This window comes from Symphodus melops (assembly GCF_947650265.1).
Source record: "Symphodus melops genome assembly, chromosome: 3".
Taxonomy (NCBI): Eukaryota; Metazoa; Chordata; class Actinopteri; order Labriformes; family Labridae; genus Symphodus; species Symphodus melops.
This window is the reverse complement of record NC_136693.1, coordinates 2548644-2788643: the sequence shown is the minus strand read 5'-3', so window position 1 is coordinate 2788643 and position 240000 is coordinate 2548644. Positions and strand designations below refer to the sequence as shown.

Here is a 240000-nt window from a genome sequence, read left to right as displayed (position 1 = left end):
TCAATAAATCCTTCAAACGGGAGCTTCTTGGCGTTTGATGTTCTTTACCTATCCGTCGTTTTTCTCAATCCAGCTCCAGTCGTTGTGGATTTTTCCATCGAGAATGAAAATGATACAAAAAAATTTTTGGTGAAAAAATCGGTGCGATCTGCGTGTTGCACGTCACGTAATCTTGCAATGTTGCATTTTTCAGAATCAAGAAATAAGTTGAAAGACGACAGCTGCACTTCAGTCGTGAGTGCATGGTGTTAGGATGTTTTTTTTTTTTTTTTTTTAAGTGTAAAAAACAACAACAACAACAACAACATGCATCACACAAATTCAGCCTGCTCGTACTTAGTGCAGCCGAACAGCAACAAACTTTATTGGCGCTTTGCAGAGCAACAGTTGTGCAGAGCAGAGTCAGAAAGCTGGGAATCTTTTTGCACTTTTATAAAGACATACTTTGAAAAAGAGAAATAGATATAAGTGCGTCAACTTTCACACAAAAAAGAGCAACTGTGCACTAAAACAGCTCGATCCAAACTGACCTACTGAGGAAACCGGTTTGTTCACAACAACACAGGGACAGACGGATCTGCTCCACTGACAACAAATAGCAGCCGACAGGCAGCACTCAGGTGCTCCTCTTCCGTGACCTCAGGTTATCTTTTCACACACAAACACACTCAGGGACTCGATCACGCCGTTCACATACACACGCGACCAATAATCACTCGCAAACCTTTCAGGAAGCTGCAAAAAACTGCAGCGACAGGGGAGAGGACACAAAGCATGCAAACACTCAGCTGTCTGTCCACAGTTCAAACACACACACACACACACACACACACACAGCGCTGTGATGCATGCGTGTGTGTGTGTGTGTGTGTGTGTGTGGAGGGCTGACGGGTCACAGCGCTCTGACCCACTAATGAGAGGCAGAGAGTAACCACATCAGACAAGAGCAACGCTGAGAAACCGGTCTGATAAATAAATGAAGAGAGCCTTCGACTGCGGACACAAAGTGGCACGAATGATAACGGCTGCAGCGTGAAGCGACACACACGTCAGAAAGAAGAAAAAAAAAAACTCCTGAGTCAGAGAAGCTCAAACGTGCGTGAAACACGGCGAGCGTCAACGTCTTCTGCATGTGTAACATTTCATCCTCCACTTACACAAAATGACTTTTAGACTCCTTTACATGTTGCAGAGGAAGTTGCTTTTTTGCCTTTTTTTTGGTGATATATCTGCAGTTGCTCAAATGTTTGTCCTTACAGGCCACCGTACTCTCTCTGAGCTTCAGCCAATTAAATCAAAGAATAGACACAGGCTCTGTATCAAACAAGCTCCTGATTGGCTTCCTAGAACAACTCAAACTTTCCACATTCCTGCTTTTTTGGTTTGTTTTTGTTTTGAATTACTGGAATAAAAATCTAATTGTTCTTATTTTTTATTTCCCTAAAATGTGTTTAAACTAAAGTCTGCGCACCAGAACATGGAATTTATGTCTAAATCAAAGTAGAAACAGCAGGAAGAAGAGTATTTTTGAACGCCACTTTGACCTGATCCTGAATCCGAATGTCTTTGAGTCGTAGTTTGCTGCTCTATCTGTCGGTGCGTCAGTGAGTTTGGTACTTACATGTGGACGTGTGGAGGTTGGAAGCGGCTCTGGTTGATGTTGTAGTGTGTGAAGGCCTGTGTGGGGTTGGAGCTGTACTCGTCCACCGTGATGGTCGCTTTGCCATGAGCCATCCTTCCGCCGTTTGGACATGAGACGCCGTTCGTTCACCGGGATTCAGCAGCGAGCCGTGCAGCGGTCATCCTTCAGAGCCGCTTTAAGAAGCCCAGGAAGTCTCCCAGCAGCAGCAGCGTCGGGAGCAGGAGGAGCAGCGACCCAGCCGACCGACTCGACCCTGACACACTGCAGTCTGCAGCGACAGGAGCAAAAGAGAGAGACACATCAGCTGCTTCACGCCTGAGCACAAGACACGCACCAGCAGCTTCTCTTTTTCACGTGCAAGAAATAAAAACGCACAGCCAGGTAGCTGCAAGAGCTCAAACGTGTCTGGATTAAAGGTAGAAAAGCATGTAATAGGTAATCAGATCCACATATTCATCCCCACTCAATCCTGCAATTTATCATATTCTTTGGTTTCTCACAACACGAAGAGAAACAGCTTTTATTTTTGCAGAAATAAATTCTGTAAGCAGCTCATAAAAACACTTCTTAAAATGCCTAAATAGAAAAACGTCGCAAGATAACGAGCAAAATAACTCAACTTTTTCAAACAGTGCGTCACTCCGTGAAAATTATTTTCAATAAAACTACAACTACAGTTTACAATCTGGAAGGCTCATGTTTAATTTCTGCTCAGCTGCTCCTCCTAACCAAGCTGGCGTTAATGCAAACTAATATATTCAGATGTAAAAAGTGCTGCAGGCAAAGCCTCACAGCTATTAGCCTGTTGGAATTAAACTAAGCAGTGAGAATTAAAAAGCTGCAGGTGGAAACTCAGCCGAGGAAATTGCTGCAATAAAACAAGAAATTCCTGGTGAAGCATGCACAGAAGAACAGATCAAGTCCCCGCTGACACACACACACACACACACACACACAAAACAAGTCAAAAATCCGCTTTTGTAATTTGCTTGTCTGCTGCTCTAATTCTGAAATGAACCAGCAACAATTAATCTTTGCATAACCGGATAAATCTGTAAAACGCTCCTCACATTCTGCAGCACAGAGAAAAGCAAACAAGTTTCTGCATCTCCAGAGTCACTCACCAGGCTCCTCGATCCAGTGTGTGTGTGTGTGTGTGTGTGTGTGTGTGCTCCCGTCCTGTCTGACCTCCCCTGGCTGATAGTAAAGTGGCCACTGTGGAGCACTGACAGGCTTTTTATACCAGACTTCCTGATGAAGCACCAGAAGCAGAAAAAAAAAAAAAAAAAAAAAAAAAGAGTAGAAAAAAATGCCCTCAATCTTTACGAGTCTGTCATCTTTTTTTTTTTTTTTTTTTTTTTTTTTTTTAATGTAGGGTAATCATCAGCAGCTCCAGAGTTCACTTGATGGTTAAATCCTTTCATACAGCAGCAGGGAGAAGTTGCTTTGATTTTTTTTTTTTTTTAAGAATCTGTCCTATTTAGTACCAAAACATTGATTTGTGTTTTCTGGGTCAGCCTCGTGTGATGTATGCACAAGTCAAGCTTAACACCACAAGACGTTAAAAAAAAAAAAAAGTGGGCAAATTGAATTCCTGCAAATTAAATGTGATAATATTTTTTTACGAGTACAGCATAAAACTCAAAATATTGAGTTCAAATTCAATAAATCTTTGCTGCTGCTGGCTGCACAACTTCGCTGTTATTCCAGGGCCTTAACAAATACAAATATAATTTCCCTTTCATGAAAAGCTTCCACACTTCACCCCTGCTAATATCTCTCCCGAGGGCAAACAACCAAAACCTGAAGTGCAACTTCTCCTGCAGCTTCCCTGCACATTTCTGCAAATACAGGCCGAAAAACTACAGACTTCTGTGCAGCATGCTTCACGGTCTCCTCTCCGTGTGCAGTCGGTGTGTGAGTGAGTGAGTGTGTGTGTGTGTGTGTGTGTGCTGTCTGTCTCTATCTTGTGGCTACAGTAGCAGCAACTAGCTCTGTAGCATAGCCTGCTAAACCTGCCCTGGCAGTGGATTTTTTTTTAAATTATTATTATGCAGTCTGCAGCTTCGTACTGAGCTGTTCCTCTACACACACACACACACACACACGCATTTTGTCAGCTCTGTAGTGTAGTAGCCCGGATGCACACCGCACAGCTAACTTCACGAGGAGAAATCACTCCGGTAAGCAAAAGGGGGGCGAATAAATTGACCCTTTCTGATACCATGCATGGATACGATGTGTGCTGCGTAAACGCTGCCGCTTGCAGGATTGCAAACACAAAAAGAAAGAAAGAAAAGGTCCGTGCGATCATGAACTCTGCTCCTGGAATAATTATATACAAAAAAATATATAAAAACACCCAAAAGGTGGTGAGTGTCAGCACCGCCGCGCTAACCTCTTGCTCGTCCCCGTAAATGACAAGCCACCTTTTCACCGTCGGCTTTGTGTCAGGAATTTCTCTCTTTTTTTCCTCCCCTCTCTCTCCCCTCCCTCTCTCTCCAGTTCTCAAAGCAAAGCAGGAAAGGTTGCTCTACCTTCGTCGTGTGGGGCTTTTTTTTTTTGGTGCGTTTTTTTTTTATATCTTGGCCGGGAGGAAGAAGAGTGTCAGGTCGGGGTCGCCCTCTCTACGCGGCGGCGGTGGCAGAAGAAGCGGCGGCAGCGGTAGCAGCAGCGGCGGCGAAGAGACGCGGGTCCATGCGGCAGCAACAGGGGAACAGGCGGGCAGGTTCGAACGCGGCAGTCCGGGGGTTGCGGTAGTCTGGGCGGATAGGGCAGAACCTTCGACCCGGCGGGACCTCGGCTGGCTCCTGTGGAAAGAAACCAGACAAGAGAGCGAGGGAGAGAGAGAGAGAGCCGGAGAGGAGGGCGAGAGACACTGACAGAAAAGAGGCAGAGAGAGAAAGAGAGAGAGAGAGCAGCCTCGGTGTGACGGAGGGGGGAGCCGGAGTGCAGTGAGTCGGAGCTGCCACTGGGGTCAGAGAGCAGAGAGAGAGCAGGAGCGAGCACAACCCCCCGCCACCTCCAGTGCGCGCGCCCCCCTTACCGGCGGGCACACGCACGGTTGAGAAAAAGGGGGGTGGAGAGATAGGCGCTCGCGCAGTCCCGCGCCACCTCCGTGCTGCGTTCAGTTGCTGTCGGAAATAATCAGCTTCTTTTATGATGTAATTTTAACACGAGGGGAAATAAAGAAACTAGAAGGTGATTGTTGCTTTGAAAGAAGTTGGTATACTCTTAATGCCCCTTACTCTTTATTTATTCATGTGGCCTGTCCAGCAGAAGATAAATAACCACTGCTATGAACAATTACATGTAAGACTAGTCTTGCATATTTCATTAGTGCATACTAAGCAATTAGAGACAGCGTGGGGTGGGTTATCCCTTTACACAAGTGCCAAGAAACAGAGATATAGTCAACTGAGTATACTCCATATCTGCATATTATACCACTGACATTAAACTACTAAAAAAAACAACAAAAAACAAAGTTTTGTTAGTCATGAAATAAAAGCACAATTTTCCGAGTATACACTTAAACAATAACCAATAGTACTGCTTTAATTAAACTTCATAAAGGCTGATTAATATTTGTTTTGTGTTGACCTCTAGTTTTAGCAAATCAATAAATTACCATTATATGTTTGAGCTATAACATATTTTAATTGGCAACAAGTATATGGCTAACTTGTCAAACCAGTAATTTAGCTCTTGTGACATTTATTATACACAAAAGATGGAAATAATAATAAACGGTTTGATATGTGCTTACCTGACATTTATACCAAGAGTTAACAACTTCTATGAATTTGTTTTAATGGACAAAAGATACTATTTGCTGTTGTTCGTCATGTTCTTCAATGTTTTTTAAGGCGGCACCTTGAAATCTGCATACACCGCCTCATTTGCAAACCAACAGGCAATCTGAACCTGATCAATAATCTGGTGAGGATTGACACTAACAGGGAAACACTAACTCAATAGATGCATTTTTAAATAATATGGGCGACGGGATGTGAACAGCTCTTTTTTTGAGCAGTAACAGTTCCCGTAGTGAAACACTGTATTTCTGCAAACGCTAACCTGAAATATTCTTTGATCAGATCACAGATGTGTGTGAAGACGATTCCAGACTCTAGGAGGTGTTGTAAAAAACCCATGATTAGAAGACAACATGGCCCCTTTGGGTGCACACGTAAACAATACTAATGAGTACCTGTGGGAGTCCTTCACACAACCTGAAATGGGGCTGCAGTTTCCAAACTGAGAACACCCGGCAACTTGGAGCAGTCGGGAAAACAAACAGCTTCTTCATCATCAGGTTTATCTCTTTTATTATCAAGTCACCAGATTATTATGTGAAGTCTGGGAGACATCAGTCTTCATCTTTGGTGCTGAAATGCCTTAAATTAAAAAACTTTCTCAAACTGATTGTATATAATTTGAGTCTTTTTTTAAAATGCTTTTCTATGCAGTGTGCATAAATATTATTAATCTTCTTCTTTACGAGGTCATTTTCCATATACAGTTTCAGCGTGCAGCATAACTTGTCCCATTTAAAACACTGCACCTTAATAACTTCAAATAACCACCGTTTCACTTTGTGAAGATATATTTTAACTTTAAACCTTTTAAAGGACAAAGTTTTGTTCCTGTAGCAGCCTCATCGTCATCAAGTTGCATTAGGCCTCAAGTACTCCTGTTACCATCTCCGTATGTATATCATTGTGAAACACTCAGCCCAATCCTGCCACAGTGCCCAACACATTGAAGAGGTATAACCGTAAAGTAAGAGTGAAATGATTTTAAAGTTGGTGGTCATGGTATGGCTGTTTTTGTTTGTTGTTTTTGCACAGTTTAAAAAAATAAATGAATAAATCCTCAAATAAAAAAATGGACGATATTCAGTGCAGGAAGAAGCAGAAAACACTTAAGAGCTGTTTTAAAGCCGCCAACAAAACAAATGTAAAACATAACTCCAAAAAAATCGATCAATGCAAGAAATAAGCTGCACATGAATTTGTTGAAACAAAAAAGGAATATGCAGTCGCAGTGAGAAGTTAAAAGCACCACACTTGAATATGTGTGAGTGAATGTGATTTTGTTTTTTAACACCAGTTCTGATACCAGTGCAAAAATACTGCTAATAAAAAAAACGTACAAGTGATTCAGATGACGCCCACCACCATCATCCTCATTCATGCACGGCGTGCTCCGACCTCCACCTCAGCGGTAAGGAAGTGTGGACAAGAGGAAATCCTTCCTGCAGATTTTTCCATATGCTCTTTTGTGTAAGCGTCTGGAGATAATACTTGTTATGAATGACAATGATTGATAAACAATGGAAGTGAGTGAGCAGTTCAACAACTGCAGTTAAAAGTTTTTTTCAGGTTATGATTCGAAAGATTTTACTGAGAAGCTGCTTTTGACAGATGGGAATATATGTGTGTGTGGGTGTGTATATGTATCTATGTATATACACACATACATAGATATACTTTTTTCTGCCTCTAAACCGTACTGAAAATTGATTCCAGCAAGTAAGAATGGATCTGGGAATTAAGAATAAAGTAAATCTTGGAGTGCTCAGTGATATTCCTCCTTACTGGATGTCTAATAAAAAAAAACATATTATTTGAAAAATGTGTTTCCAATTTGCCATCGAAACCGAAGATACAATTTGCTCAGGGTTATTGCTTCTTCATGAGACGGGAGCTGAGATTACAAAGAGCATGTTGCTCTTTGGCCTCACGCTGCGTCATGCTTCTTTAAGGTCGGTGCAGTTTCTCTGTCATATGTTTAGAAACAAACCAAACGCCTCCTCCTTTAAGGGGTTAATGAATGATGCCATTGTCCAGCTCTGCAAGATGAAATCCAACTCAATAATCTCATTTTAGTTCATGATTCATCATCTGAGTACATTTTAACTGTGCGCCACATGTGCGCCACACATGCAGAGTTAAACCAAAGCAGCTCTGAACTGAAGTACGCACACACGCCGTACATGATGACAGAGGTAACATTAGCTTTCTCAGAAGGTAATTTGGATGCTTCATGGTTCCTACAAGCTATTAGACATGATGATGTCCATGCTTTCAAGTACAGGATGAGCTTTATTCACGTTTCTTTTTTTAATATATATATATATTTGAAACTAATAAGCCTTTTTTTCATTGTACTGCAAGAGGAGAACAGAGATATAACTTTGACTAGCTCTATGAAGGAAGAGACCATAAGAAAGAAAATGTACTTCATTAATCCTGTGAGGGGGAAAAGTCAGTTGAACATGTGACACACATAAAGGCCGGATATGGACATGCACTAATGGAGAGATGTCAGTGATTACCCTATAATTATTGGAACCATTACATTAATCCAAATATGCGTGACCTTTGCTGATAACACAGAGAAACAATAAAATACAGTTCTCCGTCAAACCTTTATAACCTGAATCACAGCAAATTATGAACCATATCCGAGCAGCATTTAAAGTCAAGGTTGATCCACTTTTTCAAGATTTTTGGTTCAAGTTGTCTTTAGGTCCTGACAGAAATTAATAACTCAGGTGCTCTGAAAAAGGAACAAAGAAAATCCGTCACCTGTAGCAGTTTGTTAGCCTGAAAAAAGTTCGAACTACGAATCTGATGAACCAATCACACGCCTCCCTGTCTCCCCGCTCGTTCTCTACCTCGTGCGTGCTCTAGCTCAAACTCAAAGCTCGTCACCGATGACGGAGTTTATACCAAGAGTGCTGAATGAGACGTGAGACGACGAAGTTTCTACACGATAAAAGAGATGAGCTGAGGCGCTCGTGAGTGTATGTGAGGGGCGTGGCTTTAGAGGGCGCACAGAGGAGAGGCGGTGGGTGTAGATAGACCAAACCCTTCCTTTAATATAGAAGCTATATGAGGAGTGGTGAGAAGTCTGTCAGTGTAGAAAAGAGGCGTAAATCTTCACATTTAAAACAAACCATCACGCGGCCTCTGATAGCACAGAGGATAATGTTATTCACGTCGATCACCAGGAGTGAGATATAACTGGTAACATGTCGTATATGGACATTATTTTTCTCCATTAATGGTTTGAAAAACACAATTGCATTACAAAAAAATAATTTCCATTTTCCTGTTTGATATTTGTCTGTGGAGAAAAGATGAATGATAGTGTTGAATTGCTGTCCATCACTGAGTTCGGCGTTGATTCAAATCAGCCAAAAGAAAGGATTAATTTGTCAGTGCCAAGGCTATACCTTTTAATACACTGATGGGATTTTTGATGAGAAAAGGCTGCGTGGGACGGTCCATAATGGACTCATCCGAGAGGCTCTGCCACATTTACATGTCTGCCAGTTCAGGCAGAGCCGGCGTTTTCTAATTTTACTGACATGCTTCAATTTCCTGGACCCATCAGCCCCCGCTCCCCGCCGCCACAACATTCTTACGAGTCATTTCCATTTGACTTTTCTCTTATCTGCGCGGAAAAAAGCATTTCCATCTACTAGCCAGCGGGTGTTAATGTGAAAGCAGGGGTTTGAATTTTATGTGGAGAGGCCACATTTAAACATTTGACCGGCGTTTGTTCTCCGGCTGCATATAGAAAACTGATGATAGATAGGAGACCAAATGTCACAGAAGAAAATGGCTTTTGCCATGAATGTTTTATTCAGCCGCGTGTCGTCGCGATCACATTTATACAATAGAAAATGTAAATGTTATGCAGAGTGTTAAAAAACACTATATATTTTATGACCTTCTATAAAAGAGGGTAAAATTACTTTCCATCCAAATAAGGCAGAAATGAAACACACATTTAATGGGAGTGGGAAATAGGACTTTCAGGAAGCAGAGGGTGATATTCACTTAACCTGCCGGCCGAGGCGGTTCATCTGCTCTAACCTGCTCAGATTTATGCCTGTCTGCAGCCCTGCCTGTCTCTCCTGGATAAATAAAATTGAGGCCTGTCTGTCTGAGAGGCCCATCCACACACATAATGCAGTTTTTTCTTTTCTTAAATGTTAATGTCATTCAGATTTATGGAAGGCAGATACATGGTTGCTGAGGGTATGGTGTGCTAGATACAGTTTTCTTTTTTTCTTTTTTTTGTCATTGAAATGCACGCAGACTAAAATGTTTGCCCCTGAGCCTCTGCAGCACTGTAAAGATGGAGCTGCTGCAGGAATCTTTAAGATTTTTCCACTACTTTTGCTCAATCTGGTTGTTATCGGCTAGAAAGAAAGAAAGAAAAAAAAGCAATATAACAGTTAATTTTATTAGCACACAGAGTGCTTTTGTCCAGCAGAGCTTGAAGTGAAAGAGGGAGCAGGAGTGCAGGAGAGAAGAAAGGCGAGAAGGGAGAGAGAGAGAGAGAGCACAGTGGCATGAAAGCCAAGTGTATTAATTCTCCTCCCATTCTCCTGCTGTGTTGTGATAGACTGAGTAATATGCAGGCTCACTTTCTATGCCAAAGGCTAGACGGAGGCTCAGAGGAGAGGACGCTCTGAGTCAGTCTCTTTCTGCCTCGCTTACTCTCCGTCTCTTTCTTTCCAGCTCTTTAAACTTTAGCAATGTAAAAACTGAGAAAAAAAAAACACACACACACACACACAATCACTTAATTTTCCCCTGAGATGCAGATTTACCCGCAAACATTCAACACAATCCGCCTCCCTCCTGTCCTCCCTCTCTCTCTCCCGCTCAGCCTCTCTGCATGTGTGTGAATCGGTCGATACAGTATAATTAGGACACTGAGCCACGCCGGCCACCATGTGGAGTGACTGTGTATTAAATCACGTTAATTGATTTGCTGGAGTTCGAAAGAGGACAACATCAGATTGCACTCGGCCCTCGGCTGCTCGGTTGAAGTGGCTCCTGCTCATTCAGGTGAGGACCTCGACACCTACACTTGCAATTAATCCACTGTTGACTTTTAATGTTCATGGTTGCTTTGTCCGTCCTCTCATTTCCTACAGGGAAGAAAAAACCTCCCTTGAAGCTCAAAGGTTGATATACTACATCCTAAATCTACACAACAGCAAACTGCTTACAAGAGTTTCAGTATTCAGACGGCATCTGTTTGTTTTTTAGGGGGCATTAAGGGAATATAGTGTCCAAATATGCAATGCAAAAGAGTACTTGGACTCACAGAGTCTCAAACTGTAGTCCAACTGCACAAGTCCTGTCTGTACATGTAGTCTTGGTGTAAAGTCCTCACTAAGCCCTTTGATGAAACGACTGTAAATAGTAAGGGATGAAGGCGAGGGTAAAGGGATGAAGGCGAGGGTAAAGGGATGAAGGGATACGTTTTTGGTTTTCTAGGCCAAAAGCGACCGTCACTATTTGGGAGGGCGGCGGCACTGGAGAGTAGCTAAGGGTTGGCGAATACAAAGTTATCAAAGCTAAAGAGTCAACACTCGGGGATAATTCTTTAGGTATGACGTGGTCGGATGAAGTGATGAAGGTATGAGGGAAGGCTACGTGGGGAAGAATGGATGAGGGTAAGGAGGTAAAGATTGAGAGCTGAGGGTAAGGATGGAGGAATAAAGGTGTCAGGGAAGGACGTAGGGATGAATGTAGGTGAGTGTGGAGGACTAAAGGAAAGGGTCAAGGAGTGAATGGATGAGGGTAAGGGTGGAGAATGAATGGATGAATGGAAGGATCAATAGGGTGAATGGATAGCAAACATCACTGGATGATGTTGCACAAAGAGTGAAGTGTTGGCCTGCTGTGTTTGATCCTCAGGTTAGTGCAACACAAACAAACATAAAGAGTCATATATTCAATGTTTGGACTCCTGTTTTTCTAATATTGAATCTCCGACTGGACATCCAAGAAAGGTTTCCAGGTGTTTGTGTGTGTGTGTGCTTGGTTCATCATCACACTCGTCTCTGAGAGTCAGACGGGGGAGCGAGGAAGAGGAAGAGGAGAGAGAATAACGAGGGGATAAAAGCGTGTCAGCAGGTCAGCTGGTCAAGCAGCGGAGGATCAACTTCCAAACACCGAGACTCGCAGAGAAAACAGAGCGACAGAAAGAGGGCAGACACATCGGATAAAACCCGACGGATGAACCAAACACGACAGACGGACGAGATTAAATGGAAACGTCACCACCAAACTGTGTTAAATCTGACGGCGTGCACTTTGTTTGGTGTATCTTTGGACACACTTTCAACATAAGATCTGTTTCTCTCGTGTTGTCCTTCCGTAGATTTTGGGTTTCTTTAACATGCCGCTTTTCTCGGACGGTTTCCTCTAATGCTGCTTTGATTTCACAAAAAAAAAAAAAGTCATATTTGGAGCCTTTTAATGAGACTCAAGCTGTGTCTAAAACTATTCCCATGGTTACACAGCTGTGCGTACAAAACATCCAACAGTGCGATCTATAATGAGTAATAAAAACGATATTTCAGACACTTATTAACAGATGTGGCTTCAAGTGCGTCGAACAAAAGATGAAGTTTTGAGCTAAAATTCATGTTTGTTTGTTTGGGTTTTTTTTAAGGTTGCATTTGGTGCATTATTGGCAGACAAAGAGGTGACAGTCAAATAAATTGCAGAATAATAAATTAAGTGCTCCAGATGGAAAATAAAGTCGTGAAAAGTTGTTTAATTGTCTGATTCAATGAGCTTGAGAACTAATGGAAGGAAGTCAGGGGGAGTTTTTGTGCGAACGCAGGAGGTAATATTAACGAACATTTACAGCGATCTATGTATATAAATACAGCTCGTTCGTTGCCGTTTATATCCACCAACAAATGAGCAACCGTGTCCTCTTTGTTTGACAAAGTTGTTTGAGTTTTCAAAAGGAAAACTCTGCATGGACACAGATAAAACATTTATTCATTTCTGGCTTCTCAGAGACGCCACAAAGAAATCCATGCAAGCAGAGCGGCTCATATAGTCGAAGATGATGAGCGGCTTCTTCTGAGAGTGGAAACAAAGCAGTGAACTGAACAGCACAAGAGAGAAGCATGTTTGGGGCTTCTGTATTTCACAGCGCATTAAAGCAAAGTGTAGCTGCTATCAGAGACGATCTGAATGAGTTTTACCCGAGGGAGACATTTTTTGCTCTCCTTGTTTGAGATCTTACAAAACGAGAGTGCTTTAGCCGCCCGCAGCATGAAACATCCCTGTGTGGCGTGCGTGAATGTGGCCACCATGATGGATTCTGATAACCTACTATCTCTCTGAGAAAATGTATCCGCAGTATGTGTGTGTTCCAGGTAGATACACCATCCTGGGATGTGTTTCATTGCACTGATCCCTGCTGTGAAAGTTGATGGGGTTTCCCACAGAGGACGTGCGAAATGATCCTGGCAAGTGATTTGAGCGTGTATGCGTGTGTGTGTGTGTGTGTGTGTGTGTGAGAGTGTGTTACAATTATGCTTGAACAGGTGAGATAGGAAGCCAGTCTGATTGAAAAACCTGGGCGCTGTGATCTCACGCTGTGGCTCTCATTCCCTCACAACTGCTTCAAAAACCCATTTGATTGTTGCTGTGACTTATTTCAATGTCTGCCAATCTTCTGAACTCTTCTTCTTCTTCTTCTTCTTCTTTTTCAACGTGCCTCGTCTCTCCGTCTGAAGGTGGCTCGGGCCGCTCAGCGCGACGCAGCGGAAGATCTAATAATGATAGGTCCTGTGAATGATTAGACAGATGAATGTGTGTTGAGGTAATGATTGTGATGTTGTCTGCGGGCTGGTCTGACTGCAGGGCAGAGGGACACTCAGGTCGGGGGTCTTTTCCCTCTCATGCATTATTCTGCTCGAGCTTTGGCATCCTGTACAGCTCTTCTTCTTTTAATGTTTGACAGCAAGCTGAGGCTCATCACTTCTACATTTATTACGTTCTCTTGTGTTTTAATGAAACCTATTAGCTTGTAGATACTCCATAGTCAGTTAGCATGATATGAATGAATGAACCTTTATTGCCCCGAGGGTCATTTGTCTTGGACCGAGAGCATGAAACAATACACAAACAGACAAGATGTTTGTTTGTAGGACATGTTAGAAATTCTCCAATAAAATCATCATTACAAATGCAAAATCAATCTTAATTAGATCCACAAAAGCTACAGCAGAATGTATAGTAATGCTTCGCTGAACTCTGTTCTCTGTTTGATTATTCCTCTTTTGCTCCTTTGCAGGTTTTACACTTTTTCCTGTTTCCTCACATGTTGCTTAGTCAGGATGCACATATGAGGAATGGTTGGGTAAACCGGAGATATTGACAGATGGACGGGCAACTGCAAAAAAAAAAAAAAAAAAAAAAAGATCTCACACAGAAGTGTGGCTGTTTTCACGATTCAGTGTTACGTTTACCTGGAAGTCCTTCCGTATCTTGCCACGCTTTGCTGGCAGGGGAAATCGTCGGGAAATGTTTTTGTTTAGCCTGGCTGCGCCTCCTTTTCATAACTTGGGACAGCAAACGCCACAGAGTCCGCTTATTGGAGGGTTTGAATGTAATCAAAAGGAACAATCCAAACCCTTGAAGGTATGTTTTTCTCTTACTACAACAAACAAGTTGAGCCGCGCTGCACTCACACTGCTCGAGCACGGTTAGCTCTTGCAGATTGGCTTTACGTAATGATGAAGAGTGCTTCGTTTACAAGAGAGGCGGACTCACAACAAATGAGCATCTGCAAACAACACAGAGAACATGACAGCGACTTTACTGACTTTGAGTTAACTTTGAGTCCTTTCACTCAGATAAAGAAGAAACACTCCGGCACTGCCCACGCCGTGCACGAAGTGTATCGTGCCAAGGTACGCCTCTTCCAAGCATGCCAGGACCAAGGAAGTGGTCGGATCACAGATCAGACACACAGACAACAGCCCCCCACCCCCCATACAGACCCGACCCCCCCTATACAGTCTAGACCAATCCTTTCTGGGGTCTGGGATTTAATTCAAATGGTTACTTTTCTTCCAGTTCATGCCTGTAGACCTGCATCCTTTCCTCCACACTGCTCTGTTTCCAGGAGTCTGTCTGAGGTGATGAAGGTGTGAATGAAGCTGTCTCCTCTCCGTGGAGCGTCTGCTGTTTCCTGGAGGAGGTGTGCAGAGAGTCCTCCTGCCGCTGCATGTTTTATCTTCTGTCACAGAGCTTTCAGCGCCACGCTCCGCCTCTCAATGATTTACTGCCTCACAGCGGCCTCGTCACCGCACCGGGGAGGTGTGTGAATCTGTGCGTGTCACCGCAGCGATATAAACTGACGGTGTGAGAGAAAATATGATGTGAGGAATATCTGTTAAGAGGTAAATAATGTCTCAAAAAGTTAATTAAATTGACATCTTTACAATATTTACTATCAAGACTTGGAAAGTGTTATTCTGCCAAGTGAAGGCAAATCCAGCTCGGCACGCGGTCCAACAGTTTGAATTGATTTTTTCAGGCAAAATCCACTTTTAGAAAATTGTTTTAATCGCACTCCTGCAACAAAGTGCATCTCAGTTGTTGTGTGATCAATGAATTAGGCTGTATTTCATTAAACTGAAGGACAGAGAGATAAACAGTGATGTCATCCAGAGACAAAAAAAAAAAAAAAGAAATCCTGCAGCTCGCCTGTGTCCGGTGAATAATGGAACAACTGCAAGGACACAGTGACAGCAGCCATAGTGGTTTTACTGGAATGAGCTCTCCGTTCAAATAAAACTCACTTGGATGGAATAATGGGAAGAAGGCTGGCGTTAAATCGGGAGCATCAGGAAGTAACACAGGATTTATTTCGAGCGATAAAGTTCAGTATGAAAAAAGTGACAATCTGTATGTGTTATTTAAAAAAACCTCAAAGGAATCTGTGTTCAGTCCTGCAGCAGGAAAAGGCTTTGTTTGCGTTCGGGTTTTTTTTTAACGTTGTTATCTTGGGATCACAAGTTAATTATTTCGTTATCTCCAGAAAACAAGAAAAAAAAAAAGTTGTCTCCTCTTGTTGTATGTTTATCAGAGATCAGGAAGGCGATTCGAGCATGCATAGATAGCGTCCTGCAAATGATAAAGATGAAGATCTCACATCAAGGTGTACTCGTCATTTGTTCACACATCAAACTTGTTTCTATGACCAGAGAAGCTGCACAGTGAATCCAACAGTGTGCAACATTTTAAACAACTTATTCTTTCGAGTACCGAATAAAAACAAATGTGATAAAAACGGTGAAATAAAGTGTGACGGTCGACCTCCAGGGTGCCGTTTGCTTCACGTGTTGTTGATAGAGTCCGTCGTCTCTCAACTGGAAGGTCGGTGTTTGATCATCAACTCCTGCAGCCGCATGCCCGATGTGTCCTCAGCAAGACTTTACTGACGGCCACTTTACCCAGCAGCCTCTGCCATCAGTGTGTGAACACGTAGGTGTGACCTGCGGTGTCAAAGTGCTTCAGAACTGTACAAGCTTCAGTCCATTTATCTTCCCAATGACAGCTGTGATAAACCTCATGGTTTACAAAATGCTTCAAAAACAAGACGAGCATCGAAACATTCATCCTCATTTCCACCCGATACAATGCATCAAAGGCAAATCCGTCTCTGTTTTCTACGGAAGCCCTGAGAGGACATGCATCATGCATTTTATTTTACTCGTCTTTTCCCCGTGATAGCGAGTTGATTTGAGTCCTTTTGTTGACATTGTGAGAAAATAACTTTCTGTCACGGGAAACCAAGTATTGTCTTCCTGAGATGAGGAGATAAATAAATAAATAATCAATCTTGAGAAAATTTACTTGTTATGATGGTTAAAATAAACGTGTAGAAGTATGTTAGCTTAAAATGTGTGTTTAGAGCTGCAGGAATGGTGTGTGTGTTTTCTCACACATGTTGCATGTAAAGCATGTTGCATGTGATACCATAACTAACTGCGTTCAGGTCTCTGTTTCCACGCAACATGCGTGTCAGCCCAGCACACACACACACACACACACACACACACACACACACACACTGACACACATAGACTCCCACACTCACACAGAGTCAACACTAACTCCTCCACCCTTGCTTCCCAGTGAGTACATCAGATATGCTGCCCAGCCCCCATGAAGGAGATTACACAAATTTATGCAAAGCCTGTAAATGATTTATACTGCAGAGCACAACAAAGGGCTTTTTTTTTACAACTCCACGGACAAGACAGGGAGAGAGAGAGAGAGAGAGGGCGAGAGACACTGACACCTGCAGTAATCCCCCAACACAACATTTTACCGCGCTGTGCCGATGATACATGCTGGAATGTGTGCGTTTATATTTTTGATAAAACTCGGCAAACGCACGAGGCACATTCAGCCGTTACTGTTATTTGAAAGGAGAAGCAAACAAAGTGCATCCAGCCCTTTTTTCTTCCTGCACACAGAAGCAGCTTTTGTGGCTGATGCTGCTGCCGAACGGGTGATGGTGGAGCTCCATTCAGGACCGCAGCACTCACTGTTGGCCTTGGGTCTATGTTTAGACAGAGCTTTTAAGCACTCTGATGTCTTGCAGGGAAAATAATCAAACCGCGTATGAGTGCATGTGTGTGTTTGTCGTGTGTGTTTGTATAAGTGGAAAGTGGAAGTTCTTTATCAGGGAGGATAAAAGGCAGAAATATGTTTGAGCTCTTCCCTCTTCCCATGGCAGTGTCACCACCACTCCCCCCCCCCCCCCCCCCCCCCCCCCCACCTCCCCTCCGCCTCCGACTCCCTCCCCCAAGGATCCAACGCGTGGCCGGGTTTATACACTATTCATAAAGACCTCTGTGTGGGAGAAAAATGGGCCCATTATTTGAAAGCAGTAATAGGATATATTTGTTTTGCGGCCCTGAGTGTAGTGGTGAGTCGGGGAGCTTGTATGTTTGCATGCATGCATGCGTGTGTGTGTGTGTGTGTGTCGAATACTCGACATGTTTCCATGTTTGGCTCTTTGTTGTGTGTCAACTGGAGGCCATGTGCAGTGCATGTTTGAACTGCTCATATAAGCTTGATTGTGCAGTTGGAAGTTTCTGAATGGAGAGAGAGAAACATGTACATGAGAGTGCTGCATGTGCGAAGCCCTGATGGAAACAAAGAGCTTTGATTTTAAGGGCCGATTCAGACTCTGTTGCATACATGACGTTTAAAAAGAAATCGATAGTTTCTTTATTATCGAATAAGACAAATATAACAATGTGAAAGCTTTAAGGAGACCGTCGTAAGATAAAGTTCAGTCTTTCGCTGCTCTGCCCTCTCCCTACTTTTTTTTAACCCATGCATCCAGGTTTTTCATTATTACATTTCTAAAAAAAAATCTGATGTCAGTCAACACGTCCATAAATGTCCTACGAGATAAAAACACAAAATTTACCAAAAAAAAGTCCCAGTATGATGAGGTTTGTGCACCAACCCTTCGTTAGAGGAACAACATGGTGGTCGCACCAACTATTAAGAAATCAACTTTTTTTGAATCAGCCAAACGTACAAAAACCTCCATTCAAACCTTCATCTTCAGCTGTTTATGGATGAGCGGTCAGATGCTGACAACGTTCATGGAAAATCCCTTTTTTTTTTTTCCCCTCTATCTTCCTGCTTATTTGTGAATCCTAATTCGCAAACAGAAGGGGTCACAACCGGCTGTTCTTAATGTGTGTGTCTTCCTATTTTCCCTCCTACCTTCTGTGGGTTTGACTAACTACGCCTTCTCATGGCCCCCTGCTGGATCCCAGACCACAGCTTGGGAACGCCTGCCTCAGGTCAGCGGTCCTGCTCTACACCAGTGCTTCATGTTCCCTCTACCCGCCTAAACACTGCCACTGCTGACCAATGGACTGTGACACCCCCCCCCCCCCCCCCCACCCTCCCCAACACACACACACTTCCAGCTCCTATCCATACACTGTTACCAGGTGCTGAGCCCCCCCACTGTCCCCTCTTCCCCTCTTTGCTCCCCCCCTCGGCCCCTTTAACCCTGTCCTTCAGACAGCATTGTCTGCTCGAACAATGGACTCTTTGTTACCTCAAGGTGGCGTATTGTGAGGGGTGTTCACAAGGGGCTGCAGAGGTGACCCTGACAGTGTAACTCAGCACCCATCTCACCTCCCCTAACACACACACACACACACATACACGGTATAGTTCCCATTTGGGCTGCTTTATTGTGGCTTCAGGTCACAGAGGAGATCCAAGGTGGGGAGAAAAGAGCCATTCCTACAGAACAGTGGGTTGATTCTCTTCACAGCCACAATGAAACTTCAGAGCAGCTCGAGCGGTTTGGGACGAGGGGAAAAGAATCTCAGCAGAAAGCATTTTTAACATTTTGTGAGGCAACATCTTATCGACACAGAGACGTTTGGATGTGTCATTGTCTGTCTGTTATTTTTAAAAACATTTCTCTCTTACTGTCCCCTCATGTCGTCCCATTTCCTCAACACATCCAGCTAAAGAAGATTGGCTTTTCACCAAGTCTGGTCAAGCCTGGTTATACTCGAAGGTTTCTGCCTCATGCAAAGTTTTGGTGTCTGCATCATGAAACTGAGAAAAAAATTTTAAGGCTATGTTTACATGACAATGATTTCAGCTAAGAAACGAAATCCTCGTATAGAGAATAATTGATGTTGTGGAAGAGAGACATCCCCACGTGCTCACGGATGCTAATACTAGAGGCGTAACGATGGAGTGATGTCACAAAAGTACAAAACAAGGAGAGCCGAAAGGAAGGGCGGATGTGTGCTGAAGGGACAGCTTTGTTTTTATGTGACAGACTTGTTCTAACGTTGAGTGGACATCTACTCTGAAAGTTGTTTTTTATAACTTCTAATTAAATAAGGACTGTCAAGATCGATATAAGATGATTGATTTGTAATTCAAAGGTAGTGCAAGTTTCATTTAAATCACTTCATCCGTCTTCTTTAGGTGGATATAACTTCCCTCTGTACTTCACCTCCCTGTCTTTTTCCCACTGAATCCATCTAATCCAACGTTTCCTCTCTGTTGTTATCTCTGTCTGTAATGTCAGGGCGTGGATGGATGACCCATCGGTCCAACTCCTCTCTCTCTCTCTCTCTCTCTCTCCGAATACCAGACTATCATTTTACATACACACAGCATACTGTCAGTCTGTCAGTATCCGCTCGGCTGGAGTCGAGGGTGAAACAGACTCACCTTTGTCAAGTAATACCTCTGACCTGGAAGGAGGAAGTCTTAAAGCGTACCTCGTGTGCTCAGACCCTGAAACACAAGAGTTCAACGCTCAGTTCATGAGACAACAACGACTCGTCGGCAGCAGCCGCCATGCTGGACATCCTTAGCCTGACTTTCCTAACAACAGAATGAGAGCCGGAGCAAAGGCAGGTTTTAAAACTCTTGACAAACTGTTACATTGTGTAACAGAGTTTTTATTGTTATTCCACTTGCTTATATGATTGTTTATTTTTTGTTATCATTGGCTCAATAGCGCCCTCTCTCAGGTGCAGTATAAATGCACAGTGGTAACCGTAGCGGGTACCATTTTGGAGAGACGTGCCATGGTAAGTGGCTGTGTGCAGCACAATGTAAACATATTTTGTATTAAGGTCGTTAGTAGCACTTGTGGTTTCATAAAATTGTAATAAGATGTGTATGTATATATTTTTTGATTAGATTATTGTTTGTTAGAGGTATTTTCTTTGAGATATCGAGTTACCATGACAACGAGCTAGCTAACTCGCCTCGTGTTGATTTTGTTTTATAGTGTGCTGCCCGTGTGCGAGCCAAACAAATGAATGACCAGCATTTATTCTGTTCCCGTTCAGACGGACTTGCCCCGATAATAAATTGCACGTGAAAAGACCAGCAAGCCTCCCGCTCCTCACTCTTTACACAACGCAGAGTCGAGGGGTTTATTGAACCAGTCAGATGACAATTGCGGCCACCTTTCAATCATGTCAGCAACGTGCCTGACCATGGATAACATGCATCATTGTCAAAATCAAAACAGAGCTGTTTTAAAAAAAACAAAAAAAAACTAATCAGACAAATTTCGTTTTTAAAACCAGGCTGTAAATTTCTTGCCAGTCATGCGAAAGTAACTTCCTGTGTTCCTCGAACCAGCCTCAAGTGGACACTCATCAAACTGAAGGATTTTGCACTTCCTCATTTGTCTTCATTTTTCAAGAGCGGAGGTTGGAACGCTTCGATTGTTTGCTGCAACAAAGATCTACAACACTCTCACACTCTCCGACACAGAGGAAAGCCAAAGATTCACCAGATTGACAGAGCACTCACTTGCACAGGAATACAGACAACCACCACAAAATACAAAATGAAAGAACAATACAGGAAGTGCCAAGTCAGGGTTGTTTTTACTAATGGAACGAGATTTAATCTTACTTGTTTGTGCAACCATAGGTGTCTGGAAAGAAGAAAAAATGAAATGCAGCTTTATGGGACTTTTGCATTGGCTTTATGTTTCTTCTTTCATAAGGTCAATGATTCTGATGGGGCAAAACATGCAAGACTTAAGGAATCAAACAAATGACTTTCACTCACACACTCATTTTATGGACATGTTTAAATAGTGAGACAGAAGAGTGATGATTGGTGATGTCAACAGGCATGTGACCTCACTGTCGAGGTCAGCAGGGTCACACTGGGTGTAAAGGGTGACGTGGGAGGAGATGAGGTCAATAGCTAATTAGAGCTTTAAAACAGTGGGCAGGTCAGAAGGTCACATGACATCACCAGAAAGCTTCAATGAGTTGTAGAGAGACGACAATCGAAGCAGGCCTTTGAACAAAAAACAACAACGACAACAAAAAAACCCTCTGACCTCACCCAAGATGGAAGGCAGGCAGGGCAGGTCGGAGGACAGTTATCAATGCAGAGAGGATCTTCGTCTTCATAAATTGATTGATTTTATGACAAAACAAAACAAATTGTCTTTAAAAATATGCATCAAAACATTTAGGGAAGAAAATGCGTAGTAGGTCCGTTGTCACTGCAAGCTAAGCTTCATGACCAACCTCTCCCACCGTCAGAGAGCGGGGAGGGAGGATGCAAGTGGTCGCGGCGTAGTATATTTGTATACATTCTCCTGTGTCACTATTGCAACACAGTTAGTAATGCAGACATGATCGAGGGAAATTGTAATTGTTTGAATTTTTAAAAAAAACAACATTTGTATGTGTACACAGACATTTTTTTTGCGCGACCTCTTCTGACGCCGCATCAAGCCTTATGTTTTATGTAATTTATCTGAGGTAGCATAGCATTAGCATGTAGCATAGCATTAGCAACAAATATTCTTTTTTATATATTTGCAGTACGTCAGCATTCATCATTTAGCTAAAAATGTGTATCTCTTTATATAAACATTTGGTGTGACCGTGATCTGTGTATTTTCTTTTGTATTGTAGTTTTCAATATATTTCAATATATTTCAGTGTTTTTCAAAATGAAATGTAAAAAAATAAAATAAGATGTCAATAAGATCTGCAGTCTAATTTGTAGTTTGAAAATCCGATGCATGTTGATGAAGCAGGTCGTTGATGTGTAGCAGATGTCCTCCATATTGTGTGTCCTGATGTGTTGCACTGCGTGATGCAAATGGTGGACACAACACAAAGTGAAATTTTGTTTTTTTAAAAACCTTTTTGAATGACTCGTCCACACTGGATTCTCTATTTGAGTCTCCAGCTGTCTCTGCCTTTACTCTTTCCTTTCCTGCACCACGCCTGTCGGCAAGCGATCTCGACAGCTGCACCGTAACTGGCCAACATAACTACCATTAAAGATGATTTGTGGCGTAGTGGCAGCTCGGGTTGAAGTTGGGTTAGTTGAAATCAATAACTTGACTTTAAAATGACTCAGCCCCGGGAGTGTTAGCCAGCTCGTTGGAATTGGCGTGCAATGAATTTAGGGATATATCGGGTCAAGAATGATGCACTGAACGGATAATTTGTTGGCCCGGGGAATGGAGATTTGTGGGTCGCATTTGAAGACGCCTTCGAAATGAAACTGGCTTCAATACGCAGCTCTAACGTTATTGGACTTCAAATGCGGCCTTCGAAGGATGCAGCCTCCTAAGTGGTACGTATCCAATGTCAGGTTTTTCCAATCTCAATGTGGTCCTGCCAGGTTCTTTCCACTCTCCCCTCCCTGCTCTTCTCTGCCTCTTTCTGATGACCTCATGGCTGTCGGAGTCACCCTATTAAACAGCCTCTCACCTCTTTTACAAGACCAGTCAGCTCTCGGCGGGTTCATATGTTCCCTATCGGACTAAAAATAGATTTACACTCTCCACACCCCCTTTAACCCCGCTCTCCTGCTCCTGACAGGTCTCACTTTCCTCTGTCTGTACGAGAAGACAGGAAGATGTGTTCATTAACGTAAGACGCAGCAGCTGGACGTTTAGCAGAGGTATCTGAATAAACTGGACAAACACGAGGAATTACAGCAACACTGCGTCGTTCAACTTCTACTGTATTTACAATTTATAGCAAAACATCATATTCAAAGCATAAAATATGACCTCTAGGGGGCAGAATATGTGCATCATAAGAAGAAGTTTAAGACAGATTTTCAGGGGATAAGAAGAATAAAATTTGACATTTGGGCCTCTGTAATTTTCACCAGAAAGATTTTTGTAAAATTACTACATAGCAGAGAAAGTTTCTTTTTAAAAGGATCCCTTCACCGACCTCAACCACGTAGGGTAGAGGTAGATATTTTTGAGATGTTCACAAGTCCTCTAAAAGCTTCTTAACTGATAGGAAAGTTATTTTCAACCCCCCCCCCCAAAAAAAGTGCAAAGTGGCACCATGCATACAAACCGGCCTGCATCCTGCGTCTGCACAGTCTCATCTTTTACCCGTGAGACAGAAGGGTTTTCAGTGCGGTTGCCGGCTTCTCTGTGCTGGTGAAGGGAAAATGTCAGCCGGCTGTCACACTATCAAAGGAAATAAAAGGTCCACTGTAATCCTAGTTGCAGTGATAAAATGTCAATGTACTGCAGAGCACTGAGCTCCTGACAGCTCCGTCAGCAGAGGTGCAGATCGGACCGACCGTCCAGCAGCAGCACAGGAAGCCGAAAACAGCAGATTTTCATCATTTCCACTTGAGAGGTAATTCCTCAAACCTTTTGAGGCACATGAAGACGGTTAGCACCTCCTTAGACCTTTTTACAATATATTTAAATTCATCATAGCAGACAAATAACTGGTTTTATTTATAAAACTGATGATGACGCCACATTAGGGGGAAAGTGAGCCAACAGTCTTACAGTAGACTGTTTATAGATGTTATGCATGGAACAATTATTGAAATCAGTAAACTGTAATAGTTTATAATGATTTATTTAAGAGTTTAGGAAAAGAAAAATCTGTCATGATGACTTCAAGCTCTCAGAGGGGTAGTGAGGCCGGACAGCAGGACAGGATACTAAACCCTGTCTAAACCCTGGTGGTGGGTTTCTGTGGCTGCTTCTGAACTCTGATGAGCTGGAGAGAAGTTGACCAGGGCGGGGGGGCGACCTCACTGAAACGACGAAGAGACTGTGGAAGAGTGAAAACAGATTTCAAAATGTGGAATTGATTTGTAACGTACTTTACATTTTTGTGAAAAAATAAATAAAAAATCTCAAAGAGCCACAGAGTTAAAAATAAAAACAATTACATAAATTAGAAAAAAACAACATGAGAATAAAAAACAGGAAACTAAAATCACTCACAAAAGGCTCTGTTGCATGTTGCAGAGTTTTCTAAATGTCCCTCTAAACAAGTGGAAAAAAACAGGAAGATCCACACAGGGATCGAGGGTTCAAACGTTTTACTAAGTGAAGCAACCTTTGGTGAAAGAGAGACTTACTGCAAACCTCAACAAGAAGACATCCTGAGGTGATTGTCTGTAATCATGGCAGACCACATGAAACTACAGGACATCTCTGTCAGCAGCAGGTTTCACCTCATCTTTCTCATCACACATGCAATAACACACACACACACACACACACACACACACACACACACAGATGTCCAACAAAGCGTGCCGCAGTGATTGGTATTTCAGTAAACGCTGTTTGAGCAGAGGGGTTGTTTGACATCGCCGTCATGTGTAGGCTTCTGGCCCTTTGTACAATAGCTCGCCCCCCTGGGGAATCTGGATCCCATCTTTAGTTTGAGGCTCATTAAGCCGATTATTCTCATAATCTCTCTGATGGCGAGCAGAATAAAGAAACACACACTAATAATTGCCCGCTTACAATTTGGTGTGTTTGGCCCTGTTGACTGCTGAAAGAGAGGCTGAAACTTACACATTGTTTTCTGCTGCGATATATGTGTGTGTGTGTGTGTGTGGGTGAATCTTTTGTATCTTTACCTTCAGTAGAAAAATGTTACATGAATGAGTTGATTCAGACAAAAAAAACCCGAATTAATAAGACATCAAAAGAGAGGCATGTGTGCTCGTGTGTTTTTTAAAAATTCCAAAAGGCTGTAAAATTTAAAATTAAATAATGAAAATCACTTTATTGCTTCATTTTATTGGAGATTAAACAAAAAAAAATCAATGTCTTTGTAACCCGTCCCTTCACTCACTCTCTCACACACATGCTAACTGACACACACACACACACACACACAGCTTTGTCTGTCTCCTGTCAGAAGGTTCGGGACATGACTGACAGCTCTGACACCACCAATCAGCTGCAGCTCAGCAAGGTCACCACCGATGCTCCGCTCTGATTGGCTGCTGTGCCTCTACCTGTCGTCCCTGTCTGCTTTGATCACCATGTGTTCGGTTGGCATCTGTGTGTGTGTGTGTGTGTGTGTGTGTGTGTGTGTGTGTATCTACGTTATATTGTTCCTATATATTCCTATCTCTTCCTCTGAAATGTTCCCAGAGATTTGTGCACACTGTGTGTGTGTGTGTGTGTGTGTTTAGTGCTACCTAATGGTGTTCAGATAGTATAGGAAGGTGGGTGCTGTAAATTCCTTTTGACTGAAGGTAATAAAATCAAGGCAAAGTCAATTAAAAGTGTGTGTGTGTGTGTGTGTGTCTGTGTGTGTGTGTGTGTGTGTCTGTGTGTGTGTGTGTGTGTGAAAGCAGTGTATCATTGAGAGTCATGTTTATCCTTCCACCGTTTTTGATGCCTACAAATGAAAATGTCAATTTACATTCTGCAAATGTAGAAGCAACGTTGCCCTGTATCTTCTTCATGAGGACATAAAGCAACACATCGTCTTTCCTTCTACCCTCACTGTGCAATAACACATGGACACTTTCACTTGTATGTGCAATAATCTCAACCAAGTGCAATAATCATCATTGAATATAGCTTTTTTTGTATATTTTTTTCTGCTTCTTCCGTGCATATTTTTTGTATATTTTCTCCAACGGAATTATTCATTCGATCTTATTCTTTATACTTTACTTTTTTTTGTTACCTGCTACATTTTATTTTATTGTATCTGCTGCTGGAACCTAAATTTCCTTGAGGGAGTCATCCCAAAAGGATCAATAAAGTTCAGTCTGAGTCTAAGTCTTATTTTGGTGAGTGGATTTCATAACTTTCAACATGGAGAACGGGCGTCTCTCCCACGTCCACATTGAGGCCTGATCGCCTGTTTACTGCGGTTTGTAACAATGGCAGCGAGGGCAAAGGTAATCTCATAAGAAGTGCGTATGGATTTATGGCACAAGCCTTCAGTTATTAAAAGACGGCAGCCAGCCCGTATCTGCACTGTGACGGACGAAGAGACTGCAGATATTATTAATGACGTAACGTTAAGGCTGTACTGTTATGCGTTATCTGTGTCATCGTTGTCTCATGTTTATCCGATATGAGCCCAAGTTATGTCTCAGGTAAGCATGCAAATAAAAAAAATCCATCTTAAAGCAAAAACTTGTCTCTTTCATTGTCGATCTTTGAGGTAAAGGAACCTCGATGAGCATGTCATAAATTAGCCATGAAGCCAAAGTGCATCGACATCATGATTACACTGGAATACACATCCACATACTCTTCATGCAAACAGTCTGCAGTCAACAGGTTGAAGACGTTAGCAGAGTAAGATTTCCTTGTGACCACTTTTGTAACTTTAAACACCATTTATCAGATTTCACTAAATGTCCTTCAAAGTACAGTGTGTATTATCTGTGTTTCAGCACAAGGCCTTGAACAGCGTGCAACAAACTCTTTAACTTTAAACACGATAGCTCGTTTGTGTGCGATAGAAATATAATAGATTTAATCTGTGAATGTGTCGGACGGTTCATTTTATGTACTTTCAATTCCGACATTTTCCTCACATGCGCTCCGATGATTGATCTGTACCCAGAGAAGATAAAAAAAAAGACGTCTTTCCTTCCATAGTAATTCTCCTCGCCCATCAAAGTTTCATTTCCTCATCAGATACACCCTCCACCTGCCTCGAATTACCCATCAGGCCTTGCAGTGCCGGCTGCACTCGGTGATCAAATCCCTCATGGCCGACACTAATCACGTCTGGTTAGCGAGCAGCAGATCTGCAGGCAGAAACCTCTCTCTGCTTCCCGAGTCCTGACCTTTGTGACCCTGCGGGCTGACCTTTGATCCCTCGCCACATGATAAGTGCCTGTGACCTTTGACCTGTTTGGATAATTAAAGAGGCGGGACCACGGAGAGATTCCATCGTTAATCTGTCGATGAAGATTAGTGACTCAGTATGAGGTAAGAGGGCAACGATGACGGCATCAACTATGCTTAAGTGTGTGCGTGTGTTGATCTCTTGGATTTAACTGGCGAAACATTTTAGGTCTAAGTTCAGATAAAATCCTCCTTTTGTGATCCCCGCTGAGGAAGTTCAAGAAATTAATTGTTGACCAATGACACACCTTTAGTGTTAAAGACAGTTTGAACTCACAGGGTGACTTATAACTGGTTGATATTACTCAACATAGTAAGTTAGAATAGATCGTTCTTATGTTAAAAATGCTGCTATCGTGATGCTAAAAGGAGCAGATGTTCTGTTAAAAGCCCCAAAGGTGCAGGATTAGTATAACCCAGGGACCTCTGGGAATTTGGGAATTACCACCCAACATCAGTGGATAATCAAAGCCTGTAATGTACTCTTATTTACAGATCACATTTGGGATTGAAATCGTTGATCGGTGTTGCATGATAACCATCTTGTCATCTGGTACGCTTACACTACAAACAACCGAGTAACAAGCACCAACGACAAGCAGAAGGAACATTATTCACTCTTCTGATGGATTTTAGTTTGCTCCTCTTCATACAGTGAAGCGAGATGAGTCAGCTGAATTTGCCCCTACAATGCTTTCTTATTTACACAGTCCAGCACGACCTCCATTATTCTCCAGTGGAACAAAAATGGGAAAGAAAGCCCCCCCAAAAATACCACCTAAACCTCGTGAGATGCTAATTAGATCATGATTTCTATTATCAGATGATGTTTGGGCTAAAACATGAAAGTTTGCTGCCCTGGAACTTTTCCCTTATCTAATTACAGACATGGCCGAGTCGTACCGGATTAAAAACTCATCTTTCACAATTTTTACAAATTCCCAGAGGTCTCCAGGTAATACTAGTCCTACTCCAGTGCAGATGGGAATAATTGCAATAATAATAATCCCATAATTGCAGATATAATTCATGGGTTCAAGCATCGATCGATACAACTTAATGGTCATCTTCTAGAAATGATTATCCCATTCAGAGAGAAATGGGTGATAAAGCGAGTTATGCTGCAGCTGTATGCGATGCAAGGCTACTGAAGTGGATTTTCAATATCAGAAAAAAAACATTACATAAATGTTGCATAAACAAACATTGTAGACTCATCCACACTCATAGCTTGTTTTATTTATTACATATTGAAAAAGATGTGAATACGGCATATTTGAGAGGTCTGAAGCTGCTCTTGTTTTGCAAGGTGCTCTGATGAGTCGTCGTATGTTGGATAAGTAACTTTGCATCTGATCATTTGCTGAATGTTTAAGTTCACATGCAGATGTTGTTTTGGTTATGTTTACTCTGAATGTTTTTTTTTTATTCTGGACTTTAAAACGTCTCTTCTTAATGTGGTTGTAGGAGACGGAGACGAGCAGCGATGTGCTCGTGGACGGGATCAAATTGGACGACGGTGACCGCGTGTCAGCAGGTTCGCCTCAGCGGGCTGTAATTCACCTGACATTTTCACATGCACTTAATTGCCATTCATTCTATAATAGAGCCCATTGTGCTCATAATGGCAGGAAATGTCAAGTCAGCTTTTAAAGGGGAGGATCTCTGCAAATTGCTTTCCTTTTAGATGAAAATATACACCTCGGTCCAGCAGCGAGGCACTGTTGACATGTGTGATTTTCTCCCTGATTCATCATAGCAGAGGTTGTGTTACTGTTGCTTTATTCATGGCATTTAACGTGAACCCCCGTCAACTCAAAACACATAATTTAGCACACGTTCTTATTGAAAGGTGAGGGCTGCTGACACGGCGAGTTAGATCAACTCAGCGTGATGATTTTTTTTTTTCATGATGGATTTTCACGTTATTTTGAGTTTTCGTGCTCCCACGGAGCTCTCAGTCACCTTTTTAAAGTATTTCACAAACTTTCTGACACTTTGATTAACGTGAGCGATGATGCTGAAGACGGAAAAGGACAAAGAAATTACGATAATAAACACTTACGACTGAGGACTTTGTTGTGCAAGGTGTAATTAAAGACCGTCCCCGTTGTGTCTTAAGTTACTCATGTCACTGATAAAAGTTCAAGTTGCTTTTGTGTGTGTCTCTATTCTTTGTAGAGAATAACTTTCATTTACCACATCAATAAGGCTGAGTGCAAATGCTTCTCTTCGATCTCCAGATTTGTTAGCCAGTGACTTATTCCTCCTCCCTTTCATCCATCTTCATGAGGATGAAGAATAACAATATGCTAGTGTAGTGAGTAAAAAGACAATTTTCAGCAGTGGATGCAATCTTTACTTTAATCACAACGCCTCTAAAATGGTGCCGAAGTCATTTTAAGATAACCTTGACCGCTGAGGAGCTTCAGAAAGTACGAAACACAAAAGGCATTAGGAGGGAGGTGAGCGGAGAGAAAGGGGGAGAAAAAAGTGAAGAAAGAACAGAGAGAGTAAGATGGTGAAGAAAGAGGTGGAAGTGGAGGAGGGAGGAGAATAAATGACATTCGGCTCCGAGGCCCACCTTGGCCACCTGATTGCTCCAAAATGAGAGCAATGCCCGGCGAAAGAACGAGAAGAAAGAAAGAGGGAAAAATCAATACAGCGCAATTAAACACAAAGCATGGCTCTGTGGAGCTGAGGGGAATTTGTTATTTATTAAATTCACTCCTCCACCTTCTCCCCCCCCCCCCTCAAACCCCATAACTCGCCTCGGTCTTTAATGCATGAGCTGCCTCTCTCTCTGCCGTCCTCTCCTCAGGTAATCTGACCTTTGTGGTCTGGACAGGACTGAAACGATTGCCAGAGAAGACCGGGGAAGTCAGGAGTGCTCCCGCTTATTGATCCGAGCCCCGTCAGCTCTGCAGCAGAAGACAACATGCTTTGGTTTTGGAGAGGAAGCGAGTAGGTCTGAAAGATTTTTACACCTCGGTGGTCCCTCTGAAGAGCTTTACAACGAAGCAAAAAAAATAAAAAATACCTGAAGGAAGAGTCTTTACCATTTCAAACCCAGCTCTGTCAACGAAATGGGGCAAGCACAGCCTGCACATTCCTTTGCAAATATTATTGAGCATCACGCTGGGTGTTGGCTGAATGAGGAGAGCCCTCGTGTGGAAGGACTGGAACCACGGTACGGCCAGGTGTGCGTTTTTCAAAACTTTTCAGGCACCTGAAACACTGCTAGCTGCACGCTGGTACAAAGGTGAGCAATGTTTCCCCACTGTGAGGAGGTCCTTGTTCCAAATCCTCGTCGAGCAGGAGCCTCTCCCCGTGCATGTGTCGATTCTTCCCACAGTCCTCAGACAACTTGTTAGATTAACCAGTGACTCTAAAATTGCTCTCAGGTGTGACTGATTGTCTGTCTCTGTGTGTCAGCCCTGTGATTGACTGGTGAACAGTCCAGGGTGTAACCCCGCCTCTCGCCCAATGACAGCTGGGATCGGCCAGCCCCCCCCCCTGCCACCCCGAATGGGAAAAAGGGGGCATGTAAACAAACAACGGAAATGCAACCAAAGTTTTCAGCTGAAGTCGTCGCCATGTGAACAGGGCCTTGGTTACGACACGGTGAGGGCAGGATCGCTGGTGATGAAAAAACAGAGCGCCCTCTGCAGACCTGACCGACTCACTTCAGCGGTCTACACAAACTACGGAGGCTCGGTCCTTCAGAGGACCCCCCAAGACCCTTCCCCACGTGAGGCTTTCCCATGTTTTAAAGCTAAAACGTACCTGATTTGAACTGAAATGATGGATTATTGCTGTCTTGCAGGTTGTCTGACATCCTCCCCTTACCGACGTAGGAAGGTTTCAGCTCGTTGAAGGTGGGCCTGACGTTAACAGCAGGTTAATCTGACTGAATGAACTGCTGATGTTCTGCTTGCTGTGCCCGTGACCCCCTCAGTCAGAGATAATCGATTCTTAGTGATCAGCTTTTCCAGGAGTATCAAACTGTCACTCTGGTTCAGTGAGGCTGGCTGCCGTGCTGATGGAGAGTTTCGGTTATTTAAAACCTGACGGAGACGGTGAAGAGGACTTTTCTTCTAAATAAATAGGAAGTGAAAAAGAAACAGAGACAAAAAAAAATCAACAGCTATTTCTGTTTGTGTCTCTTATTATTTATCACAAAAAGAGGCTCGCCTGGAACTTTTCCAAGGTTTGAAATACTTTCATAAAAGAAGGCCTTCTAACCTTCTTACATTTAATCAAATCAAAAAGAAAGAAAGAAAAAAAAAAGGAATTGCCTCGGAAACTGAAGCACAAGGACAAAAACACTCTGGAGTGTTTTTCTTGTGAGCGACTGTGCGCCTTTTTTATTTTCTCTCTTATCGCTTTTTTTTTTTAACGCCGATATTTGTGTGTGATTGACACACCTTGTGGGAGCATCTCTATACATTCACACAAATGTACACCTGACCTCCACAAGCTCCATCTCCAGAGCCGTGCTTCCTCCTCCTCCTCCTCCACCTCCTCCTCCTAAAGCCCAGAGGAAATTAGAGGCCTTGTGTCGTTGTTTTCTATGGACCTTGTTTCTTTTCTTCTTCCCTCCCTCTCTTTCTGCTTTTCTCTCCCTCCGTCGTCCGCCTCTGTTGGTGAATTTGATCCAGGTCCGGGATGGCGAAGCAGGGTGAGTAAATGAAATATTGATCCGCTGCTCCGTGGCCTTGCCTTCACCTTGTCCTGCGCGCTGAGTTACCGACTCTTCCGTTCTGCTTGTAATAGGAATTATTACAGGAGGCCGGGGCGAGTAATTACTTGGCATGGCGGAGAGGGTGCAGAGGAGGGGCCGCTGTATATTTCCTCTAAAGAAGTTATTTACCGCACTTGCTACCTTGCCCCCTCCCTCCCCTCTGACCGCCCCTCCATGTCTTTCTTAACCTTAATTCAATTCTGTTAACCGTCATTAATCATACAAGGCGTCAAGGGAAGTTTAACAAACGCCTGCCAAACCGAGAGGCAAACTGAGGGGAGCACGAGGACTGTGTTTGCAAAAAATGTCAGCATACAGTGTGTGTGTGTCTTTATTTCTTTAATAGTACCTGCTTGTCATTAGCCTGCCGCACATTGTGACCATGCTTTGGAGTGTTTCGTAAATGCATACTCAGAAAAATGACTAAATGAAGCACTCTTAAAAATGCCAGCGTTGCAGGCGCTCTCTTCTCTGCATTGTTGAGCGCGGTGTTGATGGACTCTTTGGTTGTAAGAGGGTACTTTCAGAAAAATGAGGTAACAAAAAAAAATGTGCATGATGGTTTGTGGGCTCATATATTAAAAAAAAAACATCATTGTAGACCTTTTTCTTTTTTAGCTTGTTTTTTCTTATTTTGCTCAAAGTTTTAAAAGTAAGCATTGCACAACTCGGATTATAAAACCTGCATTTTCACTTTTGCTAATGAAACAGTAAAGCTGGCTCATATATATATCTCTCGAGCTGCACAGAAACCAACTTCAGATTAAATCTACAGAACAAACAACAAAAGATTCAAGTGTTTTAAAATCAAACATAAAAGCATACAACACCTGATGACGTAAACACTTTTAATTATTCTCCATAAACATGAGGACAAAAACCATCCTGCCACTGAGTTTACCTCTGAGGAGCCTTTGGTTAATGACAGTCTAGCGCCCCCTGTGGACAAAGCAGTTCCTCTTATATCTGCTGATTTTGTCCTGTCAGTATTTTCTCTTTTAAAACAAACAAAGAGGATTCCATACGTCAGGTAAACCTGTGAGACACAAAGACAGCGTCTAATTCACGAAGCACATGCAAAGGGTTAAATGCATCTCATCGTGCGCTGCAAAATAAACAGCGTCTGCTGCTGTCGGGCATATTTAGCTGTGTCATTATTCAGTCGTTTCATGTGGAGCGAGTGTAACTGCACCACGGTGTTCACAAAGGATTTCACCCACAGTGATTCCAGGTCAGTATGACCTCGTAAAAAGGGCTGCAAATAAAGTCTTAAATATTCAATTGACATGACTTCTTGTAGGACTTGAAGCGCGGGTCGTTACAGATAATGATGAGCGTTGATTTCATCCGCTGCTCACGCTGGCTCGCTCCTGGGAGGAAGCTTTGTTATCACGGATCTAACCTGCTTCACTTCTGTTGAATCTAGACGCTGGGAAATGTTTGTGGACAAAATGTAGTTCTGCTCTGCAAAGACTGGAGGTTAAAGCTTGTCTTCACTAGAGAAGACAAGCTTCAAGAGATTACTGCATGGGACAGCTCTGCTGCTGTATGTCGTTAGTGCAGTTTTGAATTGGACCTCAAGACGGAGATAACTCGGGCTACTGAAGCGTCATTAGAGGTTGTAATCCCTCTTAACCAGTTCTCACCCCGCAGTTGTTTGTGCATCCTTCAGCTTGTGGCAAAATCAAGAACTTCTGCATGTTTAGTTGTTTTAGAAAGTTCAGCAAGTTTGGTCTTGAATTTTAAGATTTGAGATGAAGGTCAAGACTTTTTTTTCCTTCTCCTCATCATGCTGTGAGGACACATCCTCATCTCATACACCGTAGCATGACATTTGCAAAACTTGCACAAGTGGTTTGTGCAGGCCTTTCTTCCTGTGCACAAACGGAGTCAGTGTGTAGAACACCTGCAGCCATGACCTGCTGTTGTGTTGGAGTTTGATGTATTTCTGCGTCGCTCCTCCACGAAGCGGCCGTTTGTTTGGGTGATAGATCCTCCGCGGAGGCGTCCTTGCCTCAGCGTTGGCCCGTCTGGTGCTGCCAGGCTGGGTGATGTCCCACTGCATCAGAGTCCCGCTGAAGGTCACCGCTGATGGGACGGAGGAACCAGCAGCGATCCATCCTCAGACGGGACACGAGCTTAACAAGGCTACAAGGCTGCGGAGGAGGAAGAAGTAACAAAAAGCTTTCTTTTATATGAGCCAAACGCCCGTCTGCTGGCCTCTTCCTCTTCTGACCACATCGGTTAAATCAACAGCCTCGAGAACCTTTAGTGAACATTTTCAAAAACAATTTCTTTTGATGACACGTCTGGTTATTTGCTTTGTGCTGTGACCTTTTTTTTTATTATTGAGTTCCTTTTGATGGATTTCTGTTTGTTACAGTTAACTTTCATTTGGCGCAGGAATGAACTTTGAGAAAATAAAAAAAAACCTCCACACGAGCATTTATGAAACAACTTAGTTTTCTACTGAAGGAGCATTGTCATTTATATTAACATTTTTTATTTGCATTATTATAAAGTGGACTCCCCAAGTGCTTGCCATGGTTGCCTCTTCTTCTTTCTGCTTTTTGATGGATTTGCAAACCAATTATGTGCATACTGCCACCTGCTGTTTGGGATGCAACGTACGGAACGATGTTCGTGAACTCTGACCAGCGAGGGAGGGGAGAGGAATCGAGCTTGTGAACACAGTTTGTAGTGAATCACAATTACAGGGGAGTAATGGACATGTGTGCAGATAATTTGAATTTAAACTCATTCTGGAAATACTGCACACCACAGAAATAATCTCACTCCTGAAGACACCAAAAGCAATATTCCCAGGCAGCGAGAGGTCTGCTGCTGTTTCCTGCCAACGTTTCTCATATTTATATCTGCTGTGACTGGAAGAGGAAGACGCATCAAACAGGCACGCTTCTGTAATGATGCCGTCAGTATAGTCTGCCGGTTTGCACAGACGCAATCAGGAATAACAGGCATCGAGTCGGAGAAACGCTCGTGGCACGTGCAGTTGGCCAGAAGTTCATCGGACTGTTTTGGAAGCAGCTGATCGAGGTGTGATCAGCAATCGTCCCTCCTTCTGTAGGCTGCATAGCAAAAGAGAATCCGCCCAACTTTGACATCAGTCGTGTCGCTCATAAATCGGGTCGAACCAGCCTTGGAAGCATTAAGGTAACGTCTCCAAACTCTTCACACAAAACCATCAGATGAGTACCCTCCAAACCAAATCTCCTTTCTATAACACACCTGTGATAATCGACAAAGTTGAAAAGCAAAAAAAAGGATTTGATCCTGCTCGGAAAGCCGATCTCTTCATCAGCTTGAACGTGTTTTCTACCTGGAGAAAAGCCCTGTATCGGGGCGTCAGATGACCTGGCAGCTGCGTTGAACTTTGTCCAGCCCAGACAACAAAACGCTTGTTTAAATACTCTAATTTAAAATGACGTGTGTGTAATTAAAGGACACTTTGAAGAACTGAAGATGTTCCTCCTTGGCGTTAAAAAGTTTCACCTAAAGATGCTGATGCCTCAGGATCCCGCTGGAGCCTCTCCAAGACGTCTCTCTCTAACAAGATCAGACCCAGCCCTCATAGATTCTATTAGCCAACCACTCTATTACATTACATCTCCATTTACCAACCTTAAGCAGCTCTGAGCACGGCTGGGGCGCCGACCTTGTCAAAGAGGAGAAACTCTGACCAGATCAAGTAAGAGAGGGAAGGAGGGAGGATAGAAAAAGAAAACCCTCAGAGAGTCAGCCTGACCTGCAGGAAGTGTGTGTGAGAAGAGTGAGGGAGCTGGAGGACAGCGAGGGGGGAGAAGGGGGAAAATAGAAAATCGATAAGCTGGGGGAGCAGGAGGATGAAGATTGAAGGGTGATGTGGATGGGATTTGGGGGGCGGTGGGGGGGCGGGTGGCGTTTGGGAGATTGTGGAGTAGCTTAGGGCTCTGAAGGTGATGGCCGCTGAAAACGCATCGACGGCGGCAATGTGAGACGTTCAGACGGGACAGCACCTCGTCTCCTGGGACATTTGAGGGTCAAGACTTTCCCGACTTTACCTGGTCGTCTTCAGTTATTGAGACCCGTCCAATACCTGCCTCCCTCCGATCAGAAAACGTGTCCCAAAGTCGAGAAGTTGTGACACTCCGTCCGCCTCGTTGTGCACGCGAAACAGGAGGACAATCACTTCGTCGATGATTTATATTTTCAAGGTGACGGTCTGCTACAAAGGAAAACAAACTGATCCGTCAGTCGTCACTCACAGTCGAGTGTCCTTGGCTATTGTGTTGAAGTCACTTCTTCAACAGACCAGACAAAAAGCCATTTGTTCAAAAAGCATCATTGATTTTCTTATTTACCTGTTTGATCCCATTGGCGAGATCCCATCATGCAACGAGGCGTCGTGGAAGGGAAATCAATCTTTGTTTCATTCGGGACAAAAAATGCAAACACTTATCAGTACAGTTGGATTTTTTTTTTTTACTGAGGTTCCACTTGAACCGTGTAAAGCAGCAAAGTTTTCCTCTCTTTGTCTAACATTTCTAATTTATATAAGAAAGAATGAATTCATTGTGCGAGATTTTCAATTTGCAGTCGAAGTCAACGCTGCAGTCGCGGCTCAGGAGAAGCCGTGACATCAAGTCCATTCGTAAAGGACGTTTCATACAAGCGTCAAATCAAGGCGCCATAAAAAAAAGACCCACTATTGATCAGCCTCAAGTGTTTATTATCATGTGCACAGTACAACGTACATGTACAATGACACGTTTACTTCACCGTCCACAATCAACGCCGACGATAAAAACAGTCAAAATCAAAAGTAGCAAAATGAAAATATAAACAAAAATACCAAAATCTAGCGATGTGAAGGCAGGAGGCGAAAGAGGAAACTTACTTTCAACAGAGTCGACGTTTTATCCAAAGCCAACTGGACTTGGCTGAAGTTCTTGAAGAGGTTTCTTCAGTTCAGTAAAAACACGAGATAATCCGTGTTTAGAATAAGCTAAGCTTCCTCTCCGTCATTATTTCTGTCGGGAGTGAATGATCGGTCGCTGGTCATACTGTAACCTTAATCAAACTCGTAGTTATGTGGCGACGGAGAAGCACACTTCAACATGGTAGACTAATAAAAGTCCTCTCTTGTGTTTCATATTTATATCTTTCAATTACACACTGGGGTCACAATCCACCATCACTTCAACAAGACTTCAGCAGTCCAAGGTAAGAATATTAAATCCCCTCTCGACTCTGGAACAACCTCCCTGAGTAGATTACGATGTCTTCCTCCATTTCTTCATTTCAGTCTCTTCTGAAAAATCACTTTTCTCGTCCAACCTGCCGGTGATCCTCGACTTCATCCTCCCACTCCGTCTGTGTTAATTATCTTTTATTCCTGTGTTTTTTTTTTTTAAATTCCATGTAATTGGGGTGGACTGGTCTTTTTGTCCTTCTTCTTTTATGATGAACACATTTCATGATTATGTTTGTTTTCTCCTCTAAAGCACTTTGTACAGCTTGTTTTGGAAAGGTGATAATCATTATCGGGAATGTCTTTTATCACGTTTAAACACCAGGAGTAGAACTGGGAAAAAAACATGTTTGTAACCCTGACTCACAAAGACACCATCTAATCGTCTCCAGTGAGTTTTTTTTTGTGTCAAATAATTGATTTCTCCTTCTTCCACCGTGGGGCAAAAATAATCCACACGGCCTCCTTCGGATAAAGACCAGTGTGTGACATATGAATTACCGGTATTCTCTATTTGTCAGAGTGAGCGATGTTGAATCGGAGCAGTTCCCCTCTCCTGCTCCACAACGTGATTATAACTCTCATTTGGTCTCATATTACACCGTTGGAGAGCTTAGAGAATGTATTACTTACAAACTAATGTACCGACTCGGCCCAGATACAGCATCAGCAGACCTGCTGCTCTGTCATACGTCCACTGTTTGCTCTCTCTCATCATGTTTGGTAACTGAAGAATATGGAGGCAAATAAACAGAAACTCTGAATCCTCTCCTCCTTCCCGTCTCCCAGTCGACGGCGTCTCTCCCCGTGTCCCTCTCAGGCGCTCTATTTCCGAAGAAGACCTAATGAATATTTCCCTTTGAGTGGGAGAGTGTAACACAAACACGAATCCTGCTGGATCTCCGTTCCCTTTTTTTTCTGTAGTTCCCTCGGAGGGGGAAACTGTGCGACGCGTGAAAAGGCTGTGAGACACAAGATCACATGCAGTATTTTGGCATTAGCTCTGCATCCTCTCCTCTCACCAAATCCTCTCCAGCAACATGCACACACTGATGGCAAAGAGAGAGAGAGAGAGAGAGCGAGCGAGCCACTCAAACTGAGTCTGCAAAACACTTGGTCACAGAATACGAATGAGAAGGAGAAAAAGCTAAAACCGGCAGCTACTGTATTTGATGATAAAACATTTTTTTAAAAAGTGCAGTGAACAGAAAGGTGTTCACATTGCTTGAAGGAGACATTCACCTTCAGCAAACCTCAACATTTGGAGGCCAAACACAAGCTCAAGCTTTGAGTCGTAGCTCGATTGTTTTATTTGAACATCTCTCTCGTCGCAGTTCCTAAAAACTGGCGGCAAACTTTCTTCTTGTGCAAGTTTGAGCATTTTATAAACAACGAGATCACGTGTGACGACCGATAACAACACTTTGAGATATTTCAAGTTTTTAATAAATGGTGATGTTAGCTACCTTTTTTTTAATTCTTTTTATCCCCATGGGTTGATTAGCACACCATGCGGTCGACCGTATACCCTCTGATTGCTAAAGGACACATCAGAAATGTTGCTTTGGGAGCTGGGGATCGAACGATTTGAGAGACGATGACTCTACCCACTGAGCCACAGCCGGCCCAATTGTCTTCGCTTAGACATTTTGCTGCCTCCATTGGCAAAACTGTGAAATGTTACGTGCAACAATACAAACTCTACAGCTTAAATAAAACCACTTTGCGTCTTTGTCAAGTCTTCATGACATCACAAAGACACATGAGAACATGAGCTTGCAGGTTTCGTTTTGGTTCCCAGACTGATTTAATCTATTAAAAACAAATGTATGTTGGTCGATCTACGTACATAGATTTGCACCCCTTCCACATTTTCATCCTGATTTTGGATCACGCCAGACACGAACACTTTACTCAACATGGTGAGGGTTTAATTCCCATCTGGAATATTTTTTATGAAGACAAAAAAAAAAGTAGGCTTCCAGGACCAGAAACGTGGTAAAACAAGGATCAATACTGGGGATGATTTGGGAAAATGAAGAGAGGTTAGAACACGGAAACGTTTACAGAGCGATGCAGAGCTGGCTAAACACTGAAGCTACAGAGTTGGCAGTACCAGTTTTAAATGCTACACGTCAGGTTATTGCTCCTTTAAGCATGCTTTGAAGCGTGACAGTAGAAAAAGCTGATAAATCTAACTGCTACAAACGATCGTTGTTTCAGGTGACAAAATCTCTGCCATTGTTTTTAAATGAGAAACATGCTTCTGTGCTTTAATCTCAAACATGTATAAAGTAGCTGTTAGAGTTATGAAGTATATGTGGCACACTGATAGTTGTCATTATCTCCTTACATGCTCATACACTCATTTATTTAAATATAATTATTTTACATTTATACTCGCTCATGTTTTTATTTCTGACTGAAGCGTGTGCTATTAAAATGTTGTGTTTTTTATTTTTTTGCTTTCTCTTATTGTTGTTCTAGCTCTAACTAGATCACGGTCCTTTTTTAAGCCCTATATTTTTTTTAACCTCTCCCACACTTACTATTCTTGTTGAATGTTTTCTTTTTTTGGTGCAAATAAACAAATAAATAAATTTGTGCCCTCAGTTTTAGCACAGTGCAGGAAAAGGAAGCTTGACAGACGCAGTAACCCAAAAAAAAACAAGAGCAAATGGTCAATTACACAACAATCTTCTGCGGTGTTGTAATTTAGAGAAGTAATTTCTCTTCTCATATCCTCCTAACTGTGAGCCTTGTAGCAACAAAACGGTGTCAGAAAACTCATAAAAAAGGCAGGAGATGTTTGTTGGCTGGAAGGTTAAAAGATAAACCCTCCGCTCGTGATTGATTGTTCTCAAGTGAGAGTAAACACGTTAGACAGACTGCAGGGGAGGTGAAGACACTTTGAGATTTTTTCATTATTGATATAAGGCTGTAGTTGTGATTTTAATGGTTACATTCTCTTTGTGTTTTTCTGTTTTCATACAGGCATTTTACAGGGTTTTTTTACCCCCCACACACTGATGTGCTTTTATATTGGTTTGTGTATTTTCAGTGGAATAAGTAGGCAGAAACTACACTTAACAGTAATGAGGAGACATTAAAAGACAAGGTTTTCCTGCAGGGAGTTAATAGTACGTGACGCACTCTAAATGTGCAGTTTGACATAGTGAAATATGGTCAATAGTGTTTACATGATAATGAGGTAAATAGTTCAGTGTGGTCTTGAGTCGGCTACCTCAAACCGGTTTTCAGGGTGGCTGCTCGGTGCAGCAGGACTCCCCGTGGCCATGCTGGGTGCACCGGCTCCGATCAAAGGGGCTCCGGCGAGAAGATTACACACACAGAGAGAGAGAGAGAGAGAGAGAGAGAGAGAGAGAGAGCGCGCTCCTGCCTGGGTTTCCGGCGGGCACAGATGGCACTCAACGAGACTGCAGGCCCGGGGCCGGAGCTGCTGAAGGAAAATCAGAGAGAAGCGGGCACCATGCTAGGGCCGTCTGGGGAGAAGAGCCCCCTGGCCACTGACAGTCAATCCAAATGGAGGCAATCTTACTCTCCCTCAAGGGAACGGCTTGCAAATGTACCCATTCGATGCATCCTACGAGAGGGGGGGCCTCCATCTATTCCATCTGATGTATGAATGAAGCTGAGCCGGAGAGTGAGGCTGAAAAGGGGGGAGGAGGAGAAAGGTTGATGTGGTGGAGGACAGGCAGGCAGGCAATCTTTGTGTGTCCTTTGAAGCTTGTCTTATGGCTTTTCTCTGTCAGGTCTCTCTCCAGGGACACTCGGGGGGAATCTGGCTCTGGAAGGCATCTCCACTCCTCAAAATCCGAGGCTGAGTTCAAGCATCCAGCCTGGAAAGTGTCTGCATGCAGAGAAGCGCTCACAGTATAACCTGTGACATTCAGACCTGCACTACTACAGAGACAGTGACATGTGGGTAAGGGCCGGAAACATGCAGGGCTGCATTTGGCTCAAGTATATAATGCATGTTTTCATGGCAAGAGTGAAGAGAGTGTTCACCTTTCACCCCAGCTGAGCCTTTTTCAACTACGTTTCTAGAAGGTGTCAGGACAGCCGGCCCCCTGACATTTACTTTTCCTCGTGGCCCCCACAGTGGGAGATTCTCCGTGTGTTTCCAAGCTGACGGATAAAGCACCAAAGTGCAACACAAAAACATGATTTCAAATCAATGCTGCAATGAATCCAAAGTATAAACCAGTGAGGTAACAGAAACATGCAGACGAGCAGAATCAGCTTCATTATGTGCACGACAATGCCAGCGGTCGCTCACTGGTTTCCTGCTTCACCCTGACTTCTTGTGGAGATTGGACAAGGTGGCTGGCAGAACAATAATTGTGGTTGTTTGTATCCACGCATGCAGCTCGTCCTGTAAATGTTGAGAAACAGCGGGAGAGTTTCCTTGTTAGAGGGAGATATCAGACGACACTGCAGAAGTCTGCTGTGTTTACAACATTTGCAAGATGGCGGTTTAGGTAACACAGTCCAACACTATGATAGTTTAGCCTTTGTATCAGTGCTTCTTGGTCATAGGACAAACCCACAGTAGCAGCAGGAAGTTGCATCATCATGTGCATGATCATTTCAGCGGACGCCCGCTGGTTGCAATATGTAAGCAACATCACATCACCTTTCACTTCCGCGTTACCTGCTTCACACATCAGCCTCACTTCATTTACAACACGCTTGCAGGAGAAAATCTAGATATAACAGTCATTTCCACGCATGCAGCTCATCCTTAAAGTTTGGGGGATTTTTGTGCATGTGTGAAAATGCTACTGATTAAAGTTTAAGAAAAACACACAACAGGCAGGGAAGACAAAAACCTCTCTGTTTGCATCGACTTATGTTTATTTTGAAATGCTTTAAATGATATATTCTGAACATAGAAACACGAGTGATACGTGTATTTAAATGTATGTACAGCATTACACTTTCAATCTGACTTTTCAGCTTCACTGACTTAATTGAACAAGTCGTTTAAATTTTAATTCTAAAATAGAGTTTTTTGCTTCTTTCTGCAGCAACACAAATGAGTTTCTTCAATCTGGCATCCCTTTCTGAAAACTCGTTTGTCATAAGTCACAAGTCACTTTGCAAACGTAAAAATTTGTGATGAATTTGTCAGATTTGAGATTTTAAAAAAAGAACAGCAAATAATAAAATCAGAATGAGAAATGCTTCGTTAATCCCCGGGGAGGATTTTGGAAAGATCAGAGAACAAATAGATGAGGAATAAAGATGACAGACAAATGTTAGTTAAACTTCCACTGTGTCTAAATGTTTGTGTTTGAGTCGTACTAATATTTGTTCTCTCCCATGAAGTAATAATGGAGAAATATAAAGATTAAAAACTTTATGAAAATTAAAGCTGGAGTTTTTCCTCTGGCCCATCCTGTGTGTGTCTGTGCCTCAGTGTTTTCTGCAGAGCTCTCCAGTCAAAAGCCTATCTTTAGCCTGCTGCGTGATGGTGGCAGAGCTCTGTAGGCCTCGTTTAGTCCCCCAGTGCAGAACTAATGTGCTTCAGATCAATAGTAGCTCAGAGGCAGGGCTGAGATAAAGTCTGCACAACAGCCATAGAAACGCAGCCACAGCGCTCTCACACCATGCCATCCTCTCTCTCTCTCTCTCTCTCTCTCTCTGTCTCTGCCTCACCGACACACAAACGCAGCTTCGCTTTACACTTCCCCAGTTTACTGCAAGTTTTAAGATAAAAGTTGCTGCAGAAAATAATAACTTAAAGAGAATAGGTGGTTTTTTATTTGTTGTGTTGGTTTTTCAGGGCGGCGTGTTTTCCCCTCCGACGTCCACATTGATTGTCTTCGTTTTCAATTTCTGCGAGGCGATTCACGTATGGCCTTCTTCTGGCACGGCCAGGACTAAATAGCCTTATCTGGAGCCGCCTCGTGCTTTGTGTACGGCGTTGTCAAAGACGATTGTTTTCAGAGGACATCACAGGCAGATAGACAGATACTGCCGCGTGCCGACTCCTTGTCAATTCGGCGAGCGGCGGGGGTGTGCGCTCTGCTTTATCAGGCGGGAGATTGATTTCTGTGTCCATCTTGTTTGCCCTTCCCTTTGTGTTTCAAAGCTCAATTTAGAGAGGCCTATGATGTATTGACGCGTGCGCCGTGAATTACCCTGCTAAAAGATGCAAGCGCACAAAGCGTCTCGCACAAAACGGATAGCTTCTGTCCCTCCGTTTGTGACGGCGGGGTTGTTGCCGTTCAGGGCACGTCCTCATTGTGAGGCGGCGTGTGATGTGTCGCACAGATGAGGCTAATGTTTGGCAGGCGCACGTCTGACTGCTGCAGCTCTAACTAGATCAAGCCGCTCTAAAATAGGATGTCAATGATGACTAATATGAAGAAACTATTTGCCTTGTGGCAACGCTTTTTTTTTTTACCCCCACCGTCTCTATTCGCCTTGCAAACGCATTCATCACGGGGAAACACAATAAGCGCACAAACACCATCACTCTTTTTGCAGCAGAACCCCGCCAGCTCCCTGCGCACACTTTCTCTCTCTTTATCCGCTCTCCCTCCATAAACCTGGCCCTTTACTTCATTACCTCGACAGGCCTTGAATGCAGCACATCTAATTAAGAAACTTGCTTAATTAAAAAAAGAGGCATTAAGCCTTTAATGGAGACCAAAAATAATGACTGTGTCAGAGAGGGGCCCAATAACAACCAAATGAAATACTTCCTGTGAGCGTACGCTTACATACAGTACGCTGGACTTTACATCTACCATGATCTGTTAAAAAAACTCATCCAGCCGCCATTGCTGTTTGCTTGGGAGGACAAATGAGATAGTTAGAGGCTTTAATTGATGTGGCTGTAAAAGCTCGCAGAATATCAGCCGCGAAAGGCCTTAAGGAGAGGAGGGATGTCTGCAGCATACAGAGCAGCAAACAGCTAAATGCCAGCGGGCAACACTCATTCATCTCCCCATAATGTTTCATGGCTATTATCATGCTCCTTTGTTCTCCGAGCAGAGATTAGAGTTCAGCCGCGTCAGATGGCTGTAATATTGTTAAGTGTTGGGTTTTTGAGGCTAATGGTCGCACAGTTAACCCTGTTCCTCCAAAAGGACAGGAAACAAGCTGGAAGAGGTTTCAAATCTAGTGGAAAGAGTCCCGAGTTTGAGATCCAGTTGTAGTCATTAAACTCTCCTATCTTTAGTGTTTAACAGTCTGGAACATCCAGAAATTAAACAGATGACTTATAGGCTGTACAATCTGTCAAAGCAGATTTGCTTAAATTAGGGAGACCTCAGAAACTTGGAGGGAAATGGAGCCACAATAAAAATGATGTAATGATATTATTCATGGGCTGTACAGTGGTGCAGATGCTCGCGCTGTTGCCTCACAGCAAGGAGGTTCCTGGATCGAATCCCTGTCAGGCAGGAGCCTCTCTGAGTGGGGTTTGCAGGTTCCTTCTTCCTACAGTCCTAATTGGTGATTCTAAAATGGTCCTAGGTGTGAATGTGAGTTTGTCTCTGTATGCTGTGAATGTCTGACGACCAGTCCAGAGTGTAGCCCGCCTCTCACCCAATGACACCTGGGATTGTCTCCAGCCCATCCTCGCCCCGGAAATGGAAAAAGCATTCGACGGTAATAATTGTGACCAAGAAAAATATGAATGCATTTCTCTGTTGATCTTATTTAGAAGAAGCGGTATATACAGTCGATCGTACTCCTATACAAGCTCACTGCTCTGATTCAGGTCCGGCCTGTGGATCCTTTCCTGCACGTTCTATCCTAATCAAACAAACGCAAAAAGCACAAACGAATCTCAAGGCAACGTTTGATTTAAGTGAACAAAAGTGCAAATATGGAGTAAAGATTTTAAATCCATCTGTTGCCTCTCGCTTCTGTTATAATAAACGCAGCTGGACCTACAAATATAGACCCAAGCAGTCTTTGGCTATGGTTTACAAAAGCTGTTTGCTGTTTGTTGGATGCAGGCAGGAGGTCGGAGGTATGAGAGCAGGTTAGTGATGTTCTGCGAGTGATATATCCAGAGGTCGAGGCGTAGAGATGTGGACACCAGAAAAGGACAAAAGCGTCTCTTTGGTTCAGGAAACATGATTAACTAGCCTGACTGCCGTGCGCCACGGCTGGTCAACGGATGATCTGGTGTCAAACGGAAGAATGAGCCGGCTTTTATACTGTGGAGTGTGTGTGTGTGTGTGTGTGTGTGTGTGTGTGTGTGTGTGTGATTGCAGATGAGAAGCAGCTTTGCAGTCTTCATTGCTGTGAAGGTGTGTGTGGATCCAAACCCAGCTCTCGGTAAACACAAGGACAAACACACAGAAAATAGACGAGGATCCTCACAGCTTCTTCGAGCCAGGGTAGACGACTTTAAAGGAACCAGTTGGAGTAATGAAAACTTTGAAATGGTGGAGTTGTAAAAATGTCAAAGCAAATCCACCAGCTGTCTTTATCTGCTTGTGCATGCACAGATATGCACAGGTAGAATGTGTTTGGTCTGGTTTGTGTGGATTTATTACATAACTGAAAGAAAAACAGATTTTTACCTCTGAGGTTTCAAAATGAAGGTGATGCAGAAGATCATGCTGTATGTTGAGTATCTGCTTGATGTTGGCTGTCCCACACATAACACAGATAATGTATTGTACACAGGTAATTTAAGAACCAAACTTCAACATTTCCAACATGGCACCTATGGGACTCTGCAGTTACACGTGTGTGACATCATCCAGGCTTCGTTCATTTAGATTAACAGTTTTTCTTTTCTTTTTTTTTCCAGAGCATTTGGTGTATTTTTTTTGCTTTTGAGATTAAAAGAGATTTCAGGCAATAACCTTAAAAAAAATGCTTGTTAATACAAGAACTCGATTGTTAGCTTGCTAACATGTTGATTTGCTGTTTAACGTGTTCAAACTGTTCAAACACAGAAAAGAGAAGCTTCATAAACAAAATCCCCCAAAACTTCTTCTGACTTGCTACTTATTTTCGGACTCCATTTTTTTTTTGGGTTGAATTGTCCCTTTAAGAGGAGCCATGAGAACTTGGGAGAACGCCATAACTTTTGCCGTGTGCGACGTCTGATATAAATACCATCAGCAGGGTGGCTGGTGAATGCATGTAAATACCTTCATGAATGCTAATGGCACATTTACAATACAAAGCAGCGTCTTCCAGAAGGTGAAGGAGCCTGAACATCATGTCTTTGCTACATAACAGATGGTTACATCAGGGCTGTAAATTTCCTCACACAAGGCCAGCGACTCCGCCGTGATGTGACCCGGCCGATAAGGAGGAAAGAAAGAGAGCGAGAGAGAGAGAGAGAGAGAGAGAGCGCGGATGAAGGAGGACCAAATCACGTGGGCTCAGCAGCTTTTGTTTGCGGCTGCAGTGAAGCGATCATCAATGCCCGTCTATCAGCACGAGGGAGGATTTCTGATTGCTGTTGTCCTGTGGGAAGGAGAAAGTGTTGGAAAGAGCAGCCGTTGTCGGGGACAACGATCAAGCAGCTAAGGTCAGGAGCTTTTGTGCATCAGAAACACGCCACCTTTAACCTGGACCTTGAAGCTTGTACTGATTTGAAGAAGAAGAAAAAAAAGGAAAATGATTCATTTTGTTATTCTGCGTGAAACTAATACATTTTTTAAATCACACAACGCGCAGTTTCTTATTTCATCTGAAGGCCGCCTCTGCAGCACAGCCCTCCTTATTGTGTTTCACCGTTTCCGAGTTGATTCGATGAACTAAAATGAGATGAGACGCTCTCAGTCCCAGGACTGGAAGGAAGGGACAGAAGCTCTCCTGAGGGGAATCACTGGTCGGGGACGCGAGCAGAAAACGCATCAAGGTTGTTTTTTTCCCTGCTCATATTAAAAGGCTTCTTATTCATCAAATAAACGTGGTTGTGTTTCCATCTGGGGATCCAGCCTCAGATTTAATACAAAGTACAGTTTTGCGTCATTCAAAAAACAGAACTGGTTGATTTTCTCTCATGTTTGAACGAAGCTAATGATAATCATCATTACACATTCAAGAATTCATTCTCCTCATTCACATGACACGAGCAGGATTTGAATCTATCCGTTTTGACCCGTTCCCTCCGTGATATACACGACGTCCAGAAACCTTCTGGCTGCATCCAGCACCATTTTTGTCCACAGCGTAAATAAGTATCACGGCAATAAAATGAAAAAAGTTTTCTACCCATGTAAATGTTACTGATGTCTTTCTGCAGGCTCCGCCCACCTCCTCAAGCTCCCTCAGCTCACCTGTGCATGCAGCTGTTTGATGGATCTTTCCAGTAGTATCGCCTCTCCCTTAAAGGTTTCACTGTGGAGTTCTGGAAGAGAAACGTGGAAGTCGGAGAAATTTACAGATTCACAACTCAGATACACAAACGATCCGTCAGAGGAAAATTCTGTCCTTGGAAAACAAGAAGTTCTGGTTCTGGATCATCGTAACCATGACACTGTAACGCTCTCCTGGTAGCTTTTTTTTTTATCTCCCACAGTGTCCAGGGATGCCTTTCTTCACTTTGGATAAAGTTTGTTTATTTCGTCCACAAAATATGGCAAAGATTGTTTTTTTTTTATCTCCAACTTTCAAATTTCACGACCAAATCTCAACTCCTTCCAAAACGTTGTTTTGTGTTCTGAAATAATGACATATGGGGCAGCAGTAGCTCAGTCTGTAGGGACTTGGGTTGGGAACCGGAGGGTCGCCAGCTCAAGTCCCGGCACGGACCAAGTCCGGAAACTGGTCTGGTAGCTGGAGAGGTGCCAGTCCTTTTCCTGAGCACTGCCGAGGTGCCCCTGAGCAAGGCACCGAACCCCAAAAACTGCTCTGGAGCGCTCGCTGTGGGCAGCCCCCTCACTCTGAGACCTCTCCATTAATGCAGAGTGAAAAAAACGAATTTCTCCTCGTGGGATTAATAAAGTATATAAAAAAATAAAAAAAATAAAAAAAATAACGGCGTGTCGAGCTTTAACTGAAGAGTAGTCCACTGGTTTTGGAGCACAGAGTAAAAAGAGCGCTAAACGTAACAACACCTTGATGTCTCAATTAGCCGAGATGGAAAAAGAAGCAGACACCCGTTGTCTATCAGAAAGCCAATAATGTATTTAATGCTTTGGTTTTGTTCACTGCTCATTTCTATTCCACGCCACGGCGAGTCGCGGGCCGCCTCTCACGGTCAGACGGCGCTGCCTTCCTTCATGATGAATAGACTTTTTTCACACGCTGCTCTCGGTGTTTGAGCGTCTGATGAGCGCACGGACAATGTAGCGTTAATGGGTTTGTGAGTGCTGTTTTAATTTCCCATGTGGAGGCCGCGGGAGCCCGTCCTCCTGACCCTGGCGTGTGTCGGAGAGCCCTTCCAGAACTCAGCGGAGAAAAACGGCCTTATTAGCCCAGTTCATTAAAATCATTAATAGTCATGAAATGAGAGGCACCAGAGTCCAAAAGGCTTAATGCTCCATCCATATTAATTAGACACCCACAAATCTGAAGTGAGGGAAAACTGGGGCTGCAGCAGCTCCCGCTACACACACACACACACATACACACATCTAAGTAACCTGCCTACTGTGGCGTAACCTCCTCACACCCCTCGCTGCCCCCCCTCCCCCCGTCTGTCACCCTCCTGTTACTACCGCGATTAAATTCCATTTTAATTAAAACTGATCACATTAAGAAACTGATGTGGTTAATTAACTGGACTTGGGTGGAAGCGGCTTCCTCTACATCTGACGGCCGCATTGTACAACACTTCCTGTCGAGGGGAGGGGAAACCACCACCAGCAGCACCACCAGCAGCATCCGCTTTCTTTCATCCCAGCTTCTCTCCCCCCTTTTTTCACACAAACCTCATTTTTAAATCCTCTGCAACACTTGCAACACGTCACCGAGACTCGTGATCAGGTTTCAAGACTCCTGATGAAAGAGAGAAATCTCCAAACTCACTCTGCAGCGTTGAATGAATGAATACCGATGCCTCCACATTATCAGTGAGTCAATAATGTTGAAAGAAAACAGGAGGAGAAAACCAGGTCAAGATCAGCTTTTAAGATGCACACAGCTTTTGACCACAGGGTGGCGCCAAAATCAGCAACAACCCAAAGTTCCTGACAGGAGCTTTAAAATCTAAATCAACTGTTCTCCCCTTTGTGCGTCATTGTTGATGTGGTGGTTGATTCTTGGGGAATGTTAAACAAGTCTCAAACATGTGGTGGGTAGTTTGAGATCATGGCTGCCAGAAAGGCGCCAAAGCCTGCTGGTGGTTTACAGGATCTTGAAGGACGGTTGGGTAAATGTTCGGCTTTCTAAAGAAGTGCACAATTAACATGTCCTGAAATGTGCATAAAAGGATCTTCTTCTCAACCTTCCTCCTCTTTGTTTCCGTCTCTCTCCTCGTCTTTCTCGCCCGCCTCCTCCGACCACACGGCGCTGCTGCTGCTGCTGCTACAAGTTATGGTTTGTGGCTGGTGAGCTGACAGCGCTACAGCAGAGGGCGAGATAAGGCTGTGACCTCTCTGGCCGCAGAGGATGAGATGAATACATTTACTACCCGAGTGATGGGAGGCTTAGGAGGAGGAGGGGGGGGGGGGCGTCCCTGGGTGCCGAGCCCCCCAACTAAATCTGCTGGCTCTGTAACAAGGGCTACAGACAGCAGGGATGGAGAGGGGGAGGGCGGGAAGCTGAGGATGGAGGAGGGGTCGGTTGTGTGTTTATATATTTATATCTATGAGTGAGTATCGTCTCTTCTTTTTCCCCCAAGGCCTGATATTGGATGATGTCCCGAAATCAAGGCCTCTCGCCACACGGCCGTGATTCATCACCCTGCAAAGATGTATCTGTGCGAGTGCATGCGTGTGCGTGTGTGCGTGCATGTGTGCGCGTGGCCGAGAGGGAGAAAGAGTGAGTGAGAATCTCAATGGTTCAGTTTCAGTTCACATCATCGTACTGTACACATGGCGGTGACTTGTGGAACAAGACGATTTGTTCCCGGGTTGATGACGTTGTTTCTCGGCGTACAGGCGAGTGGATAAAGTCAGAAATCAGGGAGCGAGAGAGTGGAGAATGACATCCATGACCTCCACAGTCTGGAGGACTCAATTTGAATTTGAAAAACTTTATTAACCCCCGAGGGGGGAAATTTGGTTTTTACACTCAGATATTTTAGAGACATGCTTCTCACACATGCACAAACATGACCTGTGGACATGCATCAAGTGGAGAGATGTCAGAGTGGGGCTGCTTTGCCATGCAGAGAGCGCACCAGAGAAGTGTCGGGATTCGGTGCCTTGGCTCGAGGGCACTTCGGCAGTGCTCGAGACGTGTCCTTGCACCTCTCTCCTGCTCCCAAAACAACTTCTGTATTTTGGTCCGCTCTGGGAGTTGAACCGGCGACCGTCTGGTTTCCAACCCACGTCCGTATACGGCCTGAGCTGCTGCCGCCCCGAGCCTCGCCACACAGGTGCGCTAACGGCTAAGCTGCCAGCGACTGTCACGATGTTTTGTTATTTTCTAGCTACGTAGTGGGACTGAGTCTTTCAGTCAGTGACACAAACAAAGATTGAGTTTGATTTTCCTCTTTTTTCAGAAATAATATATATTTGATCTGCTGTATTAAAGGGAAAAAAACACCTTTTTAAATGACCTAAAATCAATGACAATTAAAAGTGACGTTGATTCGATGTGACTGACTCTAACCCAGAGGTTTTACATGTTTTACTGAGTGTGTGCGTGTCTCTTTTAAATGTGAGTGTATGTCCACCAAGGGCATCATTTATCCAGCAGCCCAGAGGCAAAAACAACCTGCTGCCAGTATTGATGGTTCGTCCTGCAGCACCTGTGTGGATTGGGTTCAAAGATCACCAGTCACAGGCAATCAGGAGTAAATGGAGCCTGTGTAACACCAGACAAACGGCTAAGAGCTTCAGAACAAAGCCAAGGCCAAGTCCAGTGTGTGTGTGTGTGTGTTTGTGTGTATGCGTGTGTGTGCGTGCGTGTACAGCTATACCCCCTTATTTCACTCAACCTCAGCCACTGTAACTGGATTAATTCTTGTTCATTTCGTAGCCTCTGTCCTTGCTGATGATCTCTTTATCCTTGCTTCCCCTCATGACGGCAAAACCTCACCGAGGAGAAAAAAAAAGTCGCATCTCTTTTATTTTTTAACGAAATAAAATGACTGCCGGGTGAGGCACTCAACAGCCTAAACACATTTCCAATCCTTTTATCCCCGCGGTAAAGGTTTAACACTCTCAGCTCCTGCAGTCAGCACCGACCCCGGCTCATCCGCAGACTAATCCAAACACTGTGTTATTGTCTTATTGACTCTCTGAGGCTGAATGGGAAGAATCATAACTGGTTGTGGGAGGCGTCGAGGAGGCAAGCTGGCAAAAAAAAAAAAAAAGGAGAAGAAGAATTCGGCATCTCTTAGCGGGGACGAGTCGGGGAGGAGGATGAGGTATATCAAAGAGGTATTAAACGCACTGATCCATCGTGCCTTAACTCACTCTTACATCATCATAAAACATCATCCAATTTAGCAGCACTGTCAGAGAGAGGAACCATAACACATTTGCATAATGCAGCGTCTTCACTATGTTAATTCTCCCTTCAAGCCAGCCGTATACAAGGACTCTCTTTTGGACTTGTTCTGTCTCTGCATTGTGTGTGTTTGAGTGCATTACACCCTGCTCGCATGTCGACGACCGAGGAAGATTATGGAGGTAAATGAGGCTCTCCAAAGCCCTCAGAGCTCTCCATACAGCCGAGCACAGACACTGCAGGGCATCGCAGGAGGAGCAATAGAAACACATTACTGCTGAAATCACATTGAGAGGTGTAAGTTACCCAGGAAATGGATGGAGCACACGGGGGGGGGGGAAGGTGGATGGGGGGGTGAGGTTCAGTCTCTCGACGATTTGGGTTAAACACTCTCAAACGGCGAAAGCATCCTAAAATCCTGTCAGCGTGGTTTACTGCTTTTTTTCCCCACGTCTATCTGGGACTTCCAACAAATCTTCAAGATTTTAATTTGACTTTTTTTTTTTATTAAAGGGACCCATGTACAATATTAAACATAAATGATGTGATTTGAGCTAGTTTACATCTGCAGCCACATTTAATAACCAGTTCGCAAGAATACAGTTAATGCTAATTTTAGCCGTAATTTTAGCTGTTTTCACACAGTAGCATTAAGATGATAAAAACTGATGCGTGCAAAGAAGTGCAAAACAACTTAAAACGCTGTAGTAGGCATGCCGAGCCAAATAGTAGGCGGCGTGAATAGAAACAGAAGTCGTACTCTTCCTTTTACAGAACAGTGAGGTATAAACATGAGAAGGCGAATCGCCTTTTAGGAGCCCTTCACAGGTGCATCGTTTTTTTTAATTAATATTTATTTTCCTGTTAAAGGACCACTCCTCCAAATATGACGAGTGCAAACTGACAACTCTGCTTCTGAGAACTCTCTCAGATCGCAGTTTCCTCCACATGTCTTACACACACACACACACACACACACACACACACATCAGCACCAACACAAGCTACTAGCAAGCTAAATATCATTATTACTAAAACATTCCCTGGCAGCTGGAGGTCTCCAGCTATTTCCTGCCAGCAATCCTCTTATTGATATCTTTCATTATAGGAGGGGACGTATCAAACAGGCATGCCTTGAGCTGTCGGACGATGTTTGCCAGTTTGCGCAGGTGCAATCAGGAAAAATATGAAGTTGGTGAATCGGCTGGTGTCTCTGGTGTCACTGTGCAAGAGTATTCAGTCGGACCAAAATATCAAACATGCCAGAAATTCATCCGGTCTCTTGGGAGCAGCAGATCAGGCCGTAATCTGCATGAGTTTTCCACCGACTCAAGACGTGATTGGCACCAAAGCTGTGCCCAAATTGGACTCCTCTTCCAAGTGCATCTTTATTTACACACTCACACATTTACACAGCCTGAGTGTCAGCTTAAGCCCTGCATACGCCGCCGTACCATGTCAGGTCGAGTAGGAGCTGATTTTTGAGATGCATTACGGATTTTGTAGTCAGGACGGATTTTAGCCCAGTAATCACAAAATGTCACACAGGTGGGATCTCTCAAGTGCACGAAGAGGAACTTCAGAAGAGGGGTGGGGTGTGTGTGTAAGGGGGGGCGTCATTGATAAACAGGAAATGATCAGTCAACACTAAAATCGATGGATGAAAAAAAAGAACTTTTGAGCTGAACAGTGTGCAGACCTTTATCTTTGTTTCTTGCTATTTGTATATTTGAATTGGGGTTGCGTGGTCACAACACGAGCAAATACTGACCCCTGGTGGCAAAACAAGGCAATGTAAAAAGGAGCAGAAGTGCCTGCACATACACAGCAGAAAAGACAAAAAAAAAAAAAAAAAAAAAAAAGTTTCACAGAAAGGACGCTGCCTTCATCGACATGCGTTCAACCTTTAAACTCATGTGGTCATGGCTGTCATTAGAAAACCTGAGTCAATACAATGATTTATAATCAGCAGGGCCATTAATAATGACACCTGGATGCAATCTGCAAAAACAATTTATTGCACTGAAAAAGCTCTCATCTCATACATCCAGTATTTTATACAGTATGGTTATTTTAATTGCAGCATAATGACAAATACAGAACTTTACAGAACTGTAGTTAGCAATGCATCGTGGGATGCTTACCTTGAAGCAAAGTGACAAAAGGTCATAAACAGTATCATGAGGTTTTAAATTACAGGACACTACAGTATTTTTTTAAAAGTGGGTGTGGCCTGGAGAACGTGGAGCGCGGTCACTAGTGTGGTATGTTAGGCTGTTTGTCCTTTATTTATAAAAATATGCTACTGCTTATTTTTCTCAATTAGTTTTTTTTATTTATAAAACACCTAAAGCCATCAACTCCTGAATGAAGAATCATTGGAGGATCATTTGAATAGAAAAGGAAACACAATATGGAGGACATCAACGAGACCTCCACGCTTCATCAATATGCATCAGATTTTGAAACTTTCCTATTTAGATATCGATTTTAACAAGTAATTTATGAGCGAGGCTTTGATTTAAATAGTGTAAAAATATTACTTTTTTTGTATTTAGGTTAATATAAATACAGCCAAATGGTCAGAGGAGGAAGATCATTAACCCGGTACTTTATCACAAAGAGGTCGAGGCAGAGGGAGGAAACGACCCAGCGTTGTATAATTTCACAACAACCACATTTTTAAATTTTAATAATCCCCTTTTTATGTATTGTCCCCAAAACATCAAGAGGCAGGGGTAAGCGTAAACAGGCTTTATTTTGTGTGTTATTTACAACACGTATGTGAAGGCAAATTATAGAACACAGGTGAGTATTCTGCAAAACACAATGTGTTCAGATATGTCTTTTAATCATTATATTGCAGTGTAACGACGAATAACAGCACTTCTAAGATATACAGGTTCTTCTTATTGACGGTAATAATGATGAGCTAAAATATGGATTGGCTCTTTAAAAGTCTCTGACATGAGGGCAGCTTTTACTTTACTTTATTCTCTTTATTTTTCCCCCCTTAAAGCAAACATAATGAGAAGTTTGTCTACTTTATCTTGGCTCTTCTGAAGTGAGACAGTCATCATAAGGACTGTAGTGCCACCTTTAGGAAAACCAGGCTCATTACAGAAGTATAGGATGATGCTGAATGTTGTACGTCATATTAGATAAATAACTAACAGCTGTGTTTGTAGCTTGTGTGGCGTCTCCGGTGTTATTTTCTGCACAGAATATAATTATTGGATGGGGACGCGGGCAGCCCGGGTTCGACCCTGGCCTGTGGCCTCTTTCCCGCATGTCACTCCCCTCTCTCTCCTGATTTCTGACTCTGTCCCCTGTCTATCTCTAATAAAGGCATAAAAGGCAAAAAACAAAACAAAAAAAAACACAGCAATCACAATAAATCAAGATCCTAATTTCAAACGGAGTGAAATTTTCTTTTTGGTCTCTGCATAAAGTTGGTTTGAAAGGAATTAGAGACGCGTCTCGTATGGACGTCTGTCTCCAAAAAAAAAGGCAGTGTCATTTCATCGACTGAAGAGTTACGTCCCCTCTGAAAACTGAATCTGAATGATGGGTGTCACAAGTCGGGGAACTAACAAAACACTTGTTACGAAAGGGACCAAATAAGTGGGTTGAACGTAGCCAACCAGAACCTCCCAGTGATTCTACCTAAAGCCCCGTTTCCACCACGTGGTTCAGTTCGGTTCGTCTCGGTACGGCACACATTATGCAGAGTTTCCAGAGACCAGGGGTGTCCAAAGTGGAGCCCGGGGACCGTTTGCAGCTCGACAGAGACATGCGAGTGCCACTGAGGATCTGTTTGTATCAAACATCCTCTGCAATAAGAATGAGATACTAAAACATAAAATAAGATTTCAGTGAGACCTACAGGCTACCATTTAATTTGTAGTTTCAAAATCTGATGCACTTTGATGATGAGCAGAGAAGCAGCGTAGACTTAGAAACAATAGACTAACAGCCTAATGTACCACACTTCTGCTCCAAGGTCTGCAGGCAACATCCACTTTTTCAAAAATACTGTAGTGTCCTATCATTTAAAACATCATTAAAATTGTTAAGGGCCTTTGTCCTGCTTCAAGTTAAGCATCCCACAATGCATTGCTGACTACAATTCTTAAAATATTTTAGATTAAAACCGTATTTTAGTGTTGGAAATTTGGCCCTCCAGTAAATGAACAGCCATTGTTTACAGTGTAGGCTAATAAAGCCCTCACATCCTCCCCTGTACACTTGTGTAAAGATGGTTTCCCCTTTAAATAATTTGAGAAAACGAGGATGCTGCTGTTCAGAGCAGTGAGGAGGGAGGGGAGGTTAGAGGGGAGGATGAGGAGGTGAGATGACTGTCAGCATGACACACATTCACAGACAGGAGGAAGCGCGCAGAGGACACGCGTGTTTCCATCATGTAGAAACAGACAGACTCGGCTTCACCCTCAAACTTTAAACCAACATGTTTCCTTCCTGCTGCCCGCTGCGTTGACTGCGAACACTGACTGACGCATCCGGATCTCTGCTGCGTAATCAAAATAAAAACAGGTGAGCCTTGCATGATGTATCCATGAGGTGAACTCATCACACAGTTTGAGGCTTTTAAAAAAAAGGTGATGGATCGGATTTCTCTTCCGCATTAATGATTCATGTGCGACCCCGCGCCTGGCTGTCTTTGCAGGGATGAACTTTGATCATGCAGGGTTAGATTTCACTGACAGCAACGATGTTATTTTTACATTGTGGATATTATTGTGGGTTCCCACCGTGCAGCTGAGCAGTGCGCTGTAAACAAACAGCAGACATGCGGCTGCAGTCAGCTGCAGGGACAAGATGCTCCTCAGGCTGCTGCGTAGTTTCAAAAACAGAAGCTTCTGGACAGTAACACATCCTTACTCAGAGTAGTTTACTCTTAAAGCTGGACTCATTTATGTCTTCAGCTGCATTGCATCCACGAAAGCTTTCAGAGCGTCACTGAGCCAGTGTTGTGGGTGAGCTGTTGAGCTTGTTTGTGCACCACTTGTTTTGTTTTGTCTGCTTCCTCAGACACTGTCCTGTCTCTGCTGCCTGTCAGAGAACATTAAACCACAAGACAAAACGTCATTTCAGCACAGAGCAGAATGACTAAGCATCAAATCAATGGATTGATAGAAATTGCTGGAAAATAAAGCAAAGATAAACTATCCTTTTACATTTTTTGCTTTCTCTGAATTTGAGTCGAGATTTTAGTAGACTACGTAGGCTGTACATATATATTCATTCAAAACAGGTTTAATTTGTGTTTACAAACTTCATCTAGTCCCAGATCAGTTTAAAGATCATCTTGAATTTCCCTCGGGATCAATAAAGTATCTATCTATCTATCTATCTATCTATCTATCTATCTATCTATCTATCTATCTATCTATCTATATATCTATGAATCTATCTATCTATCTATCTATCTATCTATCTATCTATCTATCTATCTATCTATCTATCTATCTATCTATCTATCTATCTATCTAAAGATCCCAAGGGAAATGTGATTTATTTCAATTGTTCTGCTTCTTTCTGGTAAGTAGAAACATATAGAGACAATCTGGAACAAACAAGTACAAAATAATGATAATTTTAAATGACACTGCAATAAATAATCATTTGCAGGAAAATACTAAATATTGATATATGCCATGACAGACTTGTTGTGAAGTCTATGAAACCAAAGCTACATGTCTTAAACTGTAAAAAAAAAAAAAAAAAAAATGATGTTAATGCAAAAAAGTCTTCACACTGAAAAATAACTTGAGTCTGTTTAAAGGCTAATTTAAATGGATGAACACGAGCTGCAGCAATTAGTCAACTAATCATTATTCAACATGTTCAGTTTCTTCAACAGCATCTTTGGATTTTCACTGACATGACTGAAACATTTAAGACATTGCTTTGGAGTTTGAGAAACTGGGTCAGACATTTTTCAATATTTTACCAAATGACCAAATGATTGATTTATAAATGTTAACAAATCAAAGAAAAACATGACTAGCAGCACCTGTGTAAATACTCAAATTCAAACGCGGGAAAAGTTTCCATTATTTGCACACCCAATATAAGGCTGAATTTGAATCACCTATCTTTTATTTAACCCGTGCTGTGTTTTACTTTTTATGCTGCTGTTTGTAAAGCACAGCTGCTTGGCATGAAATGTTGAATCCACTGACTGATGGATGGACTGTAACACTCTTTTACAGTAGCAGAAAATGGCGACTGCAGACATCGTCTTCTTCTCTTTGGTGATTGTCACGGTCTTCACCGCTGGACTTGGATGCCCCGAGCTCTGTAGCTGCACATATAAATTCAGCCGCTACGTCGGTGATTGTTCCTACAGAGACTTAACTGAAGTCCCCGATGGTTTTCCTCCTAAAGTAACAACTGTGAGTCTGTCTGCCAACAAGATCAGTTTGATACCATCAGGGAGCTTCGACAATGTCACCCTTGTGACATCGCTGTGGATGGCCCGCAATGAGATCGTCACCATCGAACAAGGAACCCTCACTCCTCTGGTTCATCTTCGAAACTTGGACATCAGCCACAACAAAATTGTAGACTTTCCGTGGGAGGATCTGCAGAACCTCACCAGCCTGGATCTGCTAAAGATGAACAACAACGAGATGTTCCACCTGCCAAGGGAGGCTTTCTCCAACCTCAAAGACCTGAGATCCCTCCGACTCAACGATAACAGATTCACAACTATAGCTGAAGGGACGTTTGATGGTTTGATGTATTTGTCCCATTTGCAAATTCATAAAAATCCTTTTTCATGCACCTGCTCCCTCGACTGGCTCAGAGACTGGATTGCAACCACCATCATCTCAGTACCGGAGCAGGATTTAATCATTTGTGCATCTCCAGAGAAACTGAAAGGGGTACTAATTGCAAACTGGCCAGAGTCAAAGTGCACCAGCCCACAAGTCGCGATACGATTTCAGCCTAAAAGACACGGCACCACTTTCTACGAGGGCAGTTCATTGTTCATGACTTGTGAATTCACTGGAAACCCAAAGCCGCTGGTCATGTGGAGCATTCGCAGCCAACGTCAGAAGCAGCAGGTGGCTTTGTCGTTCGCTGAGGATGACTTGGCAGGAACAAGCAATGACTCCTTACTGTCCAATAATCCAGTCAAAGTCTTCAACAACGGGACTCTAATCATTTCACGCCTGAGGAGGAAAGACAGCGGCAACTACAGCTGCTCTGCCACGAATGAATTTGGAAGAGCTGAAGATTCAGTGTCGTTGGAGATGGTGGCTTTACCGGAACCAACTTCAACGAAACAAACGACCACAACAATGGCGTACACAGAAGCACCACCGTTTTTACACAAGACAACAGACAGAAGATCTGTTTCTGAGTCTGACCATCTGCCGGATTTAAACAGTCACGACTTCATAAACATTGCACCTACTGTGGCGCCAACGGAAGAGTTAAAATCTTCTGAAGAGGCGACCGGACATCCATCGCACACTAGCAAATGCGGCTTGACGGCTAACACGAGATACATTTCCAACCATGTTCTTAATGGCAGCCTTGAAGAAGTCAAGCAGTACACATTCGACTTTGGTGTGATTGCATTAGGGGTGTCAGAGACAGAAGCGACAGTGCAGCTAAATCCTCTGCTCATACCAAGAGATAGAAGCGCCAATAAGGAAGTCTGGGACGCCTCAGCGGAGAGCTATGACGATGGCAGTGAAGAGCAACGAGGTCTTTTGGACTTTTCAGAAAATGTCCCATCGAATGGCTTGTATCTGTGCGTTACTGCCGACCGCAAACACTCAGCCGTGCAGTGGTCAAGGATCCAAGAGGGCGTCAACACGTATGTCTTCAGTGATTTGCGACCTGGCACAAACTACTCCCTGTGTTTGACCTACCGAGGCGAGGACTGCGAGGTCCAGGTTCTCTTCTCCACCAGGAGGAGGGTACCCAACCTGCTCATCATCATCTCGGTCAGCATCTGCCTCCTCACCGTGTCCACGGTGCCTCTCCTCGGCGCAACCTGCTTCCACCTGGTGTACAAATACCGCAGCAAGACGTACAAGCTGATCCTGAAGGCCAAAGACCAGTACCACATGGAGAGGAACCTCACCGTCAACTTCAACACCCACGCGCCTCACAACGACTACAAGAGGAAGATCACCGGCAGCCACCTGGACGAGGAGGAGGGGGAGACCGAGACGGAGAGCGGTGACGGAGAGAGAGAGGCTGACACAGAAGAAAGTATCATGACGGAGTCTTTTACTTTGTCCCAGGGCCGAGGGAATCTCGACAGCTGTGAGGTAGGATCAGAGTATAGCGATAGGTTGCCGTTGGGAGCAGAAGCCGTGAATATTACAAGCAACTAGAAATATCCAGATTGTTTCTTTGGCGATGTTTTGCATGCATTTAGAGGGTAACACGAGGTCATTTCATACAATTTGTGCCAATTATTTAAGCTCCCTTGAGCTAGCAAAGGCAGCCAAAAAGAATACCATGTTGTTCCCTTTGCCACCTTACAAAACTCATAGCTTTAAACTAAAACTACAAAACCCAAAGTGCAACACTCAGTCACTAGAAAGCTGCTTGCCGTTCTTAACTCTCTTGTCGATTTTTTTTCCCCGACAAACGTGAACTAAAGCTGAATTCAGTTAAACTTTTTTTGTAGCTGGTAATTTGAAGGTTCTCCTCTCGCCAAACGAGGTAGTTTTCTATCATTACATGTAAACGTTTGAGAGGAAAAGCCAGAAGTGATCCAAGAAATAAACTCGTCCAAATGTAAAAAAATTACATCTTTTTATCTTGTCTTTTCAGTCAGCCCATAAGCTTAGTTAAAGGGACACTTCACCCATTTGCATGAAGCTGTGTATCATTAGAAACATGGTAGTAGTGTTGAATGGTCGTGAATCCAGCCCTCATTTTGCCCTGAGACGAGAAAAATATGTTTTTCTTTGCCTGGAAGTTTTCTTCATGTGATGCAATATGACGCTTTTTGCATCACATGAAGAAAACTTTCAAGCAAAGAAAAACACATTTTTCTCGTCTCAGGGCAAAATGAGGGCTGGATTCACGACCATTCAACACTACTACCATGTTTCTAATGATACAAAGCTTCATGTAAATGGGTAAAGTATCCCTTTAAAAAAAATTAGCACGCAAGCTAAGATAAATTAAGATTTCCTGCAGGTTAACTGGTTAAAGAAACGATAAACATGGCAACATTTTTATTAAATTATTATTTGCCCCTCGTTCTTTTTTATCAAACTAGTGTCAGGATGGGGAGAGTGGTTAACTTGAGAATACAAAAAAAAAAAAAAAGTGTGTTAATTCAAATTTAGCAAAGCTTGTGTCCCGTGTTATGTGCGATGATTAGGAAGATGTGTGCAGCTGTAGACGTCGGCAATCGTGAATAGTGGGTTAAGTGTAACTTCAATAAACCAGTGTTCAGCTTTAAGCTACTAACAGAGAATCTGTGCTGTCGCTTCAGCAGTATCATAGCTTTACGAATAAAGAAACTAAACCTTTACCTTACAGGAGTTTAAACTGAGTGTGTTGTTATGAAGAGAAACTGTTGTGCTCTAGTGCTACACGCTCTTTGTCCTGTTATACTGTGAACACTCAAAACAGTTGGATGTCTTCAATAAGCTGTCGAGCACACTGGTTCAGTATTAACCAGCAGGTGCAACACTGTGTGTGTGTGTGTGTGTGTGTGTGTGTGAGCTCTGTTGTATCTGGGTCATGTGTCCATCTTGTTGTATTTCCCAGAGTGCTGCATTTAAGGACCTGCATGCTGCCCTGTTGTAGAGAAGCAGTATGTTTAAAAGACAAACGTTAGGTCAGTGTTGTCTCTGTTTTATACCCCTCAAGTGTTCCTCACTAACTCTCCCTGTACTCTGCTCCTCAATAAAGTTTTACTAAAGGAATACTGAACGAGTGCTCGTCTGTGTGTCTTTACTTTTCTCTCAACAATGTTCCCGTTAAGAGTGAAAATATTTAGTTGAGCTCACTGCAGAATCAGAATCAAAAATAATGTTATAACCCCCAGGTGTAAATGTGGTCACTACAGTTGCTCTTACACAAAATATATCAGTAGAAATATAGTGATATTCATCGAAATCTAAAGTAATCAACATACAAGAAAAAGATTTGAAGAAATACAGCTTTGAACCAAACGCTGCGATTTTTTTGATCCAGTCGATGTTGCCCTTTAGCACCGGTACTTTGCCCCTCTTCTGAAGCTCAAAACATGGAAGTTTTCTTCATGTGATGCAAAAAGCTTCATATTGCATCACATGAAGAAAACTTCCAGGCAAAGAAAAACATATTTTTCTCGTCTCAGGGCAAAATGAGGGCTGGATTCACGACCATTCAACACTACTACCATGTTTCTAATGATACACAGCTTCATGTAAATGGGTGAAGTATCCCTTTAAGAGAAAGCGTGCAGCGGACGAAAAAATGTCCTGTGCTTGAGCTGCAATCACCCGTGTCCTGCATCGTGCTAGCATCGCAGGCTAATGTTAGCACGCTTTGGTTAACTCGTAGCCCAAAATGGAAACCTTTCAAAACGTTATAATTTGTTCATGCATTTTAATTTAATTTAAATATTAGATATATTAGTTAAATTCAAAGACAAACGCACTTTCAGCTCACTTGTCAAAAGTTGGGAATATACAGGGACATTTCTTTTTATAGCCATTCAAATAGCTTGTAGGAAAAATACAGTGAAAAAATATGCAACATGATTAACACCAATAACTGATCCTATGATTCATCCAAGTACAACAACAAAGCTGAAATCTACACAAACCTCTATGTAACAGTGTGAGTAGTACAATATGACACAAAGCTTATAATGAATAAGCAAACAGGTGATCTCATGTCAAATTCTAATGACTCAGGTTTGGAGCGCTTTCCTGTTTTTTTTTTACTTTAAATAAAAAATGGTTAAGTTGACGATATGTGAGGGTTAAGACGTTTACGTGACACGTTCTGTTACTAAACCCAGATTTCTGAAGACTGGGGAAAGACCTGGTCCTGGTGTCTGTGCTCAGAATAATCTGTTGAAATGCACAAAAGAAACAGAACCAGATGACCAGAGCAACCGGGTCAGCTGGCATCCATGGAAGTATCAGCCTACGATAAAATCATGTTACTGCTGGCCTCTGATCCTAACCTGAACACAGAACATGAACTATTACCATCAAACCGGAGATACAGAGTCCCACGTTTTAATAAGGTCAGACCGAATCACTCTGTTGTTCACCATGCAGTTAATCCTAAAAATGAATCCCAGATCAAATATTAAAAAAACATCTATGTTAGATGTACAGAAACTGTCACAACACTGCATATTGCCAACTCTCTCAGTCAGTTTTCTCCTGGTTCGTTGGGGTCTCAGCCGGCTGCTCGGGCTCTGCAGCTGGCGTGTCGGCCTCCCTCTTGCTGCTCGTCTTGGCGCTGTGGTTGGGCGTGCCGTTCAGGATGCTCTCTGCTGTCTGAGATGTCTGGAAGTGCTTCCTGAAGCCCAACAGGGACGGGTTGTGGACCAGCGTGTACATCAGCTGCCAACGAGAGCGAATCCGGCGAGTGTGGGTCGCCTTGCTCGGCCCGTTCTCCTGAATCCCTGAAAACGTGGAGGAGCAGACCGTCAGGGCAAAGTGAGGGTAGGATCACGACTGAATGTTTGCAGACATCAGGGATATTTATCGTACATCAAACACTTTAATGAATTGTTTAAAAAAAAAAAAATGAATATTTTTATCAAGTTTCTTCTTCAAAATGTTAATTTTATTTATAATTTGCCTAGAAAATCAGATTTAGGATGTTTTTTTATTGACTTGTTTCAGCCTAAGGACCTGTGGATTTGAAACCTTAAAATAACATCAAAGAATTAAGAGCAAAATAAGGATTTGTTGTCACACATACCCTGATAATCCTCTCAATGCATATTAAAGTTTCTCTCTCTCTTTTTTTTTCTTCTTGTAATCTTTAAATCCCAGGCTGGTTACATTTGAATGTGTTTGTCTCTACCTTCCTCTGCATCTTTTGTTTTTTGTCCCACTCGGCCGCCCTCCACCATCACGTCCAGCAGCAGCCCACAGAAAGCCTTCATCACCGGATGCGACTGGCTGATCTCCACCCTCAGGGCGTTGGTGTAGTAGCTGTAGGCTGGAAGGAAAAGGAGTCAAGTCAACGTTACATCTTTGAGTTCCTGCTGACAGCTTTCCTTTGGCAATGCAACTTTTAGATTTTTATTAATTAAAGTTTGTGTTGTTAATATGTCTGACAAGAATCCTCTGTATATAAAGTTTATCGTAACTTTATCGGGAATGAAATATTCTCCACAAAATGGAAAAAAATAAAACTGATGCCACGTTTTAACAAAAACAAATCTACTGAAAACCGACTTTGTTGTTTATGTTTTTCAAAATGTTCCACAATCAAACAACAACAACAAACCCATGCTTGATGAAACAACATGTGCCTGTGCACAGACTCTTCCTTCTGCAGGGCGATGACGTGTAAACAGAAGATCGATTCAGACTGCTGTTTCAAGCATGAGGGGGATGAAGGGATCCCGCCTCGGTACCGACTTTGGAGTTAGTACCAAAAGGCGTTACAGGCCGAGACGGTTTCAGAGAACGCACTTTTTCAATCAATATCATGCATCGAATGTAAAGAAAATGTGAACTAAGACTCATGCCAGTTGGCATTCCCATTAGCAGGACTTGGGAGTCTGGCATTGTTGTTGTTGTTGTTGTTGTTGTTGTTGTTGTTGTTGTCCACCGCCTTGCATACGCCAATCGACAGGAATCAGAATGTACATGTGCAAAGCTGCCAGTTTACACACTGACCGAGACGTTCCCATTATCAGAAGTTTCCAGGCACCCAAAGGGGCTGCAACTCAAGGTTGCTGTTAGTGGAAATTGTTAAAAATGAGTACCTGGGTCGTAGGCCTCTGAGGTGCGGTGCAGCAGACTGAGGTCAACACGTCCCAGATGAATGATGTTGTACAAAGAAGTGATCACCACTCTCCATATTGCGACGATCAGACCCATCACCACGTTGATCAGGAAGAGCAGGTACGTCAGGAGGAACAGACTCTCCCTGGACGAAATGACATGAAACATTCCCGTCACATTCAGAGTCCTCAGCAGGTCTTCAGTGAAAGAGGAGCCCAGTATTTACACGAGTAGATATGTTACCTGGAACGTCATCGACCTGAGATAAATGTTGTGCTTAGACCAAACAAACCCACCGCTGCTGCCGAGTCGCTGACTAGAAACTAGATTTAAGAGGAGACTCGAGAAACAGCAGAGACACAAAGGCCATCAGAGTCGTAGAACCAATAAAACAAAACTACTCGCACACATAGGCCTGAAATACACACATTCACAAACGTGCATCTTTGTGCACAGCTACAGGAACTGGAACACCTCCACAAACCAGGACCAATTTACTTTGGTCCATACTGGGACTTAAACTGGCCACACTCTGGTTCTGGCTCCTAACTGGACTCCCTCCAGACGACCCTTTGGCTGAATAAGCTTCACGTACCTGTTGTTTAAGTCTCTGGTTCCGGCTTCTCTTTTGATGAACGCAAACTTAGCGGTCACATGTTGAAGAGTGGAGACGAGCAGCAGAGTGACCCAGGCCGGCCTGAGACGTCACACAGACGGTGAAATTAAAATCACCAGCAGTCGGCGAGTAAACATGAATATGAAGAGACACGTTGCCCAACTCACCATGCTCTTCCCAGGATGTCAAAAACAAACAGATTTCGACCGTAGAAAACAGGAATGATGATCAAGAAGACCAGGAACAAGAAGCAGATGAAGAACACAACTGTCTGGATTGCCATTCCTGCAAACAACATTAAAGAACCAATTAAATAATGAACTGATATATTATCCTTTAGTGTTGATATTCCTTACAAACTCACAAACAAGGTTTGTTGTTTTTTTGTTTTAATTATCTTACCCACACAGATGATGGCAGTCTGGTATCCTGTCAAACCCATCCAGCAGACAATACCCGGTCTGGATGGACGGATGGTCTTCTTACTGTTATAAATGCTGTAAATCTCTCCCTTATACAGTCCTCTTAGGTTTGTCCTGGAACAAACAAACAGAGGTAAGAAATCCTGGGAATCTGATATCAAGCCAAACTGTTTGCTAACATGTTCCCCATTGTAAATTTCTCCGCTCGAGGATGAATAAAGGATTATCTTATCTTATCTTATCTTAGCTTTATTTAGCTGACTTGGCTGTTTTTTTTTTTTTTTTTTAATTGAATTGAACTGACCTGTGCATTATCATGGACTTCATGAGCATGACGAGACTGACCAGGAGAGACAGGCTCACAGCACACAGGTAGCACACTGACAAACAGGGGAGCTTAACCCGATTAGAGATCAATCATGATTGTACAGCGCCACATTTAAAACCAAAAAAAAAAGCTGCTCGTCATACCTTCCAGCAGCCAAGTATAAAAGGTCACAATTTTGACCACCTCCATCCTGTCGTCTGAAAGGATGATCCCGAACCCGAGCAGAAGGAAGGCGATGTTTTCATCGATACCTGCGCGCACTATGTGGAGAACAGGGACCACCAGGACCACCAACAGTAACGCCACCTGAAAGAGAAGCGCCATGTGTTGTTTTTTTTATGCTCCACAAATACAAACAGAGCGAACGACATGTGGTCGGATTTTAAAGGTTAACGGTCACGATGATGGTCCAGTTGAAGACTTACGTGATAAATTGCCACGAAGGAAACGAACGCTGACACAGCCAGCTTCAGTGGAAAACGAAACACTGAAAGACAAAATAATAATGAAGTCAGTGGACCTGATTTTGTTGCAGCCATTCAAGAATCAACTTTACTTTATCAACTTTATCCACTAAGACTTTTCTGTAAAAACTTCAATGATGTGCAGAAGCAGAACTAGACTTTTAAGACCAGGCACTGACGTGTGCAGTGGTCGCCTGTGCACACAAACACAAATAAATCACACTTGTCTACCCTTTCTGTCTTCATTAATCCTCTTATACAAAGGAAATGTGCCACATTGAAACGCTATCGGCAGCCTGTTGCAACCATAGGCTGTAAATAAATAAAGGACAAAGTCTAATTGTTCATCCAGGCAAAGAGCTCGAGCTGAGACCTTCCTGACAAACTGCTTCAACATGGCAGCTCGTGTGCCATTAGAGAAACAAACCAATAAGACTAAATGTCTAAATCCTTTTTTGTACACGTCAACTTCTGCTTTCATAATAGACATAAAACATAATTTAATATTGGCTGTGTATGGGGCTTGAAAACAACTGCAACTGTCTGCACGTCCACATTGGCTTCAGAGGAGGACACTTGGTTGCAGAACAGCCCAACACACAAGTTCTGCCTCCTTAGCCAATCACAGTTTAGTATCCGCCCCCAAACGGCATGGACATGAAGTCAAATGCTAAACGTGCTTATTATAAAAAATAAACAACACATCTCACCGACTTTGAGGACACAAACCTTTTTCTGGTACATAAATATAACTCTTGGGCACCTCCAGTATTCTCTGAAACAGTGTCTTCTTGTCCGTAGCAGAAGAGCTATAAAATATAAATAAACAGAGAAGGTGTCAATGACAGCACAGGTAGACACTGTGGTTTGAAATGTACTAATACAGTTTACATTTTACATCCAACATAGTTTACTCCACATTTCCCTCGATGTACTGAAGCATAGATTACATTTAAGGTGTTGATATCTAGCGGTCTGTGTCTTGCAGCTTTGCAAATTGACTAAAATAAAAACTGGTCGTCCTTCCCGCTCACCTGACACTTGAGGGCTTTTTCTTCAGAGTTAATTTCACATATGCAGTGTAATAGCTGCTGTCAAGATCCTGTGAGGGGGAGAGAAAAAACAGACGTATCACGAGTGCATCTTTTTGAAGACTTGGCAGTCGAAGGCAGAGAAGATGTGACACGTTTTTAATGGGCGCAAGCCACATACTCAGGTCTGCTGCTTCTGCCATAAATGGATGTTTCTTACAAATGTGGCACCATTTAAAAGGTAAATAAATGATATTATTTTATTGATGTTTTTTTTATTATTATTATTATTTGGATTTTATTGTTGGTGTGTTTTGTTGGTCTATCCATATTTGGGTGGGGGTGGGAAAAAATGCCTAAAAGAAAACTGTAACTGTAAAATCGAGGACCAGTACCCCGGTATGTTATCTTGAGTGATTTTTCTTTTGAGAAATAAAAAAAAAAAAGGTAAATAAATAGGCTTTCCAACAGTATAAGATTTAGTGCCAAGACATTGTTACAACAAGGAAACAAATGTCCTTTACTTTCTGTGTCATGTTTATCAGAAAGACACTTAAGGAAAAAGTTACTGAATGATTTATCTTTTCTTTCAGGTTTTTTCTTCTTTTAACCGTGATGTTAAAACAAACACTCTGTTGTATGAATGTTGGAAAAAAAGCAATATCTCCTCAATCGTCATAATCTGCTCAACGCCGCTGAGGTAAACCCACTTTATTCTGCACAAGCTGCTTACTGTAATCTCGGTTAAGTTTCACATTTTTGAAATTCACGTTTTTCCACCCTGAGATCTTTGACGTGTTTGTATTTACACGTATTCTTCGTTTAGTCTGAATGTTTTTTTTTTGTTTTTTTTTCTCACCTCGTCAGTTTTCGGTCCTTTGACAAACAGAATCACAAACTGGACACAGAGATATAAGAGGCAACCCATCTGAGGTAGACTGGCCAGCAGAGCGTAGAACTTGTAGATCTGTGAGAAGAGACAGGAACACCTTTAATGACTCAAACAGACATGGTGCACTAAGATGACCATCAGTTTTGAGCGTAGACTGTAAATGTCTCTGAAGGTTCATCTTATGTTTGGTTTTTTTTTCCAGGTTGTAAACATGTTTATTTATGCTGTAAAAACGGCTTTTTTGCCATGTCATGTTTATGTGACTTCTGGTGTTCTCGGAGCCAGCATAAAGCGGACACTCGACGAATTTCAGGATTTTGCATTTCAGAATTCGCTTAATTTTTTTAACCCTGAAGGTTGCTGCTTTCATTTGAGGCTTGATGTTGTTGTTTTTTTTTTCTCACTCAAACTCAAACATCTGTATTTCTTTAAAATATTTACTGCAGCAGAAGAACATAGTCTGTTTTCTTTTATATACAGAAGCCTGAGGAGTGATGGGATCTTAAATCTTAAAACCCCCAGAAAAGTCTGCTGTCGCTGTAAGAGACTCTTTTCTCTTCAGACACTCCTGAACCTGAATCTCATCAGGTAGGTTTCCTGCAAGTCAGACAGTTTTTCTTCGCAAAGTAATCTCAAGCCTTAAGTGTGAAAGTGGGACTAAAGCTTCGGGTCCAGAGAACAAGCTGCTGTAATACCAGTTTGAAGTGAGAACTTGTCGGCTATCGTTAACCTTTTTTTTTTTCCTAACCTCAGGAGTCTTGGGACAGTCGAACTTCTGCCAGACCAGGACCCCGAAGTGACTGAAGGAGAGCAGGGCCCCGAGCACGTAGCCCACTTTGTGCTGCAGAGTCCCACAGACCAGCAGAGGATAATACAGGAGAGGGTAATAGAAGATGGCCATTATTTTCATGTACTCTGAAAGAAAGAAAGAAAAAGAAGAAGAAGAGAGGGAAATTAAGCATTTTATAATAGCTGAGCTCCCGTTGGACAGTCGGGATTGACCTGGTTATTCAAAGGGAGCGGACGTCCTGAGCAGTTTGAAAGCTTGTTTCTCCTTTACTGCATTCATTAAATCAAATTCTTATTTACAGTAAATGATGGAAATATCCACCTTTACTGTCTGCCGCAGTGTCTTTGGAGAAAGGCAGAGGGTCCGGGGCGATGACCAGCATCGACAGCTTACTGAACACGAGTCCAAACACAGCCATGGCCACGCCTTTCTGCTGAGTCTGGTCCAGGAAGTTGGCTGGACTGTGAGAAACAGGAACGTGTTTAAAAAAAAAGGAAAGACACATAAAACCTGTGATCTGAAGTCTGGCTTATTGCTGGACGTGTTAAATTCACCTGAAGATGCTGGAGGATCCTCTGGTGAATCCTTGACAGAATTTGTTTTTCCTGGCGAGCACGGCCAGGATCAACATGACCACCAGCTTCAGGGAGAGACGAGAGACACAAGGACATTTATAAATGAATTCACTTACACACACTGTGTAGAGTCTGCTGGAGCTCCAGGCCAAAATCAATTAACGTTCCCTACAATCATCATGTGTACCAGTGTCCTTCCTCTTTTTTCCTGTTTCTTTTTACTCTCTTATTGAAGGATACTTCCTTCATTTCTCTCTTTCAAAATTTATTTACAATGTTTGGTTTTCACAGCGTTAATCTGCGTGTGCAGGAGTGAGTGCTGTCAGATTACAGCTTAGGTTTTCCCCACTGGTCTGTTAACAAGCAGCGCCTCTGCATACTGTTGTCTCCTTTACCTAGGTATACAAAAATCTTCACTTTTTTCTGTCTTTACAAGTTGTCCTATCTATAAACAAAGGCATAAAAGCCTTATTATATACCTTTAAAAAAAGGACATCTTTCAGATCTAACTGAAGTTACCAAAAATGCAAAAAGGCAGAGGAATAAAGGCAGCACAGTAGAGCGAGGACAGTCCTGTTAGAGGACTTGTTTGTAACAAGAGAGCAGCTGAAAGTCAGAAAACGTCTCTGAGTCACGTCGGCTTCAGAGAATTCACTTCATTTTCCAATAAACCTTCCCAAGACGGAGACGTCTTGTTATTCCTGATCAGCTGCAGAGCCTGCAGTGACCCAGTTGTCGTAGTCGATTATGCATTATGAAGAAGTATTTACCATCATTACGCTGGAAGTCTCCCTGAAGCGGACAGTTGATCTATATTTGTGAACTACTTTTAAGAAGTATTCAAAGAGCTTCTTCCTGTCCGCCCTCCTCCCTCCAACAAAATCTCCTCTTTACTTCCCATTCTTTGAAGTTTAAATTAATAAGAGGGACTTCAGACTCCTGCAAATCTGTAACACCACATAGATAGATGATAGATAGATAGATACTTTATTGATCCCGAGGGAAATTCAAGACTCAACACTCAACATGGTTTATCTTTCACTGTTAAGCTGCACAGGTCCTTTTTTTTTTTTTTTTAGGACTTTTTCGCACTTGCACAAAAATCCTAAGACTTCCTGGGATAGCTGCATGTGTGAACACAAACAGCTGAATCTTTCAGTCAGACTTTCCCCGGAGCCAGCATCCTGGGATTTTTTTCTGTAGGAAGTTGAGTGAGCTAAAGCGAGCGCACAGCAGAATATTTAAGGAATATTTTATTTCCTGCGATCGGTGCATGACTTTTTTTTTTTTTTTTTACCTTCTTTGCTCTTTTGTTGATTTAATGATTCTGTCAAACTACAATGCATTAAGGTTCAGGCATATATTCTCTTTACAGCGTAGTTCTTTCCTGTCTTGCTTAAGGAGACCCCACCCCTGTTTCATGTGTGAACAACCAGATCAGCAGGAAATCAGAGGCGGTCTTTTCTGAAATTATCGTCACAGTTTTTAGGAGAGCTAAAACGGCTTCAAGCTTACTTACAGATATCGACAGCATGCATATGTTGAAGAGTTTGTCATCCACGGTGGGGTCACATGGTAAGATGACTCTGTGGTGAAGAAGAAACAACAATGACATTTAATAAAGGTGGATTCTTTGCACAGTTCATTAAACAACAATTAACAACATGTACGTTATACGTCCAGTATCCACAAACAGCAAACATAAACATTTAACCACATGTACATTATGTAAGGATAATTCCTATTTAAGGATCGACGTTTCTCAGGAAAATTCAGGAAGTGGGAACTGCTTGTTAAAACTGATGATCATCATCCAACTTTGTCAATCTTGGAATTGCACGATGAAAGCAGACACTTTGAGTCCGAATGAGAATATGTCCAACAAATGGGACAATATATGTTAAAGATGACAAAACTTAAACGTTTTAGTCCTCTGTTTGGTCGAAGATGATATATAGCCTTGTGTCATCAGCATATCTGCGGATTTGTGTCATTTCACCAATTACATGAAAAAAACAGAGGACCGAGACAGCATCCCTGTGCAACACCAGAAGGAAAGTACAATCAGCAAATGCACCTGTCGCCATTGTATCTGATCAATATCTAACCCGACTGGCGCAGTGAGCACCAACCACAACTTCAACATATATCAGGTGGAGAAAAAAATGGTGAAACTAGCCAAATATATGAGACGAAGTGTTGAAGAGTGACTCATTTCTTTTCAGGCGTTTGTCTGCACACAGAAAATGAGTCATTTTATAATTACAAATTCAACTGAATCATTTTCCATGCAAAGACATGAATCAATGTTTTCATAAAGTTAGTGAGAACAACTTTCAAGGTTGAACAAGGTTAGAACATCTTTTCATGCTGGGTCAATGTAGTTTTTCTTAAACGTCTTTCCGACAGACAAATGCAAACATGAAATTATATTAAAAAAAAAAGAATTCTCATCAGTGCTGACTGTTGAATTTTCAGTAATCCTTGAAGGGCTTTTGTACTCACTCTTTAGGCGGTTTGGTTGGTTCTGCATTGTTGGAGTAAAAGTCTGAATAGTCGTAGTAGGAATATTCAAAAGGTTGAAATTCCACTTTGCTGTTATTCGTCATAGCTGTCCCGTCGAGTCAGACGGGTGAGGCAGAAAAAATTAAAGATCCACAAGAGTCCCGGTTGTCCTGCCGTCGGGTGACTTCGTTTGGTCGTCTGCTGGTTTTGCTGTAAAGTGTTGTGAAAGTTTGGCCCAAACACTCGCGCACATTCCTGTCAAACTAAGAGCTCAAGATTAACAAGTTCACACACACACACACACACACACACACACAGACACACACACACACACACACACACACACACAGAGGGGGTTAGAAGAGAGAGAGGGTCAGGCATACAGTCAGTAAGAGAGGCAAATGAGGAAGAACCTCTTGTGCTCCTCGATGGTATAACGTTGTTCCTTCATTCATTATTTTATCTTTTAAACCAAAGTTGTTCAGATACCAGTACAAGATAAATGCATCCACATACCTGTACCTACAGTGCAGCATTTAAAGGGGCTAAAAAACCAGCCAAAACAAAAATTAAATACGCTTCATGTTGAGTCTGATGTTTCCTCCAACTGAGAGAAATGAGACAAAAATCCTCATTTCAATGAACAAAAACACACAAACACTTTAATGAGCTCCTGATTTTGCAACCGAGCCAAAATCAACACTTCAGTCCCTTCTTCACATCTTCTTCATTATTAATATTATTCTTGTGCTTTCTACACATACCTGGTGAACTGAGTTTTTCATGTGACCTGTTTTCTTGCATCTTGTTTTCTTTATGTATCTCTGTTTTTTAAGCTTGGCTGATTTGAGGAGAGCGGCATTTTGCTCTTATTCATGCTGACTGTATATTGTGGAAGTAACAACAATCTTGAATCTTGAGAGGAGTCTCTGTGTGCTGTGTGCTGTTTGCCCATATTTAAATGAGCCTTTATGTGTTCATGCGCTGAGAGTAGATGTAAATGCACCACAACATTTATGAAAGGATGTCTCTCCAGGGATCAGGACAACAACTCTGCATCTGAATCTCTGCAGATGAATGCTATAAATATTATCTTGACATTACGACCTTTATTAGGCTCAGGGGTTAAATCAATCCAGGCTACAAGAGGCTCGACCCGCCACATACTCAGATACGACAGTATGAGTATACAGCTGAGCATGGAGAGGTAAGGACGAGTTAAAGAGAACTCTTCAACACGGTGCAAAACAAGAACATACAGCAGGAAGTGAGAAGTGTATTTGCATGTTTGCTCCTAAAGATTGAACAGAACCTGCAGACGGTGCAGCTCCTGGGTGTAGTTTACGGTACTGTTAGCAACAGCAAGCCATTCTTAGTGAATCCCCTCGCCCCCCACTCCATTGCTTATGAAGCTTTTGGGGAATTTGAACGATAATGTGCAATACTTTTAACCGTCTCTGGTTTGGTGTTTTCCTGTTAAAATAAAAGCTCTCTGTGCGTGAGATTAAGTAACATCAGTTATTCTCCACAATGTGCCGTTAACCGGCCTCCTTCCCTCTGCCCGTTACTCAACAGACTAATCTCATAATAAGATGAAAACCTCTGATTCTTACAGGGGAAACCTTTGTGTGTGAAAAGATTGTGAAAGGCCAAAGTGAGAATGTTGATCTTTGGACACGTGAGGTGCAGCTTTAGTTCAGAATCGCTCTCAACGTGTGTTTTTATTTCAGGATGTGAGAGGAGGCGTGTTCCTCGCTGCAGCAGAAAAAAACACAGATCATTGAGAGACGTGATGTTGAGCATAAAGATGGACTCTAAAACCATCAACTTCCTGTTTTGTGCATCATAAAGAATATTTAAAGGCGCTGTTTATTTCCCCCCCCCCCCCCCCCCCCCCCCCCCCCCCCCCCATGGGACTCACTTTCTCTGCAGCACACTTTGCCGTGAGAGTTCAGACTTTCTTAATCTGGATGTGTGAGCTCACTCATATGACAGAGGCCACAGAGGACCAGCTGATCTGATCCCTGGATTTTCTGACGTTCAAGGACCCATAACTGCAGCTATTTCAGCGTGCGGTGAAGGCTATTCTTACCTCATGATGAAACAACAGAACGAACCCTCAGTAATAAACACCGGCACTAAAAGCAGAGCAGTGGATCTTCTGCTCAGTGTTTGATGTGTGTGTTTCTCCTCCTGTTTGAAGGTGAAGTAATACTGAGTGACCTTTCTTATCAAGCTGACATTTGGTTGGGTTTAAACACATCACGCTTATACTGCAACCGTCTCGTCGCACATCCCATTTCTGAGAGGAGATCGCTTTCCTTGGGTGATTGTGAAATGATGATTTAGATTTAGCATGACTCAGCAGTTTTTTTGAGTTTGTCTCCATAGAGTTTAGGAAACATCTGCCTGCTTAAGGTGGCATTTGTTAAGTCTGTCAATGGTTTCCTCAATTAAAATGATCATAATGCTAATTTTGTTAGCCAGTTAACAGCATCTGTAAGCAAACTAACAAACTAAGAATCACATCCTGGTCTATCTGTGAGTAATTGTCTCCGCCCTTATTCTATTATCAGAAAAAGTGAAACCGTGACTCTGGGGAGTGAGCGGAGCTGAGAAACGTGATTCATTTGATCATCGAGAAAAAAAACATCGAGACCCTGTTTGGAATGAAAAAAAATTGGCTCTCCTGTCAGATTGAAGAACAAAAACATCAGCACTGTTTCTTATGTAGATTTATATCTTTCATTACGTCACTCGGACGTAAGAAGACGGAAGAAGACGACCGAGCCGGTTTATTACTCGACGTCTCCTGTCTCTCCTAACAGACCCTTAACTCTGTGTTTTTCCATCATTGGAATAAACAAAGCTGCTCTCTCTGAACTTCAAACTCAGATGAAGGCACTGCACTTTCTTCTTCAATATTTATTATTATAGGAGTGGGTTTGTCTGACAGTGTGTGTGTGTGTGTGTGTGTGTGTGTGTGTGTGTGCAATTCAACGTTTGTTATTTTACCAGACAGCAGAGGGCACTGTTTCATTGATTCTCTGGGCTAAAGAGGTTTCAAGATCCAATTGCTGCTCTACCTGCTGCTGCTGTTTGTTTGTTTTGGTTGTTTTGTTGTTTCTTTTTTTTTCCACATCTTTTCACTTTGCAGGAAAAATTCCCTCAGGCGGTAGTCTTTGTTGAGAAATGACATAAATCTGTTTTTAGCCTTTTTTTTTTTTCTGCTCCTGTGATGAACCCCTCCCTCTCTACTCGCCTGCATGTTTGGCCTGCTGCAACTTCAGCATTTTTCTTTGCTGCACTTCCAAGCGGCAATTAAATTTGCCCAATTAACCCAATGCGGAGGTTCAAAATCCTGCAGTTCGTCGAGTGTCCACTGGAGGCTGGCTCCAGGAACCCTGAAAGTCACATTCACCTGAGTGGCAAAAAAGCTGTTTTTACAGAATAAATAAAGATGTTGACAGCCTGCTACAAAAAACTAAACAGGTCTGATTAGTTATTTTCATCACTGGCACAGAAACAGTGTTCATTACTCTTACATAATCTTCAGTCCATGATGATGATGTGTGTGTGTGTGTGTGTGTGTGTGTGTGTGTGTGTGTGTGTGTGTCCAAGTGTGACATTCTCAGAAGAAACTTCATCAACAACGTTATTTCAGCATGTTTTACTGTATCAGGGCTCGACAACAGAAGTAACAGTGTCAATAATAAAAGCAGATATTTACAGATCACCTGTCACTAAACAACGACTGCATTCATTCTGACAAAAAAAATAAAATACACACACACACACACACACACACACACACAAGAGGATGAAGTGCTGCCTGTCCTGTCCACTCAGGACACTCTTAGAAAAACAGATTTTTAATCTCAACAGGTTTTTTTTCCTGGTTAAAAAAAAAAAAATACTCGAGGTTGAAATGTGTCTGTGACTCTCTTCAGACACAAATCAGTGTCCCATCAGTGTCTACGTACAGTATGTACAAATAAACGTGCGATCATGATGACCAAGACCGCATTTTAAAAACAAACATTAAAGTGACCTTTCAAGAAATAACAGCACGCAGAATCTCTGATATGTAAACAGATTAAAGAAGCGGACATCCTCCCTGGAAACCCGATGACTGTATGGGATTTTTTTTTTTTCAGTTCTTGAACATGTCACACAGCAGCTTCTCCATGGGCGTGTTTCCGATGGTCCTGTGGAAGAACAGCAGCTCTATCCGCTCCGAATTCACAAAACGCAGAGAGGGAAGAAGAAGAAGCAGCTTTCCAAACCTGTCGGTAAAAACAAGAAACCAAAGATGAAGCTAAATCATGTATGCGACAGGAAAGCTGACTTTGTGATGCTTCAATGTGGTGCAATAAACACCTTCACACAACAGGTTGAAGACATATGTGAAACAAATAAAATAATCCTATAAAGTGGGAAATATGCATCTTTAATTGATGCTTTTATGATGCACCTTTGTAAGAAACTGCATCTTGAGATTTCACATTAATCAACTGTTAACCCTCGTGCAAAAACTATGACATTTTAAAGTGACTTTGAAACCAATATTTTGTTTTTTTTCCTGAGAAATGTTCATGTCTGAGATCAATGGACACTAAATTTACATTGTCATCCAGACAGTACAACAACTGCAACGCTTGCAATTTAAGTGTGTGTAACATTTTAAATAAGTCACCTTTAAATAAGTTATGTAGCTCGTTGATGTAACTTTAATATACCCTGATATTGAGTTTAACAACCACAGGAAGCTGCTCTGATTTCTAGAAGCAGAGTTGAGTTTTCAAGAGAAGAGCTGCCTCAAACCATTTTCAGTCAAACTGAACTTCTGTTAAGTTTTTATTCGACATTAAACAGAAATAATTCAAACCCAAAGAATAAATGAAGGATACTATCACATGAGCTGATCTAAAGAGCGTACTGAGGAGGAGGAGGAGGAGGAGGAGGAGGAGGAGGAGGGGATGTTACCTGGCTGGTTGACTCTGGTAGTGTGAGCGGATGTGTTGTCCCAGCATCACCTGAGACTGATCCTGCAGGTTCTCCACCTGTTCTGGGTCCTTTAGACCTCGAGTCTCTGTGGACCAATACAAACAAAATGTGAGTCTTGGTTGAATACAAACGCTCAAAGGGTTAATTAAAAAAACTGAATAAGCTAAGATGACACCTAGCATAAAACGAGCAGCAGCTGCATTTGTCTTGAAGCCATCACAACGTTAATTATGCATAACTGACAGACTTGATTCATAAAAACATTTTAGTTATATTTAAATAAACCCCCTGCAAAGTTATCAAATGAGCGAAACTGTTGTATGTTTCAGACTGTAAACATGTTTGATTGTGTTTTAAAATCTTATTTTGTGGGTCCTCATAACTCCCTAACTTCCTATTGGGGCCGCCCCCATGTGGCCATTTGAAGAACTGCATTTTTTTGGCACTTCTAATAATAATAATGATACATTTTATTTGAATCGCACTTTACATTCTTAAATAATAAATTAACAGAAAGCCTTTTTAAAAAGATGTCTTTAGGCTTATGCATATGAAAGCAGTCGTTTAGGCTCTTGTAAAAAGAGAGAGGGTCTCACCTGGCTTGAAGAGCACGATGGCCTTGAGGCAGGCGAACTCTGTGGGGTCGACGGCGAGGGCCTTGAAGCGGCTGAAGACCTCCTGCAAGAGGCGCAGGTCCAGGCTGGTGTAGCTGGTTTTGCCCTGCATGCCGGGGCAGAGGTCGGGCAGAGAGAGGAGGGGGCAGCTGTCCAGAGGAAGAGACCACTGAACGGCACAGAGCAGGAAGAGCTCGCTCCACGCCTCCTCCAGCAGGATCACCTGATCAACAACAAAAGACAAGTGAGATTAAATGTAGATTTGTGTTTAGCTTCAGTGTTTGGTGAATCACTGACAAATGACAAAACAATTCAAAAGTAAATGATAAAACCTGCATGTTGAGATTTTAAATATATTTACAGTGTCACAGTCGAGTCTCACCTGATCTCTGAACGGCAGGTTGGAGAACACGGGCAGGTTCTTCGCCCACTTCACCGACATGAAGAGCAGCCTGGCCGAGGTCTCGTACACGTTTTCGGAGCTGGACGGGAACAGAGCCATGTGGTACTCTGAGGACGCCCGCTCCGGCTCGTTGCTCGTCACGTCAATGTTCTCGTCAACTGAAACAGAAAAAGCCACGTAAGGACTGAGGGTCCAGGGTGAGAGGGCCACGTTCAGAATATTTCTCAAACTCTTCACTTTGTCATGTGAAAGATTTCCGTTCAAATTCGAAACGCTCCTCACCGTCTTCAGGCTCCAGCTTGGCGCAGGTCTCGGCCGTCATGAGGCTGGCCATGAATCGGTGGTTATTCTGGGGGCTGACGCAGCGCTGCGGGGCCACAGAGGAGGTGATGGACATGGAGGAGCTAATGTGGGGCCACGTGATGACGGAGCTGCTGGAGGAAGAAGAAGAGGACGAGGTGGAGGAGGAAGAAGAGGAGCAGGTGGGCTCCCGCGTGGTGGCCAGGTGCTCCTTCTCAGGGTCCATGTCGATGGAGTCCAGACGGACCTGAGCTGTGCTGCGGGGCTGACGCTCGTTCTGCACGGCTGCAGAGATGAAGAGGAAGAAGAAACAGGGTCAGACGACAGGAAGCGATCATCCTGAGACCTTTCACAGTTTCAAATATAAATCTCAGACAGTCACAAGGAATGATCATCAAATTACTTTGATTGTTTTTTTATTTTATTCTACAGACTGCATTATTGGAGCTGCTGGATGTTTTGTGCCTTGCTCAAGGGCACCTCAGGGCAGTACTTGGGAAGTGGCAATGCACACCTTACAGATTGAGCTGCTGCCTCCCCCTTTGCGTGTTCAATGTTTCCACGACTCCTGATGCTGTTTATTGTTAATGAACGTGTTAAAGTGTTGTGTTTTTTTAGACAGCTATCGTACCATATAACTCTCAGACGTTTGCCACCCTCACTTCCAGTCTCTTACCGTCTTTGTTCATGCCGGCCTGCAGACACTTCTTCAGCCGACACGCCTGGCACTGGTTACGGTGAGCTTTGTCCACTGGACACATTCCTGTACCTGCCTGACACCTGTTCACACACACACAAACAGGACGTTAAAGGGACAGTCCTCACAAAACTAAGGCAACAATTATACTGAGTAATAATCACAAAATACAGACAATTTGACTGGAATGAACCTGAATTTCTTTGTAACACCCAAAAAAAAAAAATCCTTCCAGTGTTAAAGAAAAATAAAACGAAGAATGTCAAATAAAAGTTTGGAGAGTGAACTAAATCTTCAGTGACCTTTATCTGTATTTGAAGGACGGTTTCTTTCTTTTGAATTTCATGGTTTTGAGATTGTTTTGGATATTAAAAAAAAAAAAAAGCTGAAAAAATAGACGTAATTGTTCCACTTTCCCACAATGCACCTCATCTACTGCCTGCCTTTGATGGGATGGGATAACTGGTGTTATTCATGGACACAGGTGCTTCTCGTTGCCTCTCACCTGTAGATGAGCCTCCTCCTCACGCTGCGTTTGAAGAAGCCGCTGCAGCCGTTGCACGCGTAGATGCCGTAGTGTTTCCCGCTGCTGGTGTCTCCGCACACTTTGCACACCAACGCCGGGCTCAGAGCTTTCCCCGGGGCCGGACTTTTGGCTGTGAGTCAAAACACGGTGACACAAGGCAGGTCGGTAAAAGAGGCCATTCATGTTGGTCATTATTGTTTCATACATGACGTGCCTGCCATCTGCAGCGTCAGCTCGGCAGTCTGACACAACACGCCAAGATGTGAAACTACAGACATTTAAAAAGCCAATTAAGAGATTGTAAAATATAACAAAAAAACGTGTATCCAAATCATGTACATGTGTATCTAAATAATTTGTCCTGTATAGATGTTAGTGTGTAGTGTAATCTAAAGGCCTACTGGGTATACCCATGCACTGAGAGTCGCACCATGAAAAATAAATCACACTGAAAATAACTTTTCTGTGTTTTATTGTGAACAAATACAGTAAAGTTATTTTCAGTGTACAATGCAGTTTTTATACATGGTGTGAAGCTTATTTAATACTTGCTCTTATTGAATACCTCTCTTTGTTTTTATTTTATTTCTATATTTTAATTCTATTTGTGCTCATGTGCACACTCTTCTTCTTGTCTTTCACTGCTGCATCACTTGAGTTTCTCCACTGAGGATCAATAGAGGATTATCTTATCTTAAAGTTTTTCCCCCTTATCTATGTCTTGTCTTTTCTGCTTTAATGAAGTTTCATTTCAAACTTGTGTTCGGATTATTCTGTTTTTTTTTTTTTTTTGTCTTGACTTGCACATGACTGCATGTGTGAGATTGTAGCTGAAAACTGTATTTTAATATTTGAATCATAATAGATTTATGTTTCCTTCAGAATGAGAGTCAACAGCAAAAGTTAGCCATGCATCTCCTAAACAGAATATAACATTTAACCCATGTTGGCAAGCCGCACCAACATGTAAATAAATCATAATAAATAAAAAAAACGAATGGGAAAAAAAACTTTAACAAATATTTATATTAAGATAAAAGTCCTAAAATTTAGATTTAGTAAAACACATAAAAAGAAGTAAAAAATAAAAATAGTTTTTCGCTTCATGTCTCTTTGATAATAAAGAAACTTTTGTGAAGTTACAATAATTTCTGAATCAAGTTGAAACTAATAATTCTCGAATCTGAGAATGAAAAATTTGAATTTCAGATAATTCAATTCATGCAGTCTGATTTTTCTTGATATTTCTGAGTCTGAATGTGCGTCACATCTCTCCGGCTCCAGGACCACCTGTCGCTCCTGTGTGTAAAAACTCTTACCTCCTCTGCTGTCGTCTGTGTTTCCGCTCATCGTGGACTCAGCGGGGGACTGAGACGACATCATGGGGATCTTGGACAGGTGATCCTCCATCATTTTTCAAATTGTTGTGTAAAAAAAAAAAAAAAAAAGTCTTTTAAGTGGATGACGAGGCGATGTCACGACTTTAATTCCTCTACTCCGGAGTTTTTAAGGATTGAATACCGTGGAATAAACAGAAAAAAAGTTCCTCCTTTGGGAGAGAAGTGTGTCGCCGTGAGGCCTCCGTTGGGCAGATGGCGGGTCGGGTTTGGTCACCCTGCAGAGCCTCTTACTGCGTGGAGCTGCAGATCGGTCGGGGGTCCTGCCACCAAGTCGAGCTCACACTTGTTTTCTCGTCAACAGGTTGTGCGTCCTTCCTCTCTCTGGGGTCCGTCAGTGTCTGTGGGTGCTCGTCCTCGGTGGCAGCTCCTCAAAAGGCAACCCGGGGGTGGGGGGGGTAAAAAGGGGGGGCGAGGGATTAGCCCCACGCGCTGTGTAAGCAGCATGCTTATTTGTCATCCTCTTAATCTTTACTGTTCATCTACTGGATCAATCAGTCACATTGCTGGAACATAGGTGCTCAGTCTCAGATCTTCATCGTGTCTAACAAACAAACAAACAAACAAAAAACAAACAAACACAAACGTGACGACGACTCCTGAAACTCCTGCTCGGCCTGTAACTCTAGAGCAGCCTTCTCCTCCAGCTCCTCTCCTCCTGTCTCCTCTGTCATCCATCACTCAGCGCTCCTCTTCTGTATCTGCATACAACGACCTGCACATTATTATGTTTACCAGCCTCTTCAATTTGTATTTCCCCTCTAAATTCCAGCTCCATTGCCCCCCCCCCGCCCCGTCGCTGTATATTTGATCTGTGTGATTGCCTCCCGTTCATAAAGACCCCCAGTGTTTGCAGAGGAGCTGCACATTAACTCCCATTTAGCTCCTTTTTTTTCAGGGGGACAAACTGGAGATCATTGGCTTCCCTCTGGCTGCAGGAACAAAAAGGTCACAGAGGGAATAATAGAGTTTTGAATGGATGGTGTTTTAGTCGGCTATAATTTAGCTCTCCCATTTATAATTCAGGAGCTTAAAATCCTCCTACATTTGGCATTAACATATGGAGGAGGTTTGTCGACTTCAGGACTGGCACCAGAGGAAGAAACTTAGGGAGAAAATAAAGAACCAGCAGCTCTGTCGTCATATTTAAATGAATAATGTTAAAGCAGGTGTTAATCCAACGGGTTGATTTTTCTCATCATGAGCTGAACATTCATCCAACTTTCTGTGTTTTTCCAACGTTTGTTTCTTGACACAGTCGAGCGGTCTGAGTGAATGGATGTTCAATATGAAAAGGACGCGGGCTGTCCCGTTTGTGACATCTGTGAGCTCCCATCCATCGACTCTTTGTTGTTTGTTTTTTTCATAATGCCTGTTAATTGCTGCACTCGGGCGGCTGGGGCTCATTTGATAGATCTCTGAGCCACAGTTATTTTTTCAACTGGAAGGTTGCTAGCTAGCTAGCTCCCGTAGCCACATGTCTGATGTTTTTGTTTGGTCTCACATTGTGTGTTTGCTTATCTTAAAAAGAGGAGAAGGAAACATAAAGGAGCACAGGAAAAATGCTCTCATGAAGGCGTGCACGACCACCCCAAAAAAATTGGCGGTAAACTGAGACAGAAAGAGCGAGCTATGCTGTGTCACTGAATCAGAGAAACAGAGCAGTCTAGCATGAGTCAGCAGTTTTTCAAAGTTTATCTCCAGAGAATTTGGGAAACATAAACCTGTAAGTACGAGTCCTCATGGTGTTTTTAATAAAACATTTAAAATGATCTCAAAGGCTATTTTGTGTTAGCATCGAGCTAACCAATTACGATAAACATCCTGGTCCATCTGTAAGAAAATTAGCCTGACCTGGAGGACAACGCACCAGCTGCTGGTTTTACACTAAAATTAGTTTATCGTAGGTCGTATAATAAAAACAGAAATGTAAACATTAAGACGCTCATGTATGTGTTTTTTACTTTTAGGGAAAAAATGTGCGACTTTTTAAACCAGTAGATGTCACCCTTTAGCACCAACCCTGAAACCAAAACAAACTTCTGTTTGGCCCCGCCTCTGCTCTCGCTTTCGCTCAAACGAGTTAAGAATTCGAACGCAGCGTAATTAAACACCGATAAGAGAAAGAGGTGGACAAAATCGCGTTTGATCGAGCTGCTGCCTGGCGTCTGCGTTGTTGTGTCAGTCCATCCCGTCCATGTTAACATGATGTAAACACGTGATGTAAACACGTGATGTAAACACATGATGTAAACACGTGATGTAAACACAGCTACGACAACAGTACAGCTGGCAGGTCTCGAACTTCTCACTCGTCGTCGACAGTCATGACTCAGAGAGATATACTTGATATAAGTTGTACTTATGTGTAAAATGTCGCACTTTCTGCCTTTAAAAGTATTAATTAAAAAAAAGTAAATGTATACTTTATAAGATTCTTTGAGATTTTAAGATGTTTTTATTGATCTCTCAGAGTTGGGGGCGGACTCGCAGATGGGAACTGCAACTCATGACCTCAGTTTTTCTTAAATCCAGACTAAATCCTGACTATGAGCAACATGTTGACTTAACATCTGTTCAATAATCTGTACATCATAGTGAGAAAACAAAAACACCTAAACAACCTTAAAAGCACTGTACACGTGTTGAACCCTTTCATAGCTGCTGAACTCTTTAAGTCGACTTTCTGCGATGGGAGCAAATTTAATGTTGATGTCAGCGGCTCCACGAAAACAAGGCCCCCTCTGTGATTGAAAACAAAGTGGAGAGCAGATAAGTAGATTAGAGTTCGACCACATTTTGTCTGCCTGGGCACCCGAAGACGAGGGTGGTGGTGGTGGGGGGAGACACACAATTAGCTCAAAAGATTAAAAGAGCAGAGAAGACACACTCCTTGTGGGCATCTTTAGCCATATGGTGGCTGCTGTCTTCATCCCTACACAAACTGTTGACCTTTCAAAGATTTAACTGGTAATTAGGTCTCTGAGATCAGTGCCCTGTAGGATTTCTGTGGCTTTCCACCCAATTAAACTCTAAAGACTGATGTGGATATGAAGTCGCTGAATGTTCCCGTGCTGAGTCAGGTGACTGTACATCTCCCTCATGCAATGATGCCGCTCCGTCTTCTTCTGCACGAGATTGTTTAATGTGCAAAAAGACAAAACGGGCGTACGACTAGGACATCAGCAAACCTCCCTGTGCAGCACATCAGCGTCATGCTCTGTTTTCAACTTGTGTTAAAACTGAATTGTCACATTTAAGGAATTAAATACATTGAATTCAAGTTCAACACAGACGACAACCTTCCAAAGGACAGAGATTAGAAATCGTCAGTACACCACATGATGATGCCTCTCGTGGTTAAAGGCAGTATTTAACACAACGCTACTGGCAGCCATTTATTTTGGATGGATGTTCTGATTGAGTTGTAGCAGATGGCTTGTATTGGAAATATATCAGTTAAAATGAGTCTGATCTTATCGACCACAGTGATGAAGTATTTCGTTGTTTTTTTAATCCCTCCAGCTTCCTGTGAAAACAATATTACATTTTGCATCCAGTTCAGTTCATTTCTTTGGATTTCACTTCTGGTGAAAACAAAACAAGGAGCCTTTTTATTCCAGTCCACGATGAACCATCAGCTCACAGACTCATCTCTTCTTCATGCATTATGCAGCTTTAATTTACTTCTAATGTGCCGCGGCTGCTTTTTAATATGTAATAACTTAAATGACGTCCTGAGTGAACGCATTATTGCTTTATCATTTATTGAAACTGCACGTGTAATACATCGAGTGAAATGAAAGTAAATATGCAAAAAAAAAAAAAAGAGGGGGGTCGAGGTTCTAACTCTGTATTTGTGATGAAAAAAAATATGATCGTTATAATTGAGGTGTGTGTGTGTGTGGGGAAGGGGGGGGGGCTGTTTTGTGCACCTGCTGCAGGAGTGTGACCGCCTTGATCTGCTCTCTATGTTTAGACGATGATCAGATGTTCACAGGAGCGGCTGCAGCTTTATCGGCGTTTACATAACGATGATAAGCTGATGTGACACCATCAAGTTTTAGGAGGAGTCTTGCTGACACGAGCAGTTCATAGATTATGCTCAGACTAATAGATTAGCGCGGGAGCAGCCTTATATTAGGATTCAAAGGATGATTAGAGGAGCTGCTGTGTAGTGTTATGTAATGAGGTGAGGACCCCGGGGGGACTTACAGGTATCCCAGAAGGATAACCACAAAAGTCGCGAGCGATAGATTGGACAGGGGAAAAATTAAAAGAGTGAAAACAAGCTTCCTAAACTTCGGCCTAGTTCACATGTAGGCAGGTATTTTGAATTTTTTATTTCTGGCTTTTTTAGGTTTTAGGTTACTGAAAAAGCATCTTTTGAAAAACTCCCTCTAGAGTGAAGATTTTCAGCAACTCTGTTTAAGATGTGTAGACAAGGTTTAGCCTCCGTTTTCATTATACGATGAGTGCGATCCAGACGTAACCAAACTACGTTGACTCTTAAAATAAAATAATAATATTACTTTAAGCTACTCCAAGAATTACTCTTATCAAGCCTCGAACTCCATTTAGTCCTCTTGTTCTGAAATCAGGAGAGAGAGGGGAAAGTTTTAATTTAATTGGCACATCATCAGTTCATGTCGTTGGTTTGAATCAGACACAAAGATTAATTGATTAATACGGGTAAGAGACACTTTTCTACCACAACTCAAACACCTCGATTGTGTCGACGACTCTTGTTCACGCTTAACTGTCCACAAGCCTTACACTCAGTAACCTCCCCGACTTCATGTGCACACACACACATATGGATGAGGATGAAATAACACACACACACACACACACACTCATGCGGGGGCGGAGGGGAGTGTTACCATGGATCATGAAGGAAACTCAAGGAGGAGGGTTGAGACGGGGGAGGGGAGTAAATCTGATCTGTCCAGTGCTGACGATGGCAGCGTGGCAGCATCCTCACATCCGACTGTGGCTGCTGAGCCTCTTACCTGTGTGTCAGGTGAGTCAGGTGGAAGGTGTGGATGTGAACACTGTCAACACAGTTACAGTTTAACACAACTGATTTGAGGCAGTCTGTATCTGTGGGACAGATTCCCACTTAATATCACCCGGTGACCCTCTGACCTTTCCTCTTGCACAACCAAAAGTTTTACGTATCTTTTTAAACAAGAGATGTTTCATTAAATCTGTAGTTTCAAGTATTTGAATTTTGCATCTGAACATGCTGGGCAGGGGCCTAATCCAGCTGTTATTCAGGGGCCCTTACAGATGTACTTCAGGCCATGCAGTGTGTGTGTGTGTGCGCGTGTGTGTGTCCAGCTCTCTTTGTCCTGACCTAGATCTCTGACAGTAAACAGCTGCTTCCTAAAGCGACGTCGTGCTGCCATCAGCAGAATGGCCCCGAGAGATAAATGTCAGATTGGAGCTCTGCTGAGCCTCTTGATGCAGCTCAGGGCCCCGTCGCTTGTTAAGGAGCACCTCACACACATAAAGCAGCCAACTGCTGCTACTGCTGCCTTTGCTTTGTGTTGGTTTAATAAACACTGTTTGCATTCAAGGCAAAAAACCAACAACCTGCCTGGACGCAGGACTGGTGTCCAATTCAGGTGGCCAGTGGTCATCCATATCTGTGTGTCATGTTGGATACTAAATCTTAATGGATGCAACAACACAATGAGTGAGGATTTTTTTAGGCTTTTGAGACAAAGCTTTGAAACTGAAATTTCAAAATTTTTCAGGACATAAGGAGACCTCAGGTGACTTAAAAGGCACCATCACACAATAAATTGTATTATTATTATTTTTACCAATATCTAAACTAGCCAATTCTTCTTTTGAAAGGTTGTAGATGTTTCGAGTAAAGGTTTTCTTCACCTGCGAGTCACCGGTCAGTGGTCAACTTCCCCCCCCCCTGGTGTCTCCACCCACAGACTCCACCTCCAGCCGAGAGCCAAACTTTCGAGCACGTCCACCATCTTTATTCTCGCGACAAAGAAGCAGCTGCATGTCGTTCTCCTCCCGTCGTTTCCTGTCTCTCTCTTAAAAAAAAAAGTTCCTGAGGGACAGCACTTTTTTTTTTCTTCTTTTTTTAATTCACATTCACATTCTTCCTCCACAATATTTCACAGATTTTTCTGCTTTTAAAAGTGCAACTGACCCTCGCAAATAAAAGATTCACTGGCTCAGTAATGAATCAGTGGGGCTCCCTGCAGCTCTCTAACTCGCCCTTCAACACGGATGTAAACAGTTTTCATATTTTCTCATCTAAAAGTTGAACATGAAGCGTCGCATAAGACCTAATGGTCACGTCTTTGATAACCTGGGAATTATCTACCTGCTCGACAGTTAAACATTGACTCATCCTGAGTGGATTTGATTAATCCGTTTGAATGTCAACTATCGTCTAAAGAGTAGGATTTAATATTCCAGGTATCCTGTTAGCGACGGCTAGCATTGCAGGTAGGTAATTCAGCAGAGTTAGATATCTTTAAACCCATGAAGGGGGAAACAGTTCATATATAAATAAATACATAGAGAGAGAACTCAGTGTCGTTACTTTTATTTACCCGCCACTGGAGTGTGTTGTGCAAATTCAGCCGTCACTGCAGAAAAGAAAACCACCCATGCTAAGTACTTAAAACCTCCACTATGATGACTCATTGCATGTTTTGATTTTTTAGCGCGTTCAGATATCCATGATTTGTGTCTGAATAACACCGTGGTTAAATCTCGCCGCTAACGTGCACGTCTCAGCTGTCTCCGTTCCTTTCTGGAATTAGTCGAGTAAAACAAACTACTTAGACAAACGTCTGTCAGATGAATATCAATCTGAGCGCCGCGACCACTTCTGCTGCTGCTGCCTGGGATTAGCTGAGATGACTTCAGATGAGATTAAGGCCTCTTTGGAAACACAGAGGAAGCAAGAAGATTATAGAGAATGAGCTAACTGAAATGGCTAATGTTGCATTTCTAGGAGCCAGTTTATAGATTCGCTGATTTGTTCTTACAGAGAGAGGGATGGACTTCTGAAACTTTGTCTTTTGATAACTGAAAAAACTTCCAAGAACTTCATGAACAGTTTTGGGACAATTATAAAACGTTGATTTCTGCAGTCTTTTGTTGGAGTCAAACGACCTCATATTGTGTCACTGCAACAATTTGATTTGGGAAATCTAAAGTTTGTTTCTCGATTTTTTTTTTAGTTTCCTTTATATCAATTAAAAAGTGACTTTTTCAGCTTTAATTGTTCATGTCATTCTGAGCGTTTTATGGCACGTGTCACCATCTCAATCATATTTTAGATTCAGAATAAGTCAGCTGATTTGAAAAGATAAAAATTCTCGTGTTGACAAAGACGTCTTTGTTCACCTTTGTGAATATTTCTTCAGTTTTAATTCTAAAAAGAAGAACATCCTGTTGATATAAAGCCCTGAGGGTTGGACACTTTGTCAATCATTCAGTCAATCATGTAATTCTTTTATAAACATTCATGTGGTTGTTCTTTTGCAGAACAAAATGTCTTTATTTACAGCTAAACAAAACAGCAGGACTGTAAAATCACTTTCTTCAGAGTTTTGTTTCTGTCAAAAATGACTTTAAAATTTAAAAAAAAAATCCTAATTGTTTCTATACAAACCTGCAGCAACAGGTGCAACAGTGTTTACAATACAACCTTCTGCTAACAAGCCCACTTAACAGGGCTGTAATACCCTCACTGCCCCCCCACCATGCCCCCCCCCCCCCCCCCCCCCCCCCCCCCCCCCACCATGCACCCCGCCCCCCGCCCCCCATCCTCACCCTCTGGCTCATCTTCTGACCGCTGACGCAGCCATTACTCACCGTGTAAAGCAGCTCTTTGGCCGTGCGGCTCAGCGGGTTCGTTAAGATTTCGGGGGGAAGGGGGTGTCGGGTAGTTGGTTCGGGAGGAGGCGGGTGGAGTGCAAGGGTTCAAGCCAATGGGCAGCTGGGATTACGACCGCCCCCCCCCCCCCCCCCCCCCGCCATCTGCCATCCAAATAATAATCAGAGAGGGGAAATCAATTGGCTGAGTACATATCAGGTATGTGAGCTCATTTAACACGGAGAATTAAACTTCACTGTTTCAGTGTTTTCATGACAAAGAAAAGCCCCAAAATAAATCTTTAAAAAAAAAGCAAACAATCAGACGGTTGTCCAGAGGTTTTGGTCTCAGCACTTTACTGCAGGTCATCCACCAGGTTTTCCAACTCCATCCACGTTCCTGTCTTCAATAAAAATCAAATCATTTGTTTTATAAAACGCTGCCAAAAGGCCTCATCTGAAATCTATAATCAGTCCTGCCTCTGATTGTGATGTTTGCTGCTTTTTCATCACTACTCAGGTTGTTTGTTTCATAACCAGTAAATCTTTTTTTTAACACAATTCATCTTCTTTAAAGAACGTCTTGATTGCATTTCTTCACTTCAACTTATTTCTAAGAAATCCTTCCAAGTTAAAGTGCTTCCCGATAAATTAAAACTTTTAGGTTTTTAAATGTTCAGTTTCGATCTAAATTGGCTTCGTGACATATTTGAACATCTCTTCTCTTTGCTCTAATTTCAGCTCTATATCTTCTTCGTTTTTATTTTCATATTCTAATTAAATCGTTCTCTTTTTGGTATAATTCACTTACTTTTAAATATTAATATTGTCGTAAAAGTACTTATATTTTCATTTCAAGTTTGTATTGTAAAAGACTCTCCAGACAACTTGCTTCCTGCATGGTCGCCCTCTAAGCTGACCAAAATGGCCGATAATGGTCCGATTTGTCTGTGAAGGACACAGATGCTGCTCCATATGAGTCATGCAAATAACACGCCGAGCTTATTCAGACAGATGCCTCGCCTGGCACACGTTTCCCCGCCTTTTACTAAAGCAAATTGTTATCTTATCGGCTCAGCCAAATTAATATGATATCCACATCCTGTCAGTTTTATCTTCAAACATTCAAATCTCCAACTGTGTAATCCTGAAGAAAACCATCATTATGCATGGAGCAGCAGGTATTTAACAAAGAGACCCCCCCTTCATGCCCTGATACGCTAAGATAATCAGCTAACAAACAGCTTTATTAACCTGCATTGAAAACCAATATGCTCCGCCACAGAAGCAAAAAAAGGGAGATTCTGTTTGTGGCAGCGAGCACCAGTTGCCCTCTGAGGTCAGCGCAGTGGTCATTTATTGTTCCCTTGTGGAGTGTGAAGCCGCGGAGACGCGTCAGTGGAGGATTAGCGAGCGGCGGCACATGTCAGGGAGTGAGAGTGTGGACCGGAGCGTGCCGGGCAGACAGAGCGTCATGGGGCTCAGAGCGGCCGGCACACGACCGTGCACGCTTCATTCATCAGCACACACACAGAGGTGAGGGAGGCTTTAAATGATGTCACCCTGAGCAAAGCCTCAAGTCTTTCCACAGGTGTTGTCACCTGCACGTAAAGTGTCGGCCTGCATTTTGGATCAATGACGAGGGACAGATTTTGTCTGTTCAGTTCGTCCACAGCTCAAAACATTCCTCCCGTTTTCTATGGACTGCACAAACTTGACATTCCTTGAAAAACTGTATTTCACTGTAACACACATATATATATTATAACACTTGTACGCTGTCGTAGCATTTGGAACAATGTGAGTGTAGGAATGGAAAATCTGTTCCTGCCTGGTTTCGCAGCAAACGGTCTTACAAGTTGTCAAATAGGGACACCGCGAGCGAGGGACCAAACCGAAAGGCCGCTGCCTGCCGTGTAATCAGGACGGGAACTCGAGCTTTCCCTCATCAGGTCGCTGTGGCCCCACTCATTATCTTATCTCCCATTGTGACCCGCTGTAATTCACCCTCTCATGATTGATGATGTCGCTGTCTGATTACACCAAGACAAAACCCCCCGAAGATCACCTTTCCTTCCTGTGGCCAGCTCCACGAGGTCGGCCCGCCGGAGGGGCTGATAGGGGGGCATGTGGAGCTGCTGTCAGGTACACATCGGTGTGCATTGTTACTCAGCAGGAATCGGCACAATGTAAGAAACCTGGAAGGAAGTTGTGATGTCACAAGCTTGAGAGAGCCTATTGGTTTGTCGACTCTCTGTTTGAAGCCTCGGTTTGGTTCGTCTAAAGGCCTTCACACGCCTCGGAGATCGTCGATCGTAGCTGCACACATCAGGGTTTTTTTTTTTTTCGGTTGGTGAGGGATCACTCTGATTGGCTCTTCTGAGGTTTTTGTTTATCTCCAGCTCTCGACACAGGTTCGGCGATCTTTCATGACAGAGTCGGTGGTTGGTCCTGAGGCGAGAAAACTTGAGAATAGTTGATTTAGAAGACTAATAAAGCTTGTACGACAATCAGTCAAACTTTTCACTGTGAATTTCTCCTGCCAGCCGAGTGAGCTGAAGTGAGAACGACCTCGAGCCAAAGGGAGGGGCTGTGGATATGTCATGTGACTGCTGCACGGCGCATATAGTGTATGCAAGAGGCCGCTACACTCTCTGTGCACACAGTTCAACGGATGCATTAAGTTTTTACTGTTCGCCCGTAAGTTGTTCTACGCTACTTTGATTCCATCAAATTACTCGTAGCATCGATATGAATTATCATCATAGCATCGTATAGCGGATCATTTTGCTTCTTCCACGTTGTTTGTTTTTCCCGGAGAATCTCCCGGCGCAGTCCTCCTGAAATGATGGAGATATTTTCAGTTGTACATATTTGAAAACGGCTTTAGATACAAAACTTTCGGCTCACTTGAGGAACTGAAGTTTTGATAATGAATAATTGTATAAACATTAGAATATATTCTTTCTTGGGTCAGAGATGTTACGTTTTCCGGGTACTGACAGATGAAGGTTATTTTCAAGCCTCTGGAGCAGCGTGTTTGTAACGCTGAGCTTTGTGTGCTGCGGCTCATCAACACACGAGAGAGCAGTGGTATAAAACATTCAGGCCGAGGACTCCTCTGCTTCAGATCATGTCCCTGGCCTGCCTCGGACAAATCAGATAGGTAACCTGTGCTCTTTTTAAGTGAGACAGTGAGCCTCATCTCTCCATGCGGCAGGTGGAGACAGATGCCTCATTATCCATGCCACAAGGGACAAAACAAGCCCCCGGACCCGATCGCCCCCCCACGCTGGCGTTTGGTTTCCAATGCACCTACACAGGGCCAACCTTGGAACGCCGCCGAAACGCGCTCATCTCTGACCTCAGTGAGCGCAGGTCGCATGCAGAGTCACATTAAACTTTTAGAGAACCCAAAGGTCCACCGTCAGGAGTGTTAACAGCAGCATTGTCCCGGCTCCCCCCTGACTCAAAGGGCCAAGTGTAACAAGGCACCCGGTGCAGTGGTCGAGGTCGCCCCCCCCCCCCCCCCCCCCCCCCCTCCCGGGTCCACAGATACAGTGACAGACTTCAAATCCATCTACAGCTCCTTTTGAGTGTCTGCAAGTCTGACAGCGAGACGGAGATAGAAGATTCAAAAGCGATCGGCTTGTTTGCAGCCAACGGCTCAACGCCAAGAGTTAAAGTAGAAACGTGTCTATTTTTAGTCGTCTTGATTCAAATAATGACTCTTTAACTTTGATTAAATGGGACAATTGTTGCCGTCTAAGTCTCTATTATCTAATGCCATTCGTTGCTCCAAGTATGTCAGTCTTGCTGCCTCTCTGCCAGTCGCAGCTGTACGTCTGGTTCTGCTCAAGTTTTCTGCCTCTCGATTGCCAAGTTCTCATTGGTGGATCGATTTGGAGTCTCTGTTAATCATTTTAGTTTCAACCTGCTCTTGAGCTCTGTTGATGGAGCAGGCGAGGAGAGAGGAGGCCGCTTCATGAACGTCCACCCGACTCTCTCCTCCACTTTTTATCCCTCCTCTGCTGTCGTGACAATAAGGACATAAAAAACAGGGGGAAAAAACATCTCCAGAAAAGTATAAAATGGCTGTATAAAAAAAAGGTATGATTTAGTTGTTGAGTGTTTTTAGGTCAGACTCAAACGGTGTTTCTGAGCGCGTTTGTCGGCTCAGGATACGGCGAGGAATGATGGCGTGTCGGCGTGGGATCAGACTCAGATGATGGGATTGTAACTGAGACAGCTGATCACATTAAAGGTGCAGTCAAACTAAACAAGCTGTGACACCCTGCCAGCTAAGAGTTACTAAATATAACCGCACAATGTGCTGGATTTGACTTTTTGTAATTGAATCAAACACAATGTGCCGTTTATCACGATGAAACATTTTTATACAAAGTAACTTTACCTCCAAATGTCTCCTGAAAATCAAGAAGAAAACTCTCTCATCTTATTGTTAAAAAAAATAAATCAATATTGTGTATTCAAGTATGAAACAAGTGGACACAGCTATGTCAAGCAGAGGTCTTGAGTTTCATCGTAGATGGAAACTTTTGCTTCAGTCGCTCAAGAAATGGAGGTCGGTGCTTTAACTCGTTAGTTCGTCCTCTGACTCGTGTGCTCCACTGTTTGGATCCTGCCTGAGAGAAGGAGTCCACTTAAGAATAGATTTCAACTCCTCAAGTTTTATATTTGGGCTGCCACTAATTTTTGTTTTGTAATTTTCTTTTTAACAGGAAGTTACCATATTTGGGCAAGAGGGTGGAGTCAGGAGGAGAGGAGAGGTGTGGGCGGAGTTACACGGTTACTAAATCCATAGTCAGTTTATCAATCCTGGCTGTTTAGTTAATTGACTTATTTAGCCGAGTTTGCTAACTGTGCAAGCGATGCACTTCCCTCAACGTCAGAATTACTCATAGCTCTACTTTGCTTTAGATAGATAGATACTTTATTGATCCTGAAGGAAATTCAAGGTTAAAGGTTTACGTTCCCCTCGAGAGGATTATCATCAGCTAGCTGAAGTGAACAGAACAGCTGTGATTTTGCTTTCTGCTGGTTTCTTTGGCCTTTTTCACTCGGGGGCTCTACGAGGACTGGCACACTTATAAAGCCAGCCTCAAGTGGCCATTTGAGGAACTGCAGTCTTTTTTTTTTTTTTTTTAACTCAAACATTTGCTACGTTGTTGAGCCTTGGAGGTTGCAGCATGGATTTAATCTGCGTGTGTGGATCTCCTCTGTTTGAGTGGCTCATTTATTTTGATCAACAAGACATCTGTTCAAGCTGCAGCTTCAAAGGTCCGTAATGACTGTGGAACAACACGGACCCCCTACTGTTAAAATAAGATCATCCTCATCCGGGGATTGCTGGACGTTACATTTTTAAAGCACAGAGAAAAAATACAATGGAAACACCTGCTGCAGATTTCATCAGCTCAACATGCTGCAGTTTGGCAGCAGAGGAAGAAGATAGCTGTAAATAAATAAAACTGGAGGATTCACACCGAACACTGCACATCGTTTGCTCCTCTCAACTTGTCAGTTCGGATCTTTTGGGGATGTAGATGTCGGCTGTGGACGGGTCATATAAAAAACTCAAAGAAAGAATGTGTGACTTTTTGACTTCCTCAAATTTCTCTGTTTTTATTTTCCATCTTGTGAAGCACTTTTTAACCCGATAAAGTGATAGGTATTCAAAGTGCGTTATTATTATAAATCGTGAGGTCTGTTTTACACTGAGATGCTCTTTGCTTTACAATAACTCATATTCAAAAGTACATCATTAAAAGGTTTAATGCAGACGATGCAAAAATACAAAAAATAAACTTTGATTACAATTAAAAAATCTCTGATATATATCTATGAGATAACAGGTGATACAGAGGCACTGATTGGTCCACTTTTTGATTTTTCTTTCATTTAATCGCAGCATCACTTTGGAAGTGAAACTCCTGAGAGAGAGATAATCGCCTGAAAATAAAACTGAGGTCTCAACTGAAGGATTTGCTGCCATCTAGTGGACCGGTCCTGCACCAGCACAGACTGAACAATGGTAAAAAAAAATTTTAAAAAAGAGTGAAATGACTCCACCTTTTTTTTTTTTTTTTTAAATGACTGAGACAGAAAACTTTAAATATAAACATCTGTAGATATAATTGTTCCTAAATTCAAACCCTGATGAGAGGAGCTCTTAATCCCGATGCTGTGTTGTCCCGAGGTGACGCTGAAGCATGAACACGAACACAACTATGTTCACTAAAAACTGAATTAAGCCTATTGATGAAATGCCGTAGTTCACATACAGGAAGCCGCCGACCGTCGGTCCAACTGTGCGGAGCAGAGACTGGACGGACGCACACAGACCCATCATGGTGCCTGTGTACAAAAACAAAGAGGGATTCTTTACGTATGAAATCTTTTTCACAGCGTTTTGTTTTATTTTCTGAATCTCGACTCGAGTTCTTCAGATGTCGTGTAATTTCACCTGTGTCAGAGGACGGCACGCTCTTTGTGAGGATGCTGTCTGTGATGACGTTAAACACGCTGAGAGAAAACATCATGGGGAAGACGATGATACAGAACTGGAACACGTTCTGCATGTAGGCCTGCAGAGAGAGAAGAATCATCTCGTGAGCCCAGCAGGAGTTTCAAATTGTGACTTTGCAGGCCTCTGTATTAACATTTTCCATCCCTCAGGCTTCCTCGACTGGCTCTTAAACATACACATATTTTCAGTATCCTGTCTGTATTGTTTAACCGAGCCTTCCTCCACATTTTCAGAGTTAAGTTGACTTTTCTTCCTTGAACTTGTAGGAACACGTAACTCTACCTGCCTGCGTCCTCATATCACAAATAAACCCCTGAACCTGTCTGACTGCATCTCATCATTCCCTGTAAAGTGATCTCTCAAAATGAGAGCAGACTGTCAGTGACAAGTGTCTGAAGCTTTCTGCTTTGCATTCATTTGGGATCCCAGAAGTGTTTTTTTTGTTTCGATACAGAAAGCAAAAGACGCAGATCGAATCACTCGTAATGCAATCCTGGTTCAACTTAGTCATCATCAAACTAGTACACACACGTGGAAGGCTCCATCTTTGGATCAAAATGTTGTTAGAAAAATACTGATGGATAAAAAACCTGCAAAGGAGGCAGATAGAAGTGAGAGAGGAGGAGAGATGGACACACGTAAAAAGTTTCTGTGCAGATTTTTAAAGTTGTTTCTTCGAGCTGTGACGGAAGCTGTTCTTCAGAGATCATGAAAAGTGATAGAGTGTGTGTGTGTGTGTGTGTGTGTGTGTGTGTGTGTGTGTGTGTGTATTAGTACCTGAGCCAGTCCGACCATCGAAGCCACTCCGATGGACAGAAGCAGCAGCGAGTTATCAGAGAACCTGGCTGTGAGCCGGCCGATCACCGCTCCCTGGATGACCTGAACGAGAATCCAAATATTGATGAAACATGAAACGACAGTCTGCTCTATCATCTCGTCGGCTCAAACCAGTCCATCTTCAGGCACTTACCATTTGGACTATGCCAAAATAAGCCATCAGATAACCATTCTGCTGAGGCTCCAGCTTAAAGAACTCCAGAGCGATGATTGAGAACATCACCTGGAAAATACCTGAAGAAAGAGTTTAGAGATGAAGAGAGTTTACAGTGAACAGCGTGGCTTATTGTTATACTTCTATACAGTCTCCTCATCTACACAGAAGGACTTTAAAGGCATCTTCATGCAGTAAAAACGTTCATTGTAATAATGAGGAATGGATCAGGGATGGAGACTCGCCGTGCTCACCTGACGGCAGGCCTACGATTATCTTCACCAGGAATGTGGGCGTCACACGAGGGAACTTCATCAGTCGGGTGATCTCGCCCACGCTGAACACCGACTTGTTTTTATTCTGACCTGCAGCAGACAAATCAAAGATCTCAGAGGCACTTTGTGTTTGACGAACCACGAGAAGTGAAGAGAGAGAAGACGAGACGTGAGCTGAGAAGAATTCAGCAGGAGAAATTTGTGGATAAATTTAGCTCAGTAAAATCCGTGCTTATCGAGAACAGGCTCATGGTGGCAGAAGGCTTTACATGTGATGTATACTGGTCGTCCCTCCTGTGAGCCGTCTCCACTGGAGTCTCCTCCAAAGTTAGACGACGTGTTTGCAAAACCTCCGGATGTCCGAGCTCGTCACCCTGTCTCTCAGCCGGCCTCTCGTTTGTATCCGTGATCTGAATCATTCAGTCAGCGCCTGAAGCTCATGAATACAGGTGATGCTTTGTCCCGTCGGATGAAGGTCAAGGTCAGCGTCACTTTATCCAGAGAGCTGCTTTAAAATGTCATTTTAAAAAGTGAACTGTAATATGAATATGTTCGCTTGCACTCTTCTCAGTCTGAAATGTGAACGGTAAGGATGAAAGTCATTTTTTGGAGCATCCAGTGTAAGACGACATGTCACAGGTTTGTAAGAGATCATTTTAATGTAATTAGTCTTTTTTTAAATCTCAATAATCCCCATGTAAGGAGGCTGTAGTGGAGCTCTCTCTCTCTGTCCTGTTTCTTAAAGAATAAAAAGCCCCCAAAAAAACCTTCAAATTAAAAAAAACTGTTTCTACTTTGGCTCCACCAAACGAGCACCATTTCAACATTTTGAGATGTGGCCTGATTATAAGAAGCCTAACCTGAAGCGCCCACTCGAGGTGAGCTTCAATGAACACAGTTTCTCAACTTTGTTGAAGTTTTATTTATTTGTTTTTTGCAGCTGGGCTCACACAGAGAGCGCTCTGCGGCTGGATGATGATGGATATCGGCGTGGGTTGAGACCGGCTCGATATCACTCCAGGCGACGGCTTTTCTGCTTTTTTGTTCCTCTTTGCCGCTTTCGCCTGCAGCTTCTCTTTCCGGAGCTGCTGTGTGACCTCTTCTGACTCCATCTTCTGCCTTTCCACCTCACTACAGTACATGTTTCTCTCCGCTGTGAGGGCCATGAGCTTTCTGCTCTGCTCTCTGAGCTGAGCCTTGCACTGCTGCAGCTGCACCGACACGTGCGTCAGACTCTGCTTCATGTCGTGACCGCGCTGCTGCGTCTCCCTCAGCTCCTCGGTGGTGGAGAGAAGCTCCTTGTTCGTCCTGCACAGCTCTTTCTTTAAGGACTCGTTGTCCTGCACAGTCACAGGTTTGCTGCGTCTTTTGGGGAGTAACACGTGAGATTTCCCTTTGACTATAACAATCTTTTTTGGGATCCTCTTCTGTATTTGGAGCGCCTCCTCACACCACCGCAGCTCCTGCCTCTTGTACTCAGCCTCCGATTTGTTGATGTCCCTCTCCTTCTTCAGCTTCTCGTTCTCCAACTTCAGGAGATGGATTTGCTTCATCTGCTCCTGACACTGACTTTCTTTACTCTTCAGGGCTGATTGCTGGTTGGTCAATTTGTCCCGCAGCTCAGAGCTTTCACCTTTGCACTCCAGTAACTTGAGCTGCAGGCCATCTCTCTCTTTGACCACCTTGCCCAGCTGGTCCTTCAGAGAATGCTGCTGGGTCCTGTGCTCGCCCGCAGCCTGTCTCATCAACTGCAGCTCCTTCTTGACGCTCTCGAGCTCTTGCTCCAGGGCCTCTTTCTGCTTTCGCCCCCACCTCAGGTCTAATTCTTGGATTCTGGATTTCTTGTTCAACACAGACAATTCCTGTTTGAGGTGAACTATTTCCTTTCTGTCCTGATCTTTGCTCTTGGTGCCATCGTGTATTATCGCGTCGACTTTCTTCTTGACTTGGATCTCCTCCGCAGTCGCCTCATTTTTACACAGCGTGGAGAAACACTCCCACTGAGCGTCAGAAAGATTTGAAAACCAGTCATCCCCGTCACCCGATGACGAGGGGCGCGCCGGGAGCTGCTGGGTTAAATCGAAGTCAACCGTCTTTCTCTGAAAGCTTTCCATGTTTCCTCTTCAGGAATCAAACCCGGTGTGAGCCGGAGACTGTCCGTTTAGTCCTCTCGTGCACGCTGCTGTGACGTCGTCTCATTCCGGAGCGTGATGCACAAAACATTCTGCACCTGAGCATTCTCTTCTCTAGTGCACAACAGGAAGCATGTTGTCAATGGCAACCGATTAACTCATCAGACAAATGAATGGAAGCTGACAATCCGCCGTCACTGCCTGACGTTGCCGTGGCTCAAACGTGCCATAAAAATCCTCTGATGGGTCGAGATCAGCAGATGGGCTCGAGATGGATGCTGTGTTGATGCCACTACTGTAAAATGCATGCAGAGGCGCTTCAACAGGCAAGGCAGGCAACTGCTTGGGGGCCCCAGGCCGATAGGCCCCCAACACTTTAAACCACAGCATTGCCTCAAAATGTGCACATAGAAAACGTCCCTGCTAAGTGTCGCATGCATTACCGCGGTGAAAATAATCATGGACGCTGGTTTGAGGGGCCACCAATGAATGTTTGCCCAACAGTCATGACGGACTCTAACCTGTCTTTGAACACATCTTGTATCCAGGTATCAGGTGTAGCAGAGAGGTGTCTTACTGTCTGTGTTGGGTCCCGCAGCTTGAACTTTGGTCGATTTTGGGATGAACTTTAGAACCAGCAGTAAACTGAAGGCGCTCCCTGCAGCTCCAAAACATGCAGTAAACGTCTCCCTGAGGATCAGGAGGGAGAGCAGAGTTAGAGGTTCAGGTTCAGGTTTTTCCTCCACTTTCATATTCACTAGTAGTACGTCATTTCTTTCGCTTGCAGATTCTCTTGTTTTTCGATTCATTGTTGTGAATGAAACTCACCCGTAGCGCGTGTTAAGCTGGCCACCCAACGTGGAGCCCGCTATCATACCGATCCCAAAACACAGTCCCATTTTGGATAGAGCACCGGCTCGTTGGTCGGGTTCTGAAAGATCAGCGACAACCATCTGAGAAGCTGCAGACAGGAGAGGGATTACAAATACAGCACATAAAGAGAGACACTGCAAACATTTTAAGAAGACGACACAACTGGATCAAAAGGTTTTGAGGTGAGTGTTACGTTAAAGGTCACATGATGCTTCACCATGTTTCTCTAACATGTCTCTAGTTCGACTACAAACCCCCCCAATGATGAGAAAAGTCCATCCTCTCCGTCTTCTGCCTGCTCCACTTTTCAGAAAACATGTGCTCAAACAGGCCGTTTGGAGATTTCCCCTTCATGACATCACAAAGGGCAGTAGCCCCTCCCCCAGGTGGGTGACACTCCCACAGCTAGGTGTTTGTTCTGCCCTCTGAGTCTGCCTTCTCACCGTAAACAATAGGACATGGAGCCAGAAAGCAGCGAGTACACCCGAGCCCTTCCAGAGAGGGGGCGTGGTCAGACACGGCTCATTTACATATTTAAAGCTACAGACACAGAAACAGCCTGTTCTGAGCAGGGCTGAAATAGAGGGGTTTATAGACATGATCAAACACAGGATCAGAGTGGATTTACAACAACACACTTCACACACATGTTGAAGAGGAACTCTGAGGCTTATTTACACTGGTTAAAAAAAGGAGAAGAGTATTTGTGGTGCTTACAAGGTAGGACGTGCATGAAGACTGTGGGGATTTTGTGGATGAACAGCATGGCCGGGTGGTTTGCTATGGCCAGCAACAGAAAGAAAACAACTGATGAAGAACACGCCAGAGACAGGGCGACTCGTGCTCCGAACAGATCTGCAAACCTGTCCCAAAAGAAGATTAAAAAAAAAAAAAAAAAAAGTTTTCTTCCAGACGACGTGCAGGTCGGATTTGATTCAACAAGTTCTTCATTATGTTGCAAGCAGTTTCATGGACTCACCTTCCAAACATGGGACCCCCGAACAGCTGAATTAAACCGACCGTGGTTTGTAAATAACCAAACCACAAGGTGTCGAAGCCGAGTTTCTTTGCCAGATACTGAAGAGAAACATCATGAAAACACATTGTTAAAAATGACTCCAGATACAGTTTAGGTGATGTTTGTCCTGGTGAAGGCATTTCAGGGCAGAAACACATTTTACCGTGCACTGCAACGTTTCCCTTCAGACTTTTACATCAACTTCAGGTTAAAGGTCACAGAAGCTGTGTTTACATTATAGATGTTTCATAAGTACATTTCTGCTGCAGACCCAGCAGCTTCTGGTCCAAAGGTGATGACACAAGTCACACAAGTTTCAGCTCATATGACTTGTTGTTAATATCCCCAGTAATCAGCACTTCTTTTACAACATAAAAAAACTCTGTACATTCGTACAGGAACTCTGAAATCACGTTACCATCACCTTATTTAGAGCAGCGGCTCAGGGGAAAGCTCTGATAACTTTCAGGAGAATGAATCAGTGTCGCTCACCTGAATGTTACACTTAAATTCAACTGTGGACATTATTTTCCCGACATATAATCGGTGTACTTTCTTGTTGTTTTCCAGCTCCTCTAAATACACTTAATATTAAATTAATTCTGGGTTTTCAACAGAGAAACGCATCTTTTTACAAATTCAATATATGTTTAACATTTTTGAGGTTTGGACTGTTGTCTAGACTAAACAAACATCGTGAAGGGGTCATTGTGGGTAATCACTATCATCATTTTAAATAACAGCTTAGACTCTAACTCCACTTTGAATCCTGCAATGTTGAACTCAACTACATCTATATAACATCATATCTTTAAATCAAATATTTGAAGGGTTTTTGATACTTTACAAACATTTTTCTCTGCATAGTTATACACTCGTACAGAAAATGAAAGTGTAAGTGAAAGTGTTTTAAGTAGGCTACTTTAACTAATAAACCCAGTTAAGTACTTTGTTTTACTCCATCAATGAACATGTTACATAACCATGACATGAGCCAATGTAACAGTAGTGTATCTATGTACAGTTTACACATTGATAAAGGACATTTATTCGCATTACTCTGATATATCGACTGTACTTTCATCCTTTTAGGTTTTTAAATCAGGTGTTAGGTATTGATATATAATATAATATAATAATATATGTATATAATACAGATGTGACTAAGGCTGTTGTTTTGAGATGTTATCGCAGTTATGAAAGTTCAAAAAGATTGTCATAAAATAAAACTAATGATCACCCTGAGGCTCATGATGAATGCACAATAAACACAATATGTCATCAATGCAACATGTATACTATAATGAAGCGATTATAAAGGTTTGTTGATTTTATTTAATGTTTCAAGGCGCGTTCATGACAGGCACGGAAATCTCAGCATCGTGCTCTGACATAACAAGAAAAATACTCACAGGGGTTACTGAAAACTGCAAAAACATCCATGTGACATCCAGAGCAGCGATGATGTAAACAACGTTGATAATTCTCTTCCTCTGTCGTTGGTCTAAGACGTTAACGGGGGTCGAAAGTGGAGATTTGGAGGTTTCCTCGGTGGTTTCTCCGCTTGGACTCATTTTGCTTCCTTTAAAAAAAAAAATCACACCTCACAGTCTGTAGCGGTGAATGTTGTTGTGTCGACGAGCTCTCCAGCGGTAGCAGTCCAGGAATGAATCAAGGTGTGTGGGGTCATTCACAGCCGGATAATAACCTGACGATCCCGCTGTTGAACTTTGACACTGAAGAGGCGTTACCATGGTGAGCTCACGCGACTGCTGCTTACAGTCTGCTAGCTAGCTTTAGCAGCAAACAATAAAAAACATTAAGAGCTTAGTTAGGGCATTGTTAACGGAACATTATTGACGTGTCTTTAGTTTCATTAAAAAATAGTCCTTTCAGGTGAATAAGGTCCAAAAACACGAGCCATTGTTGGGAGCAGGGAGTGTATGTTTGTGATGCGTTCAAAGACCCCTGGTTTCTTTCAGAACTTTCCTGGGGTTAATGAGTAATCGCTGTTTTTAATTCGTTTGGGTGATTTTTTTTTCTTCTTAAATTTCTGTATAAAAACACATACTAACCAGTCGATGAAAGAGCATATATCAAATTATTAAATTGGTGAAGGGTTAGGGTTAGAGGGTTAGGGTTTGGGTTAGAGGGTTAGCGTTAGGGTTAGGGTTAGGGTTAGAGGGTTAGGGTTAGCGTTAGGGTTAGGTTTAGGGTTAGGGTTTGCCTAACCCTAACCCATTACCTATTCAAATTAATGAATTACCTATTCAATAATTTGATATATGCTCTTTCATCGACTGGTTAGCCTAACCCTAACCCTAACCCTTACCCTAACCCCTAACCCTAACCCTCTAACCCTAACCCCTAACCCTTACCCTAACCCTCTAACCCTAACCCTAACCCTAACCCTCTAACGCTAACCCTAACCCTCTAACCCTAACCCTAACCCTCTAACCCTAACCCTAACCCTCATTTTGCCTAACCCTAACCCTACCCCTCATTTTGCCTAACCCTAACCCTACCCTAACCCTAACCCTAATTTTGCCTAACCCTAATCCTACCCTAACCCTAACCTTAACCCTAACCCTTTCAGTAAAAAATACCGCAGGCTGTGGATTATTAATTGACCATAATTGTGTTATTATTAGCTGTATGACAATTATACACGCAACAATAAGTACTCATTAGTTATTAGAAGAAAAGCAAAGTTTGTTCTTCGTTAAGTGTCCTTGAGTAAGATCAATGTAGGCTATCATTATTATTATTATAAAGAAAACTATTGTAGGTATACCATCATTTCTATCAGTTTTTAACATAAGAGTTTATTTTTGTCGTTTTTTATGGCTTTATTTAATCACAGGACATTGGATAGAGTCAGATATCAGAGAGAGAGAGAGTGGGAAATTATACGAGGAGCCACAACTTAATTCACTTGTCCAATTTTCTAATTTCACAACCAAATCTCCACAATGCACCTTAAATAATAAAAAAAGTAAGTATTTTAACATTTCTTAATTTTCTACTTTGACTCTTAATAAAATATAAACATGTTCCTGGTTATACTGAAATAATTTGACTCCACTTTGGCAGTGTATTGGCATTCTCTTGCATCCTTTTAAGAGTTTGTTTTGTCATTTTGTGTATGTTGAAATTTTCAATAAAGTTGGAAAAAAAAAATTGGCGTTCTCTTGTAACCGAGTGTTTTTTTACACGGCAGTCTGAGTCTGCGCGGCTCCTCCCCCCGGAAGTCAGCTGCATGATGTGCTCCTGCTCCACTGTTGTGTTGTGTTGGGGGTTGACAGAGCAGAGAGAGAGTCAAATGATGATTCCTTCTCGTCATTCTCTCTAGATTGTTCTTTTATCTTTCTGGCTTTAGGACATGATAAAAGACAGCCAGGGGACGATGCGGAGCCTCACCCCTCACGTGTTCTGGGCTCAGCGGCACGGAGAGCTCCTTCTCCGGGTGGAGCTGAGCGACGCGACGGTAGGACCGTCCGCAGCATCCATCCATCCCACACACACACACACACACACACACACACACTGCTCGTTTAATGACACATGAAGCCTTTATAAAGATGATATCCTCACTGTACTAAGTGTTTTATCAGCAGATTAGTTCATATTTGCCCTCTTGGTATCGATTAATCGAAGTGTTAGGAGTTAAATCGATGTAAATCGGTTAATTGTGCATTTATAATAACACAATTTATAAAATCTGATGTTTTAAGTCAACCGTCCCGCATCGCAAAGTGTTTTAAATATTTCGTAAATTTATTTATTTTGACTTCCAAAGCAGCAACAATATCTATATACAGTACCTGTTTGGACACCATGCCAAAAAACTCTGTATTTCTAACTTTAATTAATATTTTCAATTATATTACTTTTTATTCCTGATTATCTCCTCATTTTTATTTATTTTGTTTACATTGTTTTTGCTTTGGCTGTCTCTACATTTAAATCCATGTTCATATTTCAAACACGTTTTGTCCTTATTGTCTGCTTGTTCTTGTTTTAAATAGATGTACAACTATTTGAATTGCTCAGGATTTGTAAGGAAGGCGCGACATAAATAAATCTTGATGGATTGACTGAGCTTCAACAAAACAAATATAAGTCCTTGTCATCCAATGTTGGGAAATGTATTCTTTCTAATCACCAGGAAAGGCACATCAACTCCTGCTCACTCTCGAGATTGCACAAATAAGTTGTCATGTTTGTGTAATTTCTGCACATCTGTCTTGATTAGAAACATGACTTTGGATCTAGAGTTTCTTTTAAAGCTTAAATAATGGAGGTTGTATTGCTCATGGTTTTAACAAGACCACAAATATTGACAACCGTACCTGAAGGTCAAGCCATCAAAAAGCAAAAGAGTTTCATGATGAATGATTCAAGTTGAACTGGAGCTGAATGAAGCTGAAGTGTAACGATCACAGAATCATTTCAGGGATTAGACGAATAAGAAAATAAAACTCCTCGTTGTTGTTTTAATTAACCCCGTGTGGTCCGAGCCGTCTGATGGCTTCTCACTAAGTGCACAGTAACAGCTGATGATGACAGCAGCACTGTTTTCACATCAGTTCGACAACCTCCAAGTACTTAGATGTTTCCTGCTGATGAGAGCAGCTTAGTTTGCATCAGCAGATTCATCCACTACCATGTTGATTATTAATATCAGGAAAAACACAACCTGCATTAAGAAGGATTTGAGTCTCTTTGACTGTCTTGCGTTCATCCTTCTTCTTCTTGCTGGCTGCTTGTTTGCATTCATAAGCAACATGAAATACCGGTTCTCCTCCTCCTGGAGCTTTTTCAGTTTAAGCCCATCCTCACGCTGCGCCTGTTAGACGAAGGCCTCATCAAAGATGCATGACTTCTTTAAATGGTGGCCCTGGATCTTGTTTGGCCTGGTAGGAGGACGGTCTCATGATTACTGAACAGAAGAACACCTGTCATGTTGTGAGGCCCGTTAACTAACGAGGAGAGTGCAGTGCAGATGAAGCCGTCAGCGTCACAGGATGTGTGTTAGCCTTCGATGCACACATTCATGGTGCAGTTCTCAAACACGCGTGGAAAAGATGTTTAACACAGACGAGATGGTCACTCAAAGCATCGAGCGTCACAGACACTCTGAAAAGTGCTTTTTGTAATCCGTACAGCGCCCTCTGCTGGTGACGGAGAACTGCTCGTGTAACAGTGAAGCTCAGATGAAAGCTGAGCCAGTACCATAGTCACTAGATAAACTAATATAATCTATAACATGGGGCTCTAACATCGACTATCATCTGACCTGTTATTTAGGTGTGTCAATGTCGGCTTGAGTTTTCCTTTTTGTCTTTTCAGGATCTGGACATCAGCCTGCAGGACAACACTCTTCAGTTCAGAGGTCGGTTTGTACAGAGCTGATAAATGTTGTCATGATCCGTCGCATTTCTGTATTCTTTCTACACCGTCTCAAATGTTTGATCCACTTTCACTTTAAAGCTCTGTTATCATGTGACCACTGTTTTTTTTTTCTATCGTGGATGAATCTGTGCGTTATTGTTTCACAGAGTCCCGTGAACTCAAAATGTAAAGTCAAGAAAAACATCATCTCATCACATTCATGTTCAAGCTGTGACCGGGAAACGTTTTAATTTATCTTTATAATAGTCGGTTATTAACGTCCTCTCCATCCTCTTTTGTTTTTGTCCCACAGCTCAGGGTCACGGAGCTAAAGGAGACAATGAGTACGAGTTCAGTCTGGAGTTCCTTCATCCCGTTCAACCCGAGGTACTTTATCTATCTATATCTATCTATATCTGTATTTAAACCAGTTATAATATTCTTTCAACAGTTAGAGATATTAGTCTCCGTACAGTCTGACCTGTTTGTCACTCTTTCTTTAAGCCCTGTTTTTGTTTTTATTTGACGTATTTCACACACACACACACACACACACACACACACACACACACACACACACACACACACACACACACACACACACACACACACCTGACCTGTGGACATGCGTTAGTGTTGAGAAGTCAGAGTGGGGCGCCTTGCTTAAGGGCACCTCGTCAGGGACCGAGCACCTCTCCAGCTACCTGACTAATTTCCATATTTTGGTCCATTCCGGGATTGAACCGACAACCCTCCAGTTCCCAGCCTAAGCAGATGGAGCTGCTGCCCCTCTGGTTGTGTGACGGTGACATACTGTCACTGGAGATTAAGATAAATATTTATATCCATTTTAAAAATCACATCAATACTTCCAGCTTCTATGTTGAGTTTTTAACGTCCTCCTCTTAAACAATGAAGCTTTTGCTCAGAGGAAAGTTTCAGACATCACAAATCCTCAGTGTGACAGTGAATGTGTCACTTCAGTGAGTGTAAATCTAATTAAAGCAGGCGCTGATTGAAAACGTCTTCCTGCTGAAGTCTTAATTATGTCGTAGAGCGTGACCCTTTACATGTAGTCACTTTATTATCAGACCTCATATTATTAACACCTGAAGTACGACGCATGACGAGGCAGTTTCAACTTTAAAGGAGTTTTTAAAGTGTGACTCAGCTTTTTTCTGCAGCACCCCTCATGCAAAAAAAACTGTTTTAAAACGGAGGAACACATAAAAAAAAACGACAAAAAAACCCCATAAAATACAAAAGATCAGGCAGAAAAAAAAACAAATCTTGTGGTGTCCTTCAAGCGGACGGTCCAGGGTTCAAACCGACCTGTCGCTCATTTCTAACGCGTCACTCCCCACTCTCTCTCTTTCTCCCAGATTTCTGACTGCAAAGAGAAATAATGAATTATTCACATGACTCAGCAAAGTGTCCTTTAACCATCCATGGTCGTGAAGCGGTGGATAAAAGGACGAGTCACTTTCTCTTTCTTGGATGAAAGATACAGAAGAATAAACTCTGCTCTCTGTGTGTGTGTGTCTGTAAAGATCAGCCATAAGTCCACGCAGCGTCTGGTGGACGTAAAGATCAGGAAGCAGGAGGAGCGCTGGTGGGACCGGCTCACGCTGCAGGAGAAGAAGCCTCTGTTCCTGGCTCCAGACTTCGACCGCTGGCTGGACGAGTCTGACGCAGAGATGGAGCTTCAGGCGAAGGTAGGAAGAGGAGCAAAAACAAACTGTGCTGAAGAGCCAGTTCAGGCTTTTTATATAAAGGAAGTATAAATAGAGTGTTTTAAGTGCAGACAGGTTTCATGCAAAGAGGAAGCTGCGGTGAAGCCATTTTTAACAACAGGCTTTCATCACGCTTCACAGCCAGCCCTCAAAACTTTGCATCTGTCGTTGTGGTCAGGCAGAGCTGATGGGACAGGTTTCTATTCTGCACTGAGAGTCGAATCTCTCCCACACATGACACAACAAAGTCCCCTCGGACTCGGAGAATGTCACGTCAGAAGCCGGGGAATCCTGAGTCGGAGGTGAGAGGAGAAACTTCTTTTATGAGGTCCAGATCCACTCGCTCGTGTTTCTGAGCGGGTCTGCGTGGAGCTCGCTCGGTCTCAGGACTTAAAGATGCATTTAAGAGGACAGAGTTTGAATCCTGACGAGGTTTAGATCCAGTTTCAATCAAATCAGAAACGGAGGAGAAAAAGGAGGTTGAACTGAGCGTGGATCTCTTTGTTGACGTGGTTCAAACAGGTGAACGTACAGCTGCAGGTATGACGTGATGCTGAGTGTTGTGTTCTCTTTCAGGAGGAGGAGAAGATCAACAGGATCAGTGTGGAGTCCAGAGTCCGTGAAGACCGTGAGTCACACTCAGCTGCAAACATCCACATGTGTCATTTCATGGACGTCAGCTCACCTGAGTGATTCTGTCTCCTCAGCGTACCTCGGCTTGAAGAGAGGATACCTGTTCATGTATAACCTGGTGCAGTTCTTGGGATTCTCCTGGATCTTCGTCAACATGACGGTTCGACTTTTCATCCTCGGCCAAGGTTTGTGGAAGGAAGAGCACGACGCGGTCGGCTTCCTGTGGCGAGTCAGCGTCGTTCACAGAGGGAAGGAGAGTAAAACCACGACGTGCCGTAGAAGATTGATGCAAACTTGATAACCAATATTTCCTGAAAAGGGAGAAAAAAAGCTGAAGAGCTCATTTCAGTTCATTGTAGAATCACCGGCTGAGTTCTGAGATGGCAGCAGATAATTCTCAGGAGAAATGAACAAACACAGTTCAGGTAGAACAGACGATTATTAAAGCTCAACCTTTTTTTTTTTTTTTTAAGGTGATTTCAGAGCGTCTAAAAATGGACTCACAGAGACACTAAAGCAGCTTTGAGGAGAAATCATTACAGCTCATTTTGTACACAGTAAAATAGTTGCTTTTTTTTTCCTCTTTTTTTTTAAACATCACACGACTGTTTTGAAAAAGTGCAAACAAAAAAAAAAAGCCGAATTGGCACGCAGCAAAAGAGAACCGAACTAAACCATTTGTTCCCCTCGTAATAGCTTTTGAATTTTATGGACTCAATAATGAGTTAGTGCTTGATTATGAACACAAAAACAGACGGGAGACAAACACAATTAGTGGCACCGTGCGGTATGAAAAAACAAACAGGAGGTGAGAGAGGTCTGTGTTTTCAGCGACGAGCTCATTTGAATAGAAACGGGAACACGAGGACACGGCGGGGATTTGTTTTGCATATTATTGAGGATTATGAGATGGTGGCTCATGTAGCGTGCCGTTTAATGAGGTGGCTTTGTCTCTGTCCACAGACTCCTTCTATGACACCTTCCACACCACGGCTGACATGATGTATTTCTGTCAGATGATGGCCGTGCTCGAGGTCATCAACCCGTTACTGGGGCTGGTCAAGACTGGATTTTTCCCCGCTATGATTCAGGTGACACGACGCAGCAGCCAGTTTGTCCTCCTTCTAACTTTAGATTCTGCTCCTGAAGGCTCTGGATTTGATTGGACCAGAGGAGGTAGGCGGGGCTTTGACGGCCGTTTTGGACGCCCCCCTGGGTTTGCCAGATATGAGAGCAGTTATCAGGTCAAAGCAACAGGAAGCGGGCAGTGGAACAGCTTCAGATAGAAGCCACATTTTCTCCTTTTTATCGTTAAGAGAGATTTATTAACGAGGGGAGGCTGTGGCCTAGTGGTTGATTTGCATGCTCTGAGAACATCTTACCAAACAAAAACATTTCTTCTGGTTTTTTCTTTGATTATTTTAGCAATCTTTAAGTCAAATTGATGTTATTTGAGTTCCTGTAGGTGGGAAGTCTGAGTCTCCTTGGACGCGTGTTGTTCCAGTGTTTTCTTTCTCCCTGGTAACCAGCTCTGCCCGAGGCATAAAATGCACTTATGATAAGATGATCGCACCGGCGGTCTGTCTCTGATGACCTGCAGAGCACGGCTCAGATGCAACACAGAAAACCACGTCCCCACACCAGGCTGAACTCGTGTTTTCTGTTCCTGCAGGTGGCGGGAAGGAACGTCATCCTGTTCGTGATCTTCGGCAGTCTGGAGGACATGCAGAACAAACCCGTCGTCTTCTTCGTCTTCTACCTGTGGAGCACCATCGAGATCTTCAGGTCAGCCCTCTTCCCCCTCGCTCTCTCTGGTGAACACACACTGCGTCCTGGTCGACTGTAACCTCGCCTCTCTCTCTCTGTACGCCAGATACCCGTTCTACATGCTGGCCTGCATGGGCACGGACTGGAAGCTGCTGACGTGGCTCAGGTACAGCCTGTGGATCCCGCTGTACCCGCTCGGGGTTTTGGCTGAAGGTCAGTGAGGAGGAAAGGTTGGGAGGAAGTGACGTTTATGAAGGTTGTTGCTCACGATGTGTGACGCTGTTGTTTCCAGCCGTGGCTGTGATCCAGTCTCTGCCGATCTTCGATGAGACTCGTCTGTTCAGCATCCCTCTCCCCGCCGTGCTGGGTCACTCCTTCAGCTTCTCGTACACGCTGCAGCTCTACCTGGTCCTCATGTTCCTGGGTGAGACACTCGACATGTGCAAACAGGTGTAGAGGGTTTGGGATGAACTGAACGGGACATGGGGAATCCTTTTGTTTATGCAGATAGGACAGAGTAGAGTGAAGGTGGGGAGAGAGAGGGGGGGGGGGGGGGGGGGGGGGATGACAAGCTGCTTTAAAGATCTCTCTGAGGCTGACGTGACACGACAACGATCTGAACACAAACTGCAAAAGTGACGTTACGTTCCCACTTTTTTATTCCGCGTTTAGACGGGCGTCTCCAGGTGACTCGGTGGTCCAGTGAGCGACTGTAAAACTCCTGGAGAGATATCAGAGCAGCTCGGACAACTTGAATGTCCGACTGATGGAAATAATCCCACATGTTTGTTGTTGATTGCCTGTGGATGTGACATCAACGCACACTTTTGATTTTTCAACCCTTTCAGACGGGTGGAGCGTTTTTAAGATTTCCTCTCTGGAGGATTGGTTAATTTTTTTTTGCGTTTTTTTTTTTTTTTTTAGCCCTGAAAACGTCTTAACAAAAAGCACATCTGATCCAATGATTTGTTGGTTTCACGTGGGAGCGTTGTCGTGTAAAGCCAGCCTCACACACTCGTGCAAACGTGTCTCTGACGAGGAACATCAATATGTCTGAACTGTCGGTCACACGGCTCCCTGTTAGACTTTGCCTGTTTAATGACACTGACTGAGACTCCCTCTGCTCTGCAGGACTCTTCATCAACTTCCGACACCTGTACAAGCAGCGCAGGAGACGATTCCGCTCGAGGAAAAGGAAAGTCCAATAACTCCCCTCCTCCTTCTTTTTCTGTTTCACTGAACTGACGTCCACGAGCAGATCAAAATGGGAGCTTCGTTTTCCTCTTATTGCCTTTTCTCATCTTCACACACACACACACACACACACACACACACACACACACACAGTGTCGACTTTCTGAGCGATGAGGGAGCAGTAAGTGTCAGAGTTGGAAAAAGAAAATGTCCATGCACAAACTCAACGCAGCAGATCTGTAACTGTCTTTTATTTATTCACCCTGCTTTGAAAAATGAAGGTTCTTATTGGTTTCAATCGATTGATCAATACTTTAAAACAGCTTGATGAGCATTTCTCTTAAAGCTGTTTTTTTGTTTTTCTACCCATTTATTTAAAAATCACAGATGGACTCAGTATTTATTGATATTTCTCTGAGTTGATGTTGAACTTTTGGATCCCCTGAAAACAGTAACTGGGTGGAGGAAGTTTTTAGTAAACTTTGTTTTTCACCCCTGATATCCTTTGGCTAAGCTAAGCTAAGCTAGGCTAGGCTAAGCAGATATCATTAGAAGTGGAGGGGAAAAAATCCATTTCTGTACAAATGAAGATTGTTGTCCTCTGAGATTTGAAAGAGATTCAGAACTTCTTTTTTTTTCCTTGTGTACCCGAAATGGAGCAGCGAGAAATTCATCCAGTCTGACACGTGACTGGAGTAGATCCGACTCGATTGAGGGCGGCTGTGGATCAGTGGGAGGAGTCATTGTCTCTCAATCAGAAGGTTGAGGGTTTGATCCCCAGCTCCTCCGGTGTGTCCCCAATCAACCAGCTCAGGAGCGCCTCCCGGTGGCTGCTCACTCACTCAGACTGTAAACACCTGATTGTCCCTTCAGGGATCAATACACTAAATCTTTCTTCTTTTTTTTTTTTAAAAGTCATTCAAAATAGAACTTGAATTACGAATCCAGATTTTTTTCCGAATCAAAAATCGGTTCTTTATTGAATTGAGGGATTAGAATCTGAATCCCGTATCGCCGTCTACACGAGGCCACGTCCTGATCTAATAAAACACATGAATGCATCCTCGATTATTATCAATAATGAAGAATTGATCAGCGGTGAGCCAATGTGCAGAATGAGAAACGTTCCCTCTGGATATTATAATCTGTTTTAGAGTTTTTAAAAAGTAGATGCATGACTTATATCTGAAGTGTTTAACTCTGCGGTGTTACCTTTACTGAAGGATCGCAGAAGTCCCTCAATTATAAACTTTTCATTTCTTTTTAAATTTAGAGAATGTGGTTCTACTTATTAAGAGTTTGCCTGTGATAGAATTTGATGTTTTATTTGCTTCCTCTCATCTGTTGCTGTTTAAACAATCAGGCTGCAGCTCGACGTGTTTCTCAGCAGATGTGACAGATGTTTTTATCCTCCTGATACAACAACGACAACGATGATGTTTGAAACTCTCCGTCCACACTGTTCACCTTTCAGCCTCTTGTTTTTCATTTTTATTTATTACTGCGGACTCATCCGATGTGAACTTTAAAGCTTGTTTAGACGATTTGTTGCATTTTAAAGTCTTTTGTCAAATGTTTGAATTTCTGTTCAAAATCAACATTAAAGTTTTTAATCTAAAAGTCTGAAGTTTTCTCCTTTACTGAAGTTTACATCAGACACTTTTATAAAGAACTTATATGTTCAAATGTTGTCTGTTATACATTTAAAGATTATCGTTCACATCAAGGAAGTCGACATGAAGACATCAGTCTGGTGTCACTTTTCAAATCTGTCCTCAGAGTTCATAAAAGTAAGAAATGCAGAAATATTCATTCTTTTTTTCTGAATCAGTTTCCTGAACTCCATCTTCATTTTAATTAAAATCCTTCTACATTTATTATTATTATTATTATTATTGTAATGTCATCATGATCTGACTGTGGAGCATCCTGACCGGCCTCAGACTGTGAGCTGTATGTCTGATATAACTTAATTAAAGCTTAGGGAATCCTTCATGGACTATTCTTTATCATCTACTTGAAGTGATTTTGTAAATTCCTGGAAAACGATCTACATTTATCCATCATTAGTCTTTTTCTTCTTGAAACAGACAGTTTTGACACTCACGGGACTTTAGTAGCTCACGTGGAAACACGCACGTGCGTTTTGGACACATCCATATTTCCCTTTAAGTGTTTTATTACGATTTATTCCAGTTCTCGCTCATCTTTATATATATGTTCTGTTCTTCACACTCCTAAAATCCTAAAATCACTCTAAATGCGACCACACCCAAAATCAGGATCAAACTGCTCCTGTCCTCCACTGAACATGTAATTATTCTGCATCCGTCAGGCACCGCGCGCAGATGTCTCACCTCAAACACGCAGCTGCGACACGCTCACACACACCTGTTTGAATGTTGGTGAATGAATACAGCAGCGATATGTGTGAAAGGGAAGGTGAGAGGTGTTCGGCTCCTAATCGTCTTAGCAGCATTATGCTGAGCTGCGTTCAAGCCCTGACATGCGCTGCGCCCTTGTAGCTCCCCAAAACCCGGAGTCAGCATCTCTGCGTCCGTTACGCACAGCTGGAGGGACGCACGGCGGCGGCGAGGAGGCGAGCAGCCGGCGGTACAGGTAAGAGCCCACAACGTGCCACTGTGTTCAGGGTGTTTTATTGATTGTATTGTCTTTATGTTCATCATTTACAAAATGGAAGAAGTGCTTCTAACTCTCCACATCGTCGTTAGTTAAAGAGGCACCTGAACGCGTCTTTTTGTGTTGTTTTAAGAAACATGGGAATGTTAGTGCACGGTGAGTTGTGTTTACCAATCTTCCTTTTATAGTCGATTGATACACGCGCGAGTTTTAACACCTCGCGTGCGTGTGTGCGCGTGCACGCTGCAGTACATGTAGATTTGCCTCATTTTTGGAAGTGAGTTCTGAATCCTTTCTGATCATGTTGAACGTGATTTGTGTGGACTCCTGGTTTGTGAGAAGCCAGAGTGATTATGTAGCCATAGTAACAGGTGGCTGTCTGCATCCTCACCACACACACACTCACTCACACACACACACACACACACACACACACACACACTCACGCACACACTCACAGTAGATCTGCCTCTGCAACTATGCGAGCTAAGAGGACATTAAAAACATCTTCCTGGTGTGTTTTCTGTTTGTAGTCTTTCCACTGGTTGACGCCGTCCTCCGTAGAAGATGAAACACACTGTGTGTGTGTGTGTGTGTCTCCTCCTCGTCAGCGGCGTCTCGTCGCCACTCATCTCTGCTGAAACCGTCAATGAATAGCGATGCATCTGCCATAACTTCCTGTTGGCTGTGGAGACCGCAAGGACCATGAACGTGCACTCGCCTCCGAGGAGGAGATTCAGGCGCGGTCGCCTCCTCTTCTTCGTCTCAGGTGTGCTTCTCTGTCTCGTCTACACTCTGACTCTGAAGGCCGGGCTGCAGGAGCCGCGCGCCTCCGCCCAGACGGGCGATGGTGACGTGGTGGAGGTGAACATCCGTGAGGTGAGGGCGTCCAATGAGACAGCGGAGGAGGAGGAGGCGGCGCTGTCACCTGACAGCTCCAAACCTCCCCTGGTGTTCGTCGTCAACCGGACGGATATTGAACAATGTATCTACGTAGATCCTCAGCCCCCCAAACCTCCACCACCTCCGGCCACAGCTCCCCCTCCTCCCCCGCTGCAGCCCCCCCACAGGAAGGGAGACTTTCCAGAGGACCTGTTCTCGCTGGAGCAGCGACAGCGAGGCTGGGTGGTGCTCCACGTCGTGGGCATGATCTACATGTTTGCAGCTCTCGCCATCGTCTGCGACGAGTTCTTCGTCCCCGCCCTGGAGGTCATCACCAGCACGTTGGATATTTCTGACGATGTAGCCGGGGCGACCTTCATGGCGGCTGGAGGCTCTGCTCCCGAGCTCTTCACCTCGCTGATCGGAGTCTTCATCTCCCGCAGCAACGTGGGCATCGGGACCATCGTGGGCTCGGCCGTCTTCAACATCCTGTTCGTGATCGGGATGTGCGCCATCTTCTCGAGGGAGATGCTGCACCTGACGTGGTGGCCGCTCTTCCGAGACGTCACCTTCTACATCCTGGACCTGATCATGCTCATCGTCTTCTTCCTGGACAACAGGATCCTGTGGTGGGAGAGCGTCCTGCTGGTGCTCGGCTACGTCAGCTACGTCAGCTTCATGAAGTTCAACGGTCAGATCGAGAGGGCGGTGAAGACGCAGATCAACAAACACGTGAGCATCGTCAAAGTGTGGAGCGCCGACGAGCCCGAGAAGGTGAGACACAAGGTCGGACACAAAAATGATCCACAGGAAAACATGCAACACCAATCATGTCAGGATTTAGAAAACAGTTTCCGTCAGTCTGTCGATTCGTTCGTCAACAACAGATCCAAACTTTGGTCTCAGCTCCTTCGCCGATCTCAAATCGATCGCTAAAATGTCTTCAGTTTGAGTTTCCTGAAACAGTTACGCAGCTGTTGTGAGAAAAGAATCAACAACAATTAAACGTGAAAGCACAATAATAACAATGCATTCAACAGACGGAAATCATTTCTTATCGTCTGAATCCTTCGATTAGCTTAAAAAACAAACGTGGAACTTTATCGTATAAAAGTCGGGTTTGCTCTTTAGCTTCCAACATTTACAGACAATTATTGATCAGACATTGACAGAAATACTCCACACATTAAGTAAGGATGAATATTAAGTCACCTCACACGGCTCATCCTTAAATATTTCATAGCAACAGATGGATGGTTTGGTTGTCATGGCAGAGTCTCGAGGGGATCAGCAGCTTCTTGTGCAAAATCACAAAATCTGTTAACATGAACTTGTTTCTGTTGTTCAGGATATTAAAGTTTAAACATTTGGTATAAAATGATGCTTCAGACATCGAAATGAAATCAGCAATGATGATGTCATCACTAGATGAAAACATGGGATCAGATGCATGCTTTGTATTCCTCTCGTTCACACTAACTTGCCGCTGAGGTCGAGGTCAGAGCACGCCGTGCAGGAAGTCGCGTCACCTCGCTGTCGGTTGGGCGAGCTCCGTTTGCTCAAAGAGTCCAGGACGAGGCCTCAGAAGGAGGGGGGGGGGGGGGGGGGGGTCCACATATCACTTATTAATCGTCGTATCATGATGAGCTACGTGCTAACAGGATGTTTTTCTATTCTCGTGGGATTTGTTGGCAGAATAAAAAGCAGTCACGTCCTTTGATGTGCAGTTATCAGCAGGAGAAGAGAAACCGGATGTTTCTGCAGCGTCGGATATCAGACAGACGTCCATCTCTGCACACAGAATCGCCTTTGTTTCCTTTCATCTGCTCACGGTTTGCTCTGCTGCTGGATTCAGTGTGTGTGTGTGTGTGGGGGGGGGGGGGGGGGGGGGGGGGGGGGGGGGGGCAGTGATTTGTGGGTCTGAACAGATGACAGCCTGTGTTTGTGTAAAAATCCTTTGATGATGCTGAACAGAGAGGACTGCAGGTGTCACAGTGATGAGACTGAAACGTCACAAACCCCGATATGATAAAAGAAGAGCAGAGTTACATTCACAGGTTTTTTTTGGACTGAACAGCAGCAGGCAGAGAGCCGTGAACGTGCAGCTCCGTCATTAACATGCAGCGCTGCGTGTTTCAGCGTTTCAAGTATCCACACACAACATTCTTCAATTACCCCGAAGCACGTCTGCGGTCACTGCTCTCCCCTTCAATCACAGCTCGGAGCTTAATGACGCATGCTGCCACATTAATGGGTCACAAAGACGGACATGTTAAACATCCTCTTCCAGGAATCCACCGTGCGGCGACACTCATAGCAATCGATTTGTGCCTTTTTTTTTTTTACGTTTTTCCAAGCATGTTTTGTCTTTTCATGTTCAGAGGAAAATCGCACTAACAACATGTTAACAACAAGACGTGAAAGGAGTCACAGATTGGATCTGAACCACAATCTGAATTAAAAAAAAACAAAACATGAACATGAAAATGAAAAGAAGTCAAATTGAGTTTGTGTGTATTTCACCACTCGAAAGGCTGAACACAACAACGCTCTGATTGGTTGATAGTTTCACTTCTGCTGCATGGGTCATTAACATCAAACCTGGAGGATGCACCACACACACACACACACACACACACACACACAGGAGAGGCTGTAACATGCAGTGGATTATTGATTATAGTGAAAAATTGGATTGAAGCTGTGTTCCTGTGTGAACATGTGGATCAGACGTTTTCTTCTGTGGTGCCGTAGGGAAGCTCAAAAAGAGTGTTTTTGAGGTATCACATGTCGAGGCTCGGTTCAGATTGAGGTGAGGCTCGATGCTAAACGTGACTTCACCCTGTATCTCTTTAACTCGGTATTTAAGAGGTCTGGGAGGTTCACACCAGGTCAGGAGCTCTGAGAGGTAACTGGGACGTGTCCCATTCAGCAACGTTGATTCGGTGAGGTAGTGAAAGAAGAAATGTTTGAGTGAGTCAAATAAAAGGGTCAGCGTCGAGCTCCACGCAGCAGACCAAATCTAAAAGGCAGATCTTCTTACGGTGGGATTAACCTGTGAGGGGCTCTGATTAAAGCCCCCCCCCTGTGTCCCCCCCACCCTTCTTCATGCATTATGTGGAGTATCCCAACACCACACAGGCCAAGGTTCCCTCCTGTAAATGCTTTTCTTTTTTTATCATCAAATAAACTTGGAACATGTTGGAGCAATAAATCTGAAAGACAAAGATCCACTTTAAGGCTTAAGCTTCATGATGTGCTTTTTTGCTGAACATGCTGCAGAGTTAGTGAGATAGGATTACTGTATTATACCCAGGTTCACTCTTCACTCTGCCGCCGTCAGCAGCTTTGATCTTCATTAAAACATGAGCTCCAGACACGTTTGGATTTTCTGAAATGTATCCGTCTGAAATCCACGATGTGCTTACTGACTGTACAGGAGAGTGAAGCTCCGTCTGCACCTCCTGTTGCTCCTCCTCCTGTTGCTGCTGCTGCTGCACCAAAAGCTGACGATAAATCCAAACAAGAGGCTGAACCCTCTCCCGTCACCCCACAACGCCAAAAAGCGCCGTCAGAAGCAGCGGAGGACAAAACACGACTCAGGGTAACAAGAAGTCACGTTTTCTTTCCCCTTTGTGTCGACTTCATTCTTGAACATTTTTTAGAACTTTTACGTCATAAAATTGTGAATTCTTCACATTAGCAGGCGTTCATTTTTAAATCACACACTGTAAATACTCGGTTTTCTTTTCTAAATCCTCTGACAACTTAGCTTTTAGCATTCAAATGTGACTTTGTAAGGTCATCGCTGATAACGAGCTCTTAGGTATTTATTTTACAATTCATGTATCGGACACTTTTATCCAAAGCAACAAATAACCGAGACTAAGAAGAACACAAGTAAGGATATAGAGGGGAAACATGAAGTGCAAACAAACAGCTTTGAGGCTGATCGGACACACAGGTGCTGACAGGAAGTGACCAGGGGCAGAGCATCAAAACCATCTTAAATACCATCATCATCATCATCATGAAGGTCGTAGGTGTTCATAAAGAGCTGGGTCTTTAGCTTTTTCTTAAAGGTGCAAACGGACTCTGCAGATCAGACTGAGTTTGGAGGTACGTTCCACCACCGGGGGGCGACAGAGGAGAGGACTTAGGATCCTGTTGTGAAGGTTTCATTGGCTGTCTTTTGATCTCTGACTCTGTGACCCGCTGTCTGCAGGCTCGCCCCGTCCTGCAGCGAGGCGGCAGCACGGCGTCGCTTCACAACACGTCTCTAAGGAGCACCATCTTCCAGCTGATGATCCACACGCTGGACCCTCTGGGAGAAGGTAACGACCTTGAAACAACGACAGTTTAAACGTGCAATCAGGTGGCCGAGGTGAGAAATTAAAAAAACGACATAGACAGTCACATGAAGATTACGATCCACTAGATTTAACTTTCTTTGAAAATGAACTTTGAGGACGATGATTTTGAAGGTGGCATTCCCTCAGTGCTCCCTCTGCATCCACCCCCTCCCCCTCTGTGCTCCCTCTAAAGCCACGCCCCCTCACTTACATGCACGAGTGAGGGCTTGTGCACGCAAAAGGTAGAGAACGGTCAGGGAGGCGTGTGATTGGTTAAAAGGATTTTCTATCAAGTGTTTTGCCGCTCGTCCCAACGTTTTCACATTTTATTAAAAATGACGAAAACAACATCTCAGTTCACTTCCTCATGATCACCTTATCCCTCTAAATGTTCCCGGACGCAGCGAAGTAAGTCAGAGTTACATCATGAACCTCAGAGATCTTCATCCCGTCCTTGAACTGACCGTGCCGTCTCTCCTCGCTCTCACAGCGACCGGCCACCGCTGAGCCTTAAGCAGCTTTAAACGCAGGGCTAATAGAAGCTATATAACAGCCAGCATGCTAACGGATCAAGCTCTTTATCTCTGTGAAAGTGATGCAGCAGAGCTGAGACTTCTGTAACACGGCACGTGTGCACACAGACTTCACTTATGAATAGGATTTATTTACCTTTCCTGTCTGATTATTTCTGCTCTAACTAAACTCTTAAAGTCAAAACTTAAAGGGACACTTCACCCATTTGCATGAAGCTGTGTATCATTAGAAACATGGTAGTAGTGTTGAATGGTCGTGAATCCAGCCCTCATTTTGCCCTGAGACGAGAAAAATATGTTTTTCTTTGCCTGGAAGTTTTCTTCATGTGATGCAACATGACGCTTTTTGCATCACATGAAGAAAACTTTCAAGCAAAGGGCAAAATGAGGGTTTTTTTTATCCAGTAACGTTCATTCAGATATGGAGAAGCTCAGTCCAGATGTTGAAGCAGATGCATCCTGTGTAAAGTGTCTCTGAGTCGTCTCGCTGGCTGCTTCACCCTCTTACATATAAGAGCTGTTTAAGTGAAGCACTGCAGAAGAGAAGAATAACATACTCACTCATTATTTGAATGTCATGTAACCATTTTTAGACCACAGACGGTCTTTCTGTATAAACGTTCATTCAAGGTGAAGCTACGAGCTAACTCAAGGAAGCTACCATTAGCATGCTAACACAACGATGCAGCTCGAGGACAGTTTTGTCTTTGCACTTTGCAGCGTTTAGAGCCTAATTATGGCGCGTTGCACTTCGATAACTCCTTTGTGCAAACGCCATCGAAGAAGTCCAGGGAGGACTTTAATGATCTGCTGTGGGTTTCTGTCCTAGAGTCAGACCTCAGAGGGGCCCAGAAAACCCCCGGCCCCAAAAAATCCAGGCGAGGTGAGACAAAGAGAAGGAGTCGCCGCGTGCCGCTGTTTTGTGTCGTTTGTTGATCGTGTTCACAAACTTCATCTGCATTTTTATTCATCTGTCATCACAAACCTTTAAAGAGACGGTTTAACATGAAAAGAATATTTAAATAATAATTTACATTTAGCTCATTAAAGAATATATTTTACGTGCCTTCATGTCGTTGCATGAAATATAAGTTTGAATCCGTAGGAGACGAGAAATGTTCAATATTAATCCTCTTGAATCTCCGCCAATCAGAGACGTCCTTTAATGGTGATGTCAGAGCAGAGGCGTCTGTGCACGGGAAAGGTACGTTGTTGTTGTTGTTGTTGTTGTTGTTGTGTCTTAACTCATTCTTGACGGTCGTCGTGTTTTGACATCAGAGGAAGTTTTTCTCTCTCCTCGTTGTCGCATGTTTTTCGTCTTTGTATGTCGTCGTGACGGATCTCTGACCTCACACACCGGCTGTTTGGAAAACTTTGAACATTAATCACACAAGTCTTACAAAAAAAAAAAAAATCAGTTTGAGCATCTTTTATTTATTATTTATTTCATCTTCACATAAAAGCTTTCATGTGATTTGAAAGACTTCCAAATGAGTCTGCAAAAACATCCAAACATGAATCCAGATGAATCAAATCTGACATTTCCTTTTGATTTAATGCACACGTAAGAGTCCATAACTCTTTTATTCTTCTGCTGATTTATTGGACATATGATTAAAAATGAATCAAAGAGACGATATAAAGTGATCAATATGTAATCAAGATTCTGCCTCATGTCCAGTCTACGGAGACTGCACTCACACTTTCAAACTGGTCCGTGTGTGTTTGCGTCTGGGGGGTTTGAAGGCATGCTGACTCGTCTGTCGACAAAGAATCATTGTTTATAGTTTCATGTTGTTTTTGGCCGACGATTCTCTGAATTGCAGCAAAGAACAAAGTCAAACCGGTGAACGCCTCTCGCTCGGGCAAATTACAGAGCAAGACTCATCTGCCCTGCTCTGAAGGTGAGTGAAGCTCGTTAAAGGCTCAATTCAACATTTTGCAACGACATGAAAAAGGCTTCTTTCCTTTGCTATGACAGTCAGACGTTTGAGATGAAGAGGGGGATTTATTGTACGCTTTCTGTGCAGCAGATGCAGAGCTCATAAATACACGCTGGTGCTTCGAGGGGTTAAAGACCTTTTTCCTCCACAATCAGTGCAGCTTCTCCGTGAGTGTGTTTGTGCGTCACAGTGATGAGTGATGAGCTCCTTCAGACTCCGAGGAGCGACGTAAAGGGGGTCTGCAGCAGGCGGCGTGAAGAGGCCTTAAAGAGCCTGAATCAATCAGCCCCAGGATTAACATGCAGATGGGCGTGTGTGTGTGTGTGTGTGTGTGTGTGTGTGTGTGTGTGTGTGTGTGTGAAACCCTCCCCAGCCATTATAGTGGAGCGTGTTTATCTCCAAACACTCAAATCACTCCCGCTCTTCACACCGGCCCACACAGCGACACATAACTATTGTTTGTTTTTATCCACCATTAGCTAGAATCCCTTTTAGTGTGTGGGAGTTTGAACCGATTGATTTGGAGCAGGACGCAGGTGTCAGTATACTTAAGCATGAGGCGTTCCCAGAGACAGTCTGCAGTCTTGTTGACACATGCATGAAACCCCTCAAACTTTTTTTTTTTTTTTTTTCGGGTCGAGCTTCACCCAGAGCGTCTCCTGCAAGTCCTTCAGTATTTCTTCTGTAGGAAGCCATTCCTAATTCATCTCCAGCGACGACTGCAAGACCATGGACTGTCTGCACGCCAGAGTTGTCTCCGTGCACGTCATCAAACTGATGCTTTATGTTTTTTTGTTCTCCAGTTTGTTCTTCACTCTTTGGATTTTCTGATTCTGTCAGACTACACAAATCAAACGTTCTCATTGCATCTTTTTACGCCCTGTCTTGCCTCGGGAGATGTACATATTTATAAATATATTTAAAGGTATATCTTGGATCTCTGACGACCTGAAGTGAAATGTTTGAGGTTGTTGGATCGTGGCCTCTGTCTCGTGATACGCATCGTATCGTGGGGTTTGTGGGAAATCCCCAGCCCCAGTGCATGTGTGAAGACGGCTTCTGATTCTTCCTCTTTCTCTCCAGACGATGATCCAAAAACAAACACCGAGCAGCCCGGTGCAGCAGGGGGCGCTGCAGTCGAGCCGTCCACATCACAACCTCCGAAGACGGAGGAGACGAGTAAGATGGAGAAGGTAAACCGAGGTCAGGGGTCACGGGCGTTTCAAAACGAGCGTCTGTGCAAAAAGCACACTGATCTGTTTGACTCCCCTGCAGGGGGCGTCAGAGGGCGGCGCTGAGGACGACAGCGGCGGCGAGGACAGCGGTGACTCCAGCGAGAGTGAAGATGACGAGGATGATGATGATGATGATGGAGACGAAGAGGAGGAGGAGGAGGAAGAGGAGGAGAGTGAACCGTTGTCTTTAGAGTGGCCTGACACCAGCAGGAAACGGGCCACGTATCTGTTCCTGCTGCCCATCGTGTTCCCGCTGTGGCTCACGCTGCCCGACGTCAGGAACCCGGTGAGCACGACGAGACGCCGTCACACATTCTTCAATTTATTAAATTATTGAAAAGTGGCACAAAGGGGACACACTTTTCATTTTCTTCTTGAAGAGGTTTTCTCCTGGTTGATATTTATTCTCAGGTGAAATAAATAAATGTGATCAGACCCAATAAGGAAGTGTGATAAAAAGAGACATTTTTCATCTGATCCAAAGTTATTCATCCAGATCAGGAGTGTCCAAAGTGCGGCCCGGGGGCCATTTGTGGCCCTTGAGTGGATTTTTTGTGGCCCTTGACTTCAAATCGAAGAATCAGAAGATTTTGGCCCCAGGCCTCATCAGATATTTCGTTCTTTTTTTCTTTTGTCATGTTAGCGAGGGAGACCTATAGAAGCCTGACTATTCTTTCCAAAAAATTAGAACACAACAGTTTCCCACTGCAATTAGTTATTGTGTATTTACATTATTTTTTGAAGAGGTCAAAATACAAAAAGTTCCTTCCAATATTTAAAAAAAACAACAAAAAAAAACCCTGTGGCCCGTGAGCGATTCTAACGCGACAATTTTGGCCCGCAAGAAAAAAAGTTTGGACACCACTGATCCAGATGTTCAAACTTTAGTCCTTTTGGTTCAGTTTACTCTGAACACGTGTGTGTGATGTTTGTTGTTGTTGTTGTATTGTTCAGGCGTCCAGGCGGTACTTTGTCATGACGTTCATCGGCTCCATCCTGTGGATCGGAGTTTTCTCCTACATGATGGTTTGGTGGGCTCATCAGGTTGGTTGATTTTTACTCTACAGGCTGCAACGTTTGTGTGTTTACAGAGTGAATGAAGGACTTTGACTTTTAGGCAGTTTGATATCATCACCTTTACAAAGTCAAATTCTAACAGAACCCATGAAATTCAAGCATTTTGGTCTCTACTTTGATCTTCTCTAAAAAACTTTTGACTAACAAGACAAAGTTGATTCTGATTTAGGGGGCACAAATCTCTCTGATAAAGATACTGTACGATTATCGAACACATGCAGCTGGGACTTATCCTGTTTTTTTATTTTATTTATCCCGTTGTCTTCTTTGGACAGGTGGGCGAGACTGTGGGCATCTCAGAGGAAATCATGGGCCTGACCATCCTGGCAGCAGGGACGTCGATCCCGGACCTGATCACCAGCGTGATCGTGGCCCGTAAAGGTCTGGGGGACATGGCCGTGTCCAGCTCAGTGGGCAGTAACATCTTTGACATCACTGTCGGGTGAGTGACAGCGACATCCCTCCTATTCGGACACAGGCTGTAAGCTCGACTGATTTGATGATTTGTTATGAAGAAGAATATTCTGTTGTCCCGTTCATTCGTTATAAAACATAGAAAATGTCCCCAATATAGGATTTATCTAATCAGATGGAAAACATGTAAAAGGTAGAGGACCGACATTTAAACCCTGAGGAACGCCAACGTGACTTTAGCAGCTGATTCAGAAACATTTTGGATATAAATTAAATTGTATGATTGCAGGTATTTATTAAATTAACTTGTATACTATAACATTTGTACTGAAGAAATGTCCCTTATACAGCCATAATAAGATCTACTATATTGTAATGTGTAAATGCTGAAACCTTTTTTCATATGGTAGCTCGCCATGGTGGAGCTGGATAATTTTGCTGTACAAGAAGCAAGAAGCTCCCGTTTCAAGGTTGCTAACATGTTAGCACGTTTCTTTGCTAAGAAGCTGCAGTTTGAAACGTTCCTCATCAATAAATCCTTTTTTGTTTCTTTTGTGTTTTTGAATCCCACATTGAAGATTTTCTGTGACGACCGCTCACGTAAAGGACTGAACTGTAAACTTGAATCCTGTTTGTCCTGTCTGGTTTCAGTCTGCCGGTCCCGTGGCTCATCTACACTTTCTTACACAACGGCGACCCGGTTACCGTCAGCTCGAACGGCCTGTTCTGCGCCATCGTGCTGCTCTTCCTCATGCTGCTCTTCGTCATCATCTCCATCGCCGTGTGTCGCTGGAAGATGAGCCGGATGTTGGGACTCACCATGTTCATACTGTACTTTGTGTTCCTGGTTCTCAGCGTCATGCTGGAGGATCGCATCCTCATCTGTCCCATCTCCGTCTGAGCCCACGGGTTCCCACGGGTGTCGATCGACCGCCGTTTTAAAAGACTAACTAAAAGCCGAGACGGGATCAATGCTGTCGTTAGGAAATGTAAGATAGTCAAATACAAGCTTAGAGAAATTCAAAACTACTGGATGCAACTCCAGTGTTTCCTGAACTAACTAGTGTTTTCATGTTCAGCGTATAAAAGGATGTTTTTTTGTGTAAAAAAAAAAAAAGAAGTTTGAATTTGTGGAGAAACAGTGATTGTGTGTGTCGGACTGTCTTAGCTGTGTGATAAAACTGGTGTCATTTTGTCAGATGTTACCGTCTTGTTAAAAACTCTTTTTGGACAGACGTTGATGCAAACGTGTATTTTATTGATAGGAAAACTATCGATGTCTCAAAGTACAATTCCATGCTGCAATAAATTATTTTTTTAACAGTGAGCTGGAGCTGTGTGTGTGTGTGTGTGTGTGTGTGTGTGTGTGTGTGTGTGTGTGTGGTCATTGGAACAAAACAAAAAAAAGGAGTGCAAAGGAATTAGCATGTGTTCGACCAATTCATGTCAGAAAAGTTATTTTTGTTATTTTGTACTTTACACACAAATGTAAAGAATTTTTTTTAACAAGGAAAAGAAGAAAAAAGAAAACAAAAAAAAGTTAAGGAAATAAATAAAAAAATTAAAGAAGTTATTTTGATGGAATAAAACTGGAGCCAAACTTTCTGTTCAGCCACAGTTCAGGATGGAGTTTAAACTTTTCAGTAGACTGAAACCTCGTGTCCACCTCAGCAGACTGATCATTTCAGGATGGATTTTAACCTCCTGGTTTTGTGCAGTTTGGTTTGGATCCATTAATTTGACTTTAACAGCCACAATGCTGCACAAAAAGGTAAAACGTCACTTCGTGTGCGCCTCCAAATCGAAACGAGGATCAAAAAAAGAGAAGGAAAAAAAAAAAGTGGATGGATGCAGCCGGTTCGGGTAAAACGCCTTTGAAATGTTAAAGTGTTTCTGAGCAATCGTGAATATGACGTCTGAGTTGGAGTGTCAACAACACGAGGCGTCACAGGTGAGTGACCTCACAGGTGAGTGACCTCACAGGTGAGTGACCTCACAGGTGAGTGACCTCACAGGTGAGTGACATCAGCACATTTACAGACAGAACAACAGAAGCCGACACACAGAGAGTGAGGGATTTTATTTACACTTTAACAGTCCTGCATGTCTGCTCGCTGTACACAACCTTCAGCACATCTTAAAAAGGAGCCTTTATTTTTTTTTTCTTCACATAAACTGTTATAAAATGTGGTTTCTACAAAGGGTGAGTTAAAATGTACATGTCCCCAGATTCTGCAAAATCATTTCATTTGTACAACTATTACACAACAAAGAATCCACAGATGAGGCCGCAGCGATGAATCAGCTGCTCGTGAGGTCGGTCCTCTTTCTTCAGGGTCAAAGTGCACACGCCAGGCTGACATTCATGAGACCCTCTCAAAGTTTAGACTCGAGGGTCCTCCGTCAAACACGGTGTCCGTTCAGACCACATACATGTGATTTTAAAAACATGGATAACGCATAAAGAAAAATCTCACGGGTCTGTCGACGGAGAGAAAACGCAGAGTGTGATAGAGCACGTCTGATAATCAGATCGGTTTGATGCATTTACTTTTTATGAGTCAAGTTTGAGCGCGTTCATCCATCAGTCAGAGGAAAGGGTGACACACAGTATGAGCTCGTTCATTTTTCACTGAACAGAAACAAAAAGAAGTGAAACAGTGGTTTCACTTGTTATCACTCCTACATGAATGACAGGAGACGAGTGTGATGATAGAAAGTTTCAGACTGTGTCGTCTCCATGACAACCACAGTCCTCGTTCATGCACGGCCTCAGCGGTAAACAGAAATCCTTCCTGCATCTCCTCCCGTCTCCCCCGACGTCACCACCTCGTCTTTTAGTGAAGCGTCTCCAGATAACACTTGACATGAATAAAGACTGAAGCTGACGGTTCGGCGTTCTTCTTCCCAGGAGGTTAAAAGGTCAAAATTCAAATACTGTCTGAAATGCAGCAGGTACATCCTGTGAGCACTGATATTAAGGATCTATTTAGATTTGATATGGTTTCTTCTCTTGATGAGATGTTTGAAACAACTTCTGCAGCACTCCTGGTTATTTTTTTTGAATTTTAAAACAGAACTTTTCAGATTTCTAAAGTTGAAAATAAAGATATGACAAATCTCAATCTTTGAGAAATCACAAACGTCTGCTGCAGGTGCAACGTTTAACTCCCACCGTGTCCCAACAGCATCTGATAAATATTCAAATCTCTGCTCGGTGAATTTTGACGTTGATGAGACGTCGTGTTCTGACTTGTGTCTCAGCTGGGATTTGGACGTTATAAAAGCACCTCTACTTGTTTCTCGTCTTTGAAAAACAAGCTCCGTCTCCGTGACTGAGAGGACTGAAGATAAAAAAGGAGCTTCGCCCGCAGACCGTCTGCTCTCTCCAGGAGGAAACAATCGAGTCAGGCTGATTGTTTTCTCAGGCTGCAGATTGAAACCTTCACTTAACGTTCAGACACGAGTACGCCGGGCTGCGACTCCATCAGCTAACAGTCTGTTCTGAGAGGAGGCGGCGGCGGCGTGTGAGGCCGGTGGAGGCGGTTTAAAAACACATGAAAGCAGATGATGAAACGACCTCCTCACACAAACAACCACAGGACACAACAATAAATAAAGCTTACTCTGTATAAATATTTCAGCTTAAAATAGTTCTAGTATTAGTCTTCATGTGCTGTATGACAATATAAATGTTGCATTATAAAAATCCTCTAGTGTTGTGTATTTACAGGATATTTATATCATCTTCACAGAGTGGAGGCGTCATGTGACAGCGCTGGATGAAGTCAAGTTTATGATGGCGTGTGAGTGTTTGTTTCCGTCGTCTGTCGGATCAGAACGAGCTTTTTTTTTTGTTTCAGGCTACATGAACGCTGAGCGCTGTCTTCTGTACCGGTTTTTTTTTTTTAAACATTCAAACAAACAGTTTCCTCCGATCGTCACCGTAGTGCAACATTCACCGTCCTCCCAAAGGTTTCCTGAGCGCGTCTTCAAGCGATGACGTGTGTGGTGACAGGTTAAGTCCCGATATGTGTGTGTGTGTGTGTGTGTGTGTGTGTGTGTGTGTGTGTGTGTGGGACTTTTACAGGTAAGGCTCTCCAAACGTCCTGCGGCACTCCATCACGCCCGTGCTCGGCGGGCGGTCACAGTTATGGGTCAGCTTGACCAGACTCGGTACGAGGCGGTCGTACGCCAGCTTGTACTCGCGGTCGAAGGCGTCTGAAGGGAGAGGAGCAGGAAGTGAAGATTAGATTAGAGAATCGCTCCCATGATTCCCCCGCCAGCGTCCACCTCATCTGTTTTGTTATCGTTTCGCCCCCTGGTGGCGGAGTTTACATCCTGCGTCGTGTTTGAACCTTGATCTAAACTTACTGAAGCAAATATTCTGAACATATATACGTCTTTGAGGGATCTGACACATGACTGTTGGACTCACCGATATCTATGTTGTCTTTTCCCAGAGCCACGAGAGAGAGGAAGAGGATGTCTCGATACAAACTCCTGAGGACAGAGAGGTCAGACAGTTCATTTCAGACGCTTCAGATTATTGTGAATTCATTTTGAAAAAGTGAATACATGAAGGTCACGACCTCTGCCTCTTGACTCCGAGCGTGTGTCCAAGCAGCTGCAGCAGCTGAGCCATCGGCCGGCTGACGTCGTTCCTCTGGATGCTCCTCACCACGCTCTGCAGCAGCTCCTCGCTGAACGGCTTCTCCTCCTCCACGACTGGCCGGGACAGAGGGTAACCCACATCTGCACACACACACACACACACACACACACAGACACACACACACACACACACACACACACAGACACACACACAGACACACACACACACACACACACACACACACACACACACACACACACACAGAGTTCAGCTGTGGACTCGTGAGGGTCTCAAACGAAGAACATAGATGCACAATGGAAATGTTTGACTCACTAAGATGTTTACAGTCAGATGAAAAGTACCAGAGGCTGGGTATCTCCGTAAATATACTTCAAGATCAAGTTCAGTATTTTAACAACATTAGTTCTGCTGATATGGAACATAAATAAGACGCTTTGCATATTCAAGTTAATGATACGCTGAAGGATGAACTCCTATTCTTCTGTTTTTAACAGCACTCGTTCTCGTTCCTGCAACGTGTCGACCTTTTGACCCAAAAATGGGCCGCTGAGCCATATTCAGAGTGTCTCCAAAAGGTATCAGGTAAAAAAAAATAAGGTTGTAAAAAGTCTATTGTGAACCTTGAGGGGGGGATTATTTAGAGACAGCACAGTGGAAGAGTCAGAAATCAGAGAGAGAGAGAGAGAGAGAGAGAGAGAGAGAGAGAGAGAGAGAGAGAGAGGAATGACGTGCAGGAAAAGAGCTTTACTGTCGGGGTCTTGTTGTTGTTGTTGTTGTTGTTGTTGTCTTCAGTGGGTTACTCTGTGGTCATGTTTGCTTCTCATCTGTCAGAGTATTGTGTAAACCTTCATTTTTCAAAGTGCCTTACAAATAAAGTTATTCTTGTCTTCAGTACCCAGCCCCTTCAGTACTACAGGGACGTCCTCTTTCTTAATAAACTCTGTTTCAGCGAAGGGATGTGAACATTCATCAAAGATGCAAACCTTCATTCAAACGCAGATAAACAACCATCCCTCGGTCAGAATCAGAACATTTGACACTGTACAAAGACACTGAGGCTGATTTTACACAGAAATGCATCGAGCACAGACAGGAAGCAGGTCTGGAGACAGAACAGCAGCACACAGAAAGGAAAGAGGAACTGGTCTGAAGAGGAGAGATAAACACTCACTGTCTAACAACAGAGAACAATTAAGCCCTGCAAGACAGAGAGCAGACAGAGCCTGTTAGCACATCATTAGCCAGCTGCGTCCGCGCCTCCATCGACGTGACACAACTCATTAACACAGACGGCTGCACACAGATCTGATCATCTCTACTCTCTGCACTTAAAGAGTTTTATTTTCTCCTGGGTTTATTTGCAAAGTCTAAATGCACTTTTTGTATTTTTCTACCTTCGTTGTTTTGGGTTGTTTCTTTTTCAGATTTTTTCTATGTGAAAAGATGAGCAAACAAACACACTATAGAAGCATACTGAGCTACATTCACCTGAGAAAAATAAATCTTCTCTGTTTGTTTGAAGTATCGAGATAAAGAAGAAAACCTGCCCAGCCTGTTAAAGCCAGAGGTGCGACATGTTACTGTCATAAAGGAAGCAGAAATCAAGACCTTATTTCTTCCTGGTGAACATTTCCCTAAAAACGTTCTGCTAAAATAAAAACGTTTGATGTATAAAATTAAGACGTGATGATCGGGAGGTAAAACATGAAACAACCCGGAGGACCTCGTCTGCTTTGAATCATCACAGAAAGAAACAAACGATTACGAATGACTTTCTAGTTTGTCTCCCTTCACAGAGACGGGATTAAAATATTAGAAAAATATTTAACCAAATTCACCACTTTCTGAAGATAATGCAGATAAATGATTGATGTTAATTACATCAAATGCTTCATTATTTTATTTACTGATATTGTTGCATTCAGTTGCACGTTTGTTATCGATGCAGATTTCTCCTTATATATTTCCACAGTTTCAGACATTAAGTCAAACAGAGTTTATAGTGGGGCATATTAAAGGTGTGTATTCAATCTGTCCCCCTCTCGTTCATTTCCTCACACTGAAAGTGTTTTCATGCCTTTCTTCTGCGTCACGCTGACGATCATTAAAGTTTAATGCTGCAGTTTCTAAAAAACGAGAGGAAATGATCCGACTGTCTGCTGACTCTGAAAGGTGTCCGACACAAACCGAGCCGTGTGACTCACTGAATGTGTTCCACAGGATGTAGAGAGGCTGGATGGCTTCCTGGTGTAGCTTCAGGTTGTCCCACAGAATCTGGATCAGCACGTGTTTACTGTCCTCAGACATCCAGTGACGAGGGATCTGACAGACGAGCAGAGACAAAGAGAAGCCCGGTCAGACAGCAGACAAAAATACATCCACTTTGAAATTGTGTGTTTAGTGCGCGTCTGACCTGGGAGTCGATGTTGCAGTGATCAGAGGTGAGGATGAGACCGGGCAGGTTGCTGGGCAGGTCCAGCCGTCTGAAGTACCAGACCAGGTTCCAGTAGATGATGGGGTGATGATCCACCATGTCAGCCTCCGTGATCACCGGGTCGCCCTCGTTCTCCAACAGACTCTCCAGCTCCTTCCACAGAACCAGCGGGCTCAGGTAGGGGACCGTCACCGGCTCAGGGTTGTGGAGCCGCCACTCCATGCTCAGAGGGTCCTTGGGGTTAACGAGGGGAGACTACGATGACGCACTTGACATTATACTTTCCATCAAACTGGAAATGAAGTAAGAACTTGAAACTGTTGCATGAGTGGCATCAGACGAGACGTACCGGGGTTTCATTGAGACGGCTCGGCAGGCTGCCTGACGTGGGCACACAGCGTCTGGGAAGAGACGTGTCCTCCAAAGGCTCAAAGGCGCTGACACTGCGGGCCATGGGCCCTCCAGGGGACAGCGCCCCGGGGCGGCGGTCTGTGGGGATGTTGATACCTCTGGTTGATTGAATTCTGTGAAGATTGAAACAACATTTTTTCAGTCGGTTACTTCAAAACATTCTGTAGCAAACTAAGATGTTCATTGAGTCAGCAAAGTTTGTCGATTACCTTCCAGCGCCTGAGCGCGCCTGGACAGGGATCGTAGGTGAGGGAGGGGAGACGGCGGTTGTGGGACAGGGGGTGGACAAGTTGGACGTCCCCGTGTCCAGACCTGTGGAGGCCGAGTACGATGAGGTCATCGCCTCATCCACAGACGGGCTGCCCTTCAGGAAAAGCCTGCGGAGAGGAGGAATGATGAGGAACGTCTAAAGTCAAAAACATATCCACGTTTTTCAGGCTTAATAAATATAAAAAACTTTGTTAAATTATCGCGGATAAGGAGAATGATGGAGGCTTCATGCAGTCTATGAATCAAATACTACAGACGTGTCCTCGTCTACCTGCCGGGTCCTCGCATGTCCCTGATCTCCACGTTGAGGAACGGCAGGAAGGGGTTCCCACAGAAGGGGCAGGTGGTGTTCAGGTTGGAGTCGTCGGCCGTCCAGCCTGCCATGATCTCCTCGTCGTACACCAGACAGTCACACGTCTTACAGCGAGAACAGCTGGAGATCAGCAGCTGGAAACACAAAGGAGTCAGGTGAGCTTTAAAGATGTGCATCGTGGTCTTAAAGACACTTTTAATAGCAATTATTTAATTTCAAAATTAACTGGTCAACTTGTATAAAATGCTGAGACATGCACTGCAAGTTCAGGCGCCGCCATCACCCACTGCAAGCAACCAGACTTGACTCCTCCTTGCAGGTTAAATGTAGATCGGTGGACTACCTCTGCTTCTCACTCTGGTAGTTTTACCTCCATGGCGTAGTTGTTGAAGATGCTGGTGTTGCTGGTGTAGCGCGATGAGCCGAGGTCCGACTTGTCCGGCGTAGGGAAGCCAGGAGGCGAAAGGAGAGATCCTACAGGAATATAAAAAAAATTATTAAATCGTGTTACCTGAAAGGAGGTTATAAAGAGTCAGAACAGAAAATGATTCCTGCCATATTTTTTAATATATTTAAATGAAATTGGCAAACACTCCTAAGGACTCCCTTTGATCATTGGCTGCTGTGATTGGTTTTGATGGTTTTTAATAGGGTGTGCTGAGCTTTTAAAACATAATCTAGGATTGAAACATACGAACAGTGAAAGTGTTTGTGTAAAAGGAAGCTGCTGTTTTGGAATTTGCTGCTGAGGTGTCTCTTTTGAGAATTGGTTTCAGAAACTTTCAGTCTGTCTTACCAGGCAGCAGAGATGTGGGTCTCCCCAGGCTGGGGGGGCCGTCCAGTCTGCTGCGTCGGGGGCTCTTGCGGGGTCCCATCGGGCCGTTTCTCTGAGGCGAGACGACAGAGCTCCCCGACTCCCCGCAGTCTACCTCATCCATCATGGACAAGCAGTCTGGATCTCCAACACCAAGAGAGGACACACTGATGCGATCACTGAGACCTTCCTGCACGGACAGAAGAGAGCAGCTCAGATTTCACCGACTGCAGAATCTTAAAACCAGAATTTCTTTACAGCCCAAAATGATCAGATCAGAAGTTCAGCAGGAAAACAAAAGAAAGTGAAACTGCTTTTATCAAGCAAATCATCTGTGACACACGAGTTCAGATATTATAATCATATATCATATCAACGATGTCAGAGGTGAGCTCATAACCTAAACACATTGGATGAACACTGTGAGACTCGTAAAACGCCACAAGGTGGCAGTACAAGTCAAAGTCCGGCTTCATCTTGGACCTCTGCGTCTGTGATGGCTGAGAACTAAATGAACCAGAACCAGAGAAGTTACAGGCCTGCAATACAACCAGACATGTGGATGCAGCTTCAGGTCCCATTTAAACTTATTTAGAGCTGTTTAAAGAGCAAACTGAAGAAACCAACCCAACATGAAGGTTGAAGGGTTAAATAGTCACAATGCGACGCCTCGTAATTACTTCAGCAATCAGTCGATTTTTTTTACCTTGGTGGGTGTGGTGTACGTAGCGAGACGGGAATACCAGCGGCTGGCCTTCTCGGCCACGCCCTTCCCTGCAGAGACGACGCTGGTCTTGAACACATCGAGCGTCGGGGTGAGCAGAGTGTCCAGAGCGAACGAGGAGGAGGAGGGTGAAGGTGAAGCCAGGCTCATCCTGTCCGTCCTCTCCCTGTACGGGCTGGGTCGAGGACTCGGGCTCGGGGTGGTGCTGGAGCTGCGACGTGGAGGTGACGACCACAGACGTTGACGAGTGATGGTTTCCGAGGGCGAGGGCGGGTGGAAGGTGCGGGAGCGCGGGACTCCAGCGGCCCTTAGCGGGGAGCTGTGGGGTAGGCTGGCTCTGCGGGGGGCCGACAGGGAAGCAGGATGAAGGAGGAGGGGGCTGGCAGGGTCCTGTAGGTCCAGGCTGGGGGTGCGGCTGCTCAGCGGGCTGCCCATGTGGTTCATGTAGAGCTCGATCTCCCTGGCCAGGTGTCCACGGGCGCTCGGCGTGCTGACCTCGTCCCCCTCTGGGTCCTGATCCTCATTTTGCTGCTCGGAATGGGACTCTGCAGCCAGGAGGGACAAAGGGTCATAGCCCTTCTCGATGTCCGTGCGTTTGACAGCCCCTCTGGACGCCTCAGCACTCACACCTGCGTAGCTGGCGCTTCGTCCAACAGGCTTTTTGTGAGATTTTTTAGATCTGAGGTCTCCTCTTACGGAAGAGTTGTCCAAATCCAGATCTTCAAAATCAAAAATGGCTTCTGTATTACTTCTGTCTTCATCGCTTGAGTCCAATCCTTCTGTCTCCTCTTCCTCCTCCATGTCGTCATGACACCTGGCGACGCCAGACTTCCCAGCAGGCCCCTCTTTCCTGCCCAGAACCAGCGATCGAGACTTCATATTCTTACTGAAGTTTGCACCAGAGAGAATTTTGACATCCGCTCCCAGATGTCCTGCGATCTTTTCAGGGTCGGTTTCCCCCTGGCACATACCCAGACCCAGGACAGTTGTGCCGCTGCCATTGCTGCCAACCGTGTCGCCACTCAGCCGGCGGGCTCTCACGCCCTGCCAGTCGAGAGCTGATCCACCGCCGGAGCTGCCGACCACCTCCTCCAGAGCGCTCTTATGTCTCCTGAGCAAACTGTTGGACCTGACCTCGCCGATCTCTTCCAGGGAGGACGTGAAGAGAAGACCTGCAACATGGCCTGAGAGCAAAAAGCAGGATGCAATGTTATTAAAGCATCTAAAGATCCTCCCTCTAACAGTGGACCTAATGCTGGTGGATAAAGAGAAAACTTCAGTGCAGGGTGAGCTGCCATGTGTAAATGCAAATGGAGGCATTTTTCACCCAGACGTCACCTGGATTATTTTTCCTGCAGTCACCTTCTAAACTTTCCACTTGAAGTCGGGGTAAAGCCGGTGTGTAAACCGTAGCACAAAATATTCCGGAAAACTGACTCAGAGCGAGCGGGAGAGGGTGACGCCGTCTTTTCATCCTTCAAAAAGGAGCAATCTTCGAGCATGTAATGAAAGTGCTTCACTATGTCAGCCTGACATTTTCTAGAAACTTCCACGGGTGCTGATGTGAAAACGGCTTCAACTGTGACTGCAAGGTTTCATTTGAAGGCCGGTGCAAAAACAATTTGAAGTTTGACGATTAAAAAGGAAAAATATAAATAACTCAACTCAGTGATTAGTAAAATGTCTCCTGATTGATTGGTTGAAACTGCTGTAAAAACACCTCTGATTTTTTCCTCTGGCTTCCTCTCATCTTTAAGTTACTGGCTCTTTTTAACTATTTTTTTAATGCACATTTTTTTGTCTTGTTTAATTTTGCACTGTGGGATTTTTCCTCTGCTGTCCTGCTTTGTTGCTGTAACACTGTAAATGTCTTTATTTGTGAGATGAATAAATCATTTTATCTTATACATAAACAAAAATCATGAGTAAGAACTCTTTCAAATTAAGCTTCTGACTTTTTTTTATATCCAGGCCCATTTGGGATATCATTAAAATAAAACTTCACCACTGATTCTTCCTCCTTACCCGCGCTGGCCGAGCTCTTGGGTTTACACGATGAATCGTCAAAAGCACAACTGCTGCGGACGATTCCTCTGGGTCTGAAGGAGGACTGGACTTCCACCTCCAGCTGGGGGAGGCAGTCTTTGCTTCCCTTGCTGCTCTCCGTCTCGGATACTACAAACACAAAATTACAATTTAAGATTTACTACGAGCGCCGCATGAGAAACGAGCCGTTCTCAAAAAAAAAAAAAAAAAAAAAAAAACATTTATGCATCGAAGGGCAACACACGGCTGAAACTCTTTGATGTTCAGAAAGCAAAATGAATGAATCATCTCTGGCAGAGAGATGAAGGCAGAGGAAGGGGAAATCCTGCGAGGCTGCCAACTTATCATTTTTAAAAAGAACAAGCAGAAAGAAATATCAGATGAGACAGACTACTGACAGGAGCTGCAGTCGCTCTCCTTCTTGTCTTCTTTGTCTGGAGCGCCGGGGTCCCCCCTCCGAACCTCCTCCTTCGACAGCGAGTTATACCCCAGGTCTGACTGATCACCTGACAGACGAGGAAACACACAGGTGAACTAAGGTGAGAGGGATGAAACGAGCTCTGAAGTTTAAGATCACAGAAAAGAGCAACGCTCAATGGAAAACCTCTGCAGAAGAACGATCTGAGTCACGCTGAGAATCAAGGGTTCGTTCATGATGCGATAAAATACAGACAATATCACCATCCAGCCGTTCTGAAGTAATTGATTTATTGCAAGATAAACATCATGAAATATCTCAATATGTAAATAACTGGGGGATCAAAATGCTCCTTATAATAAACAATAATAATACATTTTATTTGCAGGGCATTTTTTATATCTCAAAGCACTCAGAGTTTAAAAGAATAAAAGTTCAATAATTTTGTTACACGTAAAAGAAGAAAGGTTACACTCAGGATTCATACATATTTAATTTGGTGCCAGTTTTATTAAAACTTAATTTTTTCACTTCCCGTATCCCCGCTGTCTCCTCCACTGACTGTTTTACCATTAATCATAAAAAGCACCGCACAGAGAAGTCATGAAGAGGAGACACGGGGAGAAAAATCGGCAAGGAAACTCATTTATTGAAATATCTATATTTGTTCCAAAGATGTCATGACTGTCTCACAGGATTCAAGGTGATCACATATTGCTGAGTAAAATCTTCTGTCAGAGTAGTAGCACTTAGAGGGCCTGTTCCTTCAATCTCACGATAACTTTACCCTATAGTAGGAGACTTAAATCAAACATATAATAAGAGGATCGTGAGGCTTTTCCTCCCTTTCATCTCGGCACTGTTTCAGAGCGCCAACGAGAAAAACAGCGAAGCTGAGCTGAATAAGAAAACGGCTCCTCGGGGCACGCAGAGATCTACAGTTACAGAGAGGAAGTCAGCCACAGTTTCACAGCTGCTGATGAGTTGAACTGTTTCAGACTTGAGCTTTTGAGGTGTGTGTGTGTGTGTGTGTGTGTGTGTGTGTGTGTTGGGGGTGGGGGGGGCTGACTCCACCATCTGTCTCTAGAACTTCCCATGGTCTGCAGGCCACCAGCTGTCTGATGATTTGTTCTCCTCTTTCATCTTTGTCCTGAACCTTTCTGGCCGTCACCTCTAAATAAAACATTAGTCGGCGCACCTCGGCTGTGCGGCGGGATGAAGCGACTGACAAAAGTCATGCTAGGACTCTAACAATCAAAGAAGTGCACGTCGGGGACCTTTCCCCCCTGCTGTGCTTCTCTCTGAACACCAGGCAAAGTCTCCTGCTGACATGCCGTCTCTGTGATTAAAATGATATCTGTAATCAAAAAATAATGTGCCTCTGTGTAATTACTCGACATAATTGACAATGAAAAATCACTCTGTAGTGAAGCGAGTAAGAAGAGAGGGGGGGGGAATAGGGGAGCAGAAATATGTGATGAGCCGGATGGAGAGATGTGAGGAGGTGAAATTACAGGAACAGAGAAACAGAGAGGAAGAGACGAAAGGCCTGAAGACGTCATCACAGAGCAGGAAACATGAGACACAAGTGCAACCAGAGAGAGACAGACAGACACAGAAGTTTACCTGGATGGAGGGTGGCTTCTCTGAGCTCAGAGCCCCCACATTGTGAGAGGGCCACGGAGGCCCTGGCACCCGCGCCGCCACCCCCACGGCTGGCTGCATGCAAGGGCAACACAGGCAGGGCCAGAGTGAAGGGCAGGGTTAGGGACAGAGCAGAGCAGAAACCACAGCCGCAAAACCAGGAGGGGGAACAACGTGGATGAACGGGGGGAGGAAAGGACAGCGGAAAAACAGGCGGAGGCGGAGGGGCGGAGGGTTCACAAACGAAGAAAACGAAGGTCGATAATCGGGACAAAATGAGAAACGAGGGTAAAAGAAAAAAAAAAAAGAAGTCATTTAGAGACAAGAAGATGTAGGACAAGATGGCTGCCTGTGGAAGGTGAAGTCAGGCAGCAGCCGCGTTGAGTGTACCTGTGCTAGCTCTATCGTCAGTGGGGTAAACTTTGGCGGAGTCAGTGGCGTAGGGGCCCAGGTTAGTGTCGGCAGAGCTATCCAGGCTGCCGTGACTCACAGCGTCCAGGTCGCTGCCATCTGCCCAAAGACAACAAGGCGTTAAAAAGGAGGCCGGCTGCAATTTCTGCTCCACAAGTGCTCCTCTCTTTGTCGACTCGAAAATGTGTGTATTCGTTATCGGGCGTTCTGTTGTGACGACCTCTGGAGTGTCAATAAAGGAGCTTTTTAAAACCTAATAACTCCCAGTCACTCAGATACAACAGACGCTTTTAACACTTTTGTCAGCGCTGTGTTTTTACAAGAAATGAACCGATGTGCAGCTGTAAATACTTTGGATCATTTAGATGTAATTTGGCACTAATTAAACGATTAACAAGGTTTCACTCAGTGACAGCACTTCCAATTAGTTCCAATTTACCAATATTACAGGCTGGGGAGTCTTTGACTTTAATTCAGTGCAGATCAGGTCGACAAACAAACAAGAACAAAGAATTCATTTTCCAATATTTAATCAGCGCCTGAATGAGTCTGTATTCAGTCCGGTCGTTTCATGTTCTTTTTAAGAAACTCTTCGTGTGATGAAGAGTCTGTTGTCCGTGTGCTCTTCGCCTCTTCTCTCTGTCTGCGTTGCTCAAGGGCAGCTTTTTGACAACGTGTCGTGGAGTGATTTTAAAAAAGGACGGGGGTTGATATGCAGGGTGTGCATGCAGGGAGAGTTAAACCAAACATGATCACATCGTTGTGTTCAGTAGTTTGACCTGCTTGGACGTTTGTTCAAACCAACACAGAGAAAGTTTGATTTCAGCTGACCAGATGTGATTATCGAAGACTATACCAGGATCATGTGTTGATTATGTCATGTTTATCATTAACATCACTGTTGGAACTATCAAGCATGCCTTTAATCATCATTTATTTATGTTGCATTTAGCTTAATGGCTTCTTGGATAAAGACTCTACGTAAGATCGACTGAGTGCGTTTTTAAAGGCCAATTAAACAAGGATAGTTCAGAGCCGGAAAAAGGAGGCAGCCATTTAATTAGCCATTAGCTCAAAAGTATTTTGGGTTCAATATAAATCATCTGAGCTTCACGAAGACAGTGCAGCGACTTATTGTTCGGAGCATCAAGCGACACTCGAGTCGAGTTCGCTCAAACTGTTTCTATTCGTTACGTGTTTATTTGGACCGTCGTGACTGATAACACTGACAATCAAAAAGGTTTTAAAGTGTCCGTGTCAATATTCACTCATACTTCATGATTCAAGACGAGCTAGACTACGGTAGTTATTTTTAAACTAAGTGTGTTTGAACCGGACAATGTGAAAATGTACAGCAACATCCAGACAGACAGTTTATTCCTGTCTTAACGCCAGATGTAATCTCTGGGTGTGTGAGACGTTAAAACGAAGACATGATTCTGATTCCAGTGTGTCAGGTCCAAAACTGATCCGGGATTTTATCATTTATTTATTTTTTAAATCGTGGCGTGTTCGACCTAAAGCAAGGTGATGCACTTCTGTCAAGAACAAATGTATGTCAGGGTTTCATCATCCCAGGATCATGCACTGGATTCACGTCACAATCACAATCACAATCACAACATCGTTCCTTTTTTTTTTTCTTGCAGACATGCAGATGCAGACTTTTTTTAAATTTTTTTATTACAGTTACCTGAGAGCGGGCTCTGAGTGAGGGGGGCGTGACGTCGGAGCGCCCGTTTGAACTGTGCCACGCCCAACACGACATTTCTCAGCTTCATCCACAGAAAGTATCCTCCTCTGGTGCTCGAGGGCCACGTGCTCTCCAACACGGCCTGGAGGAGGAGGAGGAGACAAGACTGAAGGCAAGAATGTGGAAAGCCAGATCCAATTTTTATGCATTTCATTTTTCATTCCGGCTGTAAAGCAGATAGTTTCTTATTCATTTAAAATATCAAATGAAATATTCTCATAGTTATCTTCACACTCTAACTTCAAATCATTCTGTTTCAACTCTACATTTCAATCCACTGACCCAATCTGCGCTCTGTCTAAAGTCATTTTGGATGAATGTTTCATCAAAAAGCGTTAACTGCAGTGATGATAAGACGCAGTGAAATTGAACATTAGGAGGAGAAAAGAAACAGGAGCTGCAGCTGTTGGCGGTCCAGTCACGTTCAGTCAGTCTCAGTCTGCTCCTAAAATACTCTTCAGCACCCAAACACGATCGGTATGCTACTGAGCAGGACTGTTAATTACACCGGCTGCTGCGGTGTGAAGACTGTCTGGATTTGGGTGAAATGAGGACGCCGTCCTGCAGGTGTTGGGACGACTGAAGCCCAACGATGTGTCTCCAAGACGCTGGAGACGAGGGGGTGCAGGTGTCTTTATGGACATGCAGTGTTGGAGAGATGTCAGAGTGAGGGGGTGGCACACAGCGACTGCTGGGTTCAGTGTATTGCTCAAGGGCACCCCGGTAGTGCTCAGGAAGTCAGCGTCCACCTCTCCAGCTAGCACACACGGGAACCGGCGACCCTCCTTGTTATTCAACAGGATTGAGCTGTTTGTTTTTCCACTGATGTTTTGAGACTGAAAAACAACGTCTACAACAACAACAGTTGGGCATAAAATAAATGATGTGAAACATTCCTTAATGCTGCCAGACGGGGAAAACACCTTCTTAAATACTCATAATTATCCCAGGAATTCCATGACTTGAGGAAATTTAAGCTGTGTTTTTGTTTTTCCTCTCCTCGAGCCGCTCATAAAATCCTGAAGTGGGGTTACAGTTTTCAGCAGCTTTGGGAAAGAGCTCTCCTTACACTAACTTGTGTATTCTCTTGAACAGAGGAGGTCTTCCTTCCAGTCCTCTCTTCAGTCTACAGAGAGACTTCTCTGTGTCACAGAGCAGGTTCAGGTTTGTGAAACAGAAAGGCGTGATGAGGAATCAGGAGTTCAGATCCATTTACAGGGAATCATCAAAGTTATTCAAGCTTCCAGTTATACCTCGGCTTCTTTCCTGGAATTAGAGATGATTGATATCTAATGTGTTTCAAAGGAAAGAGCAAATCCTGATATACAATCACAGACTGTAAATATTCACGGTCGAAGCCTGAGCGATGTTAGCTATTTGTTCCAGCAGGGGGCGCTGGAGGCTCATCGCCAGCAGCTGCCATGTTGGAAATCTCGTCTCAGTCTAACGACAGGCTGAGAGCTGAGCCGGGTTTTAAGCCTCCTGACAAACAGTTACGAGCGCCTCACTATGGATAACAGGCATCGTACAGTTTGAGCCAGTGATGACAATAACTCATCTGAACTATTTTGTTTTTCGTACCAAGCTGTCAACATGTTTATTCATGCTGTAAAAACGAGCTCAAGAGGACTCTCGAAAAAGGAGGAGGAGAGGATTTTAATTTTCCACTTTTACTTCAGTTTTCAATACCGGAGGTTTCCGCTTGTATACAACATGATAAACAAAAAACAACTCAGAAACATGGAGGTCTTTCACAATCAACAACATGCCTCCTTCACACCATTTCTGCACTGACTGAGGGCCTCATGAAGGGAACAGATATGCACAAATAAATCAGCATATCACACACACACACACACACACTAGTGTGGAACTTAAAGAAGTAAACAGGTGCAATAAAAACACCTGCAGCTGTCCGGAGCTGCAGCTGCAGTTCAATCAGCCACCTTGTGCCTCCAGGCTTCCTCCACCTGAGATGAAATAAGACCCTCCGAGCCTTCAGAGCCCGCCTGAGTAACCTTAACTGTCTGCTCCCACGTCACACCAGACAGCTTACCTTTCTCCTCTCTGCGCGGCAGATCAGGAACAGGAAGTGATGATAACAGAGCTTTGATTCATCCTGACTTTCAAATAGATGATCAAATGGGACCGCATTATGACCTTAGAGGGAGACTACAAATGTCACAGCAAAGCGTCTGATGAGTCGCTGCCTCTTAAGTTAAAAGTCAAGGTTTTAACGACGGAGAAACTGAACGTCACAGTGACGGAATAAACGAGATGAGATTAATTATGTCGCTTTGTGAATCACGACTTCAGAAGTGTCTCAGTCTGGGCTGTAATAAGTCAGCTGCAGAGAAAATATTAAAACTTTTCTCAAATATTTTCATAAAGGTCAAAATCTTTGGCTGTTTTTTTCTTAAGGTGCAACTTAAGAAAAGTTAAGTTTATTTTGATTTCATGTTGCACGTTAAAATCAATCTGATCAATCCTGTTGTGTGATTGTTCACTAAACCTGTTTTCATTTCTTTTAAATGCTCTGATTCACCTGTGAACGTTCTGTTGTAATTCATCATGAGTTTATGCTCTCCTCCCTGCAGAGACGCGTCAGTACTGAGCAACAAGGACAGTTTGTTTCCTCCACTCGACAACTCTTCAGACTTTCATTGTTTTTATTGCTGACTCGGTCCGACTCCTCACTCATCACAGCTGATGAAACGGGAGATTACCCAGCCTTCCCCGGAGACTGCTTTTAGACATTTTGCTATCATGAGTTTCTTCAAACTTTGGCAACTAAGTCAGCAGAATATAAGTAACTCTCCCACATCAGGAAAATCACATCCGAGCTCCTGGGAGTCCCAGTGAGAATACATTTTTATCAGCGCTTGGTTCTCGTTAAATAAATCGTTCATCTTTAAATTCAAAGATTTCAATGTTAGGAGGAGAATCCCAAAGAGAATTCTACTTAATCTATCTTTAAAGCCTTTTGTTGTCATTTAATAAGAAAATCAGCTTTTAAGTGTCGATCACAACACAGAAGGCTTCCCTGTCCGTACCTTGTTGTAATAACCGTAAGTGATGGCGTTAGGGTGGACTCCAGCCTTCTTCATCTCAAACAGGACCCTGACTGCCAGCACAGGTTGTCCGTACTGTCCACACAGCTGCATCAGCACCCGGTAACACACCTGCTCAAAAACACGTTTATTGTTCAGATAAAAGGTAAAATCTCATCTGCTCATGTTGTAGACACCGCTGACGTTACTACGTTTGGAGCACAGCACATTTACCTCGTCAGGAGGCTGCAGCTTCTTGGCCTGCATCTTCCTGAGGACGTCGTACGCGGTGCGAAGCGCCCGCACTTTGGAGTGGCACACCTTCACATATGCAGGCAGGCAGATGAACCACAGGCCGTAGCAGTGACGGAGCAGACACTTGGACCACATCTGGGGGATGGAGGAGTATTTCTTGGCGATCTTCTGGGCCGATTTGATCTCCTGTGGAGGAAGAGGAGAATCAAGAAAAGAAGTAGAAATCAGATATTTAATTTTTGTGCTAAACGTCTCTCGTTTTCTAACCACGTTACAGAGTAGATTAAATCTTATTTCCTCAGCCTTCGGTTCATTTTAAGTCGACGGATTGTCTCGGGCAGTTCTTTGTGAATTGTCAGAAAAAAATGTCCAGCTCTTTTTTTATTTTGAGGGATTATCTTTATGAGTATCAGCAGATAATCTAAACTGTTATCGACCTTTTGGAGATTGCAAGGTTTTGGCGAAAGAAAAATCCACCTCATACTTTTGCTCTCAGTTTGTTTTTTGACATCCTGGAGAAGAGCTCAAGCTCAGTCCCTTCACAGATAAATCTATAAATCATTGTGTGGCAGCAGTGAGTTACTGCTGAGCTGACCTGCTTGGTGCGTCTAAACATGGGGGCAGGGCTGGTGGGACAGCTTTGCCTGGCAGCGAGGCGGGAGGAGGGGGTCCGCAGCCCCTCCACGGGGTCAAACAGGTCAAGGCTCAACACTGGGAAACCATCGTACCTGATAAAGAACATACGTACACAAGTTAGTGACAGCAGACACTTTTATTTCTCCTCGCTCTAAAAAAAAAAAAGAGATATACTTAAAATGAAATAATTCCCTCCAAGGTTAAAACGATCATCACAGTTGATCTGTAATTATCTGGAGATAAAACTGTAGGAGGCTGCTGGTCATTATGGATTATTGGAGGGGCTTAATTTAAGTGGTTCTTTATATATCTCCTGGCAGGAAGCTTTCAGAGCTAAACATGACGGCAGAATACAAAGAGTGCACATTCACATGCAGCGCTGTGCACTCTTTGGTCTCAGTGAGGGAGCCGGACTCCTGCTGGTCCACAATCAGGGAACCCCAGTGTGGATTAACCAACTTTAAACACAATGTATAATTCAGACTTTCTAATTTTGTATCTGGAAGTCTGATGTGCTGCGGGTCTCTTTTATCTCGGCGGTAAAGTGGAGGCTCTCCCATGTGGGAGGAAAAGTCACCCCTTTTACCTGTAGCAGAGCGGATATTCTTCCCCGTCGGGCAGAGGAGGCAGCTCTGGAGGTGTGATGAAGACTGTGTGCTCGCTGCGCTGCGATTCATCAGTCTCTATCAGCCTGGCCTCCTCCGGCCTGTCACCGTCCACCTACGGAACAAAACACCAACACAGACGTTTGGGTGGTGGTACCAGCACCTTTCATGCATCACAGACGCTGGAAACGGGGAGTCTCTCATTAGACAGGAGAGAATTTTTACACAGAGCTCGACATCGCGCCCTGTAATAAATATGTCAATGTTGGAATGGGAAGGTTTTTCTGGCCTGCTGATTCACCTTTAAATAAGATTTATTTCACTAAACAGCTTAGCGGCAGTCGACCTGATAGCATGATTTCCACAGAATGAAAGCAAGAGAGATGTGAGGGAGGCTGACAGGAGGTGACCTAGATTTACCGAGTCAACCAGCCTCCATTCTTCTTCCTTTTTTAATCTTTTTGCAGCCAGCACACAGTCAGAGCTGAAACTTTACTATGAATCCTTTCGTTTTCATTTTTGCATTTCATTTGATATTTTTGGTTTATACATTTTATTGTACCTTGCACTGTCTTTCCTGCTAAGTATGTTTGTTTTTTTATTAAATCATGCTAATGCTCTATGTGCCTCACGTGAATCAGAGGAAACCGAGGCATGCACAGATCTTCTCCTGTCCAACAGGGATTGAACACAGGAGCCTTCTCGCTGTGAGACAACAGCACTACCCACTGCACCACCGAACAGCCAAACAAAAACATCTGATTTGAGCATTAAGTCCTGCAGCCTGCATGTCTCCGGTTTTAACTCCACTTATGCAGACCATATTATTAAAAGGGTGCCAGAGAAACGTCTAAATGGCAGCTAAAATGCAGCGAGCAGGATGGATGATAGCTATACATTTCATCGCTGACATTTGGACTTACTTCACATATTTTAGTGCAGCCTCGTTGGCAGAGCTGACTGATAGTGTCTCTTACAGCAGGAGGTTGGAGCTTTGTAGTGGATATAAAGAATGCAGGGTCACAGAGAGGTCATAAATTGAGAGGTGCTTAATGGCAGGTTTTAGTGCTGAAAAACGATGGTTTTAATTCACGCAGCAGGGAGGGGAAGTGAAGCAGTTTGGTCTCGTCACTGTGATTAAAGCAGTTCTCCAGGAGAAATGTTAGTGTCTCTACTTGAGTCAAGTCCAAAGCCTCTTGATCCAAGCAAACTTTCACTCAACTTTTATTATTCTCCTCCGTCTAAAAGCAGAACATCAAAGGCGGACACACTGCTGTGTGATGTTTCTCTGAGCACTGATTAAAACTAAACCGTAGGACGCCGTGAGCTCAGATAACCACGAAGCCTCCACAAGGACTAACTCAGTGAGTCAGAAGCCAAGGAGGACTTGGAGCAGAAGCCGGACTCGAGAGGAGACGGATAATTTAAAAAGTGAGAGCGTGGCAATTTTCCAACCTCACAGATATTATGTTATTTATTGTGTTATTTATCCCCGACACATTTTTAATGTGAGCTTACACACACACACACACGCACCGCTCCTCAGAGAGCAGAGACAGCTGCAATGATGATGTCGAAATCTGTGCGATGAGCAGGTCTGCTGTCGGCTCAGAGCATCTCGTCTGTCTCTCTACAAACACCCACTCTCTCTGGATCACACACCGAGCTTTCCAAGAGGGCGAGCGAGACGGAGAAGATTCAGTTTGCACATTAACTCACGAACCGTTTCATTACATGAACAGATGAAATTTCAGGTATACTTCTCTAAAAAGGAGCATTTTGACAAACTCCCCAAACGTACACCTTTAAAGGCCTAGAAAGCTACTGGAAAACACTCATCACACCTGTCTCTCAAGAAGTAGTCCAAAAAACTGCAGTTCCTCAGCCAGCCACTTCAAAGAGGAAGAGGTCAAAAATCCATTAACACTTGTAGTTATGGGTAGAAAAAAATAAATCTATTAATGGACAAATCCAGATTCTTATCTTCTGAGATTTTAAATAGATTCATAACTTCCAAAAATCTTTTTTTCAGTCACTTCCTGCTTGGTGCTAATGCTAGTTCATCAACTCAATCGAAGCCCAATGGAGCAGCAAGACATTCAGCCAGTCTCACAGAGGACTGGAGTCGATCCTGAAGTATGTCCTTACTCAAAACTCAACTTTGAATTATGAATTCAGAATCATTTTGAATCAAAAAACAGATTCTCAATCGGATCATTGACCCAAGAATCAAAATCAAATTGAACCGTGAGACACCCAAAGATTTCCGGCCCTGCTTGTAGCATGAAGATACTTCAGTAATAAAGATGAGTGTTGCTGGAGCTTTTTGAGCCTTTGGGGAAGTTTCGCCTGCCGACCTTAATCTGGATCCGAAGGACAGTCAATCCCTAGAGACCTTTTTAAAACGCTGAGCTTTCATGTAAAGATGCAGAAACAGCAGAGTCAAACCTCCATGACATGAGTATGATCTTTATAACTCACCTTTTGAATTACATCTAGGTGGGACTTTTTGCAAAGAGACATTGGCAAGTGAACTCATGAGCAATGCTACATACATGCATCATATGAAGTATCCAAAGTACAGGTAAGGCTCTCTCAAATCTATGATTAGAAAATGACTGATCGTCTCTTGTATTCGTGGTCTTGGAATTACGCCATTGTTCTATTCAAATTTTCCACTTCCTGTTTGTATTGTTATAGTTTTAAATGGATGTAACTATAACATAATAAGATAGTCGTTAGTCTTTCTCCCCTGCTGGATTGAATGCTCTTGTTGCAGCCATGAACACTTTCCCTCAGGGATCGATACGTTCTAATCTTATCTGCCTGTACATGGCTGCTGCTGTGTGTGTGTGTGTGTGTGTGTGTGTGTGTGTGTGTGTGTGTGTGTGTGTGCGCGCGCGCTGCCTCACTGCCTCTTGGTGCAGTGTGCTTTCTCGCAGAGGGAGTAGATAATGTAAAACAGAAACAGTGCAGAAAGACAGTCGGAGGATTTAATCGCCCATGGAGCTGTTCCACAGGGAGGTGGAGGAGAGCCGGCCCCGCTCCAGGTCCAAGAACATCGGGAGGGAGGGGGGTGCTGACCTCTGGATTCACTTCCACTATGTCTCAATTATAGCCAGAACACATACACACACACACACACACACACACGCCGGTAATCCAAGGACAGCCAAGTCTATTACAGAGTCTGTTACAAATGACCCGCAGACGTGAGCGGAGAGCCGAGTGTCTGACGGACTTCAAGAGAGTAAACACAAAATGTAACCTTCAACTCACAAACAGTGTGATTGAGAAACTCTAGCCTGTGAGCCTGCGGGGTCAAACGACTCTAAACTGTCCCAGCTGAGCACAGAAGACACACTGACAGCCTCGCCGAAGCTCTTCATACTGTCACACTGGAGGACATGAGCTCAGGGGATTTGAAAAAAAACTCGAAGCTCTGTTAGCGCTTCAGGAATCACTGAAGCGCTAAAAGCCCTGACTCTCCCAAGTCATGAAAAATTTAGTGCGGGAAACTGTGTGCATGGACTTTCTATGAACGTGTTCTTTTACTATCGCAGGACAAACTGCTGATGCAGCAGATTTGATGTGGAGAGTGAATTTTCTGATATTCATTAAAAATTAAAAAATTCAAGTAAGCAGATACAGTTTTGGATCAGGGCAACTTCTTTTAATTATATTCTTATCAGTGGGGGAAGATCTAACATGAAGGGAAAGACTAAAGGAGATATTCACAATGTTTCTTAAAAGTCACATATTCTCCTTCTCTTCAGTATAAATAAGTGTCCTCGCTCCTCTTCAACATGTGTGTGAAGTGTGTTGTTGTAAATCCACTCTGATCCTGTAATTGATCACGTCTATAAACCCCTCTATTTCAGCCCTGCTCAGAACAGGCTGTTTCTGTGTCTGTAGCTTTAAATATGTAAATGAGCTGTGTCTGGCCACGCCCCCTCTCTGGAAGGGCTCGGGTGTACTTGCTGCTTTCTGGCTCCATGTCCTATTGTTTACGGTGAGAAGGCAGACTCAGAGGGCAGAACAAACACCTAGCTGTGGGAGTGTCACCCACCTGGGGGAGGGGCTACTGCCCTTTGTGATGTCATAAAGGGGAAATCTCCAAAACGGCTTGTTTGAGCACACACTTTCTGAAAAGTGTAGCAGGCAGGAGACGGAGAGGATGGACTTTTCTCATCATTGGGGGGTTTGTAGATGGATTGGGGACACATGTTAGTGTTAGGGAAACATGGTGAAGTGTTTTTAAATGATATGACCTTTGTTAAAGTTCAAATGTTGGTCAACACAACACCAACACTACAGAAGTACTACGACATGCACAAACTGGGCACTAGTTTCCCCTCCATATAGTTAACTATAACCAACATTTTACATGTTTTTGGTTTCGTATTAAGGTTTTGATAACGCTAAAAGTTCTTACATGCCGTTACAGTTTGGTTTAGTTTTATCAGAAACAATGCACCATGCTCAGGGTTGAGTCCAACTCACCTTGACCGCTTTGTCTGAACTCCGTTCTGAATTGTAGAGCTGCTCACACGCAGGTGAAGAAAGGGAAAGAGAAAGAAACACTCAGGAAATGGGAAAATCAGAGAGAGAGGAGGAGCAAGTCTGCTGAAGAAAAGTTCAGCAACGCAGAAGAGTAAAAACTTATGATTCTGAGTGAAGTGGAGCACAAAGACGCCAGGCAACAAAAATAGAACAACTTCAAAAGACGGAGGAATGTCGAATGAACAGAAATGCCCCAAGAGGAAAGGGTAAAACTTTTAAGGTTTTTTTTTTTTATATTTGTTGTTTGGGAAGCTTATTTTCACTGCACCATCATGAATTCAAAATATCTACATCGGTATTTGTTCCATTTGATGAAGAAGCAAAGTTACCTTGTCCACACAGTCGTCGAAGAAGGCCAGACTGGCGTCTTTGTCGCTGACGAAGGAGCACTCCTCAATAAACCGGATGAACATCTGAGTTTTGGTCATCAGTGAGTAAAACTTCTGGTGTGAGCGGTCGCGGCTCTTCAAGAACCCTGAAGACAGATGGAAAGTGGTTTGATAAAGTCGATTGAACAATACTTATGTCTGGGTGTTCATTTAACAACGCAATTTTCTCCTGTGTTTCTTTCTTGTTTCTCCAATCACTTTATTGATTTTCAGTGCTCATGCATGTTTAGACTGCTCGGTGTTGTTATTTCAGTTTGTGCCAGAGATACCCAGATGTCCTATTTTTGTTCTCTGTAGGAAAGTGTTTTTCTATTAGGTGGTTTTAGGGGAGGTGCAGAGAGCGACGGCCAATCGTGAGGTTGGCTCGTCGACTTCAAATCTTCCTTTCTGGCCGGGGGCCTCCAGTCCCTTTAGTTTCATTATTAATCTTTAAACGCTTTTTACACCACATGACCTACCTACACATTCACACCCTGACGGTAAAGGCTGCTCTGTAAAGTTGCCAGCCTCAAATGTGGCTCCCATACCTTCCAGTTCAGAGATAACGGACTCTCTCACTGAGCTACAGCCGACCGTTTATTGTGTCGAATTATTCCTCCACTTGTTGGGACATATTTTCTCGTCTAATGAAAGGAGTGAATCAGTTTATTTCTCACAGAGTGGCAAGTTAATAACTTTATCTCTGTGACAAGAAGCGAGCATATTCAAGGGCAACTCCCTGACATTTTCAAATTTGTGTGATTTTGTGTTTGGGAAATCTATTACCCCTCAGAGGGTTTGATGTATATAACGTCCATCTGTCTTTGTTTGCATAATGGAAGCTAACACATTGTTATTAACCCTAATGGCCTATTTGTCCACCAAGGTGGTGAACAGCTTCCTTAATAGATAGTGAAAGCAGCTTCATAATTCACTGCTGCTGGATGGATGAACACTGGCTCACAGTTTAGAGGCTGAAGCCAAACGCTGAAATCAGACAAACACGTCCTGAAGCTGAGAAATATCCAGGACTGTCCTGAGCAAGCTGAGCCTCAATCAATGATAAATCAAGAAGCAGTTTACATCAATGTTTCCTCCACAGAATCACCCTGTAGCTCTGGTTAGGACTTGGGTAACATTTGTATACTGATATATATATTTGAACTTCATGTTGTCATTATTTTACTCTGAGAACTAAACATCATAATACACGAGGACCAGGACGGCCAACAGGAGGCGACTGTGAGTATTTCAAACAACCCGATGGCCACGATATCAAACATATTGTGATACATGTTATATGAGTTAACTACGAGAGATAATCTTTATAGTTGAGAATAAGAGCAGAAGCATATTAAGGATCATACGACTTCAAACACTTCGCTTCAGGTCGTCAGAGATTTGAGAGATACACTCAAATATTTTACTCCCAGAGCTGTGGCTAACGTGCTTTTGTAAACTGCACCATAAGTCAATTGTCCTTAAAAACTGTCATCAGCCATATCGATCCTTTAACTTCAATACCCATATTTGCAAGGAGCACCCGATGGATTTTTTTGAGCACAGGTCTGCTGTGTAATACAGCACAGATTTTGTGAGTTTGGTAAATAAGCCCTCGATGTTCAGATAGTGCTGCAGCACTCTTGAGGGTGAAAAGATTTTTTGAGCTGTTTTGATGAACGAAACAGATTGGACTTTGAATCTGAACCTTTAAGCCAGTATGTATGCCAAAGTGAGTGTTGAAATGTAAACATCGAGGTTTAAAAACATCAAGTGTTACCCAACAACAGCTAATAACACGACACAGATCATTGAACACCAAACCAATGCACAGTGCTTGAAGCAAACGCCTTTAAAAGCAGGGTTGGTGATTTTCAAAAAACTAGCATGATTTTAAAGTAGCATTCCCTCAGTGCTCCCTCTGCACCCACCCCCTCTCCTCTGTGCTCGCTCAGAAGCCACGCCCCCTCGCTTACATGCACTCAGCTCATCTCTTCATTGTGTAGAAACTACGTCATCTCATGTCTCAGGCAGCGGTCAGTAAACTCTCAGTATAAACTCATCAGTAATGTACTTTGAGTGTGAGCTAGAGCACGCAAGAGGTAGAGAACGAGCAGGGAGACAGAGAGGCTGTGATTGGTTCATCAGTTTTTTCAGGCTTACAACTCCTACAGATGACGGATTTTCTTTGTTCCTTTTTCAGAGCACCTGAGTTATAAATTTCTGTCAGGACCTAAAAACAACTTCAACCAAAAATCTTGGAAAAATGTGGATCTGGAGGAAATGACCAACCCTGCCTTTAATATCTGCCTGTGTGTGTTTGTTTATCATCTACTTTCAAAGTCTCAGAGGGAAAAGGAATGCAGACGTAATCCGCCTAATGTTCTGATGAAGTCATGCACATTGGACTAAAGGAATTATCATCTTTTAATGGAGGAAACTGATTTTTTTAGAGAGCAGCAGGGAAACATAAAAATGATATTCCCTGTGGTCACATTTGGAGTCTAACTTGTCTTGGTTATGAATAAAGGCTGTGTAGACACTCAGGGGTTCACACAGATGATGCATGAGCTGTTACATCACAACATAATGTACTGCAGCTATATCATGCAAGACTGTGGACACGACCTTGGCTGCAGCGCCTCCCCCAGAAGAGCGCCGATGATTTCAGATTAAATCATTTCAGATGTGATGTGAACCAGCTCTCATGGGCTCCGGTCCAGAGGCTGCGCTCGAGCCTCCCAGTACCCTTCTCTCTGCAAACAGCCGTGAACCTCGGACCTAAGCTCCTTCAAAAACCGCGGCCTTCCTTCCCAAACAGCAAGTGTTTACGTGCGTGTCTGCGTGTGTGTGTTTACTCTGAGGCAGCGATGGACACTCATGTTTTAAACAACACCATCTGTTTTTGAGGCCGGCCAGCTGAAGAGGGGAAGGCGCTACAGATGACACAGTATTAGTTTATATATTCATAGGCGCATTAGTGCTAATCAAGCACTGTTACAAGCCCGAGTCAAACTGGCTTCACAGTGATGGCTTCAAGCTGAATCATAATGAAAAAGTGAAACTAAACTTTTTTGGATGACTATAACAGCCTTCTGTTTCAAATCTGTTTCGTGACTCCACAGAATCTGCTGCTGAAGTTTCATTAAACCTAAATTAATGTTTATGTTTTATTTTGTTTTTTGGGGGGGATTATTTATTTTGTCTTTTATTCATTGTAACGCATATGGGAGAATTTCCATGATAATTACAATTCAACAATTCCCTTTTGTCCAAAGTGACGTACATTAGAGAGTAAGAACAACACAAGCAAGGATGTAGAGAGGACACACGGAGTGCCGACAGGAAGTGACCACAAGAAATGCACAACACTGATGGCTCTATTCTGGGTAGAAATCATCTTAAATATTATTGCTTCCAAACAAAACCATCATCATCATCATCATCATCATCATCATCCTCATGAAGGTCGTAGGTGTTCATAAAAAGTTGGGTCTTCAGCTTTTTCTAAAAGGTGCAAAGGGACACTGCAGATCAGATGGAGTTTGAAAGTTTGTTCCACCAACGGGGGGCGACAGAGGAGAAGAGTGTAGATGGTGTTGTAAAGGTTGGATCAGACGCCTTTCATTGGCAGAGCGTAATGAAAACGATGCTTTGTTGTATATTTCCCTTAAAGCTCATCACTGCCAGGACAAGTTACATGGTGATTTTCTTGTTTTGCATCTAAGAACATTTTATCAAATAATCTCTGATCTTGGCAATAACAGTGTCACAAAAAAAACACTTGATGCAAGATCCATTTAGGAGAATTTCTTTTCTATTTTACAATTTTACAATTTTATTTTGCACAAGCTTTTGTCCAAGTATGACACGAGCAAGGATCTGTGCAGAAGAAAACACAAGTGAGTGCCAACAAATAACTTGAAGTCCAGGAGCTGATTATTCATCTTAAAAAGCAAAGCTTCTTCTGATTACATTCTGTTTTAATGAATACGCTTGTTGGCTTCTCCATCCTCTGAAAACTTTACTTTTGTTTATTTACCAGAAAGCCCAGTAAACCAATATATTTACCGAAGGCTCATTACACGTTTATCTTTGTCACGAGGTGGGGTTGGACTTCCTTGTCTCACACGTTCAGATTACTGATTTAAGACAGAAAAGCTTAAACCATCTGCGACTGAGTAAACACGTCGGGGGGAATCTTTGTCCGGATACATTTCTTTCTCAGAGAAGAATTTGGCTGCAGACACTGTTGTGAAAAGTCGACTTGTTTTGGTTTGTGTGTGAGGAGTTTGGGGAGGCTGCTGGGGATTAAAACAGCTGGATTCATGTTTCCTGTGTGACTGTGATGTGAACGTCTGGCTCTAACGATCGTTTCAGCATCTTCACTCCGAGAGGTCAGAGTGACATCCTTTCTGATACCTTGCAAGTCGAAGAGCGAGCTGGCGTCCGTGGCTTTCTCAGAGGGTGCCTGGGTGATCGGCCGCAGGAACGAACGGTATCCTTTCAAAATGGCTGCCATGAAGCGCAGGAAGGCTTCCTGGATCTCCAGCTCCAGCGTGTGGAGGCTTTTTCCACAGCTCAGCTCTGATGTGTCGCTCATGCTCAGCTCCAGCAGCCCGTCAGGCCGGCACTGACCTGAACACAGAGGAGACACAGCCCTGGTTAAAAGAGAGAATTTTGGCAAAACTTAAATCATACACTCACAAAGTCGATGACAGATTAAAATGTTAGAAGGGCCGATCAGAAGTTCACTGCAGTCCAGCAAATGATTTGAGCATCTGTCGCTGCGTCTTGAATTGAACTTCATGTGTTCATATGAACCACAAAGTTTTGAATCACAACTTCAAACTGAGGCTGCTGCTTTTAAAGTTTGACAATTATCACTTTAATGAAGTCCTTTAAGGTGATTATAAGATATGCATTAAAACGTTTTACACCACTGCACTGCCTTCGGTATCACTTTAAGTATTGGTTTTGCAAAACGAGGAGTCGATTTACATAATTAGGAAAAATAAACACGAGTTGATATCCAAGTTTCCAAACAGCCATCAGGCTTCGATGTCTCAGCTCAAACCTCTGGCAGACGCATCAATATTCAGCAGCTCTGGCAGAAACTGGCTAGATGTTCAACTTCACTGAATCAGAAAATCCTTTTATTCCGTTTCTACAGCTCAATAAACGGCAGGTTGCGAGGCCTCGTCGAGTAGACGGCAGAGTCGACAGTGAAACAAAGAGCAACAGAGACGGCCAGAGGGCTAATTAGGAAACTGATATGATATAAACTGGATTAGTTAAATGGACAGGAGAAGATTAGAGAGTGAAGGGGAGTAATCAGAAGACAACAGGGTCCAAAACTGAAGATGATGAATAACGAGCTCTTTGAGGACATTAATTAGCTACAAATGTGCTTTGGATTCAAATAAAGGGCGGAGGGCAGCTCAGTACTCACCATCCACCAGCTGCTGGTAGAGATTGCTCAGCACATTCATGAGGTTTTTGCAGGCTTTCTTTGGCAGGATCTTCCATGTGAGGGCTCGCTTGTCTTCATTGCTAGAAGACGCAGAAACACACGGTGAGGCCAAAAACAACACGGACAGCAGCCGGGCCAAGGGGAGTTAAGACCACCCTGACACGGCCTGGATGCTTAATGAGGCCAGAAATCATTGGAGGAAATATTCTAACCATACCTGAAACGCCACAAAAAAATGCATTCTCTTCGTTTAAACCTGAGTCTGACACTACAGAAATAAACATTTCCACCCGGGCGCCAGGTCTCTACACGGAGAACTCATGACCTGACAGTAATGTGGTTTAGCAAAAAAGACCAACAAAGGAAACAATGTCGAGCTCTTAGGTTAAAGTGCTGCACCGGATATATGTGGTTCACTGACCCCACACACACACACACACACACACACCAAAGCCATACAATATTTATCCAGAAAAAGCTACGGAGGGAAGAAAGATCAAGTCCTTATTTTGAGGTTGTGTGCTCACTGGAAGATGGTGTTTGTGTCCAGGTCCACACAGCTCACGTCAGGTGGGGGGTCGTACAGGTCAAAGTAGCGGGAGTCCAATCCGACGATGAACGGACAGGGGGCGCTCAACACGTCGGCTAACGCCAGCGGGCACAGAGGAATATACGGGCACGGCCAGTGGAAGGGGAAAATCATCTGAGGAATGACAGGATGACAGATGAAGCATACAGAAACTTCCTGTTGATGAAAAGGTAATTAGTTAAAGGAGAAATTCAAACAACGCCATTTTTTCTCCCTTAACAACTCATTAAGACAAATGCAGTGGCGACTACAGCCATGTTAGACTTCTCTCCAGCAGGATCCAAAGAAAGCCCGCCAATGAGTCCAGGCACATTTATTATAGGTGCAGATGACTCACTGCCTCTGAGGAAGACGCTGAGCACTAAAACAGTTTGTGTCCGAGCTGCCGTCAAACTAAAAATGGAGTTTGAGATGATAAGTTGAGATTTGCATCCATTTCCACTTCTAGTTAAACTGACACTGGACTCTGAGTTACCATGACGACTTGTTTCCACAGTGCAGATAAAGCCGGCGACTTACAGACACCAGAGCTTCAGTGACGCTGGTCAGCACCGCGGGCCGTAACGAGTGGATCAGGATCTTGTGTTCTGTGACGGCAAACACCAACAACGTGACGGCGTTTTCTGGTCCGAGGTTCTGGAGCAGCGTGGAAAATCTTCCACCGCTAGAAGAAAAAAATATATATGCAAAATTCAATTGGGTGGGGCTTGTTTTGCTTTTTTAATAACTCTCGTGTTGCTGCCTCTCTGCTGTCTGTGAGAGTTTGGATCTGGAACTGAGACTCAACTCAGTGTGAAGTTAATGGACAAACTTAAATCATTAAAAAGGCCGTCCTGCAGATGTTCTTCAAGTCAAATACAAGAAACCTCTCTTACCCTTCCTACAACTTCTACTTCTATTTTGCTCATTTTTACTGTCACATTTTGTTTCTGTTGGGAACTTCACTAACTAAGCAGCACTTACTTTTTTTAACTCTTGGTTTAACAATTTGGATGAAGGTGTAACAGACAGACGGACGCCACTTGGTTGGAACTCTTTTATATTAATTTCCGTTTCCAATCTTTCTCGCTCTGTAACTTCTGAATTGTTTCTGCCTCTGAAAATCTATGCATGTCTTCTTTTACCTTCTTTTAGCTCCACTATTCTGATCTTTATTTTTATCTTCAAAGAAGTACGACCACAGGTGATCACAGATTAACTTGAGTATGAACACATAATGCTCAAACTGAGCCAGGAGCCACAGTAAACAATGAGACCTGCGTAAAGCTGAACAGATACATGCTGATCTGTAAATCTGTAAGGTGTATTCAGGGATCAATTAGCAGGATGTAAGTGTCTCTGGTGAATCTATAGAAACACCCGTGTGCAGCTGTTCTCACCTGAGCGGCAGAGGAGAGGACACGGGCTGGCTGAGCATCAAGCTGTCGTGAGGGGAGAGCTGCAGTAAAGGTGGAAAGTTGAAGCTCAAAATGCCTTCAATGAAACATTTAAAAATTCATCCATAATGTAGGATTCAAACTACTGCAGCCTCAGGAAATCCTACACAACTTCAGAAAACAACACAGCAGTCTGCAAAAAAACGATAAGTACCCATTTTCCAACATGAACCATGTGACACAGACAACCGCAGGGGATGTTTTCACGCTTCAAAACTAAACGTACCTGAACCAGGATGCGAGGCCTCTGGGAGGAAGGGAAGGGAACTTTGTGCATGAAATGAGAGATGTGCCTGGGAAGAACGAGAAGAAGAATTAGGAGGAGATGTGAGGCCAAAAATAAAAAGCGGCTGGCAGCTGAATAATCCGTCACAGAGTTACGAGCTGCAGAAAAACATGAGAGCATCCTCAGGTCAGATCAGGTGAAAATCCAATCACAGGCAAGTTTACAAGAACAACAATCCTCCCCACGGTTGATACCACTTCAAAATGTCAAAAGATTTCAAAGGTCATCGGTTAAAATAAAGATGCTAAAACAGGTGAGCTCACTTCTCGATGGGCAGGGCGTGTGGGCCCGAGATGGAGTAGCGGTAGAGGAACGTGAGGAACTTGCGGAAAGCGTCGAAGAAGGGCCAGTGGGAGAGCAGACAGATGCACTTGTTGGTGTAGACTGAGCGTGGAGCGGCAGGGCTGCTTGTGGCGCCGTTGGCGGCTGTCGGCGTCGTCTTGGAGGCGGGGGGCTTGTTGTGTTCGGGGCTCAAGAGACCCAGCTGGGAGGACTGCTGCTCAGTCAGACACTCGAGTGGGTAAGGCTCGTAGAACTGGATCGCAGCACCGTACACCTGAAACAAAGAACACGTGGAAAACACAGATCAAGACCTGCAGGTAAAAAAGGTGCAAATGACACGTTCATTTGTCTTCCTGAGTTGATTTGTTAGTTTAGTGGCAGCATTAACGTAATGCTGATGAGGTGATGGAAAACACAATGGAGTTTCCATGTGTGTCTCTTGAAATTGACTGCATGCTCTGTGCGTTTCCTTGTCTGACGTAAAATAAACCAACATAACTAAACCAAACCTTTAATTTATTTCACCTAATTCTAATCTGCAACCATCATGGAGCACATTTTTGGAAAGAAGATATTTTAAATCGTCTGGTGTCTTCAGGAGTTTACAGTCGACATTTGGACTTTCTCTCCCTCACAAAGTGTAAATTAAACCTCTTGTCATTTTTTCATAATAACATGCAGGAGGGAAAGCCAAACAGATGAAGGAGCCAGCTGATAATGAAACGAAGCAGACGCTTTAGAAACCTTCCTGCAGTGCTCTAAATCATCCCCGCGCTCTTAAATTAATGAAGAAAATCGATAGGCACAGAAAGAAAGTAAGCACCGAGTACTTTGTGTAACGGTTGTTGAACATCAGAACCGCGAGAGCCAACAGGGGCCGAACAAACAAACAGCCGGCTGGACCAAATAAATCCCCTCTGCTTACTGGAAATGTGAGTTTCACAATTCACACACGTCGACGCTAACTGGCTTATCTGCTGTCTGATGGTAACAGTCTCTCCAAAAGAGACAGATGTTACACAAGATGATGTTTGCTGATGACTGTGTGTGTGTGTGTGTGTGTGTGTGTGTGTGTGTGTGTGTGTGTGTGTGTGTGTGTGTGTGTGTGTGTGTGTGTGTGTGTGTGTGTGTGTGTGTGTGTGTGTGTGTGTGTGTGTGTGTGTGTGTGTGTGTGTGTGTGTGTGTAGTTTCATACAACACAGACTTGACTCAGCAGCAGCAGCAGAGCGCGCGGAGCGTTTGGCACCGGCGATCACTGCTGACCCCCGACTGGCCTTGTTCTGCAGAACTGCTGCCACGTAAACATCAGCAGGCTTTGGATATTATTTGTTTTCAATCAGGATTGTGTTTCACCACATAATTCCTTGATATGTGTGGACATGAGAGCCACTTTCCAAACCCACAGACCAACACAGCGAGTAGAGTTTGAAAACCAAGAATGTGTGCGTGTCTCTGTTTTAGTCCATGTGTTGTCTTTAGCTGAAGTTTAAGTTTCTCCAGGCTGCACGAGTGCTGCAGTCACATCTGTGCATCTTTCTGTTGGAGTTAAAGGCAGGGTTGGTAATTCTGGTTTAGCAGAGGGAGCGGTTATAGGTAACCTTTGATTATTGGGTGATGTCCACAAAGGGAGCCAGAGAGGCTTTTGATTGGTACTTTCCCTCCAGAACTCACGACAGGTCAGATTTTTACAGGATTACAGTAGCAAGAGATGAACGTACTTTTTCACATGATTTATTGGATCCTGTCGGGTGTGAAACCGTTTTTAACGAATAAAACAAATAGTGTATGCTGGATACTGAACTGGTTAGTATAGTGTTAGCTAGATGACAAATAACAAGACCGGGCTAAAAGCTCATCCAGGCCTCGGAGCATATATTGCTGACAGATGTTCACCCTTATGTGAATGTAAATTATGTGTTGTTTTTGCAAAATGACACATTAAGGACCCCATAAATGAGCGAGTAAAAAGGTAAACAAGTCTGCATGGTTGTCTCGTAAAAACATCTTTACGTTCTTTAGCTGTGTGTGAGGAAGTCCGAGCTAACAAAACAAACCCTAAACGTCAAGTAACAACTGTTAACCAACATAAGGGAGACGTTTTGTGACCCACTTTTCCTTCCTGCATGTGGAGTATTGTGGTTTTCACTGTGGTGTGTCAGTCTGCACCTGTATGGGTAAAGGTTACAGTACGGTGTTGAGGTCTAACAGTCACTGGTACCTTCGAACCTAAAGCTGCTACTGAGGAGTTTTCTGCTTGTGTAGATGAGAGGGAGGAAAAAGAAAGTAGAGAAGAAGACTCTGCCTATTTCCACATTTACCTTCTCTCCAGACGCTCCGGTCAGGACAAAGGTGGAGAAAACAGGGAGGGAGTATTTGGTGTTAGCTGGCCAGCACTCGATGGTGGCCCCCATGGGAAGGCAGAAGAGAGGGACGGACTCTGGCAGCGGGAAAGACTCGTAGTCCTCCTCTGGATATCTGCTGAATAAACCTGCGAGTGGATAAAAGCAGAAAATCAAACGGAGAACTCGATTCAGAGAGCCGCTTGTTGCCATCTCTCCCCTTTGATTATCAATTAACAGCCAATTTAGATGCACAACTACATTTCCAAAGGGTCCAAAATGAAACAAAACAAGTTCAAATTATTATAATCACAGCGGTGATGTAGCACTTCAGCGATCCAGGGATTCACAAAAAAAAAAAAAAAAAAAAGCCTGGCTCTGTTAAAAGCAATCAGAGCGAGGTAATCAGATGTTTTGGGCCATTCATCACTGTCAGGGAAAACAAAAAAAAGAGTGCAATCTCTCACTCTACTCTGCAGCATTTAACCACTGCATTCTGCGAGCACTGATTATGGATGCAAACTGCACAAAAACATCTTGTAGAAAACAGCTGGCGAAGGTGCAACAAGCTTTCAGATCTTCGTGGGCTCATCAGCACTGTTAATACGGCAACACAGAGACGGATCAAGAGTCTAGGTCGGTCTGATGTTTCAGAGCAACCACTCAAATAGTCTCTGTTTGTTTTTTCTGTCTGGTCATTTATTAATTTGCCAATAAGTGGTAAGACATCTATTTCTTAATCTACCAGATGTTCCCATTCACTGATCCGATCTAGTTGATAATTTTATCTGACTGACAAACACCGCTCAAAAACTGTAAATGTGATTGTTACAGGGTCAGCGAGTTCAGCAAAGATGTAGAGTTGGTGACGGGTCTGTTGGGAAGCACTAAACATGAACTTGAGTCATCTCACATCACAGTTTAAAGATATAATGATGAACTGATTGATGCAAATCAAAGAAGTAAGAAAGCATCATTTTAAAGGCTTCCTGTCACTTCTTCTTCTTCTTAACAGTCTTGTGCCCAGTGGGAAATGTGGTGCACATTTATCAGCATGTCTTCCAGTAACATATATCCACCAACAAAGCAGACTGGCTCATTGAGGATCACGCTGTCGCATGAGTGTATAAATAAAGTCAGATGTTGCAAAATATGTGTTTCCAAAACTCAGAGCTCGAAGCGTGCTGGAATCTCCTCCTGGCGTGAAACGTCAAGAAATAAACTTCAAGTCTGTGGGCCGACTCGTGCGAAACGCCAGTGAGAAACAGATAGCGTCTCTGCATTCACAGTCTGCTGCACATTCAAGACGTGCTCGACGAACAGCACGAGCCAGCCAGTCTGAGGCAGAGCCAGCAGTGTTCTCACACAATGACAGTCTGCTGTCAGTGTGCTGAACAGTCTGATGGATTTCACGGGATGCAAGTATATTATCACTCGCATTACCATTATCTGTATTGACGACCTTTTAAATCTTTTAAAGGGGAGGAATACTGGCGTGCGGAGGCTTATCATTCTGAGGCGTCAACATGCTTCAACAAGTCGGGAGTCTGCAGGAGCAGCTGTGGCAGAATGTCCTCATGCAGCCGGTTCAGTCTGCAGCAGAGCCTCCCCTCTCGACACAAACACACAGTTTAGCTGCACTGTTTTAAAATGAAACACCTCGTATTACTCTCTCAACACGAGACCTTTCAGACACAGCTTCAGTTTTCTTCTCCGTCTCAAAATGAACTATTCCCCAGAAAAGAAAGAAGAAACCTTTAGTCGGAAAACTGGGTGAAGTGTTGACATCCACCATGGTTATTTGATATCTCAGTCTTATCCGCCAGTAGCAGGAAGTTCACATCAGTATTCAGATCTTTGTGCAGCGGTCGTTTCAGGATGAGGACGGCTTACCTGCTTTGTAGGCAATCATGTTGGTTTTGGCCACAGACTTCTTGTAACACAAGTAGACGGAGGAGCCCCACTGAGAACAGGATCAGAGAGAGAAAGGTTAGCGTGCACTATTCAAAGAGAGTGAAATACTTCTTTACTGAAGTGAAAGTACAACACTGTACTTCAAACTTCACCTTTTTTTAGTAAAAATGTGACGCTTGTGTTTGCAGAACAACAACAGACCCTGAAACTCTAAACCGAGAAACTCAGTGAAATAACCATCTGAAGCTTGGTGTCAAAATTACTGATTAAGACAAAAAGTTAAATACTGAACATTTACAAGTTATTGAGGATGGACGCCCAACTTCCAGAAAGAAAAACTTACCGGTACTTAAGTCTGGGAATCTGAGTGAATTTCTTCTTCTGTGTTACAGTCGTATTATTTCAGGGACGAAAAGTCTCTGCAGCTAACTTAAGAAAAGCAACGCCATCTCACAGCCTGCTAAATGCAATACACTGTGTGTGTGTGTGTGTGTGTGTGTGTGTGTGTGTGTGTGTGTGTGTGTGTGTGTGTGTGTGTGTGTGTGTGTGTGTGTGTGTGTGTGTGTGTGTGTGTGTGTGTGTGTGTGTGTGTGTGTGTGTGTGTGTGTGTGTGTGTGTGCGCGTGTCTCAGAGTGAGTTAACAGATGAGTTTGAAGTAAAAACTGGTAAAAGCTCGTCTGAGTTAAATCAATATGTAGGTTCAGTGTGCAGTCATTCATCGTGTTTCCTCAGAGTGAACTCGTGTGTTTACAAACACGCAGCATTACTCGGGCGTGTTCATAAAGAAGCTTCAGCGTTAGCCGTGATGATACATCATCTGCTAAATTACTTTTTTAGAGTTGAGTTCCCCGCTGCACTAAATCTTCATGAAACAGGAGCTGCACGGAAATACTGCACCTGGAGTTGAAATATTCAAAATCGGGCTCCGACATCAGTCCCACTGACAAAGAAGGCGAGTTTTATCACGGGAGACTCTCCGTCACGCACCGCAGGTCTCATTACATTTACATATTCACTTTATAACACGCAATCTCTTCAAAGAAATCTAAAGGAGGCGTGCGGCCATTTACACACTTACAGTCATTTTCTGTGAGTGGAGACAGTGGACCACGCTGACACTGCAAAGACTCTGAGAGTGCACTGATGGGATTTCACGTGGTTAAGAGAGAAACCGAACACTGAAGTGAAGGCAACCAATGTACAGAGACTCTTCATGTATGAAAGGGAACACTGGGTGCGATTGTTGAATTTTTTCGTCTTTTGACACCAACATGAAATATGAAGTCTTGGTATGATTAAATAAACCTCCACTGCAGCACGAGAGTTACCTGGACTTGACCCAATGAGACCAAATCAAAGCAGGTGAAGAGCTGTGTTTCCCTCTCACCATGCTGCTGTTCAGGTTCTTCTCCACCTTGCAGAAGGTGTGCGGGGGCGTCTCTCCCTTGCTCGGGATGATGATGCAGATGTCAGTGACGGCCAGGGCGGTGTGAGGCTGGCTCTCTGGCGCCCGGCGGTAAGTGACGTAGATTCGCTGCGAGGAATTCCCGCTGATGTTTGCTGGGCGACCGGAGGGCGTGGTCTGGATGAGGTGGCAGCCCTGCTTCAGTCGCTCTTTCCACTCATACAACACGCTGTGGAGAGAGAGGTGGGGGGGTACAGACAGAACTTTACATCAATGTGCAGTTAATAGACTAATTATGAGGATTAATCAACACAACGTGCTGTAATGATCTCATTGAGCCAATTAGGTGGAGCAGCCTGTTTAAGTTGTAAACTGGGCATTTATCCCAGAATACATTTGCTGACATAATTGAGTTGATTAAACTTAATGATGGCTTTAAACCTCAAATCCAGCAAAGCAGCACTAATGTGATTAATGGAAAGATCTATGAATTCAAAACAACAAGATGGCAAGGACACACTCCGTGGAAATCTCCTGAAGAAGTCAACCAGGAGGAGCTGGATGTGTCGCTCGGACTTCACCCGAGTTTCTCCTGCCAGACTCCTTCTAGTTTTTTCTGCAGAAAGTCCGAGGGGGCTGAAGTGAGAACGCCGGAGAGTGACGTTTATGTACTGCGAATGCGACACAACCGTGCGCGTCATTGAACAGCTGCATTCACTTTTCTTCTCCTCTCGTTTGTTGATGTTGTCACTCCATTGGACGACACATAGACCTGCACTTATGAAAACGACTCAAGTGAGAAATTCTTCTTGTTGGTGTTCAGGCGTACATCCTGGAAATATCTGACGTTTTCCAGGAATTTTTTTCCAAGCGTCAAAAAGCCTTGAAGGTGAGTGTGGGATTTGTATTTCAACACTATTTACTCGTTTCACCCAACCCCACTCACTGCTCCCTCACTGCCCTGTTAAAGTCTGTGTTTTTTACTTAAAATCTTAAGTGTTGTTGTGAAAATCTATTTCCTAATAAAAACTAACATCTCTGAAAGTTGTGGATGAGTTTTTATAAAAAGAGAAAACTTTATAACGGGGGTTAAATTGAAGTTTGACCCTAAATCAAACACACTTTGACCGTCCTCTCCCACGACACGCAGGGAGATGAACGCTGACGTAAACATATTATTAACCCAGCACAGATTTACAATGAAGCACAAGAGGACACTCAAGAGGACGAGCAGCTCCACGTACAGAACAGGAGCACTCATTTTAAACATCCCTCTCTGTGCGTCCATTATGCACTTGTGCTCCATTACTGTTTGAAGTGGCGCTCAACGGGCAGCGCGTGGGACGAAAAAGAGAAAATCATTCAAAGTGGCGAGCTACAGGAGTTTTTATATGGTGCTCATCGGCGCATCTGCTCCGCTCACTGAAGGGATGAACAATTAGTGCTCAACATTTTATACTGTTATACAAGATCTGCTTTTACGATGCAGTTATCTGCAGGTAACATTCCTCTTATGAACTTTGAAATGGCTTCTGTGTTTCATAAACCAGACCTTGAAGCCTCTGCAAAAGAACTGCATGAGAAGGTCAGATGTTTATGCAGTTTTTTGTTTCCCCCTTCATTTTGTGTCTACCCTTTCCTTCTGGAGAGATTGATCTCCTCTGTGGGAAAATAAGATTATAAAACAATAAAAGACGTACGAACAACGTAAATCCAGAGTGCAGTTTTTGCAGAGCGAGGCTGTTTTTCAGGAAGCAGCAGAATATTTCTCCCCGTGACTGAGAGACTTGTGCACCTCCTCCATGTTTGCAGCTCCTCAGTTTTTGCACGACACTCTTTAATACCTTAAGCTGAAACACTTTCAGACAACTACAAGCAAAAGCTGAGATGATGAGGATTGTTTTCATCTTTCTAATTGATAAATCAGGAGGTGATGTTGGAATCCACGAAGGTGACAACGGACTTTATACCTTCTACTTTAGCAGTGACAGCGTGCTGGACACAACCTTTAAAACAGACCGTCTGAGCAGGGTCCTTATTTTCAGAGAGAGAGAGAGTGACAGAGACAGAGACAGAGAGAGAGAGAGAGAGAGAGAGAGAGAGACAGAGACAGAGAGAGGGAGAGAGAGAGAGAGAGAGAGAGAGAGACAGAGACAGAGAGAGAGAGAGAGAGACACAGAGAGAGAGAGAGAGAGACAGAGACAGAGAGAGAGAGAGAGAGACACAGAGAGAGAGAGAGAGAGAGAGTGTGAGTGTGGCTGCTGACTGAAGTGATCATGAGTTGGCATGTGTCAGTGTTTGGCTGGATTACCACCTCTGGTTCCCGGTTGAAACCTTAGAGGTGCGTTTGCTTCTCATATTCCTCTCTAGTCTTCGGTGTTCAATGAAGATAAATTGATATTAATGTGAATTGGTAGGAGATTATCACTCTGTCTAACACTTAGATGTAGACATAAGTAAAGACGGATGATGTCTAGACTTGCACACACACACACACACACACACACACACACACACACACACACACACACACACACACACACACACACACACACACACACACACACACACACACACACACACACACACACACACACACACACACACACACACACACACACACACACACACGTCAGCCTCCCATTAGTCCTACTGGTGTCGGTCTCTCTGAGCTTTCAGCACACAAAGCTGCTGATAGTGTGTGAGCAGCGTCAGTGCCTGATAAGCACTACACTCTGTGGAGTCAGAGGCCATTGGAGCCTCCTTAGCATTGTCACCACCCGCCTCTGCCAGCCTGAGGTGTGAGAGCACTAAACAAACACTATTGGATTCCCATACTTCAAAAGATGTTGCTGAGGAGGAGACCTGTGACTGCTGCTTCGCACCGTTTCACTTTTTTGTTGCGGAAAATCACAATGGCGGAACGGCTGCAAGGCAGACAGAAAACTAGCTGCTGTGGAGAAAAAAAAACTGCTGCACAGGACGAAATGTCAGAGCACTTTCTTAAAGCGAAGAGCACTTCAGCACTCAAGAGCAGACGTGACATGGACCACTTTTTAAAATGGGTCCTGTTCCTCTCACTGGAAGAACAATGTTGACACTCTCAGGAACAACAACACTGTTTGATAATCATTACTTGTAATGAGACAAATAACAGATACAGCGTGTTCATGTTGCAATACATTCATTACTACATCAAGTGGACAAACAGGCTCAGAGTTGTCCAGGAAATGTCTGAGGAAAAAGGACATCATCAACGGAAATCGATGTTTTAAATAATTCAGTAAAATGTGAATTAGCATGATTCTTATATTCGGCTTTTTGAAGACATATTCTGCATAGATGAGGAAGACGAAGAACTGCAGCATCAAGGCGTATTTTAAAATGTGCTTCAGACCCTTTTCATCTCCTTACTATGTCAAACAACGCGTAGAAACTCCTCCAGCTTAATGTAGAAGAAGCTCTGTGAGACTAAGGGTGCAAATGTGTTTGTGTTTCTTTAAATCACTGTGGTGAGTTCTTCTGATCATTCAGCCGTTTAAAGTTTATTTGTATTATTTCCTTCAAAGGCTGAGCCAAGGAGAGCTGCTCCTGAATGAAGGGATATTGATCCCCCTCTTTTCTTTTCATTAAACCTTTTTTGTCCTCGTTCTACATCTCATCGATTCTGAACATCTTACTTTTACAGCCACTGTGAGATCGGACCTCAGCTCATCTCTTCATCGTGTAGAAACGACGTCGTCTCAAACTCACAGTATAAACTCCATCATCAGTGACATGCTTTAAATGTGAGCTAGAGCACGCAAGAGAGAACGAGCAGGGAGACACGGAGGCGTGTGATTGGTTCATCAGATTGGTAACTGGTGGCAGACGTTGAAGTTTTTACAAACTGATACAGATGGTGGATTTTCTTTATTCCTTTTTCAGAGCGCCTGAGTTATTAATTTCTGTCAGGACCTAAAAAGACAATTTCAAACAAAATCTTAAATGTTATATTATATTATAATAGGACAGTAGTCACAGGATAACTGCGATGTTTATCAAGTCTTCATCTTTTATCCTGCTGACTTTTTCTTCGGACAATAAACTTGGATTAAAGGCACAGGACATAAACTCCACCACCAGGGGGCTCTCAATCAAAACAACACCAAAAGATGACATCGAGCTGCTGCTTTTGTTTGGATCGCTCCAAACAAAAGCTTAAGACTCCGCTGATTCTTACCCCAGGTCAGTGAGCGGTGGCTTGTCGCGGCCTCGCCTGTAACACAGAAAGATCTGAGGCGCCATGAGGCCTCCGTTGTTAAGGTCAGCCGAATGGCCGGTTGGCGTCTCCTCTACACACGTGAAGCCTGGCGGCGCCTCTTCGCCCATCGAACGGATCACCACCGCCACATCGGTGATGGGTGCCTTGGGCTTGGCGGTCTTGTGGCAGACGTCATCAAAGTGGATCTCCTGGTCCAGTGGCTTGGACGGGTCCGTCAGACCGGCAACCACAAAGTAGTCGGCTACACGAGGGCCTTTGTCCTCCATCATTTCCCATCCCCGCCGGCTGCCTGCACACATACAGAGAGAGAAGGGAGAGACAGCGGGGAGATTGATTTTCATTGTTGTAGCAGGTACAGGCGGTTCTTGCGCCCTTGCTACGGCAGTAAAATAAAAATCTGACAGTCATAAATCTGACTCAGCGGAGGACAGTGGAAGGGCAAACGAAAAGAGAGGGACTTCAATTAGGTACCAAGCAGCCATTAACAGTTTAAACAGGAAGCTGCCGGTCTTTGACAAAATCAGTTTGAGTTCACGTGATCAGCTCAAAGTTCAGCGTCCCGGCTCAAGGTCACCAAACACGAGGGTCTAAAAAAGGAGAGTTTTAGGGGTGTGAACCAGCACAGACTCTAGTATGCATGTGAAGAAGGGAGCAGAGAGGCGTTTCTTCACACTTGACATTTTGCCCCAATTACAGACTCGCTGCACATTTAAACCTGCTGATGAGAAGCCCTGTGATATCACAGAGGCCACTGAGCTGGGAGGTGAAAGCCAAACAGTAGTTTCCTTAATCTGTCCTAAGACGGGCATGTCAAGACTGCACAACACCATCCTAGCTATTCTGCAAAGGCGGACAGGTACACTGTCACGACTTGAAGCTCATCTTAGTGAGTGACTGTTTTTTCCCCCACACACATATAACCACAGAAATCCACATTGATATGAGTAAACACTTTTCAGTCTGACAGTGGTTCTCTGGTTGAATCTCAAACACACATCCACAGGAGGGAAAACAGTGTTTTGCCACTTTTTGAATAAAAAAACAATCCGAACATGTTGTTAATAAAGTTCATCTTCACCTAAGTCCCCAAAAATCCCAAAAGATTTTGGTTCCTGCATCAAACCAAAATGTAGGAGTATTGTTTCTTTGATGAGAACTGGTTTAAAACGTTATGCTTCATTCAAAGAAAGACTGAACTTATATGTTGTGTTGTTTTGTTGAGGTATTTTAGTCAAACAGCTTCCAGGCTAAAAAGGAAAAAAAAAAAGCTGGGACTGTTTCAGAGCTCGCTGAAGCTTGCTCCATCACGTGCTGCAGAAACATGAACATCTGGATGAAATACAGAGATTTGAAGGGAGTCCCCCTGTAAAAACACTCCCTGCTGACACAGTCTCACCCACACAGTCATTTTAAAGGCAGCAGATATGGCACTTTTAGAGTTTCTGCTCAGTTTAATAATGGATGATTTAAGTGGACAAGCGCAGTGATTCCAACCATATGCAGTGTGAGGGCGTACTTAGCGAGGGGCGTTAGCGGCTCTTAATGTATGGGCTCAGGAGAAAAGGCTGCAAACTCCAGTCTGCGTGATGTCATGCTTCAGACCTCAGCTGCTGAGCGACTGTCCGGCCTCTTCTTATCCTCCTTCACAGTCCATCATACACTGCTTTAAGTCAAGAACAGATCTAGTTTGACCTCGACCCGAGAGTCTCCTCGGTCTGCACACTCTGATTCTTGGTTGAGTGTCATCATCTGCAGCGTGTCCTCGTCACACACATGTTGCTGTTTTGGCTGCCAAGAAGCAGAAATATAAAAACAGTAGAGTTATCCTTTGATTCCCACACCCTCGGGTAAAGGGTGATTAACGTGAATCTAACAAAAGCTGGGTGTTTATTGATTTATTGAAATGATCTTTGCAGAGAACGAGCCAAAGCTTGTAACCAAACAAAAGACTCATTTGTGTATCTTTCTTTGATTAGCAGCTCCAGCTATTGGCAGATGGTGAGAAAACGCTGGTTCACTGTGTCCTGGCTCCTGCACTCGGATTACAAATGCATGTCATCATTTCCTCACAGTGAGAGGCTGATGAGGAGACAGTCAGCAAGCTCACTTTCTGGTCAGCCGTGATAACACAAGACAAGCAGGGAGGTGAACGAGCTGGACGTAGACCACCGGTGGTCCTTTTAAACCCCTTACTGCTCCATCGACCTTCACACTCTTTGTCAGTGGTCTATACTTCAGTACGACTCTGGAGGTTGTTCTTGTAAGTCTGTTTTGCACATGCAGACCTCTGCGGCTCTTATTAGATTACTGATTTGATAAATGATGAATGTGCTGAATCTGATTGGACTGAAAAGGAAGCAATAGTAAGTATATTGGTTCAAGTCAATGTATGGGCACAAGTGTAGACTTGGGTTGGGTTGCTGGTTGTTGACTCCTAGAACATTGCTGAAGTGCCCTTTAGCAAGGCACTGATCCACAGGATGCGTTTATTCCTGGCCTATGTTTGTGCAGCATGTTTGAGGGTAACAATTAAAGTTTGTCATAGGCATAGACTTTTTGGATCAGACGTGAAGGTGAAGTTATATGTTGAGAATATTATCGGTGAAAGCTTCACATGTGCATCGGCATCCTGAGCCAAGGAGCACAACACGGAGCAAACTCCTAAATGTTCCAGCATGAGAACATGCTGGATGAACACTCAGAGGACAGGATGTGGGACACCTGCTGGCTTCTCTTTTAGAAAGAGTCAGGAAGTCGAGATTGAGCAGAAAACACAGGACTGAAAATGCTAAATAAACTCCTCTCTCATTTCAAAGCGGAAAAAAAAGTTCAGTGCAGGCTGAGAACGACAAACTCAGCACGTTTAGCTACGTTACACAAATATTGGTGGATGGGACAAGCAGATATTACTTTTGCAGCTTCCGGTTTGCTCCCAACACTCTCCTCCATAAAAAGTGTGTGGAAAGGCTGACAGACGAGGAAGAAGAGGAGAGACTTTGATGTGTTTGTGGTCAAGTACAAGGTCATGTGGTCACATTCTTGGGTCAGCCTGTGTGGTTTTTGTTAAAAGCAGGACAAGCAAATTGAACTATTATCCAATCTTAGTTCAATTGATCTCCAACTTCTTAATACTAATAAGAAGGACGTGAAGTGTATGAAGAAATGACATCATGCATAATAAAAGGAGGGGGAGGAATAACACAGGGTGTTGGCTCTTCCAGCAGCTTTCTCATTTCTTGCTAATGCCTGCTTCTCTACGGAGCCGGAGGGTATTGTTCATGCAACATCCAGAAAGTACAGTTAACTCCTCATTTATTACAAAACTGTAACAACAACAACAAGTCGACCTCCTTTATCACAGGCCTTTGGAGGGAACGCATAGTGGAGAGCTCTGGTGTGTGTGTGTGTGTTTGGGTTACACTGACCACACAGCCACATGACGGCCAAAGAATGATACTCATCCTCGCCGTGCTGTCACACGGCTAAAAATACAAAGCAAACCACCACAGCAGCAGCAGCAGCAGCAGTGTGGCAGTGGTACACATTACATAAGGTCTGCATATATATAAACTGCATGTGTGGGTCTGTCTTTAACCCTCTTTCTCTGCCTGGCCTACATCTCAAGAATAAAAGAAATCAACATTGCTGAGTTCACCAAGGAGACATGGAGGTGATGAAATCATTCAGCTTATCCACTTTCACTCAGGTCAGATTTACACAAACCAACATTCAAGGATTCCTGCACACTTAACACATCCTAAAAGACTGCACGGAGAGCAGCAAAGGGAAAAAAACATTTGGAAACAAACTCAGCATGTGAAAATATGACATTTCTGAAGGAGCCCTGGATCCCTGACCCGTGCATTTACCCAATCAAAAGACACCGCCTGTTGCCCTGAGATACGTTGCCATCAGTTTTGTGGGTTAGTAAGGTTTACACGCTCAGAAGACAAAAGGAGAAATGTGATTGACAGAACAAAAACTCTGTGCTGAATAAAAGATCAAACTTGCAATTATTGGAACGATTTTGATTCAGACTTTACGGCTGACATGCATGCCTCAATAAAAGTTGAATTATTGCACATCATTTTATGAAAGTCATTTTGAACAATGTGCTCACATCCTGCACATTAGTTTTGCATATCCTGCAGGTCTAGTAACCAGACAATTCACCAGGAAAAAAGTGTGCATCTGCAGGAACAGATGCAAATAAAACACAAGCAAACAGAAAGTCTTTAGTCTAAAAATATGTCCACATAAACAATATCAATCATGTTGACATCTATGGTATCTGTTCATCATTCCCAGGAAGAAATGTCTGAAGAATTTCCCTCGGGATCAATAAAGTATCTATCTATCTATCTATCTATCTGATCACAAAATCAGTGAGGGGCAAAGCAGAGAAAACTCAGCAAGCCTCACGTTTTTCTAGAAGTGATTACAAGGATTTATGGGAAAAACGGAGCCATTAAGAGACTTTGTCAGACTGCACTGAGTGAAATGCAGAACAATAATAGTTTTCAATTTCATACAACGTATTCAGAGTGGCATGAATTAACTAACCCTGAGGGGTATAAATGTGTTGAGGAGAATCAAAGAGCTGAGGAGGCAGAATCTGTTGCTTATTCACTTCATCTCGCTCAGATCGTCACTGGATTCCCTTCACGGAGCTGCATGCAAAAGATGCAGAGCCGTGACTCACGCCCTGCCTGACACATACGCAGAAAAATCTGCTTCAAGGCTTAAGTGGTCTAATCCAAACATCTTAATTTGCTGGCTGCCCTACTTCTCCCCTGGCAGACTGAACTGGGAGGGAAAACTGGACTTGGTCAGGAGGTAAACGCCCAGAAAGAAATCAAAACTGAGTCATCTTAGCAGAAAAAAAAACGAGCATTTAAGACAGGATGTGCTCAGACTGCATCTTTAAGAGGTCACTGAGGTCTTTCACACTGGTCCTACAGCACTACGGATAATATTTATATGTTTCTAAATGATTTATGGCGAGGGTGGATTCAGCAAAAAATGCCTCAGGAAACAGTTTTCCCCGAGATGTTGCAGACTATTTGTCTTTGTAAAGCTGAAACCAGCACATTCAAAGATGTGGTTAACTTGCTTTAAAAGGTGCTCCATTACATGACACAGCTGGATGCACTGATTATCAGGGATTTATATGATGCTGTGCAGTGATCCCACAGTGTAGAGAGCAGAGTGGGAGCCAGAGAAGCACACATGAACGGGCCGGGTGCCAGAGACAAAGACAAAGCTTCCCAGCCTAAAGCGGCTGACTTCTAACCACAGGGGGACGTCAGGGAGGAGTTCGATAAGATGTCCAGACTCAACAGGCCTTCAGTCTCTTCCGCCAGGGTTTTTATTTAAGCAAACGTGTCAGGGGAATGATTTCCATCTGTCCTGAGTTCACGAGAACCGGAGCCAATGAAACTCACCAAAGGGACTCTGGCTCGAGGCTCTTAAAGCCCCCCGGTCAGCGCTCTGGGCTGCAGCTGTAAAGACAGCGAGCGCAGACACAGCCACAGCAGGGCAGACACGTGGAGGAGGTGAAAAGGAATGTGCTCAAGAACATAAACACCAGCCCGTAGGAAGCCCCACCAGCCAAGCATCTGCTTCAAGTTAGACCAGAGCAGAGGGCGTTTGGCTCTTGTTCCTTTTTAGCAACATCAGGTCATTTCACACTGAGGAAGAAAGATGACCTCTATGAGAAATGCATCCATTTTCAAACTGTTATCTCCACACGTTGCAGCTACATCCTTTGGCACAACTCATTGAAAAGCAATGGAGCTACAGCTTCACCAGGATTAACAGCATCTTTTAAATTCACAGCTCCAAAAAATAAAAATAGAAACAGAATCATAAAAGGAAGCCAACTACCCACAAATGACTAAGAAACAAGCTTTAGACTCTAACAGAAACATTTCTATGATATATGTTTCACTAAATGCATCAACAACAAGCTCTGCTGGCTTAACTACACTTTCCCAGGAAACACCTTCGGTCTAATTAAAACCAATTAGCAGTAACACTGACTTTAATTGCTTTGAGATGGAGTAAATGTATGTATGAGACTGTATTCATGAGAGGGAATCAGGGCGCATTAACCTTCTTCAACACACTTTCTGTTGTTAATGAGGTATGAGAATGTTTATGTGTTGGAATCCTTAAGTAGCTGAGCTTTCTTTATAGTCACAAACAGATTCTCCCACGGGGACTATTAACATCAAATTTACCTTCCAACCTCCCGTCATGTAGAAAGAGTTGTTCAAGTAGCAAAGAAACAATGAACACGGTGTTTGTCTGTTTTGACCTGCAGCTCAGGAATACTCCGATGCAAATGGAGATAAAGACACGACTGTTCTGAATCCAGACATCACAAACAGACATAAACGTGTTATTAGCTTTCATCAATCAGTGCAAAAGGTCACAGCACATCATGGGTTTGTTTGAGTGCAACAGCTGTAGATCATTGATTGTACAGTCTATAGACCTGTGTTTACACTGAAGACAAGGAAATAGTTGTGCAAATAAGGTAAGTTATTTTTGTTTTACCTTTAAGGACAGTAAATGAAATCAAAGTTGAAGTTGAGTTGAGTGTGATGCGAAGGTGTGATATGATGCATTTTTCATCTTCAATTTTCTCTCACAGCTCATCCAAAATATGTACAGTCCTGCGACATGGCTCCAAATCTGCTTCAAAACCAACCAATAAGAATCAACAAACTAGTGGAAAAAAAATGACAGTGTGTCACTTATCTTACAAATTCAATACTTGTTCGATGTTTGACACAACTGACCAACGAAAAGATGTAACACGCCAAACATGAAGTAGAAGACCTTCTGAAGGAAGGGTTGGCAATTTTTTAAGAACTAGCATGATTTTGAAAGAAGCATTCCCTCAGTGCTCCGTCTGCAGCCACCCCCTCCCCTCTGTGCTCCCTCTAAAGCCACGCCCCCTCACTTAAATGCATGAGCGCCATTGGTCCAGAAGCGGACCTCAGCTCATGCTTTGAGTGTGGGCTAAGAGTATACCTGGAGAAATTTACCAACCCTGCCTTTAAGCAGCTGGCATCTTCAGAGAATTCGTATTATTTTATGAGCTTTTTTCCAGATCTGTATCACACGTTTACGTAGAAAACAACATGTTTCTGTAAAAATCATTCACTGATGCTGTGACAGAGTGGGCGAGACTGTGGATTTGTTTTGAAAGTTGATGGTATTAAAAATCAGCAGCATCACTTTAGTGTTTCCCATTATGGACTACTATTTCCATCAAGAAAATTCCCTTGGGGAAACAAGTAACCATTTTTATTTTTCTCTCATCAGTCCCACTCAGGAGACTGACAGAAGACACATCCTGGATAACCTAGTTTATGGGACTTTCTTCTCGTATTTAAAGTCCCCTGAAGTGTCTGAGCTTCGTGAAATGTACAACAACAAAACACTGTGTGAAAACATGCTGCTTTATTCACTGAGGACATCTGCAGCTCTGCACATGAACTCTCCTTGACCTCTTATTAAAGCTTCAGAGTGAAAGCACTTCTCAGAGCAGCTGGAGCATGCTCGCAGTCAGGTCACTGATGTTTCATCCATTAACACTCACTTTCTGTTCCTTTATGTGTTGAATATACAAATGATCATTCAGCTGTTAATTATAAAGAGAGGGAGGTCAATGGGTAGAAAAAAAGAACAGCTGAAGAGTTAGCAACTTGTGCCCAAACATGAATGTGTTAAAAGTATATTAAGGTGCTTCTGTGACAAAAGAGGGGGGGGGGGGGGGGGGGGGGGGGGGTGTTAGGGGTTGGGGGCAGAAGTAGTCTGCACGAGTTCTTGAGCCACATTTCAAAATCTGTTTTTAAATTCAGCGCAGGTTTTAAGACAATCCGTCTCTCTTGGTGGGAGTGGGAGACTGATGAGTTTGTTATGGATAATTAAACACACACTGTGATAGATGGGGATGCAGCAGCAGGGGAAACGGCAGTGATAGACTTTACCGCACAGCGACTGATCCCATTAACATCTATATCTGAAAAAAAAAAAAAAACACAAAGCAAATATGATTAACTACAAACAACCAAAGCACAGACGTACGGCTCCTACACACACAAAACATCGCTGTACTCATTATATGACAATACCAGCGTTCATAAAATCACTGCTGCCAATATTGCAGGAAGAAACCAATACAAAGAAACCATCTCAAAGTCATCTTAAATGCATTGGAGCATGAAAGGTCACACAGTTATTGTTGCTCACTGAAGAAATAGAAAAAAAAGTTGCCTATTTGCAACTTATCTGGGACTTTATTCCACAAAAGTGACAGCTACTTGAAAATCATGTCCAAACTGCCTCCACATAATGTTTATATGGATCACCTGCAGGGATTGCATCTCATCTGTCTCATGGAAGACATAAGCTTTAAACTCTTTCTACAAATGGATCCATCAACATGACACAAGAGAGATGCATTTAATTATAACAGCCTTACAATGAGAACCGTACAGCAAAATGTCTGATTTTGAGGTGGTGAAACCTGGGATAAAATACTCAAACATCGACTCTGCTAGAGAGGTTACCATCCTGGCTCTGGTTTCAGTATCAGCACAGAGAAATGAACGCCATGTCTCCGGGAAACCCGATCTCATCAAGCTGCCTCTTCCAGCTCGGGATAAAACAGTCCTACACATTTGATTCTCCATGTGACGTCTTTTGAGCTGCAGCTTGTAAACATTGGAGGCTGGCAGGTCTGATTTAGTGACCGCCCACTTCACTGTGAATGATGAGAGCGAGTGGGAAAAGACCACTGGGGAGTAATCCTTTATGTGTGCGAGGCAGGTAGACCACACGCAGCAATAAAACAAGAATCAGACGATTACAGCCCTCACCACATACAAACATACAGAGAACACCAAGGGCACCGGATGGCTTAGCGGTTATGTTGTACGCCCCATGTATGGAGGGAATAATCCCAGTAGCAGCGGCCGTGGTTTTGAATCCGGACTTGGCCCTTTGTTGCATGTCATCCACCATTTTTACCTCCAAACATTTTCCCTCCTCGGCTGTCCTGTCTAATAAAGGCCACATTTATACCTTGGTGGATAAAATATCTTTGAACAAAATGTACACAGTTGAGTCGAGTGTTCACATGTTGCTCTGTCCCTGCCTGGCATATATTTACTTACTCTGGTAGTCTGACCAAATGCCTGTCTTTAAAACTGAAAGTAACATTAAGCAGATTCTACACACACACACACACACGCACGAGATGTATATCTTTTTGTTCTGGCAGACGACTCTGCTGCTATCTCCCTTTAGATGACGAAATCGGTGCAGAACGCCAAAAAGAACCAGATGCCACCCACCAACTGAGGACACGTCCTGCCTTTCTCCCTGCAGACAATACTCTCTGAGCTTACAGCTAATTAGTGTTTGTGGATGGTTCTCCCTGGGAACATGAAATCCTGCCCTCACTCGTTCTTTGAACAAATCCTTCACAGCGTTCTTTCACTGAATTGTCGGCTACATTGCATAAAAGCGGTAACCAAGACGTGCTGCGACCTTCAGGCCGACACAATATCCAGCTTTGATGAAAGAATATTTCACATCACTGAAGCGTCAGCTGTGACTTCATTAATGAGGAATTACATTTTACACTCTGTTCTTGAACGTGCTACACACACAGGCTGACACACGTCCACCAACAGGATCCTCTGGACCGTCAGTGTGAGGGGGGCTGCACACACCGAGCGCTCCTGAGCTGCTGGGGGGATTCAGTGCCTTGCTCAGGGACACATTGACAGACAAAAAAAGGATGATATGTGGAAGGGCTAGATTGGTTTCCTGGCGCATTTGCTGGTGAAGAATCCGCAGAGAAGAAACTACAGAAGAAAATTTGCCAACACTTTTGTGCTTGAACTCAGACGGCTCACCGTTCAACTCTGCATGGCAAATCTCTGAAAGATTATGTGTGGCAGCGTGGACTACAGAACATTTTCTCCCCTTGACAGTCGAGAGCGAGTGCTATGACGACCTCTGACTTCATATCCGACATCATTTAAACAGAGCGAACTGTAGACGTAGCTTATACTAGATAAATACGCCATTTTAAAAACACAAGTGGGACGTCACTTTGTAAATCACAAGAGGTGCCGTGGTAAAGAACAATGTGAACAATTCTTAAAATAAGATTGAATTCAACACGCTTCAACTCAAGAACACCTATGTGGCATATCTACTGTATCTTGACCAAATTAAGAGTTTTACATTACTTGAAAAAAACTCCAGTTGAGTAAAAGTACAGAAAATGTTTGCATCAATAAGATATACAGAGCAGGATTTTCCTCCTACAGCCCTATGAGGCCTCAATCCACATTTATAAGAGACACAGTCAATGTTTGTTTTGTATTTAATGAACCGAGAAACACTGCAGAAGACCAAAAGAACTCTCACTCATTTCTTTTAGCGTTAGTGTTTTCCTTCTCTCCATTACCCCCTCTGATTAGAAAGTTACAGGTGAATAAAACAAGTTTGCACTCAATGTGATAATGTGAAATCATGAATATGCTGTATTATAGTTTTATATAACCAGTATGACAGATAGAAAAAGGCTACGAGTTCCTGCAGCTTTCAGTGTTGTAATCACAACGCATCACTGCTGCAAATAATTCAACATGTCTCCATATCTCTGCTACAGCGCCTCTACAAAGCAATAATAAAAACAAAACGCTGGTCATACTTTCCTTTACTTTGTGTGAACGTCTGACTCGTTTTACACAGAGGGTGTCCACGGTGAGGGATCAGAGTGCAGTGGTTGGTCTTGGGGTGCACTCACACTAAGGAATGTGTACTCTGCCCAGGCACGTTTGACCCCTGAAGTCCAGTTCCTTTGGCTCGTGCGAGAGCTCTGTCCCGTGCTCCAGCAGCATGTTACACTTTCTTGGCCCAGGCACGGTTGTGAGAGGTGGACTGGGCCCAGTACGGTTACTCACGCACACAGGTACGCACTTTGGACATGGCGTACAATCAATCAGGCCTCGTCTGGTTGGGCCTGGAGCAGTGTGAGTGCAGGCCAGCGGGGTACGGGGCAACTGGTCTTAGTAGGAGTGTGCTCTTTGTCAGCCCAATAATCAGTATTCTTGCAAAAACCTACAAGGCTGGGAATCAGTGAAAAGGTTTATCAATAAATATTCCTTCCTTTGATTCTCTGGATGTTACATCTCAGCCCAGATTAATTTCCTCTGACACACTCACACATCACCAAAGCATCTACAGGGTGAGCGTCCACACACACTGCAGCTGACAGCTCCATGACGGGGAATTTGCTGCTCTGCTTTGTTTATGTACACAAAAATTACGTAAGTCGGGAATAATACGCGGCCTCAGGTATTAAAGCTGCCTCTGCCACAGGAGGTGACATGTGGTGTCAATAACAGGTGGACAGGAAGCATTAACCCTGAGGCCGGTGTCAGGGTGAGAGGAACCAGGGTGACTGAGCGTACATGAGGTCTTCAATCAGCCGAGCACACACGTCTAGTCCTCTGATCTTTTACTCACTGTCGTAAATCTTCTTCTTGGATCTGCACGAGACATCACAGCTTACAGTTGAGCAATCTATGCAGCCGGTTTATGCCATTTGGCTCTCGCTGTATAGATGACAGTGGCTTCTCTTTTTCCTCTCTAGCATTCCTTTAAGGCGCCCTACTGCCCTCTCAACATGAACAGACACGGCAGAAAGACTTAAGAAAAACACCCTGTCCATCACAAGCATAACAACACAACCTGGCCAGGAGAAACTCCATGACATGTGAAGGGACTAAGACTTGAATAAAAACCAAAAAAAAAAACAAAGTAAGGCCACGCAGGCAGGGGATTTACGGGATTCCAGTGTGGTTTACCTTGCTGGAATGTGGACGCTGAGGTTTTTTTTAAATCACAGTCCTTGAAAGTATTTCTGTCACATATGTGATTTGACTAGACTTGCCTGTCCTGTGCGACACCACTAAACGATGCAGAGGGGAATTCTTGGGGAAGCAAAGCCTCAGTGTGTCAAAAACCCTGATGGCAGCCGTCACCGCTGTGCGTGTCTGAGGTCTGATGTCAGAAAAGAAGCAGTAAATATACTCGAGCTTTGATTCCGATTCCCAAAACTTTTCAGACAGAAATATCTTTCTGTGACGCATGCACCGCAAGCACAAGTGCACACATTCCTCAGACTTACTCAGCAGCTGTTTTGCCAATACTGTGTTAATATAAGAATCCAGTTTGAATGGCGTCCGATCGTTGAATTGCACCTCTCCTGAACTCACCTGCTATAGCTTTTATCGGCTGGAGGTCAACCAAAACATAAGAGATCCAGACAGACGACAGGGTCTCTGCAGACACAGTCCCTATAAGTTACAATTGAGCAGCGTTTACTTAGTGTAAGTCCAGCTTTAAATTGACATGCAAGTCTTTTATCCTGCAAGCAAAAATGTGTGAATAAAGCCGGAACAGACTGAATATCATCCAGCCTCGTATATCATGCAACTTAAGTAGACTGGAAACTTGCATTTGTGCTGCACACATCTGCTCAGCTGTGTTTCTCTGCAACATGTGCTGCAGACATTGTTGAGATTTGACACACCGGCAGTGACAGCCTTTTAATCTAGACTTCAAAATGCCTCCCAACACACGAAGACATGCACTCACTCACCTTTGCACATTTTGTACCACTGCCTCAAAGCAAAGTGCAATGAGAGGCAAACTCAAATCTGAAAATATCCTCAGGCAAAAAAAAAAAAGGTCTGGGGGGTGGGGTGCACAGTACAGGGACAAGGTTAGTGTTTGGGGGTTATTTTTAGTCCTTAACGACCTCACGCTATAGTGGCTAAAGCAGTCATGTATCACCTGATGTGAAAATGTGGTGTGACTAGTGGGGTCGTTTAACATCACGCACAAACAGCACAGGTGATTAAAGCAGTCACGATGTGGTGGTGGTTGTAACAACAACCTGTGGCGCAAGCAAGCTAGCAGAATCACACTGATCTCCGGGGATGAAACAGAAACAGCGAAGAGGAGACATCGGGTCAAATAAAAATTATAAGCGATGACGGCAGACTTTGTCGTGAGCGAAAATGAGTCCCGGTTGCAACACGAAACAAACAGACAACATGAGTGAGAAAGCAAGAGGTAGAACACGGGATTTTTCAGCTTGTTTTTCAGCTCGTAAACGAGCAGCAGTGTGGTTAAATCCGCTCCGTCACGATAACGGTTCATCATTCACTCACCTCGCGCACAACTTCAACCGGTGTCGTCTAACGGTTTCGGCTCATTTCAGCAGAGTCGGTGAAGAGAAGTGTGTCGGTGGGGGGTTTTTTTCCTCTTTTTAAATTTTCAGATTTGTTTTTCTTTTCTCCTGTTTAGAGAGTAAAATCGCCGGGCGAGCCGTCTTCTGTCTTGTCAGTCTGTCAGTCACTGAGCGGAGCCGGCTGCCCGCTCCGCCGCCATCTTGGTTGTGATGGGAATCCGCCGTTCAACCACAACCGGCCGCGCGCGCACAGAAACACACACACGCACGCACGCGTACATACACGCACATACACACACACCCTCGTGTCTCCTGGGTGGCAGGTTTACATCACAGTGAGCCTCTCCCTGCAGGGAATATCTCACATAATCTCCTGCTGGTAATTATATCATCTCAATGTTACAGTCACTACATCTTTATTTATTTATTTATTTATTTATTGACCTAATTCTGATACCGACTTCGATAAACGTCACTGTATTGTATGCTGTTGCAAATGTTAAACAAGATGGATACACGTCTGAATGCTGTATACCAGTGGTGTCCAAACTTTTTCTCTTGCGGGCCAAAATTGTCGCGTTAGATTCGCTCACGGGCCACAGGGTTTTTTTTTGTGTTTTTTTTTAAATATTGGAAGGAACTTTTTGTATTTTGACCTCTTCAAAAAATAATGTAAATACACAATAACTAATTGCAGTGGGAAACTGTTGTGTTCTAATTTTTTGGAAGAATAGTCAGGCTTTTATAGGTCTCCCTCGCTAACATGAAAAAGAAAAAAAAGAACAAAATATGCCATCTGATGAGGCCTGGGGCCAAAATCTTCTGATTCTTCGATTTGAAGTCAAGGGCCACAAAAAATCCACTCAAGGGCCACAAATGGCCCCCGGGCCGCACTTTGGACACCCCTGCTGTATACTGTCCTATGATTTTACACATAGTCTACAACAGAGGCTTTTTTTTTTTTTAAACCAATCCCACAGTAGCCTATCCCTAAAACAAACTTCAGTTGTCTTGTACGGAGGTCCAACAGGGTCAAAACTATATGTGCAATAACAAAAAAAAAACATATATTGTAGGATATATGGAAGCCCTTAATAGTAAATGGACCTGCAGGTCACAGCAACCCATTCACACATTTATGGCAGAGGCTGCAAACTTAACTAAAGCCCTGTATCCACTTAGTGTTTTTTTCTGGGCAGAAAAGCACTGGCTGAATGTATATACATCCATACATTGTATTTTGTTCTACTCTGTTTCCTGTCATAACATGTAAAAAAAAATTTAAACTAAGTTGAAAATTGGCAGTTCTTCTGTCATAATTTTTCTTCCTTTCAAAAACCTGCTCATGATTAAATTTAATCACAGATAATAATTCAAACTTTCCAATGTCGTCATACCAATGGACGATCTTCAAATCCTGACCAGTGCACGATCGCAGCCAGTGGGAATCCATTTCTTTTCAGCACACAAAACTGAACACGCAGTTTGTGCCAGCTCTGACAGCTCGGAGTGAAAAGTAAATAAATGCCATGTGTGCCGACAGCTTCGCAAACCAAAACAGAGCAAACAAACATATTTCATGAAGCTCGTGGTGGCTGAAAGCAAATGAGAAAAGATGCTGTGTTTTCTCTGCTGGTGTGTGAAGTCTGTGAAAAGATCAAGTTAAGGTTTACCCAGTATCTATACCTGCTGCTTTTTCATCCCCAGCGGAAATACGACACTTTTCCTGCTGTCTTATGACACCTGTGCGGCACTGAAGCATATTTTGACAACCCTGAAGGTAAGTAGCAAGCGGTCAGCGTCCGTTGCCTCCTGATGGGCATTCAGATTGCTTGCGAAACAATTTCTTGTCTTGTGTTATTCGTGTGAATCTGACAACCAAACAGCTAAATGTGACATCTAAACACCACACGTGTGCATTAAGTTTGTGCAGAGAATCATTGTGCTGTTTGTACAACTCCTCAGCCAATCAAAAAGAGGGGAAAAAAGCAATGTAAAATGTCTCTTTCTCCTTGAATACACGTCCAGCAACCTCAGGGAACTGCAACGAAATTCAGTCACTATGAAGGTTTCTATTACTGACTCCAACCCCATGGCATTAAGCAGGGGAGTTTCCATAGGGGTGTCATGGCCCCCCATTAAAAACATATTGGTCACCTCAGGTGCAGCCCCAAAATCCTTAACTAATAATTGGCTATTTGCCTTTTCAGAAGTGGGACTTGTGTTTAAATCCACCATTCAGCCTGCGTTGGAAAAGGCAGCACATCGTTTTCACTTTGCAGACTTTTTTAAAATACTTTAAATTATGACTTTCGTCAACACGTTGTTTTGAGTCTTTGAAGAATCAATCTTGAAAGACGTTAATGTCACCATTATCTTGTGTCACTTAGAAGTCGATGTGATTAATGCGGACAGAATGGGTTCATAAATGCTCTTCATTCAGGCCACCCCTGCACAAGTCAGTGCCCCAGTTTGGCCACCGCGGTCCAAAAAGTCTGGACGAGCCCCGGCAATTAAGTAACGTTGTGGGGCTTCTGAAGGTCATAATGAGGCAGATAAATCTGACGTGCATTCAAACTTGACGTGTGAGGTGTGATCAAAACTTTTTCTTTCAAGCAAAAAGAAAAGTTTGAAGCGCTCTGCCAAATCTTTGACACATTGCACCAGTAATAGATAGCTCCCTTTGAGGATATGAAATCATTGGAGTCTGAGAAGGTGTAATGTGTGTGTGAAATACTTCAGTACCTGACAGTGTAGGTTATTAATGAAGGAGTGATGTGTGTTTCTTATCTCCGGGAAGCAAAATGATGGTTTTTGGATTGCATCCAAATACTCCAAAAGTTAAGATCCGTGTGACTTTTGTAGCTCTGCCATAAAATGTTTTTCAGCACCTCTTCTTGTTCGCTCCAGTGTTTCAGGAGCGCTGAAGAATGAGAGCTGTCTCACAATACCTTAGAAAGCTGCATGGTCGAGTTTGCACTGTGAAAACATCATGCACAGAGACTTTCAAGGCTCATCTTACAAATGTGTCAAATGAAGGTTATTCAAGAAAGAGCACACAAGTGGTAATTAAATTCTTTACACTGTGAACGGCTTTAAAATGTGAAGTTATGACACGTTAAATATGCAGTTTGACTTAATGACGACTTTTTAATCACGTCAATGAAATAAAACTCAAGGATTGGATACACACGTTTTCCGCAGTCCCAAAACAAAATGTCAACAAAACTCTTTTTGAACCTAAAATAAGCGATGACATGAACAGATTTGCCTCGTACGTCACAATGCTCTGATGCAGTAACAAAACATCAACATACATGAATTTATCAGTAAAACATGTTCTATTAAATAATCATTGAATTTCATTCATGTAAATGACTAAGAACATAAATACAGTATCTTATAATTAAGAACACTGATAAACTACTGCAGGTACAGCGACATCTAGACTCACACCTGCACACACACACACACACACACCCTAAAGCTATGATAGTGTTGAGGGCTTTAATAGACAAGGGGAAAAAGGGATTTTTGAAAATCGTTGTTCCGACCTAAGGGTGTCTTATGTTGTCATTTTTCAGAGTACTGATTCGAACCACGACACCGTTGAATCGATTTTTAACTGCTTCACGATTAATCTTTACATCCTCAGTTGAAATTGGTTGCAATACGAGAGGCACCAGCTGAAATCTAGCCGAGGACACCACATGGGTTCTTCAGAAGAAAATGTTTAAGTCAAGAGGACGATGTTAAGGGACCGTGTGCAAATCAGACCAGAGTGAGTTTAGAGCTTTCATCTGCAGTCACAATTAAAATATCACATGGTTATTAAACAACTATAAAAACAGAAATCATATCAAACTTAGCAGAGTATCTCAAGGGCACCTCTGTGGTGCTCAGGAGGTGAACTGGCTCCTCTCCAGCGACCAGACCAATTCCAGACTTGGTCCACACCCGAACCTCAACCCAACCCAGTGAGTCCCTGCAGACTGAGCCCCAATAATCATCCATCCTGAGGTGTTTAACGTTTTGCATTTGGTTACTGAAACATCCCAGGGAAGCTGCAATGCTGTTAAAATACAGAAACATTTACAATAATTTACCTGAGTACCTGATAAACAGTTGTAGGCATAAATAGGAAAGCAGCCAGTTGGGCTTATTTGAATTAAGTGCCCAGTGCCCTCTAGCTGCTGCTTGTGAACGTGATCTGAAAGGAAATTACTGAAGCAATATCAGAAAAAGCTCGAGGACGGACCACATGATAATAGGTTTCAAAAGGAATTAAAAAAAGGCAGCGAGCAGTACATGAAAAGCAGTTTCAAAGCAGACGCTCTGCTTCAGTTCGACCGAGGTATTTTTATTTACACGGTCTGCTGGTCACACAATTTTAAAATAGGAAATCTTGACTTTGTTGGCTTTAGTCCGATTGTTGTGTTTTACACACACACAGTCAGTGCAGGAGGACTCGACCCCGTGTTTGCACCGTGTTGAACTGGTCAGCGAGTGTTTACCTGACTTTTCTCTCCTGGTGCATGATGGGATTGACTTTTACTCCTTGCTTGTGAACGGAAAACGAATGAGTGAACAATGCAAACTGACACATCCTTCCCAACACCATCCATCTTTATCTGAAGAGAATTATTTCGCTGATTGGAAATGACACATCACTTACAGCTTGTTTGCTCGTGGTTTTTTTTTTCTTTCTTTTCCTGGGTGAATAAATCTGCCTCACTTTGAGTTAAAGTGCAGAAAACATGATGTAACTGGCTGAAACAGCTCGGCAGTGTGTAGGTGTGAGGCTGGAGAGCATGCAGAGTAGTCCCACACCGGCGTGCAGAGACTCATAAATGTAAGTTTTCTCTTTTGTTCTCTGAAATAGATGCAACAAAACTGGAAAACAGCTCCCACTAAGTCTCTAAAATGTGCATATACTCCTCGTTTGTTTGTGTGTTTTGTATAAAAGTGCAATGCAATGAAGCCAGAGTAAGTAGCCTGGATATGTTTGTGTAAATAGTTGGAGGCTGTTCCTGAAAGATGTTTGCCTCCACAACATCTGATGTCTGCTCCTTCCAGACTCTCACTTGCTGAACTCCACATTTAAAGCTGATGTTTTTGTTTTTGTTTTTGTTTTGCACAGACAGAAAAAAAAACGTAATCCTGGAGCTGCATACTGATTATTTTAATGTTTCCAGACTCACTAAGGGAACTTGGCTTCACACTATGAAGTTCACATGTACTCTCTGTGCTTTAAAAAGAACAGTACACTTAACATATTTAAAACATACAGGAAGGAGAGCCGTAGGCACACCATAACCTCCTTTCCCATACAGAGGCCGTGATCCCTTTACCGCATGTAATTCTCCTCTCTCTCTTTCCCTGATTTCAGACTCTATCCACCGTCCTATCTCAACTAGAAAAAGCCCAATTTTATTTTATTTAAGTTCCTGCTCTTTCAGCCTTATTTCCCCATGATAACTGCTTTTTGCACAAACACACCAAGACAAATTCCTCATATATGCAAATGTACTTAGCAATAAGAAATGATTCTGATTCTGAAAAATAAATCTTAAAAAAAAAAAAGATATAAGGATTGATTTCATGCAGTTTTAAGCATTTTCTCATCTGGCTGTAGCACTTTTTTTTTTTTAACAATGCTTTAAGCTGCATTTAAGGCTTTTTTTAAATTTTATTTAATTTTTTGTTTATTTATTTAACCAGAGTACATAAGGACACAGACAATCACCTTATGTCTCTGTCTGCCTGCATTTGTTATGCTTTTAAATACCTGAGTCATGTCTCACTGCTGCCATCTACTGTTTACTTCATCTCAACACAGTTTCTGCAAATCTATCTCTCTGCCTTCAATCTGTTGTTGGGAGAACTTTGGATAAATAGTTATTACAAAGAGTTGATTATGAGGAAGGACACATTTAATCCCGTCTGTTTGGGAACGTGGTTGTAAAACTCTTCTCACCTGTTTAGGAGATTTTATATCTTCATGGGAATATTCCTGCAATAAAGGTTGGATTAAATAAAATATAAGATCTTAAAACTCCTCTGACATTATTGAACTAAACTCAAACTTTTCCTCTCACCTTCAATCGGATCCACTCTCAGTTTCTGCCTCTGTCCTGCAGATAACAGATGGGAGATAAGAAACAGCTGCTGCCCCATCAAAGCACAGTTAATGTTATTACTGAAGATTAACAGCTCGAGGTCTCTGCTCCTTTAAACTATAATAACAGCAATCAGGTACCTGCATCTCCAACCCTTTAAAGATTGTAACTGTATCTTCTCATTACATCCAAATAACAACATATGTTCTTTATTAAAGCACTTTTACTTCTCCAGTAGTAACAATGGCTCATCAGTTTATAAAGCACATTTAATTGAACAACAAAATCAACTTAAAACAGAAAAACACAGCTGCACATGCAATCAAAAACACGCACACTGAGTTCCTCGAGATGCAGGTTTTGATTCTAGTTGTTGAAGCGTTAATATGACATTAACTCTGACTTCTAGTTAAAGTGACAGTAAACTCTGAGTTACCATGACTAGATGATTTTAGAGTGCATGGGGATATTTATACAGACGGCTTGACTCGAGGAGATGAAGCTCCCGCAACCTTCAACAAGGTGATCTGACACTGTCACCCGACATCCCTGACGCCCAGCCGCCGCAATCTGGACTGTCTTTCATGAGCACCTACTGACACACTTGATGACAATGATGCACTTCCTGTCAGCACCATGTGTGTCCTATCAAACTTAAAGCTGGTTGTTTGCACTTCTTGACGTCTCCTCCTCCTCTAGTTCCTTGCTTCTGTTGCACTTACCCTCTGACGTACGTCATTTTGGATAAAAGCGTCTGCTAAATGAATCATAGAATTGCAGGATTGCACAAACTAACTTGGCTGTAAACCTCGTTAGTATTTAATTTAAGTGAATGTTTCCATAATAAACATTTTATTCCAGTCCCACATAGTAATAGTTACACATACATGGTCAAAATCCTGTTCTCATCCAGACGAGGTTTCCTAGCTCTGCACGCTAACACGTACGTGTGTGTGTGTGTGTGTGTGTGTGTGTGTGTGTGTGTGTGTGTGTGTCTCACCAGGACACACTTTTCCACAGTAAGTCAAGCCCTGCACATCAGACACAGTTACTGGAATTTCTCCTCTCTGTTATTGATTTCCAGCGGGGTTTGCAAATGTTTACATGACAAGCAAGAGACATGCAAGCTTTTTCAAATCATCCCTGTGTGATTAGTCCCCCCCACTCTCTCTCTCTCTCTCTCTCCTCTGTGCATTAGAGAGCAGCAGACAGCCAGGCAGGATGTGAGCTGGCCGATAAGCTACAGAGAGGCTGCCGGAGACTCTTTGACTCTCCGTCTGTCAACGACTAATAACCTGCATGAAAGTGAAAGACCTAAAGCAGCTTCTTTTTCATGCTTGTTCACACAGCTTCAGGGGATTTTTTTTTAAAACATGGAACAACTAAAATCCCTGCTGGTTTCTATCGTGGTGAGATTTGATGTCATGTGCCAAACCAGAGATCCCGAAAGTACAAAATTAAATCCACAATCAATACTCAGCCTGCGGTCCAAATCACAACACAAGGAACCAGCAGCTGCTCTTCGGGTTGATCCCGTGAAGGCGGTCGGCTAAAGTGTAATTATGACCTTCAGGGTCAGAGTGAAGGCCGTTTGTGTTGGGTACTTTTACTGTTGAGGTGGGATTAAATCGAACAAATGAGCTGCTCAGAGAGTTGGCTGCTGACACTGAAGGCTGGAAACAAAAAGACTCATATCTGGTTATTCACCGCTTTTTTTTAAGGTCATTGATACATAATTCAAATGACCCCATGCATAGATCACATACAATCAAACACAGGCTTGGTTACAGTTGGCCCCTTTGAGAAAGTGACTCATCACTCTGATCATTGAGAGTGTTTTGTTAACCAGGCAGACCAACCCCTGATGCTGCCGTACGCGACTGATATTTGGAGAGAATTGGCTCCTGCTTATGAGTAGTTGACTTGACAGCAGTTTTTGTTAGCCAAAAGGCTAATTTTCATCTGTTGCCTCTGGCCAATCAAAACAAATTCAAACGTTGCTAAAAGCTACAAATAGAGATAACATGGCATTAATGAAGCAGACATATCACAAGTGAAGATACATGAGCCATGCAGGCCAAACAAAAGCAGCATTTGGTTAATCAAAAGAAAAGTATAGCATGCAGGACGGATGTGGAGCAGCCAGGCAGGATCAACCAGGTCGCCCTAATCCAGATTCTTATTCTCAAAATAATTCAGACGATTTCAGGTTGTAGATCATAAAAACCACAGACATACATTCTCCTTCTGTCGAAGACAAACCTGCTGTTTCCCTTTTTCAAGAGCTCACAAGCGTCAATATCAAATCCCGGATACAAAATCGTATCTGACCTTGACTTTTGACCTTAAGATCCCTGATGGGGTCAGAGGAAATCTAACTTCCTGTCTAGAATCAATACCGGCTCACATTTTAACACGGTCTCATATAATTACAGCGTTTAACCTGGAGGAGATGACAGAGCTGCACTTCTGCACCACACATGATGAGTTAGAGGTCTGACAGTCAACACAGGCACTATTATGAGATAAAAAAAAAAAATGACTCAGATAAAGAAAATGACACTTGGTGTTTTGACTCAGCAGAAATATTTGATTTAATTTACTGTCCACTCAGCTCAAAGTGAGGTAAAGCAGGGTACACATCAGAAGATAATCAGGGCTGATTTTGGACCTGATTTCCAAACGATCCTTAAGTAAACGGTAAATCGAGTTTTACAGCGCTTCTCCAGACGTGCAGGTCACACCTGCACATTCACACGCTGATGGCAGAGGCTGCTTTTTAAAGTATGCATCAGCATCATTTCCTCCTTTCATACATATTCACAGGCTATACCGCTAAAGCATGTGGAGCTAAGTGGGGATAAGTGTCTAGCCCAAGAACTCATCGGACATGTTGCTGCAGGATCTGGGGAACGAACCCCTGACCTTTGAGAGAAGACCGACTCTACCACTAAGCCACAGCCGCCCCGAAATCAAAGTCATGTGGTCACATAGGATTTCCCTGTCAGGTAAGAAGCGTTGACATTGATCTGATGTGCTTGGAAGGACGTCAGGATCACCCGGATTGCAAATCATAAATATGACACAGGTTCAATATTTAGGATCCGATCTCCTGTTGTGTGTGTGTGTGTGGGGGGGGAATCCCAAGGACGTCCGTTCGTTCGCACTCTGTGGATTATCATGTGAGTGAAACGATAGCCAATGGGAAAGCAAGCTGACACAAGTCAACTGTTACTCACCTCCGACCTTCACTGCAACATGCAGACGCACGTGTGCACCATCTGTCCATTGTTTAACTTCAAGTAGAAGAATCTAAAAACTCTCGCAATTACTCTGTTCACGTTATCAGACGTGTTTGTTTACTCCTGTGTTTGTTTTCAGAGTCAGGACTCCATGCACACTATAGGAACCATGAGGCAGCACTGCTGACTGTGATGCTGATGTGTTGTTCTTGTTCTTGTGTATTTTCTGAGTCAGTGCCAAGCTGCAGTAATAAGACATAATAATAATAATAATAATAATGATGATGTGATCAGTCAGGAGATTCATCCTCCTTTTCCTCCTCATATTGATTCAGACGCTCTGTTGTGACTTCCTGTCAGGGCGTCTTTACTCGATGAGTGGACTCACATCCTGCTGTCTTCAGACAGATGAATGAAAGTGGAAGATGCTCGGTGGAAGCGGGGCTGTCGATGCTTTGATTGACACAAGACGTTTATGGTCGGGGAGCTGCTGTAGATTCAAACTGGTGAACATGACAAATGAAGTGAAATGCGAAACGGATAAAGCTTTCTCCAAAACGAGGGCGCAACTTGGGTACGTTTGATACGTGAGCAAGGAGCTTGTCTGCTTTCTGTGGAACAGACACGTGTCAGACAGCAGTGGTTAGCTTGTGCTGATGCGCTGTAGCTTGCTGTGCAGGTACGAGCGGTCAACATGCAGTCATGCAGTGAGTGGAGTCCTGGAGGAGCGGCCCAATTTGAACATTGTATTTACAAGCTGCAACAACAAAAAAATGCTGCCGACTCAACAATTAATATTGCAGATAGATTACACATTATTTTTTCATAAATATAAAAAGTTCACTGCAAAATGATTCCTCAAAAATGTCTTTTTTTTGTGCACATTAGCATTATGGGTTTGTGCTGATGGACAGGATGCAGAACGTTTGAACTATTTATTTACTTTGTAAGTATATACATAAAGCACTGTATAAAAGTGTGTGCATGTGCGTGTGTGTGTGTGTGTGTGTGTGTGTGTGTGTGTGTGTGACTCCAGTGGCCGGCCTGGCTCTGGTTACACTCTCTCTAACATGACGGACAGGAGAAACCTCTCCTGGTGTACCTTGCTTGCGGGAAGCAAAGCGGCTGCAGGCAGAAATAAATCTCCCCTGAGGAAAGTGGATACAGCGGCTCGCATGTCTGAGGGAGATGAATCCCTGAGCCCGACTGAATCCTAATGGACACAAAATCAGTGTGCGGATGATACACACAAACATGAGCCGTCTTAATATGTGGAGCAAGTACTCCAAAACCTCAACTTGAGATAAAGTATCAGCTCCACAGAAGAAAAGTACTTCAATCAATCTATCACAAAACTTTACCAAAGGAACAGTACGTGACGTTTGCACCCTGCTCATTTTTTTTGGGCGGTTTTCTTGCAAGAAGAGCGTCTGATTTGGCATCGCTTGTTCACACGACAGCCTTCAGTTTCAGCCTTTAGCGGTTTTATAAAATGGTAAAAACTAGTCAATTTTTTGACGGACTTAAATTCACAAATAACTTTTAATAATTTTGGCAAACCCAGGAACACATTTCGGGCAACTCAGGTTGCTGAGTGAGCAAAACGAAAAGTGTACTGTCTCTTTAAGAGGGCTGTAACGAGACCCTATGGTGTCTAAAGTGAGAGGTTCAGCACTGCTGCTGGTCAGAGTCTTCAGATACAGATCAATGGAAACAACTGAGACCAGCGGAGCCAGAGACTCCCTGCTGATTCAATTTACCATCTCTGTAACTCACATGATCATGCACACACACACACACACACACTTTATCTACACACAGGCACACAGACACAGAAGCACACGCACACACAGACAGGAAATTGCTGAAACTTTAACGACAAAAACACAAAATGGACAGAATTTCTGTCATTTACGTTGCAGATTAAATTATCTAAATTGAAATAAAACAGAGGATTATCATGACAGAATAAACTTGACTTTATGCACTTTATGTTATTGTGTCCACAGAGTGAGCTTCGAGGTTCAACGAAAGTTTGAGGTCAAGCACATCTTAAACAGACCCCGCATGTCCTCCTGCACTCTGGACCCTGTCTGTGTAACTTTAACACATGCACTTTGTAGCTTCACTGCTCCGGGCTGCATAAATGTCAATAAAAACTGTAATAATCCGTCGTTCATATAAAAATAAAAGCAGAGCAGATTCTCCATTCAATCAGAGCAGCATCTATTATTCATGAACGCTCCTTTCGGCCATGCTGCTCCGGGGATCGATGCCTCTGTAATGTGGACTGATACGAGCCCCCGGTCGAGTCCTGGCTGCAGCAGGTTAATGGGCCGACTGGATTTCAGACGCTGCTGGAGGCACTTCCTGCACAAAACTCTGCACCACACCCCACTGACACACTTTATAAGGACAGGCCAAAGCCAGGCCTACAATGGGGGATTTTAGAGCCTGCAAATTGTGGTGGAAGGTCAGCTCACAATGCTCGACTGATTCAGACATGATTTCATTTTTGAGTTCTGTGCTCAAATGAAATCAGGACCGAGTACATTATCGTCAGTACATTTATGTGTATTGCACATGTCCTATATGCATGGTCCAAAAAACGCTCTCTCTGCCACTCGGAGCATTTCAATCAGGAGTGAAAAGTGAATTAAGAAAATGATTTATTACAATGAATAACATGGAAATGTGACTTTCCAGAAAGTCTTTGGTGTTTGGACTCTAAACAGAATACCCCCCTCCCCCCATCCCCCCATGTAGTCCAGACCCTGGTGATGGTGAAGCTGATGACTGGATGAGACCGGATGGGTAAAGATGGATTGATTAATGGGTTGATGAGAGACGGGAGGGGTGTTGGGGAAGAGGAAGGACGCGTGAAACATCAGCATTACTGATTCAAAGAGTCCTATGAAAAAAGGGGAGCAGGACGATGACAGGTATAAAAAGAAGGGATGCAATTTGATTGGTTAGATGAGACAGCTGATCACCCAAGGACAGCTCGAGAATGAGTGAGCATGCAAAAAGGGATGAACGTGAAGGCAGTTATAGTCGTCCGGCCCGACTTTAAAATCTGCTTAAATTAAATTTGGCACCGTGTCCAATTCTTGTTATTCTTCAGGCAAAGTTAATGTTGGTTTCTTATCAACTTTTTTTTTTTTTTTTGAGTTTGAAGTCAAATCAATGGATCTGTTTGGCGTTATCATCCTTCAGCGATAATGTGAAGAGCATTAAATATTCACTTAAGAGGAAGTCAAGTGTCACTACATTATCTGAAACGTCGGGCATTTATTGATGACTCTCCTTTATCCATAAGAGCTGAAAGGACACACAAACATAACACACACACACACACACACACACACACACTACACCACGGGGAGTAATATTATTTGTCTGATAGATGTAGTCTATTTGTTCCATGAATTATAGATCATCTCCCAAAATGTCGTCCCGAGCGAGAGGCCCGCTCCGACTCGACACGGCGTGTGCATGACATCACCTTGAAGGACGAGTCCTTTCAGCAGCACTTTCTGGAAGTTTAAACTGGGAAACTCAGAGGTTATTTAATCAATAAGCAAAGCTTTTAAAAAGCTCTGTTGTTTCCTCTGCTGGACTGAATCATTAATTAGACACGGAGAATGAAACTGTTACAGTGTCCACACAGGATGCTTGTAAACCTCAGGAAAGGTCGGTTTGAGGGTTTGTCGTGATGAAACCTCGATATGATACAAAATCAAACAACACTGATATCTGTTTTCCTTTTCCATTGACAACATTACCCCACTAATCTCTGCTCTTCAATCACCACAAATTGCAAGCAAACTTCGGCAGCACATGCACAAATACAATACAAAGTTTTTGTGCAGCTTGCAGTTTGCCTGTTTTGTAATCCTTTTCCACTCCCATGTGAAGCACTTTGAACTCTAGAGCCCGACTGATTAATCAGCCAGCCAATAATATCGACTTATAGAAGCATATCAAGTGACGGTATCGGGTCACTAAATCGCAGTCAGTGGTGTTTGGACTAAAACAGTCATCGTGACTTTGCAGTGTCAGGCGATGTGACGCATGTACATGCACAGCTACTTTCAAACGATCGTTCAGATACACGTGCTATCAAAGAGTATCTAAGTGCCTCACATTTTCACATCCTTGGCATGTTTGTGTTTCGGCCTCCTCCACAGAAGGACTTCAAGTAGTTTCAATTTTCCATGAAAACGTGCTTTGATGCTTGAAGTTAAGCGATGGGCCGCTGATGAAATTACAACAAATCAGCTTGCAGAAATAGAATTACCCTCAGAAATAATTCACTTTGAGAATGAAAAAGCACTCTCTGCCTACTCCGGCTATCTGCTGTCTTTTTCCTTTTTTTTTCTGGGATGGGATCCGTCACTGCACGTGTAAAGGAGAGGTAGGAGAGAGAAGAGGAAGTCTCACTGTCATTAACCTGAGAATACCCCCCTCCCCTTACACCCCCCCCCCCCCCCCCCCCCCCCCTCTCCTCGACCCCGCTCCACCTCCTCCTCCTCGTTCATTCAGGCTCGACCCTGCCAGAGAGGAAGCTGCTGCCTCCCTCGGGGATTTGGCATCATAATTATAAAGGAAGCAGAACAGTCTGCTGTCTGTTAGAGCTGCACAGGCTGCGAGCTGCTCACACGTGTCCGCTGATGTGCAGAGAACAAGCGGTCACATCATGGAAGAGGAGCGGTCTTTCTGACACTGTCTGGAAGGTATGAAAGCCTCTTCTTTAAATCTTTAAAGAGTTAACCATGAGAGCAGAGATTGTGACTTGAGGAGCACAAACGTAACTATGGCAGAGTATGAAGTAAATGTTTAAAGTTTAACAAAACGCAGCTTTTTGTTCATGTTGTATGCAAAGTCAGTTTTCTTGGTGTGTAAAACTATTTTTTGTGGGTTTTTTGGGAAACGTTTGACAGATGCATCTAAGGTCTTTATTTGAATTTGTCCCTCTTGGTCTTGTACTCTTGTCCTAAATTATTGGATTAAAGCAAAATGTAGATTTTTTTTTTTCCCATCAAGGTTTCAACAGAATAGATCAGATAAATAAACCAGTTTGGCCAATCAAATGTTTAAATAAACCTAATTTCTAAGAAGAGTTAAACAACACTCGTATGGTTGTTTTTTTACTCCTCTAAAATAACCAATAAAATCAAACAGATCCATCTGAGACAAAACTACATTTTAAGACTTTATCCTTAAATCTCAGATTCTTGTTTTCGGTCATGTTGCCATTAAACCTCACGGTAGTTTCTCTTTGCACCTCAGACCAACTGACTCAACATCTTCCAGGTGCACACAAAGGAGGGTTTAACAACTCAAGGGATTATTTGATGATGCTCTTAAATGTTCATCCATTTCATTGGAGCTCTTCCTCTAAGATGGTTGTTAATGGGACCATTAAGTTTCACAATAAAATAACATATTGAGCCCAGACAAACCTCTTTGTTGTTAAGTAAAAGAAAAAGACACGATTCGCTCATCTTCCTTTTGCCCTTTACGTTACTCGTTGAATACATGTGAATAACAGGAAGTATCATGCATGGTTAGTAAGACACAATCAAAGAGAAGAAATCAGGAATAAAACAACCACGGTATCATGACAGTGTTTTACTGTTTATGTTCGACTTTCTTCAATCATTTGAAAACAGTTTCTCCCAGGCTTCGATGGAATTGCTTGTTTTCACGACATGTGTTTGTGATCCCACCGTGACTCAGGCGTCTGATGTTTGCATGTTTGTGTTACAGAGTGAAAAGAGGAAGCAGTCATGTCCGAGAAGAAACCACGAGGATCGGACACGCGTCCCAAGTCTGGCCTCCGCAGCTGGAGCGCAGACAGCTACGTTTGGCGAGGGAAGAAACGCTCCCGGAGTTCTCGGAACGGGTCAAGTCCCGGAGGGTTGGAGGCGGAGGGGACAGAGGATCCGGGTGCGCGCTCAGGGTCTTGTTCGAGGCGGCGCAGAGAGAGAAAGTGCAGCTGCAGCGGACTTGGGGATTCACTGACGTCGGCAGACATGGACGTAGTTTGTCGGAAGGCTTTGACTCGCCGTTCGCTTCGGCAGAAGTTTCAGGACGCTGTGGGACAGTGTTTGCCTCTTCGCTCCCATCATCATCACCACCACCATCATCATCACCATCCATCAGGCTCCTCGAGACCCTTCTCAGTTCTTTTCTGGTCCAAACGCAAGATCCACGTCTCAGAGCTCATGCAGGATAATTGCCCTTTTTCTCCTAAATCTGAACTGGCACGTTGCTGGCACCTCATTAAAAATAACGCCACCCATTCGAACGCCCTCAGAGATATGGAGACTCCCCTCAAACCCAACGTCTCCACCTCCTCTTCCTCCCCACCACACACACCCCTCTCCTGGGAGGACATCTGCTCTCCTGGGGCTGGAAGCACCAGCTTGGAGGACTGGAACCCTTCGTGTCCTCACGGTGGAGCAGAGGGAAGCTGTGGCCACACCGACTACATCCTGGTCCCAGATCTGCTGCAGATCAACAACAGCTCGTGTTACTGGGGCGTGTTGAACCGCTTCGAGGCCGAGGAACTCCTCGAGGGCAAACCAGAAGGAACATTCCTGCTCCGAGACTCTGCCCAGGACGAGTTCCTCTTCTCGGTCAGCTTTCGGCGCTACAGCCGCTCCCTGCACGCACGAATCGAGCAGAACGCCAAGCGTTTCAGCTTCGACGTGCGTGACCCGTGCATGTATCGGGATCCCAGTGTGACAGGACTCCTGAGACACTACAGCGACCCGGCAACCTGCCTCTTCTTTGAGCCGCTGCTGTCACGACCACTGCCGAGGAGTTTCCCTTTCACCCTCCAGCACCTGTCCAGGGCTGTGATCTGTAGCTGCACCACCTACCAGGGCATAGACTGTCTGCCGCTGCCCCCTCAGCTCAGGGACTACCTCAGACAGTACCACATTAAGTGTGACGGCGCCTGTGCTGTTTGACACACCACGGAGGGCAAAGACGCTGCAAGGTTGGCAAAGAGGAAAAACTCAGCCAATGAATTCAGAGTAGATTCACTGTCGAAGATGAAAAAGTGGTTAAAATGTTTGCTGATCTTGATCTTGCACCAAGAGATTAAAAAAACCTGAACTTACAGAGAATCATCAACCTTCTCTATGGATCTCAATCCAAAAAAACTGGAGAAGCAAATGTTGATGTAGTGTCTCTGAAACCGTGCTTTGGTTCTAAAAGATGATGTGCAAGCTGGGTCAAGGCTTTCTGGACCCTGAAATCTTCTGGACTTAGTCGTAGACTTTCGCTGTCGGACGGGAGGGGAGGACACGACGTGAAAAGTGGAAATGATGGACGGAGAAAAAGAGTCTGACGCTTTGATGACAATGGTTTTTAAGCTACATGTAGTTCAACCAACGACTGAATCCGTGAAAGAGTGGGAAAGAACATGCTGGCCGAGAGAAAACACAATGAAGCCGTTTCATTACGTTGCCCAGAGAGGTCGCACCAGTCACAGGATGCGTCATCGTCACCTCCTCCCGCTGGCTCGAGGGGAATTTCCTCGAACATTCACAGCTTTGTTCACACATCAGCTCAGCCCAACATGACCCTGAAGATGAAGAAGAGGGGGTGGAAAGAAAAAATGTTCTAGTAAAGTCCGGGTGGAAAGAATCTGCCTTTTGGTACATTTTCAGGAATGTCATGAATATGTGAGAGCAGTACGGAGGACGAAACCTCGACTGCTGATACGTGTAATCCAGTAAATATGCTCAGAAACATTTAACTTCCTATCCTGAGGGTTAAAAACACCCCTTCTGTTTTTTTGCAACTTGAGGGATCAGTATTGCAGTATTGCTGCAAGAGGAATCACACACTTCAGGTTAGATGGCAGAAAGCAAATATCCTTTCATGAACCCTTTTCAATGTTATTATTTATCTAAAGTTCATTCGATGTGGACAAAGCACCAGATGCATTGATTTGAGTGTTTTTAGCACATGTGCTAATATGCGACGCTTTTGAGAAGGATGAAACAATTAAAACAGAAATAAAGGAAAGAGAAGAAAAACAAAAACACAGCAAACACAAAAATCAAACAAATGCAAGCAACTTTCCGTTTTAGTTACGTACTACACAGCAAACAGTGACAGTGACAACAGTGCTATTCATTTGAGCACTGCTGTTTAAATTTTAGCCGTTGTTTGAGTCCTATTGTTGTTTTCTAATTTTAGATTGGTGGGTGGAGAGTTTCAAAGTGTGGCCCCCTTTATAGGGAGAGCCGACTGACAAATAAAAACATTTTAACTGTGGTCTTGGTTAAAAGGTCGGAGGAACAGAGATTTGACCTTCACACCTTTTTGCTCATTAGGATGGAGCGGTTCCTTTCCTACATATTGCATAAAATCACTAGAATAGCCACCTATCGTCGCCTTCTTTTATTTTTGCAGCTCCTCTGTGCAAATGTTGAGCACTTCATTATTGACTGAATTATTTTTTGCAGCCACAAGATGGCAACACAGCCACGCTGATCAGAGTCTCTTCCTCCCTTGTCCATCTTCTCACCATGCAGCTGCCCGTCTACGTCGAGATCCTTGCTGAAAGCTCTTCTGTAAATTGGTATTTTAACATCAATTGTGCCTCTACAGCTTTGATGATAACAGGTCACTGTTTTCTAAATATTGTGGTCACTATGTTTCACCCCCAAGGTGCACACATTGTATTCACCACCCTGACACACAAACCAATAAATGCCATTTACACGGCCTTTCTTCTCTCCTCTGATTTTTAATGGCGCATCTGTATTCATGTGTGTTCTTGCCCGCAGCTCATAGTTAGACAGGCTAATGGTATGGAAAATGCCGCTTTGAAAACAATTCGCCCCACTCTCTGCAAAAGGACACCTCTAAATGCCAGCACTCCGGCAGAGAGTGAATGAAATGATAAGGACATGAAAAGCATCGTTTCCCATCCGTCGCTCGGGTGAAATTCAGATTTTCTGATTCATTCAGTTCTCTGTGTACAAAAACATCTGCCCTGTGGTGGCTCGCATGAATACTAAACACAAGGATACACCATACATCCAGCAGCTTTTTGCATCTATTGATTATATTTCTATTAATGCAAATTCTTTTTTTAGTTCTGTTTAGATAAACAGAGTGGGTATGTTAGCTTCATGCTCTTAGACGAGTATAATTTTAGATTCACAAAGACAGCAGAAAGCTAAAAATAGAAAATAATCTGAACATGTATTTGTCACACTACTTTTTATCTTTCCTTTTTCACAATACAATAAAATATATAAATATATATAAACGGCCTCATGCAAACATTTGCTTTCAGTTTTATTTGAATGCAGCATTAAGAAAGATGCATTTGGTTACATTAAAAATGTAAGATTACGCCATTTAGTTGGTTGATATGAAACCGTGAAAGTCCTCCAAATTTATCAAAAAGATAAAACCACATAAAGGTTAAGATCTGAACGCCTTGTTTACTAGTTTAGGCCAGCTCTGTGTTTGTGTTTGATCTATATGATGTTTGATTTGTCACCGTTCAGTCAATGAACGGAGTCCGGAGCCACGTCCATCGATTGTCCTGAACCACAAACATGAAATATTAATGACTTCTTGTATATGATCCAGTTATCGAGCATCTTTTTTCTGCTGCTCGGGGTTGATACTCATCATGTTACTTTACATTCATGACACATCTGATATCCTAATGTGAGATACTGGACATTACATTTTAAGGTTGAATGTTAATCCATGAACACGTTTGAAACACGTGTATCTCGTATCAGGCTCCGTGTCTGCTTTACATGGTCGCTCTTATATTTCAGTCATGTCATATTTAGACACCCAGCTGTCTCACGCTGGATTTCCTGTTGCACTAATCAAATTCTCCCCTGAGACGATCCTCAAACAGGCGAGTGAAGACTCACACAGTGGTGGCTTGTCTTTCTAATTCTGAATATTATAAACACATTTTAATTAACAGAAATAATTTAAAGAATTATGAAGAATATTTGTGTCTAACTTCAAGCTCTATAATGCTGCCAATAATATAATGAGAAATAAATAGAAATACAGGACAATTTAAATCGATGAGATAAAAAACATATTGCAGTATTCTTGTTTCACCAGCAGATGGCGTTATATGTTTTAAAATGCTGATGGTTTGCCATCTTATATTGGATGTTTTTTTGTTTTTTTCAATTCTTACGATAGTGGGGATGGTGTTCTTTACTGCTTCAATCATAGACTGCAAATATTACACAATACAATAATGTTTTATCGTATCTTAATGGACAAAACCTGACTTATGTCAGCCATCTGTCAAGAAGTTGAAAAAAGTGTTTATCCATTAAGGGAACCCTTGTATTTTAACCTTATGCAAAACCTATTCCAAAGCTCAAAAGCACAACATCTACGTACTAGAATAGAATAGAAAGCCTATATTGTCATTATACAGTTGTACAAAGAAATTATTGGCTCCTCCTTAAAGTGCACACAAAAATAAAGACAGAAGAAGAATATAAAAAGCAAGTCTAATAAAGTGTGGTATGACTGTGTGTTGTTTACAGGTAGCAGCATAATTAATTATGAATGGATATTACAGAAATATAATGTATTTGCACAGTACGAAATGTAAACTATTTCATAAGTGTAAAATATAAATATTGCACAGCACGAAACATAAACTACTGCAGAAGTGTAAAATAAATATTGCATCATATATGTAAATATTTGCACAGTATGAATTCTAAAGTATTGAAATGCAGTTAAAGTTACATTTAAAGTCTTGACTATCTGTGTTTCATAACCTTTTCTCGCTGCTGTGCCTTAATGGTCCAGATTCACGCTGTAACACCGTTACTGTTAGTCTGTGAGGAATAAACAAAGGCGGGGCTTCGACGCCTACGTCATGACGCAGCTGGCGGGAGTTGTGACGCTGCGTTTCCTTGTTTTCAACGCAGCGCGGGAGATTCAGGAGAAGAGAATTCAACAAGGCTGTGAAGGAAAACCGGAGGAAGTTGAAAGTTATCACACTTGGCTCCTTGGTGTAAAACTTGTTTAATTAAAGTTTGAGCGTGTCGTAAAGTTTAAGCTGCTTCGTTAAGATGCCGTGTGAGAGGAAGCAGCTTCGTTACGGACACTCGGAGGGACACACCGAGGTCTGCTTCGACCACACCGGGAGGTAAGTCAAACATGACACTCTTTATTTATTCCTTATTAAAGCTACTTTTTGTTAACGTGTGTGACCGGTAATGCAGACAAATCATCTTTCTTTAGTCCTGTTTATTTATGATTTTATTTATTTGAGCCTCATTTAACAGCATTATTATTATTGTTCTCAAAACTCTGTGTACAGCCAGGTTCATAAAAGTTTATTTTACACTGTCTATAATGTTTAAGTGTTATATTAATCATGGTTAAAATTAAATTAAGAATGAGCTAAAACTCCTGAATTAGCACTAAAACACACTTGACATCTCCTTCCCTTACATCTTGTTTTTACCTAAAGGGACGTCAAAGTGTTTTAACACATTTTGGACATCTAATAGTGCAATCTGTCTTTAAACCAGTCACAAACCTTTTTGTTTGTTTTGAACCCTATAAATACAGTGCAATATCCACAAAAAGCACCAAAGCTTTAAAAAAAAAAAAAAAGAAAGAAAAAAGTAAAAACCTGCATATATTTCACCAGACTGCTGCATAGGAGAGGAAATGAGCTGTCAAACGTTTGAGACAAACTCCAGCAATTGAGACAGTGTGCAGGATGAAGACGGAGAAATGTCCCAACATGGCTGCATGTTGGATTTATATATTTAAGTTGTTTTAGTATGGAAAACAGTTTTCACGATAGTTTGATTGAGTTTTAACCGGAGTTGGGTCCAAAATCATTTTCACATTTGCACGTCTGAAAAATGAAATCTACTGTAGATCATTTTCGGAGGACAGGTTCATGTACAGCATGCACCTCACAGCGGGGTCCCTGTTTGGGCTGGACGGGGCTCCGGGGTCCCTCAGATGTGACATAAAAAGAAAAGACAAAGCAATAGGAAACACTATCATCGGAGTATCGCCACTTTTATTTTGAAAGGGAAATAAAATCAGCTTCCAACTTTTCCTTCTGCTCCTCAGCGTTTGTTCAATCTGACCATCGTAACACTTCCTCAGGTACATCGTCACCTGTGGAAATGACGGAGACGTTCGGATATGGGAGGGTCTGGATGACGACGATCCAAAGTTTATCACCGTGGGAGAGAAAGCGTACTCGCTGGCGCTCAAGGTACGTGAGCAAGCGGTGTGAAATCGGACCCTGTGGTGCGTCGTCGAGTCGAGACTGAGATTTCATCTTTTCACTCTCGCAGAACGGGAAGCTCGTGACCGCGAGCTCCAACAACACGGTGCAGATCCACACGTTTCCTGACGGCGATCCCGACGGCATCCTGACCCGCTTCACCACCAACGCCACGCACGTCGCCTTCAACGCCAGCGGCTCCAGAGTGGCAGCAGGATCCAGGTACGAGAGCGAGTGGGGAGGGGGGGGGGAAGAACAGCGGGAAGTGTTACTGAAAGTGGCACATTGTGTGTTTGTATATTTTCCACGTGTCCACGTCGACCACAGAATGACCTTGGAAGGTCCTTAGTGAGCGGACTCTATTTTAAGGAGCCAGTTGTGGCTCGTGCATCCCATGAGGACGCCTTCCTTCGGAGATTTTCCGGAGGGAAACACATCCCTGGTGAGAGGAAGGAGTCTGGGGTTCAAGCGGAAGGATAAATGAAAACACGGCACAACTTGAAGATTTAAGTGAAGAATGATTGAACACAAAGATTTGACTTTAAAAAAAAAAACTAAAAAAAAAAGTCATTCGAAGAATCGATTCTTTCTGACTTGGAGGAAATGTCCCGACGAATTTCTCAGCAGTGACGCGATACCAGACGATATCAGATCAAACGTTGTCGTCTTCTCCTTCAGCTGCTGTCGAGGAAGTGTGTGTGTGTGTGTGTGTGTGTGTGTGTGTGTGCTCTGACTGACCCTCCCTGTGATCCGTTTACTTTGAGTGATGCCGTGTGCGTGGACACAACGAGCGGCCTCTGATCGATGTTTCCACCTCGCCTGACTCGGGATCGGTTTGTGATTTAGTCGTGTCTGGAGACGAACGTCTGTTTCCTGCCAGGATTGATTCGCTCTAAGCAGGTTTATCACGCCAATAAAAGCGCGGGGCATGGCGGCGTATTGATGCTGCTATTTTCACTCGGGTAACAACCGTCGTGATATTGATTGCAAAAAAAATTCCCGTCTCTGAGGCCGTTAGGGCGGATTTGGCATCTGCATCCTGACGGAGATCCGCCTCATTTTGTCCGTCTGCTTCATTGATTTGATGATTTGAGATGTTTCAGAGCGTCGTCCTCTCACGTGTTAACGTGTGTGTGTGTGTGTGTGTGTTTGATTTCTCCCCTCAGCGACTTCATGGTGAAGGTGGTGGAGGTCTCGGACAGCAGCAAGCAGAAAACCCTCCGAGGCCACGAGGCGCCGGTGCTCAGCGTGACTTTGGATCCGAAAGACGAGTTCCTGGTGGGTAAATCGTTTCTTTTATTGATCGGTGAAACATTGAAGGCGACACTTAAAAAAAAAAAAAACCTTCTCTGCCCCCTTTTCCCGCTCAGGCGTCGGCGAGCTGCGACGGCTCTGTCGTGGTTTGGAATATCGAGGAGCAGGTACGAAACACGGAAAAATCTCAAACCTCCTTTTTTTTAAAATTTATTTTTATTAATTCCTGACGTGCTCACGACGCTCACGCTCTGCTCTGCGTCCTGTCAGACTCAGACGATCAGCTGGCCTCTGCTGCAGAAGACGAACGACGTCAGCAACGCAAAGTCTCTGTGTCGTCTGGCGTGGCAGCCCGGGACTGGGAAGGTCAGCGGCCGTGTTCTGGTTCCGTTTCAGCTGCGTCCCTGCAGAAAACGCTCACGCCGTTTGTCTGTCTGTCTGTGTGTTTCTGTCAGTTTCTAGCGGTTCCCGTGGAGACGAAGGTGCAGCTGTATGAGCGAGGCTCCTGGGACCACGTGAGCACGCTGTCGGACGATCAGCTGACACAGGTGAGGTCCACGTGACCTTTCTTTACTGAGGACGACGCAGAGGCTGGCGGCGAATCACGGGGGCGTATTCTGTCTCCTTCCCCGATGAATTTAAAGAATAAATGAACGGATAAAAAACTGTCCCTTTTATTTTCTTTTAATTTACTCTGCAGCCTGAAAATATCTGATCTTCAGTTTTAGTGTGAATATAAAACTTTTTTCAAATTTTGTAATTTTTTTTTGGGCTTTTATTTTGAAATTCTCCCTCCTGTTTTTCTCCACAGCCCATCAACGTGGTGGCCTGGTCTCCCTGCGGGACGTTCGTGGCAGCGGGCAGCGTGGGGGGTGCACTGACCGTGTGGGACGTGAACTCTAAACTCTGTGTGGAAAGGTGAGACGAGCACGAAGCGTCTTTACGGCGAGGCGGCGGAATCGGCAGATTTTTTTGACGTTGACGTTTTTGTCATGTCGGCTGCAGGCAGAAGCACGAGAAAGGCTTCACCGTGTGCGGTCTGGCCTGGCATCCGTCGGGCAGTCAGATCGTCTTCACGGACACGGAGGGCTGCCTGAGCCTGCTGGACGGACTCGACAACATGGAGCACGCCAAGGTAACACTCTGCGAGCTGGAAGAAGCTCCGCCCCCTTTTGAGTGCTTTGATAATTTGACCTCCGGACTTTTTCTGCAGGCTCCAGCGAAACAGTCGACCAAAGAATACGACGACCTCTTCGACGACGACGACGACAGGCTGATGGATGAAGGTCTGAGTGAAACCAACTCGCCTGCAAAGAAACCGGTAACCGGGGACGACGATGACGACGACGACTTCCTGGTGCCGTCGACCGGCCGGGTGAGGAACAGAGGAGCGATACTCGACGACGAGAACTCTCTGGGTGAGTGACGAGGAAGTCTTGACTCTGGGAACGTCTTCCGGAAAAAAAAAACGCTTCCTGTGGCGTGTTTCAAGCGGGCGCCGTCTCCTTTGCATGTCTCCGTTCAGACACCGGCTCGCTGCGGCTCGGCGACGACGATGACGCGGGCAGCGTCGGGCTTCCTGCAGCGGCCAAGTCGGTTCCCCTGCGTCCCGTCTACGAGGGCCCCACGCCGACGCTGCCTCAGAAGGCCTTCCAGCCAGGCTCCACCCCCGCACACCTCACTCACCGCTTCCTGGTAGGAACGCGGCGATTTATTTTTAATGTGCGAATAAAAAGAAGCGAGGACGCCACGAGTCTCACTCTCGCTTGTTCCTCAGATGTGGAACTCGGTGGGAATCGTTCGCGGCTACAACGACGAGCAGGACAACGCCATCGATGTGGAGTTCCACGACACGGCCGTCCACCACGCCATGCACCTCACGAACTCTCTGGGTCACACCATGGCCGATGTTTCCCAAGAGGCCGTGCTGCTGGCGTGCCCGGGCACAGACGAGCTCGCCAGGTGAACCCTCTTTTAAAAAAATATATAAATTTATCTTTTTTTTTTTTTTTTTTTTTTTTTTAAGAATTTATTTATTTATTTTTAAGAAAAAAAAATTTTTTAAAGAAAAAAAATTGTTTTAAGATTTTTTTTGTAATTTTTTTTTTTTCTTAAAACAAATCTTTGATCGTGCTGCTCGTCTCCTCAGTAAGCTGCAGTGTCTCCACTTCTCGTCCTGGGACACCAAAAAGGAGTGGATGCTGGACCTGCCGCAGGGCGAGGACGCTCGGGCGCTCTGTCTCGGTCAGGGCTGGGCCGCCGTCGCCACCAGCACGCTGACGCTCCGCCTCTTCTCCGTGGGAGGAGTGCAGCGGGAGATCTTCAGCCTGCCGGGTCCCGTCGTCTGCATGAGCGCGCACGGAGAGCAGCTGCTCATCGTCTACCACCGAGGTAAACCGGCGCCGACAACGACCCCCGGCTGAGCTGAGGGGTTTTTATTAACGCCGTACAAAGACCGGTTTTCAACATGTCTTTTTTTTTTTTTTTTTTTTTTTTTACGTCCTCAGCGACGGGCTTCGACGGCGAGCAGGCTCTCGGCGTCCAGCTGCTGCAGTTCGGTCGAAGGAAGAAGCAGCTCATCAACGGAGAGCCGCTCCCTCTGTCGCAGCGGTCCTACCTGTCCTGGCTCGGATTCACCGCTGAAGGTCGTTCTCTCAAATAATCCCGGTTTCATGACGTCTGCTTTGTTTTGTTTTTTTATTTATAAGATGATAAATCTGTTTTTTTTTTTTTCAGGCACCCCCTGCTATGTGGACTCTGACGGGGTGGTCCGGATCTTAAACCGTTCCCTCGGTAACACGTGGACGCCGGTGTGTAACACCAAAGAGACGTGCAAAAGCAAATCCGACCACTGCTGGGTGGTGGGAGTCCACGAGAACCCTCAGCAGCTCAGGTAGACTTCCTGTCAGCCGAGACTTCCTCGACGGGTCACGTTGGGAGGCGTGACGAAGACGCCGTGTGTTTTATATTTCTCTGATCAGGATCCCTTGTTTTTTCTTCCTGGCTGATCTGAAATGTTTGTTCCTGCCAGGTGTATCCCATGTAAAGGCTCCAGGTACCCCCCCACCTTACCCAGACCTGCAGTGGGCATCCTGCCCTTCAAGCTGCCGCTGTGTCAGACGAGCACAGAGAAAGGACAGATGGAGGTAAGGACGCGTCGACACACGGAGGCACTCCTTTGTTTTCAGATGAAAAACGAGCAGCTGCGGCTTCTGCTGCCTCCGAGTGGCTTCTTCACCGGGACGTTTGAAGCATGTTTTTTTTTTTTTTTTTTTTAAAGGTGTCAAGGTTTGAGTTGGTACTCTGAGTCGCAGTCATGTGTTGTGAGCGTCAGCAGGAGCATTTTTGCTTCTCGAGACAGGAAAGGGAAGAGGTGAAAAGATAACAGACGAGATAAAAGACAAAAAAAAAACTGCGTGCAAACGTCGGGGAACTTCACCACAAACCTGACCGACATGATGCAACGTTTAATCGACGTCCTGATTCGCTCAAAATAAATGAAGAGAATCGTTACATCCCTCCGTCTGTGTGAACGGCAGCAAACGACAAAACTGCAGCTTTTTTTATTATTTTTTTTTAATTTTTAATTTTTTTTTTTTATTATCATTATTATTTTTTTACATATGAATTTTTTAGAATTATTGACACATTTTTTTATTTGTCCTTCCCGTTCTTCACTCTGGTTATACACAAAAAATATGCACACACACATTTTTCATTTTCATTTTGTCTTAAATGTTCACACATATTTTTCACATCCTCATGTTCATCTCTCACTTGTATTGTCCTACATCACTAATAAAAAAAAAATAATAATAATAAAAAATAAAAAAAAAAATAAAAAACTGCAGCTTTTCGTTTCAGAATTTTTCCTCCTTTTTTTTTTTTTTTTTGGTGTGAATCTTAACTGGATGTTTCAAAGATCTTCGGACTGAATATTTCTAAAGAGCTGCTGATGTGTAACCGTCTCTTGACTTCGTGTCATGTTCAGGGTTTTTGCTCCTCTCGCCTCCTGCAGGAACAGTACCTGCGTTCAGCCCTCTTCCACAACCACTACAGCTTCCTGTCGTCCAGCGGCTACGAGATCGACGAGGACGGGCGGGCTCGCTCCCAGAAGGAGCAACAGGAGCTGCTCATGAAGATGTTTGCTGTGAGTGTGAAAAGCTCAGCTGTCAGATCACATGTGCTTCACAGATCTGATCAGAGGCCTGAATGTCCCGGAGCATCCGTGAAATGTCAGAGGATGTTCACGATGTGTGAGAAGGGGGGCGCCGTGGTGCCCGGCGGCGCTCTGAGGCGTGTGGATTAACGCAGAGTCCGTGTTTCCTCTCCAGTTGTCCTGTAAGCTGGAGAGGGAGTTTCGCTGCGTGGAGCTGGCCGAGATGATGACGCAGAACGTGGTCACCCTGGCCATCCGCTACGCGTCGCGCTCCAGGCGCATGGCCCTCGCCCAGCGGCTCAGCGAGATCGCTCTGGAGAAAACAAACCAGATCGAAGAGGAGGAGCCGGAGGAGCCGGAGGAGGAGCCACAGAACTCGAGACCGATGTCCAGGTGGGGCGATGGATTCATCTCCCACGTAGAGTTTACAGAAGCGCCCTCCTCCTCCTCCTCCAGCGTGCTTAACGAGTGTTTTTATCTGGACAGGTTTGGTCAGAGCGAGTCCACAGGAGGACGGTACAGCAGCAGACATGAGGAAGAGGAGGAGGAGGAGGGTGGGCAGGAGATGGAGACAGAGGAGCCGACAGAATCCAGAAAACGTCCGTTCTCACCTGTTTGTTTTTTTTTAATTCCTGAGCTCTTTGCGTTCTTGTATTTCCTCGACACCTCTGATGTCTCACGTGTCTCATGCATCTCATCCTGCAGGTGTGAATCCGTTCGCTAAAGAAGCAGGCTCACCTGTGAAGCCTTCTCCGACACCAGGTGAGGAAAAAACACCTCTTCTGTAGACTGTCAGAATACGTTCACCTGACGGGTTTAGAGGTCTGAAGATCTTTATTTAGGGGGGCGATATCGACCAACAGGGCGAGCGAGTGTCTTATAATACGACTTGAGTTCGGTCTTATTTAAAAAGGAAAAAATTTAAAACTGATTACAAGTGATCACTTTTAATACCTTTTTTTTTTTTTTTAAATCATATTTAAGTATAAAATTCGGACACGTTCAGCCGCCGCAGTTTCACACAGGAGGTGGCGTGATTGAACGTTCCTCCCCGCCGTGCTGTAAGCTGATTGCACGATGTGTGAGGAAACATTTGAACCCACAATCTTTTCGTGCTTTTAACACAAACGGCGACGTGTCGGTCAGTAAGTCAAACATCTGGAGTTAACATACGGACTCCAGATGTTCTGTACTCAGACTTGATCCAGGAGACTTAATAAATCACTTTACTGTTTCTTTTTTTTTTGTTTCCACAGTTGGTAAAGCGGGACGATCAAATCCTTTCAAGGTGAGACCACTCGATCTGTTTGTTTTTTTGTTGTTTTTTTTTGTTTTTTTCCGACGGCGTGAAACATCGTCAGGCTGTGTGCTCAACAGACACCGACATGTTTGATCGTTGGGTTTTTAATCGGTCCAAAATCAAACAACATGGATGCCTGTTTCAAATCGAAGTCCAGTCTTTGTTCTGATTGGACAAAGACTGCAGGAAATCTTCTGCACACAAATAAGCTGGCAATGTGTGCAAAGCCCTGTTTTTGTTTGGATTCAGTGTTAAACTGACTCATAGTTCAGAATATGATTGATGAATGTTTGGATTGGACGCATGCAGGTGTTCGGCTCAGGTAAACACTCGGCTCCCTCCGGTCAGCCACGAGCCACAAACATCCTGGACAGCATGACGTCCAGCAAGAAGTCCGCTCCACTCAGCGGCTCTGCAGGGAAACCAGGCAAAGACCCCGTCCTGAAGCCGCTCGCCCCCAGACCCAAGACCAAGGTACCCACTTCTCCGTCTGTCCCCCCCCCCCTGTCAAACTTCACCCTGATGAAAACTCATTTCCCTGTTTGTCTCCACAGACTCAGTCCACTCTGCTGCAGATGACAAACACAAAATCAGCCAATAAGAAGGCTCAGCAGAGCACGGAGCCGCCTGCAGTTCAGCAGAAACCAGCAGAAGTCCCGCCTCCAGCCTCGCCTGCAGAAAACACTGAAAACAAAAGGTAAAGACCGGGACCGTCTGACCGTCTGACCCCCTCATTTTAAAACACAGCTGAACTCTGACGTGGCTCTGTCGTCCCTTCAGGCCGCAGACGGGCTTCCAGCTGTGGTTGGAGGAGAACAGGAAGAACATCATCGCCGACCAGCCGGACCTGGAGGAGACAGACGTCATCAAGGAGGCGATGGGTCGCTTCAGGACGCTGTCAGCGGAGGAGAGACTGGTACGACTTCACGAGGGAGGGAGGGAGGGAGGGAGGGGAGGGAATCGTTTTTGAAGTCATAAAAAAATGAAGCGAATCCTGCAGTTCCTCGAGTGTCCACTAGAGGATGTCTGCAGAAGCACAGGAAGTCACATACACACCCATTTAAAAAAAATAAAAAAAAAGCAATATTTACATTTCTGACCTTTTTATGATAAGAAATCAAACAGATCTGAAGGGAAACATGGAAACAGGCTCTATAGGTGTTCAGTCAGCTGTTTTCAGTCCATCCTGGTTGCAGCTCGTTCGCCCTGAAGAGCAGATTGTCCAGTGAAGCCATCAATTAGAGCCTGAAGGACGCCAGTGATTATCAGCCTCTCTCTCTCTCTCCTCCCCGTGCACTCGCTCCACATGCTCGGTTAAAAATCAGCTTTTTCCTGATTTTTCAAATTGTTCTATATTTTGTAAATGCATAAACTGGTTAATTAGAAGAAGAAGAAAAAAAAATGGACAAACAGAAATCAGATCTTTAATTGTCAGTTAAATTTAAAATATGTAAATAAATCAAATAAGGACTTTAAGGATTTATTGAACTGGTAGAAACTGCGTCAGATCTTCCTTTTTACGATCCTGCAGCGGCGAGGAAGGAACGAAACAACTGGATGGAAAAAAAGGGGCGTTTTCCAATTTCAGGATTTTTGCGTAATTTAAAAAAATGTGCCACGTTACTTTTTAAACTCAAGGCCAGGAGCTGCTGCAGCGATGGATAAACGTGTTCGAGCTGCACGCTGATCCGTCGCAAAAACGACGCTCCCTTCGTGAATCCAACCGTGAAACAAACCTTTTCTTAAACGATCTGCAGCAGCAGGAGGAAGAAGAGGAGGAGGAGCTGCATCTCGTCCCGTCTCACGAGGTGTCTTCATGGGGTAAAAAAACAGATTTCACTCAAAGCTCGTCTGCTCGGTCAGTCAGCGGGTTCATGAACGAGACTTCTGTGTCAGTAATAAAACACACACACACACACACACACACACACACACACACGGATGATGCACATCAATCCGAGCGCCTGAGAGGGAACCGGGTCCTGACCCTGCATTCATCAAGACCCTCAGCAGAGCGCACGATGACACTCGACTGAAACAAAAGAGGAAGTGGATGCGGGGGGGCGGGGGGGGGGGGGGGGGACGGACGCCTGTTGCCTGGGAACCCTGTGGAGTGTGTTTTAGCAGCGAGGGCAGAAAGCATTGATCTTATGATAATGCTGCGAGCTGGTCAATCTGCAGGAGGATAAAATGAAGGTACACTTCTTCTTTTCAGGTGTGTTTAGTGCGATTCGTCTTCATCGTTATTAAAAATCCCAGTTTTTGTATCGGGTTAAAAAAGAACAAAAATCCGAACTAAGCATGTTTTCTGCATTTACAGTCTGAATCCGTCGGGTCAGGACTGGAGTTCGGTGTTGGAAGAGTCCTCGAGCGCTTTCAGCCGTCTTTGAATTTACACGGGAAACGCAGGAGCGCGAAAAAGAGGCCAGGCGATGGGCTTTACGATTGTCCCTGAACACATCGCCGATCATCTTATTCCTTCTAACAGACCTCTCAGTCTGCAGGGTCGTCGGTTCAAATCCCGGCGCAGACCAATAATGTGAAACTGGTAACTCCCCCGACCACTGCTGCTGTGCCCTTTAGCAAGGCACCTTGGTGTGTTGGTTAAATATCAGGAGGATTCACAATGGGCTCGAGCTCGACCAATGAGACGACGATCGATCCCCAGCCGTGTGTGTGTGTGTGTGTGTTAATTACATCATCCTGTCCAAATACAATCAAGTGAAAACTGAAGGATGTTGGACGTCACGCCGTTTTGTCGACCTGCTCTGTGTTTGAATTTAAACGGGGTTAATGGCAGGCTTGTGTGTGTGTGTGTGTGTGTGTGTGTGTGTGTGTGTGTGTGTGTCCTGTGATGCTGCCAGTCCACTCCATCAACAGGCCGCGATGATTCATCCCAGCTCCATTACGTCCAGGAAGGCGCTTCCTTTTGTCTGGACGAGCGAGAGAGAGAGAGAGAGAAAACAAAAGCATGAGGAGGGAAGAGAGGCCAAAGAGAGATGCAGCCCGTCAATAGTGATTATACATGACAGGATGCAATTTCAAACTGCACGCCTGAGTGTCCGTGTTTGTGCGTTTAGTCGTCACGTAGGTGTCTGGGGGAAAAAAAAAAAAGTGTTGTTGTGTGACGAACATGTCTTTCTCATGTTTCTCTCCTGGCGTTCAGACGTGGACGGAGCGAGCGAAAGGCCAGAGTGGAGACGCGGCGGCAGATCTGAAGAAGAGGAAAAGAGCGGAAGGAGGAGGAGCAGGAGGGGAGAATGAGAACGGACAAGCAGAAGCAGATGAAATCAGCGCCAAGAAGAAGAAATCTTTGGACCCTTCCTCCAAACTTTCAGCGTTTGCTTTTAACCAAAACTAAATGTGTTCATATTCTTCTGTCGTCTTTTTGGTGCTGAAAGCTGGAAATCTGTCGGTCGTGTGAATGAGGCGCTTAATAAAGAGTTTAATGTTCGGAGTGAGTGACGGTAACAAAAGCATCCTCGCTTTTCTTTTTCTACTTTTAAAAACCTTTAAATGTGTTTTAAGCATTCAATAAATGTTCATGTTTGTTAGTTCCTGGTTTGTCTTCTAGTTTCATTCCTCCGGCGTTAACTGGCCGTTTACTTCCTGTCTGCGTTCAGCTCTGCAGATGTTAAAGAAGAATACAGAGATTGTTTTATTTATTTTTAAAAAAAGATCAAGAACTTCCTGAGACAACCGGTTTCTAAACTTTTTCAAACCTGTCTCCAACACGAGGCACGGAGAACGAGTCCACATCGAGCTCTCTTTAAAGTCGGGATGTCGTACTTCGTCTCCACGCCACTTTTTGAAGGCCTCAGAATTTAAATCATTTTTACTCCGTCTTTGTCTCGGGTTCAGACTGGGTGGACTCCTGGGAGATTTCAAAGACCAGTCGAGACCACCGCTGACAGGTTTTATTTATTTCACTTCATTGCAATGAGAAAAAAAAAATTCAGTTTATCTTTATATCTATATTAAAATGTGTTGATAGCAATTTATTTAGGCTAATATTTCATATAGAATATTTAATCAGTCATAACATTTGCGCTTCTTTTAGGATGGGGTGGGTCGCTTCCAAATATCAATTATATTGTATGTGTAGCCTAATTGTTTAAGAGTCATATTGGAAATGTGCTTATTTTTATTTTAAGTCATTTTTCTAATTATACTTGCACTTTTTTTTTCCAGTAATGTTTTAATACAGAACTCCTTGTTTTACATAGCAGTGAAATCCTCAAGTATATAGGCCCAGCTATGATAGTGGTACTTCATCTTTAGAAAGTGTGTGTGGCCCCGCCCCCTTTGAGTCAGTCAGCCAATTGAAGCCCTCGTTGGATTATCCTGTTGTCATAAAAACCAGAGGATTCAGCAGCTGCTGCAGCAGCGCACACTGAAAGTAAATCCAGCCATCACAAGGAGCAGAAAACTGAATCAACAAGTGTCCAACAAACAGCAGAGCACCCGGTGAAGAAGTGATGGAGAACTCCAAACAGATTCAGTACACTTCAAATGAGGTCAAAGACACCGGGGACAGCAGCTCCGTGCCAAACGGACACTTTGACGCGTTGGTGAAGCGACCGGCCGGCGGAACCACCGCGCGCACCGCGGCTCCCCAGCAGCAGCCCCCCGGCGCAGAGTGCAGCTCTCACCGGCCGGTCAAAGCGGTGATGGAGAGCTGGAGAGAGGAGCGCACACGGAGCGTGGAGGACAACGAGATGAGCCTGCCGTCCCTTGCCGCCGCTTACACCACCATCCTGCGGGGGCTCGGGGAGGACCCTCAGCGTCAGGGGCTCGTCAAGACCCCCTGGAGAGCCGCCACAGCCATGCAGTTCTTCACCAAGGGCTACCAGGAGAAAATCATCGGTGAGTTTTTTTTTTTTTTAATCCACAAAGCCGCTCAGAGGCGCTGGGGATTTGTTTGTGCAGAGGAACAGGTGTTTCACACTCGCCTGTAAACTCATCCCCAAAAAAATCATGTGCGGGAACATGTTTTACGCATCTTCCATATTTCCCATAAGTGAAAAGAGTAAATGAAGATTTTTTTAATAAAGTGTTTAAGGTAGTTTCATCAGAGGGTAAAAACTCATACTGAAAAAGAAAGTGAAATAAATGGAAAGTACCCAAGAATGAACTTAAAACTTGTGCTTGAGTACATTTACTCATAATAATGCATCACTTTAAACTTCTTTTATTAAGTCACCATTTTTTATCACCATCATTAATGATTTCACAATGAAATGAGATGCTGTTCATTTTACAGCCAGATGTTGGATAATAATCCTCCTTCCTGCTGATAGTTTGTGCACTCTTGTATTTATCAGCCTTATATCTTATAAGCGGACTGCGTCACTGCTGCATCATCTTTTGATCAACAGGTGAAAGATGCCCTGGACAAACTTGATTTTTTATTAAAGTAACAATATGTCACCTTTTCTTCACAGTTTCAGAGCTCAACTTAATAGCACAATAAAATGTCAACAGGAAGGATGGCGTCTCTCTCTTTGTTGCTTTATCCTTACTGTAGTTTGTATCTGAAGCTGCATCAGCAGGAGCGAAGGCTTCGACTCACACAGGCTAAAAGAAACCAGCTAGTCCTGCTCGGATCAGTGGCCGAGGCAAAGAGGACAAATGATGGATGAAGCTGAAGAAGGGAGGCATGTACAGAGTGCACATGCCTGCAGGATGCTATAATTCATTACAGACTGAGACTCATTACAGAATAAACAAACTCTACATACAAACAGTTTGTAAACAGCGGGGCTGCAGACGCTTTCACAGTCGTATTTCGAGCTAATCATTTTGCACCATGTTTGTCGACATGGTGTGTCTGGCTTCTCCAAACGTCTCCCTCAGCTCGTAAACAAATGCACGTTAGTGTAAAGAAGGCGAGGCGTATAACAGCAGCACTTTGTCTGACGACAGTGCAGTTGCACTCAGAGACCTTCGGTCGGCGCCAAAGTGCTCCAAACTAAATTCCCTGCATACGTCCCCCACTCAAATCTGCCAGATAAAAATAGTGGATTACAATAGTGGAAGCCTTGATTTTGACATAACAAAGATAAAAACAGAGTTTAATCAAAGAAGTTTAGAAACCTGATCAGTCACATGATCAGCTTTGGACCAAACCTCGATTCGTTTTTGACTCTTTATGTTTTTGAGTGTGATGAAAGCTTTCACTTACACCGACACATCGAAACAATCTGTTCATGTAGTCAGTACTTGTGTCCTTGTCCATTCAGGACACGTCAACATGTGGCCTCTACATACAAACACACACACACACACACACACACACACACACACACGTGCACAGTCCTCTCCAGCTGCCCTTCACGTCCCTTCAGGGTGGATGTTTCTGTGAGATGCATCTTTTACTGTAACTGATGATTCTGTGACGCAGCGAAGCTGTGATGACGCTTTTTGATGCTGCATGTTTTTAAAATGACAGAATCTGTTATTTAAAGGCAGAGTTGGTCGTTTTCTCCACGATACACTCTTTAAGATTTTTTTTTGGTTGAAATTGTCTTTCGCTCCTGACAGAAATTATTAACTCAAACTCTGAAAAAGAAATTGTAGGCTTGTAAAAACTTGGTCCAATGTCTGCCGAGACGTACCGACCTGACCAACCAATCACAAGCCTTCCTGTTCGTTCTCTTCCTCTTGCGTGCTCTCGCACGTCCCCAATGAGGCATGACGTAGTTTCTGCACATTAAAGGAGATGAGCAGAGGTCGCTGCATTTTGCATTAATTAGTATTTATCACGTTTTTCTACGGCTTTTATTTTATATTTTTAGTTTTAGTTTTCGCTTGAACTTTTTAATTTCATATTTTAATTTTGTAATTACATCTTGACACTTTATGTTTGGTTACATTTTTAGTATAACTACACTGTTGCTCATTTGCTGCTCTGTGGATCTTTGAATTGCCCCCCGGAGACAAATAAAGTTTTTTTTATTTAAATTGAATTAAAAAAGTCTTGGTTTTAAAGGCAGTTGATTCCCCTACTGGCCATAAAGGGAACTGCATGTTATTAGAACTTACCTTCTCTTTTCAGACCTGCAGCCTGAGTCCGATCAAGCACACAGTCTGCACTTCCAAAGTCTCGTTTCAATGTTTCGTTCTGCAGATTTCATGATGCGACCTTGCAGAGCTTGAATCTTAGAAACATGCAGAAAAAGGTGGGAGTCATTACGGAGTGAAAGCAGCCCCGCCTGCTGCTCCAGAGACGGTTTGCTGAGTCATGCGTATGTTGGGGTTGTGGGGTTGCAGCACCTGGAAGAGGGGCGTTGATACGCAGTGTTGTATTCACATTGGCCGGCTTCTCCACGCTGCTGCACGCTGGAGTGGCTGCTCTCGGGGAGCTGCCCCCCTCTTCAACATCTTTAAGAAGACTCCATCTGGAGTCAGTTTGTGTGTTGGTGGGGGGGGGGGGGGGGGGGGGGGGGGGTTGTTTTAGGCATTATGTGACGCTGTAGCGCTCAAGGAAGGAATGCAGTGAAGTGAGAGGAAAACGTGAGGGCTCCATGTGAAAGAAGGGGCGAAGGTGATTTGAGGAAAGTCGGGTACAATCAGATGACCCCGAGCTTCCTCTCACCTCGCAAAACAAGAGGAGGGACGGAGCTGTGAGATAATGATGACACACGCGTGTTGTTCTCCAGGCAGTGGTGGTCTGTGTGTGTGTGTGTGTGTGTGTGTGTGTGCTGATTGGCTAAGGCTGGAGACTCCCCTTTGAACACTAAAAAAAAGAAAAAACACGTGTTTTAGTTTTCAGAATGTTTGTGGAGAGTTTGAGCATTTTTTGTGATGTGTTTCACCCTGTTTGATTACTGTGTGTGTGTGTGTGTGTGTGTGTGTGTGTGTGTGTGTGTGTGTGTGTCCGTGCAGGTCATGTGTTCAGCTTTCGTCACAACATGAGCTAGAAATCCTCTTGTTGTCGAGCACATGACCAACAAACTGTAATGAGGAAGAGTTATGTAGAGCTTAAGCAGGAATTTTGAGCTTGTGATGTTACAGCAGCCAGATTACAGAAACTTGAGACTATTGTCCGGCGTCCGTGCACATAACTCTGCTGTTAATTGATGCACAAAGTATCAGATTTAGATCACTGATTTATCTACAGTCTTTAATACTGTCTACAAAAATATCAGAAACACATGGAGGGATGCAGAATATCGATATAATATATAGAAACGTTTTTATTTTAGAAAACAAATAACGTCGGAGGCACTTTTTTTTTCCTGTCTCTTTTTTCCATCTCATGTCGACTTTAAATACATAAGATGGATTAAGTCTTAGTTAGTCGACTTGTTGATGAAGTGACATATAGTCTGGGGTAAATGGACTTGAGCTTGTAAAGCGCTTTTCTTGTCTTCTGACTTCATCCATACGCCGCCGCCGCAGTTTGTTTTTTTTGCCGTCAATTCAGCTCAAAGTCGGCTGAACGGATCGGTTGATTTGGTTTTATTTTGGGTTTCGGGATCAAACACCCCTACAGGTTAAAGAGCCGCGCTTCATACTGCAGGCCTTGTACACGTGTAACAACCGTCTCCATGGTAACGCCGAGGCGGGATCTCTGTGCTCATGTGCTTAAACACGACTGATCCGTCTCTCCAGTCGAGTCAATGGACCCCCAGCTTCGAGGGATTATTGCGATTTATCACAGCTTTGATAGTGTTTTATTAGCCGGAGGTCTCGTTAGGACACACGACTCGACACGACTCGACACGACACGAACGCTCAGCCCGGATGGATTTGAGTAACTTCTCATTTAGCGCCACGATCAGGTCAAAGGTTTCATGTGTAAAGAATGACAAGCCCATCTGTACTTTACGCTTATCGCTCAAATCACAAACATCAGCATGCTAACATCCAAAACCAACATCCACATTTACGCAGGCGGATGTTTGCATTGAATGCACCACGTGTCTGCAGCTTTACAGTAACACATGCATCCATTATTTAACCTTTATTTAACCTTTATTTAACCAGCTCGGTCCCTTTGAGATTACGAGCCTCTTTTTCAAAGGACACCTGGAGAAGTTAGCGACAGAAACACAAAAAGTTTGCATTAAGAGAGAGAAGCATCAAACTTCTTCTTCCTGCAGAATCTGCACCTCCACGTCTTTCATTTGAGATTTAAAAACCTTTTGAGGACGGCAGCTCCTCCAGTTTCAAGTCACTCTGCAACAGATTGCAGGCTGAGGCTGCAGATTTATGTCACGGTACATCATGAAGCTCGAGGAGCTAACGCTAACGCTAACCCGAGCAACATTTACAAAACGGGGGCCGACAACAATCAGCTGGCGCCATCGACCTGAGCCGACTCTTGTTCAGAACTTTTTTTAAAGTAGACAAACGTTATTTGATCAAACGTAACAAACCTGTTATAATTTTAACTTTGAATTATTACAGGATGTACAAGGGGAAAATAAACATGGCATTTCACGCTGCTCAAACATCAATTATGTTTGAGTCAATATGATGCGAGTTCATAGACGAGATGTAGTGTTGAGTCATAAATGCACGCCCAGGGTTAGGACTGTGAATGGGAAACGATTGTGTGTGTGTGTGTGTGTGTGTGTGTGTGTGTGTGTTGGAGCATTAGGTGTGTACTTTCACACTCCTAACCCACACACACAATACACAAACACATTTATCTGTCTATTTAATAACCTTGTTTATTTAGTCAATTGCTCATTTACTATATATCCGGCTTCATTCAAAAGATGTTAACACTTGGTGGCTTCTACCCACACACACACACACACACACACACACACACACACACACCCTGAGGGTCTGAACTTGCAGTCCTCACCAGCTGCCCTTTAATTCATTTAAGGTTGACTTGATGTTTTTCTCCTCCAGGATGGATCTTTTACCATAACTGGTGTCATTACACTTTATCACATCGTGCCTCTTTTTCTTTTTTTTTTTCCCGTTTTCTCAAAGGGTGCACCGATTGTGAAAATCAGAACCAACACTGATGTGTATTTTTGTTTGTGCATGTTTGGCGTCTATTAGCAGGGTTTTCACACTTGCGGGAAAACTCCTGATATTTGCAGGAGGAGCTGCACGTGTGAACGCAAACAGCCTCCTCCCAGCGTTTCTCCTGCCCGACCTCGAGTCCGAGTGAGCAGGATGTAATTCACCATTCACCTCACGAGCCAATGGGAGGGCGTGGTGCTGTTTATACCCTGTGACTGGAGTCAGTGCATTTACTGTTCTCCAGTTTGTTGTTCTCCACGCATCGTTCATATGAAGCCAAACATTTTGCATGAGTTGCATGAACGGAGCTCATTTCCTGCAACGAGCCCAAAAAATAATGTACGACTAACGTGTCTCTGCTGAGGAAACCAGTGAGATACTAACTCTCCTACCTTAATGCATCCTTCCTACCAAACTCCAGTCTACAGATCGATGCACTGTGTTAGCATTTAGCTAACACTATGTTAGCATTTAGCACAATCACTGCAGTAGCTGCGACTGTACAGAGCTGTTAACGTGACTGTAGAACCTGAAAATAAGCCGGTTACGTTTTACTTACAGGTCCATGTGATGGTCATCCATCCTTTATCTGTGCTGCTTTTTCCCCGTCCGTGCTCGTGGTCGTCAAACATGTGACAGTTAGCATTCACAGCTGAGCGTCTTCAGAACAATCAGTGGAGAGATTTATAACATTAAATGCTTTAAAAACGGACTCTCGTGAATCTCGTGTGCAGAATGCCTCATCATGAAAAGTCTTGTGTGTTTGTGACGGGGCGACTGCGTCATTATCGAATGAACAAAACTACAAAAACAACAGACCTGAATATGTGTTAAAGCTTCCTCACATCAAACACAACCTACCTGTCACCTGTTTCACACACACACACACACAGAGTCAAATAAGAAAGTGTGTTTTCTGTCGATCAGTGACCTCGGCCCCTCTCCCTTTAACTGATAGTCAGTCAGGAAATGAAAAAGTGCGGCGGTGAGCGAGAGCCGTCTGCGTCGTCACAAATAGATAAAGCAGTTTATTGAAGCCCCGGCGACTGAAAAATGCAATAAAGCAGCAACAGGAAGCCGAGCGTGGAGGCTGAGCTATAATTAGACGGGATGTTTGCCTGAACGGGAAAAAAAACAAAAGTCAACGATAAAGAGAGAGAGAGAGGAGCAGCTGAACGACGGAGGGGAGCAGGAGGTCCCAGGTGGTTTCCACCTGTCTGTCAACGAGGGGACAGGAAGTGATGCAAGACGGCTGTGACGCACTTTACAAAATAAAATCCAGATTATTGAAACTGGATTAGAAAAAAAAAAAAGCAGCAAACAAACAATTAAAACGTGGATTTATTGTGTTCAAACCGGATTAGGAAACCCGGATAATCTGGATAATTGGTTGATTGGAGAGGTGCCAGGTCACTTTTTGAGAAGTGCCATGGTGCCCTTGAGCAAGGCACCACACTCCCAACGGCTATGTCAGATTAAGAAGGGATCAGTTGTGAAAAATTCACGACGTGATTGATGGTTCGCTGGTCGGGTTCATGACGATTGACACGGAACATTCCTCGCTCTTTGGTCCGCAGACGTGCTGAACGACGCCATCTTCGACGAAGACCACGACGAGATGGTGATCGTCAAGGACATCGACATGTTCTCCATGTGTGAGCATCACCTGGTGCCCATCTTCGGCAGGGTAAGAGACACACACACACACACACACACACACACACACACTCGAGCTGTGTAGCTGTGGATCTCCCTTCCTGCAGACTCTGTTTGACTCTCGTTGATCGGGGTCACCAGTGGCCTAGCGGTTGTGTTGCGCACACACGTAAAGAGGCTTTAGCCCTCGTTTCAGTAGCTGTGGGTTCCAATCTGTCCTCCGCCCTTCGCTTCTCGTCATCCTCCGCTCCCTTCTCCCAACATCTCCTCTCTCTCTCCTAAACTGTCCCGCACAGCAGAGGCGTGAAAAGAGAGAAGGACTCGAACCTGTAACCACAGATTATTAACCACGTGTCGTGGGTGTTTGTTGCAAGTCCAAGCAGCCTTTGTCTCTGATGGTATTAAAAAGAAGAGCTGCACACGTTCAGACTCTGTATCTGAGGAAGCGATCTGATGTGTGTCTGCAGAGACAGAGCACACAAGAAACAATCAGATTAGCTGAGATCCGTTTATCCTGCCTTTCTTTGCTTTTGTTTAAGCCTCCTCTTCCTCCATCTCTCTCTCTCTCTCTCTCTCTCTCTCTCTCTCTCTCTCTCTCTCTTCATTACTCTCCTCTGAAACCTGATTGGCCTCCTGCCTCGCTCTGACTCTTCTCCCTCTTATCCCTCCATCGTCGCCTGCAGGTGCACGTCGTTTAAGACAAAGGAGGCGGGCAGCTGATGCTCGTCCGCCGCTGTGAACGGCCTCTGATGACAGCAGTGAATCACACCTCCCTTGTTTGTGTGTGTGTGTGTGTGTGTGTGTGTGTGTATGTGTATGTGTATGTGTGTGTGTGTGTGTGTGTGTGTGTGTGTGTGTGTGTGCATCAGGTGGCTGCTTGTGTCTAAACTACCTCCCTCTCTTGTCTCCGTCAGCAGTGTCGCCTCTTATCCAGCATCTGTCATCTGTCCGTCTGTCTGCCGTGTCACTGACTCACCACACAGAAAACACCTCCTCTTCCTCTCTCCTCATCTAACTTTCTCCTTCTGCTCCTCCTCTCACCCTCTTCTCTTCCTCCTTTCTCCTCTCTCTCTCTCCTCTTCCTCTCTCTCCTCCCCCTCTTCCTCTCTCTCCTCTTTCCTTCTCTTTCTTTCTCCTTCTCTTCCTCCTCTCTCCTCTCTCTCTCTCCTTCTCCTCCTCCTCCTCCTCTCTCCTCCTCTTCCTCCTCTCTCCTCTTCCTCTCTCTCTCTCTCCTTCTCCTCTCTCCTCCTCCTCTTCCTCCTCCCTGCTTGCTTTGGTGCAGCTTCTCCTGATTTCTCGGCTCTTCTTTTCTCTTTCCACTAAAACACCGACGGTTGAACTCGTCGGTTTCAGACATGATTCTCGATAAGAACTTTAATCTGACTTTGATATGAGTGCTGGGCGACCAGAACTCGTTCCATGGTGCTGGTCGGCCCAGGCCGGCTCTCGGCTGCTTTAAGAGCTCGTTAAACATGAGCAGGTGAGGCTGACACTCGGCTCTCTGATGACTTTTCTTTCTGTCTTTTGTTTCTCCCGGCGTGTTTCGCTGTTCGAGCGGCGTCACAGTCGTCCATATGTCAGCGCGCTGCAGCTCAGTGGGAGGCATCGGAAAGAACAAGAGGAAACGAGATCTTTGTACGCTTGTTGCCGCTGCCCTTTCTCTCGTCTTGTCAACAAATTGCGTCTGACATTTGAGTGCTGTGCATGTGTGTGTGTGTGTGTGTGTGTGTGTGTGTGTGTGTGTGAGAGGGAGTTTAAGCCTCCAGACATCCAGCAGTGATTCTCCAGCTGATGACTCCGTCTCTTCCTCCTCTCGTCTGTTGCTCATCCACCTGCTCTGTTCTCATCTTCGCCTTTTCTTGTTTCTTCGTTTCATGTCGGCTTGATGGACAAAATCTAAACAGGCTGCACGTCTTAAAACATGAGTCAGGAAGAAAACAAAAACATGCATGAAAAAAATAAATAAAATAAAAATCAGTTGTGTTTTGGTTCATGATAATGGACGCCTCGTGAAAAAGACACTTCTGTAGTTTTTCATGTTTTTTTTCATTTTGCAGGTTCACATCGGCTACCTCCCAAACAAGAGAGTTCTGGGCCTCAGTAAACTGGCCAGGTGGGTTCACGTCCTCTGACTGTGTGTGTGTGTGTGTGTGTGTGTGTGTGTGTGTGTGTGTGTGTGTGTGTGTGTTCTCTCTCTCTGCTGTGTTTAATTGAACAACTTAAAGTGTGTGAGCAGGTGTGCATTTAAGCTGATTATTAAAAGGTGTCTGATCCCACTGACCCCAATTCTTTCAGGCTTATCACTCTAACACCTCGGACTTTCTGTGGACACACACACACACACACACACACACACACACACACACACACACTCAACACTGAGATGACAAACAGCAGATCCATTCATGCTTTTAAGACAATAACTACAATCTGTATAAACCCGGTTGAAAATGTTGCAACAAATTGGGTGGCACGAATAAAAAAAACTCGTCGGTTTCTCTTCCGCTCAATTTGGAGACAAAGCAACAAAAAAAAAGTGTGAACCTGCAACAACAACAACATCAAACCGAAAGGAAAACCAGTGGAAATACCCTTCAAGATGACGTATGTTTAAAAGACTGTCTCGAAGCTGAAGCAGAAACAGAAACAGTCACACTTTGAGTTTTGTACAGACTGAATGTCTGAAGGTGGCGTGCTGTGACGCTCGGGGTTAAAAGCTCAGTGTGCATGTTTCCTGCAGTTGGTAAAGTGTCTGATTGAGGTTGGTCACACACACACACACACACGCCGCTGTCGTTCGGTCGACTGAAAGTGAAGTTGAGACAGGATGTCCAACATGGCGGCTGCTGCCGATGATCCTCCGGAGCGTGCAAATGATTTTTTTTTTTCAATTTCTTTTGCTTTCCAGAATCTTAAATATATTCATCTTTAACTTCCCTTTTACGTGACGGTCACATCAGAGGCATCGACTCGCCTCTCGTCACGCCGCTCTGTTTGGTCCTTTGACATTCTCTCGGAGGTTAAGGGGTTAAATTTGTCCAACGTGTTTAAACTCAACGAGAAGAGCAACAGGTCAAAGATCTGCTCATTCTTCAGACCAGGAAGAAGCTTTCAAATCTTTGTTTTCCTACTCTGACGTGTTTCCTCTTTTCTCCCCCCCCCCCCCCCCCGGTCAGGATCGTTGAGATCTACAGCCGCCGACTACAAGGTACGAAGGAGACACACACACACACACACACACACACACACACACACGCACATCTTTGTGTCCAGAGTTCAGAGGTGTTGTTTGCTCTCTGGTTGATGTTCGTGCGTCCGTCCACAGTTCAGGAGAGGTTGACCAAACAGATCGCCGTGGCGATCACTGAGGCCCTGCAGCCCACCGGGGTCGGCGTCGTCATCGAGGCAACGTACGAACGTCCACTTTGATATCTGTCTCCACGCACACTTCACTGATTCTGTGTTTCCTTTCCTTCCCTCCGCCTGCTTTCCTCTCCTTGTTTCCTGTCCTTCCTCCTTTGCTTCCTTCATGAACTTCCATCTCCCCCGTTTTCCTCATTTCCTTCATTTGTTCCCTCTTTTATTTCAGCTGTTCTTTCCCTGAACCTCTTCCTCGCTCGCTTCCACCTTCTTTGGTTACGTCTTCACATTGTGACGTGCCGCAGAGACTGAGTGTGTGTTTTTTTTTACCTGTTCATGTAAAAATTCCAAAAGTCCAGATATATTTGGAGATTTATTAAACGAAAAAAAGGGAAGAAAGGTATTTCTAAACGAAAGGTCCACAGCAGAAGATGATTATTACGATAATAATGACGACTTTGTCTTGTCTCCTGCCACCCCAAACTCACAGGTAAAGATAAGTTAAGCCACGCCCACTGCTGATTACCTGAAACAATATTAAACCCATATCAGGAGCAAAATATAATAATCACTGCTCTTACACTTCTCCTAAAGCCTCCTGTTCTGTCTTCCTGCGTCTCCAACATGTTTCTTTATCTCTCTCTCTCTCTCTCTCTCTCTCTCTCTCCCTCTCTCCCTGTGCAGTCACATGTGTATGGTGATGCGAGGCGTTCAGAAGATGAACAGTAAAACCGTCACCAGCACCATGTTGGGAGTTTTCAGGGAAGACCCGAAAACCCGAGACGAGTTTCTGACGCTGATCAGGAGCTGAGGAGGGACTGAGCTCTTCTTCGTCCTCCGGATGCCTGACGTTAGCGACACCTGCGCCGCAGCCCTGTGTGTGTGTGTGTGTGTGTGTGTGTGTGTGTGTGTGTGTGTGTGAGAGAGAGTCTGATCATTTTAATCCTCGTTATCTCTGAGTTAGAGGACGATGACTGACAGGACTTTACCCCCTCTTTTTTTTTTTTTGTTTTGTTCACGTCCGCTCTGAGTGATCGTAAATCAAACATCGATCTTTGGCCTCGAAATTCAACGTCAGACGAGTTTAAACGACAGAAAGAACCAAAAAACAGAAACATGGATTTATTGACACGTCTGGTAAAAACAAACAGCATGAAGATGTCATGTTAGGAAGAGACGTGTCTTTATCAGCTGCAGACATGATCAGATGGATAGATAGATAGATAGATAGATAGATAGATAGATAGATAGATAGATAGATAGATAGATAGATAGATAGATACTTTATTGCACAGAGAGGTGAGTCATTTACTAAATGCTGTAAATCAGGTTTGAAAAAAAATGAAAAAGTTAAGATTGAAGGTTTAAGACGCGTTTAGACGCTTTAAAAAAAAAGTAAATCCTCCCATCACGGTTGTCATTCAAGCTTTATTTGTCCAGCTCCAAAACAAACTTTAACATCTGTGTTGTGTTCACGAACTCGAACAGCACGCACCTCCAAAAAACAAACAAATCCAAAGACAGAACAACAGAATCATTGACAAACAAAGAGCTCACAAAGTGCCGATAATTAATCGAGTTCATGAAGCTGATTTTTGCGGCTAATCGCTCCATTTAATATAATTAGCTGCTATTTGTGGCGTTATCCGATAAAAGGATCAAGTGGAGAAATGTTTTCACACGCTGAAAACAGAATAAACAAGAAACCACGTGGTTCAGGAAGTCGTCACTTCATTCGGGATCTGAAGTTGTTGAGGTGGAATAATTGAATGCTAAAGCTGTTAGCTGCTTTAAATGACGACGTGTTGAATTCACTCTTTCAGACTTCAGCTCTGAAAATCGGAGGATTTTTCTGTCTCGTGATATTTGAAGAAGCGTTTCAGGAGTCAAAAACGACAAACACACGAGTTATAAAAGGAGTGAAAAGCAAAGATGGAGTCCTTTAAACGCCGTCACGTGTGTTGGATCCGGTCTTCTGTGACCTCCCGCGCGCCTCGCTTCACTTCCTGTCAGCGAGGACTCGAATCAAACATTTTATCAACCACCAGTATTCTCTCTTTTTAGTGTCACTATTCACAGTTTGTAATTATTCTTTTAGTATTAACTTTATGTAAATCCAGTGGAAGAATCTACCTGTGTGCCAACAAGACTTGATGTGTGTGTGTGTGTGTGTGTGTGTGTGTGTGTGTGTGTGTGTGTGTTTAGTGACTTTGTATTTCCTCATGTAGCTCAGTTTCATCATATCGTCCTCAGACTGATTTCAAGAACTTTTTAATCTTCTAAATTGGTTACTGGAGTCGTGTGTGTGTGCGCTTGTATAAGTGTGTGTATGTGTGTGTGTGTGTGTGTGTGTGTGTGTGTGTGTGTGTGTGTGTGTTGGAGGGAAGAGGAGCACTAACGACCTGCTCCAATGTTTTTTCGTGGCCTTGTGAAGAAGGACGGCCTGTTTCTTTGGCCCTTCAATCATTGTAACTTCATGTACTGTTTCATTTCAAATACTTTTTAATCAAGTTGAATAAATCTGTGTGTGAGCCGTGTGTGTGTGTGTGATCCGTGTGTGTGTGTGTGTATGTTCACTGTTCACTCAAACTACTTTATTTGTGTCACCATATTAAAGCAGAAGACCTGCAGATTTGAGTTACTACGGGCTGATGATGTTTCGGTGATGGTGTTACTTTTTGACCTGCGAGCTGAAGGTCCACAGCTGTAGGTCAAAGGTCAACCCCCCCCCCCCCCCCCCCCTCTGCAGCTTTCTGAACTCTCTGAAGTGTAAAAAAGAAACACGAACAAAAGTGAAACTTCGCTGTAGCCCTGAGGCTCATCCGAGGGAGGATCTGGCCTCGAGCCCGGGACACGGAGCCGATCGTGGACTGGATCTGTGACAGAGGCATGACTCAGCAGATCTGAAAACAGTTTTATAACTTCACATTCATGCATTTCATTTAAACATCCGCCCCTCAGTGTTCAGTGTGGGGCCAAACTCAAATACAACCTTGAAAATGTGTTTACGTCTGCAGCGTGTCCCCGCCGTCTGCCAGCGAACCTCAACGTTTCTGATAAACATTTGTACTCGTTTTACCTGAGCAGCTGATTCAGGATTCAGCGGATCCCGATGTGTCCCTGAGCGAGACGCCTCAGGTTGCTGCCGCTGCTTCCTCTGCAGCGCGTGAGTGTTAATGAATAGATTAGTTAATACTGATGGAGACGCTGTGAATATGGAGGAGTGACCTGCTCTGAGTAGTCAGTCCTGTGTTTGAGCGAGGACATAATGATCCGTTTAAGAAGGCAAACATGTCACAGAAATGCACATCATGTTTTCTCCCCGTGAACCTGAAATTATTTAAATGTGACTTTGGCGCCCTCTAGTGGTCAGAACACAGAAGATTACACAACCCTTAATAAACGCTTCATGATTTTCATCTTGGTTTGTCACTCAGAAATAATTAAAATACAGATTTTAAACAGCTGGCTCACATTAATAAACCTGTGAGAGGATGTGCAGAGATTTGAGAGCCAGCAGGTTATGTCCCGACAGAGTGAGCTTTACATCTTAAAGAAGAGCCAACATGTGTGTTTGATTTGTTTAGTTTGTCTACATCCACATATTTTCTTCATGATTTGTACTTCCTGTTCGGCCTCGAGGTAAATCAGATTTACAATCCTTCTGATAGTACTGAATAATCCCACCCCAAAACTCTAAGAAGATTAAAACAAGTGTGAAGCCCTTCTGCAAGAAAAAAAACAAAAACAATCCACACACAAAGGGAGGAGTTACAACTTTTTTTTTTTTTTAATGTATAACAGGGGCATGCCAAGTCACAGCATTCTGGTACGTCGCCACAAAATTACAGCAAGACACTTTGAAAAACAAAAAAAAACAAACAGGATGTATTCAAACACTCACGCTTCACTGTCACACATTCATTCACACTGTTTTATACAGACCACAATAATTCATAACTTCATATCAGCAATAAGAAGTACCTACAGAGTGCGCGCGCAACAGACCGAGCTCACGTTCACGCCGCCGCCGCCGCCACGCGCATCAATCCAGAGTTTCCTCTCAAGAGGACGCTGTCCAATCACAATCGTTTCAACTCTGTAGTAAGGTTGCAAAACTTTGGATCACTCGTGACTCCTTTACAATCCTGGTCCTCTTCATAACATCAGATCGGCTCTCTCACCTCGACGTGATGAGGTCACCAGGGGGCGTTTAACGATTCTCGTCCTCGACGTAGAACGAATTCAACCTGAACGTTTTTTGGCATCAGCTGCGATTGAAGGAACCGTGATTCACGTTTGGACCTCTTTTTTTTTTTTTTTTTTTGTGCGCCCAATTGCTTGTGAATAAATCTGGGAAATAACACAGTCCTCCAAATCGACTCGAATCGTCGACTGATCGGCCGAGACGAGGAGTCCTTATCACAGTGGGACATTTAAGAAGCCTAAATAGAAAAATAGAAATGATGTTGAACTCCTCCTCACAGTGATCAGCTCGGTGACATCACGACTAAGAGCTAATGATGAGCAACAATCTGAGGATGTTGGAGCTGCAGCATGAACGTGACGTGACGCAGCAGTCACGACTTTCATCCTGTAACACCACAAAGTCTTTTTTGTGTTTTTCTTTTTCTTTTTTTTTCATCCATATAAAACCATTTTGACATCTGGGCTGAAACATCTTCGAGTACAAAAAAAAAGGCACTGCCATTTGTTATTCTAAACACGACTCTCCCAGCCTTGTGCATGCAGGTTTAAAATATAAATTACACTTTTTTTCCAACGCTCTCCCTCGACTCTTTTTCCTTTTTGTCTTTTTTTGTGTGTTTTTTTTTTCTTATTAAACATACAATATTCTTTTGTCAAATATATACGTAAGCCTGCAGTCAATACAGGACATCGGCTCTTTGATAAAATAAAAACTAAGGGAAGAAGTAACGGAGCACAGTCAAGCGGTAACACTTTGTTACAAAGTTGATGCTGCTGAATTTACAAAAACAAAACAAAACAAAAAAGTCTTGGCATCCCATAATGACATAAACGGACTAAATTGCAGAGTCTATGACAAAAATAAAAGATATAAAACAGCATAAATGTGTCAACTTAAAGTACATGTTTTTGGAATATGGAGGCGTTGTTAATACTGCAGTGTGCGCGGCGTTAGAAGCGCTCCTGAACACCCGCACAGCTCATCACGCATTCAGAAGAAAAACAAAAAGCATTTGGTTTGAAGAGAAGAAGAAGAAAAGGTTGAGACGTCCGTTCAGACTCTCGATACAAAAAAAAACAGGAAGCTCCACTCTGTTATGGCGTCTAGAAAAATCACATGAACTCGGGTTATTGAACACTGTCAGTGAGTAGTTTGTACAAAATGCGGCACGGACACGACTCCAGAACTCAAACATGGCACCATGATATGAAAGTTTAAAAAAAAAAAAAAAAAAAATACTGCAAAAATAAAAACCACAGTCCAAAATAATCCCTTTGATTTCATACGACTGCCGATATCAAAACATGTCGCGTCTGCAGAAATCATTTTATTCATATGAACAAATCCCATGAAAACACACACACTGACATGTTTCATCGACCTCCAACCGGCCTCTCGTGTTTTCTAAAAAACTACAATACCCAGCTGATGCAGGACGATGACGTAACGTTATGGTTCGTGTGTCCGAGACAGACGTGACAGAGGAACCTGCTGGAAACTTTTCATGGGATTTGTTGACAATCGTAAAAACTCTGTCCGCCTCTCCCACTCAGGAGCGCAGGCGAAGCTGCTCACACAACCAACGTTTAGACTCCGGATCCGAACGGACCGGTCTACTTCCTGGCCCGCCAAAGACTAAAACAACATCCCTGTGCCGACCCGTGTGTGCACACAGCTCCTCTGACTCGACTGATGGATCCGTGAAGGATCGGCCGCCGCTCTCAGCTCCGCTGCGACCGCAAAGCTTCATATGAAAAATCTCAACATGACACTGATAGAAACGGAGGTTATAGATCAACAACGGCACAAAATAAAGTCAACAATAACTATGTTAATAATTGAGATGTACGTATGGTCACCAGCCATAACATGTTAATACATATGGTACTTTAAATAATAATACACCTAAATGAGTTTAAGTATCACCTCTGCAAAAAAGAACTACAAAAAAAAAAATACAAATAAATAACTTTATCAAATTTAAGTACTGATTCATGGCAGTGACACTGAAAGGAGCCTCAGGTGTGACATCTTCATCCCGGTTCAGGATCTAAAACGCTCGGATGTCACCTTCAGGCTTTGGAGGAGTCTTCAAACGTACAGCTGACGTCTGATTGGCTCTCAGAGTTTGAGAGCAAAAACAAAACAAAAACAAAACAAACACAGCTCGAAACATCGCCTCTGTGCGCGCGCGCGCGTGTGTGTGTGTGAGAGGACCGAGTGTGCACACATCCTGAGTGCAGTCTGAAGACTCAGTCGCTGCATCTTACGCCACCTTTCACTGATGAAGACGGCGGGCGTGGCTCCGGTCAGTAATAAACAGTATGTTGCCGGACCTTTCGGTGCATGCGAGTGTTTGGTTGTACAACCTCAGAATGAATCAGGGCTTTTCACAGGCCTCTTCATTTCATTCGTCTTCGTCAGGAGACGTGAACGCTGAGAAGGCCGGACTTTCTTTCGCTTTTTTTTACGATACGTGTTTTCTGTTTGTCGTAAAAAAAAAAAAACAGGCGCGCGTGCTCCTGTAACTCCATTAAAGAGAGGCGTTCTAACTCTGCTCGCCACCGTCAGACAAACCGAAGGTCATCAATGTGGAAAAAACGCTCCGCCGCAGGAGTCAACGCTCCCACCTGTTGATGCTCTGCAGCCGACCTGCTACGTATTCACCTCGCTCTGTCGCTTTGAGCCGCTAAACATCTGGATGACTTTAGTGTATCAACATATATATCAAGTGCAGAATACGAAGAAAGTACTACTGAATTGAAACAAAACTCGAATACAGACAGGAAACAATAATAATCAGTAACCCTCACTGATGAGCAGTCAGGACTCAAAGTGAACCACTTCCTGACCAGCTTCTTTCCAAACAGACATCATAAACCGAGGATAAATATTAAGACACAGAATAACCATGAGATTCCAAATTGGAGAAAAAAAAAAAAAAAGTAAATGAATCCCATGTAGGCCTGCACATACAGGACAGATAGGAGTCCATGAATTTCCCTCGGGATCAATAAAGTATCTATCTATCTATCTATCTATCTATGTTTCTCCTGCCATGACTGCGTTTGACCAGCAGGTGGAGGTAAGCACTAACGACTCAACAATCTCTGGGAAAAATCTCCCTTCATGGATCGACAGTCTGTGATTTCTCTGATGCTGTAATCCTCTCAGTCTGAGCGGAAACCGGACCGCCACTCGTCGTTTCACTATCGTCCTTTTTCCACAAGAAAAAACATTTTAGTTGTAACATGCAGCTTCAGCACATCACCCTGCTTTAGAAAAAACCCAACATCTGAACATGCAGACAAATCCCACTGATGATACAGCTGAATGTATCTCATATAAAAACCTACACTGTGCCTACAAAGGCTGTGAATACAGAGAGTTCATACAGTACATGCTATGGATAAACAATATGTCACTGACCTCTGCCAAGTTCCCTTCTTCCTACACTTACTCACATGAACAAGACATGACATCATCTTCCTCTGCAGCCAATCAGAGGTCCTGCCCCTGAAGTCTTCCTCCTTTAAACATCCGCTTCCCTCTCCTTTTATCACTTCCAACTTTTTTTTCCCGTCTTTCTTTCAGCTACTTCCTGTGTCTTTCTCCTCCATCGGCTCCTTCCTCCTCCTCTGATCCCTCCTCAAAACTTCTTCTCGCTTTGCTCGCTCGCTCGCTCGCTCACTCTGCTCCCTCTCTTTTCTAGGTGGTCAAACGTCGGAGCAGACGCGTCTCTGTCGTCGTCTGCTGCTGAAATAAAGAATAAGGCACGTCGTTTGTAAACTAGCTTGATTACTACTCGTGGGGCGTAAAGCTGGTAGAGAGCCGAGGCCTTACAGAATATCAAACACTTCATACCTGAAATTCATCCATGTTTCTGTACCCTTTGAAAGTAGCATCATTATGTAAACAATAAATACATACAAAACAAATTGATGATTTTTTTTGTTGTTGTTGTTGTTGCCCCCACCCGATACTGAGCCAGAGGCCTTCCTTTGTGCTCCGTCGCTCAGTCTCACTGAACCTCACGCTGTTCAGGCTCGGAGGTACTGTGGCAGACTTCGAAGATGCCACGAACTGTAATCGATGTGCGGAGACCAGAAGGTGTCAGAAAAAGGGGCTTCAGCCCCACCGGGCCTTGGTTCCCCCGTAAACCAGCCTCTCCTGTCTGATCCGACTGCAGTGCTGCTTTTGGCCTCCCCCGGGAGGGTGGCGCTGTTCACACACTTTTTGTGTCCTGGCCGGTGTTCGACGCTTTCTCTCTCTCTCTCCCCCCAGACAGACGCAGGTGACGGTGAGCATGCTGACAGAGCAGGAAGTGTGTTTTGACACCCCGATGGACGGTCCCCGATGTGTAGCTTTTGTTAGCCCGTGAGATGGTTGGCTCCCGTTGTGTTGATTCCAGGCCCCGATCCTTTGGTTTGAGCTCTGCTACAGGGAGAGAGGGGGGCAGAAGGAGCTGGTGACCTCGAGGTGACTTGTCATGAGAGAGCCTCGCGAAGTGGCGCTGTCCCACCTGCTCTCACTCAGGTCCTCCTTTCATATTGTCGATGTGCGGTCTGCACCGTCTAAACAGGAAGGACGGAGAAAAGAAAAAACGCTCGAGTTAAAGACATCTTGATACTTCGTGGTTAATTAAACAAAAGTGCTCGAGTGTAGAAGTGATGGAAGTGACTTAATGAACAGCGAGCGGCCGGAGCCCACACTGTCATGACGGGAGAACAACACATCTGTCCAAACAGCGATCAGAGGGAAACAACAGTCTGACAGCTGCAGAGGGAAACGCTATCAGGCGTCACACCGGCGGACATTTTTATTCCACAAACAAAGAGCAGTTCATCGTGAAACTGAAAGGGCGGATTAATTAAATAATAAACAGGAAATCAGTGTATGTTATACTTTATGAATTCAATGTAACACTGTTGTTAAACACAAAGACTGACATACACACTTGAACCTGATCCCAACCCAAGTCCCAAGTCCCAAGTCCCCGCATACTGAGATAATGTGCAGCAGGTTTACGTTTAGAGAGGCTCGGTGTGTTTTAGATCGATGTAGTGTAACATCGTCAGACCTCACTGGACACTAAACTGTGTTTTAGCGCTTGGTAAAATGTTGTCTGAAACGTTCACTATGACGCACCGTCGTCTTTGAACTGATTACGGTCACTCTGCGGCGTGCAACTTCCCAGCATGCACCTCAAACTGAATCTTTTCTGATTCCAGTCGACCCAGTATTTCAGTGTGTCTGCATGAATATGAGGCAATCCTCCCGGTTGATTTGGACACACTGATAAATCCTCACTGGTGATTTCCTGCAGCCGGTCGGATTCAGTAACCAGGTTTAGTTTGAATGTTTGAGTGTAAGATTGAAGGGGATGAAGAGGGAGTTTCTTCAGATTTACTCACTCCTTCCTTCTGCTCTCCACCTCACACACACACACACACACACACACACACACACACACACACACACACACACACACACACACACACACACACACACACACACACACACACACACACACACACACACACACACACACACACACACACACACACACACACACACACACACACAAAGCAGCACTTGTCCACCGTTCTGATCTGAGCACTGAGGCCCACTGTCTTCACCTCAGTCCAGATTTGGGATGGTGGGGGGGGGGGCTGGCACTGACTTGAACCCGGACTTAAATTCACTGTACATGATGTTTTGCTTAGTTTAGTGACGGACAGACGAGAGAGGCCACGCCCACTTCACTGTAACGCTGACACACTCGTCTTCTTCTCCTCCTTGGCTGCTCGAGGTTCTCTTCCAACACTGAACACTTTCCAGCCTTTAAAGAACCAGAACCAGAACCAGACAGAGGGACTGATCTGTCTGAGGTCACCTTCCTTCATGTCCAACATTTCACGGATGAGAACCAAACGAAGATCCGAGACCACATGGTACTGATGAAGAATCCTGAATGAAATTACGTCTTTTTCTTCTTCGTTTTTTTTTTACAACTTCTCCTCACGTCTTCTCTTCCCACAGATCCAAACTCACCGCGGCGAGCTTTTCACACAGCAGGGTAAATGTGCAGAGTGTTGGTTTGAACTCCTCAGCTTTAAGATCACCTGAGTCACTGACTGGATGACTGATGACATTTCTGGGCCTTTTTTTTTTTTTAGGACAAGAACACAACACAGAGGTTTTTGACGTGTCAGATAAACCCACATCCTTTACGGACGCTCGGATGGTTTCGAGTCGTTTAAAAACACGACACCGAAACAACAGAGCCCATTTATTGGCGTTTGGTACCAAAGTAAAGGATCCGCACCGTGATCCGTTTCTGGTACCCTTTTCTCGCTACACTGAGAACTGAACCAAACCGGACCGCTCGGTGGAAACGGGTCTTAAAAGGGAGGATAAGCTGTCAGTCGTCATCGGGCACATCCTGTTTGGTCCACTAACTTGTTTCTGTGTCTTGTGTCCGGAGACCGCGTCTGTTCTGACAAAAGACTTCTTAAGAGCAAACACACACACACACACACACACACACACACACACAGAGTGAAAAGGTTCCTCGGCAGGCAGGAAGCACAGAGGCTGAGATAACAACGAGAACACGCACGGTCATCAGAAAGCAGGAAGCACACGGAAACATCCCAACCCTCCGTACGACCACACGTTTCATCTCTGCGTTCACTGTAAGCGTCAGAATCATCTCGTAAGACGGCGGCTGTTACCTCCCAAGGCGTGCTCCGTCATACTCAGACACAGAGACTCAAGGCGGTTATTGATGTCTGGCTCCGTCACCGGTAACTGAAGATCTGTAAAGTTAGAAAAAAAAACAAACAAACAGGTCAGAATCAGTGATCACATAATATTTAAATCAAAGACGTGAATTATAAAATCCTGATGGTCACGGCAGCTTCAGCCAACGACTAAAACTTGAATCACATGATTCCTGAAGCCGACGCTCTCAGCGTGGCAGACACTCTGCACAACAGCGGTTTCTGATTAAGTGTTGAAACGCTGCGTGAGACAATGACTCCACACACTCCCCACACGCCTTTGATCCTAATTAAACACAAGCATGATAATCCCTCCACCTCCCTTTTTTTTTTTTTAAGAAGTCAGCTTTCAGAGGAGCTGGCGAAGGACAAAAGAAATGAATTCAGATCAGTTTACTGGAACACTGTGCTCCACTCGAGCAGAGTGCGGCCGCCGTGGTCAGATCACAGCTCGCTGTTAACTGAGGCACGCGCTGCATCAAAACAAAGACTGCAAGCGTTTGACTCCCGGCTGAAGAGCGACAGGCTGGACTCGGAAGAAAAGTTTAACATACACAGCTGATAAGAATAATAATCCTGTTTAAATGTCTTTTCTGAATAATTAAGTCAACAATGACGAACTAAGGAGCTCTTTAAAAATCCAGAGTATACAGCACATGTGGTTACAAGTCCTTAAAATCATTGGAGGATGTTAAAGTCGGACTGTGGTTTAAAATGTAGGTAGTCAAAGAAGCGCCAGGACTGAACATTTTCACCACTTTTAGATGATTTATGACATTTTCAGTTTGCAGATTTATCCCAAATAAAAACAAGGAGTACGAAACTAACAGTCCTTAATGAAGCCACGGGTGTCCAGCTTGCTGTGCGTTTAGGAGCGCGTGCATGTCCGCCTCGTCTCTATGACAACGGCTGCTGTATGAACGACACAGCTCCGTTTGTTTCCCCCCCCCATCAGACACGCAGGTACGAGACACGATCACAAGGCAGCAAAGAATAAGGAAATATCAAACGTTAGCAGAAAGGGCGCCGGTGACATCGGTGACCCCAGGCGGCTAAAAACGCGCTCTACTTTTTCAGAAACACGTGAAAAAAGACGCCGGCACTCAGAAAAAACAGGAGGCGGACACGTCGGGGCGTCAGAGGCTGAAAACATCACATGCATTCATCTTTAAATGTTGTTGTTATTGTGAGTCTGTTTTGAAAAGGGTTGGGTTGATGTTGGAGGAGGGAGTGTGTGTGTGTGTGTGTGTGTGTGTGTGTGTGTGTGTGTGTGTGTGTGTGTGTGTGTGTGTGTGTGTGTGTGTGTGTGTGTGTGTGTGTGTGTGTGTGTGTGTGTGTGTGTGTGTGTGTGTGTGTGTGTGTGTGTGTGTGTGTGTGTGTGTGTGTGTGTGTGTGTGTGTGAAGCCTAGCGACCCCTTGGAGCAGTGTAGTCCTGAGCCGGGTCTTCACACAGGCCGGGCCGTCAGATTGCGGTATGAGAGAAAAGCTGAGTTAGGCCCAGTCGTCCACACTGGGCTATTTATAGGCTCCAAATCCGCCCAACACACACCCCTCCACCCCCCGCACACACACACACACACACACACACACACACACACACACTACAGCGACGCAACACACACTCTGAAGGAAGCTGTACACAGACATGCACACTTCCTTCAGTGGACGTTTTCTTTCTCCACCTGATGGCCGAGCGACGGAGCAGGGGAGAAGTAAAGCAGCCTTTCAAATCAGCCACTCAGGGCCCCCGACCCAGAAATAACCGCCCATGGAGAGCGACGGGCCCGAGTGCATGACTCTGCACAGTCACAGAGACGGAGGCTTGAGAAAAAGTCCAGAAAGAGAGAAAGTCTGTGAGAGAGGGAAGGGGAGGAAAGTGGGCCAGAGAGCCGTGTAGCAGCTGCACAAAGAGCCTCATTGTGAGACGCTGACTCTTTCCTCCCTCCCTGCCTCTCCTCGTCTCTTCCTCTCACATACAGTCTGCACTCTTTTTTTTTTTTTAAATCTGTTTTTCCTCTTCATTCTAAAAAGAGGACTTTGTGTTTGTGTGTGACGGAGCAGAGGAAGTCCCAGCTCGCTGTCCTCTGCTCCTGCGGTACAAAGTCCAGTCAGCAGAGGTTACTACAGGTCATTCTGTCTGACACCCGTCGATGACCCGAGGCTGTGTGGACACTTTGAATGGGAGGCTAAACAGGTGATGATACAGAAACTGAACTTAAAAATGTCAAAATGCTGAATACATTGAAATAGTGTTTTGTTTTTTTGTTTTTTCTCCCGGAAACATTGAAAACAGGGAAAGGGAATCGTGTGAGAAGTGAATGTTCTGGGATTCATTTCAGGTCCAAAGTCAAGAGAATTTTTTTTTCAATCGAGCGTTAGGGGTGGAAGTAACACTTAACCCCATATCACACTGATTACACTGCTGGATGGAGGTTTGTGTCTCTGAAGTCAGGACTAACCTGGATGTCCTCGCTCGCACACTCACTGACTCTGACGTGCTTCACGGCTGCGTCACAGTCCAGTCGTGATATGCGAGGGGGGATTTTAATGCAGACTTTTTCGAGCCCTTTACGCACCCTCTCCCCTGTCTGTGAGTGAGAATAACTGCAGACAAGAGCGTGAGGGAATTACCCATGATTCACAGCATTGTGACGTGAATCATAGGATTCCCCCGGGGAAGCTCGTATGAATGGAAAGGTAAACGAACGCCACCAAACGGAAAAAAATGGAGAGAGGGTGAACGATCATGGAAGGAAACCACGCTCTCTTCACGGTCTAAAAGTACACGTCTGTTAACCAAGAGCTTTTGTCTCAGGGTCACGGCTGTGAGGAAAGAAACAAACATCAGGCTGTCATGGTAGCAGAGTGGCGTTGGAGCGCTTGCGGCCTGGTGCACGCAGAGGAGGTGCAGATTGAGTCTGAGAGAGACGGTTCGGGCACTGCCAGTGTGAATCTTTACGTCTCATGTTTCGTAAGCCTTCGCCCACTCATTGTTTTACTGGCACAAGATGACGAGCGTGACTAAGAAATGAAACTGAAACGACAAAAACCCCCCCCTCAGTTTAAAAGAGTGAAGCGAAAAGAAAGAGAAGATCCTTCTTTCATTTCACTGCTGATCTTTGATATAAAACGAAAGACATGCAGGTAGATAAATGTGTCATGTTGTGTGTGTGTGTGTTTCTTACCGGTCTGCTGAAACATGACCATGGTTTGTGGCGTGGTGTGAACTGGCAGCGAGCGAGTCCTCTGCACGGAGCTGTGGGTCCGGCTGGGCATGCTGTTACTTCCTCCTGGGTTTGCGAACCACAGACCCTGAGGAGGAGGAGGAGGAGGAGGATGAGACATGAACACCTCTGTTTGAAGAGTGTCACGGTTGAAATGATTTGTATCATCTATCAGCAGATACTCAAAATCACTTCTCAGATCTCCTCTGCGCTGTGAGCTCAGATTGTTTTGCTGCTCGTCACATTTTTATGGGAAAATAACACTCGTAGTTCTGGTTCATCAAACACACGTCGTACAGTTCAAACAGTGACGCGTGACACGGCAGACTCTGACGTCACCGCCCTGAATTTAAAAAAAAAGGACGTGGCGTTCAGATGATCCACGCAGGGACGACAAAGATCACGTCATCGAAGACTTTGGAACTCAAACTTGTTTGGGTTGAAAATAAAGATGATTTTCCACACTGGAAGTAAATGTGAAAGCTGCAGAACACAGCTGAACGAATCCACAGAGAACGACGCCTCACGCAGCTTCTGTTCATTTGATTTGATTTGACTTTCTCGCTGCACAGAGACACACGGGCAGATCGTCCCATCGTTGTTTTCTCACATAGCTCAGACTTTCACCGATCAAAGAAAAAAAAATCAAGATCACAACTTCTTCAACTTTTGTCACCCCCCGTGTTCCTGTCTGGATGTCTGGCCCACACCAAATGACAGGCTCAGACGCCCCGCCACATGAATTCCTCACTGTAAACCTGCCTATTATACCCCCCAAAGCATCCCCACCACATACCCCCCTCCCCTCACCCTCTCCCACTCCGCCCCCTCCTCGCGGCCCTCCAATGCCACGGGCCAGAGAAAAACAGAAATGCCTGTGCACTGTTCTCACTGCCTCTGACTGGCTCCCTCGCTCTCCCTCTCTCGCCCCTCCTCCTCCTCCTCCTCCGACACCACAGCTACCTCTCCCAAACTATGACTCACATATTTCC

The 240000-nt window shown here is 43.8% G+C and overlaps 12 protein-coding genes across 20 annotated transcripts in view; 6 read left to right on the top strand and 6 right to left on the bottom strand.

Moving 5' to 3' along the window:
• mpped2a (metallophosphoesterase domain containing 2a) overlaps window positions 1-4648 on the bottom strand; it is a 48504-nt gene extending 43856 nt beyond the window's left edge. The window contains exons 1-2 of one of the 3 annotated variants that reach the window (XM_079339397.1): window positions 4180-4648; window positions 1622-1910 (exon numbers count right to left, since the gene is read on the bottom strand). In XM_079339397.1, the coding sequence (XP_079195523.1) occupies window positions 1622-1734 (113 nt within the window). In that variant the 5' untranslated portion in view covers window positions 1735-1910; window positions 4180-4648. Of the gene's footprint in view, window positions 1-1621; window positions 1911-4040; window positions 4113-4179 lie in introns of those variants that run through there. The other 2 variants (XM_079339398.1, XM_079339399.1) reach the window with 2 other exon arrangements.
• A 51417-nt stretch (window positions 4649-56065) lies between these two features.
• LOC306821142 (immunoglobulin superfamily containing leucine-rich repeat protein 2-like) lies at window positions 56066-61045 on the top strand. The gene is made up of 2 exons (XM_079339381.1): window positions 56066-56295; window positions 57978-61045. The coding sequence occupies exon 2, from the start codon at window positions 57987-57989 to the stop codon at window positions 60120-60122; it is 2136 nt and encodes a 711-aa protein (XP_079195507.1). The 5' UTR covers window positions 56066-56295; window positions 57978-57986; the 3' UTR covers window positions 60123-61045.
• Window positions 61046-62582: 1537 nt separating this feature from the next.
• Window positions 62583-72609, bottom strand: LOC306821572 (receptor for retinol uptake stra6-like). The gene is made up of 17 exons (XM_079340082.1): window positions 72342-72609; window positions 71356-71422; window positions 69816-69901; window positions 69583-69722; window positions 69220-69386; window positions 68439-68546; window positions 67583-67650; window positions 67278-67357; window positions 66510-66571; window positions 66228-66390; window positions 66061-66136; window positions 65737-65870; window positions 65502-65619; window positions 65314-65415; window positions 64700-64863; window positions 63787-63924; window positions 62583-63379 (listed from the first exon to the last, which is right to left on the bottom strand). The coding sequence occupies exons 1-17, from the start codon at window positions 72443-72445 to the stop codon at window positions 63120-63122; spliced, it is 2037 nt and encodes a 678-aa protein (XP_079196208.1). The 5' UTR covers window positions 72446-72609; the 3' UTR covers window positions 62583-63119.
• Window positions 72610-76004: 3395 nt separating this feature from the next.
• Window positions 76005-81615, bottom strand: LOC306821559 (photoreceptor-specific nuclear receptor-like). 2 transcript variants are annotated; one of them, XR_013778809.1, is made up of 9 exons: window positions 81208-81615; window positions 79868-80018; window positions 79342-79445; window positions 78648-78950; window positions 78345-78523; window positions 77945-78185; window positions 77328-77433; window positions 76259-76627; window positions 76005-76218 (listed from the first exon to the last, which is right to left on the bottom strand). XR_013778809.1 is itself a non-coding variant. In XM_079340070.1 (8 exons), exons 1-8 carry the CDS (start codon window positions 81299-81301, stop codon window positions 76495-76497), a joined length of 1311 nt encoding a protein of 436 aa, XP_079196196.1. In that variant the 5' UTR covers window positions 81302-81615; the 3' UTR covers window positions 76005-76494. The 2 variants fall into 2 exon arrangements, 1 of the variants encoding a protein (XP_079196196.1); XM_079340070.1 differs by having other exon boundaries at window positions 76005-76627.
• A 13147-nt stretch (window positions 81616-94762) lies between these two features.
• Window positions 94763-102563, bottom strand: slc67a1 (solute carrier family 67 member 1). Its single transcript, XM_079339395.1, has 10 exons — window positions 102400-102563; window positions 100949-101046; window positions 100687-100832; window positions 99925-100057; window positions 99674-99786; window positions 96944-97054; window positions 96669-96769; window positions 96476-96577; window positions 95636-95756; window positions 94763-95526 (listed from the first exon to the last, which is right to left on the bottom strand). The coding sequence occupies exons 1-10, from the start codon at window positions 102559-102561 to the stop codon at window positions 95342-95344; spliced, it is 1272 nt and encodes a 423-aa protein (XP_079195521.1). The 5' UTR covers window positions 102562-102563; the 3' UTR covers window positions 94763-95341.
• A 112-nt stretch (window positions 102564-102675) lies between these two features.
• LOC306821151 (very-long-chain (3R)-3-hydroxyacyl-CoA dehydratase-like) lies at window positions 102676-113331 on the top strand. The gene is made up of 12 exons (XM_079339396.1): window positions 102676-102742; window positions 104367-104474; window positions 106340-106382; window positions 106695-106768; window positions 107932-108096; window positions 108691-108742; window positions 108822-108932; window positions 109711-109838; window positions 110420-110532; window positions 110621-110727; window positions 110807-110938; window positions 111646-113331. Exons 1-12 carry the CDS (start codon window positions 102740-102742, stop codon window positions 111720-111722), a joined length of 1113 nt encoding a protein of 370 aa, XP_079195522.1. The 5' UTR covers window positions 102676-102739; the 3' UTR covers window positions 111723-113331.
• Window positions 113332-114102: 771 nt separating this feature from the next.
• LOC306821141 (sodium/potassium/calcium exchanger 1-like) lies at window positions 114103-126280 on the top strand. 3 transcript variants are annotated; one of them, XM_079339378.1, is made up of 12 exons: window positions 114103-114327; window positions 114882-116004; window positions 118670-118834; window positions 119456-119564; window positions 120945-120998; window positions 121269-121319; window positions 121942-122019; window positions 123142-123251; window positions 123334-123579; window positions 124248-124337; window positions 124646-124812; window positions 125436-126280. In XM_079339378.1, exons 2-12 carry the CDS (start codon window positions 115054-115056, stop codon window positions 125683-125685), a joined length of 2271 nt encoding a protein of 756 aa, XP_079195504.1. In that variant the 5' UTR covers window positions 114103-114327; window positions 114882-115053; the 3' UTR covers window positions 125686-126280. The 3 variants fall into 3 exon arrangements, with proteins under 3 accessions (XP_079195504.1, XP_079195505.1, XP_079195506.1); XM_079339379.1 differs by lacking the exon at window positions 121269-121319; XM_079339380.1 differs by lacking the exons at window positions 120945-120998; window positions 121269-121319; window positions 121942-122019.
• A 2583-nt stretch (window positions 126281-128863) lies between these two features.
• LOC306821137 (C-myc promoter-binding protein-like) lies at window positions 128864-181663 on the bottom strand. 3 transcript variants are annotated; one of them, XM_079339371.1, is made up of 33 exons: window positions 181654-181663; window positions 168082-168408; window positions 163842-164088; window positions 162434-162503; window positions 160520-160689; window positions 158183-158475; window positions 157860-157926; window positions 157577-157635; window positions 156717-156861; window positions 156136-156311; window positions 155588-155688; window positions 154558-154773; window positions 150097-150242; window positions 149708-149746; window positions 145186-145319; window positions 144559-144691; window positions 143943-144149; window positions 143712-143840; window positions 140599-140740; window positions 138885-139004; window positions 136831-136938; window positions 136412-136561; window positions 134369-135570; window positions 133645-133852; window positions 133219-133322; window positions 132807-132982; window positions 132475-132642; window positions 132204-132378; window positions 131834-132088; window positions 131625-131742; window positions 129377-129539; window positions 129223-129287; window positions 128864-129005 (listed from the first exon to the last, which is right to left on the bottom strand). In XM_079339371.1, the coding sequence occupies exons 2-33, from the start codon at window positions 168390-168392 to the stop codon at window positions 128869-128871; spliced, it is 5934 nt and encodes a 1977-aa protein (XP_079195497.1). In that variant the 5' UTR covers window positions 168393-168408; window positions 181654-181663; the 3' UTR covers window positions 128864-128868. The 3 variants fall into 3 exon arrangements, with proteins under 3 accessions (XP_079195497.1, XP_079195498.1, XP_079195499.1); XM_079339372.1 differs by lacking the exon at window positions 149708-149746; XM_079339373.1 differs by lacking the exons at window positions 138885-139004; window positions 149708-149746.
• Window positions 181664-195316: 13653 nt separating this feature from the next.
• Window positions 195317-198839, top strand: socs4 (suppressor of cytokine signaling 4). Its single transcript, XM_079339126.1, has 2 exons — window positions 195317-195514; window positions 196551-198839. The coding sequence occupies exon 2, from the start codon at window positions 196571-196573 to the stop codon at window positions 197756-197758; it is 1188 nt and encodes a 395-aa protein (XP_079195252.1). The 5' UTR covers window positions 195317-195514; window positions 196551-196570; the 3' UTR covers window positions 197759-198839.
• A 3031-nt stretch (window positions 198840-201870) lies between these two features.
• wdhd1 (WD repeat and HMG-box DNA binding protein 1) lies at window positions 201871-213337 on the top strand. 2 transcript variants are annotated; one of them, XM_079339377.1, is made up of 25 exons: window positions 201871-201963; window positions 202947-203058; window positions 203141-203292; window positions 204237-204348; window positions 204441-204491; window positions 204595-204690; window positions 204780-204872; window positions 205136-205242; window positions 205330-205459; window positions 205538-205742; window positions 205850-206019; window positions 206102-206286; window positions 206474-206715; window positions 206832-206969; window positions 207061-207217; window positions 207356-207470; window positions 208343-208474; window positions 208659-208876; window positions 208970-209082; window positions 209189-209245; window positions 209740-209771; window positions 210093-210257; window positions 210338-210480; window positions 210564-210699; window positions 212950-213337. In XM_079339377.1, the coding sequence occupies exons 1-25, from the start codon at window positions 201887-201889 to the stop codon at window positions 213142-213144; spliced, it is 3333 nt and encodes a 1110-aa protein (XP_079195503.1). In that variant the 5' UTR covers window positions 201871-201886; the 3' UTR covers window positions 213145-213337. The 2 variants fall into 2 exon arrangements, with proteins under 2 accessions (XP_079195503.1, XP_079195502.1); XM_079339376.1 differs by having other exon boundaries at window positions 205330-205742.
• Window positions 213338-214103: 766 nt separating this feature from the next.
• On the top strand, window positions 214104-226082 carry gch1 (GTP cyclohydrolase 1). Its single transcript, XM_079339400.1, has 6 exons — window positions 214104-214649; window positions 221351-221460; window positions 223487-223542; window positions 224606-224637; window positions 224755-224839; window positions 225474-226082. The coding sequence occupies exons 1-6, from the start codon at window positions 214262-214264 to the stop codon at window positions 225598-225600; spliced, it is 798 nt and encodes a 265-aa protein (XP_079195526.1). The 5' UTR covers window positions 214104-214261; the 3' UTR covers window positions 225601-226082.
• Window positions 226083-232887: 6805 nt separating this feature from the next.
• The window catches only part of samd4a (sterile alpha motif domain containing 4A), a 19503-nt gene continuing 12390 nt past the window's right edge, over window positions 232888-240000 (bottom strand). The window contains exons 4-6 of the mRNA XM_079340342.1: window positions 238970-239243; window positions 235737-235820; window positions 232888-233573 (exon numbers count right to left, since the gene is read on the bottom strand). Coding sequence (XP_079196468.1) covers window positions 233545-233573; window positions 235737-235820; window positions 238970-239243 — 387 coding nt within the window. The 3' untranslated portion in view covers window positions 232888-233544. The remainder of the gene's footprint in view (window positions 233574-235736; window positions 235821-238969; window positions 239244-240000) is intronic.

Coding starts and splice junctions, on each gene's coding strand:
- LOC306821142 (XM_079339381.1), top strand. CDS start 57,987: ATGGCGACTGCAGACATCGTCTTCTTCTCTTTGGTGATTGTCACGGTC.
- LOC306821572 (XM_079340082.1), bottom strand. CDS start 72,445: ATGACGAATAACAGCAAAGTGGAATTTCAACCTTTTGAATATTCCTAC. Junction 64,864..65,313: donor ACCAGAGACTTAAACAACAG/GTACGTGAAGCT, acceptor CATTTCGTCCAG/GGAGAGTCTGTTCCTCCTGA. Junction 63,380..63,786: donor AACAAAAGATGCAGAGGAAG/GTAGAGACAAAC, acceptor CCACGTTTTCAG/GGATTCAGGAGAACGGGCCG.
- LOC306821559 (XM_079340070.1), bottom strand. CDS start 81,301: ATGATGGAGGATCACCTGTCCAAGATCCCCATGATGTCGTCTCAGTCC. Junction 78,951..79,341: donor GGCCGGCATGAACAAAGACG/GTAAGAGACTGG, acceptor TCATCTCTGCAG/CCGTGCAGAACGAGCGTCAG. Junction 76,628..77,327: donor TACCAGAGTCAACCAGCCAG/GTAACATCCCCT, acceptor TTTTACCGACAG/GTTTGGAAAGCTGCTTCTTC.
- slc67a1 (XM_079339395.1), bottom strand. CDS start 102,561: ATGAGTCCAAGCGGAGAAACCACCGAGGAAACCTCCAAATCTCCACTT. Junction 96,770..96,943: donor AATCGTAGGCCTGCCGTCAG/GTGAGCACGGCG, acceptor CTCTTTCTTCAG/GTATTTTCCAGGTGATGTTC. Junction 95,757..96,475: donor CGATGGTCGGACTGGCTCAG/GTACTAATACAC, acceptor CTCTCTCTGCAG/GCCTACATGCAGAACGTGTT.
- LOC306821151 (XM_079339396.1), top strand. Junction 108,097..108,690: donor AGATGGAGCTTCAGGCGAAG/GTAGGAAGAGGA, acceptor GTTCTCTTTCAG/GAGGAGGAGAAGATCAACAG. Junction 110,533..110,620: donor AGCACCATCGAGATCTTCAG/GTCAGCCCTCTT, acceptor TCTGTACGCCAG/ATACCCGTTCTACATGCTGG.
- LOC306821141 (XM_079339378.1), top strand. CDS start 115,054: ATGAACGTGCACTCGCCTCCGAGGAGGAGATTCAGGCGCGGTCGCCTC. Junction 116,005..118,669: donor GCGCCGACGAGCCCGAGAAG/GTGAGACACAAG, acceptor CTGACTGTACAG/GAGAGTGAAGCTCCGTCTGC. Junction 120,999..121,268: donor CCCCAAAAAATCCAGGCGAG/GTGAGACAAAGA, acceptor TCCGCCAATCAG/AGACGTCCTTTAATGGTGAT.
- LOC306821137 (XM_079339371.1), bottom strand. CDS start 168,392: ATGATGGAGGACAAAGGCCCTCGTGTAGCCGACTACTTTGTGGTTGCC. Junction 143,841..143,942: donor AGCTGCAGCCTCCTGACGAG/GTAAATGTGCTG, acceptor GTTTTTGAGCAG/GTGTGTTACCGGGTGCTGAT. Junction 129,288..129,376: donor CTCGGAGTCAAGAGGCAGAG/GTCGTGACCTTC, acceptor CTCTGTCCTCAG/GAGTTTGTATCGAGACATCC.
- socs4 (XM_079339126.1), top strand. CDS start 196,571: ATGTCCGAGAAGAAACCACGAGGATCGGACACGCGTCCCAAGTCTGGC.
- wdhd1 (XM_079339376.1), top strand. CDS start 201,887: ATGCCGTGTGAGAGGAAGCAGCTTCGTTACGGACACTCGGAGGGACAC. Junction 206,020..206,101: donor ACCTCACTCACCGCTTCCTG/GTAGGAACGCGG, acceptor CTTGTTCCTCAG/ATGTGGAACTCGGTGGGAAT. Junction 206,970..207,060: donor GCTCGGATTCACCGCTGAAG/GTCGTTCTCTCA, acceptor TTTTTTTTTCAG/GCACCCCCTGCTATGTGGAC.
- gch1 (XM_079339400.1), top strand. CDS start 214,262: ATGGAGAACTCCAAACAGATTCAGTACACTTCAAATGAGGTCAAAGAC. Junction 221,461..223,486: donor TGGTGCCCATCTTCGGCAGG/GTAAGAGACACA, acceptor TTCATTTTGCAG/GTTCACATCGGCTACCTCCC. Junction 224,840..225,473: donor GGCGTCGTCATCGAGGCAAC/GTACGAACGTCC, acceptor CTCCCTGTGCAG/TCACATGTGTATGGTGATGC.